At 39.7% G+C, this 288,358-nt stretch overlaps 3 protein-coding genes across 12 annotated transcripts; 1 reads left to right on the top strand and 2 right to left on the bottom strand.

Moving 5' to 3' along the window:
* Nucleotides 1–51,606: 51,606 nt before the first annotated feature.
* Nucleotides 51,607–172,980, bottom strand: SKI (SKI proto-oncogene). 2 transcript variants are annotated; one of them, XM_072883770.1, is made up of 9 exons: nt 172,250–172,980; nt 171,211–172,132; nt 67,206–67,331; nt 66,584–66,699; nt 64,531–64,805; nt 63,244–63,545; nt 60,344–60,574; nt 56,363–56,598; nt 51,607–54,287 (listed from the first exon to the last, which is right to left on the bottom strand). In XM_072883770.1, the coding sequence occupies exons 2-8, from the start codon at nt 172,120–172,122 to the stop codon at nt 56,410–56,412; spliced, it is 2,151 nt and encodes a 716-aa protein (XP_072739871.1). In that variant the 5' UTR covers nt 172,123–172,132; nt 172,250–172,980; the 3' UTR covers nt 51,607–54,287; nt 56,363–56,409. The 2 variants fall into 2 exon arrangements, with proteins under 2 accessions (XP_072739871.1, XP_072739870.1); XM_072883769.1 differs by having other exon boundaries at nt 52,504–56,598; nt 172,250–172,978.
* A 31,525-nt stretch (nt 172,981–204,505) lies between these two features.
* FAAP20 (FA core complex associated protein 20) lies at nt 204,506–211,526 on the top strand. 7 transcript variants are annotated; one of them, XM_072883783.1, is made up of 6 exons: nt 204,513–204,922; nt 205,449–205,667; nt 205,782–205,949; nt 206,745–206,892; nt 207,589–208,214; nt 209,620–211,526. In XM_072883783.1, the coding sequence occupies exons 3-6, from the start codon at nt 205,852–205,854 to the stop codon at nt 209,690–209,692; spliced, it is 945 nt and encodes a 314-aa protein (XP_072739884.1). In that variant the 5' UTR covers nt 204,513–204,922; nt 205,449–205,667; nt 205,782–205,851; the 3' UTR covers nt 209,693–211,526. The 7 variants fall into 7 exon arrangements, 6 of the variants coding, with proteins under 6 accessions (XP_072739884.1, XP_072739882.1, XP_072739885.1 ...); XR_012045801.1 differs by having other exon boundaries at nt 204,506–205,667; nt 207,563–208,214; XM_072883781.1 differs by having other exon boundaries at nt 204,513–205,667.
* Nucleotides 211,527–213,645: 2,119 nt separating this feature from the next.
* On the bottom strand, nt 213,646–285,731 carry PRKCZ (protein kinase C zeta). 3 transcript variants are annotated; one of them, XM_072883778.1, is made up of 19 exons: nt 285,212–285,731; nt 283,645–283,853; nt 278,341–278,462; nt 271,661–271,750; nt 271,207–271,257; nt 249,400–249,485; nt 246,270–246,401; nt 244,948–245,029; nt 244,190–244,242; nt 241,985–242,173; nt 238,863–238,960; nt 234,400–234,486; nt 233,553–233,688; nt 232,084–232,171; nt 231,234–231,353; nt 230,205–230,284; nt 229,526–229,615; nt 216,619–216,734; nt 213,646–213,878 (listed from the first exon to the last, which is right to left on the bottom strand). In XM_072883778.1, the coding sequence occupies exons 2-19, from the start codon at nt 283,713–283,715 to the stop codon at nt 213,791–213,793; spliced, it is 1,779 nt and encodes a 592-aa protein (XP_072739879.1). In that variant the 5' UTR covers nt 283,716–283,853; nt 285,212–285,731; the 3' UTR covers nt 213,646–213,790. The 3 variants fall into 3 exon arrangements, with proteins under 3 accessions (XP_072739879.1, XP_072739878.1, XP_072739880.1); XM_072883777.1 differs by lacking the exon at nt 285,212–285,731 and adding an exon at nt 284,713–284,991; XM_072883779.1 differs by lacking the exons at nt 278,341–278,462; nt 283,645–283,853; nt 285,212–285,731 and adding an exon at nt 277,075–277,165.
* Between the last annotated feature and the right edge of the window lie 2,627 nt (nt 285,732–288,358).

Here is a 288,358-nt window from a genome sequence, read left to right as displayed (position 1 = left end):
AGTTGGCAGGGCTCACATGGAAGATCTGTGTTGACAAAGGAGAGTGAATACAACTCTCCCAGCTGCTGCATTAGTGTTGTAATCATTGCACCAGCCTTCACTGAGCTTTGCTAAGCAGCCCTCACACTTCAGCAGCAGAGATCCAAATTTTAAAAATGTTATGCTTTTTGAATGCTTCAGTTTGTCCATACAACATTCTTCATAGGTGATAATTTACAGCAAATATGGCATCTATACATATTGTTAATTATTTATGTTTCAGTTATGTCAGCTTCTTTTTCACAAATACGTTTCATTTATACCAGAGGTTTTTTCCCAATAGGCTTTACTCTTCTGCCTTTAGGTAGGTATTCAGATAGCTCGTCAGTTGTTAAAATGAAGCAAGCTCATCTTCCTTCATTTGTCTTTTTTCCTATTTGCTTTTTAGAAAGTTATGATAGGTAAGACTGCTACCAGTATCCCTATCTAATTTAGGTTAATTCTGTGCAATTTATGCGTGCAGACAAGTTCAAAGGAGAAAAAGCCATCAGGAGCCCCCTTTATTTGGTAAGGTTTTTATCTTATTGATGAGTAGAAAAAGCAGGGTCATCCCAATGTTAATAAATTGCTCAGTATTCTTCTCCTGTTTAGGAGCTGCTATTGTCCTATCCTACTTGCTTTTTCTTCACAGCTGATGTGCATCGAATTGTTTCTGTAACTGACAGAATCTGTATTCTGTTCTCATTAGATTATTTCCACCTACAAATATTCTTCATCCATGAAATGACCTGCTATAATACAAGCTGTCCCAGTGAGCCCACTGGAACCGGTACTTACATGAGTAAGGCTTACAGCACTTGATCCCAAGCTATTTCGACTTTAGTCACTCAGTTACTGTCTAGTCCTACAGGGAGGCAGGATGACTGTATGCAACAGAGCAAGCTAGGAACATTTGATTCACCATCACAGATTCTTTTGCCCATGTCTGCCTATTTGATTTAAAAATATATACATGCCAAGGGGCTTGATATGTCTCTTGTGCCCCATTTAGCATCTGCTGAGCATCCCAGAGCAGCCTGCAGTGTAACACAAGTCACTGGAGGATAGATTTGATAGAGGGAAAAAACAAAGCAATTGATACCCTCAGGCTCCAGAAGTCTTCAAACTGATTCTTGCTGACTACAGGCAACAAAGCAATTTATGGCAACATGGTTGAAAGTTCCTTTTATTTCAAAGCTGCTAAACCCTCCCTGGCACTTAAAGTCACTTTTCATAAGGCAAACCCAGTGAGCTTGCTGGGTTCCCAAGATCTCAGCCCCAGGAAGCTTTTAACAGGAGTCAAAAGAGACATTAAGCACTGGGGAGGAATCAGGGAGACATAAAACAGAAATTAGGGTTTAACACAGGGCCATGAGGAGCTCAGTAGAGAAGAGGCAATTTTTTCACGTGTTATTTTCTTTCTATGGCATTTCCCTTTTGGTCAGACCTTCAGTATAGCTTTTTCTGTGGAAGTGGCCCACTTTGTCCAATGAATGAAGTGCACCCTGCAGATGGAAGCTGGGGTGTTTGGAAGCGGGTGTTTGGAAAGTGGTAGCCAGATTATTTTATTTTAAGGCTCTATTGCAGCAAAAGGCAGGAAAACAGACAGGGGGAGAGTAGTGAGTGGTTCACTGGCACCGATTGTCTACCACAGCAGGTTCAGCACTTAAATTTGAGTGACTTCTCTCTCCAGATGGTTGGTGGGAGCTGACTACCCAGATCTCTGCATAGCATGCTCCATAATGAAAACGTATGGCATCACTTGCTATCTTTTAAAAGCTTTTTTCTTCGACCCAAGTATAGCTCACTGTATTATGGATCCCTTCTTTGCCTGATGCAGAAAAAATGGGTATCTGTCATACGCCTAACCAGGGACTCTGAGCTAGGAGTTCCTTTATTTCAAGATAGACTAGCTCATGCTTTTACAACTGCATAATCCTACAATAATGTAAGTGTAGTCTTCCTGTCCTTTTGATGCTGCCGCTCCTGCTCTCTTCACCTCCACTTTAACTGAGGCTTGTTTCTCTCCTAAGTCATGTCATAAAATTATTCTGAAAAAGGCAGAGGATTTACACTGATTAAAAAACCTCTTTTCTTAACATGCAACTATACTGATTCTCAAAAAACAATAAACAATATAGGAAGATTTACTAATTAGAAGTACCCCCAAGAAAAACATGTCACAGAGAAATTGATAGAATGCCCTTAATTTTACATACTATGTTGTCAGTTTGCATGCTTTTCTCTGACCTAAATATTTAGTATAACGGGTGATTCATATACAGTCACCGATTCTATGAGAACTGAGAAATTCAAGTAAGCTAAAGAATGTATCTTTGTATCCTCTCACAAAGCACCAGTTATTTTATGGACGGTAAACAGACTTATAGAGGCATCATCTTCAGAAATGCTGGATAGACAACATTTCCAGTGATTACAGGGTGCATACCAGTGTCTGGCTTTTCTAGAAGTGCAGTATAATGTTACTTGCCCAACAGTACCTAGTGATATTGCTTGAATGAGGAACAGAACTATATTCTTCTGAGTGCTGGTGCCCAAACCAAACTACTTCCCTCAATATTGTAAAACAGAGAAAAAAGTCAAATAGGTTTTGCTCCAGTATAAACTACAAGCTGTAATTCATTGTAACTCAGGTTCAGATTAAATTATCATGTACACATCTTTAGATGTATCAGTTCTCAGTGACATCTTGACTGGTGTCTTGTCTGAAGCACCCAGGTCACTAAGCCCTGCCCATGTTCAATATAAAACTATTTCCACGTTCTGTAACTTCATTTTCTGGATATAAAAAACCAAAAATCTGCGCTCTTTATTATGTCCCCAGAGTCTTTGGAGTAGTCCAGTGACCTGGTTTATTTGGTTCTTTTTTTCTCAGTGGTGTCAGGATTTTGCATCTAAATCATGAGACAAACCTGGGTTAGATTGACTACTGACTCTTTTCCAGGCAAAAGTAAGTCTAAGTTCCTAGACAGCCATTCTCATGCTCCGGTTAACCTCAGCTTATGTGTTACACATGATAAGTGTGACACACAGGATTCCCTTTGTTTCCCCCACTTTTTATTTTCCATCTGAGATGTGGCGTGAACTGGGAAATGCAATCAATGAGGAGAATATACAGGAAATAGAAGCCATAAACAAAAATGACTGGTTGAGTCTCAGTGAGGTCTGGAGTACAGTTGTTGAAACAAACCACTGGTGACCCAGAAAGATCTGAAGCTAAACAGAATGCTTTCAAGATGGAAATGTGGGACAAAGATGGCATAGATGAGTTGGTAATGGTCTCATCTTTTCTTTTGTAGACTCTATTCCAGATGTAGCTTTAAAATAATAGCAGCATGTTGGACCCACAAAAGGGCAAGCCTGAGAGTTAGGAAACCTTCAGCTATTGTGAGACTCACATTGTGACTTTGCCTTTCTAAACCTGGGGAACTATCTTTTAAAAGATCCCAACAGTCAGAGCTGGAGGTACATTATCAGAATAATTCAGCTGCCATTTCAGGACTTGTAAATACATGCCTTTACAATCTCTTTGTGGGACATATAAAAAGAAGAAAATACCTGATGCTAATGTCTGAGATGTGCCACGCAGGAGAGACTGTTCTTCCCAGCCTTAAAAATCTATAAGCTTGTGTAAGTGTCCACATATTCAGCAACCAGAAGCTTCAGGCTTTATCCATTAGCACAAGGTGAACAGGGAAACTGTATTATTCTCAAGAAACAGGGTATAATGGAGGGATATTATGCGTTGTTCTCAATGGGAGATACTTGGTTTTGAACTTTGGAAAATCTGGATGCTTCTCACAGATGTTAAAAAGAAAACATAGGGGTTTGGATTCTGACTTACGGTGTAGATGCTAAGCCAGCTTGAAAATTTTGGCATCAGTTATCTCAGGTTTTAAACAAGGGCTAATGAGATTTTTCCTCTTTTTTGAGGCTAAATGCCACTGAATGCCAAAGGTCACTACACCTAGTTAAATTAAAAGTCTGTTATTTAAACAATAAAGGCAACAATTAGAACACCCTTCATTGTCTCATGCTGGCCTAACCATACAGAAGAAGTTACCAAGCAGGTATTCGTAGTTTGCGGGCAGTTTGAAGCGGCCGCACATCACAGTGACAGTGTGTTTTCCAGGGTTTGTGTGACGGGGCTCCTAGGATCTGTTCACAGTTCTGCCTTTCATTTTGCTGTTTGATCTTTGGCAAGTTACATCGCTTTTCTGCCTCCATCTTCACAGCAGTGAAATGCAGTGTACATTTGTATCTGTGAGGATATCTGGGATCTGTGAGGCCTAAAATTAAATCAGCAAAGGGCGCTGATGATTATGATAGTATTCCAGAGTAGGATACTATATATAGGGACAGTGCCAAGTTTCAGTTATTTTCTTTAAGTAATAGAGAGCATAATGGTAAGAATAATCCAGTTATGATAAATTGAGATGGATTGAAAACTGGCTGAGTGGCTGGGCCTGGAGGATTCTGGTCAGTGGCACAAAGTCCAGTTAGAGCCAAATCAGTAGTGGTGTACGCCAGGGGTTGATACGCTGTTGGGGCCAACAGCATTTAGCATCTTCATTAACCTGGATGATGGGGCAGACTGACTGCACCCTCAGTAACTTTGCAGATGATAACTAGGAGTGGCTGGCACACCAGATGCTTGTGCTGCCATTCAGAGGGACCTCGACAGGCTGGAGAACCGGGCAAAGAAGAACCTCATGAAGTTCAACAAAAGGAAATGCAAAGTCTTGCACCCAGGGAGCAGTAACCTCAGGCACCAGTACATGCTGTGGGCTGACTGGCTGGAAAGCAGCTTTGCAGAGAAGAATATCGGGGTTCCAGTGGACAACAAGCTGACCATGAGCCAGCAGTGCATCCTCACAGGAAGGAAGGCCAACATCATCCTGGGCTACGTTAGGAGGAGCATTGCCAGCAGTTCAAGGAAGGTGATCCTTTCCCTCTGCTCAGCACTGGTGAGGCCACATCTGGAGTACTGTGTCAAGGTCTGGGCTCCCCAGTACAAGAAAGAAACGGACTTCTTGTGTTCAGTCTCGGCACAAGAAAAAGCTTTTTACTCTGAGGGTGGTCAAACACTGGAACAGGTTGCTCAGGCAGGTTGTGGAGTCTCCATCCGTGGATATATTCAAAATCCGACTGGACGTGGTGCTGAGCAAACTGCTCTAGCTGACCCTGCTTGAGCAGAGTGGTTGGATTAGATGATCTCAACCTCAATGATTCTGTAACAAACTACATCCTTGTTTGTGTCATTATGAGGACTCATATGTGACTCAAAAATGTTTCTGTTCTAAGAATTTGAGAGTCTTAACATGAATTTAAATGGGAGTGAGATCAGGTTCCAAGATGTCAGAATGGCAGAAAGCTCTTTATCTCATAAAGCTCCTGGGCACCTTTTACTGGAATTAACTCTGGGCTTTTTTCCCTTCAGATATTCTCCAGCCTTTGCAAAGGAAACTGCAGTAACAAATCAGATTCTGCAGTAACACATTTTAAGTCCTGAAGCAAAATTCAGCAGTTTTAGAGGGACAGCGTAGAAGGGAATGGGGCGGGGGAAGTGGGGTGGGAAGTATTTATAATCCCTTTAATATTTTAAAATTTAATTATTTCCAAATTGGGTTAGCGAGACTGACAAGAATACTGCATCTAAAGCATGGAGCCCAGAGGCAACATTGGAAAATGAGAGGAGAAATTAATAATAAAAAAACCCCTATTGCTTCAAGGCAGCAGACTGGAACACTGACATTCCATTACTCCGTCTGTCTGCTGAATTCATTTAGCATCTGTGGCCTAAATAGGCTAGTTTTAAAGAGGCATGCTCCAGTTTTTATGTTGGAAGGGGGTGGGGGTTGTCAGAGGATTTTTCTTCATTGAAATCTGTCTCAAGAAGGCACATCAGATTGTAGTTAATAGGGTAGAATAATGCTAACCTCTTAGCAGTTGTAGTTAAAATAATATCTTGGCGTGTTTTGTAATGCCTCACAGATTGGGGTCTGCATCTAGTATTTGGGCCACTGCAGTTAGACCTCTGAGGGGAAAGCTGGAGCAATAATGTTGTGTGTGTAATTGAAGCACTAGGTCTAAATCTGTAAAGGCATGACATCAGCCATCACTAACGTGCAGCATTTCCAGTGTCTCTGTACTCAAGGTATTAAAAGTGCAGATTGAGAAAATGCTTTCCTTACCTCTTCTCTGAAAACCACAGTATTGTCCGGCAGCACGACATTCCTTGACACAAACTGTTCTCTGTCAGCAGTGCCACCCCAGACATCACTGCAGCAATCGCTGCAACACACATTTTCTTCCTCAGGATGCTCCTTTTCAACTGCTAACTCCATCCACCTTCGCACGGCTTTTGTACGATCTAAGATCAAAAGCCTGAGGCAGGCTGTCTGCAGTATTACAGAGAACTTACGTGCATGGACTGGAGGCTAGATAGATGGCTTGACAGCAGGCTGGAAGGGAAAGAAGAGAATGATTCTCCACTTGATTTCCTAGAAACCTACAAGTGTTTCACTTCTGGGTATTTTCTGAGACATCTGGATACCAGGAGGATAAAAGGTACCAGTGTAACCTCCCAGTAAGATCAATTGTTTAAAGCTTTCTGTGTATTTCCAGTCTTCTTTGGCTTCCTTCCCAAGATTATAGAAACAGGTCTGTGAATTTCCTCGGAGTAGAATATAATGTATTCTGTATAGTTCTATTTTTTCTGTTTCCATTTTATGCAAATAATCTTTGATTCCCTTTCCCCTAATTTATCATCTTCAAGGTCTTCATGTAAATTATGCAGAGAGGAAAACCATGGATTTTATGGAAAGTCATATATAAGCTGTTAAAATTGGCCTTTTCTCCTCCTCCTCATTGTTCTTTGCTTTCAGTGTGGATTTTATCAAAAGTTTTTGTCGAGTTTAATGGAGATTACCCAACAGACAGAAGACACGATAAAAAATTTTACTGATGCCGTCTAGCATGAAACACGGCCGTGCTTTTTGATTTCAAGCACATAGGGTCTTATCCAGCAAGATTCTTAGAGCTAACTAGAAAGCCCAAGTCTTCAACTCTCAGTAGCTAAGTGAATCCCCGTGGGCTCTTGGACCTTATTAACTGACAGCTGGTAGAGAATGACTTCGTCCAGTCTTGAAGGAAAGAGGAAAGGCTGGACCCTCTGATTTCTTTGGTAGTGTGCTGGGAGTAAGACCTCATCAACTGCCCATAGTTGCTATCTAGTTTGCTGTCAAGGAGGTACTGCTGATTTCTGAGAAAATTTAATCTGGCTAATATTTTGGATCTGAACAGAATCTCGCCTATCGTCATCCAGCCATAATGAACACTGACACAAGCATCCTCCAGCAAAACAACTCCTGCCCTAAAAATGTATTCACAGTTTTATTCCGTTCGCTGGCATTTTTTTCCATCATTGAATACCATCATTGTCTCCTCCTTTGGTCATCTTCTACTTGATTCTGCAGACACTGAAGTCAGAGCTAAATTGGTTTAAGAATGTAGTTGCTAAGTGTAAAGATTGCATTAATGCTTCTCGATATCATCCACTTACAGCCTCTACCTTGGCTGCTGCTAAAACTGTGTACTCTGTAAACTTTTTTGCTTTGTCCTGAACTAGTTATTTATGCTTCCAGGAGGGCTATCTTCTTTTTCTGCATTTCAACAGAATTGAAAATAAATACCTGGCTTGTGTCTTCCCAAGCACGTGTGCTGCAGGGAAGCCTAACTAAGGGGAGCCAGCCTCCGGAGAGTTGCTTTTAAAAAATTGTATTATTCCTTCTTTCACCCATTAGGCAGCAGTCCAGCCAAATTTACCTTTGCTTTTACTTAAACATATTTCTTTTCTATTCTTTTTATACAGCAGCAGTCTGGCCTTAGGCAAATCTCCTGGGAGACTTGGTTAAAATGCACCTGTGCTACACAGGCAAACATATATTACAAAGTTGATGATGCTCTCTCTTGGCTAAAACAGTAATATTTCACTATGGCTCATGCTCCTCCTCACAGTTCTTAAGGGATTCTTCTCCATCACAAAGGAAATGTCCTGTAGTGTTGAAAGAGGACTTAATTTCAGTTATCATTATTTCATAGAATGAGAACTGTACGGTTATAAATCACCAGAGAATTTTCTGCAGTTTTCATTGAATTCTTTCTGCTTTGGGCTCACAACTATTTCTTCCAACACGCAGCCTTTTCTACTAAGCTTCCTTCTTTCTTTAACCTCTCACCTCTGCCTTTCCTTTTTTCTCAATGTAGATAAATAACTCCCAATTAGACCCATGCCCAAAATTATCCAACGTTGCTTGCTATCTTCTTATTCCCTTTGCTTACATATCTTAATGGCAGTCTGCCATGTCTATGTTGATAATTAACAATTCTGTAATCATATCAAAACTAGCACAAGAAGACCTGGTTTTGGTGAGCATATACATATTACTGTTGGAGATGTGATTATTAATGGTAATAATAAATTATTGGTTGCAGTAATTTCACTGACTTATATTTAACTTGTATTTGGCAGGTTCCATCTCTTTAAGAACTTTCCTTTAGGGAGTAGCTTAGTTCATTTTTCTGAAAAGAAGCAACGCCCTCCCCCAGGTTGTTTCTCAACTGAAGTAATTGCTGTGACTCCTCAGGTCCCAGAAAACCAACAGATAATTAGTTCCAATTCAGTTCTCTCACAGGTGCTTATGAAATTGCCATTTGGAAGCAGCAGTTTCTCCTGAAAGGTGAGCTGAATAGTGGGGAAGGGAACACCAAAGACCAGAGCGAGACGAGAAACAGCAAAAGAGCAGTCCTGGTATGGTGTTGCTTTTTGTTTAAGCAGGGGTATGTATGAGGTCTCTTTTGTACTTTTAGAGATGTGACTGCTCAGTGTGGATCCTTGTTGGCTTCTCTTCCTGTTTTAAAAAAAAAGGGCAAGCAAGAAGTAACCTTAGAGTAACCAATGTGTGTGAGCTATGCTGAAGAAAAGCCCAGTGAATGCCCAGCACTTCAGTTTTACCATGAAGTAAGCCAGGCAGGATCAGTCCTAGTAGGTTACTGCCCTCACCTGCTTCACCTCATAGCAAGTCTGAAGTGATGTGTCTTCCTTGCAGAGAGTTTGTGTGTCAGGTAAGTTGAGCTTAAGTTGCTGAAGAACTCCTAAGTAAAGCATAGGGTCTGACCTTTTCTTATGTTGGCTTTTTACTGGTGTAACTCTGTTGTGTTTGTCAAAGCTGCTTCTCATCCATATCCGATGAAGAGAAGGATCATGTCTTTAACTAGCTTTAGCCTGTTGCTCTGTGTGGGAGGTAGGAGGGAGTTACAGAACCTATATTTAAGGAGAAAAAGTAGCTATAAACCTGACATGTGACTAAAAGCACAAAAAGAGCTGCTGGTTTTAATCCTTTTCCTAATTGTTGTTATTTCTGTTTGTCTGCCCTTAGTGGTGGTGTCTGTTGTGCTATCTTTCTAATTATGTACTGGCACTTTTTTTTTTTTTACAAAAAAAGCACCATTTCAGATTTGCAGGTTGCAGTGGATGCTGCTCTGTGCTTAAATCTAGTTATTGTAGGGCCTATTGCACTGAATTTTAGCTTGTGGCAGTAGTTTTAAGCCAAAAGGGTGCTTTTTATTGTGGACTGCAGAAAGTAAGTGTATGTACAACACTAGTAACGTTAACCTCATCCCAAAATAGTGCCAGCGTTGCTTCACCTGCTATCGTAGTTAAGCAATATAGACTCCTCCCCCCGTAGGGTTTACATGAAGGCTTGCTCCTTTCCACTTACGCAGCTGGCAAGAGTAACTGCTTCAGGGGCAGTAATTCCCGAGTGGAACTGCTTACCCTGGGTTATATAGGCAATAGGACTAAGTGCCTTTGAAGATGCTCCCTGGACTTGTTCTCGATGAACCTAGAAGGTCCCTTTGAGCTCTCTGTAGCTGCTACAGCCACAGCACTTTGGTTGGGCTATGCAAGTATATTGTATGCTGTGTATGTAAGCGGACACCCTCTGGAAAGATCAGAAAGCTTCATGGCTGTATGAACGGATTCAAGTATTCATGGATTCAAGTATTCTTCTGTCTTTTTGTCACCCACAAGCTCCATCAAACCTTCCATGGTAGCAGACACAAAAAGAAGAAAAATTGAATACACTTTCTGAATTTTGAAGGCAGGGCAAGCTCTGACAGCAGTTTGTCTCCCATTGCAGTTGAAACCACGAACCCTACCAATGTTCAACCAGTAACTGATGAAACCTCAGACAGCTATAATCATCAAAGCATTAACAAACTTGTTTAAATCCTGTGCCACTTGCCATGTACTCTACCTCATAAGAGTGGAGGATAGGTGCAACCCAATCAAAATATTCTGGTTTGCTTGAAAATTGGAATATTAAGATGGTGCTTATTTTAATCCAACTATTTATCTGTAACTTATTCTGCATCTATATTGCATGCCTTCAAGGCTAGTAGCAAGTTAGACCATGTAGTCAGTTTAGCTCAATTTATGCATCCTTCCTACATATGTTCAAAGAAGTGGGTTTGTGATCCATATGGAAATAACTTCATGACACAGGGATCATGTATGTTGCCTTTGCAACATAACATGCAGTGAAATCTCTAACGTAACAGATTTCTGTGGTGGGGGAGAAATGAAATGCCACCTACTCCAGTTGTTTGTGATATATGGTCTCTGAAAAGTGTTTATTTTTTCTAAGAAAAAGCATTGGACAGATCTTTTCTCTAGATGTAATACCCAGCTGTTAAGCAATTACATTTTCTTGCTTATGAGCTATTTAGTTTATTGAGGAGAAAAGAAAATGACACAACCTGTCTTGTGATTGCTAGTTTGTTCTTCTACTCGGCTTCAAACAGGCTGTCTTCCTTAAAAGACGGTCTGCATTGCATGGCTGAGATCGAGCAGGAACAGCAGATACCTTGTTGGTAATGATTGAGGCTAAACACGAATCAGCTGAGTAGAGGGTAAGTTCGTTAGACCATGCAAGTGAAAAAGAGACCTAGTTTTATATGGTGGTTTTTGAGGCAGCAAATTGTTGCTAGAAATTGTATTCTATTCTGTCACTCTTGTTTCTGTGTTGCGCTGCCTTCTCATATGGTATAATATCCAGTTATGAGAAGGAAGACATATGGAGAATGCAGATAGGCAATCTAACTCCCGGGTGAAAATTATACAACACTTTTTCCTGTTATTTGTATAATTAATTTGATATTACAGGCTTTACTTGTATGATTACTTCTACTGACTTCTGATACTTTATTCACTTGGTTAAAGACACATTGAGAAAATAAGTGTTTCAATTTACTGACTTTCTTAAAATTGTAGTGTACTTGAAATTGTTCCTCCATCTTTGTGCTTGGCATGACAAAGAATAGCAAACTTTGCCCAGGCAAGGACAGGCATATTTTGAATAGTGTGCAATACTTTGTTCCATCTTATAGTTTCTATATGCTACATCCTGCAAAAAAGAAATTAAGTTTTAATAACTGGAAGAATATGTACTAGTTTTCATCTTCTATCTATAAATCTAGAAACTTGATTACTGGTAGTCTAAGTATGTCGGCTTCAGTGGTAAAGGAAATGTGTTTTTTAAAAACTTCTGGGGAGGAGAAAATGTGTATCACAACCTATTTTTAGCCCAAAAGAAAACCATTATTTTTCCTTTTTTCCTTTTTTTTTTTTAACCCAGGAATATCTCTTTCTAGTGATATAACTCAGCCGCTTCTCATCCTGACTGTGTGTAGATTTTCGGGCCTTAAACCTATCACTTTTCTCAGATTGCAAAATTCCTAACTTTATTCACAAAATGGCACTGGCCTGAATACAAAGTGCCACACTTTATGTGGGAGGAAGAAGACAGGAAAAATGTTGTGGCAGGTGGCTTAAAATAAATAAGAATAAAACAAGCTCTGTTTGAAACTCCTCGGAGGTTTGAAGCAGTCTCTGCAAACCTGGGTTGCTTTGGAGAGCGCTTGTGAGAAGGTCAGTTGCAGTTATCATATGGTTTTGCAATTTTTTTTCATGGATATTATTACAAACAGCACAGTGTGTGTGCATTTACATCCTAGGAGATACATAAACTAACCTCTAAATACCACACCGAGACCCTAATTATAAATCCAGATATAGGGTACATATCGTGGACCTGTATGTTAAAGATAATGCACCTGAGACTAGGATTTGGCCTTAAAGCTATAGTTTTACTTGAGTTTTTCTCTGCCTGGATTATAATTTTAGTAATGTGAATAAGAAACTGTGCAGATGCTAACCAGATGCTAATATCAAACTGTAGTTCAACATGTTTCCATGTAATAACTACAGTGTTACTATGGTGATAACAGATTCACTAGAGGTTTGATTTAATAAAGCAGGATTGCATGTTAGTATCTGTATAGTTGCCATAGTTTTAGCCAAACAATTGTGCTGCTTCTGACTGAATTGATGGTGTTGCCACTAAGCTTAGTTTCCCTTGTAAAGCTATTTTTCAGGAATAAATTTGCTATGTAAGCAGATTCTAGTATATTGCTTTAATTGACCTCTCTTCTCTCCAACGGCAAAAAAGAATAGTTTTGAATATGAGCACAAAAGCCATTTTGCTTAGAGGTTTTTTTCTTTCCCCCTCTTTTTTTTTTTTTTCAAATGCTGCATTTGACTTCAACTTTGAAGATATTTGAGCCAACTGCCCAAGACTTCCCAAGAAAGCCTAAGAAGTTAGAATAAGCAAAGAATCTAAATTGGCATTCACGAGATCACCTGTATTTGCAAGTGGCAGAAAAGGATGTTCAGTTTTATTGCCACCCATCCAAGAAACCAAGTGATAGGGACTTGGACGTTGTTATTTTAAGCTACAAAACGGCAACCTGATAGATGTGGAAGGCCAGATTCTGCTGTAAGATCTGCAGTTACCAGCTCAATAGATTTGTGGTGTTGGTCTGAATGCACACCAGGAGAACTGCGTCTACTTTCGTTCTTGCACTTTGGTTCTCATCTTCCTTGCCTTGCATCCTGTCTAATCATTTGCAGATCTACGGGGCAGCTACCAGCACCGTGAGAAGAGAAAGCGGTAGTTTCCACTCACAGCGCTCTGTACAAGACACAGGAAAGTTAGGTCCAAATGAGTCAGTTTCTTCCCTGACCTCAGCCCAAGTACTATTCCTTTGCTAACTGGCGGAAAGCTTTGTAGCCTTTTTATGGTGCAGGATCTTCTTAACCCTCTGTAGCTCCCCTTACGTCGATACCGTTGCATGAAACGGAAGGCAGTGTGTGGGTCAGAGCTGGGAACTCATCTGTTTTCTATGAGACCAAGAGGAGATTTGGCTTCTTCTATGTCTTAATAATAGGAGTAATGATAACAATAATTAATAACTATAATGATAGTGATAACCTTCCAGCTGAACATGTGCAATTTGTATTGCCTCAGCACTATTCCCAGGCAGAGCTTCATTGATATTCAGAGCATCGCCGTGTCTGTCACTGCTCTATGCACTTTGGGTCTGGAATCCTTGGGGAGCCTCGCAGCTGTCAAATTGACTTCCATCATTTCTCTCTGAGCTGAGAGACAAATTATCCAGCCAGCCATCAGACTAGACTTTGCACTCGAACTTGCAATCTCTAAGTGATAAAACGCTGCCTCCCAGTTCAGACAAATAGTTTGGCCTGTGAGGAGGGGGAGGCCGGCTGGGGGTATCGATGCAGTTTGGTTTTCGGTGTCCCTTCTTTATTCTTTAGAAGCTGCTATTGGGCTGCCTTTTTTTTTTTTTTAAGAGGTATTCATGGTCTAATGATTTGGCAAGCGCCTGAGTGAGTCACTGACATATGTCGGCTCAGAGCCCTACTGGGAGAGACTGCTACTCCTGGGCACTCCTGACACGGCTCAAAATGCAACTGCAAGGACGTGCATGTTCAACAGCTTAGCCGTGGCCATAGGAAGACAAAATTTACCCCATCGAGGCTCTGGGACAGTGAAGTGACTTGGAAAGGCTTTCCCACTTTTTCACTTGCTGCAACTGCAGAGAGGTTTTGGGGGAAGCTTGTTCCAGTTCTTCAGAAAGCTGTTCGGGGAGAGCCTTAGTCCCCCTCCCCACACCTGGGCTCACATCCGAGAGCTCTACTCGGGTACCGGTCCTACAGTGGAAACGTAGACCCAAGCCTTTCCAGGCTGAGCTATTTTTCCCGCGCCCATTTGTTTTTTGAAACGGGCAGGTGCTTAAGATGGAGGTGCGGCGTTCTGCGGCCGCGCCGGGGCCCGGGGGCTTTTACTGAGGAAAAAAAACCGTGGGGCGGACTCGACCGCTGTGAAAGCCCCCGGAGGATCGCCGCTTCGACCGCCGCAAGCGGGGAGAGGTGCTCGCCCGGCGGCGGCTCCGCTCCGGGCGGCTCCGCGGGAGGCGGCAGCCGCCGCTCGCGCCCCGGCCCCGCAGGCCTCGCGCCGCAGGAGGCGCAGCGCTTCTCGCAGGGCCGGAACCCCGCGGCGCTCCCTCCGCCCGTCTGCGGCCGAGGCGGCGGCGCCGCCCGCGCCCCGGGTGCTGGCGCTGCCGCGGCTCCTCGCCGCCCCCGACGCCGGGGGAAGGCGGGCGGGGCGCGGAGCAGCGGGCCCGGCGGGGAGACGGGACGGGACGGGCGCCGCCCGCCAGGGGGCGCCGCCGAGGCTCTTAAAGGGGCCGTGCCTCCGCGCTGTCGGCCAGGGATGAGCCCCAGCGCGGGGCCCGGGGCAGGGGCACCTCCGACGGCAGCGGCTCCGCTCCTCCTCCCTCGCCTTGCCCTTGGCAGGACCCCAGCCGTAGCGTGGCTTCCGCCGCTCCCCTCCCCTCCCCTCCCCTCCCCAGCTGCGGAGACGGCGCACGGGGCCGGGCTCTTGAAGCGCGTGAACGCCCGGCGCCTGAGGTGGCGCGAGCGCCGGCGGCCGCCATCTCGCCGCGGGTAGAGGCCGGCCTGAGGGGGAGGCTGGGCCGGCCTGAGGGGGAGGCTGGGCCGCGGGTTCCGCACGTGTCGGTGCTCGTCGAAGGCCGCGGCTGGGCGCAAGACCCGTTCTCCGCTGCTGTGGCGAGGCCCCTTCCCTGCAGGGCTGGGCCCGGCTGCACCCCGCACCGGGGAGGTGTTGGAGGAGCGACGTTTCCAGTGCTGTGCTGGGCGCTCTCGCCAGAAGCAGCGTCGCGCTCTTGTCTGCTGAGGATTTTGTCTTGGCCGCTGCTGAGGGGCGTGAAGGTGGAGGAAAGATGGCAGCTGCGTTTGGAAACTGATTGTGCATGGAAAGCTGTATGAAAAGAAAGTAGCTGAGCAGTTAAAAAGGCCCTTCCCTAGCAGGGAATCTCAGTTGCGCTTGCGTTCAGCTGAGAGAAGCCAGCTGCGAAGTGGAGGACTTCCTTCTCTGAGTAATCTGCTGTGTGTAGTGCTGGGTTGAGAAGGAAGCACCACTGAGGTGCCAGTGGCCCATGCCGTAGGTGCTCGTGCTCTCCCCCCAGAGAGGCCGTACACTGAGGAACCTAGCTCAGGATGGTACTTTGACCCGTTCTTCCTCCTCAGGGCAGTCTATGGAAGTTTTTCATCATAAGAGGAGGAAGTGAATCAAAGAGGTGAGGTTGACTGGAAGTATACTATTCGAATCAGCCTTTGGGTTGTTTTAGAGGCAAGCAGTGGGTTTTTATGTCAAGAGCAAGAGATAGCTCAGCAGTTCTCCAGCCACTTGTATCTTCCCCTAAAACAAAGGTTGCCCAAGGTTGCCCATGTACTTGGAAGATCAGGTGTGTCCCCTGAAGCATGACATACCTCTTAGTTTATCATCTTAACTAAGTATGTGGATGTTCAACCCTTCAAGCAAGCTACCCAACATCAGTCCCCTATCCCCCTATCTCCTCATCCTCCTAGGTCTTTCCTAGATGTTCAGGTTCCAGAAAAACAAACAGCTCTTGGAGCGTGTTGCTGGGAGAGGAAGAAGACATCTGGGTTTCTTAAGGTAGCAGTCCTCCTGGGGACAACTTTAGATGCCATTGAGCAAGCTGCCTTTATCAGTGGATTGTGCTTTTCTCTAGATCATGGCTGAGGTCAGGATTTGACCCGGAATAAGAAAGCCTATGAGCAAGCGGCACTTCACAGAGCTGACTTGTTTTTTTGGTGATCTCCCTAATGACTTTCTTTCTCCTCTCCCTGTTCTCTGGGGATCTAGGTTAAAAACAAAATAACACAGTTCTTCCAAACTCAGCATTTTCTCTTTAGCTTCTTGATTCTAAGTAGCTGCTTTTAAGGGCTGTTTTCTGTTCCATTCAAGAGTTCCTAACATGAGTTAACTTTATTCATTCTTTAAAGTAAAAAAAAAAAAAGTAGTGTTTTATTAGTGTTATGCTTCTACGTGATAAAGAAGCAAAGTGTCAGCTCATCTGTTTCCTTATGGCCACATGACCATAGCACATCCACTGGCTGCATGCAAGCTCCCAGATGGAGGTCAGTTTGACCTGTAAAGACATAAGGGATGAGGATCTGCCCTTGTAGTGATCCAGCTCTTCTTTTGTACGATCCCATTACTGTCATTATCAGCTGTGTTTGGGTGAAGCTGCAAGCAGGATCTGCAGACAGTTTCCTGATGAGGATTTTCTTCTGCTCTTGAAATACAGCCTGCTCCTTCAAAATAGCTCAAGTTTTATGAAACTTAGAGATGCACTTTCAAGTCCATGTTTCCTGATGGTTTCACTGTTTCTTTGCTCATTTTGCAGTTGGGATTGATTGCTGTTCTACCTTTGGTTTTGTAATCATTGTGTGGCTCTCCCTTGAAGATGCCCAGAGTTGGTGATAAAATACATTGCATTTAAATCTGACATAAATATGCTGGAAGTTAAATAACAATCTACAGTATTTATTTTTCTTCTGAACATTCTGAAGTCAGTTAGCATTGGTATCCGGTCTAAAATGCATTAACTTTCAGGTTTTTCACTTTCTTCTTTCCACCACCTCAGCTTTTAATTACGGCTGTCAAATAGAGTACAAGCCAGACATGGCATTTAGCAACCTAATTCTACCATCCTTTTTTTTCCATTTCCTTTCCTATAGGCATCCACAAATGCCTATACCAGTGGGTAACTGACATTTCCAAATTGCAATTTGACAGTGTCAGAAGGGTTCATGAATTATTAAAATGTCTCAGCATCATAGAGGTTGGAAAATTACATATAATTTGACAAAACAAGCACACACAGAAAAAGAAAACCCCACCCAGGCATTCCCAAATCAAGAGAGCACCTTTAAAACTTTCTTTTGAATTTGCTTAAAAGGCTTGAATAGTAGGAGAGATGCATGAGTCATTCTCTCTCTGTCTCTCTCTAGAACAGGAAAGCTAGCAGAGGGTGGAGGCATGTCAGCGCAGAGTGTGGTACACTTTAAAATATCAGCTGAAATGACTAGGCTGAAGAAGTGGGAGGACTGATATTAGTCACACGCTATTACACAGTTCAGAAGATGAAGGCAGAAGGAATTACCGGACAGGCATATGCCACTTGGCCCAACCTTTTAAAACATGTATCTTGACTTCAGATCTCTTCATTCTTTCTTCAGAATGCCTCTGTTTGCCTTGCATTGTGAGTGAGTTTCATTATCTTGGCCACACAGACAACAGCTGACTCTTCTTAAGCTGAGATGTTAGAAAAATGGTCGAGTTTACCACATAGACAGTATCAGCAACTTGCATCCATGATCATTTTGGTCAAGCCTTTTCTTCCTTGTCCCACTGGACAGGCACAGGAGCTGTTGCAATCTTCCAGCTCCATGAGCATTAGGAGGGAGGATGAGGATCTGTGTGGGAGGCGCCAAGATCATGGAGAGATTTTTGATATGATTTCCTGCCCTGCTGCAAGCAATTTTGTGTTAGCTGTCTGCACAGTGAAGTAATACATTCTCCATTTCTCAGGCCCTGTACCTTCACCATTCTTGGCATTTACAACATTATGCAGAGTTGGCCTACCTTGCAGAGAAATAGACTGCATTTTTTCTGGTGACCACAATACATAGGCCAAGAACTTGGATCTAAGCACTACATCAGGCTTTGTGATTGCAGTAGTAGCGGAAATGAATTTGGTTCAAGGAAAGGGGCAGTGTATCCTTTGGATGTCTGAATTTCCCAGTTATAATGGAAAAAAGCTTTTTGAACACCAGAATCTTTCTAACATGTTGAATGTTTACTTTTCTTCAGTGTCTGCAGCTGAAGGGTTTTGAAGCACTTTACAAACCTCAGCTTACCTCTGTGTGCTCATCTTGCTCTCCCAATGCCTCTGAAACATTATTTAAGTCTACTTTTGTCATGGTTTTGGACAAAACCTGGTTTTTGGACAACTTTATATGCAGAAATTAGGGTAAGTGACCTGTCAGATTTTGCAAGAAACAGCTGGTATCACAGCCACAAATTGAGCTTAGGTGTTATCTTTTCCAGTTTGTGTAAACTGCTTGTCCCTGTTACCTTTCGATATACTGCAAAAAATCTTGAAGCCAAATAAATAATAGAAGTGCAGATCACGCAGCGTAAGATCTTGTCTTGTCCTGCACTGAGCATGGATACTTCCTAATTTACCTGCAAGGCTCTGCATATCCCATCTTTCCCAAGCTATCTATTTTTGATAGTTTTTAAGTCTAGGCCTTGTGCCTGGTGCAAGGCAATTACTTGTGCTGAGTAGGTCTGGAGGTCGGTCCTTCTTGACCTGAGTCATAAACTGCCTTTGGTAGTAAGACAGAGACGTGGTCCCTGTTTTGCCCAGGTCTTAGTGTAGTACATCCCTCTACTTACCGGTTTTATCCGAAGATGGGAAGAAGTTTGTACTTAGATAAACTCGTCAATAAATACAAACAACAGTTTGCTGGTCAGACCCTCTGCTTGTAGAGGTTTGCAGGATACAGCCCTTTTACGTAGCTGAATTTTTAACAGAAGGTGTTTCATTAAATAGCCCAGATCTTGTCTCTGTTCTATACTGCTTTATCTCTCTGCAGTACATCTGATAATCTTACATATCACATTTAACCAAGCCAAAAATAAAACCTGCAACAGACCTTCCTAGTTGTCTGTGACTGTCTTGAGAAGTACTTCCATCAGCCCTGTGAACCATTGTGAATTTGTTCTTACCCAGATTTCAGCCTGTTTGCCATGTGCAAATATTTCCTTAGTACCACTCCTCAGGAAATATTTTAGATGTCAGATATAATACCTTTTTCTTTTAAAGGAAAAAAAAAAGTCATGATCATTTTCTCTTAATTTTCTGACAAATTCTGAAATTAATTATTGGAATTGTACCGTTCCTCTGCCCTAATTGGATAGCTGGAAAGTATCTTAACAGCTGTCAAGAATTCTCAAGTGAGTAAAATACAGTGCTAAAGCTTATGAAAGTTTTTATAAGTGAGCTATACTAGCTGATGTTATGAAATCATTTCATTCGTTAGAACATCCAGAGTAGTTTACCCTTCCCTCTGCTTAACGTGCTCTGTAGGCTGGCCACAGCTTTTTTATGGGATATATTGAAATCTCCTTCCCAGAACCATTATTTTAAGGATAATAAGGGCAATAGCCGGCAAAGAAAAAAGACCCTCTTGCCTTTCATGGTGAAACTTGGCTTACTGAGTGCATTTGTTTGCTTTTCTGATTTATTTTCTTTTGATCAGAACCATCTGACCCTCGTGTTTAAAGGAACGTTCTTTGCAGTTTTGAAGTCTGCCTATTACAACATCAATTCTGCAACCTGCAGCGAAAGGAGCAGGCAGATGCATACTCAGCTGATACTTAACAAATCTGTCTCTCTTGGCATGCAGAATCCACACGTGGAGCACATCAGCAGTGTCCTTGGTCCCTATACAGGGGGTAAAAATCCATGTTGCAAAGTTAGAGATTCCCTCAGTTTGTAAGAATTTTCTTACATGTGCAAAATACTGTACGCAGTTTTCTTGCACGAACCTTTCTTCTTAGTATTTGGAATGGCAGCTTTCTTGCTCGGTTTGAAATACATTTTCCTCTCCTCTGCACAAAAAATATTCCCAGCCTCTCCATTACACATGCTGTTTTTAAAGGCAAAACCAAAAATATTGGATGCTAAGAGAAGTGCACCCAGCAGCATAAGAAAAATGTGCTAACAAGTGAGCCAGTATACACCCATTTCGTGCACAGAACCAACATCAGTGCTTTAGCAGTGAGATCATGCAGGCTTCAGGAGGAAACAAAGAGAACTGAGATGGGGATTGCTGTGATATGTGGGCTGCGTATTTTATGTTCCTAAGATCTCCACTGTCAGAACAGAGCAGTAGACAGTTTGTGTTTAGTTTATTATAGAATGTCGGAGTAGAGAGAGAAGTGGTTCCTTTCCTGGGGCCATGTTTCTTGTTCTTTGAAGGTGCAGTTTCATTTGTCAGTCAAGCTGGTCTAAGCTGGCTTTGCTTCCAAATTATATGATCTTGCCCCTTTCCTTTTGCAGGTAGTCGTGATTGTGCAGTCGGTCATCGAGATGAGGAGGCTTAAAACTAAAACTTCCCCCCCACACACCATATCAGCTCCATGATGTGGGTGACTGCTATGTTAAGGCTAATTTGGTTCAAGAAAGGGAGCAAGAGCAGGAGATGACCGGTCCGCAGCTTTTGACAGCAGAACAGGTTACTGGTTTAGTACACTGTGAAACAATACCTTCACTGCTAACTCCTGATTAGTATTGAAAGAGTCTGTTTATGCTTAAAGTTCTACCAGCTTTCCAAGTAGTAAGTTCTTATGAAAACAAGTCATTGGAGTTGCAGAGTCAGAAGGCACCGATTTCCTGGTTTATGGCAAATGAGCTCTCCTTTTCTGTTGATGTGAAACCTCTTGGTTTTGCCAAAATACCGTATTCCTATGGACCAAAAGAAATCAGAATACAGTTTCAGAGTAGATCTTGTGCCATGTGTTTTTGGTAATTCAGCCATCATTTATGTACCTAAACTGGGAGTTGAGCTCATTTGGAAAATTTGTCCTAGTTTTTGGTAGTGAACCATGAAAATGTACCTTCTTTGTGAAGGGGTTACTAGTCAGAAAGAGTAGAATTGTCACAGAATTTGCTGTTTCAGGTTTGAAATTCCTGGCTCTTAATTCAGAACTTAACCTCCTCTGAAAATTCCAGAAACTTTTCAGACAGCCATTGACCAATTATTTAATTGTATAAATACACCCCTGGTTTAATTTCTGGTTTAAATTGCTCTCATTAAGGCGTTACTTTTGACTTACAGGAGCCTGAGATTAGAAACTGACCCTGATAACATTTATCCTTGCGTGGTTTGTCTCTGATTATATGTGCCTTGTAAGTCTCTCATGTAAACAAATAATGTATTAAAAGTGAGCACCGTTGTGTGTTTAGCAAGTTTCTAACACAAACTTGTGCAGGCAATACTAGAGAGGGCTGTGCTAACTACATAGAGATTTTACTGCAGGCAGTGTCCAGGTACTTCTCTGGAAACGATTCCTACCATCTTATTTCATTATCAGACATAAAATAGGTCACTTTGTGTCTTTGAATTCTGTAGCGAATCTGTTCAGGTGACCTCACAGCAGCATCCTACAATCTGGCATGGTGGGTCGGAGCAGCAACAATTTCTTCACAGCATGAACCTGCCACTGCCCTTCCTGTTTCTTCTTTGAAGTAGGTCAAGTCCATGAACTGCTAAGACTCTGTGGACCCCTCATTTATTTTACCATTCTAGCTTCCAGAATGTGGAGTAGAGAGATCACCTACTTCATTCTGTCTGAGCACTAGCAGCTTAGGTGCAGAAAACACAGATAGTGCGTGCTAGGCTGAAATCAGAAAGGCTCTCAGTAGCATCCTACTTCAGCTTGAACAGGATAATCTGCAAAGGGAAGCTCTTAAAAGAGTGGTTTCCATTCAGTTGTTTACAAATGATTCTTTTCATCCCTCTTCTCTAACTTTTCTTTGGTTTTCTGGAAGTGTTACTGTTGTATCATCTGTTTGAATAGATTATGTAAGTTGTGTAACCACGTTTAAGGTTTTACTTAGGGCTGTCTCAGTCTGCACAGCTTCGGGAGAAAACCTCATATCCAGGAGAGTCACCTGGAACACCATGCTCGGAGAGGGCCTACCTGGAGCACAAAGGTGCCAGTGGAATCGTGTTGAGGGAGAGGGGGACAAGAGGCAGGGAGACTATTCCAGTACATTTTGGTCATGGGTAGATAAATCCTGTAAAGACTTGAATAACCAAAAATATCTCTGGCTTCATCTGCGTGTTTCTAACTGGGACATAGGACGTCCAGCATCTCCTTACTAACTGACCTGGATGTCCTAGAACTGCCTTGTATTTGTCTCCTTGCAGTCTCACTTGAACCTGAGGGGGTTAGAAATGAATTCCAATTACATAAGCTTTACAGATTTTCCCATAAATATGTAGCTTATGTGTGTGGCAAACTTTCTATCCTGGACATCATACAAACATGGTTTTCATAAGCAAATTACTTTTAGTAAACAGCAGTATCATTATTTAACCCAATTAAACAAAGCAATATAGATTATTTTTTCCTTATCAATGAGAAATACAGGGTGCAGAGCTGTCGCGTAAGATCTTTATGAAATGTATTTGAGTGACCCATTTGAAATGCTGAGGGTCCTTTGAGCATGTCTCTTTGCTATATGTTTGTGCAGCATCTAACAGAATGACCTGTAAATTGTATGTCTTCTACCAGAACAAAGTAACAACTACTAGGTGGACCTCTACCTGCCTTCCTCAAAAGCTCATTTAAGCGAACTGTTCCTCCTCAAGACTTCCTTCAGTTTTACCTATCGTGCAGTGAAAAGCTTGAGTCTAGCTTTTGACTTACTGGTTCTTTTAGTAAATTGTTGACACTTGAGGAAGGTTGAATATGAGCTTTGGTTTGTTTGGTTTTTTTTTTCCACGTTCATCTTCTAAACTTGCACTTTAACTTCTTGCACTGCAACTTGTCATCTGCTTCTTGGGTTTTTAGTTTGATTGTTTGATGGTCCAGGTTCTGTCTAGATGGTAAGCATGGTCATCCCAGAGTGGAAACAATGGATAGTCAAGCTGTGCCCGTGGTTACGGTATGCTGTGCTCGTTCTTATCTTCAGTTTCAATTAATTTTTGGATGAAGTCATGTTTTTCAAATTATTACTGTACGTCTGTGAACCAATACTTACTCAGAACTTCAAACAATAAAATTGTAATACACTTTTCTCCTTTATAGATATTTCTAATTGGTTTCACTGCTGTCTTCAAACAATTCAAACATAGAGTGTTTCATTCCCCTTTCAGCTAGGTAGTGGGGGATCGTTTTGGTATTTTGTGGCAATGGTGGCCACAAGGATAAAAATACATTCTTTCTGGTCTATTTTTAAATCGTTCTCTAAAATTAAAGAAGGGTAAATGTTGTTGATAGTGCGTCTTGATAAGACAAAAACCCATGTTTATTACTTTTAGTTATGGATTAATCTTGGAGGACAACAACCTTTCATTAACTAAGCCAATCAAATAACCCACATGATTAAATAGTAGTAGTAAAATGGTACACTGTTGTTGCTACTTCAGGAACAAATTTGCCCTTTTCTTAGGAAAAATTTCAAGAATTTTGTTCCTACGTACTATGTTAGAGTTGGTTTATAATTCACTATGCTTGATCACCATCTAATATTCTGCTGTGTGCAACTGAAAAATTCCTGTCTAAACTGCAGGAAGCCTGACAGCAGCTGCTGTTGTCTTCTCTAAAAATTACTTCTGAACTTTTCCTGAAAAGTGCAAAACTACTTCTTCTTTTTAGGAGTGTCTGTCTTGACTTGTTAATTTGTAGTTACAAACTGTGTGGGAATGTGATCTAACCAGCTAAATAATACTTTAACCTTACTGTCATGAGCATGTTGCTTACTTTCACTTTCTGTGTATGCTCAGTGATCAAATCCTATATTCTGTGTCTCACATAGCTGTATTTGCCTTTGATAGATCAGTGATAGAATCATCTTTATGTACCAAGAGGCTGAATGTATATGACAATCTTAGTTGCAGACAGAATAGAATTATAATGGAAATACATTTCATCTATATGTTTTGGCATCACGCTGTCAGTTGAAGTAATTTTTATTTTAAGTTAATAAACGTTGGGTTCTTTGTTTTATCTTGTGTATGCATGTGTGTGTGTGCACACAAGTTTTGATCTCAAGCATATTGTTTGGGGAAATACAAGAACTTTCAGCAAAAATTGCTCAGATCCACTCCAAATAATAGAATTTGTACTAGGATTCATGTTAGCGGTGATACTCTGTCTCTTACTTATATCAGGCAGCCTCAATCCTGAACCCTGACCCCAACACCTATTTGTACTTTGTACGTGTATTTCTTGCATAGTGATCATCTTCTTGTATAACTATTTTGTATTGTTCTGACATGTATGGGTTCACACATAATCCAAGGCTTTAGTAGTACTACATACAATTATTTGAAATCGTTGTCCATGTGTCCAAAAGAAGACTAGCAAAAATAAAAAAGCGATAGAATTTTTTTCTTTTCCATTTCCTTGATGTTTCATGGTTTGGCTAAGACCTTTCTATTTTTTCCTTTGAGTTGCTACCATACAGCTTTTTATGTAGACCTCTTTGGAACTGTTCTTTGATGTCTAGGCTATTTAAGCCAAAATTCTGTTCATTTTTTCCTGGCGGCAGCTACTTCACAGCAAGTACGTTAATTAAAATTTGTGCTTGTCAAAGACTGTGCCTTCAGTTTTTTTGCCTTCGCAGAATGAATCTTTTCTTTAGCCTGACTAGACTATCGCAGTACAGCCGTAGAGGCAGACAGTGTGGATTCTGAGATGTAAAGAACAAAGTATCACCCTGGGAGCATCAATTTAAGCCTTATTGTGCTTTTATGCCCTTATATGGGCACCTGGTTTGTAATAGTGCTGTTCACCAACATCTGCCATATTGAAGAGATTTGAGAAATTATTATTTTATGCTCTAGATGGTACAAATACAAATAGCTGTCAGAATTGTCCAAGTCATTTGCTATCAGCCAGACATATGAACTGAAAAGTTCTTCATGCTGAAAGATAGTTAGGATGGAAAGGTGGGGAACACTCTGCTGCCCTCGTGTTGATGATCATTGTATCCCCCTGCCAAACTTTTCAAAATCCTCATTTACCTTTTTAAAATGTCTTTTTATACTGTTTCTTATTAAGATCCTGCTTAATACAAGCATTATTTCACCACTTCAAGCGGATGATGCAAGGAAATCTGCAAGCAGTCCAAAAAGTTACTTTTAGAGCAAAATCCAGATGATATTTAACAGAAAATCCAGGTGCAATTAAGTCTTAGGGCCTTACTGGAGTGTCTGTCACTGAGTTCTGGGTTTTTTATTTCCTTCTCAAGTAAGGATGTTCTTTTCCCGTCTTTGAGTTGGATTTACAAGCTGGTAAAAACAAGTACAAAATGTTACCACTGTTTTGTTTCATTTTTTATTCATAGCAAGGGAAAGCAGAGCTTCCTGTTAGAACAGGTATTCTCAAGTTTCACTAGTGAGTATTGGATGCGAAACGTAAAGCAAACATGTATAACTTTGTCACTGAGATGGATGGGAATATGTCCCAAGATACTTGGCAGCTGGTCTCCTCCTTTATTGATGATATTGCACAATTAGCTATTACATAAAGGTTTGTCATTAAATTCATTTCTAAGGAGAGTATATATAATTTTCCCCATTTTACTGGCTGAGGAAGTTAAGGTCTAGAGAAAGGAAGTGATTGTTCACAGAGCCTGGAGAGGAAATAGAGTCCAGAATTCTGTATAATAGACCATGTAGACAATGTAACATGCCCTAAAATAACCATTGCATTTCAGATATGCCTGAGTTGCTCTGCATTCCAAATAAATAAAATATCTGTGGCTCTTCTTTTTAACCAAGTATCCCTCTTTCTTTCTTTTTTTCAGCTAGTATCTTGGAGCTAGGATGTGAAAACACAGATGACTTGTGCCCAGCAAAATTTTTGGTAAGTCAATTAAATTTCAGACTTGAACAAAAGGAGTATGATCAGTGATCCTGCTGTATGGCTTTACTTACTAGACAGTTAGTTGCAGCAGAGCAGGAAGCATACAGCTGTTCAATCGGACATTACTCTAACATGCTTGTGACAACAGGTGAAATTGTGACTTTCACCAGGCTAGCAGAGAAGACTTAGCCCACTGCAAGGAAGGTGCAGAGGAGGAAACAGTGCTGGGAAAATGGTGTCGGTGGAGCCGAGAATGCAGAAACCCCTTTATTTGCTGTGTGACTTCAGGTCGCAGCCCAGCTCTTTGAAAGTGCGGCTGTCAGTACTCAGCAGAAGAGTAGTAAAGTGTTGCCACAACAGTGTTATTTGTCCCTGTTGACGTCCTTGTGCAAAACACAAATCTTAAAACAGCTTGGCTCAGAGCAGCTAAATGAATTTGATCTCCTCTGAAAGCTCTCGCCTCTGTGGGGCCCTTACACAGCATGGAGACACTGAACCAGATGCTGACAGGTCTCTTGTGCACGGTTTGTGTCTTTTGTTTATCTGCCATGAGTAAACTCAGTGGTCCTGGTCTTGTTCTTGTCAGACTAATCCAGTCTGTGATGGGTATTCTCTGACGTCAAGGGGAGTTGCTTGTGCCTAGTGGCCTTCAAAGCTTAGTCCACTGAATTCAGGGAGGTCTTTGCCGATAACTGTGCTGGAATCAGGAGCTACAGCCTGGTTTTGCTTACTGCTGTAGTTAAATCTGAGTAGGGAATCCCCATATTCATTCATTTTTTCAATCCATGGGTACTAAAGTGCGCAGCATCAGCCACAAAGCATTGGTTAAAAAGACAACTTCCCATTGGCTGTAAATCAAGATTGCCATGGTCAGTTAAAGTCAGAAAATGGGATGGTTGGAGGAGGGCTTTGCGGGGTCTTGCAGCTGTTTTCACATCCTCTCTCAAATAGAATTTTTCAATTAGTAGCAAGGATTTTATGCAGGAAAACTTGGAAGAAATCAGGTTGCACAAATGCTTTTTTTTTTCTAGAAGCTGCCATAAGTTGCATTGCTGCATGTTATTTTATTCCTCTTTTTTCTCCCTCTATGGAACTGCAAAAGTGACAGTGCTTTAAATGGAAAGATTTGCAGCAAGCCATCAGTCATTGTGCATGGAGGATATATCTCCTGGTTTAGTCTTGCTTGTGCTTCCATAAATCAGCATAGCTAAAATATTTGTGGTTGTCTGTAGGAGATTTATGCAGGTGGGAGATTAGAGTCAGTCTGTCATTTTTGTGGGGGAAGTGAGAGATGGAACGGGCTGGGGAATGCTGGCTTGCAGGAAGGAAGGGTTTATAATGATGTTGGTGGATATTTAGGGGTTCCATAGAGACAAGTAGAAAGAAATCTCTGTGTGTACATGTGTACACATCTCTGTGATTTGGAAACAGGCTGTTATTTCCCTGCATCATTTTTTACTTAGTCTAGTCAGAGAGACACATTATACGGAAGCATTCCTTTTCTCAGATCTGCTGTCAGACTTGGTTTTCTTTTTTCTTTTTTTTTTTTTTTCCTTAGGTCCAAAGCGTTTTGTATATGGGTTATGCCTTACTTTTGCTGGCATATGCCTATCTTGCAAATTGGCTGTATGAGTAATTGTGTCAGGTTAAAAATCTTATAGACTGCCTCTTGTCACACAATCACTGAATGTAAGCTTAGGTACCGTTTTTAGTAATCGTGACTACGTAAGTTCATCTGAGCAGGGGATGAAGAGGAAGGAGAGGCATGAGAAATATGTATTCTAATATTGGCAGCGAAATCCAGGTCACATTTTCAGTTGCTGTAACATTGTATGACTCCACTGACCCTAATGTCTCACTAGTTCATAGCAGCTATGAATGTGGCCCCTGACTTCAGTGGAGATACACTGATTTACACCAGCTGATATCCTGACACTTTATTTCTGTGTGACAGAAGCGGCCCATCAGTAGTGCTAAGGATGGAGTAGCTGTAAGTGTCCTCTAGGCCTCTGCCAGTTAATCTTCCCTTTGCAGTCTCGGGCAAAAGCCAGGACTAAGCTGTGTGAAGGTCATCACTGTAGTTTCTCTTTCGCCTCATTACTAATGAGATCAAACCTTGCTAGTTTAGGCAAGGTTCACCAGGCAATGGGGGAGGCTGCAGAGCCCCGAAACCTTGTAAATACATTTTGGAAAGCTTAAAAAAAAGCGCTGCATAAAATATGATACTCAAAAGTTCTCTAGCCTTTTTTCTCCTTTTCTCCAATAGCGGGTTTCTGATTTTCCAAATACCTCTGTTTTGTACCCTGTGATTCTTTTTTTTTCCCCCCAGTTTTACTTCAGACTGAGCTGTAATATGATACAACCGGTCAGCAGCAGCCAGCCTGCCTTCAGAGCATAGCCTGGGGAGTCCTGCGTAATTCCAGCAGACGAGTCTGTGTAGTCCTGTCCTGAATATTTTTCTTTAGGATTTGAGGAAGGGGAAACTCCACCTACAGGACTCCCAAGATCAACACACTGACCAGTGGTACCAGGACCTGACTAGGTGAAAAATTACCCCCTAGTTCGTTAAGCCAAAATTAAAGTCTCCAGTGCTTTACTAGTAGAGGAGAGAGATGCTTTGCCGGTACCATTTAGGGAGGGGAAAAAAATAATGAAATATTAAGAGCCTTATTGAAGTAGCATTGCTGTACTGTGTCACTATCGTGTATTCTATTAAACTTAAGTAAAAATAATTTCCAGGGATGTGTGTAATATGAAGGGACAGAGATACTAGTCTTAAATCAGGGTTTTTTCTGTTTTCCATCTTTGCCAAGTCCCTATAAATCTTTGCAGTTGTAGAGACAGCCTAAAAAACTGCTAACATTTTCAACTACAGAGCATAACACTGAATAAGGATAGTTGAAAAATTTCTGTCAAAACTGTGTTTAATGGAAAATAGAGTTTTGATAAAATAGCATTTTCACCGAAATAGCTGCTTTCCATGGAGAATGTTAGTTTTTCACTGCAATATTTTGACAGAAATTTTAAAATCTTGGGCTGAAATATGTACAGCTGTTCAAGTCCGTCTAGTGCCACTCATATTTCTTCACCTCTTCAAATCTGAGGTATTTTGCCAACTCTTTGGTTTTTAACATTGTGATACTTGGGAGTTTTTGTCAAGCCCACCTGTAGATTCATGTCCTAGGATGACTAGCTTTGTATTTAAAAAGCTGACTTTCTATGGCTTTGGAAGTTGGAGAAAAAAACCTCTTGAAAATGCAATCCAAGTACATCAGGAATTAGAAATCAAAGGAAGCAAATGAAAATTTTATTTTCTTGTTTCAAATAACTCTCAAGATTTTTAAGCCATTTAAAAAATATTTCTATCTAGAAAGTGTTTCACAGTCTGATTAATTATTTTGAATACATTTCTCTGATAGTGCTTTTTTGCGTAAGTTTCAAATGAATGATTTGTTAACCAAATTATGTAAGGAACGTTAAAAAATAACCACAAGAAAAACACACAGCCAAAACGACCAAAACCACCTTAATTTTATTCTGTGAGGTGAATGATAATGATGTCTCCCTTACCAGGCTGTGGTGAAATTTATTGGAAGTATGAAACCTTGTGTGATCTTAGTATGTCTATATATTAGTTGTTATTAGTTGTGTTTTGTAGCACAGATATGCAAGCATCAAGCAGCTCCGTTCTAGCAAATCTAGCTTAACTGCAAGGGTGGCATAGCAGGAGGTGGCATACAGACCCGTTGCAAGGAGGACAAGACACAGGATACTTACTCTGTTTGGTAGGCTGTGAGGAAGCCTGTGATACCAGCTCCTTAGCACTGTTTCTCTCCATGCTGGCTAAATTAAATCAACATGAGAGCAGATACACAGCATCAGGCAAAAGATTTGTCTAGCCTAATATCCTGTCTCTGAGAACTGCTCACGTCATATGCCCAGGGAAGAGTAGAACAGAGCAAATGTATAGTGATACCTACCCAGTATAGACTCCCAATTTCCATGTTTCAAGGTCTTGAGACAAAAGTGCTGCTATTTTATGTAGGGTTTGTTGATGTTTCTTCTTGTGTTTGTCGAATTGCTTTTTGAATTTTAGCATCTGCAACATGCTGTGGCAAGGAGTTTCAGTTTACTAAACTGCCCTCTGCATAGAAATTGTTCTGTGTCTTTACCTATCCTTTGCTCCATTTTCTGTACCTTTTCCAGTTCTACTATTTTCTTTTTTTAAAATGGGAAGAGGGCAGTACTGGATCCGAATGTGGGCATACTCATAAATTTACCAAGCGACGTAAAAATGCTATCTGTTTTCTTTTCCTTTTCTAGTGATTCCTCACATTCTGTTTGCCTTTCTGAACGTCATTGAGTATTATGCTGTTTTCATAGAACTTTTTGTTCTATACAACCCGAAGATGTAGCTGTATGGCAGCTAGAATTGGTTTCTCTCTGTCTTAAAATGACGCCTTTGTTGTACTGATCAAAAGGAACTAAGAGGGTGAAAGAGGTGAAAAGGAGGAAAAGCGAAGCCTCAGAGACTTGTGGGCAGGAAGCATTGTTTTGTTTGTGCTTTCACTAGCAGAGACACTTCTTAACGTTTCTCATTATAGCTGGTATTGATTGGTGCTTTGGGATCCCACTTTTAGTTCCAAAGTTAAGATCTTCTGCCAGTGGTGTTTGAGTCAAATCTGCAAGCTGTCTAAGTGCTGTTGTCATTGTTTATTCCGGGACGATAGTAGAGTGAGGGTATAGAATAAAGGTCTAATGATCATACGGCTTTCTGCCAAGTGCTAAACGGTGCTTGTTCCACACTGGACCTGGAATCCCTTTTAGGAACTATTGTTAAGTGCAATATTCATTTCTGCCATAATAAAGCCTTTACTTTTTTTGTTTTGCATGGGCTCTCTGTTCAGAAGATACTGTCCAAGTAGCAAAACTTTATTCTAGTAAGCATCTGGAAATCTTAGGCTGTGTCCATACTAGTAAAATCAAGGATGCCTGGGAATGTTCCCAGGAATGTTCCTCAGACGTGGAACATGATACTGTACTACTGAAGTGCTGGAATGTTTCTTGGCAGAATTTTGGCCCATGCCAGCTAGTATTTTTCTAAACTGTTCCCAGGTATGGTTTGAAGTTGGAGACCATTCCCAATAAGTAGTTTATAGGCAGTCACCCTGTTTCAGAGACTTAAGAGAGATTTCTGATATAGGCGTGAGCTATTCTCTGTCAGCTGCCCTTAACGTTTGGGAACATTCCTATGCATATTTAATTTACTAGTGTAAGTATCTGTTACACGAAGTTAAAATCTGGCTAATCCCCCCCGCCTTTTGCTTTTCACGTCACCTTTACTTTTTAAAGAATGGGATAGTACTGCTGAACATATTTCAGAAGGTTGTTTACATGGTGTTTATTTTAAATTACGCTCCAGCAGGTATCATTGTAGCTGATTCCGTGTTCAGTTCTTTCCTTTGATCAGGCAGAAATATTTATGATGATTTAAAATGGTGTTCATGGGCGTGCAGTGTGTGTGAATATGTAATCTTAATTATTTTGTGATGTGCTGGCTATAAAGAAAGATCAAAGAGGTACTTTTCTAGAGCTATGTTCATATGTAGTAGGAAGCTCCCACTCCCAAAATACTACAGTTTCGAGAGCTAATCTTCAAAAGAAGTGTCTTAGGTTCACCCTTTTGTTTGTTTGAGGGTCCAGGAAATGCAGGGTAGTGGCTAATGTAAAATTCAGGCACTTGTGTGTTGTAAAAATGAACACGTGAAACAGGTATGGGCTCAATATATAGATTGCAGGCACCTTTTTTGGTATGTGTTCATCGGAAACTAACAGTTACTATGGCTCTTAATTTTACAATTGTTTAAATTTATTACCTTGATTATAAATAGCTAGATTTATAGATAATATAATTAGAAGATATATTTACATATATAGCATATAATTATGATAAATAAGATTATGATGATCAAGATTTTGCTTACACATGCTGAATCATTTGAAATTTGTTTGATTTGTCAATATGAATTAAAAATGAGTGTTTCTGTCTTTGGGTTCTGGGGTGTGAATTTGGGGGTTGACTCCATGTTGGTTTCTGGTAGAATCTTAACCCAGGAACGAAGCAGTGGTAGTAACGAAATGGGCCTGAGTGATTCTGGTGAGCGAGAGCATCTGGTGCATTTAGAGTAAACGATGTACCAGGAGTAGGGCAAAGCTGGAAAGCGGAATGTGTAATTGAGACATGAAGGAAATAAAGGCTCCAATGATGGGAGCTGCATGCTTGCAGGAGGTTTTCCTACCCAAGTGCAAGCAGCTTCACAGCTCCTTTAAAACAAGACATCAAGCAGATGCCAGTTTACTGGTTTCCATGGGGACTGTTACTCTGATGTGCAAATGCTGTGACCTCAGTGATCACTTGAGGACTAATATAAGTAAAATTGGTGAAGAGTTAGGTCCGACACTGTTGCACCAAGACCTGCACGCCCTGATCTTATCTGGCAGAAGGGAAGAAACTTTAGCTCCTGCAGGGTGGCTCATATGGCATTTCATATGAAGTACCCTATCAGTAATTCAGCTTCTGATCAGAGAGAGGATAGTTGCCCTCAATCTTAGCTCTCAGAGTATTTTCCTACTGAGTCACTGGCAAAGTGACAGACATTAGCCGTTTGAAAACTTGGAGCCCATGAACATTAACGTGAGTCCTTCCAGTTGCTTCAGTGGGCTCTAAATCCACCTCACAGAATAGAACCTTAAAAGTCCAAGCTTCCATAACAAAATCACAGAGCTTGTAAAAGAAAATTTCCCAGACTTATTTGAAACCAAGTTTTTGCATTGTTTGAGATGAAACGCTTATCAAGGTTTACAAGCCTTCCTGGTAAATTTTACCCATGTGTCAGGGGAATTCCCTGCAGGGGGTGGTGGTAAATGTTGAGGAAAGAGCTATAATGTAATTGTGAAAGCATGAGAAACCATAGAGGGTTTTTCAAATGAATTTTCAGGTTCGTTCACAGCTTGGCTGAAGAGCAGCTGTGGGAAACAAACCTCCTGAGAACTGAAACCACCGGGTCTAGCTCAGAGTTGCAATTCTCCTGTAAAGCAGGGAATTTAAGCATTTCAGTGTTGGGGAAATGAAACTGGCCGGTGCTCTATTTCACTAGGTGAGAAAGCAGGCCTTTCCGTATGGTTTGGACTTCATTACAGAGAAGTTTTCAAGATATAGAAAGAAGAAAGAGTTATTTTAAATTTCCTTTAGCCTTGACGTGTCTGAGAAGGGAAATATTGTTGTTTAAAATTTCAGAACTAATCATCAGTGGCTTAACTTAGAGAGACATTGAGCATTATTTTTGAAAGCACTGGGTCCCTGTAGCTGCCACTGAGTCAGCTGGAGAGAGACATGGGTGTTCATCATATGATGAATGAACAAAGATGTCTTAATTGTTGTCATGCTCCAAACTGAAGGGCTCATATTCGGTGCTGGGATCCTGCTTGGAACTGGTATTCTGTCACAGAAACAGAAGTACATGAAGACTTTTCATATCTGTCAGTGAAACTAGGGGATACTGGGATGGAAAAAAGCCTGAAATACGATCTGGAAAACAAAATTAAATTGACCAAAGAATGTTTATAAAGCATTTTCATGATGTTACAGACATTTATTTAATCCACTTTGTTTTAGCAAATGAGAGGAGGACTAGCTCTTTCTGTGTCTTTGCCCTGTTACGCTAAGTTACACAGTGGCATGAAACTGGAGATGTGTGTTGTAAAATCTAAGAAAGAAGTTTGTGTGCAGCATTCCATGGAAAGCAGCATTGCAGAGCTGAGCCTGCAGCTCCTGAACTGTACTTCTGTTTCCCCAATCATGTGCAGACCATTTCTAACAGAAGTCAAAGATAACTCTGAATTCTTCCCCTCTTTTAAAGCTCCTTGGGTAACCAAAGCTATCTTTGCATGGAGCGATGAATTCAAGGAAGATAGATGCCAATATGGTGCATAATTACATATTTGCAGTTTGTTCTTGAGCCCAGTGACTTGTGAGATTAGCTTTCTTCACTAATTCATGCTCCAGCCTTGGACACTGGACAGTGCGTTCTTTCCTTGCATCACAGCTGAATTGCATCCCAGGAAAAGGGTCCATATGAGAAGCATTCAGAGAGATGGTGCTCTGGATTTTTGTTAGAAGAAATCTAACTTCAGGCGTCAGTACAGCCATGCAGTGTCCCTTTTTTCAGATTGTATAGGATATTTTTTTCTAATGGACCTTTTACCAGACTAGCTTGTATTTTTGCTACGTATGCAGACTCCCTGAGCACATGTAAACAATTTCCTGAAATATGTCAGTGGCACTATCAAATTAAGGATTACAATATGCTTCCTGGCTGTTCTCTGTGTGTGGGACAATATGAAATATGAAGCATGCTTCCCTTATGATTCTTCCCTTTATAACCTAAACTTGCAGATTCATTTGTTCCAACAACTCATGAAGAATTAATGTGGAACAAACAATTTTTTTGAAAGTATATTATAAATTTGATTGCACTTTAAAATCAGTGCCATTAGGATCCAGATTTCCAAAGACTCCTAAGTGCTTTATGGTCCAATGATTTAAGTGGGATGAAGGTCTGCAACTTTATCTTTTAATTGCCACTATAATAAAGAGGTGGGGTTTTTTTAAGCCTGCCTGTCATTCTGATAACCTCATCTTCTAGTGTCCACCCTACAAGACCTCCCCAGCTTTTATCTCTAAAGCACTAAGTTCTTTGAATGAATTTTCATTTGTTCTCAGCTAGATAAGCAGTATCCTTGTAATATCCACTTGCTACACTGTCTTCATTGACGCATATAGCCCGTGTGGTTAAGTCTTTATCAGATTAGCGCTTATCAGACTGCACAAATGCAGCCTGGACACTCTTCTTCTATCTCCAGGGTTACGTTAAAGACTAATCTGCCCTGTAGGTTAACACAGCCTCTATTCAGGAAAGTGTTTAAGCACATGCTTAAGCAAGTGAATAGTCTCATTTAGTGGTAATACAGTTACTCTTTTGCTTTGTTAAGAATATGCTTAAACATTTCCTCGGATTAGAGCTTGAGGTTGGCTGACTTATCATATAAGTATTCATCTGTACAGGAGCAGAAAGGTTATAATTGTCAAGATGGAAATAGGTTCTGATGTTGCATAGTTAAATGTTAAAAGTATGCACCTATTGCAGGTGGCGTTACTGGAAGAGGAAGTATCAGTTTTCCTGGTAGTACACAAGTAGTTTTGAAGCATGAAAAATATTGGCAGAGGAAAACGTTGTGCTGAAGAAAGTGCTGTTGTGCAGACGCACTGTATTGTAAACTCTAACTAAATCAGCTTTAATGCAAGAAGATCACTTATGTAATGGATAATTGAAATATGGCATAAGTGCACATGATTTGTATGCATGCTGAGGAAAAAAAAATCCACAGAAAAACCCAATCAATGAGCAGATTGTTGCCAGGACAAAGTAATGTTGCTTTTAAAGTAAAGAGACATTTTATATTTCATAAGGCTCTTGGGTCATAGGAACCCAGAGATGACACCGATGCTTACTGCTAACACAGCCTGTGCAGTTAGCAATCAAGGCATAAATTTAGTGGAAGGAATAGCAGGTCACCTGTTCTCTTGCCCTCCAACCTGAACTGCTCAATATTTCTGTAATCACTGATGTAACTGGGACTGACAGCTAACCAACAACTGTGGAATTCTTACGAAGTGTGTTCTTACAGAGGTGACAGACATTCAGCCCCATGAGGGGAAAATTTCACTGCAGGATTTTTCCAATTTGTAATTGAGCTTGCTTTGGGGAAGACAAGGGGAAGAGGAAAAAGCCCTAGAACACTGGCAGTGGTTGTAGGTCGTGACCTGTGACAGTGAGTCAAAAACATGCCTTGGTGATTTCTGCCAGATGGCTTAGGGCTTTGGTTCCCCAGAATTTCAGCTGCTTGCAGGAGATAAAACCAGGTCTTTGGTGAAAAGGGAGGATAATTTTTTTTTTTTTTTTTTTTTCCCCCCCCCAGAAAGAATTCCCTGGATAGGGTACCTTGCTTCATGGCTGGTTGGAACACAAGTCTCAGACAGATAAATAGCATTGTTTAAAAAGAGATATATGTATCTGGGTTTGTACCCTGGCTTTAAAAGGTATCGTTCACAGCGTAGAGAAGCATTTGAGGTGTCTGAAAATACCAGTATGTTCAGCAGTTTGAGTTCACTTATATGACTTATCCCACTAAAAGCGCCAAAGAAATAAAGCTATTCCTTTGTATCCTTCCAAAGTGGACAGGAAATACCCCCAGATGTTCAAGAAAAGCACCAATCATAACAGGATGCCTAAAATTCAGGGGACTTGAATATCCCTGCCTTTCCTCCGTGAACTTCGGTGCAATCATTTATATCTGTACAAATGAGTGGTTAGCATCCGCTTGCTTTGATCACCCAAACTCTAGATAATCAGGCCCGAGAAATTTGATATGTTGAAGCAACATTTGGTTCTTTCAATAAGGAGTCTTGGTTAACTTCCCAGTATTCGTTGTAGTTTTGTGAATGCAACCTGTGGTAGGTGTGAGCCTGTCACAGCTTCTTGTTGGGGATCTTAGCTGTTTCTAACCTTAAGTGTATGGTTAATCTTTGAACTGAAGAGATCCTCGGACCGATCTCCAGTGTGGCAGCCAAGAAAACAGCCATTATACATAGTAATGAATTATACTGAGTTTCAATTCATATGCATTTTGTAAATGATTAATAGCTGCTTTAGTAAATAATTGTTAACCCTAGCGTGTGTAGTGCCCTGACCTGTAAAATGTTTATAATATCTGTGAATAGTTTATTGCCCCCATATAAACTGCTTATAAATGGAAACTTAGTATGACATCTGACTAAGCGCAGGAACAGAGAAGGAGAGGACAGGGTGTTTGGCCTCTCTTATTAAGGTCCACTGGATTCTCATGACTTGGTAGGGATGTTAGACCCTATGTAGCTCTGTGAGCAGAGGCAGAAAATTGTTTCCCTTAGCACTTGGGCTGTTTAGTGTACATGAGCTAGAATTTGTCAGAGCCCTTTGGTCTCTAATGCATATGGGATTTATCTTGAGAATATAGATGAGAAGATATGATGATGACGGGCAGCTGGAAGAAAACGGGGAGATGCTGCCTGTTTCAGTGCTGGAAGGCACTGGATGGTGCTCAGAGGAAATGTGTTGCATTTCCATTGCTGACTTGTGTGGCGTTGGAAGAGTTGGTTCCTTCCTTTCTCAATGCCCTTCTCCAACCGCTTTGTTTGACATGTCTATCTACGTCGCAAATCATTTGGGGCTGGGTCTGAATCTCATACTCAATTCGATCCTCCAAATTCTACCCAAATGTAACTAACAAAATATGAGTAATAAAAGTCACAAATACCTTTCAGTATAATTGTGATAAACATTTTTTCCTTTATTTTCTCTTTCATTTAATGATGCTTTTGTGTCTGGCTTGAATCACCCACGTTTCCTCCATTTGGATTGACTTCTGGTGTGAAGTTTAACAGCTGTACCTTTTTTTTATGTGTTCTCTCTCACTGCTGCAGTATGTGAAATTGCAGCTTTCTGTATGACAGACAGTTTCTTACGTGACTATGTTAGCCAGAAAACACTGCAATATCAAATAGACAGAAATCTGTACTGTTATTATGTGGGACTAGAAGAGCCTATGCCACCCCCTGCCCCACCCCTCCAAAACCCAAAGCTCTAAGGGAGCTCTAAGGATACGGTAGGGTTCCATTAAATCTGAATTAACCCAAGTGTCCTGGCATTTGTGTGTGTTTTTCATGGGCTCTTGCCCTTCCACAGGCCCATTCATGGGGCTAAAATAACATAAATATAACATAGGCATAAAAATAAAATAGGATCTCTTCTCTTGATCCAGATTTCAAAAACGAGATGAACATGTTATACGATCATGTGAAGACCACATTAGTTTGGCCCTGCAAATGACTCCCTGAGGCAGATAAAAAAGCCTATGGAAAAAAAACATAAACACAAATACTAGGAGTATCATGGAATGGTTTGGGTTGGACGGGACCTTTAAAGATCATCTAGTCCAAACCCTAGATATCTTTTTCCTCATGTTTTCTGCACTAATCCAAGAGCCGGCATGTGGATTTAAGAGAGAGCAAGGTGAAGTCTCTTTTTTTGTGAGCATTCCGTTAGAAAAGTGTGGAAATTTCTGATGTTGCAGTTATTACAGTTGTGATGGTGGTAGACAAAGCAGGCAGACTCTAGCTTCCAGGTCCAAAGGTAAAGTCTGATCAAAATGATAACGTGTTTTGAAAAAGTGAAACCAATTTAAAGTAATGGGTAAAATTCTGTGGTCTTTACTCAGTTCTGATTCATAGATGAAACTCCAGTTTTACATTTAGTCTCGCATGATTCTGAAAAGAAGTACTCCTATTGATAATTTGCATGAGTAAGACCTATGCTACATATCTGTATGTTACAGGTGCTGTTTTGAGGGCTCCCCAAATTGGTTTTCTGTTTTTCTGTTATGGTATATAATACAGAATATTGTATCTACTTATGTTCTAACAAAATGGGGTCTGAGTTCAGTCTGAAGTCAAAGGGCAGCTTCTCTGGAAAACTTGAAAGTTGGGACCTGAATTGTTGGAGAGTGTGTGCAAATTCTTAGCTTCTCAAGCATTTTTAGAGTTCTTAGGTACAAAGCATTGTTGGGTTTAGTTTGGTTTGTGCTTCTGTGTGTCATCCCCCCAGGCCACCTTCTCTGTCTTTCAGTCTAAGTAACTTCTGGGAGCTCACATGGATGTTTTGTGCTGCATCATATGCACAGTAGAATCCATGAGAAGCAGAGATGCCAAAATGATTTAGTATCTGTTTTTACTGGTTGGTTTACATTTGACAAATACCTGGATTGTTGTGCTGCTGCGTCTTTGGAGAATGGAGACTAGGAAGGAGGGAAGGGTTATGAGCAATTCTGTGCTTTTTTTTCAGTGCAGTTTATTTAGCACCTCTGCAAGATTTAACATGATAACTCTTTACATCTTAGCACGCTATTCAGAGAGGTAGAGTGTCATAAAGGTGTCTGGTAAACAGATGTTCCAGCCTTTATAAGCTGCTGGGAAAGTGTGCGTCATTCTGAATAAATATGGAAGCAGCTGCAGCTTTGGAAGCTTTAGTTTCCTGAATAAATACTTTGGACATCTATTCCACTTTGGCAATTGTGGCTGTGGTGATCTAAAGATACAAGTAAAGCATAATTTACAGTAATAGACAATATCTTTTATTAAACCAACTGATAACATTAGAAAAATAGACTCACTTTCAGGCAGTTAAGTCCTCCTTTGGATTTATTAATACTTCTTCAACTATTGCACCTAGCTAATGAATGTACATAATGCAGAGGGAATCTTCTCTATTATAGGCTTCTGACAGTCGAGTACATTTTGTGGCATTCTCTTACTAGTTTAGCTCCTTCAAAAACCATTACGATAAACAAGAGTAGACGTCGTCTTGGGAGGGTTTCATAAAAGTCTTGATGATACAAAATCCAGAAACATACAGTAAAATCAGTATTTAACACATTGTCAAAACTGTCTGAAATTAGGTTAGTGAAAATGAATGTGTATAAATCTCAATCTGATTTTTCTTTTTGGAAGGAAACCAGAAGTACCTAGCAGTAATAGATCAGGATAGTTTGCTGTCAAGATTCTCTCTTTACTGGTAGTGAAGAGGTGTTACATGCTTTAATAATGGTGATACACATCTCATTGCTGCAAGATCACCAGAAGATGCCTAGAAGTAAGAGTTGCAAGGCTTAACAACACAGTAATTCAGCAAGATTATTAGAGGAAGTTGTTTTGTTTAGGGTATTCACTTTCTGGCTTTTAACTTGAGACACTTTAGGCAGCTGGTTTTCAGAAAATCCGAGTGGCTGAAGCTCTTATAATTATGTTGGATAGCCAAAATTAGCGCTTGTCTTTAAATAATTATTTTTTTTAAATAAAACTTGAAATGGGCATTCTGCCCAAAATCATGCTAGAAGATTGCAAAATTGAAAACAGGACTCAAGACTCTTGCTTGAGCTCCCAAAACTATTATGAGGTTTAAATGAAAAATACGCAGGGAGGAAAGAAATGCCTTACTGGATGAGTCTTATGACATGTTCCGTGCTGCAACACATAGGCTCAGCAGGGTGAGCTAAGTGGGGATTTCCACCATGAGTAAAACTCCTGCTTCTTGGAGGTGTAATTCAGACTTTTTCATTATCTGATCTCTGGGTTGGTTCATTCTTTTTCCATGTAGCTGGCTATCTATCATATTTGACAGAGAAATTGCTATGACAAAATGCTAAAAGCTCTTGCTCTGGGCTATTTTTAATCTACTGTAGGTGAAAGATCAGAATACATTTTTGGAAGATTTATGTGTCGTACCCTTGTGCTGTGCTGGATAGGATAAGTGGGAGTTGACAAACTACAGGACACGAGATTTAAACCATTGACCTCTGACATTAAGAGTCATCACAACTGTATGTTATCACATTTATGTTCAGGAGTTAAAGGCTTTGCTCTGAGGGAATCTCATAAATGCTTAGCAGAGGTACAGAAGCGCAGTTCTTATTCAGTCTTTAAGCTTTATTGTTGGTGATCGGTAGTTAAATCTCCTCTCAGGCCATTGTGGATTTTAGTGCAGAGTATTCGTAAGCAATCTTCAAGTCTTTGGGTTGTTTGTGCAGAATAACACATCTCTGTTTCTTGAAAAGGGTGTAGCTACTTAATGACAGTTCAGCTTGAGCAGACTCATCATTTTTTGCTGATCCTTTAATAGTCCAGTCTTTCAAACTACTTCCCAACTCTAGGATCTCTGTTAACTGTGTCCATTTCTGAAACAAAAGCCCCGATAAAGAAAAAAGACTTTGGGATATATGAAACACTGTTTTCAAATCAAGTATATACTTCAGTGTTCTGCTGAACTAAGCCCCAAATTTCTGCAGTGCATCATAATGCAAGAGAATAATAGGGGGAGGATGGATGCCTGCTGCTGCTCCTCTGCCTGTATGACAGATGTCATCTAAAACACTATCAAGCCTTTTTAGAAAACAGGGAGGAGAGGAATGAAGAAGAGAGGGTGAAGCTGGTGGAGTGGAAGGTGGGTTGGAAAGTGATGGCTAAAGGGAAGGACCGTGCTTTCTGCAAGTTGAGGCACTGCTCTTGACAGTCACCAGCCTGGAACCTGTCCCATGTAGAAGATCACAGTATTTCCTTGTCTTTATTGCTGTCTTGAGATTTTTCAGGCATGTGTAGCTGACTAGCTGACCCTCCAAGTTCAGATATGGGCTCTACGCATCTTGAGTACTGTTTATGATGTTCATCGTGCAATGTATGCTTCCTAAATTATACATCATTATGAGGGGCACATAACCAATTAGTATATGGATTTGTTCTGCATGTGCAAATCTTTTCTTGGGCTAAGGAAGTGTCATACAGAGACTTGGCTGAAGAAAAAAAGACAACAGTTTAATCTTAAATTGTAATTGTCATCCTCTGGCTAATGATAAGCAATATTATGGCCTGCATATCAGCTGTAATTAAGCAGTAAGACACAACAAGGTGTATGTTACAGAGAGATAACGCAGTGCTTAAGAGCCAATGACCTGCAAAGCACATTATCTCCCAGCTGCACGAGCCTTACAGAGTCAGTTTGTACACGTGTGGTAGCAAATCCACTGTCCCTCCCCCCCCCCCCCCCCCCGCCTTCATTCTGCTTTTCAAGGTGCAAAAATTGTAAAGGATTTTCATGCTACTTGTTGTGTCACATGATTTTTAAAAAAGCTCCCTTTTTATATTAGTCAACTTCTGCACATATAATAAGCCAGTATGAAACACTCTCAGTTAGCATTCACTGGAGTTCTGGGAAATTAGCATCACTTAAAATGAGGCCCGTCATTTGTTTTGTTTTGTTAGACAAGTAGGTATGGAGTATGCAGGGAAGGATTCTTACTGATGATCCAAGCACCAAACTGACAGCAACTCTTCATTTGCTCCAAGAAAGATTTCATGTTGTTTTCAAAGATAGCGGAGGGAGCTTTGAGCTGGAACATAGTGTTAGATGAAACTTGTTTCAAAGTAGAATTGATTTCTGGTTAGAATTAAAGATTGGAAGCGTGAAGCTTGTACTGTTCGTACAAAACATGAAAACCTTTCCTATCAAGGTACCATTGCCGTTGTAATGTATGTCCTGTATAGACTGACCAAACTATGGTGCTGCATGAGTGACTGAAAACCAGGGCTGACAGTGTGGCACAAGCACTAAAAAATTACACATTGAGAAAATGAAGGGGATTAAAGTGTCTGAGTCCCATTTCTTTGAGGAGGAGAATGCATGGTTTCTGTTGTATAGTGTAGGAATCCTCATGTAAAACTTGTGTTGGCGGAAGAAACCCTAGTGAATGAGACCTTCCAAATAGTGACAGAAAATGTAGAATGGGATCAGTTTTGCCCTGTTGAGTCCTATCAGGGTGTTTCTCTGATCAGGGGAGAAGGTCTGCTGAAGGAAAGGGAGGTGGTGATAGGGAGAGGCACGTGACCCTTCCTGGTGGCATTCGCCCTCTGAAGAAACTCCTGGAAAGAGGGCCAAGTGCCAAGTTTCAATGGCATATTCGTGGTGCAGGATGGATGTGTATTTATGATCACAGGCAGATACTGTGAATGTTTAATTTTTGAACAATCGGATACGCCTTTTGGGCATTATTCCTTATGTTACCCCTAACAAAACTTTGCAGGGCAAAAAACTTTGTTGATGTTTATCAAATTTTCAGTTTAAGCATCGTGGACAAGGATCTACTGCGTCTTGGTATTAGGCAGCTATGTATGATTGTACAAAATTAATGTAAAATACAGTAGATCAAATGGCTTAATTTTGTTCCTATGTAACAGTCTCTCACACTTATTTATTAATGTTTTTTCTCCCCCCAGCCATACAAACTGAATTCCAGATATGAGATTAGAATGTCACTGTGATCTTTGTAAACACACTACTGACAATTTAGTCTAGGCAGAGAGAGAAAAGCAGCAGTAAGCTGAGGCAAGAAGAGAAGTGTCTTATCTAATGTCTTTTAGCCAATAATAGCCAGAACAGAATGTGTAATTTTTTATTTCCCCATTTTTTTGCGATGTTACCCATTGAAATGGGTGGTGGATACTTAGCCAAATGCAAGATTTCAGCAGTATGGAAGGACAATCCTCCTGTAGCCTGAGTTGCACTATATGTTGTCAGAAGCAGAGATAGGTTCTTAGCCCATCTGGACCCTGATTTCAGTTGGATGTCCTAGATATTACTGTATTAAAAATATAAATAAAGTTAGGCTTAATGTAAGAACAGAGACAAGGCAGAGGCAACAGAGACAGCTGACTCTTCCTCAGAGTCCTTCTACTGGGTGAGATTCTGTTTCTGATTACAGCTGTAGCACTGTAAATGCCTGCTAGATGTCTGGTGATAATCCATTCAAAGCAATTACAAGGCATCCGTCACCAGCAGGGTCTGAGCCACAGGCTTCTTATCTGGGAAAATTGATGGAAGAGAAGGGGGAGTGAGGGAAGAAATCAATGCCTTTCACCAATGTTATCTGCCAAATTGAATTAAGCAGCATGGGATCCCTGCTTTACACACTGTGAGAGTCAGAATCTGTTTATAGTAAGCTCAGTTCATGGGCAAGGCAGGTGGGGGAGCTACGCTTTATTCTCGCTTGCAATTTCTTGGGCATCCACTAATGTCAGTGGGACTCAAGTGTGCAAAAGGAGTTCAGAACTTAACATACAGAACCTTTAACCTAATAGCACCAGTTCCAGTTGTGAACCTGGCATCTGCTTGCAGTCTTAATGTATCATTCCATGTTCTTTTCCTTTTTTTGGTGTAGCCAAAAGTATCTCATAGCTCACCACATCCCAATTTTTACATGCAAAGGATTGTAGAGAAAGCAACTATGAAGACATAAGCAAAGATACAATAATTGCATACTTCAGAGGCAGTACTAGTAAAACTGTCTTGCTTAAAAATGATGCATGTGTTGAATCTTTTGGCAATGCAGTCGTGCTGCATAGCATGTAATCCAGTCCTGAGATCTACTGAAAGTTAATGGTTCTTGAGTTCAGGGGCAGGGGAAATGTCTGCAGAGGTTTTGAGTAGGGTTTTTTAATATGCCAGGAAATGTGGCATATTGCTGTGGGTTTGGTGTTTCACTTTCATTAATATATCTGCTTCTCATTTCACTTACCTTATGGGTTGGAAAGGTAAGTAAAGTAAATTTGACTTCTGTATTTCTAACTGGTTACTTATTTTGCAAAGCAATGTTGAAATCCAGGAGCTAGATTTAGGAGTGCTTACCAGTATTACCATCTGTAAAATGACGCTTTCCCTTACTGGGTCTGCAGTTGACATTGCAAAGGCCACCAGTAAATCTATGAAGATGTTTGGTAGGTGCTTCCTACTTGGTCTATGAACAAATAAGAATGTAGATCCATCTATACAATAGCAGGGCGATTGTCACTTGGGATACTACGGAAAAGAATCCATTTGTACTGGTCGAATCAGTTTCATCTGTGGGCTGCATGACCAACAGCTTTGTTAATGTGTTGCATAGTGCCTGTTTTTATACCTCGGCCACGTAAAGGTAGGGGCCAGATAGCTGGGCCAGAATAGGCTCTGGGGAAGTACTTAAAAGCGTGAAATTCTCAAGGTTCCAGATTAAGGAGCTCACTCAGCAGAAAACAAATACAAAAGTAAATTCAAAAAGATGAGCCAGAAAACCTCCAGATACTGTACAGAACAATTCAACTAAATCAGTTCAGTGCAGAGATCTGTGGAAACTTTTTTCCCTCCCAAATAAAAGTGTGTGGGAATTTGCATTGCAGTCAGGTATACTTAAAGTGCACATAAGCCATCTAATAAAAATTCCACTGGAGTGTACGTCATACAGCTGTGTTTTATTATATTTGTGCTCTCTTCCTACTGACAGTGCCTTTATAACTGGATTACTCACATATCATCATTAACTCTGACACTCCTGGGTTTTTACTGCTTCCCTGGTTCCTATCATCTTCTGCAAGTTTTATCCCTTCCTTGCAGATGTGCCAAGATGTATTTCTTTAATATCTTTTCAGCAAATGAAGGTGGGAGCACGTAAAAAGTATGCTTTGGATACCATGGGCAGTAACAAGGGCTCTCATCATTTCTACCGAAAATCCCTATCAAACCTCTACTCTGCTACGTATGTGTTAAGTTTTCCCTTCGCTCCATCTGTTAGGTGTAAGGAAGGGGTGCTGCTTACAGTCAAATGGAAATGACTGAGGTGCAGCGCTGAGCTGTTTTTTAATCCTAGTTTTGATGTTTTGTAGCCTTTTCTTTCAGTTGTGCTCCACACAAGCAGTTTAATTTACTATGTGTATACCATGTTCAGAATGAGCAGCTCTAAGAGAGCGTGTGTGTGTGTGGTTTTGGGTTTGGGTTTTTGTTTTGAGGTTTTTTTTGTTTCCTGGTGGCTGAATAAAATAAGCTGTTGAATAAGACATGAAGACTTTTTACTTCAGGCCTCAGGAAATTTGATTTTTATTTCTGATCTCCAGCAGCTAGTTTGAGCTTGGGTCAGTTCAGCTCACTTTGCTATTGATTCCCCCCCCCCTTCTTTGTTGTTCCTCTTTGGGGTAGGCACTGTAGCTCCCTAAACATTTGTAGAGAACTGAGCACAAAGGGGGCTGGGGCCTCTTTTAGACTTTTTAACTATTTCTGCTTTGTGAAGTGAAGTTCAACTTAAGGGATACTTAAGCATATCAGGTTCTGTGAGTCAGGTTTCTGTGTACATTGCGAGCTTTAGCTGAACTCAGAGTATCAGTTGATCTCAAAGTGTTTTTATTGTGCTCAGGAAGAATGAATCCCTGGATTTTTGGTTGTGGACTGGGCTACAGCTTACGGAGCCATGCTCATCCTTAAGCCATTCACATTCCCTGTAGGAGCTTGCCTGAGGTGCTCAACATACTCAAAGCTTCCCACTTGAGAATGCTGAGTTCTGCAGGAGCCTGTGAGTGAGCTTAGCGAGCTCTCACTTCCGTGTGAACAGGGATGGCAGAGGTGGATTGGGATGTGAAAATAGGTTACAACCAATCAACTGAAGAGTCGTGTACATACCTGTAGGACTTCTTGCAATATAGATAATATATTTTAATTCTAGCAACAGCTAGTATATGCAAAAACATTTCCTCCAGTGCTGTTCCCTTCACATAACTTACACTGAGAATGTAGAAAGAAAAAAAATACTGTGTTGATACTCAATGAATCAGTGCAGTGACAATGTGAATGCACTTTTGGTTTTGGAGGTACTCAAAAGTGTTCAACTGAGTAGGTTCATGTCTGATTCCTAGTATTTTGGTTCTTATATTAAGTAAATCAAAGTTATTCTGGCAGAATAACTCGAATTTTCAAAATGCAGTTACCCCCTTAATTATAGACACAAGACAGCCTGACTGGTCTTTCTTACCAATATGTGTTGTTGCACTCAGAGTTCCTTGGTGACAGAGTGTAATAACAATGTATGCAGCCTCTGCTATTAAGACTTATCAAAATCTGGTTTCATATTTTGTTTCTGTAACAGGAATAGCATGAAAAGTCAGTCACTCCGAGAAGTAACACCAGGAGAGGTGGCTCATCTCTTCAACGCAAAGTTCTGCTCTAGACATAGCCAGGTTCCTCGAAAGGTCACAAGTGCTGTGTGATTTAATATAACATGTTAGGCAGTAAGAATTTCTATGGAACTACATCCTCAAAACAGGCTAAAGAATTCTTCATTAACTCTTGTTTAATCGTTGGACAAGCAATGCCAAAGAATTTGCTTCATTTTCCCGTTTTCACTATTTGTAATTTACCCTATGTTTTAAAGAGCAGCCGCCTTGCTCTGATTCGTCTGTGCAAATGGGCATTCCAGGTGATACACTGATGAAGTTGGGAGGTAGTGATGACCTTTGCATGAAATGCAGCTGCATCGATAGAGGCGTGTGGCCAAAAGAAAGACTATAAAAGTCCAGAAAGGATGAGGAAAATTGAGTAAAAGAAAAGCCTTTTCATGAGGACCGTGAGTGTTTTGGACATCTCGATTTCTTGCTGCCCAGTAAGAAACTCTCTGACAGGCACCTGACTTAATGCCTTTGGAAAATATGGCTCTTCTCAGTATGTCCCCAGCTGTCTGTTTAGACTCACAAACCACTTCTGAACACCTAATTTGACTGGCGTCCTTGATACACAGCTGTAGCTGGCAAATTACAAGCTCTGGGGATTTTTGGTGTGATTTTTGGTTTTATATATAAGCCAGTTAGCAAAAAAAAATTGATAGTAATTTTGTGGGTCTTTTCAAGTTGTGCCAAAATTTACCCCTAGCTCTCTGGGGATCTGTGACAGTCATCTCAAGGATACATCTCCCAGCTGAAAGTCTTGAGTTCAGGACAGTGGAGGAGGCAAACAAAATATACATTTTTTTGCTTTGTGTGTTTGTGCTTGTAATCTAGGTCAGTTAAATGAAAGCTCCTAGAATACAGAGTAGCCAGATAAATGTGGGATAGCTGGAAAGGGATAGTCCAAGAATAAGGAAGGTGTCCAATAGGACTGGATAGCTGGATTCAGGCATCAGAGATTTCCATATGTGAGGCCAAGCCTTATTTCCAAGTTAGCCTCAGCTAACTTTAGAAAGGAACTAAAACAAACAAGGTGTACTCCTAAATTCTTTTGAAAACTCTGGAAGTGCTGTGTCCTTCTAACCTGAGTTGGCAACTGGCACTAACCCAGGGCTGACAGAGATGCAGTCCTGTCTATAATGGCAAAAATCCAACTCATTCTCATGGGGAAAGCGTCAGTCTCCTACCAGGAAGGGCTTCGTTTGTATAGAACGTTGGCCTACAACAGCACTGTTTTAGCACTGGGTGTCGAGTGAGCTTGAAGCCATTTTCGTGGTCTGGAAAAATTTGTATCTTGTCTTTGTCTCCTTGCGTAATAATTTTGAAGTGTTCTTTTATCAGTGTAGGGGTAGTAGGATCTGTATCTATGTGAATTTGAGTTAATTTACTGATTTGCAGTAGAGCGGTAAATGAAGTTGAAGTTTTTCCCCTTGTTCCTAATTGAAGGAATTCTACTATTTCAAGTTTAGAAAGTGAGCTGGTGAATTCTTTAAAGAGCTGGGGGTGGGACTCCTGCCCCTTTTGTGATATGAGAACATCTTCCTTTCTTTAAAGCCATTTTGCTCCAAAATGGGGTATTTCCAAAGATACTAAAGATTTCAAAGGAAACGCCAATGTGATGTGCTGACAGAAACACAGCTGGTCTTCCTGAAAGTAACTGGCAATCTGGTCTCTTCAGACCTATTTTTTGTGTATAAAATCTGTGGAACAAAGTAACTTGAAGCGTATTGCTTAAGTATATCAGAAAACTTAAAAGACTTGTCAGCTGTATACTTTAACTACAGAAGATAATTGTCAATAGAGGAAAGTTATTTGAACGTTTGTTTTTAATTTTAGAAACCAAAAATCATAGCAACAGATGTACAAGTGAAAGGACATGTATATGAATTGTATATGATCTTTTTACAAGCAAAGCACATGGACCTGCATTTAGACTTAAAACGTTACTGATTCCACTTGGTACCAAAAATGCGTGAAAACACCATTTTGCTGCTAGTCCTTTAGGGGCAGGAATTACTAATACAGTTGCATCCCATTCTTGAAGGCTTTAGACGTGCCCAACATACAAGCGTAAGTTGAAAGAGCTGGACAGCTTCTGTGCACTTACTTGGATACATTGGTTAGTGTTTGCAGCTTCCAGCCTTGATCTCTGTTCACTTACGACCTCCAGGAACTGGATTTGCATTGGTTCTGAATGTTTGGAAATGTTAATGGGTCAATTCACCTATGGTCCTTCAGGCAGAGTTCTTTGTATACATTCACATTAATTGTGTCAGAAGACATTATGTACAATGTGTATGAAGTTAACTGATAACACTTTGGCATTATCTTGTTACTGCCTTTAATTTTTTCCAAGGTAAGTTTTTGTCATCAAGCTATTACGGGAACCCTTTGCTCCAAAACCAGAACACTCCCCACAACACTTCCTGGGCTGTTGTGGCTTGTACGTGTCTCTTCGTTTCCAGCAAATGCACAGATTTCTTTTTTTTTTTAATTTTTTTTTTTTTCCTTACCTGTTGGGAGCAGGAGAATGAAGTGATCTGTTTGATTCCCAGTACTCCTAAGTGTCCATGGGAGTCACAGATAGGTAGGAAGCGTTTTTGGTAATGAACTCTGCTTTCATGGGCAGTTCTACGCTGCCTGTCAGCAGAAGGAATTAGAGTAGGGCACTGGCGACAGCAATACAGGTGCCAGAAGCTCATGGGCTGTAATTATGCTACAAAAGGAGATTTTTAGCAAAAGAGACTCTTTAGCATAGGAACAGGAGGCCTACAGCAGAAAAGGCAGAATCAAAGTCTTACCGTTTCAACAGGTTTCTTTTGGGCTGTAGGGTTTGAATACAACGGCTGAAGAGAGAAAGAATGGAGAAAGGGCCCGGCTTTTCTGTGGTAGGCATTTTGAATTTAGGCTAACTTGTGACATAGGGCTGATGGTGACTAAATCTAGGTGCTTTGCTGCAGTTTGCCCGTGTTGAAGAAAACACATTCATAGCGTACAGTAATGGAACACCGTCATAGGCAGTTCTGGCAAAACCAAGAGCAAGAGGGACGTTGCTCTGAACTCTGCAGATGGAATGCAGCGTACGCTGGTGCTTACCCAAAGGCTCATCATTAAACAGAAGGCTTCAAGCCTATAGTTCCAGCATCATTTGTGAGCCAAGTTCCCATCGTTTCATTCACATAGAAGATAGCAAGGATGGTTGGATCCCTTTTGAGCCTTTAATACTCAGGAAAAAATAGCTTACAGCTTTTTGTGTCTGGGGTTGTTTTGTCACCAAAGGGGCGGGAGAGAGGAAAAAGCCACCAGGCAAGTGATATTGTGGGGTGTGGTGGAAGAATACAGCGATAGCTTTAGATCAGTGACAGGCCAGAACGTTTAACAAACTTCACCTTCTGTAGAGAAAGTCAGCAGCTCAGCCTGGTTTTGCCCACTGTTAATATCCAGGTGGTAGAAACAGGAAAGAAACCAACCCCTTAGAAAGCAAGGCTGTGATGAGTCAGAAATATGAAGTAGAGATTTTTTTTTTTTAAGCTGTTCAATCATTCTCTGGCTTTTCCACTGTTTTACAAGGGCATGTTAAGAAATGTACCAGAGCTGTGGAAATTCTGCAGCCATTTCTCAGAAAACCATGAGAGAATTACTTTAACATATGTTTCCACCTTCTGCTTTTTGCATTTTTTCCCTTCTTGTATTTCTTTTTCTTTGACCTGGTACAAACTTTTATGTGCTTACAATTCTCACTATTCAAAAGAAATTTCATTTTGTTGTTAGAATCTCCCCATGAAGTGGTACGCATAATTTCCAATTGAATTCCTTTCTCCTTAAATATTGTCACGTACAGACCTGAAGACGATTGTCTCTCTAAATGATGCCTTAGAGAGGGTTATTACTAGGCTGTCCAGGAAACAATGTGGAGAAGGCGCTGTTTTAACGCTCAGCCTCAGGTTGTTAATGTGCCTCAGCACATTTAAGGTGATAAGGTGAATTTTGTTTGTTTGTTTGTTTTGGTATGCCAGAAAAGGCAAAACATGGCAGGAAATCTGAGCTTCCGCCAAGGTCTAAGAGAATTTAATGCTACTTCCACCTGTCAACAAAATGGGTTTTGTTGTTATTAGCAGGGTGTTTGCTGGAGGATGAATATGCGGGTAAGTTACAGAATCTCAAAACTGGAAATTACCCTGCAAGCTAAACCGGGTTAGACGTTTTATAAAATATGACTTGGCTATACCTGCAATAAATATGCATACACTAGTAGTAGCGGGTAATAATCAATTTTTCTGTCATCAGACTTCTGAGGTGGCATGTGTCCTGTGGAGATGTGACCAATGCTAGCCTTGGCTTGTGTCTGTGTAAGCCAGTGGCCATGCGCTCCTCTGCAGCCACTAGGCTGCAGCAGGCTGAGCTGAGTCCCCTGTCTTAAAAGCCTCTTCTTGAGGTGGTTTGCCAGCGTCCTAATTCTGCCGGCCCACAACTGCACGGTCAGTTAACATGGCTGTTGCCCAGGAGCATCTTTTTAATCTGCCGGGTTGAAGACACTCCTGGAAGACCGTGCAACCGGCTCTGGATTTCCTGTGTGTTTTATCGTTACTGCTGTCACTTCTGTCGGTGCTTGAGAGACCCACACGTGCAGCCTGGGAAATTAATGCAAGGCAGATAACAGTACTGATCAGTTGTGTGTGTGTGCATGTGTGTAGCAGAGTTTCTGTAAGTTTGTGGTGTTTAACTTCAAACACTTTGAGCAGTCTTGACTTTTCAAACAGAGGCACCTAGCGCTGCTTCAGATACCCGTACGGTCTCTGACATTTGTGGGTCCTGAACAGTTAGGCCAGAGCTGCAAGCACAGAGAACTCAAAAAAACATCCCATATCTATTTATTTTTTTCTGGACAAACAATTTTATTTTAGGTAATGCGTCTATACACTGTACATTCAGTCACTGTGGTATATAAGCATAGCTATTTTCATACATAATCTCATAAAGTCCTTTATTTTACAATATTATCTGCTTCAAGGGGAGGGGATGTGGAAAAGGGGGTGGAAAAGGACTATCAAGGTACACAGCGAAATAGATAAATATGCCAAGCTTTTTTCTTATTTTTTTAAATCAGGCATTTATAAACAAGAAAGCATACATTACTTACATAAAAATAGTTCTAGAATAGTAGAGTAAGTCATAATATTGTCATTAGCAGCAGCATAGGAGAGACCAGGATAACAAAAATGTGCTGAAATGCTATTGGCTATTATAAATGTAAAGATTTATTTTTCTTCAATTGAAAAAATGTCATTTCTGTGAGTTCTTTTGATTTAAAAAAAAAAAACAAACAACAAACCAAAACAACCAAACCAACAAAAAACTTCTCTCTAAAACACATGGACTGATGAGAGGGCAGAATGGAAAGAAAATCAACCTTTTGGTAATAAAATACTTTACAGTGAAAATAAGGACAAATAAAATGCAAATGATGGAGGAAGGTTAACCCACATTTAAAACTTGCAAAAGGTTTTGTTTTGTTTTTCCTAACAGACAGCAAAGGTTCTTCTTAGTTAAAAACACAACTCATAAAACAAGACAACTACCAGGTAAGAAAGAGTTTTGAAAAAGTAAACACCATATACACTTATAATACAACAGTGTAAAATGAAAAAAAGTATTTACATGTTGAATTTACTTTTAACTTTTTTTTTTACATTGGCTAGTTCTGTTTGAAAAGCAGAATATTATGTATACTAGTTAGCTGCTCCATAGATATGAATGTTATTGCTGTTGGTTTTTTTTCCCTTCGTTAAGTCTTCTTTCAGTAATAGAAACAATGAGTAATTAAACTGAATATACAAGTATTAAGTAATATAGTTTTAAGTACAGGGAGAGTCAACAGCCTGTATGAAACACCTCTTCTCCCTTTTAACTTCTTAAAGGAAACTAAAGAGCAGATGAAATGGGAAGATGTGGCTTTATAATTCCTACACTCACAGGTTGGTGTGCAAACGGAATGCAGCGGGGACTCAACAGTAAGTCGAAAGAAAAGCAATTCCATCCGCATGGCTAACAGTTGTTTTAGTGAAGTGTCGCAGACAGAAATTACACACAGAACTCCCTCGCCTCAACCACCTTCACAAGGTTGTTTTTCTCTGAAGATTCCCACCGTTTTGACAGCCCTCGTCTGAAGTAGTGTCTCTGTGGCCGTCTGCTGACAATTTTAAAATAAGTTACATGCACAGGAATTCTGAATTAGAAATAAATTATATGTTCTGCAGAAATAATTAAGATTTTATTGTTAAAATGTATTTAGGAAAGACAAAATGGTATTTTGGAAAGACAAAATTATTTAAGATGGACTCCTATCCTGTAAACCTCTCCTGTTGATTGACTGCTGGTGTAGAACGTTTCTTCCCAGTCTTCCTGGACCTTACTTAATCATACTGATTTTAAACCTTAATTGATAGGAATGTTTTTATAGGATGTTTCACTCCCAAGGATCAAATACTATTGAGTCTTTGCCTCAAACATTGTGAAATTCATATGTCATATGTTACACTTTACAGAACTGCCGTGATGCACGGCAAAAGAAGAGGCCGTGGTTTTGTAACAGGAGTTGTAAGTTCATTTTGGAAACTCCTTTCTTGCAAATCTTATCCCATTTACCTGTGAAGCACAGGTGCTGCTGGTTGTTTGACAAGACTATTTACTGTCAATAAGACTATTTACTGTTCGATTTTTTTCCTTTGAAAAAAATGCAGATTTCATTCATTTTGGAGGATAAAAGCTTCACATGCACAGAAGAAACTGTGCCAGTGAATCAGTATGCTTCCCTAGACACGCAAGGAAGAAAAACGACATCATGTGCTGCAGGTAAGCGGGCCCCTTTTCCTGTAAAAAACCAGAGAGAGATGGACCATTGCCATTCTTTGTTGAGTTGTAAGGGGAGACACACCCAAAGATGGGGAAAAACCCCCAACAAACCAAATTTACAAAGTAAGGCCTCAAAGAAGCTGGGAGTGGGGGTGAGAGCACATTGTTCTATGTGTAATTTCTTAACGTGGCAGTAAAGCATAGCATATGAGACTCTTGAAATGCACAATGATCAACTAAAGCTAAAATTATTTAGTTTCCCTTGAAGAAATAAGTGAATAATACAGATCTGGAAATCATAAGGCTGAGAACATTTTTATGCATACTGCATAACAAAATAAACCCTTTACATAAGACAGTAATAATGCCCATTAATGAATATACGTATGGCAGAGATTTTAATTCCATGCATATGATTTAATAATCGCAGAAAAAAACATACAAAGAAGCAAAAGAAAAAAAAACAAACCACATTAAAAAAACCTGCTTAAGCATAATCAAAATTCCTTTTGCATTGCACTTTAGAAGAGGAGATCTGCATCTAGACTCAGTCTCCAGCATCCCAAACACACGAGGGCAATCCCCTGTGTAAACGGACAGTTTCATGTAATTTACTTGGTGTAACTGTTTCTTGCTCCCAACAGTTTTACGTTGTCCCAGTAATTCTACTCCTTTCATATTTCTTCTTTTTGTACCTAAAACGTATATATGAACTTCTTTGTTAATGCTCACAGTTATTATAATGGTTATTATAATGGTTTCAAGCAAACAGCTCTTGTTTAAAAAAAAAAAAAAAAAAATCTCTCTACTGTAAGTAAATACAATAATTTTAGGATTGGAAGCCGCTTTCTGTCTACTGGGAAATAATTTTTAAGCTTACATAGTTTTGCATTAATGTCCAAAAGCAAATAAAGATTACTGGAAATACATTTCTTCGTTTAGAATAACTTCTGTGTATGATGATGCATAGGGTTGTCTTTTTTTTTTTTTTCTTCTTTAAGGTAAAAAAAGTGTCAGCATTGCCTATCTAAGATGCTGAGAGGAAAAATGAGCTGGAAGGCACATCTGCAGCCCCAGATCAAATTTTCACTTCATGCTGATCAGCTTGAGTGTGTAAGAGGTGAGTGTTTACGGGTGAAAACCACTTTTCTCTTGTTCAGTAAAGCACCAACTTTATTTGTTAAGCACTTCCGGGAGCATCTCTGCTGCTTCCCAACTTCCGTCGGATACAAAGCCACGCAAAACAGGTTTAAAACTCAACCAGTAGTGCACTGGTCTGGTGAAGTCGTATTTGGTAGCATTCTATACCTGCTGATCCTCGCTGCGCATAAACGTCAGTGACGCAAGGTGTCACATAGTGGAAAGCTGGGTGATGATTTTCACATCTGTTAGGCAGGGTAGAATCTAGAATGCTCAACTTGTAAACTTTAAAAGTATGGAATACAATGCAGAGTAAGATTCTGACAAAGTGCAGTTTTTAAAAAAAAAAAAATAAAAATCAACGACAACAACAACAACACCAACAGTAAGAAAAAGTGATGGCATGCTGCATTTTTATTCCGGGGCTGCGGCTTGGATCCCAAAATTAAAGTAATTTCTTTTTTTAAAAACAAAAATTCTTTTTAAAAAAGATGTAGGCTTATTCACAGCAGCAAAAATGTTGTTTTTCTTTTCTGTAGTATCCGATAATGCGATGTTGCACTCTCCTTGGGCACAGAAATCCTGAATGACAGTTCATAATAAAAGCAGGTAAATACTGAATTTATGGTAAGATGGTGCAACAAAGATGAGTTTTCCAGAAAACTGAAAGCTGAAGTAAAGATTTCAGAATGACTTCAAAACGCACATGTCTTCTCAACTGACTTAACAGAGCATCCATTTCCTTCCTTTATTTCCTTCTTTCTTTTCCTAAAGCTGAAGTGCTCTTGGATGAAGTGAGTCTTTTGAACACATCAATTAATGAAGATGTCTTTAGAAAAGATGGCATGATTTGCAAACACTGAAGTCTGTAAGGCTGGGTTTGTAATTCTAAAGCGTACATCTTCTCTTTCCATCCCCCCTCCCCCCCCTTTACAATCCTGCATCTTCCTTTCGCTTTGTGTTCAGGACAGGAAATGAAGATAATTCTTTCTAAGGAAAAAAATCAACTTTGAGAAGCACTCTGAAATTCTCATACAACCACATGACAGGATTAAAACTGTGATGGCTTCCTAGATGGCTGGAAAACTGCTGATGAAATGGCATCATCACCAGAGGGCTTCTACATTAAGAATCCCAAAGCCTATAACAAGTCATTAAAAATTGTGCATCGAAGGTTTTTTTGTTTTGCTTTTAAAGGTTCATTATAAAAATCTTGTTAATTTTTTAATACCAAGTCTGTGTAATGAATTATTTTAAATAGCTTATAAGAAAAGTTTGTTTGTTTTGAAATTCCAAAATGTTCCAACAGGCAGAAGGGCAACATAAAAACACTGCCACGCTCGCCTTTCACTCTGATTTTAGTTGGATGATGCTGCTTGCTTCGAGTTTGCCAGTAGAAAATTTGCTGTGGACTTAAAAGTATTTTGTTTACAAACACTTTGTGTTTTATAGGCACAGTAAGATGTTGTGCTATATGGATTGGAAAAAAAAGAGGCGTAATTCAGTGCTTCTGTTACAAAGAGTAACATTTGCCTTCCAACTAATAAGAATCCATATTCATAGATCTGTGTGCCAAGACACAACTACTCACACATGCACTTACACACGTACCCCACACATCCTCCCTTACTGTGCATATATGTCATTCTGTATGTGTGTTAGATGATGCGGCGGTTTTTAGTTCTCCATGTTGCTCGTTATGTTTTCACTGCTGGGTTGACTGCTTGATTTAGGCCACAGTTGTTCCTGAAGTTCCTTGACTACTTTTTCCAAGTGTTCTCGAGCCTCCCTTTCATGCATCAGGTCAGCTCGGAGCTGCTCCCTGTCAGCCTCTGCATGCTGAAGCTTAACCTGTAGGTCCTCAATCTAGAGAAAAGCACATTAAGAAACATAATAAACTATTTTAGTCTTTCGGTTCCATTGTGATTTTATAGACGTTAATAGACTAGCATAGAAGTAAGAAGAGTAACCAAACCATGTACTTCCAGACATAATCTTATCAAAGTTGAGGGGAAGAAGGAATTCCCTTTTCCCTACTTTTTTCCATACGCTACTGTACAATTATGCAAGTGCATTGCATGAACTGCTTAGCTTTGACATTCGTAAATATTTCTGGTGGCTGAAGTTCCAGAAAGGAGGGTGGAAGACAGAATAGTTGAGAGCGCCTTCGTGTAACAGCACTCTGGTCGCTGTACTTCTTAAACCGTTACTGTTACTGCCTTAGGCAGACAGCAGTTCGGCAAAGTCAACTACAAGAGAAGTTTGCACAGGTAGAGTAATTTACTTTCAGATCTTTTACAGTGGTTATTGATAGGAGTGACCGGAAACATACTCAGTTGCCTACGTGAAGGGCCCGGGGCTCAGCTATGGATTAATGTCCAACAAAAGCAGCTGTAGTATCCTCTCACATACAAGAACAGTTACATCCTTCACATTACATGTTTGGCACTGTAAGGAGGGAACATGGGCACAGAGGACGTGGAGGTACAGCATAGATGGCAAGGGGACTGTGAATAGGGACGTGAGAAAGTTGGGACACAGGGAGCCCTCTGAACGAGCAGAAACGCTCCCAGCAACAGTGAAAATGAGCACCATTTCAACTCATAAATGAGCAGCTGGACTGTGGAGGGCAGGAATGGGACCGAGCAGGTCCTAATGTGTAGTAACCTAGCACAGAAATAGACTTAAAGAAACACATGTTCCAAATAGCCTTAGAAGCAATCACTTGCTGAGATCCAACAGTCTTTTTCCAACTTACAGCAAGAGACGCAGGTGCCCTCAGCCTCCCCAAAGGCCTCAGCAGTCAATCTTCCTATTTTTCACTTACCGATAGCAAAGGCAGAGAAAAGCCCCAGTATTCGAGGGTGTAAACATTAGAAAAACCACGCCGGTTTGAAATACACAATTTTAGGCCACAAACAGATAAGATTAGCAGTTATCAAAGATTGCCATTTAACAAAGGAAAGGAAAGCTCATACGTTTGGGGCTAAAATGAAGGCTACCCCACCACCCCATCCACATTTGGATCTCGGTATCAAGGTAAGAAAAAAAGAAAGGCATAAACCACACCGATACTCAATAGGTATCAAGCATCCAATGCTTTAAGCTTACACAAAGACATTTACAGCCCTGAATTTGCTGTCTTATTGCCTCTCGTGCTTGCCTGCTGCTATTTCTCTCAGACTAAGCCTGTCTAGAGAATTGTGGTTTCCTCAAAACTAAGAAGTGATGAACACAAGGTAAGTGACAAACTTCCTGTGTGCACTCCAAATTAAAGGTGAAAGGCTGTATAAAGCTTTATTTTAAAATTTCTTACATGACTCAAGAACTTAAGTCATATTGCTATCTTGTAAAATTCAGACTTTGAAGTTACTTAAGGTATTTTTCTATTAAGTGCTGTGCAGAAATCTCTGAGGTAGTTGCAAAATAAAGCAGCTATTCCAGACCCTGAGAGAGACATTAGTTGCCACGTGCTGTTTTGCCCGAGCACAGCAACCATACAGCTTTACTGCACTGGGGGCTTCAGCAGCGGCCTCGTGCCCCGGTGCGGCGCTCGGGCGCTGGAGTACAGCAAGCCTAAGTACCTACAACAGGACGCTGCAGCTGATGCTGCAACTGTGCCGTTAGTGTCTTTAGAAAGGCAAACCTGCAGAGTAGTCAGCTACTTCAATTCTGTTTGAGGCGATTTTAGCTCTTCATATTAGGAAACCTCATTTATTGCCTCCCAGAGAGGGAATTTATTAGGAGACTGAAACCCCACACTGTCAAAAACTTTCACACACATCACAAAGCAAGGGCGGACGCACCTGCAGGTTTGCAAAGCCCTACTTCGTACCTATGGCGTTTACTTTTATCTGCACTTGCTGTTGCCTTGCCTTTTTTGCTCAAGTGGAAGTCAACTGCCGGCACCGCCCAGTGCAGCAGCTCTCAATCTGGTTATGTTTAGTCTGGACACCTCTTATCAGTGAGACATCCTGTGATGCTAGAGAGGAAGCCCACATCATTTCCTGCTTCTGGTCTCCTAGTTAGACATGTCTCATAGTGGTACAAGTGGACCACTCCCCTTCCCGTTATTGAGAGCCTGGGGTTAGAAGAATTTCTGATTGCCATTGCTTTTTCTTTTCCTTCCCACCCCCCCTTAAAGTAACCACACCAAATAGCTGCAGCTCATGCTCTGGGCGTAACACCACGTTCGTGAAGCATGTGTTCAGCAACGTGCGTGGCACAAAAGCTGCTATAGTAAACATGGTCTGGAAGAGTTCCCCCTAACATTAATTCAGGTATGTTACAACATGCAAGTTAATCTTGCAAATCTCTGACACCTATGTGGCATTTGCATGTAAGTGATGTATCTCTGCTCTAGGAGTTTAAATTTAGGCAAGCGTGCCCGATTTTTCAAAGACCTCCTGTTACTAACCCTTGCCTTTTATTTATGCATTTCTCAGCCAGGCACTTAGCTCGGGAATCAGCGATGGGGCAGTGGTTTGGCAGAGGGGTATTCAGGTGGGAGCAGGTCGGAGCAAGACTGCAGGGGAGGCAGCTGTGGCAAGGAATGGAGTTAGCCTGAAGGAGAGAGGCTGTTTGGGAGCACCTCTCTATAGAGGAGGCGGGGTTAACAATGGGTGTGGGACCGTGCCCTTTTCTAGGAAATGCATTACGGGGCAACTGGGATTGTTTTATTGGAGGAAGGGGAAGGCAGGGCATGCAATGGATTCCTCTTCAGGGCTGTTTCTCACGGAAATCCAGGAGGCTGCCACGCTGCTCTCAGCTCAGCCTGTTATGCTGGGTCATTTCAGGGGGCTTGGAACAGTGGATGGCCTTGCATTCCACATGCCCTGCAACACCAAGACACAACAAGGCGACTTAAGGATATGCAGCCTGAGCTCTTGGTTTGCTTGGCTTTGGATGGTTTAAATAAACTTCAAAATCTTTTATTACAAGAGAATCTGAGGTGGAGAGGGCGGGGAGGGGTTTTCAGTTCGAAAGCTTAAAGCATACACGTTGCTTGTAACAACATGCTCCTACATTCCTAGAACTTTGAGATCAAACTGGTCATCTTTTCTTAGACCTGACAGTTTGCTCATCTTGTGCTTCACAACTGTAAACATCACTCCTTCCCAGCACTGCAGTTTGCTTATTGATGGGCCCTGGGTTCTTCTCTTGTTTTAAATAGCTCCTGTAGGTCTAGGCTGATCTTCAAGGTAAAATACTGTTCGAGAAAGTGGCTCTGCCTAATATTTACAGTATTGAAATGGATCCCTGTGCATTGGCAGTGCCAACAGAGTATTAGTGGAACTGAAACAATGTCTAGCATTTGTCTTAGTTCTCTGTAAATGGTGATCTTCAACTGACAAATGTGCGAAGTTCTAGGTAGAACTGTGGGACTGGTGGTCGGAGTGCAGGCGAGCTGGTCACACCCTGCATTAGGACTAGGGCCGTAAATTGACATGACGGGGGCATAGACCTTTATACAGATAGGAGCTGGACTTGTATCAAATTAGACAAAACAAGGCCACTGGCATCAGAGGACAGACAGACACTTGAACTAACCCTGACAACGGCAGAAATAGTAAGCTTGCTGCTATTACAGCTTTCAGCGTTCGGGTCTTACCTGGGCTGAGTACTTGGCCCGGAGCCTGCCTGCTTCACAGCCCTTGTCACAAACCCGGATCTGCCTGGCTTGTTCCAGTTCCCTTTTCAGTCGTATCCGAGACTCATTGGCTTCCTTCATTTTCTTCTCATTCTCAGCTCTCAGACGTTCAATCTCTTTCCTTAAGTTGCGTTTCGCCTCTGTTGCTTCTCTCAGTTTCTCTTTCTTTGCCACTCTTAGGAACTCCAGCTCCTAGAATACAAAAGCAGTTAACTTGTGAGAACGGCAGAGCAGAGACTAAATTAGTGCAAGGAAACAGAACCGTAAAGGAATTGATCCAAACTGAATTCCCACCTTCTGCTGGTTATGACCGAGAAGGCTCATGTCTAAACCTCATTCTGAACTTTGTACAAGCTCTTCTCCTTTAAATCAACATGAGATCCTACGCTCAAGATACCCTGAATTCTTGGATAATAAAAAGCTATATGCTACAGCCACATTTTGCTTTGTCAAGCAAAATAGCTGTGACCATCTGTGACTGAATAAAGATGAACTGCAGTTGGAGAGCGCTACTAGCAATGTGCTCTGCACTAGCTCAAAGTTTCAAACCAACCAACTGTAATGCCTGCACTTTAATTGAAGACACTGCAGATACACTACATTATGATAAATGCAATTGGTGAATGCCCTTTGTGTACAGCAAACCTGAACGAGAAAGTTGACTACTTGCTGAAGAAATCAGTAAGCAGTTCCATTTTATCAAGCCCCCAAAAAATCCAGTTAAGGCAAGTATGAGAAAAAACAAATTGTGTATCTTCTTTCTAACTCCAGGCAATTTGGTTTCGCTACAGGTAACTGCTGTGTAGCCCTAAGTCTCTTGGCAACAGACTGCTCTGTCACATCTGGAAAACTCCAGGCTAAAACCTTACGCTAAATCAAAACCATGCTTTGCTCTGGAAATTGCCACTCTCACTGTCCAGGTTCTCAATAGGAGCTGCTACCTTGAAATCTCAAATCCAAGAGAGCGCTATTAATTGAAGTGATGATGATAAGGAACCTAAAGGTACAAAGGAAGAAACTCCTAAGTTTTTAAAAAGCTGTTGTTAAAAGACATGTTCATCATGAGCACAAAGATGTGGCTCACTAAAGGTCTGTCTCCTAAATGGTTAAATTAGAAACTAAAGTTCGACACCCCCCCCCCCCCCCCCCGAAGCAGCATTTCCTCTCTGTCAGAGTCAAACCCTCACAGCAACGTGTTTCTGTTAAGTAACACTGCAGTCGGGTCATGGGAAATTCACTCTTCTGACAATCTCACTTCCCAGCCAGGCCATTGTTAGCTCAGCCTTGCCTCTGGAAGCATGCACACATGTACTTTCTCTGTACGTGGAACTGGAAACCCACAGCTGCCCAAATGGAAAATGATGGCCAGATACCGTATTCCCACTCACTCTGACATGTTGCTTGATTTAATGCCTCAACGCTCAATTCTGCTTCATCAACTACTTCATGTAATTCCTTCTTTAAGTACACACTGTGTATTTAGTTTAGATATTTAAAAATTAGCTTTAAATACATATTACTTATAAATATTTACTTTTAAATACACAAAATAAAACATATATTTTACTGAAACACAAGGGAATGAAGTGATTTGCTCAAGGTGACAACGAACAAGCAGTTCAGTTGAGAAGAGAGCTCTCAGCCTCCCCTCCCTGGGACCTGGATCTGCAGCCAGTACGTGAAGCCATCTTCACGAGAGGCGTGCAGCACAGAAACTGGCTTGCTGTACCGCAGCTCTTGCAGAAATTTGAGTTGGCAAACTTTTGTGAAAATCCTAATTGTGATCACATCTATGCGCACTTAATACAATCTCTCTTTCACCTCCTCCTGCCTGCTAGTAGAACGCTTGAATCTACTACTGGGGTTTTGAGGATTGGGGCTTTTTGGTGGTTTTTTTTAAACACTGCAGTCATATTGCACACAAATCACATCTGTGAGCTACTGTCCTTTGTTTCATTCCTCAAAGAAACAAAATGCATTGTGCCGGCTAACAAGACCGTACACCTGCTTTTGACCAACCGTACAAGTACTAGTTTTCTATCTCCCATGCTAGATGGAGCAAAGCCCTTATTGTACAGTTGGCACCCCAGACGCATCTAATGGATTACATTACTAGCTTGGTTACAGCTCCACATACAATATTCAGAGAGGACGTGCAAATCTTCTACATTTCTTACAAACCTTCCATTTCTATGTACTACTTTTGCCCCAGCTCAAATAAAAAAAAGTTCACCCGCTACTCTGTTCAGTCACTGTGATTTGCTTGTGGCCAGTACATCTCTGCAGCTTTTTTTGTCTGACCGCTCTTTCTTGGATATGACCAATGTATCGCAGATTTCCAGAAATAAGGAGCTTCTTCACTGAATGAAGCAAGAAATATTCAGTGAAGCACGGCTAATGGAAAGCTTAACAAAGATCTGTAGTTCAGCTCTCCATCAGAGCTTCCGCAAGTGTCTCTGTGTCCCAGAATACCCTCCCTCAGCTGAGCAACGGCAGGATTTTTACAAATCTTTTAAAACCACAGATAAAGCCTCCATAAGGACAGAAATGTTTCTAGTTCAGTGAAACGGAAACAAAATAAACTGTGCTGGACTAGAAGATTTTTTCAGTAATGAAATAATGTTGATTTTGGTAGCCATGGATTTACACCCTCAGGCAAAAACAGGTGGCAAGCTTAAAAATGTAGGAATGGTTCCTGTATGCTTTGGTCTCCCGGCTGAATTTACAAACAGTACCCCAGTAAAGGCTGTTGCTATTTGGGAAAAATGAGGCACTTCTTTTTTACATGAGACTACCTAATGGTTTCTACCTGGAGGAGTATTTGCAGACAGTGCTAAGAGAAAGCTAGTTTTCAACGTTACCTGGTGTAGACTGCGTTTGGCTTGCAAGGCAGCGTTTAGCTTCTCTTCCTGCTTCACTCTCATTTTAACAACTTCATGGAGGAATTTTTCTTTGGCTTCTTTTGTATCTAGGCCACTGTCCAGGGCCTGCCTTAGGTGCTCCAGCTCAGCTTCCAACCCACTGCTGTGGGAGTCAGAATGTGTTGCAACCTCGTATGAACTGTTGACTGTGACTGGGGCTTGCATCCCAGGTGAGCTCATGTCCTTTGCAGAGCTGGATGAAGTAAAGGATGGGGAGGAGAGCGAGGATAAGGACGAGGTGACTGAAAAACAGAAACATCGAAAATTAATTAAAAAATGTCTAAAACTAATATAACTCAAAATATGCTGAGGCCCTTTTGTACAGAGGAGATACTCAATATTCAATGAAAAAAATGGAAGAAAGAAAATACTTGTTTTATACTTTGATACTTGAAATGTGATGAAACTGCAAACCTGACTGACTTAAGGGACCAACTTACAATTTGCTTGAATTGTGACTTTGGAATTTACATCACAAACAGTGTTTTCTCCATGGGTGTGAAGAAACAGATTTCTTCAGGGAAAGCTACATGATCCCGCTGTTTCCAGTGGATAAAACTTCTTCTTTTTGCATAAACTGCATGCACTGAGTAAAGACTGAACATACTGAGGGCAGCAGCAGAATTATCTAAGTGACATTAATGAGGTGATACCAGTGTCTTCCTTCATTTTTTGCCGAGAGGCCCAATATCAGAATACTGTTTAAGAACATCCTGGCTCTTGATTTCTGCTTTATGTATTCAACCCCAAGGACGCAGTATTGAAACTGTGTGACCACATTCTTTGTCTGACACAAAATTCCACACTTGCACGTGCGTGCACTCTGGTATTTTTATGGGCTATTTGCGTGTATCCCATAAAGGCTTTTATACAAGGCTCTTGACCAGATAGCAAACCATCAGTTTTTATGTGAACACCACATACATTTTGTCCTCTGTGCAACACTTACCTGGTTTAATAAAAGACTCTAGGTTAGTGGACACCTGTGGTTCAGGTGCTTCTTTTTGTGGATGCACGTTCCTCTCCCAGGAAAACACCCCCCCCCGCTTATGTTCCATTCTTGGTTTTCATTATTATTGAAGGCTGTATTTTTACATCCCATTGAGGTATTAGGCTTCCAGAATTATATTTAATCACAACAGAAGCTGAACAGCTAACTCCTGTGGGTTACTGAAGAAAATCCAGCACAAATAAAATAAAATAAAGGCAGATATAACTGTCACTTACATTCTTCCCTGGTTTCTACTTCAATTTCTGCTTCTGATTCCTTGTCCTCTTCAGTGGCAGTAACAGTGGCCGCAACAGCAGCTGCTGCTTCTGGGATAGCCGTGTTCTCTGCAGCAAGTTTTCTTTTCCGTGGCTGGACAGTGCTGCTCAGTGGCTCACTGCTCCGCGATACTACTGTGGCACAAGGGGGGTTGCTGACAATTTTCTGTTGGGCTGGAGGTGCAAGTGCCACATTGGGGGCCACAGCATTCTCAAAGCTTTTGTAGGAGTAAAAACTGTTTTAGAGGGGGAGGCAAAAGGAAGGAGAAAATAGTCATGTTCTTGGCTTTAAAATGCTTCCCAATCCATGTGTTACACTGAAACTGCAAGACACTTAGGGGAATGACAGTGAAGTTCCACTGATTTACACCAGCTAACAATCTGCCTACGTTTGCCTAGCGTTTTGCACTCATTTAAACATGGAGATGATTTATACAGCTAATCTCCATCCAGTTCAGAAGGGATCATATTCAAAGTGCCACATATTCTAAGAGCACCAAAGAGATGAGATCTCCCAGAGTCTAAAAATTATAACGATGTTTTGTCATTATCTTCATGCGTTACTGTTTTACCTAACTGCGCAGTTTTACTTCTGTCTATCCAGAAGTGTTTTGTAAACGTGGAAACGGCACTTCCTTAAGAAAGGCCACAGGAGTGCAAAAAGTTTAATTTTTTGACACAGCATGCATCTGAGTGCATGTATGTAAAACCACGCTGAAAAACCACAATAAATCTATGTTAAAGGACAGTAATATTGTAATGTCAAATACACAGAATTTTGCAAAAACATAGCAAAGACTGTCTTTGCAACTTCAATTCAGCATCTACTACATGATGTATTTTCAGTCATATATTAAAATTTCTCCTGAACCTGCTGAAGGTGGGTTTTTTCCCCAAGACTTAAATTGGCCAAATTTCTCACAGGGATACCAAGGGCATACTCTTACACCAGTTTAGCCCTCCTCTCCCTACCTAACTGAAAAGGCTGTCTAAAAGCAAGGATATGCTGGTAGGCTGTCTTTTCTTTTTGGTTTTGTTGTTTTGGTTTTTGGTGGTGGTGTTGTGGTTTTTTTTTTTTTTAAAAACAAACAAATCAATCCCCACAGCTTCTAAGAAACTTGTTCATAAGGGCAGCAAAATATGCTCTCCGTAACACTCCCTAAAAACACCTGGCCACTTTAGTCAAACTTTCCAAAAAACCATTACCCTTAGGCAGCAATCTGGCACAAAGATGTTTTCAGACTGAACAGTTCAAGTCTGGCAAAGGAACGTATAATTGCCCTGACACTTTCCGTTCTAACTGTGACACCAGTAGTCCCACCTATTATGGGTGGTGACTCATTCTTGTACCAGTTTAATTACGTTCCTATCCAAGAGCAGAATCTGGCCTATAACATCAGCTGTCTGACAAGCTGAGGAGTCTTCCGCAGGCTCTCCTGCCCAGTGTGCTCTGCCGTGACCCCCCAGGACCACTGGCCATCAAGAGGCAATGGGGTAGCCTGTGATGTCCATTCAGTCCTTCGTCTTCCATTGGTACTGTCACTAGTAGGTACCATGCAGCCGTGCTGGCAACACGCTGACCGGCCCGTGGTACAGAGCTGCTGCAGTTGCCAATTGGCAGATGCCTGGAAATAGCTGGCTGGTCCCTGACCACCTGCCCTATGAGAGTAACTCAATCTTCCTTTAAACAGTGAAGCCCGAGAACTTCTGATGACTGTACCCCAAAATGATCGTAAGTTTTCAGAAGCAGCCGTCATTTCAGACTTTTATGGCATGTTTCACCTAAGAAAACCTATCTAATGAATGCACAAAATATCAGTACTTTTTTTTGCTTCCCTTCTGCAAATTAAAACACTGTAGCTGCAAATGCTTTTTAATCTGACACTAGTGGACTGACTGAATGAATTACAAAGCCACCAGTTAACAGTGCAAGGGAACGAACATAAAGCAACTTGCTGTCAAATAAATCTCCACGGCTGCTACCCCCATTCTCCTTCAGTACATGTCTCCTTACCTGTCTCGGATCAATGCGGGAAGATGGGTTGAGAGCTCTTTCTCATTTGCCGATACAGCAGGGGACCAGGGCCGGAAAGCTGAGAGACGCTGACGGGGATGGACACAGCCAATACTCTGGGAAGGAGGGGAAAGAAAAATAAGTAAATACAAACAATTTTTTAAACTATAAATCACAATGGAGTGCTAGTGATGCTTTTCAGTACACATTCTGTTACCTCTAAAACTACTCCCCCACTGGCTAGAACCTACTTACTTACTAGATTCTACTGGAAGAGGTGAACTGTACTAATGTAAAACCCCCCGTGTTTTTTCTTTGCCAATAAGTTACATGTAGTTTGCAGAGACCACAAAAGGCTCCTGAGTCTTTCAGGACTCTGGTACCTCAAAGGCATGAAGGAATTGCTTACTTCATTGTCACAATCAAGGTCAGTGAACACTGGAAGATGGCAAGGAAACTGGGAGGACTGTATAGCTCAATGTTTACAAGGAAAAGGACAGAAATGTTACTAATTTAGAAAACCTAGGCAAGTTCTTTCTCTCATTTTCCCTTCTGGTTTCAGTAGAGGGATGCTACATGCTAATTTGATCTCTCTTTTGATTACAAAATAGTCAGCAATCACCTTATTAGATGAACTGGATAAGGACCGTAACCAACTGGACTGTTTTTCCTTCTCAGTAGAAGCTGGAGATTGGGAAGCAGAGTCATCTATTTTGGGCTTTTTGGAAGCAGGAGGATCTGAAGGGACCTGAAACAAAGACAGGCAGGAAAAATCAAAGACAGAATTACTCATTTTGCAATCAGCTTAGAAACAGGTTATAACGCAAAAGCAAATTTGTATTTAAAAGAAAGAAACACTGGTTTTTTTCTGCATTCTTAAACCTAAGGAAAAACAAAGGAGTGAAAACAAGGGACAGACACAAACTATGACATAATGCCGCTTCATTCCTTCATTTAAAATACTTCGATACAGCGTAGATGGTGCAGGAGTGATAGGCAGTAATATAAGTGAGACATTCACACCATGTTGCAGAGAACTATCTGCCTTTTATTATTTTTGTATGCAGAAAGGTAAGGTTTAATGTGGTTGCTGAACTGGAAAGATTATTTTAAACGAGAACAGAACAGACTTTGTTATTCTGTTTGCAGTGGTTGTTATGCCGATGACTTCACTACCCCACAGCTGCAGTGGATTCTGGGGGTGCTGCCAAAAGCTGCTTTGCCTTTTCCACAAGTGGCTCAGCTTGGCCCATAAATCATCCTCAAGCATAAGAAAGCCCTTTGGCAAGCAAAACCCCTTTCCTTCAACACTGTGAAGGAATAAAATTCCTATAGTCCCAGCGTGGCTTGCAAAAAAATTGGTAACTACTGGTTTAACTGGTGCAGTGGGGATACCAGCTTGAAGCCTTGCCAGTACAAACACGTCTATCAGCAGGGAGGGAGAAGGTTCTGGACCTTACGCTGCATCATGACTAGAAATAATAAGAGAAACATACCACCTCAGTTTCTATTCCTTTTTCTTTCTTTTCACAATTCTGAACTCTCCACCTTTCCATATGCCCACTCAACCTGCTTCTAAGTAAGGTGGCAGGACCATGCTCCAATAACTAGCAATCGCTCGTATTTGCATTAATTTTTTTCATCCTTACACCTTACTATGATTTTTGAGGGCAAACAAGTATTTATACAGGTGTGTCTGTAAAACACAGGCATGCCAGCATTTGGAGAGCCTGAAATGCTTCAAAACCAGGCCTATTTGCTAATGAAAGAAAGGATCTTATTTGCCTCTGTCTTGTGTTCTGAAAATCAGTCCCCTTCAAGGCATCTTAAATTGGGAACTCGGAGACTGCTTCTCCAAATGATTATTCACTCCTGAAAATTGTGATCTAAATGACTTTACCTGAAGAGTACATGAGGAACTGAAAGCAGTATTGTTAAAGTGCACTTCTCCAGACTCCCAGCTGACTTCCAGGCAAACCCAACAGCTATGTAACTAGAGCAATGCCATCCCTTTTGCACACCTTAATTAGGAGGAAATTATGACCTCATGTCCGTGAACAGTCTACGGCTTTCATGGAAGCAAGGCAGTAGTGTGGAACGATGGCTCAAGCCGATGACTATCTAGCTAATGCCAGTTCATCTGGCAGCGCACACCACTCTTACCGCTTCTACAGCCCAGTGTGCATAGTAACATAATCAAACCAAGTCTGGAGGTTTTAGTAAAACATCCTCTGGCAATCTGGAGCCTGGGGCAGCTTTCCATATGTAGCAGATGAAGAAGAATGACATGGGTGTGTATATGTGTAACCCCAAGTACAAAATTAGCCCGTGCCAGTGCCAAATGCCAGCTTCAATGGATTTGCAGAGGATTCTTTCGGCACAGCTTCAGGCTTCCCTAGGCTGACTCTTGTAGTGGCTATGGCATGGTCCCTCCCATCTAACTCAACAAAGAAAAGGCGTTTCTAAATGCTTTTTGTAGAAAACGCAGGACAATGCATTGGAAAAGATTTGGTTTTGCTTTCAGAGATGCTGTCTGTGCAGAATTAGTGACAGCATTAGAAAGGTATTTGGCAAGTGACTACTGATCCCAGCCCTATCCACTGGGGATGATGAGCTGTGTGGGGAGGGGAACTTGGGGTGGAGGGTGAGGAGGAAGGGGGGCTTGGAATGAAAAAGGCAACAGGTGGCAAGACTCAGCATGGAAACCCATTCCTCCCCCTGACCATCCGCGCTCTGCTGTCTGCAGAACATTCTGTGCAGGCAGGCGTGGAGACGGCCATCCTGGGCCCGGTACCCCCTCCGCCACCGCGCTCGCACAGCCGGAGCGGGATCAGTACCACGGGGCACACGTAAAAACAAGCAGCTTTGGGAAAAGGAGAGCAAGCGTCAGGTTTTACAAAGGTTCGAGGAAAGATATTTCAACAGAATGATCTCGTTTGCATTTTTAAAGAAATCATGTCTCATCTCCAGCTTTCTCCACTGTTCCCCTCCTTTCCCCTTTAAATCAAGGCTGACACCGACGATGAGGAGGGCTCTGAGCACAAACCCTTTCAGTAGACCTGGGAAATGATGCTTAACCTTTTGTTGCCAGGAGCCAGTACTGATCTGAAAACATGAGCTGCTGCTAGAAAAAAAAAGCGGTAAACAAGGTGTGTGCATGGAGGAAAAATAGGTTTGCCTTCCCCACAAAGAGATGGAAATGGGGTGAAAAAAGGGGGAGAGAAAAACAGGTGCTAAATGGGGAATGTAGATTTTTCTAACTTCAAGTCATCTCCCACCACAGGACTCTTCAGTACTCCTAACGAACGCGTGCTGTCTACAGCGGTAAAGCACTTCTGCTGGACTCAAAAAAGGACTGCTGCCAACATAATTTTTAACTGCTGTGATGACCTCCACCAGTTTTCTTTCCATCCACTATCCCATTTTGTTTACACAGATCATCTGCAGGTTGAGGCAGGAATTGCCTCTCAGTACATGCTTAAAAAACCCCACCATGTATTTAGGATCCATTTTAACAATGTAAAAGTGTAGCAGGTCTGGTAGTTTCCCACCTGATCTATGAAATACTGAGGCACTACATGTCGCTATTAATCAAGAAATGGAGGTTCATCTCTGAAACTCATGAAGCAGAAGGCTTCTGACTACAACCTGTAGTCATTTGATTAAATTTTTGCTCTTGTGTATTTCTATCTGCTTGGACATCCCACTGAAAACACTTTTGTCCCCCTCCACAGAACTACTGTGGCTGTGTCATGAACTCATCAAAAATTCCACCTATAAATACCAAAGCAGGTCAGTAACGTACGGTACTGCACTCCTCTTGTTTTGTGCAGCCTTCGGATGCTGAAAGAGGCAGAAGCACATTTGCTCACAACTATAGGAGGATACTTAGATGCGGAACAAGACTAGATACTGAACACAAAATCTTCTCTTCGTATGACTCACCGATTACATCCCACTCTAGGACAGATTCCAGGCAACAATATACCCCACTCTGACACTTCCAACCCAGCCACAGCAGCCAGCAAACCTTGGTATCGGCTCAAATATGGATGATTTTATTTCATTTTCTCTCTTTGCCAAATAATGAAACATAGAAAGTTGCAAAAGAAATACTGAAAATCTGATGTAACTTTTTTGCCATCTTCATAAATGACTTAGAAAAAACTTGAACCCAAACCCTAGAAGACTGAAATAAATATTTCCTTATTTCCTATTCAGTTTTTCTTCCATTGCAAGCAACTTAATAGTTTGTTGTCAAATGGGCTTTGCGCTGGGCAAAGTGATTTGTTAATATGCATTTTCTCCAATCCACAGATGTAAGAAACTTCATGATACAAAGTGGGCCCAGAAATGCTATGTGAAACATTTACTTAAGCTTTTGGACTGTTGTTTTCTAAAGCAATTGATTTTTGAGGAAAAACAGATACAGAAAGATTTATAAAGTTACTAAGAAAAGATTTTAAAAGTACATTCCAAATAGAAATTTGGGCATGTGAACTTTAATGTCGGCCATTTTAAGGCAAACTGAAATTAAGCAGCCCAATTTGGCCTCTAGCCAACCAGGGCCACATTTGACATGTCAGATCAAATTTTCTACTTCAATTAAGTATTACAGTAACAAACCATGAGACCAGTAGAAAGAATTTTTGACCCTCTACTTCTCAAAAGGCAAGCCTCCCCCAGCGCTCACTACCATGAACAGAACCAGCAGGCCAAGCACTACCAGGTCAGCACGATACCTTAACATTACTTTTCGTTGTAACATAGAATGGAAAACGAGCACAGAAAAAATTCTTAAATTTTGAGACTTGGAAGCGCTCCTGGATATGATTCTTGGTGCCTGAGGATCTACCAAGATACATTTCCTGAAGTAATTAACTTTCTTTTCCCTACCTTATTTCCAACACTATGTAACTGGGCTGAGTAGATGACTTTTGTCCTCTCGTCATTCTTTGCTCTGTGGCACTGAACAATGACCGTGGTATCTTTACGCCACTCTGTGATGCGAGCAGCTTTCCACTAGGGGATAAGCTAAGACCACGACAAACAGGACAGGACTCCCTTTCAGAAGGACAGAACACTGGTACAGGCCCCATCCTGCAAAAGGGAAAGTCAATGGAACTGCAACTAGTCTTCTACAATTGATGGTCCAAGCCTACGTAAAGGCGTGTACTGCCGAATGCGTGCACTTCCATCTTGTGTAAAAAACCAACCAGCCCTATTGAACAGGGCTAAAACTCAGTGCAACTCCCTGTTCACAAAACACCAAGGGCCCTGTTAAAATCCTTCAAACTTCAGCATGCTCTTTGTCAACCCAGGGTTTGCTATATTGCTCAGCTAATGTGTAGTGATGCATGTGGTAGTGAAAAAATGGGCTTCTTTTGCCTTGTTAAGAATGGAGAACATCAGGTGAAAGGAGTTGAAAATATTTAAGAGACCTCCTTGCCTGTGGAACTTCTAGCTTAGAAATGTACCTTCAGAAAAGCTGCCCGTGCTCCAAATGCTGATCTATCCTCTGCTGATAAAATCTCCCCATAACTGGGTCTAAGTTTGGCATCAAATTCCAAAACCTAATTGAAAACACAGATCTCTTAAAATGGGGTAACAGCATATGTTCATCTGTGTTTGTAACCTTTCCCAGGCTAGGTGTGAATGCACATCCACTATGCGTGGTGAAGGATATGAGTGAAAGAATAAAAACTCCAGGCTTCTCTGCTCTTCAAATTCAGTGATGCAGTGCCAGCCTGGTGCTGTAGCGGCTATTATTGCAGCTTTGAGAACATCTGACAGGCTGGGAGCCGGTGCAGTGACCCACACGGCACGGGGCTACTGATTCATCTCTGCGTAGAAGCTAGAGAGTTAAAAGGGCAGAGCAGGCTCTGCGCCGATACTTTGATGAGGCTGGGGAATCTGTGCCTTGGCCCAGTCCACTCCTTTTAAAGATGCATTGGAAATGCGGACACCATACCAGCAGGAATCACGGCATCCTATGTGGCATCTTTAGAAATGAAAGACTTAATGTCCCCAAAAGCTATCGAGCTATCCCAACACACAGAAATCTTTCAGCCTCTTAAAAAAATTAATTGGGAAAATACTAGGAGGCTGAAGAATTCAATTTCATATTCCTAACTTGCGTGTAAATCAGAAACATCTCCACTGAAAACTCTGCAGCTAGAAAAGCATATATAATCAGAGTAGGCAAAATAAAAAAAAAAAGGGCTGTAAATCTATAGATAGCATACTATCATTTTGTCCAAGCTATTGCTTCTGCTGCTTGTTCATGCAAAGAGCTGAGTTCAGTTATACCATGAGAAAGGGTGGGGCTTCCTGTCTCATCTGATACTCCGTCTGGGTGTGGAAATTAAGCAGCTTTCTCATTAGGGGCACAAACCACAAGACCAGACGCCGCTCTGATGTAAGCATGGAGAAACCCCAGAGAGAGACTACTTGGGTTTAAAACATGTCAGACATCAGAAGATAAAAATACATTGAAGGAGCAAAAAGCTGACAGTGAGCACATTTTACCACTAGCGTCAAATGCCCGTGTTGGCGTTCTGCGTGTGCCGCAGCAGTACAGCACCACAGGCTCAACCGCTCTGTACTTGAGGTTCACTTAGGGTCCCACTGGGTGAGCAGGGTCTTCCCGCCAACTCAGTGAGCCTTTGACTAGAAATGACCCGGTTGTTATTGAATATGTTTTTCCTGTTAAAAACTATCATCTGACCATCTCAGCTCACATTTACTTATTTACTCCAAGGGAATCTGGAATTTAGGCAAACACCTAAACCAGCAACTGTTCTACAGAGACCGGTGAAGGTGCAAGACCCTCTGGGCAATGCACACATCTGCACCACAGGCCATGGGAATTTTGAAAGACTAGCCTAACACCTATTCTCAATAAAACTTTCCTCCTTAGGTAAACTGGATAGGAAAGATGATTTTGTAGAGAGCACAGGGGTGGAATACATGAACAGAAAAGGGCTCGTGATTCCAAGTTTTGCTACTGATTGATTTATAAGATCCCAAGCAAATAATTTCCATCACCCTCCCCTAGGAAACTAACATTAATTCTGTTCTACTTCAAAAGATGTGTCAAGAATAAAACCCTCTGACACTACAGATATACCAGTAAAAATGTTACAGAAGTGCCTGAAGATTTTCACCTATTTCAATATATGGATACCAACAGTTTTCTCGCGCGGTGAAGAGCCATCTCTAGCAAATTCATGCCAGCCAGCAACAGGCTTCTTTTTCTTTGCTACTTTATACAGACCCATCCGTTAGGTCCTTGCTGGGTTACAAGGAATGGACTGGACAGGTACACATCTTATGGGGAAAACTCGGCATCATTTTAACATACTCGGGGAAGTCAAGGACCAAGTGGGAGTTTAGTCAACAATCTTTCTCACCCTTCTGAGGTGTTCCTCTATGTCAGAATTTAGGCAGGATGGATAGCATTTTCAAAAACTCATAAGCTGTACCAGAGCAAAAGCACATTAAAAGCCAGGAGTAGTCATGCTACTGAGATGCTCTATTTATTCTCCAGGTTTTGCCAAGCTTCTTTCACCAACACTAGCTTGCTCTTAAGAATAAACTTATCCAATAGCCAAAAAAACCCTATACATAGTGAAAAAGATGGATTGAAACTACCTTTCCAGCCAACTGCACTGCATTCAGTTATGGCATCTGCAAGCGAAGCATATGAGAATGCTGCTAGTGCTTCTTATTTGACTTGGCAACTTAGCTGTTAACCATTACTGGGACAAAGCTTTTACTACTTTATTAATATTTCCTTGCAGGAAAGGCACTACAAAAAGTGAAATGTTGGGAGTTGAAGCACAGCAAGGGAACACAAAATTATAGAGATTATTACTCTCATTATTTTATTGAATAGTTGTGCAGGTAAACTAAGTATGAGAAGCTCTGATAGCATCTTTCTACAGAAATTCATGGCTTTTCTTACTCAGTGATGAAAAGCAAATCTAAGCAACTACCCCAATCTCTGCATTTCATGCTACTAGTAATGCCTGAAGAGCACTAGGAAAGTCTCCAGAAAAATATTTGCATAGACCGTTGCTGAGAAATCAGAGTATATGAGTTCTGTTCCTACTCCATGAAGAGCACATTGAGTAATACAAGTGGGAACTGAAAGACAGAACTTTTAGGTTCTATTCTAAACGGCTTTACTTGTTCACTTGTGTGACCATGGACTTAACTCAGTACTTGAACTCAGCTGACCTGTAGATACAAAATGGGTAATACTACTTACCCATTTTTAAGGGGTGCTATGAAGTTTATCTTCTACTTTTACTTGGAAGAAAAGGATGCAAAGTCTTATTTTAAGCACAATGAAGTCATGTGGCACTCTGCGGTAACTCTTCCTCTAGTAGTACCCATGTAATTTTTTTCTTCAGAGCCCAAAGACTGGTTCAGGCTCCTGCGGGCACAACGATGGTATTCCGTTGCAGAGCCCTGTAGAATGGCATTTCAGAAGAAATGGACCTTTACCAGTGACAAGCATTCAAAGCTACTTCTGGAGGTTACCGAGACCACAATCCCTGAACTTGGGAACGGAACCTGGAATTCTCCACATGGTGCTTTTATGTACTGCAGGCCTGAGTCTGCCTAAGAACAGGCTGAACCACGTGAGAACGGAGTGCGCTCTGTGCTTCTCTGGTTGTTTTAAGACTCCTTTCAGATTTCTAGTTAAAATCAAACTAAAAAAATGCAAATGAGAGGTATCTTCGATGTGGGAAAAAGGGCCCTTTATCTGCATCCTTTAAGCCTTCCCAAGCACTTCAACTGCTGGATAGAACACTTGCTTCCTAAAGCCCCTTTGTGACGTGGTCCAGAAAGGATTAATAAGGTATTAGAGGTCTTTATAAGGACTGCACTTTCACGTGGATTAAAAAAATAAATATATTCAGCTACAGATTGAAAGCTATGAAGGGTTGTCTCGGTAATAAAAAAAGCTAAAAATAATGCTGTTCTACGGAGCTGTAAGAAGATTTACTGCTTGTCTACTGTATATATTTAAAAGAGAAAAAACCTACCACATTGCAGTGTCAGTTCTAGGGAGCATATGTAGCATTTGTTTTATTTTTCTTTCTTACAATTTTGGTTTCATTGGGCAGGAGTCCAGACTTTCCATCTTGCCATTTTTCACTGCTCTGGTGGAAGCATAAGTACTCATTTTACCCTGTCATTTTGGGATGTGTGATTACGGGAAGTATTTGCTTTCTATTCTTGCCTTCACAGCACACATGCTGGCTGCCAGTGTGTCCCCCAAGTCTGACCTGTGGGGAATCTTCACAAACCACAGTTGAGAGCGCTTCGGAGAGCGCCTGTTATGCATAGGCATAAAAAGGAGCTGTGAAAAAAAAAACACCTCACTGGAACGAACCTGCTCTCCCTTCCTATTGATGAGCCTACAAGAACTCACTTCGTCTCTTCCTGAGAGGGGATCTTCTGGTTGTGGAAAGGCCTGATTTTACTTCACTGATAGCAATGTAAACGCAACTTCCCAGCTAGTCTACAAGAATGCTGTGTAAAGAGTTAATGTCTTAGTCATATGGTAGTATAGGAAGATCACCTTAAAAAATTGGGAACTGAATTTTTCTCACACCTGTGCAAGAATCTTTAATTTCTATGGAATCACATACAAAATTTACAACAGAAGTGGTGAAAAGGGACTGGACTATTTTATTTCAGACACTATCTCCATTTAAAGCAAATTCCTACAGAGTACCTTTTGATTAATTCATTTTGTAAAGGCAAATTTAAATTATTTTCTAGAACACTCTACGTAGCCCCTGGTGTAAGTCATCATCCATTTTCAAAGCTTCCTGGCTAGCATAAAAGAAAGAAAAGAAGTTTCTCTCCTGTCTAAACATTTCTTTCCTTTTATTCTTTTAGTAAAAAAATTAGGCCAGATGACATCTGATGATTGCACTTATCCTAAGGAGCAAACAGTAAGGCATTGCTAATAAGCTGTGGTATAGCAAAACCAGCTGCAACCTCCCAGGTAAACCTCAGATCCAGAAACTTGATTTTGAAATGGAGGGAGGAAATGCAAATAATCTCACCACTCTTCTATTTCACAAAGACTGGTAAGTCTCCTGGGATTCTTCTGGGCCACTGGAGACTTTACTGCAACTTGCTAACTTTTCCCCGAGTTCAGGATTAGTGAAGCTTGGTTAGCACGAAGATGCAGCTAGTACTACCTCGAAACTTGCACTGAGAAAAAAATGCTCAGACAGTTCAACTAGCTGTTTAATCTCTGATCACAACAATTATGCTTTTATCTCACTGTTCTGCTTGTAAATCTATCATATAAAATTACTCTTTGATATAGATCTGATCCTATAAATCCTTAAAACTTTCCAAATCTTCTACAAACATTGACTTTTTAATAGCCAGTCTTCTAGTCTCAGAATTCTACGAATCTTTAGTAGTTGCTCAACAAAATCAGTTTTTCCCATTCAAAGTGATTCTGCTTCTCTGATTCTTCTAGTTAAAATCCCTCTGCTATCGGCAAGCATAAGAAGCACAAACCCATCGTAGTATGATACCCACTGCACAGATGGGAAAACTGAAATAAGCCAGAAACAAAGTAAAAGCCATGTATGAATGTGGCTATCGGCTATCGCCATGTCAGTGATAAATCCCTCAAACAAAGCACCCCCTGATTTTTCTTATTTTTCTTTAAAAGAAATGTCTGAAAAGATAGCTGATTATTTGTTACACGATGTACTTGCGTTTTGGCTCTTGGCTGATGCAACTGGAAGCCTCTTTTCCATTGGCTAAGAGTCTGTTTTGCCCTTCCAGTGGAAACGAAAAGTTAGAGCTTGAAAAGAATTCCCTGCCCTGTGGTTTAAAACAAAACAAAAAAGTTCAACTCATGCTTCCCACTGGTTGAGCAGAGCCAGTGATCGAGACTAGTATAAACCAGGTCAGAGGGGCTAAGGAGAAAGAATGGCCCCTTTTCCTCTGGTCGTTTTTATTGGCAACAGTTGCCTGGGAACTCTCTGATGCCCTGTCAATATGAAGGGAAGGAGAATGCGACTGACTGAGGAAAACAAATGAAGCAGGCATATGCGCCTGCACACACGCATGCACGGGTGTTCCAGGAGAACAGAAAGCAGGTTTGGCAGTTGGAAGGAACTAAGGGCTCGGCTCCTGTTGTCACTGAAGCTGAGGGAAGTTATGCCATCAGATTCATCAAGGAAAATCAAAATTTCCTCTATGAACAGATTTGCTTTGCCCAATCTTTGCTGAATTGTTTGGGGGGGGTCACAGTTCTGGTAATTAAAAAGCCATTTGCAGACAAAATTTTCTCCTCGCGTTTTCTTTGAAATGAAACCAGGCTCTCTTGCTGTAACTGCACTTAAGTTCCAGCTTCAAACTCCCTCCAAGGCATCAGTTCCTGTACTGTGCAGACATGTCCACTCTGCCAGCCAAGAATTTCATTTTAGTTTCAAATGTTACATAAAAGGACAAGTATTCTCCTTGTGATTTCCACTAATATCAGCCCTCTACCAGGCACGGTGTTCTTCCCCAAGTACCAACTAATGCATAATGAACTTCAGCAACCAGACAGTTTATGAAGCCAGGAAAGGGGAGAGGGGGCTCTAAATGGCTGGAACACAGATGGGCTTTCCATGCTCGTTTGTCAGACTCTCCGGCAATACCTGGGCAGGCAGCTGCCAAGCTCCAGACTGCCCTGACTTTGGCTCTTCCCCAACTTCTCTTGTCCCCGTAGAGGTCCCTAGGGCACAGAATCTGCCCCTTGTTCAACATGGTGATGCAACTAAAAAGCTACCGGCACCCTACCTTTTTTTCTTTATTACAAGGACAGGCGTTAGTTAACAGAGACCTTCTTGCTCCTCAGAACTTCTTCCTCTTGGGTTCATCTGACTTTCATCTCTCTTACTTTGGCATCTTTCCCAAGCACAAGCCATACTCACAGGTTTCATGACTATTAGGGTGACACATTATTTTACCACTGCAGTTACAAAGTCCCATCCTGCTGGAATCTGGTCTCTTCACAGCACGTCTATGACAACATACTTGGTTTCTCCCAGACAAGTCCAAGAACTGTGCATGTCTGAAGCCACAACACCTCCAGTGCAGTTAACAATCGCAATAGTGAGCTGTCAGGGCAACTGTCTCCCATCTATAGTCTTCTGTGCCAAAACTTCATTAGGCACCTTGATGTTAATCCAAATCCCTACCACTCATACAGCAGTGCACATCAGGCAAAAATATGATCAAGACCATATGGATCAACCTTATGGATAGTTACCAGATCTATGGTTTCTTGAATAGTTTTGTATATTTAATTGGCTTTGCATTTTTTAAGACAGAGCTCAAAGGCCTGTGTTTAGTTTTAAATCAGAGTAATTACTGGAGGAAAAGAAAATAGCATATAAAACAACAAAGTCAATGAGCAGTGTATATTTAACAATCTCTCACAATTCAGTTGAAGAATAAGGCCTTCAGTCCTTGCTCCACTCTTCCTCTCAACACCTAATCTGATATTTGTGGCAGGTTGGTTTTCTTTCAAGACCTTTGCCAGAAGCCTGGCACTTGTGCGTAAGCATCTGACACCGAGGGGTGAGGGCAATGGAACAGTCTTCTGACAGCCTAAGCCAGGGACAACAGTCTAAGGGCATCATGACGAATTACTTCAAAGTCTTAAGAGCCAGTGGAGCATAGCAAATACAACCCCACTTGTCTGCACTGTGATCCTTACTCACCTGAATTTATTTATAGGGCTCTTTCTGACAACCTGCTCCGCATCCCCACTTAATGGGGGAGGTTACTCTGCTTCATGACAATGCATTTTATCAGCAGATCTAGTTTGGCTGTAGTGTCATTTTGGTAATCAACAATACACTAGAATAAAAACTCTGTGAAACAATTTGGATCCTCAAGGCTGCAGAAAGGCGGCACTGGCCTAGGGCTGCGGTACATTTATTTTTCACTTGCATTTAATTTACCTGAGATGACTACAGGAGAGCTTGAGACTATTCTGGAAAATATGGTCTACGTGTCTCATGACAGGACTGGGAGCCAGGCTCTTTGCTTTGAAGGCCAAGTACAACGAGGTATAGGGAAACAACTGCAATTAGCTCAAATATACTCATAAAGTCACTGACTGAGTAGAATGCATCACCAGTGAGTCTGAATTTTCTGTTCTAACCAATGGACAATGCAGTTTTTAAACCCAAGACTGATTTAAATATATATTGGTGAAAGTATTCTGTCAATACATTGATCGTGGATTAATAGTTACAAATCCTATTACGGTTAAAAGGCAGCGCAATGGAAAACCCCTAGTCCTAGTGGAACAAAATCGTGCAAGGCCTCAGTTACCAATCTGATTCTAGTGGAAACTACCACCTTGAGTCTTTTTATCAAAAGATGACTACATTTTTGACTGAAGGAGAGGAGTAGTAACTATATAGTTAAGAATATTTTAGGTGCCAATAGCTTTAAGTAAGATACTGAGCAAATTTAATATCATTAAGAGGAACTTGGTTTTCCTTCATATCTTTTCAGTCAAGGCAGGCCATTGCTGTAAGAACACACTTTTTGAGGAGTAACTTCTCACCATCCATACACAGAAGACAGGAAAAACCTAAATTCTTTGCTTACAAAATGTTTTGAAAGCTACAGACAGGCAGATGCTTCCTTAACACCCGACAACTAATGTGCTCTACAATTCTAAGAAAGCCACAAGAAGCTCATCTACTTTAAGTAACAGTTATTACTGCTGAAACCTCCCCAGAGCTCCAAGGATAAAGGCAGACAACCAATTACAGTCTTAGACTTTCAAAGCTTATTTTGCTGCCTTTAGAAATAGGCATCACATGCTCTTTCCACCAGATGCTGAGTTAAAGGGGGGGGGGTGGGGGTGTTAAGACGGAGCGAGGAGGAGAAATGAAGGAGAGGAGAGGGCCCTTTAGTTTACTCTTTCCCACAAACCCATGCAGCAAATCAGTCGTCCTCTGTCAGAAAGGGTTCGCTTTGGAAGAACCTTTTATGTTCCAGTGAGTGACTTGTCTAAATAGAACTAATTTTAGCTAGGACATTTACCATGCAGGAGTGATACACTTAGAAAAGGACTTCAAAAGGGCTAGTAACATTGAGAAAAGAGAAACATTTGCAACAGTTACAAAAAAACTAAAATAACTGAGCAAAATATTACCCCCTACACTGGGACGATCAACATGAACACCAATACTAAAGAAGAAGCCTTTAGCAAATTGTCTCATGCAATACACAAAATTTTGACAAAAAGCCCACCCGTTTTTTCTTTTTTTCCAACACAAACTCACCTTTTGACTACAGATAAGAGATCTAAGAGGAAATGCCCAGAGAATGTACGTGAATATGTATACAGAGAGATATACAACATACTTCAAAAAACCTATTTTGTGTAACATCAAATGAGGCAGCAAAAGATAATTTGAAGGGAAAAATGGAAGGCGAATGGGATGGACAGGAGAGGGAAATCTGGGACACTACAAGAAGGCTTTCACTTCTTGTATAACATGATAGATTTTAAGCCTTTAGGGGGAGAACTGGCTAAGCAATATTACAGTGCAGCGTGACTGCGCAGCCACATGGGTTGTGTCTGCTACAACTCTATTAATAGGAGAGCAGATTAGAGAGCTTTGACTATGTACAGCCTATATCTACCAATATAATTCCTGCTTTCTCTCCCCACTGCATTTTTTCTCATTGCCACAGAGACTCCCAGGGATGTCAGAATGCGAACGGCACCCCAAAAGGGCCCACGGGAGCAAACTGCCACACAAGACTGGACCTTGCTCAGCTGAGTAACCCCCTTGAGGTATTTGCTGGCCCAAATTCATCCTTCATACCTGACAAAGCGTTCAAACTTTTGTTTACATCTATTCAAAATTAATAGGCTTTAAACACAGACTTAACTTCTAGTACTTAAGCGAATTGCCAAATTTAGGCCTCAGTTGGTATATGTATAACGAGTTATGTTTGTCGTGCCCAAGTAACAAATATGAACACCCACTGGGCATCACATGTACTGGTTTTTTGCTCTTACTTCTCACTTTCTTGTTACAATGCAAGTTCTATTCCACATCCCCATTCTGTGTGTGTAATGTGCCTGACCCCTATAAAGATGGTCAAATAAATATCTGGTGACCTCACAAGTATGAAAATAAGCTTATTTGAAAGAAAAAGTATATCTTCAGGGGGTTTGGCAGTAACTTTCAATTATTTTTAATTGCCTGGAAAATTAAAGTAAGAAAATAGTGTGGTATAAATGTTAGGGCACATTATTAAGCCGTTTTCATAATATCTTAGCCATAAGCTTAATAGACAAAATGGGTTTTTTTAAGCCTCGGTCATCTGTTCAATATGAATGGACTGTCTGTTCCCAAACTTCCTCAAGGGGTAACTGAACTGAAATATTCCATGATAGAAACCAGATTCAGTTTGACCTGGTAGGCAACAAGAACTCCACAGAACCTTCAAAATTTGGGTTTAATTACAAACCACCATGGAGTCTGGACTGCAGCCTGAGATCAGAAATACAAAGAAAGGAGTTGACAGAAACTTTGGAGCTATAAAGGCCAACTTCCCTTCCCCCACTTTCCTTTTCTTAAACCATGGGATGGATTTTTTTTCTTCTTATTGTCAACACAACTGACTTACAAACTGCAAAGTAAGCAAGATTTCCAAGGTAACAGTCTAAGTCTGCCTTTCTTTCTTTTCGTGGAATTATGCTGTCACAACACTGACACTGCATCAAGCGCATCATGGGAATCAACACAGAACTGAAATTCAGCCCTGGTATCGTAGTGGCTTCAAAGTCTCCTATATTATTTTCTCCCTTTACCTGAAACTTTGAAACCTCAAAACCAGTTGTGAGTTGAACTTTTCTAATGAAGCCTATAATGCAGCGATTGAAACACACAAGACTTCGAGAAGTAGTGTATGTTAAAAACCATCACAAGCAGCCTAGCCAAAACGAAGCAAGCAAAACCTTACATAAGCATAGGTCTGTAGCCTTCCATATTCTGGGCAGAGTAGAACTGTGCTGTATTTTTGCCAAAGTTGTGGTATAAATTAGCAATAAATGCCTGACCCAGAAGTCTTGGGTCAAGGAAAAGACTGAATCAGGTCCTCACTCCATGAAAGCAAACACCACAACGTCAGTATGAGCAGAAGGAAGAAGATCAAACCTGTGCGAAGGGGACGTAACTGCTCAGTAACACAACTAGTTTCACAGGGCCTGCATTTCAATGCTGTTTTCCATCCACTATGCAACAAATTTAAAAAAAAAAATAAATCAGGGAAAGAGATGGTGTGTATCCATGTAAAACAGGGACAGGAAATCTCTGTCTAATGACAGAAGCTGAAGTGAGGGTGGATCATGCACAGAAGGAAACTTAATAACCATAGGCTGAGTCCTGTACAGGAAATTGTGATAACATAGATGAAGGGCTTAGATCTGTGGGGTGGCATGAGAAATGTCAAACATCTGCATTCAGACACATGCTCCCTTGCTTCTGAAAGGAAGGAAGGAAGGAAGAAGAGAACTACCGGTCATTTTCAAGAGGACAAATTTGGGCATGAGGTCCTGTGCTGCTGGTCTTTGCAGTACTATTGTGTCTTCCTGGACAATTCAATATGTATGTGCACCACATATACCAGACTAAGGCATTCCGTTAGATGCCTGCACTTGCTGCATACACATTTATTATTACTACAGAGAGACAAGGACAAAGACCAGGAAGATGACTGTGTGGAAAAATGGCCTGACATCTTCCCAAAAAGGACCAAAACCATTTTGCTTCTTGCGAAGAGAAATTCCTTGTCTTCTGTAGCTCTGGGAAGAAAGACAATTTTCTTTCTTCTCTCTCTACAATGTTGCCATGAACACCACCGCTGCCCCGAGGGAAACAAGTCCATGAAAGACTACTTGCTGCGTAACCTTCATGAATCTGACTTAAATGCAGCAGGTAACAGACTAATGAAAATCCAAGCAAACAATCTATCCCAGTGTCACGCATCGTGCCAGCACAATCAGTCACATATGATATGAAGAATCAGACAACAATGCAGTCCTCCAGTACTGGAAGATGAGCAGTCCTATGGTTTGCTTTGATCTTTGAAGTTCCCCATAAGGATAATTTAACCAATCTTACATTGCCAGAGTTTAACTTGGTTTAAGGGATGTATAAAAGAAACACAAAACTGAGAATTAAGTGGCTTAAGGACTTCCCGTATTTGCAGACCACCATACGATGAAGTGTCTTGTTGCACTGAAACACCAAAAGAAGAAAATGCACAACTCAAACATGAAAGAAAAATCCAAAATTAGACTGACCACCCATTCACTTGTGCAACCCAACATAAAATGGAGAGCCTGGATAGACAAAGTCATGGTTCAGATGTTACTGTTATAAGGTGGCATTAGGGGTGAAGAGATGTTCCAACTAATGCTTTTTGTTTATTTTATTCCCTGCTTAACCATGAGACTATATGTCACCAATTCCAATCCCTGAATCTTTACCTATCTCATATTAGGGATCTCTCTGTTCCATTTTTCTGAGATTGGACATAAAAAACCCCAGGTTAACTTGAAGGTCTAATGGAATATACCTATGTCAGTTGAAGCCCAAGACCTGCACTGGAAACAGGGCAATGAAATATTACACTGGTCACTATCCCAGCTGGACAAGGCGTGTAGCTGGCTGGCTGAAAATCATTCATCTCTGTGCAAGGCACCAACCTGGCAGAAGGAGGCCTGAGAAGGCAATGTACCATACAGAAATCAAGCAAAAGTGGACAAGGTGGGTTTGGTGAGAGATGACTCCAGACAGAGTAGATTTTTTTCTCCCCAAGGAAAAAAATAACAGCCTGCTTGTATAAATGCACCGTACTGTCTATGGTGTAAATTTAGCTTAGAAAGCGTGAATCAGAGGGAAGTTGACATTTCACCTAAAGAAACAGTACTGAGGCTGAGAAAAATAGAAGTTCATCTCGAGCAGAATCTTGCCAGCCAACAACAGGAACAAAAATTATCACCTTTAGGTAGATATAAAACTAAACTTACATTAAGGCAAACACATTAAGGCAAAAATTCTTCGCAGTCGTCTAAGCTCTCCCATACATGTGGCTTGAGGATCATTTTCCAAGAAATTTGGGCAGGTTCTCCCAACCACAATAGCAAGACTTCTGCTTAAGAGGGAAAAGAACTGAACTATGCTGCAAATTCACCACCTCTGCTAAACTCTCGCTGACAAACTTGCAATCCTGTTCTCAACAAGGCCAAGTTTAGTCAACTTCCGTAAGAAACAGGCTGAGACATTATTGTACAGAAACAAAATTCTGCAAATGGAACAGGGAATGGAGGTAAAGCAGCAAATTTCAGGGGGAGGGAAGGAAAAGTTATTTGAAATACCAAGTAGAATCCCAAGCCTTTATTAAAGAATACAGATTAATTTTGTGGGAGAGAAGTTTATCATTTCAACTGCTGCTGCTGCTGAAGTGGGAGGAAGGAACTGCGGGAAACCAGGCAAATAATGCCTGGCTCAGCTGTTCAGGGTAGCAGCTGTCCTGAAATCCTCATTGGAGGGAACAAGCCAGGAGGTCATGGAAGTCATGATTATTTGGAATGAAGAGGGGAAACAATAGGTTGGGGCCCTCTGTCTTCTTGCCTTTCTCCTGTCTTTTGTTAGCTGTTGCCTTCCCAGAATAGCTGGCTGGCTGTATTCTAGGCAGATCTGGGTTTGGTTTTGTACATCTTTTCTCCCCTGCAGCTTCATAATTTAAAAAAAAAGTGACACCTCCACCTCCCCCGTATTTATGCGTCTGACTTGCATGCACCTCTTCCAATTACCTTCAGTTGACCAAGGAGGCAGTTGGAGGCTTTAAGTTCTTCAGCAAGGGGTAGTATAACTCAGCACAGAACAGAGACCGTCCCTTGAAACTTAGTTTTCTCAGATCCCTCTCCTCTGTTGAGTTTCTCTCCTAGGGAGAAACTAATGCCATGCTGCAGGAGACATGACAACTAACAAACCTGTCAAAATCACTGCTTTGCCTGCAGGCAGGAATACTGCTGTTGCTCCAGTCATCACTGAGAAACTCTACAAAGAGGGGAAAAGGTTAGTGGAGACACTCGTTCTGTTTGTATACAGTATAACAGAGCTTGAAGCATCTTGAGGGCTAACAGGGCTTGTTAACAGTTCACAAAGTTTAGTGAACAAAAATGGCCAAACATTGGTTTGTTAAGATTTTGGACACCATGGTAAAACATGATTCTTGTCCTGCCTCTCATACTGCAGACTTGCATGACCTTGGGCAAGTCACTTAACCCTGATAAACTAATGCTTATGTCACCCAGGCATGCTGTGAAGCTAATTAATTTGCAGAAGAGCTTTAAAATGGCAATCCTTACATAATGGTATAGTCTAACTGTTCTGGCTTAGTAGAGCTAAAGTGAGAGTGTAAACAAGGACTTAAGTGCAAAACGCAGCTTCCTCAATTTCAGATAAAGACACAGGCAGAAAAGACTGACTTTTCTTGCAGAATTTTTATAACCGAGACTCACATATCCTGACTCCTACTTCATGTGAGTTTGGAGAGAAACAAGTCTTAATTTTCACTCTAAGATGAAACTGTTGTAGTCCTGCTGACTCAAAAGATCAGGTGAAACAACTTAAAAAAAAAAGTATTAACTTTAATTTAGGATTAGCAGTCAGTGGTAGACGTTCCTTGCCTATAGTAGTAAGGATGAACACAGAGCCTGCTGAAAGCTACACTGCAAGTAATATTAGGGTGAATCTAAGATCAGAGAAAAAACATTTTTTGTTTTAAATAAGTGGGGGTTTCCCCCTTTTTTTCCCCTCCATACAGCTTTAATAGTGATCCACAGATTAAGGATTTTTGTTGGGTGCCATCAGAACTGTTTAATGGGATACTTCTTGTGTTATAATCTTGGTAAAGAGACCCATGTATGGATTTGAATAACATCTTGAAAGGAGATTGAGTGTAATAAGAAGACAGACAGACTGAAAGAAGATTAAAACTTCATTTGATCCCCAGCTCCCAGGCAAAGCATGATAACTCCTCCCCTTTCACCATCCTACACATACGTGGTTCCTGACACCACATAAAGAGGCAGAAGGCACAAGAATAAAAACCCAACAAAATCCAGAAGGTTTCATTTTATGTTTGGGACAGGTTTCATGTGTTTGCACAGGAGATGAAGCCACGGTATAGTTAGGTGATTTTCATTTTGGATATCCACCATCAGTAGACTTGAAATATCCTGTTGTAAAGCAGTGCTATGTGATTTACAACATCACCATACTATTTGTGAGAGCTAAAGGTTTTATTTTTTTCTAATGGTATTTGGCTTGGCTTGGTTTTCTGAACTGCTGTTGCTCTCAGGTTCAACAGGAGACATGTTTCTCTAAGCTGATTTCTCTGTGGCTGAGGATTTAATCAGATCAAAGCAGCGATTATAACATGGACTATAACCACAATCCTTAAAGGGATAGCTGCAACATTAAGCCCTCCCCCATTCCCTTTAAAATCAGAAGTGAAGCAGTATCTATCTCTGGCAAATGTACGCTTTTAAAATATCTCAAAAATTTGCTACCTTCTGGGTCACCTTTCCTCTAGATAGGGTGCAAAGCTATGGGTAAGTACCAAGAAACGAAGATATGCAAATAAATTAAGGGCTGCACTTAATGTGAATGCATTAACACCATCAAGACATCCTTGAAGGTGGGTTTTCTGACACTCACTTTACTCCAACACATACACTGTAAATTTCCAGCACAGCTACCTCAGACCCTGTCAGTGCTCTTGACATTCTTTCCTACAGTTTTCCACTTGCTACTTTGTAGGTCTGTGGTTCTTCTCATCCATCCAAAGACAGCACGACAGCATGTTCAGAGTGGTGAGAAACAGGAGTATAAAAAATGTAAATGGAGCAGCATTTCCACAGCTCCACACAGAGTGAACCAAACATTAAGGCCAAAACCGCTTTTTTAGTGACAATTAATTTCAGAAATTAGGCCTACTTTTACAGCAACTTCAATCATGACCTGTATGAAGAGCCAACGAGCTGTGCCATCACATGCATGAGCTCTGTTCACATCTTCATACGCACAACAAAAGCAGGCCAAGTGACTCACTCCAGTGAATGCCAGAGCTAAGGATGAAGGCTGCTGGATTCTGGCTCCTGATCCTATTCTCTAAACATGAGAAATCACTGGCAGTTTTGATGGGTATTATTTTCAAAGTTGTAGAACAAGAGCAGCTTCTCCTGGACTTCATGGAGGCTCTGCATCAGGAGTACCAAGGGATATTTTCAATTAATGGAGAAGTGCATGTTCCATTGGAAGTCAATATTTATTTGGTAAACCTACTTGGCAGTTTAGTCCTCTCCTCACTTCCATCACTGTGACACCTTTGAGATACCAACTCCTTGGTATGTGGGATAACATCTTCTTCCAAGCTATTCTTGACACTCTACTCCTACTCCTCTTCTATGCGTTTAACCATTTTAAAGCTGATTTGGGTCATGACTAATAGGATTAGATACTAAAATCATGTGCTGTTAGCAGTAGTCATTGTAGAGCTAACAGGACCCATGTGGAATGCAAGCTGGGGTAGCTTTCAGATGGGTGGGAAAGCATTCATGTTAATGTGCTCTTTCCTCTGCTTTTTAATTATAATTAATATTAAAGCTGGACAAAAATCCCACCAAAACCCCAAAACCTCAACTTCACTCTTTTTATAGTCAATTTCTTTAGTTTGCATATCAGTCTAGAACCAAAATTCCTAACACGGGGTGATGAAGTGATCTTCAAGCACTGCTAGGAGTGAGTAGGGACACTAAATAAATAAATGCCAATAGCCTAATTTTAACATCCACTGAATTAAACCAGGCACACTTGTTTTTTAAATCTAGGGTCACAGACCTAGGTTTTGTGCAATATTCACTGGTTCTAGCTACTTTCACCTCACTCTAGCTAATGTGAAGGGCACATGCCCTTCTCGTCAATACTTCCAATAGCTGTTTCTTGCTTTCACAGAAAAAATACTAAAACAGAAGAAGAGAACACCCCCCTCCCCCCCTTCTGACGTTTGGAGAATGATCTGTTTATCTGCTTTAGGGCAAGGGTAATAGTTACAAAGGCCTGAAGGTCAGGATTACTGTATTTTATTCCTGGCTCTGCTACTGACGTTATTTGAATGGCTTTAGGTAAATCAACGCACATGTTTCATTAAACTACATTAGTGTAAACAGTATCAGAATTTCTAAAGGAGTTTGAGATTTTCAAATAAAAGGCACTACAGAAACAAGACTAATGTTTTCATAGAAAACAAAACCCAAAGTATCTAATTTTCTGAATTCTTTAATAGGGTTAAGCACCATTAATTCCAGCTGGGAAACAATTCAAGATGGAGCTCATGAGTTTTGTCTTCTACATGTTGAGCATTCAGTTTCCAAACCTTTTACTGCAACTTCCAAATAGTTGCAGAAAACTATTGCAGGACATAGTTGTGGAACCTCCCAACAACTCCAAACGTCTCAGTTTATCATTCTGACCAAGAGCATGCAGGATAATTAAAAAGAAGATTTAAGGTAGCCTACAATAATGTTCTCCAAAACTGGACATTCCACAAGAGCTGCTCTTTTCTTCCTCCTTTTCCTGACACATCTCACCATAAGATGCTGTACCAAACATATCTGTAGCCTGATCCAGTACGACAGATCTTTTCACTACGTTCTCAAACAGTACGCTTATGTGCCAAGTTCTAACCTGAGTACCTATATGCAGAATATGGCTATTTAAAATCGGGTTCACCACAGATGAGATATCATCTGCTTTTAGATGTTTACAAGGGAGTTGTCTACATTTGAGATAGCTGTCTACATTCCCTTGCAGTCAACAGAAAGGTGCTTTTAGACTGCAATTCATCCTAAAGTAGATGCTTTAAAACCTATCAGATAATCTATCAGTTAGAACAGACTTAGACGCCTACACTGTAGGCAACCAGTAACTTTCCTAAGTTTATTCAGGTTCATGGATGAGACTTCCACAGAGAGAAATAAGTGTCTAAATATCCTCAAAAATCTGGTTGAAACCCTCTACAGGACTGGTCCCTGTTTAAAGGGGCAACGTTTAAGCGTCTTTTCTCCCAGCTCACTTGTGTCAGCTGCCCAAGATTTGTTAACATCTTAGACAACACTTTCATGCCTCATGACTAAGTCAAATTTATTTTTGTGGTGTTTTCTCCTCCACATGAAACAATGAGGCTAAAGAATTATTTTAATGAATGGCGCTCTTTTAATGATTACATTTTTCAGTAGGACAAAAATAATTTTCTGGTTCAGAACAGCAAAGAAACTGACGTACATTTCTCTCAATATACAGAAAGCCCTTGGGGTAGTAATCAGATAGTGAAAGGCAACTCCTTCCTGTTGGCAAAGGTCTTTTACCTGTAAATGCCTGAAACTGCACCCAAAATGAGATCATGAATAAACTAAATTATCCTTGTGTAAAAGTGGTTTAGCTGTCATACACAAGTTACAGAGTTTTGAAGGTTTTTAACACTCCAACCGCATGCCTGAGTCATTTTACCTGCTATAGCTGTGATTTTACCCATTCCGATGGGTTTATTTAGAGCCTGATTAAGAGGAGGTTACAATTCTGCAGGAATCGTCAACGGTCCGACTAACGTCACCTTTGTACATACAGTCCTAGTAGGACCCTGTGCAACTGAACGACACATACTCACTCCCTGTTTTCTTTTTCCCTAGAAAGGATTCTAGAAATTTGTCTCTGGGAGAGAAAGAGGACACCAATATATTCTATAAAGTCAAAGCGCTTCTAATGTAGCGCTGAGGTTGCAGTTTTTCTCTGTCCTCTACTTCCACTTTCTCTTACGTCAGATCACATTAAAGTAACAATCAATTTTTCCGTCTGGCTTTCCCGCATGGTGCACGCACCACCCCTCTTCTAGCCCTGCCACCACCCCGGATCCTTCAGAGGCTAGGGAAACTTGGCTTACAGCCCACGGTTCATCAATAAGCCAGCTACATGGCTGGTGGAATAACCTGGCAGCAGTTTGTCTTCTTTCTTCTTTTTATTGGCTTATATTCAAGCCTTATGCCTAGTAAGTATGATTACTACAAAGATTAAAATTTGCAGAGGTACAAAATAAAAATAGCAGGGACACAACCTGGGCAAGGACATAGCTGTCTTACCAGCCAAGGTTTCACCTGCGTGACTGAACAAAATTAACCCCTTCTTATGATTCCAGCATCATACTTGATTTTAAATAAAAATGTTTCAAATGGTCAAAGAGGCACTGTACAGAACTGTCAGTTGAGTATTCCAGCCCACGTGCAACATCGGCTGTATACTACTGAATTCTAATGTTCATTAGAAGTTTGAGCAAAATCCAGGTTTTACATCTCCAAGCATGCAGAGATGAATCTTTGCTTAAGGAATGCACAAGCATGATGCTTTCATTGCACTTTTTACTCCACCACAGGTATGCCAGGTTCTTAGACAGAAATATTTGATCAGTATTTAATCATTCACCTCTCTGAGCCTGTGTCTTGACTTGAATCTTGTGTGAACTCTAAAGTTTCAGTTCCACCCTAAATTCATGCGAGATTCCAACAGGAATGTTCCACAGTGCTAGCACCACTCAGTCATAGCAAAGTTATGGGGAGTTTGAATCCTGAGCTCTCCCAGCACCCTGCTTGCTCAGAATGCACATCATTAGCGTCAGGTACATAAGAACCGGTGCAACTGAGAAAGGGGTTGCATCCAGAAGACTAGGTCTCCAGAAGTTGTGCTCGCAGTGTTTTCCAGTAACGTAAACACTGAATGTACAATAAGAAAAAGAACAATACAAAGGATCACTTGGAATTATACACACATTCCTGTTGGGTCCGTGGGAAACCAGGGAGGTACAGGAGGTACAGGTGACCATAACAGTCAGAACAAATATGCACGAAAGGTCCCAATTGTGCAAAATATACTGAAGCAGGACAGGTTAAATTGTTGCACGCAGAATATAGAATGATCCCTGGAATCCAGTAACAACCAAAACTCTTTAATGCCAATTACCATGCCCAATGCATCTCAGTTTCCCCTGAAAGTGGCTAACGTGCTACTTTGTGCAGTTTGTGTACTTTGTGTATCTCAATACAAATCCACAGAAACACACCACCTTTCCAAATGTTTTGTAAATCTGTAACTTTAAACAATAGCTATTTAACTTCTAGATTGGCTAGGAATTTTTGTAAAGAAAATAAAAATGAAATATAATAAATTGAAATTTTCACTGTTACCATTGCACTGACAAAAATACGTTTACTGTGTGCTTAAGGAAAACAAGTAATCTCATTTTCAGCCTTGACTTTTCACTCAGAATAACAAACACATTTACCGTGGCCACACATTCTCTATCCATCGCTTACCCACAGACAGGGGTCCAGAACAGATCTGCTCTGCCTGAATTATTACATCAGTGCTGACAGCCTTGTGCCTTAATACAGTTAACAGTCAATTTTGAAAAAGACTGCTGGGCTCAACAGGATTATTTCCCACTACCAAAATGGATTTTAGATCAGAGGAAAGGCACTAGACTCCCTGCTCTATAAACTAAAAGCCACTCTATCTATAAAACAAATGCTCCAGTAGTGCAAGTGCCATGCAAAATACCCTCAGCTTCTCTTCTCTGAGCAAAAGAGGAAATCAATTTCCAAGGCTCATTTGGTCTTGGTCTCTCTCCTAAGCCTGCTCAGCAAGGCACTGTGTGCATACCCAGAAGAGAGGGAAACCCAGTGTCTCCAAGCTTTGCTGATGGACCAAAGCTGATTATTTTAGCTTCTGCCAGAAGCTCACAGGATTTTAGGGGACGAATGCAGCAGTGCAGGTGTCTGTGAAAATAAAGAGAAACCACCAAGTCTCCTGGGAGGACGGACTGAGAGGAGGAGGGGAATTACTGTGGTTTAGAAAAGGGAATGGGTTGGTCCAGAGAAATGCTATAAAAGCACCATGACGACAGAACAGGGTGATGGAAAGGTCAGTCCCTTTCAATAATGCTCTTTTTTTCTCGTCCAAATGAAACACTTGGCCACGTCCATCGCCAGAGTTCAGCTGGAAGTAAATGACCAGACAGGGGGGCCATAAACTGTCTAGAGATGTGATGCTGTTCTGCGATGGGTGAGGCCTGCCCTGCCAGCCCTTCTCCCCATTCTTCTACCAAGGCAATTTCCACAGCAAAAGACTCCAAAACTGCACCAAACAAAAGGTGCTCTTGTGCACCTCACAGGCACAGAGTTGGACTGTAACTCCTATTTACCTCAAGCAAACACCTTCTGATGCCTAGAGCCCATCATGAAGGACTGCAGGAGTGAAAAAGAAGGTATTTTCAATAATGAAATAGTGATTAATCCTGATAGGCATGCAGCCCTTAGAATTACTTTTCAGCTGCTAGTGGTAGGTGGTCAAATTATACCTTTCCATCACATTTCCCACTATACTGCACATCTCCTCAGAACATTTTCTCATGAAACACTGTAAGGATTCAGAACAATTAAACCTAACCACTGAGTAATTCCCACTCCTTTTTCCCCCCCTAATATGAAATCACTCTTTCTAGTGCTTTAGGAAAATAAATGTAAGCTCTAGAGCTCCAACTCAGTATTAACATAAAAAACCGATGCATTATAACAAGAGATGCAATACAAAGATTTATTGTTCCACAGTAGTGGGTGCTATGGCCAGCTGAATGGTCATTTCAAGTTTTCATCTATGCATGACAGGTGGAAAAGCTTTCAGGAAAGGAAAAAAAAAAAAAAAAAAGGATTATTGCATAGTGAATGTTTTTGATATTATACAAATGAGGACATTTCCTGCCTATCACTACCTTCCTTAAGACTGGGAGTTTTTCTCTTTGTTATTTATTCACTGACAACTGATCCTTCTAATTTATTTCTTAAGAGCACAGCAGTGGTGGCACATAAGCAAGTATGTCAGGGAGCAAATATACAGTACTTGAGCTCCCCTACAGCAACAGACATATATTCCTGTAAAGCCAGAACAAACCTTGGGTAGCTTTCCATTCAGTGATACAGCTTTCCCTTCACCACTAAAGGGTGAGCTACCATGTATTTACAGAAGCTAAAAGTCCTTTATCAAAGCAGCTGACATATGGCAAGTTCAAACCCCAGTTTACCTGCAGTAATGTGTTTGTATGCCTGTTATTCCTTTAGTAGATCTCCTGACTGATTAGATCTGCTGACCAATTTTGCATACCATTCTTCATTTCTAAATCCCTCTACCTCAACACAGAGTTTGTTTGCTTTAAAAAAAGGGGAGCGGGCAGAACAATACGATAATTCCTTACTGTCATTGAGCAAATTGTTTTCTATTTTATTTAGTATTTGTTTTTTAATGCTGTCCCCGTTCACACACTCCTTTGGAATAATAAAATGGAGTAGTTCCTTCTGTTCCAAGTTAAATTTTAATATGCATGACCTGAGAATCTAAAAAGAATAGGCAAAAAGTCCTTTTTTTTCCTAGATCCTAAAACTTCAGCTCCTCCCTGGCAAATTCTCTATCATACTCTTCCCTAGTGATATCCGTTCTCTTTTCATAGTCACTAACAATATCTGGCATTTCAGCGAGATAACTGGGCTGAGCTGGTGTAGCGGGGGAACTAAAGGGATGCTTGCTTCAGGACTCTGCTGGCATTAAGGATCAATAATACAAAAAGATTTAACTTTTCCATCAAGAATTAGAGGAAACACTAAACGTAAAAATGAAACACGGGGTGTTGTCGTTATTCTGCTTGGAAAATTTGTTTACTAGGAATCTGAGTAAATCAAAAAGGAATGTTTTACATGAATATTAAGTTTGTATGGCTATGTTTACAGTTTCTTAGTTTACAACCTGTTCTTGGGCTCTTCTGAGTTTTGCCATTAAAAAGGCTTTACAAAATGGCTGACAGTTTTGCATCCTTTTATTTTTCATACGCTATCAGAGAGTGCATTTTCATGCATATTTTTCATCAATACAATTTTATAATCCAGTCTACAGCCTCTGCAGAAGGAGCAGTGAAGCTCTAAAAGTATTTAAAGAAAAGCATTAAAATGGGATGTTTGGATGTGCCGAGCAGAAAAAAAAGAAAAAAAAAAGTAGGGAATGAGCAGAACACCGCAGGCAGTAATTATAACAATACCTTGCTGCCTTTCTAGGTGTTTCATAGCATGACTCATTAGATCCTAACAATGCCTGTAAGATAGGAAGTGTCATTATCACTATTTAATAAGTGGGGGAAACTGAGGTAGAAAAATGGGAATGTACTTGTCCAAGGTCATATACCAAACTAGTACCAGAACAGACAGAATCGTATCTTCTAACCCCCAGCCTTGTACTCTTCCTCTGAAGTGGTTACCCTTTAGCCAACAAATTGCTAATGTTGAATAGGTTGATGATATCCTTTCAGTAGCATCCACTCTGTTATGACTTCGTGAAGAGATCACCAGAATGGAAAAGAATTTGAGCTGTTAAATTACATAAGTGTGTAGTCACCACCTAGCAATGGAGAAAAAAGGGCTGGATATTTTCAGTTACAACTAGATTTTCTAACCAGATGGCCAGAAGAACTGACGTCACTCACATTCCAAATTATAGAGCTGCTTGAAAGCTGCTCCAGCATTAAGGATGCAACCAGGCCTGCATTCTAAGTCATTTTTCCAAACCCCATTCTGCAAAGATATCAGCAGGGTTTTTGCCGTCATTTTTGCTACGCTGTTGAAAATCTGCTTCTTCTGGGACACACCTGTCCCAAACTCCCTCAGGGATGTTCACATCTCTTTTTCCTGGAATGAGGTCCCAATTCAGGCTTAGCATCTAACACAAGCTTCAGAATACAGCTCAGAAATCCTTAACTTGGGGAGTTTCCTAACTTTGACCGAAAACTTTATAGAAGGAATTGTCCACTAACATTGACTGCTCATATTTAAATCACCTGATCAGCTAGCATTGCACTGCAGAAGAAAACCTCAGACAATGCAACAAGACAATGGGAAAAAGGAAGACAGAAAGTGGAAACCTACCTGTTCTGAAGTTTTAAATTTCAGCTTCAACACAGAATCAACTGAAATATTTCAGGTCTGCTGTACTTTTTGCTTTCTCTCTCTCTCTTTTCCTTATAAAATTAAGAGCAAAAAGTCAGTAAGAAGCCAGCAGGAGCTTTGCAGCACAGGGAATGCTGGATCAGATTCAAATGTAAGAACCCCCTCCATCCCAGCTAAGTAAAATGTCTGAACAAGTTCCAAAAAAACATCAATCATTGGCTGGACATTTTCCCACCTTCAATGAAATGAAATACATAAAGGGCCTGCAAAACATCTTTAAACCAAGCCATTTCAGAGTTATGGGAGACCAACAGAGAAAAACAGAAAGACCTGAAACCACAATATGTTGTATTTTATACTACAGCACCTTAAGAATCAGAAAAGTAACATTATGTATTTTAAAATACTGTTCCTCCTGAGATCTGATATTACTTCAGGACAGCTGGCCACATTTTCATGGAATGCTAATACTGACAGGCTGTAGAATATATACAGATGTACCACATCCAACTGTGACAGGACTAACGTTTCTGTCTTAAGAAGCTGTTCACCAGAGCACAAGGACAACTTCTGGGTAGTATACAATCATAGCTGAAGTCTGTACTATGAACAGGGCTTAAAAACGAGAGCAGAGGCATGCACTGGATGGCATTACCATTATTTTTCTGTTCATTGTAGTAACATTTTAAGACCACTCATCAGGAGTCTGTAATAACACATATTTGCAAAGTGTTCCGAGATCCATAGATAGAATTGCAAAGCACTACCACTACCTGCACGAACAGAAAAAAGAGCAAAAGGAAAGAGCTCTTGCTACTGGCTATTATCCTTAAAGACATACAAGAGGAATGTTAGGAAAAGTAATCTGTTGCAAAATACATGATTTTGAAGGTAGTAAAGGAGAAGGAGTAACCAGAAGAAAATAAGTTCTAGTACTTCTAGCAAGAGGTATTTTTCTTTAAATCACACCCTGTGCAAAATAAGCCCAGTATTAGTTGTGTCTGGAGGCTGGCACATGAAAGCCTGCCAAGTTTCCGTGCAAAATAAAACCTTTTATTTGTTCAAATCCCCCCCCCCCCCGCAAAAGATTCATGGTTTGGCATAGAATGATGAATTATACATTATAGTTTAATTATGATGAAATATGCTTAAGGAGGGATCAAAAAGGGGGGGGGGGGGAGAAGGAAAAGAACATTAGGTAAAGTAAGGAGAAAAGAGAAGGGAACTCAAGGAACTTTTGGAAAGCTGAGACAGGGTAGGACGTGCTACTGCTCACAGTTTTAGAAGAAAGGCCAAATAAAACAGAATAGGGAATGAAAGATTTCAAAGATGTACAATACTAGCCCTCAGTTAGACATCAAAATGCATCCAGAGCCTTGCTCACCCTGCAGGTTACTGAACATTTGACAGGGAGAAATCCCATCCAGTTCCTTTGGGAGCATGTGTATCCCCTAGGGAAGCAGCTGTGGTAACTTCATGACCAAACCACAATTTGCAAATATAAGTTATGTGCAGTGGGAGACGAAAACCCCTATTATAGTATTCCATTATTTCCTTTTCCATAGTAACTGTTTGCTGTAAAAGGCCATTGAAACTAAAAGCATGTGCCTCAACTATAAAAGTTTTGATCTATCCCTGCAAGAATAGCTTAAGAAACACTTGGTAATGCCACTATAGTCATTACAGCACTGAATGTTCTTCTCAACATGGATACTGTATGACATAATTGCCCCTACATCGACTACCCAGGGCATGGGGAGGGTGTGGGGCAGTTGATTTCTTCCTCCCACAAACATCTCATACAAAGATTCCCCTTCACAGATCTGCTGCTTAGCTGCCAGGTTTTAACTATTTCATTTTCCAAAATATTACAGATCAGAAGCCACAGACAGCACACGCAATTAGAGAAACTTCTCAAGAAGGTCATATGACTCTGTGATATTCCAATAAAGTGTCGTCTTGTCTACTTCAGCCCCAGAAAAGAACAAAAAATACAGTAGTGAAGAGGCAATCTCATTTTTACAGGTTGTCTTCTAAATGGTTTAGTGCTTTTGTTCAAATGGAGTTTTACCTAAAAACCGGATCAATTCATCTAATAGTTCATGTAATGAGAAAAGCTAATAGCAGCTGTCAGTTCACAAGATCTACAACTGGCAGTTACGGGGGGGGGGGCTGTATCGCTGAAATACTAGAAAAGCATTGCTTACACTATCATTATTGGCTACTATTCTTGCACAGAAACATGTACACACACTTTCATTATTCATTACCCACAGTCCCATGCTGCATGACTTGGAATATTCGGCTATAATAATGCTTCATGACTGCCCTAGTCTTGAAAAGGTCAAGTCTCATTACTGATCGCTCTGTATGTTCACTGCTTACATTGGCTCAGAGAGCCCCAAGTCCCAACAGTAAATATGTAGTATACGACTCTCCTTGTGCTCCAGTAATCAGACCGAACTGCAGCCTGCAGAACCATCAATCACTACCACAATATCACCAAGAAAATTTGGTCGAAGTACTTGTCAGAAATAAAACACAAACCCAGGTAATGCATTTACACTGAAAATTACTAGGAAAACACGTAAGCAACTGACCAGCTTTGTGGTGGAAAGCGCCCACAACATACCCGCAGTTCCGCAGTCTTCCCAAAAGCTCCTGAAGTCCCACAGCTGACTGTGGAAAAATTCAGTAAGTGACAAACCAACCCACTAACTTTATATATTTCAAATGTTACTTAATAAATGGCCTGTATCAGGTGGTCTGCAGTCTTTCAAATTATTATTCTGGGTAATAAGGAAAGCTAACACTGTTACCGGATAAAGTCATAGTGTCTAGGGGAGAATTTCAAGACTGCACTCCTTGAAACAGAAAGTACATTTTGCTCACCTCTGCCCCATCTCCACCGATGCAACTGTGTGTACGGTACAGACATTAATAACTCCATGGCAAAAACACTACCCTTATTTATAAACACAAGATGCCACACACACATCTAAATTTACTAGTTGTGTTAAAAAGCAATACTTGAGTCACTTTACAAATACTTTTAATCAGTGAAAACCAGCTATTAATTGCAAACCTCACGTATTGTAGACTGAGACACTTCTATAAATTCAAGAACTCTCCAAGGAACACACTGGGATTAAATAATAGTCTTATAGTCATTAAAGGCTCTTTGCTTCTCCATGCATTGGGTTTTCTTGCACTAACTGGTATTTTATTACACATCAGTTGTCCTAGACAATTGATTATCTATCACGATCAAGGGAGGTGAAGAAGGGTTGTTTGACTACAGCTATTAAAGATCCATAGGATTTGTTAAAAAGGGAATAATTACTCCGTTGCTTTTTTAGTTTCTCTTCACTCTCCCTTCCTCGGTTATAAGAAAGTCCATTTTTATCAGGGATCACAGGCACAAGGCAGGATCTCCTGCAGCTTGCTTCACCGACTGAGGCGTGCCAGACTGAATTCTCCAAGAACAACCGCCCCACCAAGTCGGTTGCTTTGTCAGCCTTAGGAGCTATCATAAATGTTTACTTACAATCAATACCTTAATGATGAAACAAAAACCATACTACTAATAATGTAAGTTTTATTTTTTAAAAAACCAAACCACAGTGAACCCCACCTCTTTCATTATCAGGCAATACAAACTCAACTGAGAAACTGCAGCTAATGCACTTGAAAGGATCTCCCTGAAATGCAACACGCGTTAAGTCAAGGCTAACACAAAGACCGGGGGTACTTGTACTGGACAGCTTGATGCATAACTTTCACAAGTGCTATTCCAGCAAAGACATACATAGATGCTAAAATAATTTCCCACATGTACTACGGGTAAAGGATTCAAGAACAATACAAAAGTCAAGTATCTACCTCTGTCTGCTGTAAGCACAACTCGGTATTTGCATTGTATACAGAATTTATTTATTAGCATGAAAACAAACTGAATTAATGTGGAAGAGAAATTCAATCAGAGTAGACAAAATGTTGTATGAATCCTGTTCGGAGAGAGTTAACAGTATAAACTCATCAAGCAGTAGGAAAAATCATCCTGTGACAGTCTTCGAGAAAGGACTTCACATGCAAGATCTGCCACCAAGAACTTTGAACTCTGAAACCCATGTTTTATGTGCTCAGTAAAATGCCTGAGTTCCTCCGTTATTTGCACCATAGTTTATTTGTTCAATGACAAAGATGACATAGCTTGGCAAAGCATGCTTAGTTCATTATTTTGCCAAATTTGGGCTTTATTTAAGAAAATCAGACCCAGAAGACACAGTAATGTAGGAACTGACTACAGGCATCTCAGTCTCCAGAAAAGGGAAATTATTCTCCATGAGCAGAATAATAGCACTTTCTTATCCATAGATCTCAAGCCATTATACTAACAGGTAATTATTATCATCACTACCATTTTACATATGCGGCATGTAGATGAGTGAAGCAACCTGCCATGTGGCAGAGCCAGGAATAAAAGAATAGTGCTTGAGACCAAGCTTGGTAACATCATCGTCAAGGTTTTAACAGACACACAACCCATTCCTCTCTAAATCATGTGCGGTCTGTGGAGTCGAGTCAAGTCCTTGAAAGAGTGACTATTCCAGACATACAGACAAAATAAACAGCCTTACAACCCAAACATCCAGCACAATTAGACTAAATTGTTGATCATTCCAACAGCCTGAAAAGAATAGATGATGAAGAAACATCTGTGTAAATTACAAAGACACTTACAGCCAGAGGAGCCTTACTTGAGATTTCAGGATGCACTATAAACACTCAAAGCAGTACTCCTATAGTTTGGCTAACTTCGAGACAGCTGTTACGCATTTATATTTTGTCAATATAGTGGACTTACAGTAAGGTAGCAAATGCTTTTAGTATAAACAATCTTTTTGAGAAGCAAATGTTTTTGCCCGAATTCAGTGTGAACAGCTGGAACGATGGAATGCACAGATAACATGGGAAGTGAAAGAGGGCAAAGTAGGTATTATTATTTTTACTACATAGCAGAGGTGCTTTGGAATTCATTTTTAAAACAAACAGCAGCAAAAATCCAAACTCCAACTCTGATTCTCCCATCACTTCTGTTCTTTACCAAATACGAACAACTTTATTTCACAAAGTACCTATTATAGAAAACATTTGGGGCACAATCTTCCAACCTGTGGAAGAATCTTTGCAGAAGATGACAGGACTGGTACGTGCATACTGACGTTGCATGGACATGCCATCTTTGCACGCAAGAGCGTTCACTGGATGGAATTCTCCTGCTTGAGTTTATCCATGAAACCTCTATATTCGTCTATTTAGAACGCTTTTCTGCTCGCATACCTAATATGATTTCAGGTAAACTGAAAGACTGTACTGAGTGAAGGGAGTTGATATGGTTTACATTTATATACGTATATTTAGTATTGTGAGAAAACAATCAGGTTGCACAACAGCTATCTTGACTACTGCTACACCTACTCATTATCTTTGTCCTCCTCTGAACAGTCTGATTCATTTGCTTCATTTTGTGCTAAATTAGATTTCAAGAAGTAAGGAAGTAAATGCCTCTCTATGCATTTATAGAGCACTAAGCACAGAAGGTCATGATTCTGGTTTCCAGCCTCTACTACAGTACGAATAATAATGAATCTGGTCTTGGTATTACTGTGAAATGGAACCTATAATCACAACGTGAGAGCAAAAAGGGACATACTACTATTAGCACAGAAAGAAACAAATGTCAACAAATGAATGCCAAGACGATGTCAATGGAGCCATTCCAGATCTACAGAACTGTCATAGAAAATAAAATTTGAAATGTGGGGGAAAAAATTCAGACCATTCACTCGCACAGATTATCCTCCCTAAGTACAAATACTCAGAAGTGGGAGAGGATTCAACATAAATTCAATTCTTTCAATTGCCTATCCAACATTCTAGTTTGACATAAACCTGGAGCAATTCCAAATTGTTGTTGGGAAGAAAGAGGAAAAAAATAATTAAAACGACTAGCTGAAACTCTTAAAAGTAACAAATTAACGCAATCGGAAGACATTTCTTCTCTCAGGTCTTCACAGAATGAAGCTTAATCTGGATGAGAAACGGCTTAAACTTAAGCTAAAATTCTGGATGTTTTTTTCCTTTCTGAGGTCAAAACTGTCTCTTTAACAAGGTCTCTCTGTTAATTTTATATGCATATGCAGTGTACAAACTGAGTCGAGAGAGACATTTTGTGCCATTTTTGATAACAGTTCAGCAAAGACTTAAACACCTATTTAGCACTCAATCTATGAGTCAACACTTCAGCAAGTGACTCTCTAAACGGCTGTTTTTTTCCTATGGCAACCACCATAATCACTTACATGAAAACATTCTAAAAAAAAGGAGAAGAGGGAACGGGATTAAATCTTTGCCAGCTCAGTTTCTTCTAAGAACAAATAAAAAGTAAAAAATCACAGTTACTAGATGGTGCACAGTTGTCTACAGATTCCTCTACAGGTCATACAGAAATGCATGGAGAGGAAGGTAGAGACAGAAGGCTGGGAAAGGACAAAATCTAGCTCAATTTATGTTCTCGATAATCTCTTCTTTTTTTCCTACCAGTGGTGGCGCAGAATGCTGATGCATGTGTCTTTTGAAAGTTAACATTTAACAGAGATTTCAGGTCTACCGAATTCCAAGAAATAAAAATAAACTCTTGCCCTGCTTTAGCTGCCAGCTGAGGCCAATGTTTACTGAGGGGACTGCTAGGAACCAAGGAGATTTTAGGGTGGAAGAGTTCCAGCAGACTTGCTGGCCTGTGCCCCCCTACCACATACAGTTTCCAAGCAAGCAGCTTGGACCCACTGCTGCTTTTCTCTGCGCATGCATGCCTCCTTATCAAACTTTTTCAGCTACACATTATTAGCAGAGTTATTACAAATAATCATATTTATTGTGGTCATATACAAGGGTAAACTGAAGAGCCTCCCTAGTGTGCTAGGCACTATTCAGATTCAACACCTCACCCCAAACACACCACCACTGAAGCATATCCTTCAGTGTGCAATGGCACGAGATCATTATGCCTTCATCTACCAGGCCACGGCTAGGCTGTTGAAATAAGGAGGATTACAACAGAAATGTCTCACCATCCAGACCATGTTGCAATTAAGATATTTGAAACTGCCTTTCCTGCAGTCAGTGTCTGAACTGTCAAAATAAAAGGGCAAATGTGGTTAAGTTTACTAAGTGTTCTAGGCTTTGTTCTAAAACCAACTACTATTTGGAGAAAATCCTAATTTCCTAAGCTCTTTTCAATGCTGAACTCTGGTTCACAGCTAAAATGCTCTTCAAATTGGCACTGTTCAAAAATGTCAGGACACCCTACAGGACATCAGGACATCCAACAGGAATAGCCAGATTCTAAATAACATATGTATGGACAATTCCAAACAACATTAACAATAACAAAATCCCATGCCAGCTAGTCCATCTTTTTCTTACCACAAAATTACTTTCCATTGTTGGCCAGACAGATGACGATCCACTGTGTATGTCTGTACCTTGTCCTGTACTTTCACCTGTCTTGTCCCCAGGTAAAAATACCAGCATACAACAGGCAGATGCAACATTGTTTGAAAAGAAAATTATCTCTATTTAGTAAAAAAGAAGAGACACACTCGACTGCCTGAAGCATACATTTATCTTGAGATTGTCTTTAATGTGCAAGATTCTGATGGGTTTCTTCTCTCTTTTTTAAACAATCTTTTCTCTGTAAAAACGATATATAAAATAGAGCATGCTTTTTGAATATTTCTGAGAATATTATCTACCTGTAAAAGCAATTACACTGAGCCCTAAGGTGCAAATAATTATGCCCACAGAGTACAGAATTTGTTCTGTGATTTGTCTTGATTTCTAATGTAAAATGTGGAAGCAAAAAGAGCCCAAAATGTGACACAGTTTTATCAGCACAGGAAAGTTTACACAACCCAGAACTAATGATTTCTTTTAAAGGCAAAGATACTAAATTTCTATGACTCAGCATTTCTGAGAGAGGTACCTTTAGGTCTTAAAAAGAGGGAAATTCCTTATAATGAGGAACAACTGAATATTCTACCGTGAGAAACTGCACTGATGGATTTTTTTTACTTCAGCTATATATGCCTGTATACGTCCTTTGACTATTACTGAAGGCAATAAACCCAAAACTCGGGGTGGGGGGAACCACCCCCACAGAAATTCTGTCTGGTTTCTACACAAACCCATAAATTGCTCTGAGCTTCCTTGAAACCCAGCTCCAGGTCTGGTCCGAAACCAAGTTTCCAAATCTCAATGACAGTCCAAGTTTGAATTATTATACTGACACCTGAAGACCCTAGAATTTCCTTCAAGTCTGAGGTCTGGGACACTGCAGAGAGAGAACACCAGCTCTTGTTCAGGACTGCTTCAGTTTCTGTCATGAGTGAAGTGCTGGTGGGGATCTCACCTCTAGTTGTCCAGCAGCCCAAAGCTACAAAATGGAGGATCAAATCCTGCAAAACGTCAGGATTCTCACTGAATACAGAACACATGTAAAGGGTTGACAAGGACAGGTTAGTATCAATGGCTGGCTAGAGTTGTTCTGTCTTAATAAGACCAGAGATGCAAACAGTTTCAGAAATACAAGAAAAGAAAACAACTATGAAGTGATAAATTTAAAAATCGACATCTCTCAAGAGGATGGAGGCCAGAGTATTAATCTGAGGGCAGATAATTTCTTCTTGATTTGTTTTGCTTCCTTCTGCATCCCGATCAGAACACGTAATGCCTCGCCACTTTACAGGAAGCTACAAGAACTCCCTAGAGTCAAGATCTTAAGAGACATCTTCTATACCAGGCAGATGGAGAGCAAGATGATAAAAACCATTCACTTCCATTAACAGAAAAGTTGCAGGGGCTTTTATCTGATGCCAGAGGTTGCTACCGAAACACTTGAAACCTACCTACTGAAATGTGACTTACAATGTAGATGGAAAGAGAGGGGTAGCAGTTTGAAACCACCCCTAAAAGAGCGGAGCACAGAGCTTGCCAATACTGACTTAAAAATCTAAGAGAGGCAATGGACAGTTTGGAACCACTTGCATGAAACACTCACTCCATTTATCTCTAATTCTGCAGATCATCCGGAGGCTTTGACAGAAATACAACCTAAAGCACCTCTGTGATCTACCATGGGTGAACCCTAATCTGTTTCCCACACCACTGGACAACCAGCTGGGTTCAGCTATCAACTAAATTGGCTTCAGGGTCAGAAACCACCCCTGCTGAAAGCACACCTCAGTTAAAGATACATATATTTCAGTCTGACTTTGCGAGCCTGGGAAGTCAAAAACCACCACGTACAATTCAAAACTGGGGGGAGAGGGGTGGAATCAAGATTTCGCCTTCAGAGCACACGAGGATCACATTTCTTCTCCACCCCATACCCCCCTCGCCACCCTCCCCCCCCTTCCTTCTTCTCCTTTTTTAATACTCTTCCAGGTCTGGCAACCCATATGTTTTTTTTTCCTCCATAGAAACCGACATAACAGCAAGTTTGAGCCAGCCTCCAGCTCCACAAACACAGCCTGGCCCAAGGCAGACTCAAGAGAAACACGGAGACATGGAAAGAAATGTCCAGGATACCCACAGGCTGCCAAGCACATCTGATCCTTCAAGGTATTGTTCTAAACTACTCAGGATGAAGGCAACAGTCCCATCTATCTAGTCCCATCTATCTAGACCTATCCAAGAAAGCAACAGAACGTTGTGCCCTCTACTCCACACCATAGATACAATTTTACAGCAACAAAAGTTTTGCTAACTTCTTGCTTTTAAGCTGGCTCCTTTTTTTTTCTCCAGCAGTTAGCAGGAGAATGAACACTTACAAAAGGAGAGGGATCAGGTACCCACGCACAGACTGCACCAGACTCAGAGGGTCTTCTAGAACAGACTGCATAATCCTAAGACTCTTGAATAAAAACCGAACACATCATTCACATTCCTTTGCAAATAGTATTTGCACAAAAAATGGACTTAAATACATTCTGTTCCCTATTAAAAAGACATCTGTGACATGGGATAAATACAAAGACAACTCTCAAAAAGGTCATACTGGTTTCCAAAGAGAAATAAAACCAGTGGCAACGGTAGGTAGACCAGCAAAGATTTACAGTGCAAAGCTGGTCTAAAAGAAGTAACATTCCTTCTCCCAAACTCTATTCCACACAACAACCCTTTTGATTAACCACTAACTCACAGGCGTTACCTTTCCTGGATACGAGTGCTAATGCGACCAAACCAGAATCACCTCTGCCTTGGGGGAGTATCTACAGAGATCCATCCACCCATGAGCCATGCCTTCAGTCCTTTGGACTTCTGTGTCTTCCCATCTACAGCAAAAAAGCCCATGTTTCTAGAAAGGGATTATCAATGCCAGCAGCTCCAGAATGCTGTTTTGTACAGCGGTGAGCTAGTATGGTTACTTTAATTTGTTCTTCCTCTCTGACAGGGCAGGGCTGCCCGAATGAAGTGGCCTTGAGAAGCCCTGGAAATTTCCCTAGAACAGCCTGACTCCCTCTACTGTATAAAAAATACCTTACTGTTCATCTAGTTACGTTCACGTAACACTCTTGACATGCTTGCTCTTGCAAATGAGACATTTCTTGGAGTTTTTTGTACTAACAAGCGATGAAAGAGGCCTGCTGCTGGCTGGCACTGCCCTTGCTCTGGAAGATGCTTACACAGCTCTGAAGGTTCTATCTGGACTCCAACCCAAACATGGTAAATATTTATCTCTTATGGTAAATATTATCTTTTCCTTTCTCACTTTCCCTTAGAGTATGGAGGTGAACTTAATGAGAGAGGTCAAAGGTTTTAATGTGTGTTGTACTCCACTGACACAAGCACAGCATCTTATTTGGGAACTTTTACTCCCTCAAGTCATCTTGAGATTAAAAACAATTTTGCAATTAAAAAAAAAAAGAATTGTTTCATCACCTTTCACCTAACCATGTACTTTTGCTATCCTTCTAGCTTCATCAATCTCCATGTGCCAATAAAAATAGCAGCTCATCCCAAAATCGAGACAATATGGAAGGAAACTGAAAACAAAGCAAAACTAAGTCTTTTTGGCTATCTGCTGCTCCATTTTAGCTCTTCAGTGCTCACTGGCCCACGGTGAATTTCACAGCATATCCCACCAGACATCAGCACTCCATTGCCTTTGAAGCATTTCTGAAGCACCACTGTCAAAGCCTGTACACGGTTATGACACATGCTGCCCCATCCTTTCACAAATCTCTTTAAGCCAAGTATCAAAAAGGACACCGTAAATCACCAACTGACCTTAAATTGTTGTTTTATTTGTGTCACATCCTTCTAATACAGCTTATATTAAGTCCATGGTTGCAGCTAACAGATAATAATAGAAGGGGGGGGACACAGAAGACTTCACAACTTAAACACAAAATTTTATGAGCAGAAACCAAGGATGCCCAGAAGGACACGTGAAATGGTCCATTGTCTTCAGACTAGTACACAATACTGTGAATCAGGACTCTGGAGTTCTTTTTCCACCCTGATGTATAAGGACAGATCCTTGAACCTATCTAGCATGTTCTCATGCATATATAAAATAAGCATAACAATATTATGAAACAGTACCTACCACAGATAATTAAGGACAAATTCAAACATGACAGAAAAAATAATATGCACAGAATCGCACTAAATAAGCAGCAGTTTGTCATGACAGTTTACAATATTGCAGCATACGTCATTCATATATGACTTTGCAGACATCAAAATGCATGCAAATAAAACAGACGTTTTTAACTGACTTTCTGCAGTTGGAGAAACAGACATAAGAGGACACAATAATTTGCTGCAAAAAGCCAGTACAAGTAAGAACAAAACCCAATTCTTTAAAAATTCTGTTCTGTGCCCCAACCCACCGTACAGAGTAAGAACAGCTCAGCTATGTGTCAAAAGCCACGCGCAGCTATTAGACAGTTCTCCTTTATCTAAGCAACAAGGATTTATGCTTGCAAGAGCAGAAGACTGTTTCCAATGTTAAAATGAAGTTCTGAGTGGAGAGACTGTGAGAAAATACCTTGCTGGATACTGATTTGCTCCATTACTGTGCAGCACTTCACGCAAAAAATCTTCAGACAACAAACTGATGCAAGAGAGGAGAACAACGAAGAAGTAACAAATGGAAGAAATGATTTATCACAGCTTAGGGGTTTCTGTAGTATTTTTTGTTTGCCTTTCAACACAAGAAGCCTCAAACCTTTGAAGAAAAAGATTTCCAAAAGGTCAGAGTAAGTGAACTCCCAGCCTTGCAGTATTACAATTATTCTTCTGCAATGTTAGGCAAGAAAAAACAGCATAGCTACAGAGTATGGAAATGCCAAGTGAAAACAATTCCTGCTATCAAAAGAGGCAGGCTCAAAGCTCCCTTGCTGCTCTTTCCCTCCCAATCTGCAGGAAACACTAGCCTCCCTTGTGCACTTGCTGGCCTCCCTTGTGCACTCAGAAAGCAGTAAGGGACAACAGAACAGGCCACAGAAGGCTTGCGAGTAGAAAGCTAAAGGAATCCAGCCTTTTGGAGAGGAGAAAAAAAAGGGCAGAGACTGCTCACAGCCAACAGCATTACCCTGTAGGCTGTGAAAACAGCATGTGCCAGTCAAGTTTGGTGACTCCTGCTTTTGTGGGGTCCCTCAGGGCAAATGGTGATTCAACCCTGGAAAGAAGGAAGTTCCAACACTTCCTCCCTTCTTCCCCTCTTTAAGGACAGAGAGACAGAAGGCTGTAGAGCACTACCAGAGAAGCTGGCATTATACTAGACCCCATCTGCTCTTCCATGCTGTCAGAGAAAGAATACGGTTATGTGGTAAATGCAGCAACTGCAAATTTGGGTGGGGGAAAAGCCCCGGGACTAACAGCTGGATTCTGTGAGATGCTACACACCATGCCTGTAACTTAGCCAGGACTGCAGCACACAGTGAAAACATGATGCGTGCTTCTGATGGCAGTTAGAACACTCACATGCATGAAGAAGATGCTTATGCCAGTGACTGATTCAACTTCCCTGATGGTGGTGACCTGAAACTTTGTGCCAGGGCATTAACCATGATCCGCTGTGTAAAGCAGACTCACTCAAATGCAGAGAATTAAAAGACTGGATTCTCCCCTATGCACTTCCTCAGGACATTCTGCTACCTCTGTGCCCTCCTTTTAACCTTAACAAATGCAAAGAGAAGAAGAATCAAATAACTCTTGTGTTTCAGTTAAGTCATATTGGAGATTCCCATCAACGTACTGCCATGTGACTTCCAGAAAGTCATCTTTGATTTACCCTAGCTTGAGAGAGACTGGGATCAATCCAGCTGAGCTAAACTCCAGCTCTCATTCTGTAACTTCACTAGTATATCATCTCGGCATCACAAGAGAGATCGCCTCCTGCACCCTCATCATCCTGCTCCCATTTTTCCTCTTGTCTGCTGCAGTTCCTCTGTGACCCTCACACAGTCATGCATTTGGTTTGAGTCCAGAATGCAACTGCACTAGCAATAAACAACTTTTCTCAGAATTTTAATCCCAACCCCCCTTCCCCATCCTATGTATTTTGTCTGAGGCTGTGGTTCAAAACACCCAGAGAGAATTATTGCAACCCATCTTTTTTACACACTGTGCAGACTGTCTCCTCAGCATGATGCATTTTTAATAGGTTTTCTAAATGCAGACAACCAGGCTGCTAATAACAAGCTTTCCCCCCCCCCTTCTTTCCTCCTCCTTTTAAAATTTTTTTTTCACAAGGTAAAGCTGCTGCAGAGCTTTGATGTCTCACTGTACTTTACTCAAAGGAACACAGTTTATGTGGCAAACAATTGCAAAATACACAGCACTCAAACTGTTAAGATTGTAACATTCACCATTGGAAAGATTCTAGCGCTTCCTTGCCACTTCTATTAGGCCCACCACAAATTTTACTCTCATAAGCCAGATAAAGAATACTATTTGAACATGAATTGAACAAAAGATCTCAGGATGCTGGGCACTGAACCAACAAGAGAGATAAACTCCAAATTTAGCATGCCACAGGCAAAGCCCATCTCCTCCTGCAACACTTCGACAATTTGGGGAGAACTCCTCCTTCTTGTTGGACTAAGATGAAGACAAGAAATCATGCTGTCTGGCTAGAACACCTTTCATCTCCTGTTCTATCTACATCTCTCCCATTCCTCTCCTTTGCAACTAACCCCTCTGCTTCCTTGGCATCTCATAAATGGTAAGGCTATCCTTGTACTGATCAATCCACGGTTACTTGAAAAAGGGCTGATCCTGCATTGCAATGTATTGCTTTAACGTATGCCCCAGGTGTGACAGGCAAGTTACTAAATAATAACACCGAATAGAAGGACGGAAGGCAGTAAGCAGGAGGTTCTGGCACTGCGTGTGGGTGGGTGGGTGGATGGATGGATAAACAAAAGATGGATAGGCAGGCAGACACTCCTTGCTATGAAAGAAAAAGGCATCACCCTTCTTAAGCGTTCCTGAACCGATTGCACTTTCAACCTTTAAAAGTAAAGCTACAATTTAGCTTCACTTTTGCTGAAAAAATATGCATATAAATAAAAACCAGGAGCACTGATGTCACTAACTTCTTTTCCCCCTGCTTCTCCAAAAACGGAACTTTAAAAATGGGCCAAAATTCAGGAGAAAAGGCTCTACTGTCTCCAGAGCTAAAATGTACCAGTTTGACTTGGCAGCTGAACAACTTTCCACTGATTTGATGCTTTCCCCCTCCTCGAATTCTCCCATCCAAATGCAGCTGGAAATGTCGTTAGAGAAAAGAAGAGGCATTTCCTGTGCGGTTCCCCCTTCCCCCACCACATTCTTGGCACAAAAGGCAAGGGAAAAGCTAGAGAGACAGAGCGTGCATAAGAGGGAGAAAAGAGAGGCAGTGTGCAGGGATTTCTGGCTACTCACCAGAAAACGTACAACAGGAATTGCACGACTCAAAAGAGACAATTTACCCCCTTTCTCCAAGGCTCTGAGACCAAGTTGATGAAACACTTGGTTCAGTATGGAATAGCGGTCAGAGACATGAGCATGGCACTACCTCCTGGAAAGGATACTTTCCAGATACTGTAGAGTCCCTGGAGGAGAGATCAAGGATACTTCCCATAACCAGCCACACACAGCTTAGTAATTTACACCTTAAATCCAGCTGCAGTAAAATCCTTCGGTGCTCCAAAAGTATAACAAATGGGGGGGGGGGGAACAGAGAAAAAGGCTTGTTTTAATGCTATGATCTTTGATCATATTTGATCGACTTTTTTAATGTCATTGCTTGACATTTGAAAAACTGACCAAAGAGCACACATTTTGAAAAAAGCAACCACCACGGCTTTTCATATGACAAGTTTCCACTGTCCTGTTTTTCAGAACATGTGTATTCAGCACTTCATGAAAATTAAATCCCCCTAAGGTATCCAAATCCAAGCACTCAAAGGGGCTGGCACTTCTAAAAACAGTCTGAAGAACCCCAAATGTTTTGTGACACCGGCTGCTGCCCGGTCATTTTGCACTGTTGTGCACTGCAGAAAGCAGCCATTGTCCCAGCTCCAGAATTCATGATGCCACTCCCAAACTGCTTGTAACATTCAGTGTTCTTTGTGAAAATGATCCTACAGCAAAAGGCGTAAGCTGGGGTATTGCAAGCTGGCTTCCCCTGGTTTCATTTAGTCACTCTTCTCCAGTACGGATCAAAGCCTCCACAAAGGTTGAGTCAATTTAAACATTCAGTTTGCTTCTTGAGCTGTGAATTAAATGCATTCTTTGGTGGCTGGGTAGGGATGGGTGACTCAGTCTGTATAAACATTAACTGACTCTAAAGCTAATGGAAAAAAGAAATACGGAAAGGAGAAAAACAGAATCATACGTAACTTCTTGTTTCAGCTGGCAGCAAAACCAGATTAGGTTGGTGCACAAGAGCTTGCGTGGACTCTGTACCATTTAGTCTATTTTTTCTAGGTAACGAGTACACCCCTACCTTTAAGATTCAAGTCTCAGTCCGAAATTCACGTCCGTGCAGGGCAAGGGAACATATAAAGGGTGTGGCCTAATGACTTCCTTCTTTGTTCTGCAATCAAATAACAGTACTAGGCTATCTATACCCTTGCTTCCTCCTTGGCAGAGGGGAAGAATTTTCAGTTCACTGACAAGAACTTGCTCTCTCTAAAAACTTTCAATTGATCCCATTCTTCCGGTATGAACATTGCAAAAGTTTTTATGTATCTCAAATAAGAGCACAGTGCTACAAACACATGCGTAGACCAGCAATTCCTATCCCAAAGAGCTTACAATCCAAAGAAGAGGAAAAGAAAGGCCCCTTTTTACAGATCTGGATTAACATTATTTGGATCATGCTTACGGAGGATTTATGTGGCAAAGGAATTAAATTTACATACACTTAGTCCCGGCTTCCACTGGAGCGACTGCAAGACTCTTCACTATACTCTAATTTCACATGCACGACATTGAAAATTTTATCTAGATAGCAGCAAGAGACACACGATACAAGCATCGTGTATGGGCCACCTGCAACGCTTGAGACACGCTGACTGCCTGGCTGCCTGCCTCTGTTCAGAATAAGCAAGCGATGGTCTACCTGGAGCTGGACTGTCCCTTAAATATGAAAAAAAGGCAAAGAAACAGATACTGTATTGACTTGCTAAATTGGTACCAACACCTCCGTAAACACGATCCCACTCCTCCGAGGGCGCTAACCTTTTCTTATCGGTAAATGGCTGCACTACTCAGAGACCCAATGATAATATGCACTTGGCAGGCGGCATCAGGAACTGTTTAATGCTGTTTGACTTCAAGATGATTTAGAGGGTCAGCTCCTGCCGTTCTATTCTGCTACTGCATTTCACTATCATCTCTGTATTCCATTAGAGTGGTCCTCAGGAAATCAGCTGCACTTGAAAACAGCTGTTAATTTTCCCATTTGTGTGCTTGGAAGCTGGTGACGGACTGTGCAGTGCGTTCTAAATTGCATTAAAACCTCTTTACAGCAGCATAAAGGAGCCTCAAAGTAAACAAAAAGGCCCTGTAAGAATAGATTTTATACAAATGGTTTCTGTAATGGTGCAAGTTCTGCTTCAGCCCAACCACAGGTGTAACAATGCACTGTGTTTGTGTTTGTACACTTCAAGGATATGTCTATAGCCAGAAACAGTAAGACAGAGCAGCCCTGAGGCTGCTCTAAAGTTCTAATTAGAAAGACAGCTTACCTTGGAATGACTACTAAGGATACTGCTTGTGCATGTCCACTTCTCCACATATGCAGACATCTGAGCCCTCACGTCCATCACCTTCTGAATACTTACAACGTTTTAAAATAAATTCAGAGGTGAGAGGCAAAAGCTACAAGCCAGGTTATTGAGGGAGAGCTAAACAAGGGTCATCTTGGCCTCTTCCTTCCTCCACTAAATCCAACAGCGTCCCAAACACTGGCAACTGCGCACTGTACCTGAAGAACAGCACACGTACTCCTTCATGTAAGTAGTACAAACTACAGGAAAACTCAGTAAGGCCTGCTTCCTGCATTTTTCTGACATGTCATGTAGGCATGCATTAAAGAAAATTCAAAGCCTCTCAGAGTACAAGGTAAAAGACAACTCCACATATTGGAATTATATCTATATATCAAAGTAACCATTAGAGCCTTATACATAGAAAAGGAATGTTTTGGAACCATACCAAAGCAATTCATTCTCATTAAACTGAGATGGTTTTCTTATCTCCCCCTTCCACAGATTGTCCCTACTGCTGCAGCATAGCTCCATTTCTAAAAGCATGCATATGGGGCATACAGGCAATAAGAACAGCATTTATCTAGTTTCCTATTTTTCTAGAAAAGGAAGTGAAAATGCAGTAACATAGAAAGAAGCTTAAATTAACGCTGCAAATCAGCAAGAGCTACGCCACACTGTCTGGGTGTCTCTTGTGGCCCCAGCATGCAGTATTATCAAGCAAACTCTTTGCAGACAATCTCACTAAGCCACTTTTTTTCCTCCGAATGTCCTTCTCTTCCCATTTCCTGCATGTTGAGAGGGAGAAGGTGTCCATCCACTAACCACCAACCGGGTGCTGAAATTAAATCCAGAGCTCCATTGCACAGCAAAAGAAAAATATTACGATGGAAAAAGGTTCCCCTGAGCTAACCGAGAAGCATCTCCTAACATGTGTCAGTGAAATTCTGGTCTTCAAGAACTTAGAATAGTTTAGACCTGTGTATTTTCAGTGGCAGCAATGGATGGAGAACACTTCAGAAAGCTGCTGTGGGACAGTAAGGAAGCGTAGGCCTCACTCAGAATGGGAAAGCTTGCTCACTTTACAGCACAATACTAACACGAATCTTGACTTTGCCAAGAATTAATTTGAGCCATACCAGCTATGCCTGTAACCCAGGGCCCATCTGAATAAAAAGTCCTTATTTCAAGTGTTCTGAGCCTTTACCTCCAGCTTGCTGTCCAGTATACATGTGCAAAAGAGAGAGAGAAATGATCTGTACGACAAAACTTCTGAAACAGATTGTTCTACACACACTGCACTAGGAGCAAAGAGGTTTTCCCTGTATGTCAATTCAGTGATTGACCTTGAGCTGTTCCCCGCTCTGCCTCAGTTTTCCTAGAGGAGAAACAGGGATAATAGTGACCTGCCATTGTAAAACACTGATCTGTGCAATATATCAGGCTTTAAAATCAGTACTAACAATTTAGTTTTTGAGCTCGTTGCAGGGTCTGACATTTCACGATCTATAAAGTTGCTTTTGAGTAATGAAGCACACAGGCACTCTTCATAACTTACCCCAAAGTGAGTGTGGTGTGTTTCAAACAAGTGTTCAGCTCACAAAACAGATCCACACAGGTTCATTGTATTACTACAGCTTTTTCCTTCCAAAGTTGCTAGTCTTTACCACAGCTACCAGTGTGGTTAGATTAAGTTAAGAAACCGTGGTTAAATATTTGTGGTCATACTAAGTAAGTGAAAAAAGGTGGTTGAACTTGGTAGAGGTGGGGGTGAACACAGACAAGGAGGAATGAAATCTGTTAAGTATCAGCTTCTCAAACCTTCTTTACATGAGCAGCCATGCTCACTTTGTTCGGCGAAAAATGAGGCAAAACACCCTCCTTTTTACTGGCAAATCTCAGTGGTGATAACCAGATGTGTTGGAGTTTACCAAGCAGTGACATCCACATGCAAATAAACACTTCAGTTTTGTCAGGATGTTTATGCCTGGTGTGTGGATATTACTGCCAACTACACTTGGATACTCCCAGCTGTTATCGCCATTATTTTGCGCTACAAAACTAGAAGGGTGGAAACTTCCGAACCGCTAGTCCAGTATCAAATGGCAATGGATCTTTCTTCAAGTGTGAATTGCCACACATTTTACAGCCAGGCACTGAGATTACTGGGCCCAGGTGGACAAGACGCTGTACTGTGTCTTCAGACGAAGTGACAGGCTATGGTACTTTGGCCAGTCACCGCCCCTTGATGACTGACAAGTCTGACATGAACCAGCCTGGCTTCTATCTGAGCTGCTCTTTCGAAGTCCCTTTTGTTTCCCCACAACACTTTGCATACTCACTGTCTGTCTCTGCTTCCTCCTGCTCACCCTGCGGTCGGTGCGGGGAGCCAAGGGACTAGGGCCAATTAAATGTGGGAGCAGGTGGCAGCCAGGTGGAATTATGGGAAGGAGATATGAAATTTCCTCTATTCTCGAGGATCTGCTCTCTCTGCACTGAGATCATACTTACAAAACAGGTGCTGCTGCACCATATGTCTCAGAGAAAGTCACACTAAGCAAATTCTATCTTGCAACAGAAGAATCCCTTTTTCTTCTTTTTTTTTGATCCCTCAGGTATCAAAACCCTCTGGGGAGACGCTGGGTTGCTTACGTAAAAGGTGCCAGGAGCACAATATGTATTGATGAATCTTACAGTTGAAGTTACGTGTAACGCCATTTAGTCCATTACTCCCTTTCTGTATGAAAGATAAAAAGAACTCGGACACTGTTGTAGCATCGTATCAACACAGCAGAGAGACACACATACAGAGGTCTTCTGATTTTGACTGCTGCTTTTTCATACCCTTTAGTGAATGAGCAGAAAAGCGGTCCAAAAAACCTCTCAGACATAATGATGTTACACTTTATTAGGAAGCCATTAAAGAATTATTGGGGTTGTCAGAAAGGCCTAATAGAAACACTTAAGTCATCTGCCTACTGTCCTCTCTTTCACCCCTATTCTTGGCCCTTCCTTTGGAGATGAGTATCTTGCACAAACAAAATTACCTTTGATTGCAACAGCTGAACTTTTGAGAGCGGTGGAAAGAAGCTTGCTGACTACAGGGAGTGGGCTGCCACAGACAAACGCAGGAGAGCAGACAAGAAAAACAAGTTTTAATTAAAGCCACTTCTGGATAATCAATTTTCCCTTTGTATCTTGAAGTTCTAATATACGGCTGAAGAGTGCGATACAACTGACATGTTACACGAGCTGATTCAGTGATTGAGAGCGAGGTGGCAACGTGTGAAAAGCATGATCCTGCAAAGTGCTGAACACCTGCAAATCTAAGAGACTGCACAATGCAGCTATAGCAAGAATCTCTCTTACGACTCCAAAAGACAGAGCAGCAAGAATATTTCCGTACTACTTTCAAAGCTCTAGGTGAAAACGCAGGAGTGGTAATACTGCTACAGTAGCACTTCCAGAGGCCCCAGCAAGGGTTCAGGAGATGCCTGTGCTGACATCAGTCATACTCATCCCTCCCAGAAAAGCTTATAATTTGACTCAATATTGCTGATAGCAGGTGGAGGAGCCAAGGCAGCTTGTTCAACATCACGCAACTGGTCAGAGGCAAAATTACGCGTGGCTCCTGTGTCCCTAGCCCAGTGATTTCTATAGCCTGCACCACAGTGTCCCAGAAGAACCAGTAATTCTTAAACAGAATTTAACAGCCCAACTTTATACATCAAATGTTCTAAGCTTAATTGATGTAATCTGAGAGAAGAATTTGGGGTTATTTTTAGCCAGTGGCTGCTGCTGCTTTTTATGTATATATACTAAGCAGACAGCCATTACCAGTATCATTTTACATTATGTTCAGGCATAACTGGATGTATGAACATTTTTATACATTCATATATACACACACACATACACACTCACTCTCCCTATATTTTATGTATGTATTTTTTACATATATGCCAAAGAATAATTATACGTGCAAGGAACCTAAGCATCTAGCGTATCGTCCTGCCACTATGTTAAACAATTTCTTTTAAACCAATCAGCTACATCAATCTTTAGAGACTTATAATTTGTCATACCATCAGAAGAGAGAAATTAATCTATAGCATTGTAAAAGAGAGCAAGCGCAGTGAAACGAAATTTGCAATTCATGGGCTCAGTGGTTGGGGGGGGGGGGGAGAAGGGGGAGGGAGGTTGACAGGGGAAGCCGATGAGATTCGGTTTCTAAAGCAAAGGGACCAGCATGCCCCCTTCCCAGCTCCCTCCTGACACCCCCCCAGCCCTTTTTCCAAGTGCACAGCGCCTGTAAAAATTCCTGCGCGCTATTTGCAGGCAAGGTCACTGTGAAAGGGCATGGCTGGGAGCCAGGGTGTTTTTCAGCCGAGCTGCAGGGAGGGGAGGGGAGGCTCAGGAACTCAATTATAAGTTTCTCCAGTCTAGCCAGGAGGCTGGGAGCCCAGACTGCGGCTGTTCCGCCCTGCGATCGCACGCCCCGTCTGCCCGGCTCGCCGCCGCCGCGCCAGGACTGACGCATTTCGCAGGCATTCTCGAAGCCGCAGCAGGGAGGCCCGGGAAAGAGGCTGTTTTCCCTTGATGGCCTGGTAAATCCGTATGTGGTTTTCTGGCATGACACACCGGTATGCAAGACGCGTGTCGCATGTCCTTTAATAGGCATTTGTGCTACATGCAGTCGACACGAATATTGCTCCGTGTATGCCTACCTGTAGATGTGTTTAAGTAAATGCACTCTTTGAGGGCAAGCCCGTTTAGAGATCTGCAAACCTGACTGTGCATCTGACAGCACGGTCCTGTCAGATGCATTCACTTACCCAGCCTGCAGCCATAAGCCACTCCTTTGTCATTCAGAGACAAGCAGGGTCATCCCCAGCGAACAGATCATTAATTCTCTGAAGCCTTATTTGTCTCAAGGCACAGGAGCAACACACACAGGCTCAGTAACGCGCACAGTGTATTTGAAATACTGTCGAATGTCACCCAAGGGGAACCTTTGCCCTAAAATTGTCACACAATTTCCCTGCGCTGGGACTATGTCCAAGGCAAATCCATTCACCAGCACCGCATGACTTCCTCTTATGCCTCCAGGACAGGCAACCCCCTACCAGTGGTTTAAAGAAGCATTTGCATGGGAGAAGCCTGCTGCTTGCTGTATTTCTGTGTATGCAAGTGCACGTGTCCACGTGCTCCACCCTAAACATCACCCTGAACTTCTTTCAGGTTTCTGACTTGAATTCTCAGCCTACTAACTAGCAGCAAAAGCTGTTACATAGCAAGGTTCTAGCACTCAAAACTGTCACCATAGTGCCAGAGAACAGAATATTAAAAAGGAGTGTTTGGATCCCATAAAGGTAGTGCCTGCTACTTTTCAAAACACCGTGGACATATACTTCATGTGAAAAGGTTACTCACACTCAATATACTATAAATCCCCCTTCCCCCATGTTGATTTTCTAGTTACATGTTCCAATTGGAATCAATTTGGCACATCACCTGAGAAATGAAATGGCATCTTTAATCATCTACGGAGTATTTCATATATAGACCTTTTGAATACGTATCCATATACAGACATTCGCAGTCTCCCAAGTATCCACTTTGCTTGCTGAAATATGGTGAGTTTAAAACTTCAAAACAACAGGGTTAGTGGACCAGCAGGACCTTCTCTCCTGCCTGAAAACTGGGCAGCAATTCCATAATTCCATAATTGCACAACGAATCCTCTGCTAACAGACATGACATGATAGTACAGAAAATCCAGAAGCCTGAAGTTGCTCTACAACGCAAGGGGCTTTTTTTGTGGACAGATTCCAATCTCAGTGAGGCTCGTATTGCTCCCCTGAAGCCAATGCATACCAGCGTATCTGAAATTAGAATCCATTTTCTGAAGTTTTTAAGGTCATGTCACCTTAGATTTTTTGATAAAGGCTGAGTAGTGCTTGCCTGAGAATAAATTCAGCCAGTCCTTAGAGGCGTTGTTGCATGTCAACTGGAGGAAGTGATTAAAAATTAACGCAAGCTAGGAGATAGAGAAACCTGAAAGGGTGTGCCTGTAAAATACACTTTCGATCTGTCTCGTCAGCAAAAGAGGAAAGAAATCAGATTCTTACAATACCAGACTCTTGGGAAGTGGTTGGGGCATGAACTCAGTGTTCTTTTACTGATTCACCTCGAACAGTTAAGAACAAGATACCCCACGATACCACAAAGATGGATGTTTCTTACTTCCCAGGTGGGGATGCTGGAAGGAGGGGGAAGGGAGCGTGGGGGTGTGGAGGTACAGCTGTGGGTGGCAATTACACTGCTGGGATGTGTAATCTCACCAATTCCGTAACATATGGGAGTGAGCTGTCCTTGTACTATTCACTTCTGGCTGTTTTTTATTATTATCATCATCCTTGTTGTTTAAGATACATCATTAAACAACCTTGAAAGAATGCAGCATCTGTTTCTCAAGGCTTCTCTACATTTGAGCTTTGAGGGCACAGAAAGTAGAATACATGCATAGCAGGAAAAGGAAAGACAAACTTAACAGCTTTTCAGGAAGTTGAAGTCAGGGGTAATTTCGTTGTTTTACAGTACCTTCATGCACGAACCTATGTTTAGGATACTTAGTTTGGCTGGTAATGAAGATCTGATGTAGCAGCAAAAGAGCAGAACCTTCCACTGTCCATTAAAGGAATGTTTGTCCTCAAACTGGAAATGTACTAATTTTCCCCAGAGTAAGCAATCCTGTTTGGACATTTCATGGCTACTTGGATTTTAGTAATTTAATTAGCAGGTATGTTTCTTCTTTGGTGTCCGGGAAACAGCAGGATTCAGTCTTACTCTCCCAAACAGACTGAACAGTTTATCTGGAAAAAAGTTAATTTCTGATTTGGAAAAAAATTAGGTAGGAGAAGGTATCCAGTTCATTGGATTAGCAGCAATATTCACAGTTAAGCTTCATGAGAATTCACAGAAAGCTTGGGCTGCTATTCTTTCCCAGTCTCCTCACTTTCTCTACCCAACACTAAAAATCCCAGTCATTTCATTAACAAGTTCAGACTGCTTCTGTTCCTCCCAGTAAAGGGTCTTAACCCGTGACCTTTGCCATTTTCAAGCCCTCTTGACTGCTCCATGCACCATCATCTACCCCTGGGACGTCCATTTTTTACTGCTCCCTCTCCATTACTGGCAGTATAATGAAAGATGGAAATGAAGCATAAAAAGGGATAATACTAAATGCATGGCCTTTATATTATGACAGAGCTGGTATGTTGTGGCAAGAATACCTTGCTATTGATACCATCACTACTGGAAGGCCTTGGAAGAAGGCTAGCATCAGGCCCTTGGGTCAAAACCTTATTACCTAGCAGAGCTACATCCCAGCACTGCAATTAATAAAAGAAGTAAGTAAGTAAATAAATAAATTCATTGAGCGGTATCACCAGCAGGCTGTCTTACAAAACCACTCAGGGACAGAATCTTAAGGTCTCCAACAAACCTGCCATTGACCACTGTGAGAGTATTACCAGTGCAAAAAAACCCCCAAACAACAGTAAATGTCACTTGGGGGGTGTGTGTGTGTGAATCAACAGAGAAATGGTCCCCTCATCGTTTATTCTCTTGAGTATAGAACGCACACTACTTTTCTTAATTATTCCTGATGTTCGTTGTAGGTTGCATCATTTTGGAACACCGACGGTATCATTTTTAAAACTCTGGTTGCCATGGCAGCACAGAATGTGGCTCTTAAATGTACTCTGCTTGCACATTCCTCTGACGAGAGGCTGCTTCTCTTTTTTTTCTTAAGGAAAAAAAAAGCATCTCCACTGAGAAACATGATATAATGACAAAAAACCCCTAGAGAACAAGCATAGGAAGAAAATAGTGGCTTAAAAAAAATAAATGGGGAGGGCAGAAACTGGGCTGAAAAATATAGCCAAGAGGACACTTTTCTTTTAAAGGCAGAATCTAAGCAGTGTGTTTTGGATTGTCTCAGGAAGGTTGTAAATTCAGACAAACCAAGCCACTTCCTTAGTGACAGCATTTACAGCACTGTATTCAGCCATTGTTTCCCTTTGTAAGGTCTTATGCTGGCCTGATTACTCAAACCCAGAACTTTAAACCTTGAGCAACCTTTCAAAGAAGTGGTGGCAGGTGATAAGGGACAGGTTTCTACGCAACCAAGCAGACACTCCCTTACCTCAACTGCTGCCCCTTTCTAACCCTCAACTGTCTGCAAGAGCTCTTAAGGGCAAAGCAGGAAGTAGGCAGGGCAATATAGCCACTGGGGCAACATAGCCACTTGCCAAGCAGACTTTACCCACATCCCCATAACATAGGAACTGTGAACATTGATTCCAGTGACACACAGGAGTCTTCTCTGAAATACATAATTTGTAGAGATCGGGAATAGTGAACCCTTGACATCACCACCAAGTCTGACACTAAAAAGAAGCTGGTACTAGTAATAATGATCTCTTAACAATAAATTTTCCAACTGACAATAAAAAGTTTTGCCATCACTGCCCTATATGCTTTACAGGTACTGTACAGTTTAGAGTCTAAGGGTATTTTTTTCCGGTCTTGTCTCCACTTCAAAGTCTGGTCCTTTCATTAGGGATCTTCTAAGCAAGAGACTTAGCTCAAATTAGCAGGGTGCTGAGCAGTCCCTATTTGAAAAGGAATGGTGGAATAGAGTATTTTTTGCACCTCATAGGACTGTGTCCTTCAACACTGTAGTAGGGTTTAGAAACTTAGTTTAAATAAGAATGCAGTCTTGTCTTATTCATTAAAAACATGGGTTGCACCTCTTTCATGGGAACTGCTGCACTTCCTGCTTTCCATGAGCCCTAAAAGAAAAAAAGCTAGTGAGACTTGCTTTTTGAAGTACTACTTCCCTTCTGGCTTTCACTAGCAGCAAGAGTGAAAATTTAAATTAAAATCAATTTCTCCAAATGTTCAGTGCAGTCTAGTTTTGGCACAAGCACTCAAGCCATTTTATCCTTCCCTAACAAGCAGCCTATCAAAAAAGATAACCCTCTAAGTGCTTCATATAAGTCTATAAGCAGCATTATCTCCATTTTTGCAGACAGGTTAACAGAGGCAAGGATTTTGAGTCCATCACTCAGCAACAGTCAGAAATAGAAACCAATTGTTCTGACCTTCACACCCATGCCCAGTTCTTACGATCACAATATACTCTGACCGTAAGAAAACAAATGATGTCCTAGGTCAGAAAATCAGCTGGAATGATGTAAAAAGGAAAGATACTGAGTAAATGAGAATTAGAATGACATAGCAACCTCCTGATTTTAATAAGGTCATGAGATGTTGCTCCAGGTAGAATGGCCAACTAACAGCTTGTTCTGCCTGTAGTACTGGTTTAAAATTTTGAGAACAAATTATGATTTTAAATGCCTTCATTTCTGGGGGGCAAGAGTGAAGTTCAATTAAAATCAGGTCCTAAAATCAAGATAAAGAGATCTAATTTTCAACAGCTGTCCAGTCATTACTGTCTTAAAAATCAAGGCTCACAGGCTGTCTTAGGTAGTCCACCCAAATTCACAAGCAACTTTTGGAAAAGAATGTAAATTCCTGGATTTAAAGTTTATGTAAGTTCATTTTTTCTTGCAGATTTTCAAATAGCTAGTAAGTCCACATTTCAAACACCCCCGGGTTCACTCTATGACCATTATAATCAAGATATAACTATGACCCAAGAACAAGTCTCATCCTACTTCTGTGTTACAATCACAAATCATTGTTCTATGTTCTAGAATCTCCTCAAAGAGGTTTTCCTCATATAAAATACTTAAGACTAGCAATCAGTCTTGCTCATAGATTTAAAGAATAAAAGTTTTGTGTCTGGGAAAATAAAACTCACACAAACCTACTCATTCCTATGTTTTTCTACATGGGCAGCTTCTTCAGAACTTCACTGAGGGGTGAAGGTAGGAGGAGGCAACCATAACAATCATGGAAAGCAAAGCACGTTAACATGCAAACTAAATAATAGGCCTCTACTGATAAAATATTGGACTTGGAGTCATGTCCGAGTCACATTTTTACCATTTTGAAATGGAAATATTTCCAAATGAAAGCATAGCGGCAATCGATGTCTCTCTTCCCCCCTCTTCCGTGCTTACACAGAAGCAGGTAGCTCCTAATTTGTTGCTTCTATAGCTGCACAGTACAGTCACTGATCGAGTTCCCAATGACATTAGAAGTGCTTCTGTGGACACCTTCCATTGATTAGCTATTTCACAAGTCTGTTTTGCTGCCTTTGACAAACTGTTGCTGGCTAGAGTAAAATGAATTCCCCAGTCACATTAAGCACAAACATTAAGTTAAAAAAAAACCAACAAACCAACCTGATTCTCTTCATGCAATTTTTAACACAACTCTTCATCCGTCTGCAACACTGCAAATGCCGAGATACACGAGAACAGAAATGGGCGGGGGGGGGCCAGTGGTGGTGGTGTCAGAGCAATGGTCTAATTAAACAAACAAACAAACAAGTCCCCTGCAAGAGGACCAAGTTTCATGAGACTGAGTAGACTATGCAACCTCAGAAGAATGCTTCCTCTATTTTTTTTTTTTTTACACTACTGCTTTATGTGCTTCAAAGCTCAAGAATAACACAATACACCTTCTTTGCCCTCTTCTCAGGTGTAATAGCCTACTTACTGTATTTGAACAACTTAAACGGGAGGAGTAGTGTCCTGACTCAGTCAGACAGCTGATGCTACTTTTATTGGTGGAGATTAACGTATAAACTGGATTGTGCCCTGAGTTCAGAGTTCAGCCTTATCTATGGAATCCTTCCCCTCTTTACACATTCCAAGGGTTCTTACAACTTCAAGTCACTCAAGCCTGTAATATTAACCCCTAAACAAGCTTTCACAGAACTGTTTGAAGGAAAAGCAGGTTTGGAAATTTTTTGACAACATATTTTTAAATGCACCAGTTTGCAGAAACAAAACAATTTTCACTTCTTTCTAAACAATCCATATGTCCATTTTTGTGTCTATGCTATCTACTGCAAATCATTCTGCGTTCAAGTTGTACACAAATACAGACCAGGCACTTGGCGCTGGATACACCAAAAAAGCAAATAATATGTAACTAGTTATGCAGCCAACAGGGACAGCTCCCTGTGACCCTTCCTTTTTCACATTTCCTCTGAAAGTGCAGCTGGGAATCAGATCTATTCCATATTCAAGCAGTGACAGGCAGATTTGATGTGATCTGAACGTTGCAACATCATTATTTCCTCGGACACAATGCCAGTGTGTTCACAATGGCATTTCTGCTTTTTGCAGTTTGTAAATTGCTCTAGCCTGATAATCAAGCAAATGGAAACTGGCAAGTATTTTTGGTTGTTTTTATGACACATATACCACTGCATATTGGGGAGTTCGGTTTTCTTCCTCCACCTATCTACCGCATCCAATTAGTTTTCTTTGGGCTTACGTACTAAACTTCTCAGGAGTGGGAACATCTATTCTGTCTTCAGTACCTCCAATTTCTACCATAATACAAATAAAGTATGACTAAAAATATGTGCAATGATTGAATAGCATTTTGTGGAACTCTGTATGACTGTCGTGGTTTAACCCCAGCTGGCAACTAAGCCCCCCCAGCTGCTCACTCACTCTCCCCGGCGGGATGGGGGAGAGAATCGGAAGGGTAGAAGTGAGAAAACGCGTGGGTTGAGATAAAGACAGTTCAATAAGGAAAGCAAAAGCTGTGCACACAAGCAAAGTAAGACAAGGAATTCATTCACTCCTTCCCATCGGCAGGTAGCTGTTCCGCCATCTCCAGGAAAGCAGGGCTTCGTCATGCCTAACGGTTACACAGCACAATGACATATCTACAAACCTACAAAAGCACTCATTGCTTCCCAGAAATTGCACCTTTTTGGGATGGCTTTGATTTGGACAACCAAAAACAAATATTCACTCCCTCACTTCCAACATTTTGTGACAAAAAGGGGAAAGTTCAGTGCAGGCAAGATGCTGAACTTTGATTGTGAACTGCTAAGCAAAGACAGCAACTCATTGCACTAAAACACTATCAAGTAGCAGCTTGGAAGTTGTAGGATAGGTCTAGCTCAGTTCTGGGCCAACAGGCTATCAGCCTACAAACGAAAGGAAGACTTAAGGAGGAAAGCTGAGATCTGACAAACTTTAAGTTGGCCTTATTTTCATTGGGAAAAAAAAAGAACGTGTATTTTAAACACTTCTAAATTAGCGTCTGTAAAAATAAGAAAGTCAATCATGCAGAAAACAAAAGCTTCATCTGGTAGTGGTAAACCCCAGAAAAGCCCATATCACAAGCCCTGTGGCCTGAAGTCAAGCGACTTCAAGCCACATTCCTCAAGAAAATGGGTTACAACAAAAAACCAAAATACCACAACACTAGCGTTGTATGGCCCAACATAGTATCTGCCCCTCTCCTCTCTTGGACGCTGCTTTTTAAACAGCATCTCAGCAAAACCTTTTATTTCAAGGCCATCTACAAAGCACAACTTTTCTGAAAAAGAAAACCAATGTTTCTAATCAAGACAGCTGAGGTTTCCCTAGAAGTATGAGAAAAGAAAGCAAAAATTAAAACCGGAACTTTGGTATAATCTCTCTGCTTTTCCTATGGAGATCCTTATCTTAATTAAACACATCTTCATTTTTCTGCCTGTTCATAGCCTTAATTTTTTCACAACTTGATGAGCAAATGTTTCTTTTTGGGTCTTGTATTTTTTCATTTTTAAGGAAAACACACTATTCCAAAACATTAGCCTGTTTTTAAAGTAGCACATGAAATTTAAAGACGTATTTAAATATTTAGGCTATTTTCCATTATGTATTTAGTTAGGCTGCCTCAGCAAAGGACCAGGTCTCCTTCTACTAACTTTTCAGGTGTTTTCTCAGAAGGTGACTGTGATGGATTAGAAAAGATACCAGTGAATTATGAAAGCTAATATGCAATTGGGGAACATGCACTTCTCAAACAGTCCACCTGGGTAAAGTAATCAGTGCTCTTAGATATTTCTCTAAAGAGACATACAAATTTTGTAATAGAGAACAGCAGCTTTGCTGCACTTTTGCAGAAAAATGCCCTGTTACTGTCCCTTATCAACAAAGCCCTAGAGGAATCCATTTGGAAAATAATTTTCCTCTACTGTTTACAAGGAAATTAAAATGTAATTTGATTACAATGCATAGGAATGATAAGACAGATGTCTTCTAACAAGAAGGAGTAATACATAGCTCTGGTGTTCAAGTGCTTTAATGATCATTTGTTTACATTCTGTTTGTTTGCTTGTTTTAAATAAATTGGGAGGGGCAGAACTAAACTACTTCTATTACAAAATAAAAGTCCCAAACCCACAAGGAATCCCCTGTGAAACAACAGCAGATAAGCTCCACCTTTCGAAGGTCACGGTAAGGACAAAACACGTCTTCCAGTCAGAAAGCAAGACATTTACCTGGAAAGAATCTTCCAAAGCTAACATCACAATTTAAATACAAGACACAAGGTATGTGTTACTTACCTACTCCACCACCCAGCACGGACAGAGCAACAAAAGGATGGAGGGGAGAAGTGTGATTCTTGCTCCTTCTCCCCCAGCCTGTTCATTTCTCATCAGAATTTAGGTGTATTGTCTTTGTGCCTCGTCATAGCAAGTCACATTTCCCAGAATTAAGTTTCACATTTTCAAGGGGGAAAAAAAATCCTGAGGGCCCTTGAAATGGTTTATAAAGGTACTGGGCATCACTAAGCAGTAGTATACAAGTCCTTCACTGGGTAAAGGAAGGATTCCTCTTGTTAGAAAAGAGAGGCAAAAGTGATGTATAGCTGTTTCTCCCCTATTTTCAACCCTGCTATTTCTCCTACACTTAGGCTGTTATTCTAGGCAGCTGCGAAGTCTCGCAATTGCTTTGGGTTTTGAAGTTTTTGTCTTGTTTTAAATTAAAGTAAACACTCAGCTTCTCTTAAAGAATAAAAACATTTCAAACATTGATAGCCAACGTTATTTCTAGAACTTTCAAATGAGCTTGTAAGAAAGAGAAAGAATGACTACTTCTCCTAAAAAAAACATCCAAGCGTCATAAAGAAAGAGATAACACCCCTGACCTGCCTGATGCCCTGGCCAGGACTGATGATGGTCACGAAATGGGACTCCTGAGAACTAAACGGAAGGTAATAAACACACGCACACACACACACAAGCTATGACCTTTTGAGCTTTGGATCTACACAAAGGTACTAGACACGACAGTTCTGTGGGGGAGAGATACCTGGTAGTTGCACTGGCTGCAGCTCCTCACTCCTAGTGCTTGCAAGCCTTCTAAGAGATCCCTGGGTTTGAACCAATGAGCGAGGTAGGCAGAAAAAAACAACAGCCCTGGACAACTCAGCTACAAACTACTGTTATCTTAATAAATTATATGCAATTTAAATGTCAAGTTGGATGCCAAGACAATCACAGAGGCAGGCATACACTAAAATGAACAGCCTGCAAACAAATGAATTAACAAGAGGGAAAAATTCAGACTCAAGTCAATTATCCCCTAAATTATCTAAGTAGGATGCTCATGGATTATTTTAGCTATATTATGTGAAGTATCACCTGCATTCCTCTGCTGCCTTATACTATCATCCTATCAGTAAGAACTATGCCAGCAGAGTTTGTAAGCAAGCAGATGGTCCCTGATGGTCCCTACAGCAATCAAGGAGGAACGGTTTCTTCCTGACCACTTTCACACTCACTCCCAAGTGACAGGCACTAAATCCTGACATAAATCACTCACGCCTGCTTCATCTACCCACCTGCATGGCAGTTCCTGAATGCAAAATGTAGATGTGTCAGCCTATTTCCTACAGAACCACCCTTCTAGCCTCATATTTACAAGAAATCATGTGTCCTGTGTTTTTTAACATGCTTTAATAAACACTCAGACCAGCCTTTCATGCTCAGCAGTTGATTGATAGCAATTAGTTGGCACTGACAAGGATATTGCTTGATGTGACAGACCAACAAAACACACCAATTTGTGCCAAGAAAATGTGTTCAAAAAAGGTGGCACATCTAAAGCTCTAACAGGGCTCCTGCAATTAAAAAAAAAAATTAAATATAATGAGCAAGTTCAGTATAAATAAAGTAGCACCTCACTGCATGGAAGTATATGGATTTAATAAGCTGTACAAACTACTGTTACAAGACAGGGGTAATTTTTTTTTTTAAAAGCATCACTGTAATAAGAGTATCAGGGCAAAATTCAGTTTTATGCTAACCAGGCATATTACCTTATTTTTATCTTTGCACCTAACATCACTTTCAGGTAGGCCAAGTCATTCAATTTAAGTGCCATTCAATTTTTATATGCCAATAGTGTTGTTAAATAGCCAGCAGAAAAAGACACAGTTCAATTGTCATGCATGTCAGGAGTCTGGCATACAGTCAGTTGGAGATTTAAACTTCCTCTTTAAAGGAGAGCAATTAAACTGTGCATGAGGAAAGGAACACCAGCATCATGTCTACACTGAAAAGCTGCACTTTCAAACTAAACTGGTGTCAACAGCAATGGACTCGTACTTTGTGTTGGTTATACTTAATTTTAAGATGTTCCTAATTGACAAATCTAAACAAAAAGACCATTGTTATCAGGTCTGTTTGCACACATACCAAGTACAGCTGCACTGTCTTCGCTGTATGAGTTTAAATGCACCCATTAAGTTAAATATTACGCAGATTTTCCATGTGGACACAGCATGTTGTGGATCCCAGTTGTGTAAAATCTTAGGACCTGATTCTGCTCACCGCTTTATGTATATCCAGAGCCCACGTTGAGCTCCAGTGTCAACTGGGATGCTTAACAATACTATTTTCTCTTCTTGGGTAAAGAAAAAAGAAAAAAGAAAAAAATCTGAACCCTTCCTTTATTTAAGGTAGGCTTCATGGGAGTTCTTGTTATCACAAGCTGTTATGCTAAACAGCACACAATAAACTTTCTTTTCCTTGCTTGCACTTCTTATATCCCATACAAGCATTGAAATTAGTAAGTTGAAATATTTCAACCACCACTTCAAAAAAATTGCAGAGCAGCTTTTATAAGCACAGTAAGCACGGGCCTGTAAATGCTACTTTTTGAAGAACATACAGTGTAAAAAATAGCTTTTCTTTTATAAGGTGAAGGTGCCAGAAATTTCCTTACCTCTAGGTTCTCTGACACATCTGGAAAATGGGAAGAAACAAAAGGAGATGTTTTTCATATCTCAAATACAACTGGGGAATTAATTGCCACAAGATATGGGGGATGCCAAAAGCTTGTAAAAGCTCTGAAAGCAGTCAGAGGAATTTGTGGAAGAAGAATCCATTGAAACATAATAAAAAGGGCCAGGAAGTTCTGGATGCAGTATCTGGGAAAGGTATACTAGGAAGGTATCACTGGATGTGTGCCTTTGTAATAACCGTACCTGGTGCATCGACCTAGGCACTCTTAGGAACAGACTACACTAAATCAACCTTAGATCTAGTCTACTAAGCCAGTTCTTAGGTCATCATTGCTGAAACAAGAAGAATATGGCAGTACTGAAACGGCTTCTGGATCAAAGCATGGGTTTCCATATTTAGAGCAGGACTGTGACTTACTAAGTTGCCATAGACAGTGCTGCAGGCATTTTCCCCTCAGGCACAACTGAGTAACAGTAAGGTAAGCTCGTTTTTCTGAAGATGTGGGCACAGTACTCGAGTGCTGCCCTCCAGACACTTTACATGCCATATTCCAGTGTTGTTCAACCGCAGATACTTTTGCCAAGCGACCAGCACACAAGTCGCACTCTTCTAGATGCGCAGTAACATCTTGCATGCCCTGTGCCGCTTCACCACCTATGCACACTTGTGCAAGGGAGCAGCCAGAGCACCTGAAGATCAAACTGATATCCAGCACAGGACAAACCTTTGTGTGCTGAAACTGAACGAAATAGTCACACAAGTCACGACAGTGACAAAAACCATCAAGGATTGTCATAGCTATTTGAAAAAAAGCATTCAATTTCTTCTAGCCAGTCTGGACAGGAACTGTGTAAGTTTTCCTTCATCTGCACACAAATATGCCCCTATTGTGAAATGAAGGAAGCAGCATTGGAAGAAGATGAACTATCTGTAGCCCCTCTATCCATCAGTCTTTGCTTCTCTATGTAACGGCATTTTAAAACAAACTAAAACAAGACAATTTATGCCAGAGGAGGATATAAACTTGCACACACTCTGTAACAGCTCCTAGATCTCCCACTGGACACACTGGGTAAGAGAAGAAAGTACTTTGTATGAGGACACGCAGAATTGCTGGACAGGAAGAAACCACTTGGCCAACAAAGTATGTTGTGACTGGATGTCTACATAGATTAAGGTAGGTTTCTGTGGTTTTCCTGTAGACAGTTGTGACTGACACAATGCTAAGAAATCAGCCCTCCTCCTTCCCCTTCCTGTCTTATGACCTTTAGTGCCACTTGTTAAGGTTTACTGTATGTAAGAATTTATGAAGCATGCTTTTAGTTGGAAATGAAAAACAACATCCTTAACTCAAGAGAGTCTTAGTTCTTGAAAAATCCTGTGGAAGTTTTCCTAATCTACCAAGAGTACCAACTCTTCTAACTCTTGCAGGATGGTAATAAAAGTAGTACAGAGTTTTGCTACTATTTCTTTCTAACTTTCTACTACTAGACACCTCCTTGGTATGCCTAGATGAATATGCGTTGTGTGTGAGAAGTTTCACGGATATTTATTAACCCAAATTTCACTGAGCCAAACTTCTGGATTTATAGTAACACTTTTAGACTCAAGTTCTGGAAAGCACTGCTAGTCAGGTCAGATCAGTATTCTAATGTGAAGCATCTTTAATGCACATGGTAAATCTTAATCATTTTAAGTCCCTAAGAGAATTATCCTAAGCAACTTCTAAAATTATGTCCTGAGAATTGGGATTTCAAAGTAAGCATTTCTAATCTTCCATGCGTCATTAGAAACCCTCCAGCCCTCAAAACTAACCCCTGCCATGCTCCCCTTGGCTACCATACATTTTGGTTTAATTCCCCACTTTTAGACTAGAGGTCCACCAGGAGTACTAGCTTAGTCTAGATAGTGATATTTTAATTTCCATGTCATTCAGATCTGCTGCAGCATTCAGGCAAAATGGTGGTTATAATTCCAGCTTCCTTAGCAATCCGCTATGATAGGCAAGGCTGTCAAGATGGCAGCAACAACTGGATATTCCAAAAAGAAAACTGTTAGCGTAGACAAAAACCTCAGACAGCATTCACCCATCACCTAGTACACTGGTTACTCTCAGCCCCTGGAACTTTAACAATGGGAGTGAAGCTGTGCGTAGATTTCCATGGTATTCTGAGCTCCTCAGCAGGACACTATATTGAGCATAAACTGGCCGTTTTAATAAAAATTGCTTGGCAACAGGGGTTTGTATAATACAAACATTTCTACATAAAAACCCAAGGTAGCTTTCTCCATGTGATTACAGCTGGGTCCACAGTAATGCAGACCAGATGTGCATTCTGCATTCCAGCATATTTGTTAATCTGGAGGTTCTATGTTTTGCGGGGAGAAAAAACAGTTTACAGAATTATTCACATTAACCAGGTATGGCTGTTTTAAAATGGTCTTTATGATTCAGAAAGAGAAGTTAATCGAGTTCTCTTGTTTAGAAAAAGCTCACCTATCACCTTAAAAATGTTCCATATTCACAGTTTAACCTCCCTTGTATTTTATACTTGCTCCTGGTTTCAGACATTTCTCTCTGAATTTTGTTGTTGTTATAATACCTTAAGCCTCATTCTGCCTGCCCACTGATTCTGCAGGGAGTGTACCTGCATGTATTGATGCAGTTATCGTGCTCCTTATTTTCATTATGAGGAGCATCAGGCCGAAAGGTTATGGCATTCGTTTAATGCACAAAGCGTATCTGTCAGATGTTACCCATCACATCTGGTAAACTGGAATTTTCACCCTCAAAGTGAGACTGGCTACATCACTGGGTAAGTAGCTGAGTGGGAGGAGCTATAATCGTATACAACATGCAAGTCAGCAGAAGAGAAAACCTTATATAGTTACTCCAACTTTTGCTTTCCTATGGTAGAATTCAAAGGAGCATCAGATCTGCTGAATCATCGACCTGTTTTCCCCTTTTATGTCATCTGCTTCTGTGATAGTATTGCCCAGAAGCGCTCTACTGACAATGCATCGTCTCTTTCGAAAAGATTTTGTGTGCTGCTCTGAACAGCAGTCTCCGAAATCTTCATCATCTTGTTTCCCTCCAGGGTCTGGTACAGCAGCATAACAACCTTTTATAAGCTACTAATTGCGTTCAGGAAACAAAAGAAAAGTAACCGAAAAGCCTGAACTTGCCAGTTCATTGTCTGGGAGGGTGCCTGGCCGCTTCATCTAACTACAGCATTTTACAAAGTTCAAGCTGTGTTTAATTTCTCTCTTCTCCAAGTGCTCCAGCAATCCGAGCTGCGCTGCCCAGCCTCCACCCACAACCCAGGCAGCAACATACGGGAGAAGGAGAGAAAGGGGTAGGAGGGGCTAGGGAGGACAAGCCATTTTACAGTCTCTCGGCATTCCAGTCCCCTGCCTAATTCCCATCTTTGGAAGAAAAAAAGAAGGGGGAGAGGACAGCCTGAACTTTTGACCTGCAGTGCAGACACCCACCCAGAACAGAGAGGAGTCATAAAGGTGTCTGTGCAGGGCCGCGATCTCACGACAATCGTCTGCAGCTTGTTTCCTCACCATCCTCCTCAAAAAAATGTTGATTACTTGTTTTATGATTGCCAGATGGTGGACTCTACTGAGAACCTTCTTCCATCCCCAGTGACTGCCTGACCCCACATAAAACTGGAAGGGGCCAAACCTTTTTCTACCCATCCCACCACGGGAGGATGCAGAGACCTTCAACCCTTAAAGAAGCTGATCCCATTTGTACCAATGTGTTTTCAATTCTCTGCAAGGAATTCATGCCCAGATTTAGAAGCAGCACCAGGTTAGCTATTCGTAAAACATTTACGTTATACCAGAAGTATATAACATGTTTAAGAGGCAAACACAAGATGAGCTTCTCCTTGCCCTGAGACATGGCTTTACACTTTGATACTGCCATGTAAGCAAGAGCTTAGGGAGCCTTTTGCAACTATTTCTCTTGATCGCTGTTCAGCGAGTGAACACAATCACCACAGGTAAAGCAAAGCTGCAATTTTAAAGATACTGGCTTGTGGACACACAAAAAATTGCAACACCTATTCCGGAATGGCTCCCATGTGGATACAGTACTCTAGAATAAAAGGCATTTTATGCCATAGCGACTAGTGAGCTTCCACAGCAGAGCTCTGAAATACAGTCATTTTTATTCTAGAACAGAAAGCCCAGGCAGGGAGCCATCGTGGAAGATACACTGGACTCGTACTTTTCTTTCCATTGCACTCAGTTTCCCTGCATGGACAGGCTCCAGACTTCCAACCACACCTGCTTGTGCTAAGACTAAGCAACACTGCAGAGCCTAAGGCAGGGAGGGAAGACACTGCTATTTCTACTGCAGTTGCATGCAACTCTTACATCTTGTTTTGCCGTAACTGTCCAGATTCTTTTCCCTGAACCCTTTCTTCCTCTTGCTCTAACCCATCGCCATAACCATTCAGCTTGTGAATACACTACAAAGATCATTTTCATCTCTCCCAAGCGGACACCAAAGAAATTGGAAAACCTCCCACCAAAACCCAAAAAACCTCAGGGACTCATTTTCCAAAGCAGCAGTAATTGCCACTAGGGAAGCAGCAGATCCATCCATGACTCCATTTTAACAAATCTGGTTCTTGATACATCCTAACCATGTTCCTCTGGACATTTCCTTGCCTAAACAGTGTCACATGCTGCCTCTGCTTCAAGGGCTGTTGTAAGTCAGTGCAGCTTCTCTCAATTAATGCAGCTGCATAGATCTTTATTGCTAAAAAAGCATGGACACCAAAGGTTCTTCTTATAGACACAGACAGGATTATGAAACTAAAGGAACCACTCTCACCAGTTAATCTGCATTGAAGCGGGTGGGTACACCACTATCCCACTGCAAATGCCATGAGGGTGATATAAGCAAATATGTTTTTTTAAGATCCACTTGTAACAGGCTAGGACTACGTATACCCACTTGCTTATCATAGCTCAGCTGATGATGAGGTATGGCAATCCAAATGCCAGTGATTGTTTGTATATAACTTGACTTTTCCAGTACTCAATCAGAATTAGCTTTTCACTGGAGACAACAACATTGATAAAATGGAGTACTGACAAACTCAAGGAAGGAAAGTCCCTTAAGTGTATTAAACACAAAGACGTAACTTCCAACTCAGGAAGCCCCTAAGCCACATGACTGGAGTATATATTGGGGAAGGTATCTCTGTGTGCTTAGCCTAGTCTCTTCTCTTTCCTTCAGTGTTTACTGTCGTCCACTTTCTGCAACAGGATACTGGGTTACATGGATGCGCAGAATGGTCATTCTTACATACCACAGTTAATAAGGTGGGTTTTCTTTCTAACTCCAGCCCACAAGCAGTTCCCGTGCAGAGCTGAGTCACTTGGCCTTACTCTCTTATTTCATTCCCTTCCTCTGCCATTTTAACTGATAAAACCCCAAAGTTCACAACCTCACTGTCCTAGGATTCCCCTCAGATATGGTATCCTCCCCCACATCAGTGATAAATAAGATTTACAGGGATGCTGACTGCATCATCCTCTAATCTCCCCCCCCCCCCCCCCCCCCGACATACCAACAAGCCATAAAGTTTAGTGTGACCCCCTTTCTGTTGTTGTTTACAATACAATCCTGCTTTAGCTTCTGTCTTGAATAGCCATCACGAAGGTCAGTTGGATCTAATTGCTCTGGGTGCCTCCTAATGACCACAAATAGCACCTTTTTAATGAGCAGAGAAGGGGGAGAAAGAAAGAAAAAGAAAAAGAAAAGAATTCAGCCTTTCAAAACCAGAGAAAGCCTCAACTCCATGCTTCTCTCAATTACACACGTCTTTAACTTCTCATGAACTTTATTAGGAAATGCACAGACAGGAGCTCAGAAGGTATCTTAATTTTTACCACCTAGATTTAATTAGGGAATGGATTCTCCTCTCACATACTTCAGTTGGATTTTATTGCTCCCTCTTCTCCCTTAGGTGTTCTCTTTATTCAGTGTGGTACAGTACGTGATGGTAGCACAGTAAGCATGGATTCACCAATGCCAGCAGGAAGCCATGCAGGCACACATGCAAAATCAGTAGTTACGGTTGGTTTAGGTAGAATTTCTTATTTACATGCAGATTTGCTCAGGTTCAATCATCATTTAAGTTTTATTTTTCTTGTATGGATTCATCCTGGTCTAATATAATTTTCTACACAAGACAGTCCCAGAAGACTTTGCAATACTCATTGCTTCTCTTTCCCTCGTGATCCTGATCTTACTCTTCCTAAATAACAAGCCCAAATGTTATCAGGCATCCTCAGGGTAACACACCAGAGTCCTTCACAGAACAAACCAAAACAAACCCAAAACAAACCCATTAGATTTGTTAGATTAGACAACTTAAAACAAATTTCTGTAGGTTTGATACAACAGAATTAAAGCTGTAAATAACTTGTGAATGAGTCCTCAAAAGAAATCAGCTTAACGGTCAATGTGGTCCAATATTCAGTAATGACCAGAACCAAAGAATATGAACACAGTTTCCCAATTGTTCCACTTGGGGACGAACACACTTTGCTCATCTCTTATCTTAGATGTATACATTGTTCTGGAAGGGAAAATTTCTTTGCCTTGAAATGAGCCTCGAGTTCTTTGGGAAATTCAGCTTCATCTTTATCAGCTCTTCCCCTTTCCCTACTTCCAGAAAAATGGAAGTGTTTCCAATTCTGTTCCCATGATGGAGTTCTCTTTATTCACTCCTATGACAAAGGATACGTTATTTTGGCCATACCGAGTTCTCTTGCTATTCATTGTAAAACCTACATAGAGCTGGAAAGTAAATTCTTAGCACACCTTTCTTCCACCATTTTTGGTTTAGGGTTTTGTATTTTGTTTTTCTTTTCATCTAACATCTGGTCAGCAGAAGGGCCGATACATCCCTCTTATTTACTGCATGCATGTAACTTACATCCCAACACTAAACAAAGACCACATGAATCCTTCCAATACTTCCAAAGAGTCTGATAATTTTAAAATACTAATAAAAATGCAGGAAGTTATTTACTGAACTTAACATGCACTTCACCTATAAATAAGTTAACACTGGAGGGGGGGGTGGGGGGGAGGTTTTTTTATTAATTAACACTTTACTGGGAAACATTTTGAGGAAAGGGTATGTGGACTGTGGATACCTTTCATAGTGGTGGCTGAACACAACTGGACTGTCTTAAAAAAAAAAGTAGGAATTTTTACACATACACCCCTAATTTTTCTTTAGCAAAGCGACAGATCGTCCAGAATCCAGTCCAACCTAGAATGAACACTAGCCAGTCAAACTATGTACAGCTAAACTAGAGCAACGGAACATGAACTCAAGGCTTACTATAAAGCAAGATACATAAAGTTTCAGTTTATTTACAGTGAATTCTTGCTATAATTAAGAGGTTCAGGTAAATAGTTAAGTATCTCCTTCAGCGTCTTCTCTATAAAGTAATGTACCATAAGCATCTTTCATTAAAATAAATACTAGTTTGCAAAGCATGTTTCTGCAGAAAGCTCTCGTAACATGCAATGCCACATAAATACTTCTCCCACACAAACGCAGAATACAGTTTGGGGGGAAAACCAGAGCTAAACACAGTTTTTGTTTTACAAAGAAACACTGCATATGGGAAAGAATAGTGTGATGTGTCAATCTAGTGCTGTTTCATTCCCCCCTGTAATTTATGCTCGTAAGAAACTCTACTCTGAATGCAGCTCAGGGCATTTTGATAGTCATGCAAACTTTTATCTTTCTTCTCCTACACTGAGGATGGTTTCTGGGTTTTCTACTTCTTCAGAGAGGCACCATGTTACCAAACATGATCCTGCTTAATTTTTTTGTGTGTACAAAGGGCAATAAGTCTTTCCAAGATCTCACCAGGCCAAAGGCAGCATATGGCTTTTCTTTAAGGTACATCTTTCTTCTGCTACTGACTAAAAGCTCCACTCAAGCAGACTGTACCCCCTTGTTCCAGCTATCTGCTGAAGTGTTGGGGAAAGGAAAATTCCAAACATTTGCTATCTCACCTGTAAAGACAGTACAACATTGCCAAAGTCCCTATGCATCCATTCAAATGGGTAGAAGAAAAACAAACAAGCAAACCACCACCAAGAGCAGCACGCAGATCAGGCACTTACTGGGAAAACTGAGGCAGGCCCAGAGGCAAGACATCAAATGTGCCACAGAGGGAGAGAAATGATCGCTTTGCGCAAAACCAGAGCTGTACATTGCCTGAAACTGACCAGATACACATTACCTTTCATAATTTTTGGTTCATGACGTTCATGAAATTCTGGATTTCTTGAGAGTTTTGCTATCTGGTTAATAGTTTACTGGTTATAGCTGCATGTCAGTCAATGCAAAGGCACGCTAAGGGAGCACATGGAATAATGCAGGTCTGAAGATTAAACTTTCCTAACTGTGGCCTAGGTGTTCCTAGAGTTATATTAATGGTAAAAGCTATTTAAAAAAAAAAAACAAACACCACACCAACAAGATTTGACTTAGAACTCCAACTGACATCAGTTGGACTTTCATGTGCCAGTTTATATGGCAAAGAACCATAAAAGAGCTTGCAGAGCAGAGTTCTTAGACTGTTCATGTATAACCTGAAATTATATATGCATGGTGTTTCTTACTAACTTTTGACCAGTCCCAACAGCCCTTTAAGGAAGAGCAGTAACTTAAAGTTTGTGGCCCATTAAGAGAAAAACCTACATCCCAACAGACGACATCTCAGACACAAAGCTTCCTTTATATCCTTGTTAATTGGGATCTCCAAAGTGAAATGGCATAACATCTATTTTTATCCCTGGGAAATGACTGAGAGGAAGAAGGGAAGAAACAAAGACGAAAGAGAGATTAGATAAATTGCATCTAGTTGTGCACTACAAAAAACACCTCTTAAAAATACCGTTTTTTTTGTTCTCCAGTCTTGTAAATTTCAATAAAGCATATATTTATCTAAACCAATGTAAATAGTATGCCTTACTTCAGGTTCTCTTATCTTAGTGAATCTCTAAAGTGTTTGTGTATATCATTTTCTACCAAAACTGTAGAATCCATACAAAGTTAGCACACAGAAATTAAGATACAATTTTAAATTATTTAGATAGTTAATCAAAAATGCCAGCACAGACACATGAAGATGAGTTGAAAGTTGCATTGCCTCCAACACAGAATCCCATCAAAAGCATGGAAATTATTTTAAGAGAAAAGCTTTCTGACATAAGCCTGGTATTAGTTTCTTTCTCACCTCCTTTTTAAGTGTCTCATCATCCCCCCAGCCACAGTGATGGCTGCTGTATAGCTGACTGTCCTAATCCATACCCTTCATGATATTCCCCCCACTACGCAGTCTTTCTCAAGTTAGCTATCACATTCATCAAGGCTCATCTGGGACATTCAATACCGGTGGTAAGACCATGCAATACCATTGACATGCTTATTTTCATTATACTTGATAATTTACTTGAAAAGACCATGCAAAGAGCACATAATTGCCTGATAGGAAAACCTAAGTGGAGTGGATGTAAAATAACTTCAGAAAGAATCCAGATTTCCTAAAATGATGAGTGATTTTGGGAACCTCTAAGTTTGGATATTCTCCTTGGGATATTTTAGTAGGCCTCTATTTTCACAGTGTGGGGCATACATCTTCTGCAAATCAGACCCCAGGGAAGTATCCCAAAGCTGAAAACCCAAAAATTGAAAGGGCGAGGGGGGGAGGGAGAATACCTATACTTATCTAGAGCAGTACTGATCAAAGCAATCCAGAAAGTTCTAGCAGTGTCTAAGGAGGGAATCAAGTCACAGGGCAGCTACCAAGTCTACACTCAGTTAATCTAAGACTGCACTAGTTCAATGGAAGCTGGCAGGTCAACCTCCTCATTGACTACACCGTTTCCTCTGGGCACTCATACTGCAGCTTGCTGCTTAAAACAAGAGACTGGTAGTCATGACACCCAGCTTTTATTCTCAGGTCTGGAGATACAACAGAGAGGTCAGAACACCACACTGGAGGTGAAGACTCGCTGGTCCTAGGCTGCATGCCAGGAGGAAGAGCTTATCAAGTCATCGGAACACAGGAGAGCCTGGACTATGGGTTCTAATTGCAGGTCCATCAGATAACTTCTTGTGTGGCCACAGACAAGCCATCAGGTCGTTCTCTATCTCAGTTTACTTCTCGAAGGAGCAGATAAAATAAAACTCTTTGTCACAGGGTCACACAATGGCTGTTTAACATATGTAAATGATTCTAATAGTCTCAGGCAAACTAAGCAGGAAAGGCAAAGCACTGCTGGTGGTATTGCTGTAACTGCAGTCCTGACAGCCTGTGATGTCACCGGGGCAGCGAATCTGAATGCTGAGCACACAGAAGTTTCTTTAAATGCCAAAGCAAAGCACTGTGAGAGGACTGTATTCCTAATCACGCCTCCTGTCACAGCCCTGGCTTCCATTTGCCCTTAAATCCCAGCGCGGCAGAACCATGTGCGTGTGCGGAAGTGCAGGCATGCCTGGCCTCTCCTTTTGAAAAAAGAATCTGACAAATCCTTCCAGACAGCATTAGAGAGGAGAGGAGACACTACCAGATCAAAACAGCCACCTGAAGTGACCCCTCTTCTGCTTCAGAGACAGTTACATAAGCTTCGTGCAGGAGTGGGAACCAACAGGAATGCAGCACGACAGGAGAAAGCTCCCTTGCCAACAGGTTCCTTTTAGCTGATTACAGGCAGGTACTTCTCCAATACACTCTGATGTAATGGGCCTGCCCTTTAAAAGCAACACTAATTATCAACTGGCCACCCTACTCCAAAGAAGCAGCACCACAAACGTAAGAAGAGACACACTTCCCAGAGAAGTAAAGTACAGCCTCTTCTGTATCTTAGACCTGAGAAGTTACACCATAACAAAATATAGCCCACTAAATGTTCAGAAACATCAGAAGTATCCCTCATTCACAGTCACCGGGAAGCCCCCAGACAGAAAAAAAAAAAAAAAAAACCTACAGCATGTTTATTCGTGCTTGGTCCAGCTGCTTTGCCTAAGTACAGTGTTTAAGAAATGTCATCCAAAGGACCAGGATACACGCTTAAGTTCTGTGGCTGATTAAGCATATGCTCCTGACTCAGGGAGTAAAAGAGCTATCTATCTGGAAAACCTGTATGCCAGGATCAAAATAAACTCTGGAAAAAAAAGTAACACCTTTTGAACGCATCTATGTGAGTAAAAGTGAACAGGCTGGACTAAGATTTACCAAGAGTTTTGGTTTATTCATTTTGTTTTCCGAGTATCTCCACAGTCTTAATGGAAAGTGGCAAAGGGCATTCTGAACATCTTAAACGCTCTTTATCCTGTAGCGACCCAAAATAGCATCTTGTGATGTACTTGTGAAATTCTAAAGAAGCCGCACAAAAGCCTAGAAGCCACAGGCAGTGGAAAATGGAGCAGCGCAATGCAACTTATGATCACACAGACCACAGGAACATACATAAGAGGAGAAGAGAGAGACATTCATTCTCTAAATGAGTAGTGAATGGGAGCCTGGGAACTGCATGTTTGGGAGAACTTTAAAAGGGACTTTTAAAGGGACTTTTAAAGAGGCACAGGCCTTCCCAGCACTGACCCGCCACCAGTAAATCACTGAGTTTGCTGGCTTTTTACTACTTACTATATCGCCCTGTTTGAGAGCCTCAACAGTTTTCATCAGTATCTGACTTTAATTGCAAGCTACTCCCAGAAGATACTAGGGCACAGATGAAAGAGTGCTAAACACTTTTAAAGGCTTTATCCAGGGACCTGTGCTGTGGGTAATTTAATTAACAGTTCAGCGTCCAACACATGACCACAGCCAACTCTGATACTGCAAGTCTTCAGTCCCTTGGAGAATGACCTATGAATATTCCAGAAGAGATAATACATCTCTTGCTTACTGATTGTTCCTAGACAAGGTCACTAAGTGGAATACCACTGTGCTTCCTCTCCTCATCCTTCTTCTTACGTTGAAAGTTTTTCCTTTATTACATGAAGGAAGCGTTCTATGTTCCTCAGAGGACTGGAAGCAACGCTGTACCACTGCCCATGCAGCTGCACCCATCCAGGCTCTATGATGTTAAATTAATACTTGATGTTTATAACATTATTTAACTTGATGTTACTCAGAGGGGCCCTGAAACATGGTTTAGAGCACCGCAGCACTTCCAGAGATGTTGTGAAGTTATTGCTGAACCACGACTGCTTACAGGAATGGACCATGAAGTATTTCTCAATCAAGTAGATGTCACTAGAACCTGCTGACCTCTCCTTTTAAAGAGGAAAGCAAAATACGCCAATAAAAGAGGGGGAGGAGAGAGTCTTTCTTGCTAAAGACTTTTTCTGTGAAAGCAGAACTGGCTCTTTGAATCTGCATTCAGGTAGTTCTGCTTTTGCTCAGTTCAAATGGGAAACCAATAGGAAAAGAGAGAGACAAACAATATAAACAGTCTCTGTGGCTCCATACAAGAGCCACCTACCAAGCTCCTTCAAATATCCTTAGATGAACACCATGGATTTTGGCTCATTTAAAGCAAGATGTGAAGGACAGTAGGTTGCTGAATATTTTGCTTCATCTCAGGAGAGCAGCAGAAGGCTGTATGTCTCAGAAACATGGAACAGGAGAAAGTTACCTTGTCTTCTCCAACTAGCTTTTTTTTTTTATTATTCCCCCCACTTTCTTTTCTTTCAACACTCCTGGACAGAACCACCATGACTCAACCACAGAAAATAAGAACTTAATGCTCCCTGTTTCTCCATGATCACACGGCTACAGATTTTCCAGAGGCTCAGTGGAGTTTACAATTTCCAGTCTTGTATGGCAAGCAAGAGATGAAACAGAACAGATTTTTCTTCAAAGGAACTACTAATGTGAAATTACTTTCATCATATCAAATTTTGGCATCAAGTGCGAAGAGATATCTAAAACTTCAGCTGCATCAACATGCACACATAGGAGTTGGAAGCTTCATTTCACTATCATCTTATTCAAACAGATGATGCCTTACCCCATCGCTGCCATTTCAAAGAACAAAGCAATCCTGTAAAAAGAGGCTGAAAAACTTGATGGACCTTGCTCTGCACTCAGCTATCCATAAGCACATCTGTTCACACCAGCAGAAATAAAAGGTGTCAGAAAGGACAAATTTGGGCTATCACTGCTTACCAGCTGCATGTTGCATCTAGAAACCATTCTAAAGTTTTGCAAGAGTTACTTGTATTTTCAATATTGGTAATTTTAGAATGTATGCGTTTGGTACTTTCTGAAAAGCAGGCCAATACCAGGCATGTCCAGATGTACACACAAACTCACTAGGGTCTTTTGAAAGTCATAGGCAATAGGCAAATTATGCTCTAGTTATGTCAGTGCACATCCGAAATCAGTGGAGTTACACAGGCTTTTCACTGAGAGCAGTCTCTGCCCTATTTACTGTATCAACCACATGCAGAGCACAACTGACATCTTACTGGCACCAAGCTGAATGAGAACATGCCTATCATAGCTAGCATTTAACACTATAGATACATGTGAGTGTGTATTTCAGAGTTACTATTGTCTTCTTTTCCCTCTAAAGAGAAGAGATTCCCCATCCCCCACCCCTGTGCAACCCTCTCCACCTCATTTCCATCTGGCTGACACTGCATTAACGCTAAACCTCCAGCTGGATCCCACAGTATTGTCTTGAACATTTTGTTCCAGCAGAGCTGAACTCTAGGAGACTCTCAGCTCTAAACACAGATCACAAGCTTTATGTACATACAAGAGCAGCCTCTCAATAACAGACTGTGCCCCTGGTACCGTGGCGGACAGGCTGGAAATAGGGCTAGTTCATGGAAGGAGGCCAGTTGTTGTGCTATGGGGTTTTTTTGTTTTGGTTTTTAGACACTGCCTCTTTTCATGGAAAGCAGACAAACAGGGGAGACTCTCTCTCTTCCCTAATGAGAGGGGATTTACTCTGTAACTCTTAAAGCCTTCCCAGACTGTGGTTTGAGGGTGGGAGCCACCCTCACACAGTGTTACAGTAACACAGTATTTTTAAAGCAGGATTCATTGAAATAGGTAAGCGAACTGAAATAGCCCACAGCACTCAAGTCACAGTTCCATATATTTGCATTTTTCTTCTCCTCCAGTGAAATATATGACAGCCTCTGACCACAACAGAAGCCAAGACACAGGGCTAACTTGGAAAGGCTTGACCTCCACATCTCCAGCCCAGGTCAGATGCATACCAGTAAAGGTAACTGGACCAGGCTCCCAGTCAAGTCACAAGAAAACATTTGTAACAGGCAGTACCTTGCATTTATGAGGGCAGGTAGTTTCCTCATGACTACTTCAGGCAGAAAGCATAAAGCCTTGCAGTAAGAGTTAACAGGACTGGGCTGTTCTAATACTTCACCCTCATCAAACATGGTAAGAGGCCTCCCATGCTGGAAACTCCTATGACCCAGTTAGAAAAGACAGTGACCCAATTCTGTTATGACAAGAATGAAGCCCTTCTAATTTTCTCGAATGAGAACCGTTTCAACTAAACAATTCAATTCCATTAGAAGCAGCCCTCTCACAGAACAGAAATTTGCAAAATTCCTTTTTTAATGCGATGGACTTACCCTTTTATAGCACCATTCATGCCAGTGTATCTTCAAGTGCTTTACAAAGTAAGAAAGCACATTTAATGTAGAATAATTGCCCATATTCAAATTCCCCTCTTGCTTTCAAAGGTAAGAATTCCAACCTCAAACCAGAATGAGACCTTTCCAGTAATCACCTGCACTGTTATGAGTGGTGCTTTCAAGGCAATATTACTCCTAGTAAGAAATGTACAAACTATTTCTCCTTTACACTAAGCTCCCTTTGTCACTCGAGTAGAAAGGTAATGCAAAAGTGCCAGGAAATGCATATAAGTGTATTGGAAAGTATCTTTTCTACTTCACAAAAAGATACTTTTGATGAAAGCTGTCTGACAAGACCTTTGCACAGGAGAATCAGGTGCTAAGTGACACACATATCTCACTGCAAGTACAAATATGACAACGTGAAAAGTCAGCCACAAATACAGCGAGAAGTGCTAATCAGTGCACTTGTGTTTAAAACAAGGAAACAAGTATTTGCTTTATGTGAAACTTTTTTACTATTGCGGAAAGTTCTGATTTACACAAATCCTCAACCTGAAGCCTACTAATGATGCAATTTTAAAATTAGACACATAAAGACTTTCCAAAGCTATCCTTACAATACAAAGCAGAAAACGAGTTGGGGGGGGCGGACAAAGGAACAGGTTAAACAAAATTTCTTAGTCCTTTAAACAGTCACCACCAGCTATGTAACATCTGACTGCTTAGTACAGGTCACCCCATTGTGATCACACGATCCTTACAGGATCGAGGTTGCATCAGAGGTAAAAGAGCACACAGAGCCATGACAAACAACAAAAAACGCCCGAACTTTAAAATGAAGAGAATTCAGCCAGGAACTTCTGCCTCTAGTGAAAATCAACCAGACTGTTCTCTTTTGTATGTAGGACATTGCTTGCAATCTGGGAAAGGTACGTTCTGTACCCAAGAAAGATAGATCTATTTCCCTCAAAACAACAATTAACAAAAAGTTTGAATTTCATTCCATCTTCCACCACTGAAACTAACTTTCCTTTCTCCAAACAATCATCTGAACTGTAAATAATTAGTTACATAAAGAATTTTTTATAATTCACAAACGGTTGGTACAGGCATGCTCATTTGCTTAAAAGGTAAAGCTTATTCATTTCAAACCACACAAAACCAGAATTTTATAAGAACACACACACTTAAAAAAGCTCCACCTCTGCAAATGTTAACACACACAAAACTTAGAAACCCCACGGGAAATCTCTAAGTATGCTTCTGCGAATAAAGGTATGTATCTGCTTAGAAGTCACATGCATAGAGTAAAAATACCATTGTTTCTTTCAAGGATTTCAACAAGACAAATATGGCTTAAGGAAATCAAGAAACCTAAGACACAAAGTGCACAAGGGATGGCCCTGCAAATGAGGCAATCACTGCACAGAGATGATAGCTAGGAATGTTTCAGGGGATCCATTTGAAGACTGGACACTGATCGTCATATATCATCTGATCGTATGAAGCATTTCTGGTTTACAGCTTCTGTGATTAAGTTAAAAAAGCGTTTCCATAACCAAACTGAACAACCCCCCAGCAGCCTTTATCATAAGTCTGGACTAAAAGGCCTTGAGTGAACAGAACTCCTCTAGAAAGTCTCAGGTGAGTTTGAGCTGAAAAACAGTTTCAAGAATGAGTCCCAGAAAAGGGACAGGGAGATGGGTAGCCATGCATGCCAGAGTATTTTCAGCTAGCATAGAAATCCACTCATGTAGGTGTTTCAGGAGTTTTTTTGGGGGAAGAGTGAGTATCAAATGTTTTACCAGTGTAATTAAACCCAATTATTTTATCACAGAACTCCCCTCAAATGTGTGAAAATCCACTGCATCTCTTGAACCATTCAACTCGATAGGACTTGTGGAAGAGACAAGGCTATAGCACTCTCGAAATTTCTAACAAACTGGTAAGAACGACAGTGATGCTTAATCCATTCTACACCAGTTTATGTTTCTTCACGTCACAAGTTCATTTTAATTCATTATACCCACAATGTGTGCAGTGAATACGATGAGATTTTAGAAATGAGTGTTAACACCCTGGCCAAAAAGCACAAACTAAAAGATGACAGCATAGGAGGAAGCACAATTGTTTATTCAGATCAGAGCTTTTGACAGGTTTCTATCTGACCTAAACTCGCCTTGCCAACACAGTAGACTAAAATCTAAGATTGCTGGCTCTGAGCAGGGACAGAAGATGTTATCTGGTAGCTGTCATTATACAATTGACTCATATCACCTGAGAAGACCTACAAACTACAAGGCTGGAACATTTATCATAAAGCACTTGGTACTCACGTACGTCTGTCTGTCAACAACTTCAACCCAAACATGAAGTCCTGTGACAAGTCAATGCAAAAAGGCTTTTTTTTTTTTCCCTTTTTTTTTTTTTAAATAGACAGGACAACTGAAACAGAATGAAATACTGGCAGAGCTCAAGAGTAACATCCATAAAACCTTAAAATAAATTTCACTAATTCTTCACGTGGCATCTGGGAACACATATATGACAAAATAACCAGTGTTTGGCTATATGGGCACCAGCACCACTACAAATCAGTGCAGCAGTTCAAACTAAGGTCATGGCCATATCAAGTCACTCTGAGCCACATTTCCGTCCTCAGCACATTGCAGCTTGCAAGAAGAGCACATAAGGCAAGCTTATGGCCATATTTTTTAGTTTCTGCCAAAGAAAATTCTCCCTCAACAACACAGGTCTGCCATGGTCTCCTTTACAATGTTCCTGCCCTTCTTCCACTCTGTGTAAAAGATCAAATGAGATGAGGATCACATCCTTCTTTCCTTTACAAACTGGAAACCCTCCCAGCTATGCCCACTCTTTCAAAGCAGCACAGCTGCACTGCGGTATTGATTAAAAGAGGAAGTTTTCCTTGACACCACAAGAGTGACACCCTGGAGACAGCGCTTGCGCAACCTTCTCATGGGTCTCTGTGCTGTTGATTCCCCTGTCAACGCTCGGTTGTCAGGATTCAAAAATAAAACTATAGCACAGTGTTTCATCATTATTTCTCCCCTTCTCCCTCAGCAATAAGAGCTGTATTGTAGGATCTCACAAAAAGGTCTACAGAAAAATAATACATACTTAGTTTGACAGGAGCCTTCCTAGGCCCCATCCCCAAAATGCTACCAAAAGGACTGCATACTCAGAATAAATCTATTTTTCTTTTAACACAGTGCTAATTAGAGAAGGAGAAATTGGGTTTGCCACTTTCTCTTCTGAGGATGTCAACAGCTTCCGAGGACAACACTCCTTGTCTCTTCCACTACCTAAGTTCAGAGCAACCACAAGCCTGTAATGAGCTGCGTGTGAAGGCCAAGGTGAGGTAACGTCTTAGCACCTTTCACACACAGTCATAAAGAAACAACAATTCTCAGCAATAATACAATCCTGTATATATGTAAAACGCTTCACAAAAATCCTCTTAATGCCCCTGTTGGGCAGGGAGGTAAACATTGTTAGTCCTGTTTCACAGAGAAGTGAAGTAACTTGCCCAAGGTCACCCAGTTAAATGGTGTCAAGAGCTGGGACTATAAAAAAGTTCCCTTGACTCAATCTTCTGCCCTACCCACTAAAGCAGTATTACCTCCCCGCACCTTTGGTAATAACAAGGGGAGGACAGTTCCTTCCCCACCACCCATGAACAAGTTATACCTAGCAAACACCAAGTAATTTCAGAGGAGGAATGAATGAACTCCTATGTAGTTAATTCCAGGAGCTGATCCAGTCCAGGCCTGCCCACAAACAGAAGGAAATTCTTTCACATACATAGGAAGAAGAAGAAAGAAAGAAAGGAAGAAAAAGACAAAAGTGAAGTGCTACATATAGAGTAAAGCTTCAGAATCTCTGAATAGGAGATAAAACAGATTGACCGCCCCAAGAACTGAGCTGCCTGAATAGGGACACAATTTTTAAAGTGCATAAATTTCTTGCTAACCTGACTTACCCTGCAAAGCCTCCAAGGTGTGCTTGTGGCTTTAAATATTTTCTTGTTGCTGCTTTGAAGGCAAGAACAGACATGATCTCCAAAGCATCCACTGATATGCGGGGGGGGGGGGGGGGAGGAGGAGGAGGTGAATACTGTAGCTAGATGAGAACTGTCAGATTGTGTTTGCCATCAAGGAATGCCATTTCCCAATGCCTGATTTTAACTCTGGAATGAGATGCACGCTGCTGCTGACCCCTCTGCTGACATTCTATAGACTCCCTTATCTCATCAGCCCCTGAGCATCCCATCCTCACTCCTCCGCGTTCATGTTCCCAAACTGTCAATCTCTCTGCAATGACTCACAAGGTTCTGAACCCACCATTCGCCTCTATGAGTCTTACTATTTTTTCATACATGTCCTTCTGGTTTAGATTGAGAGGCGTCTTATTCTTCTTAAACGTTAAAAACAAAATTAAAAAGAATCACTGAAAGCAATATGCCCTCAGCACAACAGCCTCCTTGAGAGCACTGCATACTTCAAAGAAAAACACAAGAATCTAATTCTGCTCTCCAGTTAGAGTGCTGTAAATTACGAATAATTCTACTGAAGTCAATCAAGCCACAATCATTATAACAACGACTGTGAGCAAAAGCAAAGCAAGGCCTGCCTGTGGGCAGATTTCAGGAGTGACAATGGATTAGAAAATATATTGCAAGGGTGTATTAAAGTTTAGGTCAGCTTTGCAGATTCTCTATGTACTCCACTTAAAACTAGAATTCTCTTTACCTACATTATAATCCTCATCATTATATAAGACAGCTGAGTTATTTATGCATTTACTAGATTAGATATTCAGAAGCAGTGGTGCAACCACCACCTGTCCATTACTAACACAATTCTGAGGAAGGTGGAGTGGTTAGAGATGGATGCCAACCAGAATTCCAACACAGGCTTCATCTGTCATACCTACGTGGCATGGATGTTTCATCCATCATGGCTGGCTTCAGTTCTTTACCTTCTGTCACACTGCAATTCACATTATCCCATATTAAACCAAAGGCTCACTTAAGACGGCATTTTTAAAACTGGTAGAGTTCAGCAATTGGTAATGGAACTGTTTTAATGCCTTCTCAACCAATCCCACTGCACAGAGCAGGAAGAAAAGAATGGAATAAAGTAAGACAGATCTCCCCCAAACATTTAGTTAGATGCTTTGATATTCCTTAGCTACTGAGTAACTTGACCAAAATGGAAAGGGTTAAAGAAAACCTAGCATGCTTATTTTTCAGAGAGCATAGAACCAAACACAAACATGCACATCCATATATTATTGGATTTGCTGGTTTAATCAGCAAGTACCAGTGACTCAATTAGCCTCTTAGCAGTGCCTAAATGCCACTAATTCAGCCCACTGGCTGCTGCAGCGTACATATACAAGCTTGTCCCTTTAGATTTAGCGGTAACAGCACCGCTATTCTTCTCGTGACAGCACTAGGGGCCCAGACAGTCTCCTTCTCTCTCTCTCTTTTTCTCTGTTCTGCCAACCACACAGAAAGAAAAGACCCCAGGGCTGACTGTGTGTGAGCGTTGAGTAGGAGGAAAAAGGAAGAGGGAGACACTATTTCTATTCATTTTACAGCTTCATCCATCAAAAGCTTTTCTAAAAAAAAAAAAAAAAAAAAAGAAAAAAAAAGCATTCCCAGAAGCTCATGGTTTAGAGCAACAGCCTAATAAGGTGTTAAAGAAACGATACTGACCTAATCTTTAGCAGCCACATCTACTACACAAAAGTTTAACAAATTGCAGAAGCTAGGGCTGGAGAAGTACTATTTGATTCTAACTCACACTCCCACCATTGCTAGTCTGTTCCTTATATTGTTTGGTTTTAGGATAAAGGATAAAGCACCAACATGTAAACCATACTTTTAATGGAAACTTTCATACCTTTGGCAATGTCAAATAGTAATATATAACACCAGTGAACCAACCAACCAACCAACCCAAACCTGCTTTTTCTGTACACTCAACAGCACATTTGTTCAGTTAATTTTTGTGACTCTCCCTTATATAACGACTAATTTTCAGGCAGATTGATTCCCTGGTGAGTTGTTGCACATTGTGCAGCCATAAAAGCACCAGTGACAGTCAAAGAAGGTGACAGGAACAGCAGGCTGGTGTTAGGGCAGTGGCCAAAAGGAGTTTTGGCAGCAACTAGGTATATGTCAAATTAAAGTGACCAAGCAACTACGGCTTCAAAAGTATTGACTCAGTATGAACAAAATGTGCTGTCAAAACACAACGTGTCAGAACTGAGCCCATCAGATCTATTTTACTTGATGACTATACATAGAATTACAGGTCAGGAGAAACACAGGAGATCCCAGAGAAGGAAAAAATCTTTGCTAATTAACTTACAATGTGGAAAGCAGAGTATTCTTACCCAGAAAACAGAGCAAAAGACACATGAGCTCTTCCCTCTCTTCCTCATAATCCTTCTCATCACTTAAAAATGAAGGCTCATTAAAAAATGGTCAAAGGTGCATTTACTCTAGGTTTGAGAGCCATTTGCAAAAGAGGCAATATTGCTTTAAATCCCTCCCAGCAGCTTCCCAGCTGACAATCATTTGGCATCTGAAGGCTAGGTAGGAACTTGGCAACCACACAGGATTTCTACAACAGTATTTGCAACAGAAAATGAAACAAACAAACAAACAAGAATACCCCTTTCAAGTACTAGACAGTAAACAGGCCTTGCACTCCCACTCCCCTTTCCTCATTAATATTCAACAGTTTAAAATAAAGATGTACCAAAAAACCACCAGGGAATTCAGGGAATTCATTAAGTCTTCAGTATTTCAGTTCACCAGTCTGATTTCCAATCAGATGAAACTGGAAAGTCATTACTTCAGCTACAGCCCAGGTCAGAGGAAAGACTAATCTCACACTCACAAAGCTGCCAGATTTCAGGTTCAGGATGAATGCAGGGTGGTTTTGGAATTGTAAGGAGCTAAGCAGAATGCAGTATCTTAATTAAGGAAAACCAAACAACCTGTCCCCAACAAACAAGGACATACACTTAGCCAGCATAAATCAGTGTTTCTTAGCAGAAGCCACTCACTCCACACAATGAGACCTGTAAATAGTATGGCAAAAAAAATGACCAAGTTTCCTGTTCTTGTATGTATACTTGGATTTGATACTTCGGTTTGAGAGATGATCAGTGTGTAAGTTTGACGTATCCTTCACACCTACCACCCAAAACCAACCACAAATACCTAGCTATCATCTCAATACAAATAGATACTGCCAAGACTATTCCAGAAGCAACACTAGCACAATTCATACTACAGAACTCCCCCCTGCACAAAAACCCACATCATCTTTCCTGCACAGAGTGAGAGGAAATTGTTGCCGCTTAGGGGAACTCCATGGGAAGAGAGTGCAGAGACAATATCCTGCTTGGTGAATCCTAGGAGCCAAGCACAGCTTCTAAAAATGGTCACAGAATTGCATGGCAACTCCGTCTGTGTTGCTGTATCCACTGACCATATCCCTGCTCCTTTCACTGCCTGTCTGATAAATCCCTTTATACACTCATAAAGCCAGCTGCTCCCAGAGCACCCCATCCAGCAGAAACTGCTGCTCCTCTTGCAACTTCGGCCTTACAAAAACAGTAGAACAAGACAAGTGTATCTCTGTAGCGGGGTTTTTTTGGTTGGTGGTTGTTTTTTTTTTTTTAATAATCAGAGCTCAACCACCCAGGGTGTAGGTAAACTTCAATGGGAGGATACTTTCTTTTTTGAAGGTGCCACAGAAATTATAAATTGCAGCCTGATGTTCAGTAAAAGCTGCATTTCCCTAAAAACTGTAGTGAACAGGCCAGACAGAAGTTCCATCCAAATGAAGAGAGATCACAATCAGATAAAATGAAACTGAAGACTGTTCAGAAACGTTATCTTGAGTAGGTGATGTTACTGCAGCTTATGGACATTTTGTCTTCCCTTGTCAGAAAAGCTGGCTTGCTAATTTATGGGCAGAGTGGGAAAAGCAGAGGGATACAGACAGACACAGAATACTTAAAACAGGACTCAGAATGGAGACAAAGCTCCCCTTTCACCTCCTGCTGCTATTTACCATCTGGGATCCTGAAAAGGGGGTGATGGGTAGTTTTGTGATAGGTTTGGCAAGGGGCAGGACATTTAGGATTTTCTATGTGTAACGAGGTCATGTGTCAGCGCCTTTGCAGCACATGGGAACGCTATCCAGAAGAAGGTTCAACAAAAGGGTTGCCCTGGCTGAACTGGAAAGAAATTCTATTAAAAAATATCCTGGCACCAATGCAGGATCTTAATAAGATTAATAATAATAATAATAAATTTAAAGAAAGTGCCTCCAGAACCTAGCTTGGAGAAGGACAGAAAAAAATGAAGGAATTAATACATCCAATTAAAAGGTGGATGTTATTTATTATTACATTTTTAGAAGTGGTATGATATTTAAAAGTAAAATGAAAATTCTGAATCACAGCATTTACAGTTCTATTTGGAAACCACACAGGTCAGTTGACTCCATGTGTTTTGTTAACTTTTGCTTTAAATTCCCTTACATTGCAATTAGGAAGTAAGACCTCAACAGAATTATATAAAATGTACCACAACTCTGTGGAAAGGGAGAAGTACTTTGGATTACAGTATTATTTGACATTTCCACTAATACTTGGGGTTGGGGTGGTAGAAATACACCAAGGACTGAAATCCTAAGTGTAAGAAGTGTAGTATTTTTTTTCTTTCTTTCTAACATAGCTTTGTTTCACAAAAGCAATTTACAAAAAGCAGTTATATGAAATGAGGAGTTCTGGTTTAGAAATGTTTCTTCTGTTTTCATAAAAAGAATTATTAATAGGGTGAATTTCCGATCATATGGTGCTACAGTAAATCTTCACACAGGATTCTTTAATCAAAGGACCTGAAGGAAACATGAGCATCCTAGCCTTTTGCGCAGACTGGATGTCTGCTGACTAATGTGATTCTAACAACACTGCTACTGCAGACTGTAATCTGTGCGTTAAATTATTTAAAATCTATACTCTACAAGATGCACAGATGCAAGAACTAGTCACTAGAACTAATGCAATACTTCCTTATCCATGTGTCTCAAACTCCTGGTTGGTAGAAAGCCCATTTTTAAGTCTAAAAGCTTTAAACTGAGGATGTCACTGCTACACCATCGACTATACAGTGAAGTTTAAAGGCAGTTTGTGCATTGTGGAAGACAAATGAGCAAAATTTCTAACTGTACTGATGGAAAATAAAGAAGTAATGTCAGATCCTAAAGAACAGATCCTGTAAAACAATAACTGGATAATACCTGTAAATCTGTGGTGCAGTGGACGGTAAGTGAAAATGTTGTTCTTGTTCCTCCCCATCCTTTTCTCCATGCATGTACATGCAAAAAAATGCACATACAGGCCAAAACTGGAGCCAACAAGCAGTAAAAGGAATCACAATCAGCATATTGCTATGAGACACAAGCAGATGGATGCTTTCAGTCCATCAGAGAAAGGCTCTTCAACGTATCAGAGTTCACAATGGCTCAGTCCTACAGCAATGGAGTTAGGCTGCAATAAAAACCCCTCTACCATAAAAGCCATACTACCTGTCATCCTAAGAAACTACTGGTGAAGCCATGTAGCACCAGGTGTACTCCTGAGTGTTCCTTTAGGCAAACCCTGCTCAGCATCCTGCCACCCAACACTCTCCTTCCCTGACTTCCCAAGTGTTCCTATTGTGTCATCTCCCAATTGCAGAAATGAGCAGTGGTTGACCATAATGGGAATGGGGTCCTTGAACGAACCATGGGATCACTGACTGCGTACTACAGTTGCTCCGAGAAGCGAGCTTCGTTTCTGCTTAATAATGGCAGATTTGCATAGATAACGTCAGCATACGACATAAGCAGACTATCCAAACTCTTAAACCCCTTCACTTTGCACCTGACTACTGCCTAGAGATACTTTTAAAGACAGAGGAAGCAGCTGTTTCTCTGAACTTTTACGTAAAGTGCAACATTTAAAATAACGCAGCTGGGAGGTCAGGGGAAGCTCTTTGTACCAAAACAGCACCCTCCAAACCAAATGCTGCATTATAGCATGGTGGTTCATGGCTAAACATCCTACAGACCTTTCATGAGTTATCACTCCTATTTGTTTGCGTGCATTTATACTGGCATCCTGGTATTTGGCAACTTCAGGAGAGGAGGTGGGGAGCGAGGAAGAGAGAAATACCTACAGGGTAAGCGCATGAAAGTTAGCCAGGTTCTTCTCTAGAGTCAGTATGCCTGCGTGACAACAGATTATAAACTTTGCTTTGCAATTCATATCTGGCTTTGATGTAGCTGCTATCATAGGGATAAATACTATTTGTTGATGTAAATGGGTATCAAAACAGCAGAGCTGCACCCAGTTATACTAAAAATTGCAATGTGCCAGGAATCTTAGTAGCTAGACCATCTGCTGTGCTGAGCCAGAGGAAGGGAGGGTCACATACTCGTATCTGTCCTGGGATACATTCAAATGTGATTTGGGGTTATTAAGGGAGGAATTTATAGAAATTAATCTTGTTTCCTCTGCCTCCTAGGTTTCTGCCTTAATTCTACCATTTCCAGAGATTCTCACACTGGGAGCAGGGAGAGAGGGGAATTAAAGAGAGAGAGAGAGAGAGAGGAAGAGAAGCACCGACATCCAGCTGAAGTCTAGATGTTTTAAATCAGATGGTCCTGGGCCAGACTATGGAGGGATCCATTTGAACTCAAAGTATTTTTCTTGCAATTTCTCAATCTGAAAAACATACCGGGCCTTTTGAACAACATATTTTCTCAAAAATAGTCCTCTTGCTTTGGTTATCAGTTCAAGAATACAAAGCAACTGTCAATATAAAACTGAGCAGTAATAAAATAGGAAGCTACAGCAATCGATGATCCGTCTTACAGTCTTGATGTATATATAAGTCATATGAGTGGTGATACAGTAATGGGTGATACCACATCGTTCCATAGCACATTTTCCCACCCTTAATGTTTTAAGAAACCAAACACAAGGCCACAAGATAGCACCATCCTGGTACATAAATCAGAATGGCAGGGATGGCCTTCTGAGTATCACAGAATGAAATGGTGCCACTCTCACACGCTCAGATATTCCAAATGAGAAGATGTGAAACAAACAAAAAACCCCCATGTTTTACACTAGCACAAAAGTATTCTTGTTTGTATTAATATTGAGTTACTTGCATCACTGCAACCCCACTGACACAGCAACATACTGACATTCTGCAGTGGTGTAGAAAAGCAACTTGTCCAGACAGAATGTGAAACAAAAGCAACCATTTAATATAATGCATGACAACCATAATAGGCCATTACACAGATACTACTATAATAGTGTCATCTACCTACAAAGAACAACAAATAAATGGCCTTTCACTCCAAATTTTAAGTACAAAAATCCTTAATTTTTTTTTCTTTTTTAATGTATTGTTCTACTCTGAGACAATAAACATAGTTTTGCTTTGTCCCCACAGCTTTGAAAAGAGCTTTATAAATAGAGGGACACACATACAGAGCAGCGGTGCAGAGGTCAAATGCACTGGGCAATATTCAGTATTTGAAAATGTTACCAAAAAAAAAAAAAAAAATCACAGTTTTGATAGTTGTGTGGGAAAAAAAACTTAGCAAATTTGCAACAAAACTGTTAAGTAATTAAGGCAAGACACTTCACACATGAACTTAAACTGCTAATTAAATCCCCCCTGCTTAATTGACTAGATTTGCATATCATTCAGTGAGGAATGGGAATGGCTTGGGCATTACACAAGCGCTTCCTTGTGCAGAAGGCAGCTAAGTAAAATAAACTAAGGGTAATAAGAAAAAGCAATGACAGTTTCTGAATGAAATAGAAATTTTCAACTGAGATTTTCAACATTTTTTTGTTAAGCACATCAGAACTGATTCCAATCAGTTACTATTCCAATAGTAACATTCAGAACTACCAGCAAATGTTTTATATTCATGCGAACTATTCCCCTACTCTAACCTGTGATCACTACTGTCTGCTCACATATACAGCTCTCAGTTACTCTCAAAAAGGAGTTTACGTCCAAGAGAATCCAATTCTGCTTAAAAAAACCCAAATACCTTCATTTCAATAACTGTAGGAGACAAAGTATCAATGTCTGCCCCTCTCTGCCACTAAACTTGGTGTGAATTTAAAGAAAGGTTTGAGAAAACTTTCAGACCTGCCGCAGGAAAAAAATTCCTTGGCCTCTAAGATCAACTAGAGTCAAGGAAAACATGCAATTATCTGCCAGCTACGTTGTTCATAAATGACCCAAAGTCTGCAGGATGAAACTAGTCTGTCAAAAGCCCTGCTCCAAGGATGTCAAAATATGATTTTTTTTAATTTAAGTGGATAAGGATTCAGAGTCAAGAACACAACCTCCCCACAACATAAAGTGGAGTCATTGTCTCAGGGTGGTTAACAGACACTACAGCAAAAGTTAATACCTGCTCACGTTTGGAAAGTTACCACTGCAGAAATGATGCTAACGCACTTCCCTCTTTAAAAGATGAGATTCTATAGCATTTGAAAATGTTGTGCAAGAAAATGAGTTCAGCACACAAACGAGAAATCTGCTAGGCCTGCAGTAGAGCACTTACTTCTATCTCTGAATGTTGTACTTGTGTGACAGACATACTTTTGCAGCTGAAAAGTGTTGGTTGTTATTATTATTGCATGATCAACCTCGATCATTTCTGATCTTCTAAACTACAAAAATAAAAACAATACATTAGCTTATTTATCTCGAGGCAAAAGGGTTTTATATACAGCCACCGATAAAAACATCAGAACACTTCTGATGCCTAGAATTGCACCATTATTAAAACAGATTACATGAGATTGCCATCAGGTTTACTACTTGTAAAATATCGGGGGAAAAAAAGGCCAGTTCTATGAGTTGTTCCTTTTAATAGCCTGCTTTTTCAAGTGAGGCTTCTTATACCAATAACCCAAGATCAAACTTTTTAATCAATAGCAGCCCCCATTTGTTCCAGAAATTGAAACAATTGCATCTTATAATACGTACAATACTACAAACAGCAACACGAATGACCACAGGGTCAGCCTCATATTTTTCGTGCCAAGAACACAGATGATGCTGATACCACTTCCACACTATCCTCAACTACAACAGAGACACTGCAGCCGTAAGCCAGTATAATGCTCTGCATTAGTATTTGCTTTGACAAATAAGAATGAGTAATAAAATGGTAAAAGCTGGGGGGGTTGCATCTGCACTATACATTAAACAGGATTTAACACTAATCATTATTATGATATCTTTAATAAGACAAATACAAGCAAAGCTTTTGGTTTTTGGTTGGTTGGTTTTTTACCTTAAAACTTTTTTTTAATTGATCTCCTGCTGACCTGACCAGGAAGGGGAATGAGGACTGCAGACAACTGAGTAAAGTATAGATGCCCTCCATCCTTTTGGGTGTTTCAGAAACTTTCCCATCTGATTCTTGATGAACAATCATTGATGCAAAAGACAAGACAGATTTGCAACGCTGGACTCCTCGTTTGTTGCACAGATTTTACTGCTCCCAGCTGAAGCAACATTATGGTAAGATCAGAAAAGCTACTTTTTTCTTTTGCTAGATCACTTCCTAGGCCAAGCAGCAGAAACTTAACTGCAATCCAATTACATGCAGCTAATACTGGTGTAAGCAACTGAAGAATCAGGGCCATTTTTATATTCAAGTCTCAGAAAGAAGAGAGCAGATCGTTAACAACATATCTCACTGAGCTCATGATCTCTGTTGTGGAAGTTGATATCACATTCCATTCACAGATATTGATAAGGAGATTTTTTTTTTACCTCAGCTTGTATCTTAAAAAAAAAATTCCATCCTTTATCTCATTTTTAAAAGGTTCTGTAAGTCTTTGAAACATTAATATTCTCCCTAACAAAGCCAGCAGCTGCTCTGCCAGTCTGTGACATGGATGGTTTTGTTAAAAGGTTTTCATGTGGGTTTTTTTTTTTTCTTTTTTTTTTTTTTTCAGTTCAGTGTGCTTTGCATATGAAACAGGACATTTCCCCACCCTCCACCCCCATTCCCTCCTAATCCAGAAGGGACCTTACTTCCTCCCTCTCAAACAAGCAGCTCATTCAGCAAAAGGGAAATCCCAAGATGCACCCGGGCAAGAGGCCTACAGAGGAGCTTGGAAAAAAAAAAAAAAAAACCCAAAACAAAAAACAAACCAACAAACCAAAAAACAAAAACACTACCCCCACCCATCCCCCCCCAAAAAAAGAGTTACCAGTGTGTCCAAAACAGCAGGAAGAGGAGCAACTGAGCTGGTAATTATGAACTTACTTCTGCAAACCACTACTTTAGGACATGGATCTGCCATGCCAGTCATTTAAAAAGTTTTTCCAGGGTAGCAATTCCGTTTTGGCCCTACAGTAATATAACCCACAGAACTGCAGTTCTCCCCTGCCAAAACAGAAATTACAGAAAGCCAGTCTGGAGACTCTTTTACATGATTACTGAGGTAGATTCAGTGGGGTGAATCTCGAGCAACTCAATTGTTACTTTGCAATTATAATCTAAAGCAAAATTTGTTTCTATTTTTAACATGAAAACAAAAAATCAAGCACCTTTTCTTAGTTAAGAAATTTGTTTGAAACAGGATCCATGTGTCCCCATATTTCTCTTCCCTGAGACCTAATGCTCACTTTGTGACATCCAAACTGTCTACAGCAATTAATTCTGAAGTCACAAGGGATTATGATTTTGACTGAGGGAGTAAAAAAGGTCAAAAGGGAGGGGGGTCTAATTAATAAAAGAGTTTTTTTCAATAAAAAACCCCCACACAAAAAATACAGCAACTTCAATGTAAGGGTTTTCACATCTGTCACGATGGGATCCAGCTGCTCTTTAGGGAGAGCATGAACCAACATCCCTCTTAGAAATAAAGAAATATATGAAGTTTAGTGTGAATCTACTGAAATCAAATCAAATTATAATAAGAGAAAACTGCACCAATAAATTAGTCCAGCTAACGAGGGCAAATTTGATACATTTTTAGAAACCTAAATTATAAACTTGGACGTCAATTTGTAAGAGTAGAATTTAAATGTAGAAACAGACTTCTGAAAAGATAACCTCCACTGAAATCCCATGAATCACTCAAATTTTCACTTGTAAAATCTCAGAATTTGACCCTCAAATTATAACCAGCAAGAAAAAAACGGCTACATTCGGAAGCTATGACAAGTGATTTCCACTCTAAGACACATTTTGATAAACTTGGACCAAGTCCATTGACTCCACTGGCGTCAAACCACAGAGAAAAACGTTGCCTCAACGACCCTCCCTGAATTAAAGCAAGGCATTTAGGTCCAATTATGACTATACTTCAGGGTCTTTTTCAAAGAAGCTCCTATTTCTTCCATTTACTTGAATCGGTTCCTGGCATGGTTTGCATGACAGCACAACTACACTGATGTCAAGTGGATTATTCTTACTGCCTACCAGGCAAAGTAAACTGATTAAAGACCCTCAAGGTCTAGACCACAGAGTCATTTAAAATATTATCTCTTTTCTAGAATGGTAAAAGTTAAACCTCATCTATGCATCTATAAATACGTATCTATAACTCTACACACTAAAGCAATTCAGTAATGTAACGCAAGCTATGGTTGTTTACACAATACTCGGCAATGATACCAGGGGAAGATACTCCTGCTGTTAACTTCCCCCCATACTGTCCCCTCCGTTTGTGTTAGTACAGCTTCTACTAGAGCTACACTTGAACTGACGAAGCTTTACAAACTAAAGCAAAATCAAGTGAAACAGAGAACACTGCAATTCTTTCTTAGCAATTTCTGTCTCATCGACTAATTTCGGTTTTTAAAGAGTGGCCTGTCCTCTGGTTCATACAATTAGAAGCTGCTGTCAGAAAAAAAACTGAGTCGTTGTGCACCACAGCATGGAAACTACAGGTGGGGCAATAATCCATAGGCTGCTATTACTAGTAATCTGGTCGAAATGTGAAGCCACAGCTCATACTCCAGCTCCTTCCTACTCTTCCAGGGTAGTCTGCATGTGTCACCTAACTGGGAAAAAGATACGTAACATTTTTCATCCTGAGCACTGAACTGCTCAACTCAAAATAAAGCGAAGCGTGACGATCTCTACAAATGCAAATGTCCCAAATGCCAAGACTAACATCTCTAAAACCTAATTCAACTCTTTCATTTCTTAGCTGCAGGCCGTTTACTGCCACTCCTTTTTTCCACCCAAACAAAAGACGAAAGGGATGACTCAAAGCAACTTGAATTTCAAGCTAAAGCCACAAAGCACTGAATGCCTGATCTTTAATATTAAACAGGTGTGCAGATGATATTCATTCAAGCCTCATCACGGCTAGGTTAATTGTTAAAAAACTGCAAAAAGACCAAATTTACTCAAAAGACACAGGGGTAAGAAACAATGCTATAAATAATGATGCAAGTTATATGGTAAATACAAGCAAATAGTAGCTACAGCACTGCTGACGCCCTCTACCCCTTTTTCCCTCCAAATCACTAATTTTTCTTTTTTTTCTTTGTATTCACACAATTTTATATAATAAAATAATATAATATTGAAAATAAAAATTATATAATAATGAAAATATAATTTAACTTTTTTCCTTCAGAATTTAGTAATATCACACACACGATCTTTTCTCTAGAACCAACAGGGCTAAAGAAGGATCAAAGAATCCATTATAAAAAAGATTTTCACATAAATACGTTTCTAGAAATTCAGTTTTTAGAAAAGGAACTCCTAATTTGCTATGCTGCAAGGGCCAAAGCCTTTGAACAGTAGTTCTGCATATCCACGGAATAGTGTAATAGAGCACTTTACACCACTTCTATCACTGTCTACTGCTGAATATGGTCCAAAGAGTATTTGGCTGCACCAGTTTTGCAAAAAACTATACTGTTGTGGCAAAAAAAGAAAAAGGCAAAAAGCCAAACAAACTAAATCTCTGGATATATTAATGCAAGGACTCATTGTATGGCATGTTTCTTATTAGTGAATGAATGGGAACAAAGAAATATCAATAATGGACCTAATGCTGCAGTCTGTACTCTTTTGCATCTGATTTACTTCTCACAGCAGCTCTGCACCACTCCGAATACATTTATTTCAAAGGAATATTTCTAAATCATACCAGCATGGGTGAGATAATTCACACCCACTGAATAAACTGAAACTGCTAGTGGGGAGTTAAGAATGGTGAATTTTTTTTTTTTTTCTTGAATGACACTCCATTATCTTTCAACTCAGATAAGTTTTTCAACTGTGGAATGATGGTACTTTAGAAAAGCATGCTTAACATATAATTTCATGAGAAATTCTTAATAACAAAAGTGTAAATCCAAAATCCATTACATCAATGATGGTTACTGAAATCAGACCATATTGTAGCCTTAATATTGTCTATTTTCTGCCTTTCTAGCCCATTGCTCTGTATAAAAGCTATAAAACTTATTTTACTGCTATAAATATGCAAACCTGAACAATCTTGAGGATTTTTTGTTTCGTTTTTTTAAAGATACCTGTCAAAAATACAGGACCTTGAGAAATTTAATACTTACAGAGGGTTTTTTAATTATTTAAAGTAATTCACTGCTTCTACTTGGTACTACTACAACCTCTGTTTTAGTAAGCAGCAGGATCCCTGCGCAACCTGTATTTTTTAATACTCAGCAGAATTAATTTTGTTAGCTAGATCATGAAAACAGCACCTACAAGCATTATGAAGGCGGTCCAAGATAGGCAGCACTCCAGTATTACATAATAATAGAAAGAAAACTACTATCATGATCCCATTTCTGCCATCTGAACTGCATGGACAGCTCTTTAGATCTGTGCAGCTCCCCCACTGAAATTGATAAGGGTTGTGTGCATAGGTCAGCTGCCAGATTTCGGACTGCAGGATACAGTCACGCAAATAGCCTCATGCAGGAGTTCACATTTAAGCAAGAAGTTACTTTGGCCTCTTCAAGTTCAATAAACGCACTTGACTGCAGTAGCTTTCTTCTCCTGTGTTGTGACACAAAACAGCTTAATTTTGCTGAAAAGCAGCAGGAAAGTTTTTACTAAATCGTCAAAGATTACCAGGAGCAGCATTACAGAAATATTTTAGACTCTTTCTTCACTGACAGAATTGGGAAGCCTCACCATCATTATCTTCTGTTTAATGGTAATAAAGGCAACAACTTTTTGTAAAAGGAGAAAATCTAAAGATTGAAAGAAAGCAGCTGGTATTATTGCTGATTTTAACAGTACCACTGGCCCATAACACTAATGCAGATATGCACTGAAAATTCTGCAGACCCCTCCCCAGAAGAGTGTCCAACTTGAGTGCCTGGCTGATCCTACTTGGGCATGGAGAATCAGAGCCTGTAACACAGGTAATGTAGGACGCAGAGGGGGTAGGGGACTTCATAAAAATGCAGGATATGACAGTGACAAGATATGAAATGGTTTTTCTTCCAACCCTAACAGATGTTGTCCAATTAAGGATGCAAATAAATCACCCTCTGCATTGCGAGTCAGAAAACACACACATAAAAGCTTCCTAAATACATTTCAGTTTAAACTTGCATAATTCTCCCAGTAGAGAAATCATCTTCAACTTATGTAATCCTTAGAAAGAGACATTATTACACACAATTCTGTGCCACCAAGAAACAAGGAAGACACATCTCTAGAAAAGAGATGCACCCACACACAATTAATTATATGGGTGTGGAGGGAACGGAGGGGAAAAGCTGTAACAGGGATGCAAAGACCAGAATCTGCTGTTTCCACAGAGACTGATCTGTAACCAAGCTCAAGGGGCTGCTCCCCTTTCACCAGCCAGAACTGTCTGTTATACTTAACCCAGACTTCCTAACACTTGATATCCTGTCTGCTATTTCAATGCCCTTACTCAATGTTTCAGACAGACATTACACAAACTGGCTGGTGAAAAGGGTTGAGAAACCAAGAAGCAATCCAAGTCAATGACCTTATTCTATAAAATGATACCATTGACTGAACAGAGGATGAAGAACAAAGCACAGGGGTACGTCTTCAGAATATATCACTGACATCTTCCGTAGGAAAAGACAAGCGCCAGGCTGTATCTTATTTTGTTAACACTGCTGCTGTCTTTTAATCCTTAAAGCCTGAGCCACTCTTGTGCTTCCAGTGCAACTGATTCTCATACCAAAACAGAAGCAGCTTCAATTTAAAAAACAAACAAACAAACAGAAAACCAAACATAAAAGTCACATTTTCTACAAAGCATGTGCAAAGGTAACTGTACATAAATCAATAAACAACAAAGCCAGAAACCAAGTTATTGATTAGCTCCTTTGCTGTTTGTCTCCAGCATGCAGAATGATGCTGCAATTTTTACATATACAGAGAATCTCTATCCTCATGTATGTTTTCCCTGACTTTTTAAATAAAACTGTTAAAACAAGTAAAGACTACTTGACATGAGTAAGGGTGGCAGGACCTGTCTCTTAACACAACATACAACTATGCAGCTTATCAGGTTGTTTTAATATGCATCCTCCGCTTGGAGAAGCCCCATTTCATGTGATAGCAACCAAACTGTAAGTGGAGCCAATGATAAGAGCTCCACACATGGGAATTCCCATTGGCTTCCAGAAGAGCTCTGTCCATGAAACACCGACAGGATCAGAGCTTCAATTTGTATCAGTGTTTTTGTTACCTCATCCAACCAAAAGTCAAAGCAAAATAATTAGCTCAGTGCAGAGGGGCCAATCTCAGCCAGCAGGCTTGCCCAGTACCAACAAAATAGACACACTCGAAGATTTGCACCTGCACCTGATACAATTTTGAGGCCAAGTTTATGGTCCTTGAATTTGCATCAGAAAAAAAGGCTGGCCCTTATCCCAGCTTTAGACATATTTCCTCACCAGTAAAAAAATAAAATTAAAAAAAAAAATTGACAAATCCTAAATACAGGAACAAAAAATCCCACCCTGTTGGATATCTACTGCAACCTTAAAACCCAATTTTGCATGTAGCGACCAGCAGACAAAATCCTTTCAGTCTGAAGCTAGCTCCCAGTGCAGAAACTATTGCCCCATTCAGTAAGATCCATCAGGATCAGAGCACCATCAAACGTCTATGAAACCAAAACCTCGTTAATAAGCAAAATGAAAATACTGCAGCAGCAGAACTACAGGTTCTGCTCGCAGCTTTAGCACAGTCCTGTAAATGCCAGCTAAGGCCACAAACTTAGTGAAACTACTTTGTCTCAACACCGGTATATTCTGGTTCAGAATCTGTCCCTCTATTCTATGACTGCAAGTACTGCCAGTCAACACACAGGAAGAAGTCTGATACATATACAAGTCTTCTGTGGTTTGTGGGTGAACTGGTTCCAATTACTATGCCGGCTGATTGCTTGAGCGAGAACTGTAGAACTAGCCCCAAAGCTCCAAACCTTCAAATTAACCTCGTATGTTCCAGAAGATACGGGAACAGGTGATTTAAGTAATAATCCGAATTTGAACCTCTACACTGCCAATAAAATGTAAAAGACATACGAGACTACACAAGGTGTAAATGAGGAAAGTAAGGGACCAGAGCACATCTCTTCAGAGCAGACTTGCTTCTCTGTAATTATTTTCCAAGAACACATACTGACTATATTAGAGACTGGGAGAGTAGAATAGAATTTAAGAAGTGGTGCAGATTTATTAATATATATTACCCAGATTCAGAAAACATACACAAACAAATTAGATATTACCTAATAAAATGTATCATTAACACACATACTATAATTGACAAATTTAAAACAAAAACATGCTCTATTACTACATTTTAAAGTAATGCTTCCTGTATGTGAAGATCAATTTGAATTAAGTGCTCTATGGTCACTCAGCTAAAACAGATTAGCCTAGTAATTGACAGTATTCTATCGATACATTCTCTACAATTCTGTCTAAGTTACTCTTGTCGAAGCTCAAATTTCTTTCCAAGAACGCCCTGTTGGATTTAGCGTAACTGTTCCATGACAGTTCCCTCTAAGTAAGAGTTACAGTGTCGAGTTTTTTTTTTTAAAAAAAAAAAAAGGTGAGAATTAAAAAAATTTCTGGGTCTAAGTACTGTGCACGCTGAGACACAGCTCTTTGTGCGATGGCAAAGCAGTTTGGCCAGCCAAGCCAGCAGTGTGAGTTCCAATCATCAGTTATCACCAGTAATAGAGAGCCGGCCCACTCCTTACTGTAGTCAGTACCATTCAAACCCCTTAACTTTGGCAAAATAACTTTGCTAATAGACAAAAATAACACGAGCTTTCAATAAGAATGCATGGAAAATGCATCTCTAGATACCCACATCTTGCTTGGGCTCAACCACCCAGATGTAGCCCCGAAGCTTCCCCTGTTCTAGCAGTGTTGAGAATCAAGGAAGGTGTAGATAAGGTACAAGTGGCTGCCAGAATTTTAACTGCTGCTTTGTCTAGACATGCTCTGAGCAGCCTCGTACAGACGCCTCCAGATGCTTTTACAACACTGCTCTAAACGCGCCTCTCAGCAAGTGAAAACACACCCTCGTTGGTCAGTCAGCTCAAACTAGTGACAACCATGTTCATATCCTGGCAGAGAGACCAGGTGTTAGGCTCCTAACACATCCAGAAAATAAACTGTGTTTACATGCATCTTCAAAGCATGCTACTGTTTGGGCAGAACATACGCCCAAGCCCAAAACCACAGAAATGGAGAGGCAAGTGAGACAGCCCAGACAATGAAGGGAGAGGCAGATGTTTAAATATTTTAGGCAGTGATTTTCAAAAGAGATTGCATATAATTCTCTCCCTGATTCAAGAGGACTGAATTCAGGAACTTCGGAACTATTCTGGGGCAAGAGCGCGCCACAGTTGACTCAACATCATTAGATCATTATTTGCAGCATACTCTCTAACACACATGCACGTACCTGCTTCTTTGTTCTCGACCTACAACATCTGTAAAACTGTTTGCACGCTTGGGAAAAAAATGCTGATGTCTGCTTAAACACTGACATCTCCTCAGGTACACAGGATTTCATTTAAGCGTGGTATCGTTTTTGAAGTTCAACTTTTAAGCTGTAAAAGGATTCTGAACTAAACTACTGCCTCAAGACTTCGACATTTTGGCTTTAGGGACTTCAAAATTTTTACTGGAGAATCCCTAATATAATTCTTGAACAGCAGGTAAGAGAACAAATGACTTCATTGCTCCATGGAAAAACAACTGAACCCTCAGTTCTTAGGCAAAATTTTCCAAGAGTATTTATCAGGTCAGTTTGTACCAAAAAGAATAAATCCATCCAGCGGTCCGAACGCCACTGCCTGTGAATAAAATCAGAATCTCTCTGCCATACCTACCATAGGATATATACTATTAGCAAATAAAGAAGATGACTACTGCCAGGAGGCAGGACTTCAGGATACAGAAAGATACACATTCTAGCTCTACTACTGCAGCATTTCAGGTGGTCATAAAGCACAGCACAGTGCAGCACCTAAACGTCCACAGCTACCCTACACCTCAGTACTGCACTATTTCACTTCCAGCAATTTTTGTTCTTTGATTTGGCTGCACACTTGACCTGGTTAAACCTTACTCCAGCTGAGAAAGCTGCATGTTGTGGCAGCACTGGGTTGGTAGGCATTGTGAAATAAAGTGGGAGGCCTTACGTGCTCATTTGTGTGTCAGTACCCAGAATGCTGCTTCTAGCTTCCAGCTACTTCATAGAAGTGCTGCTGGGACTTGAACCGTGGGAACACTGCAGTGCTAGCGTGTGTGGGTGTGTTCACACGTGTGCAAGGAAAGCTCTCTTATTCTCTTAGTGTCTGATCCCATACTGTTCTGCTAAAAGGGCACACAGGTCTGGCACACAGGTAGGAAATATGAAAGCACTGTCAAACATTGCTTGGTTCAATATTTAAAAAAGAAAAAAAGGGTTCAAAAGAGACAGAGTTGAACCCACCCTCCTTTACTGGAAATAGCAACCAACAAAGCCTTCAGGCTTGCTTTTTGAACTAATTCAATCATAGTGGAGGCACACTGACGTTAAGCAAGCAGAGAGCTGTCTGTCACAGAAGTGGAAAGAGAGCGTGAGAGACACACCAAGGCCATATCTATACCAGCAAGTGAACACTCACCGTGCACCAGTTGCTGAGCTCAAGAAAAAGGCTTTGGCACTGATGATGGATTTCTAGGACCCTGTTTTGCAACCCTGTCAGGTTATTCACATTTTAAATTTCTACAAATACCCCAGAATGTAATGGTTGTGCTCCATGCCAGTAATGGTGGATGAAGTGAGAGACAGGTAGGGAAACAGGACACCCACTCAAGTAAAAGCCATGTTGGTGCATGGAGACTCTGAAAAACCAGAGAAAAAGCTGGAAAAAAACCTGCTTGAGCACGCGAGAAGGTGGAAAACCCAGTGAAGGATACAAACAAAGGAAAATGGAGAAGTTATCATATGGCTCAAGAAAAGGAAGAGCTTTGGCAAGTGGCAGGAAGGTGAAGCAGCTTATGGGAGGTCAATCACTCATCCAAGGATGAACAGGGAGGATATGAAAATCAAAATTTTTAGAAGAGGGTAAGGAAAGTGTCTGAGGCCTCTATGGTTCCTGCTCTAGTGGGGGCTCCAACTGCCACAACTCCCTCTGGTTTTTGGTTAGGACCCTTTGCTGACTTCATACAGATCTAGACGAAAGCTTCTTCTGCAAGTGGCAAGACCAGGCAACACGCACCTTTTTCAATCAACCAGGCTGACTGAGAGACAATATATCTGCATGTATGTATCCACCTCTCAATATAGACTGATAGATATGCACAATGGATACTTGATGCATATAGAAATATATGTTGGGAATGAAGTATCCAGGTAAAGCTATGCCTTGTAGCAATGCTTTAAAACCACACGAAGGAAAAAAAAGGAAAGGAAAAAAAAAAACAACCCCAGAGACAGGAAAAAAAGGCAGTTTTGCCAGTATGCTGAATCTGCAACAGGGGCTTGTGCCAACCCAGCTCCTCCATTTAAGTCAGACCCTTAAAAGGCAGAGCTGTGCTGGCAGAAATCTACATACCTCATCACATAAACCTCACGAAGACACACAAAAAGGTCAAAAAACTCACTGCTGCTTAACCAGCCATAAAAATGGTCATATGCATCCCATGCTACCAACATACTAACAGAGCCCCAGGGAAAACAACACACACAAAGCAATGCGTACACACGCAAACATAAATAAATAAATTGGGAAGCTGATAAAAAACCCACTCTTGAAAGTAGAAGACCAAATATCTGACACAGCAGATTACAGCACACCACACACACGAACACCTCTGTATAAAATAGAACAAAGCAATGCAGAGATCTACATCAAAAAGGAAGACCACCACAAAGACACATATGCTTCACCCTTTCATCCACAGAGACAGACAGACACAGAGCCCAACAGACAGACAAAACCCACACAAACTGACAGTAATTAACACAAACACACAGGCAGACATGGGACCATCCTTTCATTTCCTTACTAGGCACCTAAACTTCACGCCAATGTTACTTGCCCCTGGCCACAGTCTACCAATCTTAGAGCCCGATTAAATCTCTCCGTAATTATCTGCACACACCGCTACAACACAAATGACCTTAGCATATGATATCCGTTGGCTAAGCCCAATGGAAAAAGACTTCAGAAAAAGAAAGGATAAGCATACAAAACTCTGCCAGTGCTGTCAGGGTCTCCTCAAGACTGCACCACATTAACAGGAGAGCCCTGAAGACAGCTCAAAAGCCTTGAAACTTAAGCCCAGGTCTGCATAGGATGTATGATAAATCATTCTTTTTTCTCTACCCCATCATCTGAGCACACACTTACCACTCTGTTCTTCCCCATCAAACTCCTTGCCACCTCCCAAATGAACCTATGCAGGAGACCTAACATGTTACGATGACGGAATTTTGGCAAAATTTTCTGAGAAATAGATGGCCACAATTTCCTTACATAATTTCTGGCACCCGCTATTAGGTACCTTGAATTCACTCTGCAAGAAGTGCTGTGCTGCATGCAGGTTTTGGAGGGTGGGGGAAGAGTGCTTGCTTGCCATGTTCTGAACTAGAACCTATTAAAGGGACGCCCAAAAAAGTCAGGCAAAGCCAAGATTTAGGGGTCTTTTCTTGTTCTCCACCTGCAACCTCACCTGGGGTGTTGAGTAATCATACAGTTGAACAGAATGCCATAAAAGCCTTGTAAGAAAAGGAAAGCACACCTCCGCTAACATTCATTGCAATTAAACTCTGGAAATTACCAAGTTAGGGACACCATACCTTTCTGGAGTAAGGATGTGGAGATTTCTTAATTTTGCTTCCCAAACGAAGCATGCCCTAGAAAATTCATTTCCCAGCATGAAAAATGCGTCCACTTTCAGAGCCGTATTCTCGTCTCACAGACATTCATATACATCTATCCCACCATTCCATCTTAGCACATGACTGACCGAGAATAGACAAGCCATTAAAAACACATCCACCTCCAACCACGGAGATAATGTGGCTCATTACAGCCCAGCTTTGTCACAGCGGTTCTGACACTCGAGCGGGAGGAAGAGGAGGGGTGAGGACAAGGACTGAAACGGGGGCTAAGCACAAGACCAGGAGAGAAACTGGAACTTGGAGACTCTACTCCTCCGCCAAAAACCGCGGAGGCCAATCAAACGGGTTAACTAGGCCTCTTAGGCTAGCTGTAGGAATTACTGCATTGTTTGCGCAGGATATTTTTAAAACCCTGGGGTTTGTTTGGGTATTTTTGTCGCGTTTTTTATAAATAAAAGCTCTATTTAAGTCTGAGTGTGTCTGCCCCTTTAAACAGGTATTTGGTAAGTTAATTAAGAATTTTACTGAACATTCTCAGTGGGCTTTAAATGTTGCTTCTCTTTTTGAGGCTTGTGTCATTGCCCTTCTACTCCAGATACATAAGAATCAAAGAAAAGTTTGGAAATCTCTGCCAGGTGAGACAGAATCCAACCAACAAACCTGCAGTGTAAAACTCAGTAGGCAAGAGTTTGCTTTAACCTTATACTGGGGGGAAGGAGCGGGAAGCGAATTGCTCATCCCACAGCCAACTGCACCATGGCCAGCTAGCCAGACATCCTGGTGTCTGTAAGCAAGTTCTCAAGGCCTTGTGGCACTGCTGCCCATTGATCAGGACATGGTGCCAGATGCCAAGGCAGCCTCCCACCCACACACCAGGGATTCTGGGATCTAAAGGCAGCTCAGACTGAAAGAAAAACAAAAGACACTTAAAAAAATGTGCTTTAGCTGTCTGGCTCAGCACGGCATGGCATACCTTAAGAAGCTGCTGCAGCTGGCCCTAGACAGATTCATTTACTGAATGTATACATAATTCAATATACAAAAGCCTGTCTGGTGGGGAGATTCAGACTCCACAGGGACACTCTAAAAGCAGGGACTTCTCCATTCACGTTCCACACACTTCATCTGAACACCAGTAACCTGCATTACTGCCAGCATTTTTTCTTAGCAGCCACATTTTATTCCCATACAAGCCTTTAGAGAATTGAGCCCGCACCTCCATCCCTGGCAGCATGCAGCTGAGCAGAAAATTGTATATATTTGCCTCTGGAGCGATCAGTAACTGTCTTTTTTTTTTCTGGCTTCTTCCTTGTCTTGACCCCTAACTGAAGCTCTTAAGACCTGAAATCACATACTTCCTGCTGAAGTCTGGGGTAGTGGGTTTCAAAGATCAGGTTCCACGTACAGCAAGATATGCAAACACACGTATATAATTTAAACAAACTCCAACTACCGTGTTCAGAACACAACCGGAGAAAAAAAGGTGCCATCTCAAACACTGCTCGTCTACATTAACACACACGTGGTGAGAATTAAGAACACGATTAGATTGCTAAATGACTTGAAGGAGAAGCAGCTGGTAACAAACTGGGTATATCAATGGATGTTATCGAAATTACAGAAAATGCCTTTTCTCCTTCTCTCCCCACCCCCTTTAAAATTAAAGGCATCACTTACCCTGGGGGCTTTCCTCTTGTATTTGTTGTTATAGTCAAATTTTTCTTTCATTTCATCTAAGAGCTGGCCCAGTCTAGCTTTCTCCTCTTTCCCAGTGTAATCCTGGCTGAGGAGGATATAGGATCTCCAGTTTGCAGAGTCAAAGCCCCAGTGGCAAGTCCTGTTTTCCAGAGATTTGTGAGAGTGGACCACAAATTTGTGAGGTGGGTACATAAGCCTGCAGTCCAAGCACTGGATGCAGGCTGCGCTGGGGTTACTGTAAAGCTCTGGCACCAAGAGTCCCTTACACTTCCCAAAGCACTCATGATACACCTTGAAGCTCTTCTCTGTAAGCTCCAGCTCAATTGTGCTAGAGAATTCCTTCTTGCAGTGGGGAGGATAGGTGCCACCATAAAGCAAGGCATTACAAAGCCTCTCAGCATCAGTTTTAGTGATGAGCCCGCAGGAAGGAGCGGAGAAGGGCAGGATGCCCATGACTTTGAGGATTTCCAGCTGGTCAGCAGTGCATCTGGAGCAGTAAATATGTAGCTCATCACACACCGAATTAATCTGCTGCAGGGAGAAGTCCCTGAGCACCGAGTTCAGGATCTGGGGCAAGCAAAGCCGCTTTTCTCCACCCACCACGAAGCAGGAGATGGTTTCACCTTCCAGGATGGTCTCGCACCTCTCTGTGGATCTGTCCGAGGGCATGAAGAAGGGACCAGGCATTACCGGAGGAGGCTGGATAGGGGGCAGATGCAGTACAGGTTCTGCTGGGTCTTTGCCATTGTCTTTCTTGTACATCTCCTGTGCCCATCGTGCTGAGAAAGCAGCAGGGCCACCCAGGGAGCTCATAGAGCTCAGATGAAACTGTTCCAAGGTCTTCTGCAGTCCTGGATGAGGCTGGAAGCTGCTTCTACTTACAGTCTCCATTTTTCAGTTTCTATTCCCAAAACAAACAACAAAAATCCCCAGTTATCTTCCACCCTGGTACAAATCCACTTAAGGGATTTTGGTTTTTTTTAAGAAAAAAAATTATGAACAAAATAAAACAACCCACCCTTGTTTCTTTCTCCTTCCCCCTCAGGTTTAACAATCCACTAACGAATAGGAAATAAATCCTTTTGTATGCGTGTCTCTCTCTTCTTTCTTTTCTCTTGCTTCGTTACAATTTCAAACCCTCCAAGTCTCCAAGCTGCCCCGATGGAGCACAGAGTCACGGCAAAAAGAGGTCTTCATCCGAGCACTCACCCCCTCAGCCAATCCCCCAGGCAAACCAATCCCGCCTCCCACACCTCCACCACACACACACACTCACTCACACACACACACACACACGCCACCCACAGAAATACAAAAAGTCTGTGCCACGCTCCGAGCACCGGGGGCTCAAATATGTTCTGGCGGCTGCTGCTTCTCTGCAGTAATCACCCTTCTGTCCATATCCACCGAAAGGAAGGCGCGGGGGAGGAAAGTAAAAAGCAGGAGGAGGAAGAAAGCTTGGACTGTGGAAGGGAACAACGCAGAAGCAAAGGAAAAGGCCCAAATCTCTGGCACTTCCAAAACGGCGCGGGGGCTTCGGACGGGCAGTAAGCAGGCTCCCTTCCCCCTCGTGGTCCCTCAGCTTGATCTGGGAGGACTCCTCGTCTCTCGGTTCGCCTTTCTTCCCTTATTTCTCTCAGTCTTCTCGGCGTGCCGTGGGGAGCCGCGGTAACAGAGCGCACATCCTCCCAGCTCCTCTTTCCAGCAGAGACTGAGAGTGCCTGAGAGCTGAGCTAATGCAGGCTGGCTCAGCCTCCCTCACTCCTCCTCCTCCTCCCCTCCTCTGTTTGTTGGTGTCTGCCTCAGTCATTGAATCCCAGCCAAGAATGTGACCAACTCCCCAGGCCGGGCTCTTCCAGGAACAGCGGCCGCCTCCCCCCTTCGCTCCGCGCTGAGCCGCTGCACAGGCAGGCGCGCAGCACGGCCCCGGGCGGCAGCGCCGGGGAGGGAGGGTAAACTGCTGGGTTCACAGACCGCCGCGCCGCAAAGGAGGGGCGGTAGGGCGAGGGCTTTTTCCTCTCGCCGCTTTCTGTCTGGACAGCGGTAGGAAGGGAGCAAGCGAAAAGGCGTCCGCCTCGCGCTCGCACGCACGCAAAGTGCAAGCGCACCACAAAAAACCTGTCCGTCGCAAAACCTGCTTGCAACGCCGAAGTTCAACTTTGAGCACACGCCCCTCTCTACGAGCAGGAATCGCAGGCGTACAAACACAATTTATGGCCGAAAACAGCCCATCCTCAGATGCTCAACGCGGCGAGCCACGCACCGAATTTACCCCGCGCTACGTGCCCGGGCGTTCCCTGCTCTCGACACACGTCACACGCCCAGCTCACACGTGGAAGCAGCGTGAGGCACAACTGCAGCGCAGGTGTGCAGGGGGCAGGTGAGCTGCCCGAGCCCTCGCTGCGGTAGTAACGCAGGGTCAGACGAGACGAACCGCGTTCGCCGCAAACGCGGGCGGGTCGATGCCTCCGCTCCGACGCCCGGCGACGGGGATCCCCCGGGCCGGCGGCCACGCGCACCTCGCGCCGCGCGCCGTCGCGGACCCGGAGGCGAGCGCCCCCTGCCGCGCCACGCGCGCCGGCGGCTCGCGGCCGAGGGCTCCCCCTTCCCTTCCCCTTCCCCTTCCCGGCCCCCCGCAACCCCGAGCGGCCGGGAAGAGCTGCAAGCAAAGCGCTGACATCCACCGCGCATCGGCGCCGCAAAGTTTATGATGATTTTATTATGAGGTGCTCTCTCGTCTCTATTAATATCAAATTTCAAAGCCAAAAATCGGGCTTCTCCCTTTTTTCCACAGGCTGCATAACAAGAATTCAAAAAAATCCTTCAACCAGCGCTACGTACGAACGTAAGAAACAAGCTTGAAAGGCGGCGTCTGTTATCTCCAAACTCTGTCAATTGTGTGTGCCAAACAAAAGGCCGGGGAGCAGTTTCACACCAATACAATTGTTAAAATATTGTTTGTAACGCAACAGTGATTTCAAGCCCTATTCACAGTATAGGATCTTGCTACGAAGTGACGCAGCAATTGAGCGTTCGGATAGTCTCCTCTGAAAGCGTTTACCATTACAGTAGAAAAGCAGAAAAACCAGGTAGATCAGGACAAAAGAGGAGGAGCAAATAGACAAATATCCAAACACTGTTTAAAAGAGCAAGCAGAAACCAAAAGTCTGCGATTTACTCAATGTAATGGGGCAGGGAACGCAGCAAGCTCTCATATTTTACTTGTATTTTTATATTCCAAAATCCCATTCAGAGTAAAGGAACGAGGTGTCACAGAGTTGCAAAAGAGCTTCGATCTTGCAACTAAATCGGCATTTCTCCAGAGAAGAAGCCACTCTCACATATCCAACTTAGACATCAAGCCTTAAAGTATCAAAGGGGAGTTCAGAGAAGGCAAGAATCAAATACCTTGGTCCAAGTAATCCGTTGTGTCTTCACGTGCTGAGAGAAGACACTTAGAGAATCTTTACCAAACTGCTTTATTACAGAAAGCCATTGGTGGCAAGAAGTACCCTTTAAGTTTCTGTTTATACAATGCATTGCATGTGGATTTACTGATCCACAAGTGGAATTTTTAGATATTACCACAATGCCAAGGTCTAAAGATGTGATCTAGCAATCTAGGCCGTACAGTCCTTGTTGATTCCTGGTGCTGAAGAGGTTACCACGTTAAGAGAAAGCACAGCTAGGAACAGTCTTCACTGAGTAACAGGGGTATCTAAAAGGTTTTCATTAAGAATAATTCAATAATATTATTCAGAAACTATGTATGGCATAGTTTGTTATGCCATATATATGGCATATATTGGTAACATGAACGACATCTATGACGTTCCATCCATTCCATCATTTCCAAACCAAAGAGTGTGTTTTATTAGAAAGAAAACCCTTCCCACCATTCAGCCTCGTCTTAGAAAAGTTCTGACTGTGACAAGGGTGAAGTACCAGACACACAATGAAATCCATCAGGGATACGGCAGTCAAATTGACTAGCATCGAAGGTACTCAGATACAAGGGTGAACAGCAGCAGAATAATTCCCTAGATGGATTTAGTCCAGTTTCAGTCATTATCTTTTTTAACTCACTAAAATATAAATGGCCAGATATACTCAAATATCATGTATGGAGTTCCTGATTGTTTTAAAGAACAAAATGAATGCTTGCAGGAAGTTTGGATAGCAATGGGGAAGCTTCTTAGCTCTGGAAGCTGTTTTTTTTTGCACTCCCTCTCCTTTACACCTTAGAAAGAAAGGACAGTAGTAACTGCAGTTCATTCTGAGAGGTGCCTTTTTCCCTTCCAAATGACTCTTTTATGCAAGTAAATCACTGAATCGCGCAACAGATCATTTATGGATGGAATTCATAAACGGAATTCCTGAAGCAGAGGGGACTACCAAAAAGACAGGAAGGATGGTCTTGCGGTTAAGACAGAAAACTCAGGACATCTGGGGTCCATTCCCAGATCTCCCACAGACTTCCTGTTGCCTTGGGCAAGTTGTTTAGCCTCTCTGTGCCTCAGTTTCTGTATCTGCAATATCCAGATGGTGACCGGTTAGAGTGGCAGCTTCTGAACCTAAATCCATGACGGGACAGAAACCAATTTTCAACTCCTGCAGTAACAATACAGTAAAACTTCCATTTCTTTATATCCCACAGACTCTGCAGAATTAGACAGCAGCAGGGCAGGAGAAGGGGGAGCAACAAGAGCTGTCATTTGGGATTAAGGTGACAGTGGCTGCTAAAGTCTCGGCCTCCCCTGGTGATGGACCGTGAGCGCTGCGCATCTTAAAATCATATTAATCTTTCCCCCGGTAACTGTTTGTCTTGCTCCAGTTCCAAAGCCCTCTAGCTGGAGAAAGGAGAGGGGAAAAATATCTCCGAGGAAGGGCCCTAACACCACAGTGTTTTTCTCACTCTCTCCCTCTTCTCCTCCCCCTCTCCATTGGCTTCAAGGCCAACAGCTCCTGGAACACAAACACTCTTGTAAACTTCTGAACCACACAGCCCTATGGTGGGTGGGTGTTTGCTCCCTGCCTGCCAGTTCCAATCCACCCACAGATTCCAAAGGCCCAGAACAAAAAGCAGACTCCATTTTCCATATTTAACAGGCAATTTGTTTCCCTCCCCATCGCCTTCATTTGCAGAACTCACAAGTATCGTGTCCCACCTTTTACACATTCCCCAAGCGGAGGGTGTCATGTTTATGCATATGTTTATATAGGCATATGAAAAGTATATTCTAAACGAATTCACCCCAGTCCCCCTCTGGTTTTAGATGCCTGCTTAGTCAGGAAGAACTGGGGATTATCAAGGACTGTGCTGCATATTGCAGCTATTTGACAAAAAGTTTGGGAAGGGCCGATTGTGAAGATCGTGAAGAAGGAAAGGAAGTGAAAAATAAAAGCGTGGGTGCAAATGTGACACATCACAATTCCTACTGTAGCTCACGTTAGACAGTAAATTCTTTATAGCAGCAAACATCTGATTTCTCCATGTTTGTATCATACATATTCATTTCTAATTGTGACATTCTGGTAGTGAACTAAAACAATTTCTGCATGTCCAGGATATTTCCTTCCCTCTTTTCCTTTAGAGACCATCTGCTAAACTTCATCATTTTTATTGATCATTTCCCTTACAGTGAAACCAGGCAATACCAAACTATCCAGAATCTGCAGAATAAGTTTGCAAACTCGGTTGAAAAAGGCATATCTGAGAGTCAGGTGGTCTTTTTCAATCAAATATTTCAATTTTTCATCAACACACAGATTCCACTTACAGAAAATTATTTCACAAATGTGTACCAACTTCTTATCTTTTTGGCTAAAACAAATTTTGAAATGTTTATTTTTAAAGAGGCCACAAATTTTGGTACGTATTTCTCTTGGATATGTACTGAAATAAGTGAATTTTAAAACATCTAAAAAGTCACAAGAAAAGAAGAATTTCATGAATCAGTCATATTTAAGATGAACCAAACAAAAAATTTCACTGTCTGAGAAGGTCAGCAATGGACTCACATCAGCAAAACATTCTCTTTTTTTAATTAATGGAAAAAATCAACTATTTACACAACACCTTTCAGGCCAAAGAGCTCAGTGAGGTGGCTGGCACTTCTATGGTATTTACCACCTATCAAGTCCTACCATTTTCTAGGTGAGCTTTGGGATGCTGCACAGCCTTGAACATCTACCCCCTATATTATACTTCATACAGACTGGTTACAAGTTTGATTTACATAGTAATAGCTCATTTATAAGGTTATTTTAGGCTTTTACTGTGCTCCAAGTAGTGGCAAGATCTATTCTGGGAGCAGTAAAAACAAAATTAGTAATTACGAGACTGTAAGTGGGGAGGTGGTATATAGGTAGATGTAAAACTTTCTGAAATTGATGAGTTACATGAGTTGGCAGTTGGTGAAGAATTCTTAAGATAACCTTGGATAACAGGATAAGTGGGAGGTCATTCCAACAGGGAATTCCACCCTCAAAAAAGCACATGGGAAGCAGAGCTGGAACTGAATCTGGGTTCTTCTGGCATTCCCAGGGCACCCTCTGTGAATCTTACTGTAGTGTTCCGGCTATAGGGAAAATCAGTCATCACTGTTTGGATCAATAAGCTAATGAGCTCAGAGTTTAGTGATCATTTTCTCTTCATAAAGCTGTTCAGCATTTAGAAAGTTACTAACAGATAAAACAGGAGAACAACAGCCATTTCACTTACTGTCTCTAGTCTGATTCAAAAAGCAGCAAAAAACAAGCAAGTGGCATTTTTTCACTTGCCTGATAGCACAGAACAATATGCACTTCACCTTGCTGTCCTACTCTCTGGCCATTTCCACCACTGGCTGAAGAAACAGACACCTTAGCATTTACTGGACTAATCCTTTCTCTTTTTTAAGATCATAACATTGGCTTTATGGCAATAAAGATCAGACCTAAGCTCTTAACATTAAGCACCCAAACAATGGTGTTGATTTTGGGTTAGGACGTGTAACTAAATCTCTTAGTGATTCCTTAAAGGTATGACTTGAAAGGTAAGATTTGTAACTGTATGTCTAAGGTAACAGTGCTACAAGATAGTAAGAGTAAAAAAACATCTAGGCTCTGCCATTCACTCCTTCGAGCCAAATTTTGAAGGTGTTGTGGTTTAACCATTTTAAAAGGATAATCCAATGCACAGAGCAAGGCTGCAATCATGCAGCATCTCTACCTCCAGTTGCCCAGTAGCTTGAAAGTCTTGTAGGGTCCAAATCATGGGAAGACTGAGAAAGCAAGTCCAGAGTGAGGATAGAAAAGCAGAGCTCCCCCTTCCTAGGTTATTCCCACTCCAGCCACGCTATGTGGTTTCAATGAAAATACCAAAGTTGCATATTTTGAACAACAAAGGCTAAGGAGCTACAGGGCTGGCCTCTGCCTCCTGGAAGGTAGAGCCAGCTTGACTGTGCCACATACAATCTTCTACAGTTTGAGAGAAACTCAAGACCAAGGAATAAACTGAAGAAAAAAATCACAATGACAGAACTTGGGAATGCTGGAAACATACTTTGAGGTATATGCACAAAGCAGGCATACGTAGAACAGAAGAGATCTTATCTTACTCCCTTTTAGCAACCATGACCTGGGCACAGATGATAAAGCAACCTCTCTCTAGAATGCTGCTCCTCTCCAGGGTCTTGCCTCTCCTTTCTCTGCAAAACATGTTGGTTTAATATCTGATCTTTTCAGTGATGGCAGCTAGCTATACTTTATTTTATGGATCTGGTTCAGCTCACTGATTATACTTTACCATGTTCATAGCAGCTTCTGCCACCACTACAGAAGAGAGTCCCATGGATTCAGAAGTCATCATTATTTTAACCCCATTCACAATTCTCTGTTCCTGTCCAGCTCAGCTCCATAGCCTATCTCCTTCTATATCTTCTACTTTTTTCCAAACTACAGAACCTCTTGATCAATATACGTCTTGTATTCCTCTCTATTCATGATCCTCAGAGGATAATCATCTGGGATAAGATCTGGCCTTTAAGCTCAGGTTACAGCAACTGATGATTTTTGCTCCAGAAGTCCCTAGTGCTGGCCAGGTTAGCAGCTATTGCGCTAACACAATTCAGCAGGCTATTCAGAACAAAAGCTGTCTGGCTCTAGTGAACTTCAGAACTGGCTTGAATCGCCACAGACTTTGACTAATGGGCATACATGCATGATACATGTAATAAACATATGACCTGTTTAAAACATGACTTGCTCTCACACCTAAAATTCACATTTAAATTGCAAGAAATCATCAGGCATCCTAGGAAATATAGGAGGTGAGGGGTTGTTAAAAGCACATGAAAGAGCTCTCCATCTTTTAGAATTTTTTCGTCCCAAGTTGCCTGGTATGTTGCTCAGGGCTGCCCCTCCCACCCACACACTCTGTACCTACATGCCCCAGTTGATGCTGCCAAACACCTCATTTAAAAAAAAAAAAAAAGACATGCTTGCTACTCCCAATAAAAAAATTAATTTACTGCAAAAAGTCAGAGTCAGAGAGGGGAATACAAGCTGGAACTCTTGGGATCCCCAAAGGAGCTTACAGAATAGTCCTGTTAGGTGGCTCAGGGCTGCACAGACTTTTTGTCATTTATATTATCACAGAATCTTTCATTTCTCAGCATATACTGCAGTAAGCAAACAAGGCATAGCATACACATCCAACAGAGGAAGGGATAAGAATACCAAGTCAAAGCCTTGTCTCTGTAAAAAGAGCAACTGAACTGTTGCTATCCTCCCTCAGCATTTCCTCCTAGCATGGTTCTTACACAGGCTATTACCAAATAGTCACTATCACCATTCTAGGGAAGAAAAATCAACGCATTTAAGACAAAGTTAAACCTAAGACTTAAGCAAAGTATCTCCCCTAGCTCAGGGCTTATAGCCACCTAGTGTATCCCAAAGCAATCGGTATCAAAGGAAATGAGTGTGCCAACCTTGCACTACAGGAGTTACTGATTAGCAAAATCTCAGCTTTGAGCTTCACCAAAACAAAGTGGGTTAACTCCCCTCCTTTGCCCTCCCACACACACTCTATCATGCAGAGAAGCTGTGGGAATACTGATTTGATCTGCTGCAGCTGCTGTGGTGAGTAAAAGGGCAACAGAGCTGGGCTCTACAACTAGCATGTATCAACTTGCATGACGGTACGATTAACACTGCCTCATTTCCATTTCACCTGAAACCCATGTGCAACTTTAAGGGCAAACATTCCCTTCCTCAATAGCCTCTCACAGACTCCAGGGAATTCACATATCTTTTTTGTAATCTCTTCCATCTTTGAGGTAATGTCTCATCCTCACGGTATCCATATTTCGTAAATAATATTGATATGCTTAAGTGCACCTTTGCTAGAAAGACTCTGCAAGACCTTAGTATCTGCTAGTTGGGTTATCACTAAGGCTTCTGATTCTAGTCTCTTTTCTCATGTTCTCTGATACATACTTTACAACAGTTTAAGATCCAAAATCATGGTGGGGAATGAGCCTCATGGTCTGCTTGAAATTTATGATATCTACCCCTTGTTGTAAAGTGATCCTCTATCTGCTGGTCTGACATGTGAACCTGCAATTTATTTTAAAGGCCTGTGTCTCCTATAAATAACACGCGGAGCACTAGGCACTCTATGGAGATAAGTGCTGGCATCGTCACTTCAGTAATTCAGAACGTGCTGTCCTAAAAATCTGGAATTTCTACTCTTCTCTCACAAATTCTTAGGGGTTGATCTCATATTTATTTTATTTATGGGCTTTCTGAATGAACCTGTGATTAAAGCATATGCATACCTCATTAGCATAATGAGATTTTTCTTACAAGCATGTAACAAAAAAGAAACAAATTCATACTGACACTTTACAGATGTGGGACTGAGGAACAGAGAGGATATACAACTGGCTTAAGACCACCCTGCAGAACTTTATCAGAATCCAAATCTTTTACCAAGTTAAAATCAACTGCTTTAACTTAATGACTATTTTTTTCTAACAAAACTCCACTGATATTTCTAGAACTATTCCCAAATGAAATTTATGTGAGAAGAGAATCCAACACTAAAAGATAGAAGGTTTGGGGGGTTTATTTGTTTGTTTTGTCCGTAAGACCTCTTTCATACTCCAATGGGCAAGACAGGCTATTTTTTGAATTGGACACTTCAGACACCTTCAGTCTGGCAGACTCAGGTAATGAAAGTCCTCCACAAGACTGGTATTCACTGAAGTGTCTGTGACTTAACATTGCCCATTCTCTTTTTCAGGAAAAGACACTTAACATTTTAGGTTCTAGACAGCTTAAACCGTGAGACTAATTTTTATGTTTCAAGTTTCTTCAAATTTTAATTAGCTATGTCAGAAAAGAGGAATGCAAAAGCAAGCAACAAGAGATGTTAAGGCAGCAGGTTCTCAATATCACAACCCCCATGTCACAGCGGAAGGACATTTCAGCAGCTTAGCCTCTTCTAGCTATACAGAGCAGAAAGGCAATTGTAATGTTTCAGTGTGACTTGCATGGGTACTGCTCAAATGAGCTTACACTACAGACTTTCAGTGAGTTTCACTTCTGTTTCCAACTGTCCTCCACTTTCAATATTCCCTAAGTCTATATGCATAGTATGTATATAGATCAGACCCACTTCACTTGTCTTACATGGCCCTCTGACAAAAAAATGGTCTCAGGAATAATTAGGGTTTAAGATTATTTTAAACAAACGATGAACTCGTATTCATAAGCTTCTATACTATTCATAGGTACAGCACTTGTATTAAAAAAAAGTAATAAACAATGACTGTGAGAGGAAGGATTGCAGGAAAGGCTGGCCTTGCTGATTTCCCTTTTTCATCTCCACCCTTTCAAAAACTTCTACTAGATTTCTTTTCTGCATGTGGCAGGCTTGAGAATGGTACTCTCTCTCCCTTCTTCCTGCTATGCAACATGTAATCCAAAGCCCATCTTGAAGCAATGACCATGTCTGTACTGGGCATGCTGCAGCATTACCACTAGGACCCAAGATCCGTCAGCTAACATGCCAGCTGGCACCTTTCCCTCCCCTCTGCTTTCTTTCCCTGAGCAGGAGAAACCATTCATTGCCTTCTGGGGCTAGCACTGGACCCACACTGTTCTTAGTAATGAATGCAACCTGTTCTAACGAATGTGAAGCTTATTTGTGAGTGTGGAGCTGCACTCAATTGCCTGACATTTCACATTTCTCACCGTAAATCTGGGTAACACTTTATTTTAATTACTGGGACATTTTCTAACTTTTATTGTTTCTGGCAAACATAGGCAAAATGAGCTCATTCATTATATAAGGTATGTGAGCTATTTCTTCAGGGGAAATTGTGTTCTATGTTATCCTTGCCATCCAACAAGATGCCATTCACCTCTCTTCTAGATGTCATTAAGTATCACACAGACTGAGAATAATTAACTAATCTTTTCCTGAATGACAGAGACCTTGGAAGATGATATATCCATCCATCCACCCACACAGCCAACCATTCATCTTTCTGCATTTCTAACACACCCATTAATGTAAGTAACTAAGGGGCAATACATCTCATGCCTTTTCACATCCCCACTCCAAAATGGGTGTAGATACCACCTTGAGATGATACAAAGGAAATTCCAAACTGCAAATTTCAGACCCGCTTTGGTTTCTCCAAGGTAATTTTGATCTACATGTGTTACAAAGACCAATACAAGAAACAGCAGGCTGACAAAACTGCTGAGCACTGCACTCCTCAGGCAGATGCTGTGTATTGAGGACTAGGCATCAGAGACTGCAGTCAGGGCCCTGGAGAGAACCAAAGGATTCTACAAGTCCCTTGAAGCCTCAATGTAAAAATCCCTTTATATTCCCACCCAGCAAAGTTCTATAACTTCACTAAGATGAACAGTACTACAGACTGGAGAGCTTGAACTCCTCTAGCTCTCCCAAGTCAAATCAGTAGACCTGCAGAAAATCACACTCAACATCTCTGGGCCTTATTTGTCCCACAGCAATCAGTGCCACATTTCAAATGGAGTCCAGACAAAGATTAAGTTTAGACTTTATCTCCATAATGATAATTTAGGGCCAAGATGCAGTAAGTGCTGAACGCTGCAGGCAATATAACCTCTCACTTGTAAAACCAGGCCATAACTTTTCAGTTAGTGAATTCAGACTGGACTGGAGAAATCATAACTCAGGCCACTTCTTTTGACAATTGTTTAAGCTTTCGAAATTGACCCTGCTCTTGGACTGCGGAGCAATGCCTCTCCCCTTGTCTGTGCATTACATCCCCTCCTCAGACTGTACCTTCCTTGTTCATACTGCTGAGCCTGAGATGATGGAATTGGCCATTTGCCCATGTGGAGGGGGGGAAAAAAAAAGCGCAGTTACTGTAATGGAACGGCTTTCTGACTTTTCTGAATACAGTAAGTGAAAATCCCATGCAGATAGCGCATAGCATGTTTAATGACTCACGTTCCGCATTTTCACCAGGGAAAAATTTCAGGCCTGCACTCAGTTAAAAGATGGAAATTTTTATAAAACTTCCATTGTGGTATGTTACCATCTGTTCAGGAATTAACAAAAACAAAATCTAAGTAAGTAAATCGGTTGATTTGCTTTCTTTCTTTTTCTTGTAGTAAGAGCTTTCTGTTTTATAGATAAGATGTGAATCTCTGGGGGGGATGTGAATGTATACAATTCAGTACAAAAGAAATAGAGACTTCAGTCTAATTGCTTGCTGACTTTGGACAAATTTAAGTCCTGAAAAGTAAACTATTCTATACATTATGGCCATTTTCTCAAACAATGATCAGTAGTGTTCTGTATCAGTACGGGAGTGAGAGAATTTTGTGTCTGTAAGCATTAGCATGCGCTCAGCCCAAAAAAACCCTCTAATTTGAACAGCTTCCAAGGTCTTCTGATGAGACGACTTTACTGAAAAAGTGTTCTCTCTCTCGGGAAGCAAGCCACTGAGGATTTGGATGAAATGTGTATAACAACACAAAATTTCAAGTTTTGGTTGGAGAAAAAAAAAAGAAATTGCAGTCAGCAAATTTTGCCCCTTTCCTTTCTCCTTCATTCTTTCTAATGCTTCATAAAAACACACAACTTTTTCCGCCTGTTCTTAAGCAAGAACATATATTTCTTTCTTTTCAGAGAGTTGAATTCTTGGAACTCATACCATTTTCATTTAGCTATTTTTAACCGCCCTGCTCCTTCCTGTATCCATGGAGTTTCATCAAAACATTGAATTCCAGTCTCTAATGACATAACCTTCCCCTTTCCTTCCTGTTCTCATGTCACCTCTCATTTTCTCACCAGCTCCATAGCCTTCTCTGAGTTTTAGACTTTTTCTACTCTAGGCTTCTTATTTGCTTTATGTACTTTGCAACAGCACTGGCCTCTTCTCTACAGTCAGGAATATTAAAAAGTCACAAACTTCTTCAAAAACAAGCAAACAACAAAACCCCCACCAACTGCCTCAGCTAAGGAGAACACCTTCTCTTCTTCCCTACTCTAGGGAAAAATCTGACTTAAAAGACCAAGTTTTGTCTTACATTGGCATCAAACTGGAATGATTTGACTATAATCACTCTATGAGAGTCTTATCTGCCATGTTTGGTATAAATCAGCTATAGGACTGCTATAGTGAAATGAATGGAATGATTGCCATGTGAAGTTGAGACAAAGGGACTGATACACATCTGACAACCTCACTGATTGTATTTAACAATTAAATGTGAGATAAAAGTGCTATTCAATGTATGTCTGAAGTTACTTAATGGATTAGCACTAGCAAAATACATGTCATAGTCTGGCCCTACGGAATCTTTCCACATGCATATTACACTTTGCTACAGCTGTACATTTCTGCAAGACAGAGAGTTCCTGTGGTATGCGAGTTTTAAGGGTAAAGGTAGGAACAGCAATCTGGCATAAACATTCCTTGTCTTCGAAAAAAATTGAACTGCAAATGGAATTCATTTGCTGATTTGCAAGAACAATGAAGTCTAGTAACAAAACTTAGCAAACCATATTAAAAAGTATCCTCACAAGTATTTTTGCAGGAGACAGAGGTGTTTATGAACCAAAAAAAGAGGTGTAGAAGTTACAAGTGCTCTAGGGCAAATTTTAACTGGTTTCCCTTCCTTATTAGATTTCTCATTCATAAAAAATTGCTAGCTGACTTAGCAGTCATTGCACCACATGGGATTTTAGGTGCTTCTAACCATCTGTATGTATTTTTTTCCATTTGTCTAACTAGTTTTCCATTTTCAATTAATTTGTCTTAATTTTATCTCTTTGGCTATATAATTAGAATTATCTGGAACATCAAGACGAGCCTTCATCTCAGCAAGAGTATGGATAGCATATTTGCTCGGAAGCAAAGAATACAAGCTCTAGGCTATCACAAACTCCATTGCCATTCTCAGCTGGCAATACCAAAGGAAGTTCTTGATGCTATAAATCATGTTTGATCCTGACGCTTTTTCCTAATCTGGATCCTGAAAGTTCAGAGTCATTCCCAAAGGCGTCACTGAAGTTTCCAGTCAGGTTTGTTCTCAGAACACAACATACTCAGATTCAGAGTAACAGCACTAAGTTAATCAATTTGAGCTCTACACTGACAATCTGCCAGGAATCGAAAGCCTATATATAAAATTGAATCCTGTAATGTGTCAGGTGCTTTAAATTTTCATCAAATTCAATGGCTGAGCCATTGAATGGGATTCAAGGATTAGAACATTAACTTGTACAGAGTTACACCTATCCATAACTTCCCTATGGGAATGCAGTGCTGGAAGATTACAAGACTAAGTCAGCAATTTCTCAGTCCTACAGCCTTATCTCTTGGTGCCCAGCTAAGTCTTTTATCAACAGAAAACACTTGGAAAGCTTTATACAAAAAGTTATGATCCTGCAAGATTCAGAATATTATTTGCACGATAAACTGAGAAATTAGGTTTGAAGTCTTTCCTGTGTTTAAGCCTAAAAAGAAAAGCTTAGTAAGATACAGAAATGCCAAGTTTAGTCTTCTTACACACAGAAAATTAACAGTCTGTTTGGATCAATGCAGATTATTTTGTGCTGGCCTACAAAAGCTCCATGGGGAGCACATCCAGGTTAAAGAAAGCATGCAAAACAGAGGTATACGATACAGATTTATACTGCCTTTCATTTTTTGTTCATACCTAAAAGAGCTCAATGACTAACAATATCAATAATAATGCTTTCTCTGAAATGTTTGGTCTTAATCACATTGGAGTTGTGTATGTTCAGGATTCACCTGCAATTTATCCATAGGTAATCTTTTTCATGCCTCCCTTCCCTACTTCCTATACTCAGATCATTGACTTTTTTATCAGTTGCAAACAATTACACAGACACGTGGCATGATGGACTTAAACTTCAGAACTGAATCTCTCATTCTTCCCCAGGTTGGCAAGGCCATTTTCAGCAAGTCAGTTCTCCCTTCCTTCTTCCATAAAGTGGAAATGCATGAGAGGACTTCCTTTGTTACAGCTTTACATCGGGCCATATAAAGAGCTGTTTATTACAAGAGGAAACAGTCTACTGGATTGTGTTTAGCACTAGAAATAAGAGGACAGCTTTGTCATGACCTACTGTGTTACCTACCTTAAGCAAGTTCTTGCGCCATGTTTTTATTCCTTCTCAAACCCATCATCAAAAGGAGCTACCCATTTAAATTGCCTCTGTGAAGAAAGACTCTTCTCACTCAGCAGCAAAACCAATGAGGTCCTTAGAAGGGCTGGCTGGAAAAAACAAGTTCACATAGATGCTTTGCCAGTTTTGCCCATTACCCAATGCTTTTCCTTATATAACTGATTAATAAAGTCCCTGAAATTCCCCTGGAGATATACCAGGCCACAGATCCTGTTCTCATTTTAGTTCTAGGAAAAGCAAGCAAGAAAAAATTACTTCTAAAAAGTTTCAGCTACTATTCCTGACACTTTGTTGCCATAGACCTCTGTCAATAACTGAGTAATTGGAAGGTCTGATTGCCTGGTTTTCAGAGGTGGGCCATGAGTTCAGTTTGTTTGCACTGGTCTCAGTCACCTGAGCGAACAGCCGTCCACATTTTTTTTAATGACTTTTGCTGCTACACAGTTTAAGCAAATAGGAACATGCACTGTTTGTGCAATTTCAAAATCTTATTTGAAAGCACTTCACATGCACTACAAACACTTCCTTATACCTCTGTGCTTCCCTCCTTTCCAGTGCTATGCATTGCAGTGCACTGGAATGCTGGCTTCCAAAGGCATTTGAAGTGCCCATGAATCTGTCTAAACAAATACATGGGCAGATAATCTAAAACAGAGCATTCCCATCTGTTGAATCTCTCCAAAGCTGACATTTGGTAATGACCATCACCTCCTAAAGTGCAGACTGCACCTCCAACTGAAGACAGTGCCAAGCATATTCTAATTTTCATTTGCAATATTTAACTTGGAAAGGCTCAGTGACAACTGCAGAATAGAAGTTAACAGCCAGTTAGAATTGCTGTTAGCATGCCAGAAGGAGGGGACAGGGAGGGAAATAAGACCAAATTAGCTGTGGTTTGTGAGCAAGGGAGGTCATCTCTGAAAAAATAACATTATCCCAGTGGGATAAACAGTACAGGAGATAAATCAGTAACCGGGCCAATCATGAAATACAGGTTCTGCAAATATTTCACAGAGTAATGGAAGGAGAGCTGAGGAGCAAAACTATTGACTGGTTAGATACAACATTCTCAGAGCGAGCGTACAGTCTCTAGAAACATGACACTGGCACAGGGTTGGTGGTCAACTAACTCAAAGGAATTGCTAAACTGAACACAAATCAGCCAATGAAAGATAGTTCACACAAAGTTATGCTTAGTATTTGTGTTGTCAGTGGCTGTGCACCTCAGCAGAGGAGGTTGTGTAGCTGATGCTCTACAGTAAGTTGAAGGTTACCTGCTTTATCTTGTAAAGTTGAATTTTGTGCTCACTAAAGCCATGCTAATTGTCTTTACTAACATTTGGATTTTTAAGATGATGTTTCACAGACATTGGGTTTGGTATAACAAGTTATGCTATTTGAAAAGCATAAAGATTTGCCTCAGATGTTCTCAACAATGGACTGTTACTTAATGTTCCCAGGTGTCACTCACTAGAAATCTGAAGTGCAGAAAGAAATCCAGAAGGTCAATATAATCAGTAAGATTCAGAAAACTTTCTTCAAAAAGTAAGAGAACCTTGAAAACAGCATACACTCAAGCACATAAAGGAATAATTTTCGATATAAATTTCATTACACCAAAAAGGTTCAAAGACTCTTTCCTTCTTCTTTATTTTCTTCACAAAAAATGAGTCACAGAACAGATAAAACCAGCACATTTTCATCATGAAGAGCTGCTCTGACCTCTAGTTTATATTAATTGACTCAGGGAAAGAAACAGAATATTTCCTAAAAACACAAGAAAGTAGTAACTGTTAAGTTCAGTGTAAATAAGTAATCAGTTTAGTATTAAAAAAAATATCTAGAAATATTTAGGACATAGGCTTCAATATACAACTTGTCATGAATGGGATCATACAATCAACATAAGCTACCTATTTTTTCCCTATATTCCAGATACTGTGCATAGATCTGTATTACTAATTTAAACAAGGCTGAGCTTGTTCTGTGGGAGTGTTTCATGCAATGTGGCCACAATACATGTCCACAACATCAAGTTACCCACCTCAAACAGGATGGCTGAAAAAATGCCTTGTATGAATGGGCTTTGGCTCACAACAGCTCTTGAACCACAATCAGAAACTAGGAAAGTGCTAGCTGGCCCAGCCAAAACTGTGCAAAAGCTCTTTCAACGATATATCCATGTACAATGAAGTTCCAGAGCCCAGAAATCTTTCCCTGAACTGGTAATTTACCAGCATACCTGTAGCCTCTGATTTCATTCTGTACTGCTTGCAGAAGTTTTAAGTTTGGGAGCCACTACACATATTGGCCATTTCCTGTTGACACAAGTAGTCAGAAGAGGGAAAACATCTGTAGATGTTGCTGTAACTTAAAGGCTATCACTACACAGCCTGGAAAGACAGAACTGTTTCTCCTGTGCTTTAACTCAAGGGAAACCTCTGATGTCAACCTGCTTGACGTGGCTTAGCTCAAAGTGGAGGACTAGGTCTGAACTGTCACAGATATCTTACAACATTCCACAAAATCTTTAAAGTAGTATTGGAAACAGGAAAAGTTACCAATTTCCTGAAAGAACAGTGAAGTGGGTTCTAAGAATGAAAAACAAGGTAGAATATTCCCAGTTCCAAGTACTGAGGTTATTTACCAGCTCAGTAAAGAAGCACCTGGTAGAATATAACGTATAACCTCCATCTAAGGATTTCAGCAAGTCCTCCATCAGGGTTTCAAAGCACTTACAAAAGATACACTGTACTGAAAAACTGATGCAAAAGAAAGAAACAAAGTAATTCTCTCAAAAAGCATAAACATAGGACTTCTGGATAGAAGCGCAGATTTCCTGTGCTTTTAACCAGTCACGAGTGCACTGCCTCATCAAGCCCACACACGTGATGGAAACTCATCAGAATCAAGGATCATTATGCAAGAAAGAGGACACAAGAATAGTAAGACACATTCATCCAGCAACTCACTTAAGCCACAACTCAGAACAGGAAGTTTCACAGTCAGACTTCCAATTCCCACACCAAGTTAAATCAGTCTAAATCAAATACATTTAAAAGAAAAAGCCTTGAATGGAAAAAGCCAGCCTCTTTATGCCACCCACTACCAGAAAGATTATTGTTCTTGCTTCAAAACTATTTCTGATTTAAAAGCTACTTGAACGTAGAAATCCAGGGATTATATTATTTTCTCTCTGTTTGAATTTCTACACAGGAAAACTGAGTAATTTGTACAGTTACCTAAGCCAAAAAAAAAAAAAAAAGGCAGGGAGGAGGATGGCCACTACTGGATTGAAAGAAATTTATGCTGATAGAATAACACTGTCAAAAATCCCACAGGAACAAAAGCATTTTTAAAAGTCTTAAATCAGGCCAATTTTTTTCCCTCTCTCAAAAGCTCTCTCACAATAATTTTGTGACCAAGCCTTTCTGTCTTGACATCAAATGTTGTTGGTGATATTTTCATCACAGGAATTGCTGGAATGTATCACATATAGTGTCCACTATCCTTTTCCTGTCATTGGCCATGACTAGCTGCTTCACAGAAAAGTTTAAGACACTTCAAGAGGCACCAATCTAAAAAAGAAGTCCCTCCTTCACCACCAAGAGTTAAAAGGGTTCTCTTGTTTCCTCTCTGATGTTGCTGTATTTTGTTTTAAAGACCATTACTGTAACAAATCTGGGTGTTCTTGCTAGCCATACAAACATCCCATCATTTCTGAATCCTTCCACACTCTCAACTGTATATCCAGCAGTACACAGTTAAATATATATATATATATATATGTATTTGTGCTTCATGGCACATGTTATAAGCTCAAATCCGTGCTTCCACATAGAAAGGGAGCTGAAGCAGGAAGTGTCCGCTTCTGCACTCTCTTTCTCTTTTTTTCTGTGCATTTATTACCAATGAAGGATATCAGACATGACAGCCCTGGAGACTGAAGTCCTTTGTCTACACAAAAGGTCCAGTTCTGTCAGCAAGAGGGTGGGACTTCACTTTTACACTATTTCAACAGTATGTTTCAATCAACAATGCCTTGAGAAACTTCCAAGAACCACCAGCGAAAGTCAAAGGAATGAGCAATATTAAGACTAACTAGTCAAGGTTCTCTCCGAGAACTCTTTCTGAGAATTACCAAGGAAACCAATTAAGACCAATTGCATTTGTCATTTAGGCTGGAACACATCTGAGACCATGTAACTGCTTATTTACGGGTCACTTAAAAATAACCCTATAGAAAACACCATTAAGTTGCTACTAGCACATACTGGATTTGAAACAGCAATTAAAGTTTCTCATTTCATTAGCAAAGCAGTCTGTTAGCAAAGCACACCAGTCCTCACCAAAAGCAAGCTTACAAAAGCTAGGGTAGGAAAAGGGTTACCGACATACATGTTAAAATGTCAACAAAATATGCTGTGCACTCTGTTCCCTGGAGTGATCTTATTATTATTTTTCCACTAGCAGCAATTCCACAAGTACATAGGAGTCAGAAAAAGAAATCTAATGGAAGCAATTGTGAAACTGTCCCATCTACTTTTACCATCCACATGGAAAAACACAGAAAAAGAATAACAGGCATACACTGGGAAAAAAACCCTAGATTAAGTCCTTAAACTTCTTTTTTTCATAGTTTTTAAGGAGATAGAGTACATTCTGAATGTGTAAGTTCTCCAGAAGTACTGTCTCTTTAAAGTCGGAATGTGACTTTTTTTCACCCACAAGAAAAAGTGCAGTTTCCCAGGTTCTTACTGGAAAGTTTTCTTGGGAAAATATTCATTTCCAAAGTGTTGTTTTTACACTTTTGGTTCACTGGTTGTATGACTCTTATAATGCTTTAATAGTGTTTTCACTCCATGAATGTTTGTAATAAGTTAATCCATCCTATTTCCTACAGTATCTCCTTTTAAGGATAATTATATCAATATGCTTCTGACATTTTGTAATCCAAATAATTTCTCTTTTCTAGATTTTGTCCTCAGTCGGGTGATTCAAAACAAGACTTAATCGTACATTCCTGGCCCTCACAATTTTCTGAAAAAGCTGCTGCACAATAAAACTCAATAAATAACCCAAAAAACATTGGAAACATGGATAATTCTGCATAGCATTCTGTTAAATTCTCACAGCTTTCTTTTCTAATAAGAGAGTTCAAGATTAGCTATAATGTGCTGCATTTTCCAAGACAAAAATCTCATGTATATATTTTGTGTACACCTGCCCTAAGAAAGCTTTCTTTGGTTTGTTTTTGTTTTTTTTTTTTCCCTTAAAAAAAAGCTGCAAAGGGATGTGTTCTGTGACAGGCTAAAAATACATACCCATAATTAAATGCTGTTGCATATGGCATTTCATAAAGACCCTAACCATATCTATTTACAACAGTAAACTATGCAAGAAGGTAAGCAGATTGAGTAGGCTTACAGAAGTCTTTTGAAAAAGCTACATGCGGTCTTCTGCAGAGGAGAGATATTGTCCAACTCCATTCTCCCCAAACTTCTGTGCTATTTTGCCACAGTCAAGCCTCAAAACTTTTCACAGTTTTCTGGAACTTAGGAATTAATATACTTTATGGTTCCACAGACTGGTTTGGGAGCTACTAGTTTATCTCTTCAGAGTTTAGCTCCTATCTACACTAAGGCAAAAATCAGGCCTCCTCTGCTGCCTTCTCTGATGCTCCATTTCTAATATAAGCTAGCAAAATAGCTTTAACATGTCTGTTGCACTTGATCCTTATTTAGAACATTCTGACTGTAAATTTCTGTAAATTATTAAATTTAATGACAGTGATATCTAATCATGTCAAACAAGATCTGGTCTTTATTGTGTAAGGTACAACACTGCCAGTAAGCAGTCCTTCTTCTTCTGAGTTTGAAAATGGGAGTGATGTAGAGATGAAATGACTCACACGGAGTTAGTCAAAAGGCCAGCTTCAGGACTAGTGGCAAAAGCAGATTTCTCAAAGCAAAGATCAGACTCCATTGTACTTTTCTGCCTCCACATCGGATTAAAAGACAACATTGCAGACTAACTAGAAACATCTGGCTGTAACGCAGTATTAGCTTTTATAGCTACTGAGACTACAGACACATTCTAAGACAGGCAAAGAGAATTTTGGTAGGCCTAACATCTATTGTCCTCTCAAAGGTCCTTTGCTTAATACTGAGTGAGGGAAGTGGTAAAGCTGCTTCTTAGCTCTTTATAAAGGAAACCAGAAGATCCTTTGATAAGACGCTGTCTTCTTTCCTTCCTCTCACTGTATTCGCTGTGCAACAGGGGAATTTCAGCTTTGTGTTCCCTGTCCTATACAGCAATCAAAGGCTCTAAAGGGGACCCCTCTAGCCCACAAGATCAGACCATTACCCATTAAGTCTCTTGTTCTTTGTAACATTAGAGATACTTCTGTAACACATCCAATATGTATCTGGTGAAAATTGGTACCAGAATGTTTCAATCTCAAGCTCCCTCTCTCTGTAAATAAGTTACAGAAAGAAGCTAACTGACAGCACTTGACAACATGAAGCGTGGTGCCAGAATGCAAACCAATAAAGTCTCTTCTTCTTGAATGTGACAAAACGCTTATTTTAAGCATACTGAGACAATAAAGTGCTGATTAACAAGCAGCATGTTCTTCAATGAAACTTATGAGTGTGTAGCCTTGTGCTAAATAGAGAAGATGCAGAAGGTATGCGGTCACAAGTACGAGAACAGCTCCACATAAATGTATTGAAAGTTAGCTTTAAACTAACACACCTTAATACCAGTAACAGAATATCTTCAGCTACATGGAGGATTGACCTAGTGTCATGGACATATTTTTCTGAACTCATTCAGTGTAAATACATGTGTAAGGTTTATTTAACTAGCTAGCTTATAGCTGTCTCAGATATATCTATGCCATCTGTAGTCATGTCTTTGCTACCTTATCCTGGTACAAATGGGTATATTGAGTCTTCAGGGATTGCTAATGAGTGATTACCTAGCTAGAAATTATGATACTCTATTCATAGATAGCCTAATCACACGTTAACACTGTGTTCTGCAGAAATTAATACAGACAAAGCTGAAAATAATACTCACCCACAGAGTCTAAAAATAAGCACCAAAATTTCCCCTCCTCGTTGCTTTCTGATTTTTGTTTCCCCTCAGGTGATGACACCATTCTCCTTTCCATCTCTCCTGAAATGCACCATGTGCTCTGGGTCACAGACTGTTCTGGGGAACTTTTATTTTGTGTAGGTATAACCCAAAACTATAACGTGTTGGGATGTACTGTGTGAGGCAAATCAAGGGTCTGTTTATTAGACCAGAATAAACAACAGCAGACACTGGTTTAACATGGCCTCCAAGCATCAGATACCTAGAAACATATTTAAGTATATATAAGATAGGAAGCATAGGCACAAGTGTGGTATGCACTAATTACAGTAAATGTGGTGTTTTCAGCTGCACTACCATGAAGAAATACACTCCTCCTGAGTATTTTTGGTATGACAGCCTCCGTTTGGCTTAGCCCTGCAGCTCAGCCCATTTCAGACTTCCAAAAACAACCCAATTAAAATACCAGAAGCTTATTGAATATTGATTGCTTTAGACTGTGCAATTTAATGCAGCCTTGTTTCATGCAAACACAGGAGTTTTGAAAGCACAAGATCCTTAAAATCAGTAAAAAGGGTAATAATTTAACAGGAGCACTGCAGAAAATACTTGCAGTTCCCGCCAAGCAGACAAGCTTTCCCACAAGAGGACAAATGGAGAGGAGTCCAAATGAAACTACCTGACAATAAGGAATAACAATCCTAGTTTTGGGGCTGTCTCATATGTACTTCTGTAGTACTGACACATCCTCATACATATACATTATGAACTAATAAATTCCCCAAAAACATCTTATGAGGCAAGTGTAACAAGTTTCCATATCCCAGATGAAAAAAGTGAGGTCAGTAGGTGTGAATAGAGATGGAGCTGGTTCTAGAAGTCTGATGAAAAAACTGGAGTCCTGGGATTATGCTCCAGACTTGCTACTTTTGTGGTATTTTAGAGAATTTGGTGAAGGAAAGGGAGAAGATTCAGTTTTTCATTACACATTAAGTATATATGCATGCAATCCCTGACATAATGTGTCCCCAACCTGGTCTAACACCTACCTCAGTGCACACAGTAAAACTCCCCACGCCTAGAGGACTGAAGCAGAAATCCATGGTGGCAATTCTCTGCATGGAGGGCACACTGCACACCATAGGAATCATGTCATGCTGCCAGATGCATGCTCCATTACATTCTTCTAGTCCTGAAGGAAAAACACTTTAAATTCAGTAATATATAATATTCCTGTTAATGTGAGACAGGAGGCTGGCAACATGCCACTAACAGAGCCAAGCAATGGAAAAAACAGAGAACTAGTACAGTCTCACAATCTGAAGCAGACAGACCTATTGTGAGCTGTCTCCATCCTTGGGGCTGGATGGTCCAGGCTGATTTATGAGCACAATATTTACAACTAACACACATGAAATACATTATGAGCAGAAATAAATCTCCTAACATGCACAGAGAACAGCTAAGATAAAAGAATGCATATGGTAAACTAGGTGAATGTTTGTCATTAAAAGTGTGATACTAAAGCCAGAGCACGTCTTTGGGGCAAAGGAGACTGTATATTTTCACTTGTGTTTATCAATACTCTGGAAGACGCGAGCTATTAGGCAAAGATTTTCAGAAAGATGTCCCATCTTTTTATTTTTTCTAGTGAATTCAAAGCTGATGAAAGACACTGTGTTGAAAGCCCTTGGGAGTAAAATGCTGCTTGAAAGGAAGATTAGTCTTATGCCTATGCAAAGACCAAGTGAACAACAGGCCGGAGTTCAGTTCCCAAGTCTTGCATTATCTCAGGCAATACCCTTAATTTTTGTGCACCTGTGTTCCATCTCATAAACAGATAAAAGTATGAAATAAGATAAGAAAGAGCTACTTTAAGGCCAGAAGGGACCATTGTAATTAAGTATTCTGACTTACTGCACCACACTACAGGCAGCAGAAATTCCCTGAATTAATTCCTAAATTAAATCATCACTGAACAGATAAAACTCTTCAGAAAAACAACCATCCCTTACTAAATAATGTGACTAGCAAATGGGGATGTCAATTTTAGTTTCTCTGTAATTAAAAAAAAAAACAAAAACCCACTCCCAAAAGAACTGATGACAATTTCCTGCTGATCATTCCTGTCTTTTGAACCTTGTACAGCAGACTACACCAAGCAGGCTTCTCTACATCTCATTTGGTTTCAGAGGGAATGCGAGGCAGCTATCACTTAAATGCATCTATATTTGACATTTCTGCCTACAAAGCTGCACTGGTCACAGATCGTATCTCATCACGTCCAGCCAATCCAATTAGGCCAAAACAGCTTCTTGTAAGGACCTATATGCAGCTCTTCCTTTGACACTAAGGTTTAACAGTGCCATTTTTTTTTGCAGCTCTTTGTGATGTTGACTCTTGCCCCGTGGGATCTGGATAGAAGCTAACCAACTCATTTTATGCAGGGCACAGAACAGCCACAAAGAGCTGTGAAGCTGCTACTTTTCCTCACAATCTTCTGATAAAACATCTGATTCCAGTATGGTAGAGCATACTAATAAAAACCAGGCTAATAATGGAACCAGTCTGTGGTACAAAACAGAGTAGCTACTTTAGCTAACTAAACATACTTCCTGTCCTAAGCCAGCATCACAACATGTTGTTTCAGCTACGACACGTCTCTTTCGGAGTACTTTCCACTGATTAAAAGGGAGCAATCAAATTTCTGCGAGAGCTGCACAGATGAACTGAAGGAACGGCAAAGTGGATTTGGGGAACAGGAGAGGTCATCTGCAGAAAATACTCCAAAATCAGACCAATTTTAAATTCATTCATGAAAGGAACAGTAGCATGAAGTTACCATTTCATAGCAGTACTGTTCGGATGTGGCAGAAAGGCAACATCTTTTTTTTCTTGAAGTAATCTAAATGGATTTGATTTACAGATGCTGGGAGCTGCAAAGTGACAGCAAAGGAAGGCAAACACCTACTTTAGTATCTCTAACTAGGTGTTGCAGTACTGTCATAACAAGATATATTCCAGGCAGAATGACCTTTCACATCAACAATGTCACAAGATAGTTTCAGGTCAGTGGGTATAAGACAATGTAAATAAACCAAACTCAGCCCATGTCGGATACAATTAAATAAATTACATATGGAAAAAAAGAAACTATGGCTCTACTGTATTTTACTGTCAGGTCTTCTAAATTAGTCCCATTTTGTATTCTTTCATCAAGTTAAGCACTAATGAAGGACAGAGGGAAAACGAATATGAAAAAGGAAAGAATTTAGGAAGGGTAGCAGGGACATACTGCATATTTCCAAGACATTTCCCTCATGCAACAAAATTATTGCACCATTAGATTGCAACTAAAATACACTCTTCTCAGTGAAAAGATTTATACTTGCCTCCACAGCTTTGGTTACACCTTCAGATTTACTAAATTTTCTTTCTAAAACACTAGCTAGCCCTCAAAAAAATTGCAAAACTAACTAAACCTACTATCCACATTTGTTGAAGCAATAAATAATACTTATATGTTGAATTACATCCTATTTTAGGTTGATTTTATACACCATTCTAGTTATGGATACCATCACACCACATTAACTAGTTTTGGTAATTTTGCTCCACTGTTTTGTGGTTTCATGCCCATAAACAAGATGTGATCTTCTGTAATTACTACAGCTATTATTTATGGATTTTTTTTTTTTGTGGAGCCCTTTAGTATGTTGATTTCAAATGAAGGAATGATACACAGCAAACAGGAAGAACTCAAACTGCTATAGGCTATAATACTGCGAGACACACTTAAAAAAAAAAAAAAACAAAAACCAACCAACCAAACAAAAAACAACAAAAAAACCCACCAAGAAAGCAAGAAAGCAAGCAAGAAAGAAATATGAAAACCTCAAGCCATATTTGATCCTAAATTCAGAGCCAAAATCCTTTAAAGTATGGGGAGATTATACAACTCCCTCAGCAGAATTCTAGGCTGGGCCACAGAACCCACGGCTTCATGCCATCAATCCTAATCTTTGTTTGAGATCTGAAACATTCTCTCCCGCAGTTTTCAGTCACATTGCAAAATTGTGAGAGGAAGATGAAAGGCAGATTCTCCCCGCCTCTCTTACACTAACCCCAGGGCCTAGAAACATCAGGACTTGATTTAACCAAACACACACTGGGCCAGAAAAATGATGAGTGATACTAGGACTTGACTGACATGCAGAAGACTTCATCTGATTCACGGTTTTCCAACACAATCATTGGATCACCTCAAACTCTTGAGCAGTTTGTGCCCAAATTAGATAGCCAGCCAAAAAGCATCCTCTCGCTGGCCAAAATGACAGCAAAGTCAGCAGAGTCCCTGTCAATCAAAATGCTTCCTCACTGGGGAAAAGCACACGCACTACCAAATAAACAGCAACTTCACAGCTTCAAACAGGCAACATCTTCAAGAAGCTAAGCCCCTGGGGCCTCCTCTGTATAAGGCAACTCATCCTTGCAGAGCTACTACCAACTAAAAGGCCTCTAGACCTTCCTTCTTAATCAACTGAACTCCTCTCCATTGTGTCTCTCTTCCAGCAAATTCACTGTCTCAGTCTGTACCACATAAAGGCTGGACCAAGCTAAATCTGCTGGCTCCCAAACAGGCTCCTTAAGCCTCTCGCAAAGCAAGAATAGGATATTTGTTTCTAAATCTCTAAAGGAGGATTAGGCAGGGAGATTATAATCCTAACCAGTCTCACACCTGCCACTCATTCTGAGTGAAGGAGAGATGCATTTTAGTATCTGGAAATTACTAGCAGGTGAACCTCTTTGTCCAAGGTTAGGATATCATAGGTTACAGAAGCTAGCTCCCTTGTTTCTTGGCTGCATGGGAAAAAAGTTTTCTTTCTGTGAAACAAAAAAAGTGAATATAATTGTTTTAGTTCCAGTGACACTGTTCCCTTCCTTCGTCATTCTTTTTTGCCAGTACCATCTCTCAGTAATTGGGTCTGATCTGAGGAAGAACTAGAGCAGTTGGGCTATCTTCTGAAAATTCCTCCCTTCATCTCCCTCTACTTAAGTGCCCCAAACAAAAAATTAGGTCTGTGAGAGACTTTTTCATATATGCTCTCTGACATGCTTTGATCATAAACTCTACTTTTCATATTATGTTTACATGTAAGTCCTATTATAATGATGTCAGAGCCTCCAAATACAATCTTAGCAGAAATTAAAGTGGTAATGTTCAGAGAACCATTTATCTTTACACAACTGTAAGAGTTTCAGCAGTGCTGTTGTTACTTTTGAGGGGGAATTGTGCAGGCTTCTTGTCAATTTGGTTTAGGTCACCTAAATGAAGCCAAATTACTCTTACCATCTCCAGCTGCTGCTGCTGATGACTGCATGTACTGCTTTCTCTACATTTACTTTAATCCATCGGACAAGAGCATAACAATATTCCTTCGGCGCACCTCCTACAAGTAGGGTATGGGAAGAAAAAAAAAAAACACAAAAGAAAAAAACCCCATCACTTGCAGCATCTTTACATGTAATAGTAACAGTCTCTTGGTGCCATCATCAGCCATGGCATTTCATTCACACAGAACACTTGTGGGCACATCACATATGCTTTTCCATTCAATGTATTTTTAAATGTTTCCCAGGCAACTGTTTCAATACAATATGCCTCCTTGGCAACCTGGTACCCACAAATGCCATGCCAGTCTCCCTCGTCCTCTTTTTAGGACTTCCCATCTTGGCATATAAATGTCACGAGGCTTGATTTTCTATATACAGCCACACAGGTACTGATCTGTCCCTATATTGAAAAGGGAAGGCTGAATTGAAAACATGAGTTGTACACTGGACTCTGCACATTAACAAATTCAGGCTCTGGTAAGCTACCAGAGGAAGCAGGTTTCAAAGGCAATGACTTTTCATTGAAAAGACTATGCCACCTACAACTAAAATTAGGGAGAGCCTACAAAACTGCCTCCACTCAGCTGACTTTCTCTGGAAACAGCAATGAGCCTGCAGTTCTCGAATTGAAACTGCATGTCATCTTTAGTCTCCTGACTATGCTAAAGGAAGTCTTACACAGCTTTCATAATTTTGTGGCTTGAATTGTAATACATCATGTTGATGAAAATAGTCAGACTTTCCCATTTCACTACAGACAGTGATTAGCACTATACTGAGTGAGCCAATATGATTGAGTTACTCTTTCCAGTGCTACATTTGCTGCCACTAGGCTGTAGAGGAGATATGCCGTAAAGTCCATTTGCTGCAGAAGCTTTCGCTGATGCTCTACTATACATACTTCTGTCTCCTGTGGTATCTTTGGAGACATTTTCCCTTATGACATTTAGCTGAATGGACACGCTGATCCTTGAGTGAAGTCACAGACTATTTGACAAGGACAAAAAATCATCAACATATAAACCAAGCACTGATCAGATAAAGTAATTAAAACATAATGTTTCAATTTTCTAGCAAGGCACAATTTCTTCTGAACATTTTTATCTGATACAGGAGCTATCACTACAGACTACAGAACCAATGATATTTCAGGAGGACTAAAATTATCTGCGAGCATCAGTCGCCATAAAAAAAAAAGTTTTAATAAAAACTGCATATGCTTTATCCTCAAAGCAGTACATTCAAAAAAATAATAGCTCATGCATGCAATTATATCAGGCTCTGAGAGAAACCTAGCAGAAACTATGGCATCTCTTCTTCATTGATTACTCCATAACAACAGCTGAAAATTACAGTTTTTCCAGGCTATAAAGTGCCTAGCACTCCAAATTCTACACCGGCAGCAAAAATCTCCTCCCTGTCTGTGAGCTGTTGTATCTGTAATAGAGACCCTGCATTACCAGGCTTTCTAATTCTTCCCAAATGCAGAAGCTCTCATTCAGTGTTGCAGCTGTTGGGTAGGAAATCAGAAATAGCAGAAGGCGGATTAGTTGATAATGTACCAGTTCTTCCCCAGCAAATGCTGGCACCTGCGTTTTACACTCTCCTCTTTCCCTCAGCCCAGGAAAAGATCACTTGGTTTGTTTGGCAGGCAATTTATAGGCTTTAGTGATTGTGGAATTGCAAAAGGATTAGAATTTGTTATAATAGCCCTTTCTTCCTGAGAGCAAAAGTTAAAACTGAGGCCCACTTTACAGCAAGAATCAGGGACCATGTAAGTAAAGATTAAGTGTGTGCAGCTTGATGAGACTCTACAGGGAATAGATAACTACACATGCTGGCACTCCATTTACAAGGAAATCCCTAAAGATAATCTGTAGAAGCATTCTAGCTTCCAAAAGCTCAAATCCCTTGACCACTGGCTCAAATCCAGTCAAGGCTGCTGCTGATAAAGACTACTCTTTGCATTTCTATGAGAACTTTTTTCTAAGATCACAAAACATTCTAATTATTAAATTATGCAAGACCCAAAGTCAAGCAAGAAGTAAGAGGATTTCCACATCAGTGGAGGAAACAGTAGATATGATCTTGTACAACGTGGTAGAACCAAGAACAGGTCCTATTCTACACTTCACCTTCATGCTGTAAGTACATGATTAATTCTGGAAAGATGCAGATGAAAAATACTGAGTACACATAATGGACAAAGATTTCTAGAATGCCCATTTCAAATCTACAGGTAGTTACAGATGCAGACAGAGCAAGAATGAAAACATTCACTGACATGCCTGCCCTCATAGGTTATAACGGGTATGCATTAAACAGATAACAATAAAAAAAAAAATCTTACAGCATCAAGTTTTCAGTTAAATCCACAAAATACAAAAACACCTACAAGCTATAGTTGCTACAGAAGCAAGGTTTTTCCCTTTTGCTTTTTACCATCAGCAGCTTCAGTAATAATTTTCACTGTTCTTTTTGTTATATTCTTTCATTTGTGCCCCTTATTGCACAATAACCATTTTTATGCTCACCCATAATAAAGCTTTTGCAAATGCTATAATGCATGACTCACAGTACTAACAGTACCACACGGCAACACCTTCAGCATGAAAAACAGACTACACTTCTGATTGCTGTTTCAGGAGAAGTCATATCTAACAAAATAAATCTGTTGGTACAATGTATGATTTAGGAGCAGAGGATGGTCAAAGTAGTATGCAAGGGGTCATAGGACATCTAAAACACTAACACAAACATCACAGGAACAAAAGAAGAAACCCTGTGGCATAAACAATCATTAACACAGATACACCTAGAAATACGTAGAGAGGCCTGCAGACATTAGCTCAACCTGATAGTTTTCACTGTCCCTCGGATTTTTTTAAAGCAAGTTTTTTATATCGTTTGCTGCCGCCAAGTGGCGATAATCAGTGCTGTGTCTTCTAATTCATAGCCGTCATTAAGGACGACAAGTAAAAAACCCAAAATGAAATACTTTTTGGTTTGCCTTCTCCAATTAGCATCAGCAGTTGTGAAATCAAATTTCTACCCTTCCTCTGTCATCTCATTTTCAGCCACTTACATGGCTGATCCCCTCTTTCAATCTACACTTTTGCTTTACTTATATACAGTTCCTCTTGCTATTCTTTGCTCTGCGTCTGCTGCCATCACCATCTTTCTTTCCACAGCAGGCCTAGAATCTTCAGATTCAAATTTACCCCTTGCCTCTGTTCAGCTTACCTTGTTCTGCCTGGAACTTTTGGGAGAAGGCCTTTCCCACCAAAGCGGGAAAGGAGGACCTATTTCCTGGAATCTCATTTCATCTCACTGGGAAGCAGGTTCTAAATGGCAACAAAAAGGAAAGGCAGAACACTTTGTAACTGTCCCGGTATTTCTTGGGTACTGCAGTAGCTGTAACAAATATTAATATGGGAAAATGTTAGTCTGCACGACAGTGATTGGCTTTTCGATTATCATTTCTTTCTTCCTGAATTTCATTCTTGTTTTAGTCTGCCTATCACACAGAAGAAATGCTAGCACTCTAGCGTGACTATTTATTTTTTCAGCTGGGCTATCTATTGTAGAAACTTACACAGTTTCCATTAGTAACCAAACACTTTACACTTCTAAGATTTTTATCCTCACTCCTACACAAAAAGGAAACCCATTAATGCTCTTTTAATGTTATAAAATTAGTTATTACATATGGTAAAAGACAATACCTCACTACGGGTATGGACTCACAGAAACACAAAGTACCTGAGTTAACACAGGAAAGCTGCAAGCTGGGCTGAGCCTCCCAGACCTCTAGCTGCACTCTAACTGAATCATCTTCAGCCTATAACACAGTCGGAGGTGGCTGTCTGGCTGTACCTGCCACTTCTCAGGTTAAATCTACCAATCTATTTCAAATGTGCATCTATGAACTCCGATATCTGAATGCCATTTTCCTGGTTCAGATCTGTTCAAGACATGTAGAAACTCAGGTCAACTGTTACTCGATACATTTTTGGTGGTCTGTGTGCCCAACACAGTTATTCACAGGCGCAACTTTTACTACAGTGCTGCAGCCAATACCAACACCTCCTTGTTAGTCTGAAGAGAGCGTCTGAGGACAAAACGGTCCACAACACATTCAGCACTGCAGAAATGCAGTTATAGACAAGGAACGTGAATTTGGATTAATATTTTACCAACAACAAATCGGTTTTATGAAAAACAGCACTCTGTACCCGCTCTCCCTCATAAACACCTGTTATCAGGCAAACAGAATTTTTTATTTCCTTGTACAATTATTTTCGTATCAATTGTGAAGAATTTAATCAGCAGTTACTTTCTGATCCTTTTATCTAACTGTTGAAGAATTATGAAGAGTCTGTCATCATTTCTCTATTATGCTTGGTTTTGGAAAGGCTGCAGCCTGATTAGCGTGTCTATCCATTTCAAAAACTACCAGCGATGGCTCCGCTCTAACCAGCGCTTTATTTCAAGTCACCCAGCAACATTCCTCCCAAAAAAGACAAACTGCATCACTTCAACAGATTCTTTCCTGAAAGCGAAATTAGATCGGAGATGCACTCCCAATCTACTTTACTATTTGGATTAACAATCTTTGGCTCAGCCTTATAGCGCAGTAAACAGGCCCTGGGTATCAGTACAGAAATCAGTTGAGCGATGACGAGCAGAGCTGAGCCCACCGCCATTTTGTCCCACTCAAACAAAGCCCGGCACATTTTGCCCTCACCGACTGGCCCGGCCTGAGGACCACCCGATAAACCGCGGTGAGCCTACACCAACGGGGCACGCTGCATTGCCACGACGGCTTCTCCACATCCAAGCCCCGCATCCACAAAAACGCTACAAATACATAAAGTTTAAGGAGTAAAGGTAATACGAAAAGGATGGCTTTCGAGGCAGACAAGCACCTAGCAGCTGAGGGTACTACAGGCCCCATCGAGCTCAGCGCGGCGCTGACCGCAGCGGAGTGGCCAGAGAAGGGCGGGTTTCCCCTCAAGAGAAGGGCGGGTTTTCCCTCAGGCCGCGGCTGGCGGCCGTCCGCTGCCCTCCCCTCGCGCCGTTCAGTCAGGGCGGCTCCGAAGGCGGAGCGGCAGCTGGCGGCGCCGCGGCCGGCCCGCCCGCCCAGAGGCCCTGCCCTGGCAGCGGGCCAGGCGGGAGGAGGAGGAGGAAGAAGAAGAAGAAGAGGAGGAAGAGCCAGCAGCCCGCTCTGCCCGCCCGCGGCCGCCAGCGCCCTCCGCCGGCGAGGCGAGGGCGAGCTCGGAGGCGGCACCGCCCCCGCCCAGGCGCGCGCAGCACCTCCCCTCGCCCGCCCAGAGCGGGGCTGTAGGAGGCGGCCGGGCCGGGCGGGCCCCGCGCCTCAGCCATGTCTCAGGAAGGAGCCGCCAAGCTGCGCCTGAAGCCCCGGAAGGCGCCGGCAGCCTGCAGCCGGGAGCCCAGCCCTGGCCGGGAGTCCCCCCGGCGGCGCCAGTGAGTCCGGGCCGGGTGGGAGAATGGGTCCCTCGGAGGGGCCGGGAGCAGCGCCGGCTCAGCCGCCCCGAGCCCCCGCCTTCCGCTTCCCCGCCGGGGCCCGAGCGGCCGCCGGAGGCTAGAGGGCCTCGCCCAAGCCGGGCCGGGGTCGGGCCGCAGACGCTCCCGCCTGTCAGGCGCCTCAGAAAAGGCCCCGCCCTGCTCTCCGTCGGTCCCCGTTGCCGTGAAGATGCAGCTGGGTCTTCGAACACACCTGCGACCTGAAGTGTTCCGTACTCACGCCTCTAGCACGTTGCTGATTGTGTTAAAGGCTGCTTCATGAAACAGGGCCTGTAGTGCCTTTAAAAAATTGAGAAGCCAACTGCAAAAGAAAGTGCACTGGGCCCTGTGCCTTCTGCATGTTCTTTGGCACAGAATAGCACCGGCAAGGACGGGGCCCATGAGAAATGTTAACGTATGAAAATGAAGTTTTCTTTCTTCAGAATAAGGCTTACAGGAGACCAGAAATAATTCCTGTTTCTTCCAGCCCTCGAGTAAGGGAGGATTGAAGAAGGGCAGGGTGAAGAGGCAGTGAGTGGTTCAGTTCTTGTTTCAGCCTGTTAGGATGAGCAAGCACGCCGTCAGCTGTGCGCCTTCCAAAAACAGGCCTCGAAAGACCGATCGCTCCGCTTTTTGAGGGCTTGTAAGACTTGTCTCTAGTTTCTTCTCAGTGCAGCGTCATTCCTGGATCCAAGAAAATGCATCAGTAAGGAGTGGCAATGCTGGAAATAGTATTCTGACATTAACAATCTATCCTTCTCTTGAAATTGTCTTTATACAGCATTACTAGTATAAAAACCTTTTAATGCTTACTTTATAGTTAAACCTTCCTAGTGCCTTCCTAGGATGGATTAGATCAAGTTGTTCAGAAGGATAATGGGTAATTTCAAATGGCAGTATGGGAATGGCCAAGCGTACATGGGAACCAATGCAATTGCCATCCTCAGTGCAAATACTTTGGTGATTTCTGTGCTCAGCAGGAGTCAAGGTCAGTATTTGAGAAGAAAAACTGGTGGCTACGCTTAACTTTCACTTGGAAGTGAAGAGAGTAATAAATACCTACATCTCATTTGTTACAAGTAGAAAGCAAAGCTTTTAGACATTCTTTTAAAAAAATTGGGTAATTTTTTTGATAGCTGTATGAGTTAAGTCATGGTAAACTGTAAAAATTAGTTTACGGGCTAAATAGTGTCTCTGTGTTCTAGAAGAATCTTGCTGTAGGCTAGATGGAGGTTCCCTTGGTACACAAATAGTATTATAAACAGCTAAATCTTTTCTCCTCCACAGGCTGTCTCGCCTCTCTTTTAAACTCAAAAATCTGTATTTGCATACTTGCACCTACTGACAAATGGTTTTTACATGCCTCTTTGTGGTTTGACAGGGCAAAGTTGTCAGGTATTACTCTTGGTTTAGCACACATAGGGCTACTTGATCAAGAGAAAATAGGTAAGAATGGAGCTTTATGTTGTACAAATGGAAAAGTTATAAGCATTTTCAATCATAAAATCCCTGCCTTGCGCTTAGCTGTTAACAAAAGGAAAGGGGTCACCACACTTGGCCATTGAATTGGGCTGAAAGAGGTTGATGCACTGTCAGCTACTGAAAGTTTTGAATTTTAAAACTTCTGCTTTGATAAGCTGCAGTTAAGGACAGCTATGTTTCTTGAAACATTAGCATTACAGGAGGGGTAAATCAAGTTAATTGAGGCAAACTAACAGCAATGCAGAATATTTTCTTCCCTCTCTCCTACCCTCAAACTATGGGACAGTCTCTCTCTTTACAGGACATTGGCTGACAGATGTTCCTGGTTTGAAAAAGAAGACTTAAATGAGTGTGAAAAAACATGGATTTTGTTACTGAAAGACATCGGTCAAGATTTACAATGCACAAGTTGGCAAACAGTGCCTAGTTTTCCAGAGTTCCTTGGAAAGGTAGTGTGCTGTATCCTTGCTGTCTGCACATTGTGTACTGCTTACAATAGTGACAGTCTGAATGATGATGTTAACAGGGGAAATAATCTGAAATAGCTTTTAAATAGATGTTGGTTTTCAGTCTCTACATATAGTGGCGTGACTTAGCATTGTGTTGCAGGTAGTATAAGCACAACTACTAGGGGCTTTTTTTTTGCAGTATGTCAAATTCTTCAGAACACTTTGCTGAAAAGAGGTGACGTGTGTAAGTATACCGACTGCTTATAAGCACTAGCATCTCCCTAAGGGAATGAAACTGGAAAAGTCAAACTGTAACAAGAGGTTAATTACACAGTAACAACCATTACATTGCTCCCATAGTGTTAAGCAATATCATAACACAAAAAACATAGTCCTTCTAAAAATAATTTTTTTCCCTGAACAGCATAGGTTGTTTTTTTCATCCTTAGTCTCTATGGGACATATTAAAAGAATACCCTATTGTATCAATTTCAGAATGTTCAGGGAAGACAGGTATTGCATAAACTCCAGGAAGTTCTTGATTGCTTTACAAGGGTTAGAGATGGATGTAAATAACATGTTCTTTTCTTCAATGTAGTTTAGCCTTCTCAGTACTTGTAATATGTTCAGCTTTGGTTTTATGTATTGATTGAACTGCATTTGTTTGAAGACATTGTGTACATGTGTGTGTCTCAGAGTTCTGAGGAAGAGAGTCTACAAAAACAAGAAGTCTTTACAACTGGAATGAAAGACTTTCAGTGGGTATCATTCCCATCTTTTTGCAAAGAAAAATGTCTAAACCCAAAGGATCCTAGCTCCCATCAGCTAACACAGAGCCAGATCAACCATTTACATGAAGGACAGGGCCAAGCAGATAAACTGAAAAGTTTACCTTCTACAGCTGAGAAAACATGCTGCGTAACTATGGCAGATCAAGACAAAAACATGGTTGGGGAAGAAACAAAAGGTATTTCAAAACTGGGTGCAAGTCCTAAATCATGTAAACTCACTCAACACAGAAGTTCTACACACCACTTGGCATTATCACAAAGCTCTGCAAAAGGTTTTAGCTTTCAACAGTACTGCAGAGGGACTGTACAGAAGAGCAAGGAAAACAGAAAAGAAAATGATAGGAAAGAGCTTCAAATACAAATGCATCAAGGCAATATTTCATTTGGTGAGGCCAGATACATGCCTGCAGAAGAGAAGCCTCCTCTTGTGAGCGTACCTGGAACTGAAAGCTGCAAGACGACTGAAAATCAGAGTGAAGGATCTTCAGCTCTTGACAGTTGTCCCATGTGTCTGGTTCATTTTAGTGGAACGTAAGTCTTTTCTAATAACTTCACAGTATACAAAACTCAAAATGGTTCTGGATGTGTTCTCCATATACAAAGTAATGAAAATAGACAAAACTTCTACTGTAAAGTACTTTTAAAATGTCAAAATTACCTACTTCTAATTCAGTTTAGAAGTTCATGAGTACAAGATTATACTGCTTCAAAAAGAAAGCTAAGTTTGAGCTCTCTGGTAAACCTTGCTGGTATATGCAGAATTAGCATTTTGAAATACGTGAGTATGAAAACACTTTTTTGTAAAATTGGTATCATAATCCAAAAACTATTCCAGTGCAGCATTCTTGATAGTGAAAAGCTAACTTCAAAGCTAGATGGATTAATCTCATACCTGTCACTTTCTCTTCAAGATCTAGACTTTACTGTTACAGCTATATTGGTACCTGTTCAGTAAGTACCTGGATGCCTTTGGCTGAGCAACTGTGCTCTGAAGTTTAGATTTCGCTTTCAAGGTCTGGGCAAGACCGAAGGAAGCTGATTTTCCTTATGCGAGCGCTGATTAGTACAACTAAATGGAACTTCAGTCCTCCATTGCTGTCAGGCTACCTTTATAAAAAAACATAAATCCTCCCTCTCAGCAACTGAGTATCTACTCTACAATAAGAATTATGTTGTCTCTTGAAATTATACCACTTAATAGTATTTAGGCTATCATGGTTGCTGAAAACATGGTTTTGAACAGGTTCTCTAACACTTCAAGATTTATTGTCTGCAACTTTGTTTTCTTTTGTTTGGAGGCTGAACAAGGAGACAAAAAGATGGCTTAATATTTATAAAATTGTGGTCATATCAAGAGATTTTTGTGGTCATATCAAGAGATTTAGACAGAAAGGCTAAACATACTTCAGGTCTTCCTATTCAGTCCTGTGCTACTGGTAACTCTGTGCTGATAAGGATTAGTTTCAATTTTTATGGAAGCCACTTTACAAAAAAATTACTGTAATGTGGGCAGTGGGGAGGGTCATGGCACAATCACAAAAATAGCCCTCCAAAAAAGGAAACTGAAAGCAGACACAAGAAAGCATCCTTCCTCTATCAGAAATTGCTTGTTTCCTGTATCCCCACGTTGGAGTTGGATGTGGATTAAGGTAATGGTTGTCTACCCTGTATCAATAATAGCTTAATGTTTCCAAGGAGAGCGTTACTTGTCCTGAGCATTATGGAGTGCGAGCATTGTCTTCTAGTAAATGACACTATCAAACTATCTAGCAGCAGGTAATAGCAACTGCAGGAGTTTGGGGCAGATTGCAATGCTTCTGAGCATAGGAATGACTTACCCATGACTGCTGAGGAAATGAGAGAGTGAAGGTGAAGAATAGTGTAAATGAAAGGATTGGGCTTTATTTCTTACTGAAAAAGTGCTCTGTCTTTGCAGACTGTCACAACTGGATATTGATGGCCACCTTGCTAGGTGCTTGTCTGAAAGTGCAGATGATGTAATGTGGTAAATCCAGGAGAATGAAGAGCAAAGGAACAAGGCCAAGGATGAACCTTTCTCAAAGGAAAAGGAAAAATGTGTCAAGGAAGCACATCCTCATCTCAGACTTGCTTAAGGATCACAAACTAGTAACTCAATAGAAGGTCAAGTGGCACCTGCCTGTTTGGGGTCTTTTTATTTTAAATCCTCTCAAATGCATGTAAAGTAGTTCTGGTTCTGAAAATGGTGCTATAGGATGTCCTGGAGACCCCCAGGGAAAGCAGTCTGGGCACTCCTGGAATCTGATATTTCTGAAAAAATGTACTATTGTAAATCCCTGAAGAACCTGTTTTGTCTGATGCACCACAGTGGTTCTGAATCTCTAAGTGTAGAAGAAAGCAGCTAAACAAGAGAACTATTATTTAATCTAATCCAAAAGTTTACTGACCTCTTTGTCTTCTAAACAGGTAATCTGTGAAAATAAGCTTAATTAAAACATCATTCAAAGCTTAGATATTAAAATAATGAAAAATGCTAAGTAAGAATTTATATTTGTACAATAGTTGATTCTGTGAGTATATCTACATTAAAAGAAAACACAACCAGACCAAATAAGGGGTGTGTTTGGTTTTTTTATCACAGCTAAATTCATAACCTTTGTAGGTTTCTAAGTCAGGATCCACTTGATTAACATGACTAGTCTCAATGAACTAGGCTCCAGAAAGAAATTTCTCCTGCCAGTATCACAAGATTCAATATAGTCAATCAGCCAAAACAGCTGCATTTGTATCAGTTCCAACCCTCCCCCATAGAAACCATCAATGTTTGAGAATAAAGAACACCTGCAGGTTTGCTTTGGCTAGCAGGTGTCCAGAAGACCCATCTACTATTTTGGTAGCTTCTTAATAGTAGCAGGTAAGCCTTTTGTAAGCTTGAGAAAAGCAACCTTTTCCATGAATGACAATAAGTGACACTTAGTGGTAGTTTAGTAACACAAATGGAAGGGATGAAAGAAAGGAGGAGGTTGTTCATTTCCCCCAAGAACAGTTAACTGGTTACTGGACAAGCTGTCCTATTCATGCAGTACACCACTTCCCCTGTCACAGCCTTACAGCTCAAAGTAGTTTCTTCTCAGAAGAGCTGTATGCAAGAGTAGTATGGTTGTGCCTGTTCCAGCTATTTTGAGATCACAACTGCCTTTGCGTACAGTGAAGAAGAGTGCAGCTCAGATTAACAAACTTCAGTATCTGAATGGTTTTCTGTCTCAGCAAACCTCCGCCCTGGACCTCAAAAATGTACAGTTCAGGTGCAATCCAAAGATACAGCATTAACACAGAATACAGTATCAAAACACAGGAAGAATCCTATAGATTTAATTTACAATGGGGTCTCTTTAAAAAGTGCAAGTTGGACATGGCACAGTTTACTGATAAATAATAACAGTCTATTAACTTTTTCATTAAAGTCTTTAATAGATGTGCAAGAATATAAATGATCTTAGCTGTTATGGATTAGTATACCATCTTCTGCACAATTAAAACTGGTCAGCAAAGATCCCAAACTAATTAATTATACAAAACTACAAGAACATATTTACTGTTTTACAATCATTAAATTAGCTAGAATTTTCATTTACTATTTCAAATAAGACAACTATATATCATTACCAGATCCATTTGTAATATATTAGGATTTTTTTTCCAAACCACACATTTAATTACATCCTTCATTTTCTTTTATTTATAAAACAAGTACTTTATATAAAAAATTTCCCCTTCATCATGAACAGAACATTATTCAAACACTTGCACATGAGCAACCAAACTTGTATCCAGCAAACTATTTGGCAACACAGCAACATTGTAAATGCCTGTAAATTTTTAAATAAAATCAAGTAGTCTTTACAATGTTTGTTTAGCAAATGTGTCTTTCTGTTCTTCCTTCCCTCCCTCCCCAAATGTTCTGAAACCTAGAAAAAAGGTTAAAAAAAACCCCAACCCACATTTCTAGTATTTCCATTTTAAAGTCCTATGCCCTAGCATGTCAAAGGACAGCTTAATCTGTCATATTTCCATTCATGAGCTGCCTGCAGTCACTCCAATAACTATTGATTAGTTTTATTACCAGGGGAGTTGAAAACACTGAAAGAAAAATTATTCAGGGTAAATAAAGTAATTGCCAGGGAGAAGGGAAACAAGGAGTATTTAAAAAAGGTCAGATTACATTTAAAAGGTAAATGTTTCCTTTAGTAGATAATAAAGTATCTAAAGTCCAGGCATGTGAGGCAAGTACTTCTTACTGGTTAAATTATTTAGTGCTGATTAAAACACATTTTGCTTAATATGAAAAGCTACAGTCCAACACAGAGAAACCCACAACTTAAATCTGAATGGGATTAATATAACTAAATAACCACAGGTCTGCATAACTGTGGCTAATGAGGGGATACAAAATGTAGATTGTTAATCAATGATTAATTGAAAATTTTAAACAATGTTTTGGCAGTCTTGTCCTAGCACCTCATGACTTGGATGTGAATCCGAAAGATGTCATGTTCAGCACCTAATGCAATGCTGTACCCTGAGAAAACCATATGTTAATGTAAAGAAAGTGAAAGCGTTGCAATTTATGCTGCATTTTACACCAAATTAGGCAAGATGTCATGGCACAGGGTTTCTCATTTTCTCCTTCCCAAATAATTGTTTTCCTGTCTCTACAACCCACACAATATAGTTAAATCAAAACCTAGCAAAAAGAAATACTGCCTCTGCTGTTGTTACTTACAGAGGCAGGTAACTCTTCACAAGCATCCGAAGTTTCAGGTAGCAATGCACACTTACTAATCCTCAAATGCAGCGACATGAGCTTTTCCAAGCTGATAAATTGTTAACCTTTTTGATGTAATATATCCTCTCCCCGCCCCTCCCACCCCACCCCCCCATTTCCATGAGAAGGGATTTGGTAGTTATCTTTTGCTTTATTCAATTTCTCAGTATTCATTTTTCTTCCATTAAAAAAGATTTACTACTTTGATGCAAATCATTTTACCAAAACATCCCATTCTCTTACGCAGAATGATTAGTTATTAATATACACTGAGTAATTGTAAGCAGACGGTTTATCATAAGTAGGAGGTGTGCTTTATCAGGAGAGTGTATTCTATATTATGGTCATTCTAGATTTACTATTTAAACTTTAAGGCTATGCTTTATTATGCTTTTGCTCTATTTCTGAATATTGTATTGTTGATAAAAATACTTTTCAAAAATCTAATATACAACACAACATCATCGTAGGTGTAGGCACTGCTTAAGTATTTTCAGAAATCCTTTGTGTGCAAATTTAGATTTCTTCAATCTATACATTTTGGTAAATTTGGAGTTTCAAACAACAGATTGTGAAATTGATACTGTAAATTCTAATTTGGAATTAATATTGCTGAGTCACTCTGCATGTCAAATTCTATAAAGATGCAAATGAACATTAGGCTGCAGCTGTGAACTGTATGTTTCACATGTAAATGGTTACTTAATATTAACAAGCAGAACTTACCAGGTTTAAGAACGTTCCAAATATGTAATAATTCTTCAATGCAGTTTATCCATTTAGGCACTTAAATCTTGTACCCAAATTTATGTTTTGATTGCTAATAAAACACAACTCCTTTTAAATATATCTGAGACGTTTAGACAGGTACCACTTGTGAAAAAAGGCATCAAAAATAAGCTTCAACACCACCGTAATATATTTTATTCTTCAGGATGTTACACTGTAATATTCTTCAATTGCATCAAATGTTTGTAGAAAGTGTGTAGATCTCAAAGTTGTTCAGAATCTCGTTTTGCAGGGATGCAATGAACGTTTCAATCCTTCATGAAACAGGCACAAAATGCAAATTCCTTCATTAATGAAGCCAGTTGTGTCAGTGCCCAGAACTTAAGAATCACTAAGTGGCAGAAGACACCCACCAAAATCATTATTCTCTTCTTTGATTTTCAGCAGCAATTTTTTTTTTAATCATTGGTCTCCGTCCAAAATCTTAACAGTTCCCCAGCCTCGCATGCATATAGTGTAGTTAAGGATAAATTTAAAGGTCATTCGCATTGTCCACAATGAAGATGTCACTCCTTCATACTGTTTCTTCTGTTGACAGCAACAATGGATTAATATACTCAAATCCTTCAAATTCTGACTGATCTATTCGCTTTATTATATCTCTGAAAAACAGATAAAAGCATTTTTAGTTTTATCAACTGCAAATACTATTTTTGTTGCTATACTTTCTTCAAATAACAAAATACCTTACAGAAATGTATGTATGTGAAATTGTACAGAAGCAACAATAAATGGGCAAAAAATAAGCCTCTGAACATACAAATACTTAACACTAATGTTTTATCCCAGTATCTAAACCAATATGACTGGAAATTTTGAAACATCTGATAAAAAGTTTCTTCTGCCCTTCCAGTTAGGCAACATGCATACTTACAGGGCCCAAAAAGAAGCACATAAGTGACTGCTGTTTTACAATACCAGTTTACAAATAAGAACGATATTTTGCTGGCAGCAAGGGCTGCTAATGTTATATGTAAGAAATACTACAAAAGTCAGGCACAAAACTAATACTTATTAGAAAATACATATTGTATGCACAGGAAATCCAAGGAAATACTTATAAATTGATGTATATAAAAGAGAATTTCTTTTAAGATGTATTGTTCATGAAACTTCCCACTATAGGTGCGCATACACCTGGTATTTGTCATTTTGTCAAGCAGAACCTGTAAAGCACAAATATTGCCTTGCAATTCTTTGGTGTCACACAGAAACAATAACTGAAGCACTTCACACTTTGGTTTCCATTCAGCTATTCACGTCATATATGCTGGGCTCTTGAGAAAGAGAGAAAAGGTTGTGAACTATGGATCTATGATATATAGGGAACACTTTTACGAAATTCAAGCTTGGGCACCTAGGCACACAAATATCCACAGTGAAATCTCCAAACACACAATTACTTGAGGATGAACACCTGCTACCCAAGAACACAGCATGAGAAAGAGCCTGCAACAGTAAATTTATTACCACTGGAGTAGACACAGATTGCTAGTTACAGTGTTCACTTTTACAATCACAAATATAATCAACATAACATTTATTTGTACAAATAAAAATTCCTTGACCAACTAGATAATCCTGGGGGTTGACCTAGGATTAGCAGGCACTTTATGAAAGAGGCTTTGAAACAGTACTGTCTTTCTTGCAGAGCAGTTTAGCTTTGTTGTGTACCAACAAAGAAGAGGGAAAACTGATAGAAGCACATAGGCTGGAACATGACAATCTGGTGCCTTTCATTAGGAAAGCCTTTGGATAGTATGCAACAGCCTCTGCTTGCTAACATGGCATCCAACTCTATGCAGTACTTCAGACAGTATCTAAGAAAGTAGAAATCATAAATCCATTATTAAAATCCCAGTTCCAAAAGCAATACTTTAGAATCAGCTTTATTAGCCATCTGATTAGACCCAAATATTCATTCTAGAACACTATCCATCAGTAACTCTACAGACTTGAGTCGGAAATTGTAAAGAATGCAAAGCGCTGGAAATTTATGAAATATGTTTTCTTCAAACATGAAACTAGTGAACAGGATACCAGGCTGAAAACATCTGGAAAAGAATGTATTATAGTTTTCAGCAGAGGCCATCTAGTCAGATAAGGAAAAGTGAACATAAATAAATGAAATACTGGGGAAATATAAGTGTATAATGTGCAAGCAAATCTTTGCTGCTCTCTCACAGTAAAGCTCACCTAAAAATCCTAGCTGCACAGATTTCAGGATTCTGAGTCTTAGATTTTTAATAAACACCAAATCTCCTTTGATTCATTTCACTTCTATCAAAGTATCAAAGTGCTAAATAAGCAGCAGAAAGTTTCATTGTATTTTTGATAGAACAGCACAAAAGTTTCAAAACAAAACACACACTACTATGCTCTTTAATGAGAAACAATATTTTAAAGTTCTTTAAAAGATGTATTCTAAGTGCCATCTGGCATTAGCATCACACATTCAAGCCTTGAAAAAAATGCACCTTGGAAAAAAAAAAAAAAGAATGGACCCCCCAAACTGTTGCGTTCCTCAGCAGTTAGATTCTCTGATGCTCACACTGATGTCATTTGGCCCAGCCTCCCCCCTTAGCTCTGGTAATACATTTATCAGACACATGCAAAATGCTTCACAGGCAAATGAAGTCAACAAGACCATTTTTTCCTCTGACATTTTCCCCCATTGCATAGAGCTTCATCTTGTTTTTCCAAAGGAAGTTCAACTTCCAATTTTAAATTTTTTCACTTCAGTAAACTCTCAAAACTATGTACAATTATTCCATTAAAGAGTTTGGGCAAGCTAAGTCTTCCATCTAACTACCAAAACTATAGCCTGTCTTCTTATATGCCACCTTGTATCTGAAGGAACTTTCTTCCTTTGTGTACAGCAATCCCTCCTCAGCCTTCAAATACCTTTACTAAAGTATACTTTTTCTTCCTGCAAAATTTTTCCATACCACATTTAAATAATAGCTTTCTGTAAAGTTTTCCTGCTATCTCAAGCTTATTCTGAGACCCAAGGAGTTGTGCATCAATTGTTTCTCCCAAGTACAGAAAGGCAAGCTGCCTGGGTCAGGAATCAAATTTCCATCTCTTCTTTCAGTGCCAAGCACACGCTCAACAGCAAATCCATACTGCTTTCTGACCTGTGATTAGACTACTAGGCAGTCTTCTAATATATAAGTAGTATGATAAGTTATGCAAGATATGTAGGATACAAAGAAATTCAAATTTACTTTAACTTGACTATGTTCTAATGCTAAGTACATAGTATCTTCTTAGTAATTTTCAAGTATTTTATAAATTAACTTCTTAATATGCAATTGTATTTGGGGAAAAAGAAAAACATACTCATCATCTGGGGTTAGCTGCACAGGTTCGCTGGTGAACTGGGTATCAAAGTTATCCAAACCATAATCATCTGTGATCTGAGGCTGAAATGGAGGGGTTGCTTGCTTCTTTTCCAGCTAAGAAAAAAAATGTAATAGGGGAGGGGAAAAATTAAAATATTGAATATTTACAAAGTCCCCTAAGAACATCAACATACATTGGCTCTAGAGTACATGCACAGAAAAGTCACTATAGTTGAGCTGAATATTGGTGGAAGATACAAACACATTAAATACAATATGACATTAAGTTTTAGACGAGTAGATGTTGACACTAAATGGTCTATGCTCATCCTGTTTATCCTATTGCTGTATTTTAAATACAAAAACTTCAAAAATTATCAGAAATAAAATTTTAAGTTTAAGACTATAGAGAAAGCTGTTTCCCAAGTCTCTTGCTTATATGTTAAGAAAAAACATTGTTGCTATATACATCTGGCTCAACAGTTCTTAAACTGAGAACACACTCCAGAAGCTTCCCATTCAAGCCAAGAATGGGAATTCTTATATTCTGCTTTCCCAGAATATAACTCATTTCTCCCTTTTATAAGCTCCTCTAAAGTTGCCTCTTGTGAAGGCAGCCACTTCGACTACGTCACATCAACATAACCAGACTTATTTGTTAATGTTAACTCCAGCACAGAACAAAGAAGTAAGCAATATTTATGTCCCAATCAATCTCTAGCCACATGGGTAAGCAATCATTAAAAGCAAGTAGAGCTAATCAACAAAATAGCTAAAGCAGCCCAGAATTTTATTCTGTAATTAAAATTTAACTATTCATACATTTACATACAATATTTCCTGCTACAGGAATTGGAAACCCCTATTAATCTTCCTCACCAGGGACAGTCAATAAGACATAGGAATTTTTTTTTTTACTGAAATAATGCTGCTGTTGTCATTAAGAACCTTTTCTCATTTGCTATACCAGTAGCATGTTCAACACTACCCATAGTTTTCCAATTAAGGCAAATCCCTACTATCCTCCAGAGTTATTAGATAGCTTTTATCACAGGTTTGAGTGATACAGGAGCTGATGACAGATTAAATGTTATTATGTGTTTAAATCACTACCCATGGCAGTTCCAAAAAAGGTGCAAGAACTGCGCCACCTTTTTAAGCTTGTTTTCAAGCAGTCACAGTTCCAGGCCCAGTGGAAAATCACAGATATGAGTTAAGTTTTGGAAGCTGGTGGAAGCCTAAGCAACTGATCCAGCTGATATACTGGAAACCAGTATAGCAAAACCAGTCAATAATCATGTTTTGTGATTTTGCACAGCCAGCTGTATCACTTTTTACCACAAATGACAAGTAATACTACTATGTTTTCTGCATGTTCCATCTATCATATTACTGAGTCTCCCAGTTGAAATATTATAGAATATGAAGTTTCTTAAATTACAATAAACCAATGGAGCTCTTGTAGAGTTCACTATGAATTATTCAAATGTATTTATACTTTCATATTTTTCCTGAAGTTATTACTTATACACTACTCACTTTTGTGAATAGAATCCTCCTCTTCATGACTTGCAATTTCATACTGCACCCTAATATAAATACTATCTAACAAACCAGAGAAAGCTCTCTTCTGCTTCATAAAGAAAAAGAGGGAAGAAAAAAACCCCTCAAGTGCAACATATTACTTCAGTTGATGCTTAAACCTACTGGTTGCAAATCAGCATTAGCTGCCTCTCTCCCATCCACACAGTCTGGGGAACATTCAAACTAGTTCTTTTACATACTAAGCAGACTGTGCAACAGCCAAGTGATAGCTACTGCTCAATTCCTTCATACAAGCAAACAAACTACTTCAAAGCATTATATTCTGGAAAACTCAGTAACAGGTAAACAATACTGCTTAACATCAAAGACAGGAACTTGAATAATAAATCGCATTGATAACACGCAACCAGAACAGCTAATTTTTCAAACACTTTTCAGTCTAACTAGAAATCCACAGCATTTCAAAGATATTATGTTGCTTAACACATACTATTTTAGTTAAGTTTGTTCTACAAACATCTGTGTGCTTTATGGAAAGATGACTGACCAAATACTAATGTCCATAGTTGTCCATATGCTGAGGTAATGCCTTATACTAAAAATATGTGATTCAGGGATGGAATATGACCAAGGGAACAAGGAATGCACTAATGCTAGGGAAGAATTATGTATGAGCATAACGTTTTACAAAATGTAAACTGTACCTTTCTGCATTTCTAATGCCCCACTAGTTAGACATCGTAAGAAAACCAAAATGTCTGTGCTACAGTAAGCAATGACAGAAAAATAGTAGAACTAAACCCAATTAATAGTATCTTTCATTCTAAATACAAGATCCTCACATATACATATTGATGGCAAAACTCTCTATGGGCAAACTGGCCTTGAAGAAATCTTATTAGCTCAATAAGTAAAGAATCATCACATTCACTAAGTATTAAATAAGAAAGTGTCATACACTGAAATCTAAAATTAGCTTACAACTTGACATTAAAAATTCATAGAACCATAGAATATCTCAAGTTGGAAGGGACCCATGAGGATCATTGAGTCCAAAGTTACATGCAACTGATGAAGTTTTCCTGAATACTCTAGATTTGCTCGATACTGCATGGCCATTTGGTCTGAGAAAACCTATATCTTTAAAGAAGTACTGCAATGACTTTGGACACTCACCTGGATTGGACTGAAACTGGTACTTCAAAAATAAGCAGAGTTCTGGCCTTAGCTTTCCCAAGTCCCACGCAATACTGACCACAATACTCCCAGAGTTCTCTCACATCCAACATCCTGTATCTCCTCTGCCTCCCTCTCCCATGATTACAAGTCTACCTCGCTGGTTTGGGGTTTGTTTTTTTTTTCCAGGCAACTCAAGAAACATAGGTTGTTGACTACCAACCAATATAAGTGTCCTGATTAGACAGCTGCTTTTGAGAGACAGAACAGATAAAAGCTGAGTTCCCCTGTCTTCCCCCACTAGGGAACTAAACTGGTCTCATCCACCAGGATGCTCATGTTCACATAAAACAGAATGTAGTACCTCTGAGATCTACCTGCCTTCAAAATAATCAGAAACTGATGAAATGGCTCAAAACTTATTAGGGTCATAACTGGCAAATGAACAGTACAGTGTGGAAGTCCCTCTTCCTTCACAATTATGTTAAAAATACTATTGCTGTAACATAAGCATTTGAAGGGAGTTGCATTAAACCTTCCAAATGGAGGCTCAATTTGATTTAATGGAATCGAGACTAGTTTTAACCTATACAAAGTCAGGGACGCTTGGATCAATTTCCCTTCCACAATCTATAATCTTTCTTTTATAGCTCAATATGGAATACTCAGAGGGTATCACTGGAAGTTTATTTCCCAAACCATACACAACCACATCATATATTCCAAATGGTACACCATATGCATCAATACAGTAAAAGGCAGGAAGATAAAGCAGACATTTGCAACTTGTCATTCAAAAGGTTTAATTAAAAGAATTTTAAATGGCTAAATCCTACAAACCAACTGGTTTATACATTTGCTTTCATATCAGCGAACTCCCAGATGCAAACACCAAGTCTTAGGAATTTGGAGGATCAGGCACAATTGCAACACACTGACCTTGGGAGTACTGCGAGAAACATTAAGATTACCCAGAAAATTCACCTTTGTCTCCAAAACGTCAATGCTCATTATTTGTTTTTTAAATATTTGATTGAATCTCCTAATTTTTCTATTCAAAAATTCTGCCATTGACTCTCATGCTCCAAAATTATTTTAGGACCCGATTGTGGCACTTCGTCAGCCACACAGACTGAGAAAACATCGTTTCATTAGCAACCCAACTTTGAAAGAGTAACCAGCATGCTAGTTACAGAGCAAGGCATGGCAAATGATTAAACTGGCACTTAAATACACCATCTCAATGAAGATGCTAGCATATATTGCCTCATAAAATGTGCTTTATCAATTGTAGTTCTACTTTTTATATTTATAGATGCTAGTAAATTTTGTATATTTTGTAAAAAGACCGCAATTCTTGCAGCAACACTTCAAGAGCTGTTATTGAACATTAAAGTGAAAATTTTAATTTGGCCCCAGATTGCCAATTTAGCAATTGTTATAACCATAACTATGTTATACATAATAGATAACCATATATTTTCACAATTCTTCTATTTATGACCATCTAAAATGCCAATTCTGCAAAACGTTTGCCTAATTGGTATGCTGCATTCATACAAAGCTCCTTTAATTTAAGGAGGTTCTCACTACATACACCGATATTGAACCCATAAATGGATTCAAGTCATTACTTCGCCCATAGAAGAAAATGATAGAAAAGTTTGAAATAAGAATGCAAAAAAATTGTGTGAATCGTCTTCTTCAGTGTTGGCACATATATCTCTTAACATCCCTTCTGAATAATGCTTATAACATGTTTGTCAGCACTGCTATTTTCAGAGTGGAGCTTTCAAGCTACATTCTTTGCTTCCATAGTTGTTTGAAATGGTCTTACAAAACACTAGGAATTTCCTATGTACGATACAGTTAGGAACCTGGTTTTCCCATTTAACACTAGTGAATTAAACATTAATTAAAGAACAATTAATTAGTGAAATAAACATTAACAAACATTAAACATAAGGTAAACAAATCCAGGCTTCCAATACTAAGAGAGCGTGCTTGTCACTATCATACACTTTTTGTTCAGTGGGTCACCTAAGCAGAAATTACAGGACCTTAAACAGGATCAGCATCCCACTGTTACAGGCTTTGTAAAGACAAATATCTTGCAGAGCTGTATCAGAACAGAAGTATGGAACTTCCTGCATGGATCCCCTTGCAATAGAGAGGGGGTATGCTCAGGCAGAACTGAAGGTGGCACAGCAAACGGAAGGAAGGATAGCTGTAAATTCTGGGTAACAGAATCACTCGGAGGCATCTGTGAATGCATCGCATAACTTATGACAGGTGATGTTCCTATTCCTGCTGGAGGGAATCCTTTGGTTAGATCATAAGGGGACAAAGATGCCATAGCAACAGTTTATTTTCCTCCCCTCAACAGAAAATCAGTGTGGCTTAAAGATATGAACACAGAATCTCAGCCAGAATACTTGTGTAACAGAGTTTACACTGTACTATTAACGATACTCAAAGCTTCCAGATAGGCCCTTTCACAAATATATTGCCTCTGCAAAAACAAGAGGTTAGCCTTCACTGATAGCCACAAGTCAGACTATGTAATTACTAAGCTTAATAACTTTAAGATCCTTATTCAATTCCTTGGCAATTCTGTATAAAACTTAAATTCAACCTAGTGCAAAACTGTGTTTTTATGCACAGGAAAAAAAGATGTTTTCAGGGAGAGTGAGAAGATTTCAAATTCTGTTACCTAAAATTTTCCTTTTGGTAATGATACCAATAGGCATGCAATTGATTAAAGAATAAATTGCTAGTTATTTCAGAATGAAGTTCTGGTTAAATGAATTCTCCCTGCCTTTGCTGATTTGTGGAGATACTTCTTTTTTCATCATAGGAAGTATAATCCACTTACATTCCCCCTGTTATACTAAGGAATTTATCACCACAGAAGTTTATACTTAAAAACTGTGGTTAAAATACAAAATGTTACAAAAGTTTTCTGACCATTATTTTTGAGCTATACATCTATCCAATCTATATCAATACTCGTGCTATAGGGCATAAAATTGACCACTATATGAATCAGAAGGCAGTTAGTTATCTGTATGAGAAACACTGTAGGCTAGGAGCATTTGGAACCATTTTTACCTTCCTCTGAAGCTTCTGGTATTGGCTTTGACAGAGACAGGCTATCAGACTTGATCATTACTCTGATCTGTTATGGCCTACGTGGTATATACAGTTTGGGTTAGCCTTGCTGGCCACTGGAGGTCACCGTTCCTCTAGAGAAATATCAGATAGAAAATCAACATTCAAAACTCCCTTTGGAAGAGACCTAATGACACTAATGGAAAAATGAAAAATCACAATGTTTTCATGCAACACATCGTCAGTAGTAACAATATTAAAACAAAGCGACAAGCCTGTTCTACTATGTGGTTCTGTAGGGAGATTGAAATTCCTTACAAAGTTTTGTTTTTATAGTTTTCATTTAAAAATTGAAGTACGTTAATCAGGCTATTAGCCAACCACTACATGCCTTTTGCTGGGAAAGAAACAGATAGTCTTCTCTTTGTTTCACAATTTTGAAACACTAAATGCTAGACAGTATTTAGTACCAGTTGTAATTCTTAATTTTTTGAAGCATCATTCTGTATCTGCTCATGCAAAAGCAAAGCCCAACTTTCTGTTACTGTTAATTACTGTGAAGCTGCCAGTAAGGTGAGACCCATTTTAAAGAAATGGTAGCTCTGCAGTTTGCACTGTGTCTGCATTCTCTCCCACTGATTAAAGCTAAACTGCCTCATCAGCCATGCTAAACATAACTTTTTCTACTGAGATTTAAACAATTCACCACACTGTTTAGGTTTCCATTAATTTTCTACACTACTATTTCCAGCAATCCACCACCAATTTCCATACTTTTTCTACTTTTGAGCCAAATATGGCAAACTAAAGCACCCTAAGAATACAAAAAAGTTTCCTATGGATACACATCCTCACCCCCTCTCTTTTTTTTTTAATTAGTGCATTTCCAATACAGACTCAGATTAAAACTTCCCATTTGGACATCTGTCTCACCAAGTTACAATATTTACTTTGGTTTACGGAAAGTACTAATTTTTCTGCAGTGAGAAATTTAATATTTTCATGTTGACATATTTAGTCTTTGGTCCCAGTAAGACAGTAACAGAACTCCACAAATGACATGGAATAGTCTGTTCAGAGTACAGGAAATTCAGTAACAAATTCAGAGATCATGAGGGTCACCTACTATCACTGAGAATGAACAAGTTATGCAGCTAGATCATTTGATAATCTCTTTTCTGAGATGAGATAGGAAATGTACATACTATCTCAATTCAGACCTCCACACTGTTTCAGTAAAACTTTTGTTATGCTTTCTCCTTTTAAAGTAGATACCTATGTTGCTGCAAAACAAGAGTGATTAATCTGTCCCAGCATGCTTTTATGTAGGATATGTGCTTTATTATTCAAGGTGCCTAGGAAGAAAAACCCTTTAAGCAATCTAGCCCTTTAACCTGTAAGGAGGTAACAAGGATTTTCCTGGATAAATTTCAGAAAAGGCTGAACTCTTGTACTCCCTTATTTAGGCTGTTTTTTTTCCTATAGATCCAAATCATAGTCCTGCTTCCTTTCAAGAAACGGTATCTGCCTCAGTGTGGCCAAACAAATTTGGAACTTGCCTGAAAGCATTTCCAGAACAGAACGAGGCAGCAACACGATGGTTTTTCACTGCAGACAATAAGAGCTGGTGACAAGAAGATGGAGCAATTTCATAGTTTTCTGCACAGGATAGAACACTAGCTTATTTTCCTATCATTCCTTAAAGGACTACTATCACAGGCAAAATCACCCCATTTGTAGGATTTTAAGTTGTGAAAACATATTCAATCAAATGTATACAAGATATACAGCTTGCATAGATTTTAACCATAATTAAATTAAAAATAGCTCCAAAACCTTTTGACAAGCCACCTCAATTAGGGGTCTTCTAACTGTCTGTTTCACTTCCTTCCTGGCTCAAATTCCATCCTTACAGTATTCACATGTGGATCACATTCATCATATCCTATTTCCAATTACAAAAAAATTCAGTAAAATACATTTTTACAGTGATTGATGGTACTTAAACCATCAGCTTAACTGCAGTTCAGTGTTTTATTGTCCATTAAACCAAGAGATAGGAGATTAAAGTGATGTTGTTTAACTTCAGTAAAAAGACAAAGCTAGTATGATAACTAAATTTCCAAATATAGTAACCTAGGGCAATAGTAATAACATTTCAAAAGCCCTCAAAGCTGTAACAAAATGTAATGTTTATGAGTAAATTTAAACAATTTTGTTGTAATAAAAAACATCATGTATGTTTTGTCAGAACTCCTGTAGAAAGAAATGAATGACCATTTTGCTTTCTGATCCCGCACCAGAGTCCATGACAGATCACTGCGCAAGATTAAAGAGTCAACTCTGACTTCTCTGGTTCCCTAGTTAGTACAGTGGTAGTATGTTTTTGAAGGCTTACAGTACAAAGAGTAAAAAAGGCTGAAAATAATTAAGGAAGAGGAAAATCCATTTTGATCATAATTGGAATTGTATTTTCAAGATTTGTCTGGAAAGATCTGTCATCTTTGAATTTGATAAACTGATGCAAAAACTGTCCTCTCCCCACTGAAGTGCAAATAAAGATTTTTTTGGTCCAGCCTTCTGAGTCTAGAGGTAGCAGTCTTAAGGTAATAGATGATGGTCAATTATTACCCAAAAACAGCTCTGATGCAAAAAGCCTTGCTCCCTTTTCTAGATTTATTCTTGACCAGAAACTGTTCTTCCTGTGAATTCTCATGGTGTACTCAGTCAACTTTCTCCCTGGCTCCAAATTCTTTGCAGGTCTGGATGGAACACACTGAAAAGAGGCATCTTGTACACCAAGACCTGCAAATTTTCTTAAAAGTCTTGCAGATCCTTCACACTCTTTTGTTGTATCTGACCAACACTGAATAGTATTCAATTTCACAAATAACCTTTTGAAGACTTTTTCTGAAGAAGGTTCTCCAGCTACAATGAGGAATGCATTACACCTATCATGCCTGTATGCTATGAAGTTCAACTGCATTCTGCAGAGGCTGCATACCAATAACATCCTTGAGCTACCAAGTCCATATGTCATTCACACGTGTTCTCCCCAGAACATGCCAAGCAAAATGGGCAAATTGTACATCTCCCAGAAAATCCTTTCGCTACCATTCAATGTGAGATTTTTCTTAATCTTCCTGGTCGTTCTTATAGATTATATATACATTTTTATCAGTTTCAAGATAAAATTATTCAAAATGTAAACAGTAGATTTTTTCCCATGTAAAACAGAAGTTTATACAAACTGTATTGACTCCCAAATTCTTAATTTGATATATTTTATAGGTCAATTTCATAGGAAAAAAGGGAAGGCTTCTGTGCATTTCAAAATATTATCAACAAAAGCCAAATTTATACAAGTAACAAAATCACGTACTCAAAACAGAAATAAGTTACTATAGTAACATTTTCTGTAATAATTAACAAAAACACTCTACAAATTCAACCACATTAAATGCTATTGGAGAGAAATGTCAAAACACCTAAATAATATACATTACAAACCATGCAACAGACACCAGTATAATTAGTGCTCTGCATTTAAAAATATAAGTCCATAAATAATTCAGCCATTTAAGTTTTCTCTAACTTGGCAGATTATACTCAGGACTGAAAAATTCCCACACAGATGCTTACTGCTGCAATACAAGAGTTAGCAGAATATATTTACTTTTCTTTCTGAGGAACAGCATTTGTGTGCAATTAGAGGAGACTTATTTCTGATATACCAGAGGTCAAATAAAAATTGCAATTGTAATTTAGATCTTAAGAGTCAGATTTCTAGTTTAATGTTCTACAGAGTTGCAGGGGACATAACACTGTAATAGGTAAAACTTGCAATTTAGGAATATAAGCATACAAGTATGGGAAAGCTACTGGTTATATTTAGCAGGAAGGGAAACTTATGCCAGATTTACTGCAACACATTTATACAGAGTAAATAACTTACTTGAATTAGCATTTAACCTGAAAGCCTTACCACCACAGCAGTGAAGACAGAAATCTGTCACACAGTCAAATTTGTAGTAGCACAGATACCACCATTCTAATTCTAAAATTTACATTCAGTTTAAAAAAACAAGCCAAAGCTACAATCTCCATAATCTAACTTAAAAAAAACCCAAACAGGTAAGCATAATGTAAGTGAAAAGTAGTTACCACTGACCAAAATGATTCCTCGTATTACCAACATGCGTAGGAAACGTGGTTTTAGGCCAGGACATCTCATTATGTTTGGCACAAAGTAAATCACAAAAAGGTGATCAATCACAGAAAAATCTTGCATTCCAGGCTTAAGACAAGAGCTTGATGAGTACAGATGGAGATAGGAGGAAATCATGAAACTATAACTGGGCAGTGAATCTCAATACATTAACATCCCATCAGTTATCAGGTCTTCAAAAGCATCATGAAATTAAAGTTGTAAGCAAGACAAAATTAGCTCCTCCCAAACAAGAATGGCACCAAGAAACAAACAGCAAAATGAATATTTAAAAATTGAAAAAGGGTGGTAAGATTGTCATCATGAGTCAGTCGTAGCTATGCATTAACATTTCAACAGCAAGACATTCAACTAGGTGTTAAACATCAGACTGCCTCTTATGTTTACTCAGTAAAGCATAGAAGTGCTCTCAAATAAACCATATAGGGAACTTGTAGCCTTTAACTTGAGAAAAGGAATGAAAAAATATGTTGGTACAGCTCTAGAAAAAAACCTTACTGCTTCTGTACACAGCTAACAGTAGCCATGGCTTTGCAGTTCTTTTTTCAGCACATAATGGATAAATACCATAAAAACAGGCACTAGGATAAGAATAGACTTCGTGTACTGAAACAATCAAAAAAAGGTTGTCTTGGTACTTCCCTGAAAGCTGTTAAGCCATCCTATATGCAGAGTGAGTAATCTAAAATGTTCTTAGCTGTGCCACACACAACTCAGATGACTAACGCTAGGGAAAAAAAATGTTTACGGTATATGTGTTCACTTTACATGATTACTTTTTCCATTTAACTCAAGCTTCACAGAGAAAAAAATTTTAGTCAGCATTAGACTCTTGTTTCCTTGTGTTTCAACTTGAAAAGATTTGGAAATGCTTTTAAGTCTAAATCTTTTCTACTCATCACCTGCATTTCAAAGAAAATTCTAATAATTAAAAAAGCTTTCCAAATATTTTGTCATTTTCTCCTGAATATATTTCCCAACACTCTTATTAGAAATTTAGCTTCCAATTTATCTGACATTTTAGACCCTCCTGACCAGCACTTTCCTAATCATATCACAAAACAGCACAGACAACCATTTAAATCTTTCCATTATTTTTTTTAACTAGATGTTTAATATCAAAGCTTTCAGCCAAAAAAATAGGTAAAAAATCAAAATTCAAATCAGCATAAATGTTGACCAAGTACCACCAACTGCAATTAAGAGTTTCTTATACAAATAAACACCACAAATCCAACAGCCTTCTCTCTTTCCCTCTCTCTCAAAAACCTCTGCAAAACAGAACAGAAACCCTGCAGAGTACATGACGCTTATGCTCTACCACAAACTCAAGCAAGTTGCATAATAGCACCACTAGGTAGCTAACATAATGAAAAATAACACTTAGGCTTAAGTGAGAATACAAAACAAGGGATGCCTGACAAAATTAAAGACAGCCTTCGTTATATGAATGATTGTGTAGACACCAGGTATTTTAAAACACTGGCTCCTTACGTAGTGCATGTCCTCTCTGAAGAATGTTAGCAATGAAGGTCTGAACAGCAGGCTTCAAAGTACAAATGTAATCATGCAGTTGTCTCTCCTCTGAACCTCTTTCATGTTATTACAGGCACTGCTGCCTGCCTGTTTCCTGTAGACTTCCTAGGACTATGAAAATATTATGTGCATATTTTTCCACTGTTCAACTAGGTATTAAAAAACTGTAATGCTGATAAGGCAGTGTTCCTGACTTAATTGTTTCATTGCTGAAGTGTCAATAAACATAACAATGTCATTTCTGTGATGGTTTTCTATGATGAAGACAGAAGTAGGCACAATTACCAAGTAACAGAAGCTTTTAAAAAACTCCAATTTCAATAAAATTTTATGCCTGCAAAACCACTGAAATGCAAGTCATCTACTCCACCATGAACTAAAAACTTCCCTCACACCAGCAGCAATAAAGAAAACCTGAAAGTAATAATCAGAGAATCATTTTAAATAACGACACTGCTTTCAAGCCACATCCTATAAAGAAAAAAAAGGACCCTGGTCCTACCCACACCTACTCATGTTACTAAACCCTGTTACCTACCTGAATAATTTCACTGATTTTTAAAAATCATATAATTTGTAAATTCAGTCTTTTTTTTTTAACGTACTGCAAGTAGACTACAAATGCTTCATTTATCTGAAGGACCTCATCCTCCATGGTTGTATCTAAACTGGTGTCATGACACTTTACCCGGTCTGTTGGCTGTGTTAATCACCTACTAACCTTCCTGTCAAGGCAGAAAGGTTTCTAACCAACAAGAGAAATGAAGTACTGGAATAGCATTCCAATAGGCTGTCTTTGCTAGTCGTCTTCAATGGAGCTTGAAGTGTTTGCTAATAGGACTATATGAAATGACCACCCAGAATAGTAAGGCACTGAATTCTGGTACTGGAAATCCATGCAGTCCTTCACACTACAATTGCATACACGTTGTGTGTACACTGGGTAAATTTTATAGCAGCAGAACGCAGTGCATGAGTTTGCAGAATCTACAAATAGAAACCAAGGAATAAATGGTTCCACCAATACTTTACTATGTTTTTTAAAATGTTCCCTAAAACTCATCATATGTTTTAGAAATGATACCCACAAGTTATAACCATTTTAGAGTTTGGAAGCAAGCCAGATTTTTGGTTACGAAGTAAAGCTTGTTTCCGTTAGGTTATGTCACCTGGAGAAAGCAAAGTATCTTTTACATTTATGGAATTGAATTCCACTGTTTTTAATAGGGCTGTTACATATACACACAATTAATAAACTAAAAGAACCTATTCCTTTTGAACACATATAAACAGAAGTAATTATTTTTACCAGATCCCAGTCTATGCTGCGGAAAAATGTATGAGACTTGATATCAGAAAATCCTGTCTGCGGCTGACAACCAAGCCTTTCTTTGGGATCCTGTGGAAAACACAGAAACTCATGTTACATACTCTAAGCCAGTTACAGCCCATGTTTGTCAAAAGCCCACATACATGACTCCAGCATTCCCTGGTACTATGCAAACTGCTGCTAAGATACACATATTATGGCTATCAAGGGATTTTCATTCTTTTTTCTTTTTTTAAATGAAGTTTGTTTGAAATTTCATTTTTAAAAAACATTTTACAACTTCTTAAAATAAAAAACCAAATCTAGATTTATTTAGTAATGTATAATTCATAGCCTTCTTTTCTCCATTAAAAATGATGATTGTTCTACAGATTTCAATCAGGTTAATTAAATGAGTGGTAAGTATTACAGAAAAGAGTTTATAAACAAGCCTATAGTTATTTTTTTCCACTAGGTGCAGGCTTTTAAATCAAGTCTGTGCTGTGGGATTCCCTCAGTAAATTAGCAACTAACAAGTGGGTTTTTTTAATATACAGGATACCAAGGTTTTATAGATTTTTCTTAATGGTAAGCAGATTAACTTCTTAACAGTATTGCTTTCAACAGGAAGCTCTGACTTCCAGATCTTAGATGCTAAAAATAAGAGAATGTTATTTACCTTGTTTAAAAATCCTTTTAACACATGGGAAGCCTTGACAGAAAGAAACCTTGGAATCCGGATTGGCTTCTCAAGAATAACTGTTACAGGTTTAAAAACAGCAATATTGTTTTTGGTTTTATGACATTGACCATGATTTCAATACAAACACTATATTATTTAAATATGTTACCATCTGGAAAATGGGAAGATATGGTAATTGTTTGAAATAAAACAAACAAAAGGAGCTACAGTAATTCAAGGCACTGTTATACTGACATTTCAAGATTTCCCAAAAGAAATGTTAGCTTCATTATCTTTTTCTATTGCTTGTAGTATAAACAGGGAATAAAACTGTGTCCTCAGTATATGGAAAAGTGTGATTTTAAACAGTAATTGATTTATTATTAGGTTCATCAAGACAACCATGGCAGATTCTGTTACATAATTGCAGTAACTAGTTTAAAGAATGGTTCTGCATGTTAGCAAGTAGGCACCTTTGCAATTCCCCAAACTGTTACAGAGTTTCTATTGTAATAAATATGGCAAGTATTACTACTTTTGTTTAGAGAAATTCATGCATCACTATTCCTGAGGAGTAAAACCATAAAAAACAAAGTTATATTAATTTCAGAGCTAAAAAAAATATTTAGAAGTTATCTGGAGCAAAACTACAGGTTGATATGTTTCTGTCAAGAAAGATACTCCTATCCTCACATGTAGCACTGAATTTTAAAATTCGTTTTTGACCTGTAGACTGCCTTCTAACAAAGATACCACTCCATACAATTTGTCTGTTATTTCTGAACTGTGGACATGTTTAGAAAATATTTTGTCTGAAGAAGGCTTCCTAATTCCAGACCATTTTATCTCTGTTCAACAAAATAAATTCCTGGGATGAAGAACTGGAAATATTGGGGCCCTTTACAGTAGATGTACAGGCAGTTACGGGATAACAATGGAAAAGGAAAACCTAACTGTGCTACTGGAACTGCTAATTTTCATTATTTCTCTCCCAAGAAAGAAAAAAAAAAATCAAAATGACTATACCTTGGAAGAGGTAATCTTCAGTGTTCATGTCTGGATTGTCAGTAATAATATCAAATGGAGACCTTCCTGCCATCATTTCAAACATCAACACACCGAGAGCCCACCAGTCCACACTGAACCCTGTAAATATTCAGAGCAGATTTTCAGCCAGGACTCCTTGAATTTAGGTGTTATCTGTCATATAAATGAAGATTAATGGCCCGGTTCTACAAAGTACTGAAGTTCTCTACTTTCACTGAAGCCACAGACGTCATGACTTACACTATCACTGGATGAGACTTGAGAGAGTTTTCTGAATTGGGATTACAAAGGTAACCTGTACCAGAGTTTGTAGGTGACTGCCAGACAGCAGTGCTTCAATGAAAATTCAGTGTACTTAAGCTGAAAATTTTCAGATTTTTTTTTTATAAGAAGGTGAACATTATAGTATCTTATAACTAAATGACAGATTCAACCTATTGATCAGATCAGTTCACAAACAACAACACTGGTTAAAAAGACTATTATACTTTTGACTTCCACATGAGCAATAACTTGTTATAGCCTTATCTGAGGACAATAGTAGCTGGGATGTCAAGTTCTTCAAGGAGTGGACTTGGTTTTGCTACACTATGATTTAATAGTTAGCTTTCAGGGAAAGTATGACTTAAAAGAAGCTGAAATGAGTCATTACAAGAGAAAAAACTTTATCATTTCAGAAAAAATTAAACTGTACAATATGCCTTCAATTTTCTCAACATATAATGGCACAAAAATGTGGAAATTAAAAATAATTGTATTTGAACCAACCTACAACTAGAGTTTTGCTTTGTGATTGATTATAACTACAAATTGTTTAGTCACAGCTTACCATATTCTTCTCCTCTGAGGATCTCTGGTGCAATATAATTTGGTGTCCCACAGAAAGTGCTTGTAGTGTCACCAGGGCCCAAACCTTCCTACATGCATAAATCATTTCATAAATTAAAAGCTGACCTCCTTTTCCAGGAATTTTCCTTAATTAGACTTACAAAGCCAAGTTACTTAGGAATCTAAAGACCTTCCTTTCAAAAAAGGCAATGTTAAGAGCAAAATAAATATTCATAGTGCTCAAAGCTGGCTTTACAGCTTATCTTCAGCAAATTGATTAAAACTGAGTCACAAAACATTTGTAACAACATTTTGCTTACTGTTTACAGATATTTTGAAAAATTTCAGATCAAAAGCAATTTGGAAATCCTTTTCAAATAGACATTGGGAAAAAACCTTCTATTTTTAGAAATGAAAGAATCAAACTTTTACGTAACTGCTGCATTCCAAGTGAAGCCCCACAACCCGTGCACTTTGACAGTGGAGAAACATTCTAGTCTAGCATTCTTAGAAATTGGTGCAATAGTTATTCTATGGAGGGAATGAGACAAGCTTTCTTCATTACATCACCATAACATGCCTTAACCATGTTTCAAAATATGCTACATAAAAGTTAGTTTTTAAAAGTCCAAGGATTGAGTGTATAATACTAACACAATGCCGGTTGCAATTTTGGCTTCAGAAACTTATTCTCACCAAGAAATAGAGTGGACTCTAATTCCATTTCACATACTAGCCAGAAACAGTGTGGCAATAACAAGGAGAGTTGAGGTCAGATCAACAGCTCTAAGGGGACAGCAGAATTCTTGTCAGATTACAACCACTTCAGTCACGTCCGGCATTCCAGCTTTACACACATAAGTTTTAAATTTAGTATTTTCTATACTCGTATTTTCTATTGATGTTTTCTTACTTTCCTCTGCATCACATTAAGTACATGTTACACTTTACCAGGTGTTTTGAAAGCGATGCTCTCTAAATTGCACCTCGGTGCCAAAGATTGCAGCCTAAGAACTGAGATACTAGAGAGCCCCTGTTGGTTAATAATCTGTACAGTCCAGCCACAGAGAATGATGAATGCAATTCGTACTCACAGGAGCACAGTTACTAAGAGAGGGAAAAGACCCTTTTAAAAACATACTTGTCTTAAAGATAAATCTTCTAACTTGGGTCACATAGGAAAACTTAAATTGAAAAGAAATTGAAAGAAATGAACTTGGCCAACAGGCCAAACTTCTTGAAATACACAAAGGAAAAAATTACAAATGTGGTTCTATTCTTCAGTCATTTTTCAGAATAAAGTTCCTATTCCACAACCAAATTCTGGGCGCAGCAACACTAGCGTTAAGATAAGGGTAACTTTTCTCAGTTGTCTCTTAATATCACTAGATGCAGTATTGGACTTAAAAGCATAACCCGAGAGATATACTACTGAACAAAGTGACAAAAGAAAGGTAAGAAAAATCCCACCTTGCACATGCCATAATCTGTTAGTTTGATATGACCCTCTGCATCTAAAAGAACATTGTCTAGTTTTAAATCTCTGTAGATTATGCCTCTTTCATGTAGGAAGTTTAGAGCAATACAAATTTCAGCAGCATAAAACCTGAAATTAAAAAGGAGGAAATTAATATTAACATTAAGATTGTACAAAAGCTAGTGCAATTAAAAAGATCTGTTTTTAAAATATCACTTGACAGTCAGCGTTCCTCTATCAACCGTATACCAAAAAGCAGCTACACTTGTTCATAAGGACACTGATCTCATATTGTAAAACCATTCCTTAGAATTAAATATGGGAAATTTTTTTCATTCTACTAATTAAGAAAATATTTATTCTTTATCCTACAGATTTTTTTTCTGAAAATTCCAAGTATGACATAGAAGATCTGTATTTTCAGTTTATAAAGAGTTATGATGAGACTTCATATAGTGCAAAGCCACACAAAATAGATTTTGTCTTCTCCTACCAACACTATATTAATTCAACAGAAGACAAAATGAGTAGAATAGTTACATCTTCTATCAACAGATCAAAGCAGCATTATCTAAACATGAAGCAATAAACAAAAGTAAATAGGAAAAACTGTTATTACTTATCAAATGCTTGCCTTCTTTAAAAAAAATACATATCCTTTAAAAAAAGTAAAGTTAACATTTCTTCCCAGGGCAGTCCATTCTAAACTCCAGAATCAACCTTTCGTTCTTTCTCTGCTATTCATATTCTTTTATGGAATAAAGTTTGGAAAGCATTTCATACAATGTTAAACAACTACAACACAAAAAAAACCCCACTATAACTGTGTTAGTAAAATACCTTGCATGTTCTTCAGGAAGTTTTCTTTGCCGTTGCATATGAAACATAAGATCTCCCCCATTTACATACTCTATGACAAGAAACAATCTGAAAGTATATAATACAATTAATGGATTCCAAGGAAACTCTCAAGAAAAACTATTCTTATCCTTCCAATTTGAGCCATTTTCACTTCCACTCTTGAATTAGACTTCTAGATTTCTTACAGTTACAGAAACTATTTAAGAGAAAAAAAAAGAGAGTACTTATTTGATCCATATTACGTAGGATCACATCCTTTACTTAAATGCCAGACTAAATGTAAAGGAGAGGCAGCTGCATACAACAGGCTACTATTTGGTGTGAAACCTGCAGCACTATTTAAACAGTACAGAAGACAACAGCATTTCCCTAATATAATGAGGTACTCCGTGACAGACGGGAAAAAAAACCCCTAAGCATATAATGAAATATAGACTTCTTTAAAAATTACTTAGAAATAGTAGCAAAATCATGGAAGTATGCTAGAAGATGACACATGGCAAAAATGAAAGTTTATCCCAAAAAGGTAACATTGTAATTCATTTTAAAAAGACATAAGAACAACATAGTTACATGACTAGCTCTTATTCAGAGATGCTGATTCTTTTGACTTTTATGGAACAAAAATCCACAGTACAAAATTCCACTTTTCTCAGTGAGTGCACTGCTTTGAATAACATCTGATTGACTAAAAAAAAAAGCCTGCCTGAAACAAATGCTGATTATTTAAAATAAAGGTTTTAAGATTAAAAAATACTTTAAAAAGAGGTATCAATTTAAATTCAAACCTTTCTTATTAAATCTGACACAGATTTACTCTGATGTAATAATTAAACTGTTACTCTGCTTGTCTAAATATTGTTGTTCTTTAATAGCCAAGCTGCAGCATCAAATCTGAAGAGCTTTGTACATGAAATGTAGTTTATATACACCTAAGTCAACAAGGTTTCTGCATGGGCAAAATCTGAAAATGCTCATTTGTATTTTTGATATAGTTCTGCCACTAAAAGGTCACCATCTTTTAAAAATTACTTCATCGTTAACAATAATTAATGAGTATCTGGTAATATCACAGAGATCAATGTTTTGTACAATTTGTGATATTAATTAAATATATAACTATGAAGCTTGCTGTTTGTGCTGGTTCAGTTCCTGAAAAGCTCAAACAGATCCATTGAAAGGAAGATGACATAAGACTCACTTAGAGGAATGTAACCCAAATTTACTTCCAAAAAGATGTACACAATAATCTTTTTTCCAATTCAAGTTACATGATCTAGCATACTACTAATATACACATACAAAATCATTTCTATTAACCATATGATCATCACTGAACTCTTCCTGATACACTGTTAAGAAACATACTGTCATTCCCAGAAGAAAAAAAAAGTTCTGTTTTATTTGTGTAGACAGACTGAGACTAAAGAATTTGAGGACTGAGAGACTCAATTCACATACGTCCATTATTTATCAGATATGAAAACTAAATTTAGTGAGCTAGCAGGACAAATAATGAAATCCCACCCTCCCTTGACTTTGCCAAGACCTTTATCTGCACAAAAAGGTGAATTAAAAGGAAGTGTAATGGACCCACTTCTGTTACTCTCTACACAGAATATTCACTAAATGGAAGATTTGGGCACAGAAAGGCTGCAGCATCAAGGCTTATTAGTTCCTCTGTAGAACAAGTTTTTGAAACAGTCTTCTCAAAACAAACAAGAGAAAAAAGTCAGTAGGGGAAAGAAATATACATGGAATCAGCCATATAAAGACTTGTATTACAGTTTGCAGGAAAGGTTTCATCCTTGGGAAAATATGATCCAGGCAATGCTGCCAAGGTCAGAGAGACCTACAGGACAGAAACATGCTGAGCAAGATTTTCTTAGGAAGGTTGCGGCTGTCCCAGGAGGCAGTATTTCTTTATACACCTAATTTTCCATGAGTTGAAGCCTCCTTTCCATATATTCACACACTGGAAAACATTCCATTTGGAAAACACATGCTCCAGTCTCTGAAGACTGTTCTAACTGGTAACAATTAAAGATTATTTTTTTTTCCCTTTGCAAAGGATTCTTCATTTGAAACACTTAAGTGTTAAAAACTTAAAAGGTAAACCAGGAAAAATTATTGGACACAACCCACCTCGCAAGTCTTTCACTGGCCTCCCCACAAGAATATAAACACTAAACTAAAATTAAGTAAAGAATAAACAGATAACAATGCCATGAGTATTTTATTATAGCATTCCTGATATTTTCTGTTTCCAACTTTCTTATCCTATTTAGAAGCTTCCAATGCTTTATCACCATTCAGAATCTGCGATGTAAAGTTGCTTGTGTCAAGTCATGTTCAAGCATGGAAGCATGTGAATACTGGTAGTCCTTGCTGGTTTTAGAAGGATTTACCCAAACACCAATGGTTTTGCAGGATGGAGGTTTCAGATTGTTGCCATCCTTGGAAGACACTTATCTGGCAATTCTGGGCAAGCCCAAGGCACTTTTTTATTTTTCACACTAATAAAACAAGCATCACTAGTATCTGAAACAATGTAAACAGCTACATTTAGCATCAGTCAGCATCCTTAAGTACACGTCTTATCTTAAAAAATATTTAAGATCCTATTTAAAAAATATGTTCCTTTGTGTGTTAGTGTACTAATAGGGGGAGAAAGTTTCAAACTGTCCTCATATTAGAACTTGTTTTCTCTGGGCCAGCTAACACAATCTGATGTTGATGATTTTATTCACTTGAAATCAGTTTCGTGCTTCTCTTTGTTCCTGTAATGTGGTCATAATTGTAATTGTATAACATTACAGCTATAACCAAACTGTGAATTCATGACATTATGGCTATAGCCATGGCAACTGGCTGAAGTTATAAACAAAAAAACTATCATTTCACTGCAAGGAGAAACTAGTCTGGAAAAATAGGACTCCTAAAGATACAACAGGAATACAGAAAGCTTTGACTATGTTCACCTTTTTTTTTTTTTTCTATTTCTGCTCCTCAACTATGCCAGCCTAACTACCAAAGTGGCATGCAAAGGATCTCTCTCTTGCTGACTTCAGCCTTTTTCTTGTCTCTAGTATTTATAAAGAAACCTCATTCTCAATACTTCGCCCTGCCTGACCACTTGAATTTTTATATTAGATGTTCAATACTATTTAGTATTTGGTGAGAAGGTGTTTGTGAATGTTGGTTTAACTTAAAGGGCCTTTCACAACAGTTTGTTAGTTGTCTAAAGAATTTTTTTTTCTGTCTGCAAGACAAATTTCTTTTGGTCAAATCCTCAGTCACCTTTGCAGATAATTCTTTCTCCCTGCTCCAAAATAATCCCTAGTCCACATACCTTCAGAACACTCTTCATACAGCTTCTTTATCTTAGCTATGTTTTCCCTGCTAAGAAAATGCTATTTCCTACGACTATAACTATTAAGGGGTTGAAAGTTTGGGGACTGAAGAAATGGTACAGTATTTGTATTTTAAAAATCAATACTACACATTGTAATGAACTAGTGATTATTCTTAAGGATAAGTGACTAGATAATCCATGAAAACTTCCTAAAACTGTTTGCACTTGACACTGCATGCCATTCACGTAAGCCAGATAGAACGACTTTTATCTTCTGACTACAATACATATGGCACTAGGCATTATAAAAGTGTAACAGTGAATGTGTGCCTGTGAAAACAAAAAAGCCCCCAACAAACCACAAAACCCCCACACATCCAAATTCCCTAGTGGCATACATAAGCATGGGCATAAAAGTTCCCCTTGATTTTCTTGATATTCCAATTGCAAAATAAGCAGCAAATAATCCACTTCAGCTTGTGCACACAAGGACAAAAAACTAGTATTTCGAAGTAGCTAAGAGTTTATTAAGCACTTTTTCAAATGAAATCACATACCTCATCAAGATGTGCTAAGTGCTCATAAGCTTCATATAGGTAAAAAATACTTCATACACATATAGGTTTTTAAGTTATTAAAAACTGTTATTACTGAGCAGCCCAACTCTGACACTATTTTGAAGAACAGAGAACTACAGTGTGGCCCTCTGAGACCTGATTTGGCCCTCCTCAGTACAATCAGGTAGGATAAACTATCTCTTTCAAAGCTCTGTTTTACCCTGCTACCATCCTCCTATTCCTGAAGCCACACGACCTGTGCTAAGGAAGACAGTGCACAGTTGTTACTCCTCATTCATCTTCTCCCTTCAGATCTGGACCTGGAAAACCTTGCCCCTTCCTCCACACCACACTGGTTAAGCTACCCCACTAGAACTGGCTGTATCCGTGGTAGTGAATCCCTGACGATACTAATGCTTCCTTCCAAAAGTTACTGACTATGTGATGGCAGTGGTTATGTTTGCTTTATGAGAAGCAGTTAGTACAATGATCAAGATTTTCAAAACAAAATAATTTCAGATCTTTCTTACCGACTTGTTGTTTGAAAGCATGAATGTAAACCAACTAGGAATGGGTTACTGGATGCCTGTTCAAACACATGTTTCTCTGTCTGTACCCAATCAATATCCTGAAATAGAGTAATTGAACAATCAGAACTCCTGCTGGACAACCACTGTGGGTATTCCCAGAAAAGAAATTGTGAACATCTATGCTCCCTTACATATACCATCATTGTTACACATGTTCTTCAGAAAGACAAAACCCCCTAAAAGCTGGAGGAAGTTATAAAACATTTTAATTCAATTATATATTCAGAAGTTTCTTAACCATTTAGAAAGGTCTGCACAAAATTTAAGCCATTTAAAAATATCATACATCTGCAATATTTGATACACTGCTCATACTGCTTCATAGAAATAAATTCAATTATCTTAGATAAATGATCCTAAGGCTGCTGAAGCAACTCATGCCAGTAACACAAGGAATGTGAATCTCCAGTTTTTAAAAGGTTCAAATAAACTCAACTTCATTTTCCCATCTGAAACTCAAAATTAATTCAATGAAACTTCCAAAACCTGATCAGTTTGTCCAACCAAAATAATTCTTAAAAGTATCACAGACTACCTTCAATACTTCAACAGGGAGAAGTCCTGAATACCCAGTGCAATACCATATAATAAAAACCTATCAAAATTTGATTGATACTAGCATAGTACTGCAAAATTCAGATCCGTAACAAAGCATTTAATCATTTTTCATATAACCATACAAAATTTAAACCTTACGGACAACTGGTTTTAGCAGTAGATATTCACCCTTCATGCAATACACCGATCATGTTCCACCCTGCAAGCACTCAGTACCCTGCCAACAAACTAGAAATGTAATTGTTCTAGAAATTCTCCAACAGATAATTCCAGCTTTCCAACCAAATCCGGAGACAACAAAGGCAGATACTGAGAAACCAGGCCTTCCTGTCAAGGACAGTTAGTGAAACTGAAGTCCTAAAGGAAATCAAGAAATGTCACCATCAAATTGAATAAATCTGTTGGGTTTTGTGTTCCAACACTCCTGAAGATATAACACCTTGGAAGGCTAAACCTGGGTCCAAACATGAGCCAAAAATCCAATTTTGAATAAAACAATAAACATGTCCACTTCTTTTTGTTTTTACTGAATGAGCTTCCCTTTAAGAGTCTTTAACCCCTTCATTAATGCACTTCTGTACTTGTATTAATGCATCAGTATTATACTAGTGCAATACTGTTAACAAGATTAAGCTTAGAAAAATTTAACGGCAGGAAGCCCAGGTATTTGATTTGCTTCAATCTCATTTAGAAGAGAATCTTTACTCCTCTCCAATATCAACCATTACCTGGAAAGCGCTGGCTGATTTAAACATACTGATACTTGCTATGTAATTAATACTCTTTCTCCATGGAAGACTTACTAGGTGAAATTTCCATTCCTTGCAATCTCTCACACATTCACAGAATTCAGTGAATTTCCTATCAATTCCCAGAATTTCATTATACAGCCTATCTTATAGAAAAGAAAAACCAATTAGCTCAATCTTGCATGTAAATATCTATGAGAGCCACTATTCAAGACAGACTTTTCTCATCTACCCCTGATTCTCAGGAACAACTGCATAACTCATTAAATAATACTCTTCTTTAGCTTCTCCCTTCTTGGCAAAACACATGTTAAAAAGGAAACATTAAATAAACCACACAACAGTCTAATCTTCGTTCATAAAAAGAAACAAATAAATGAGCAAGCCAAAGTATTTTAGAAGTTTACAACTTTACTCTCCTAACCCTAGCCACTGAAATAATGACAAATGGCAGCCAGAGAAACTCATTGAAACTACCAACACAAACAGCACTTAAAACAATGTACTTTTTTTACAACATCCTACTTTCAAGAAATCCAGTCTTCCCAACAGTATAAAATTAATATAACATCATCAGCTTAAGAATTGCATTCTATTTGAAAAATTCACTTTCTATTGTAAGAACAGCTATATAAGAAATTCCCTATGAGGTGGGACTCATTGTCCACCTCTTTCGTATTTTTATTTTATTAGAGTCTGGGAGGACTGTGTCACCCACAAGGATGACACAGTACTACTTTACTTTTCAAATATTTAATGGTGTCATACTTTACATATCCTGTCATACACACTGCCTCTCCTGCATGAGCGTGTCACACTGCAGCATTCCAATAACACTGGTAGCCTGACAACACTAGTTATCCTTCCGTCAGGTCTCAGTTGTTTTATCAGGGCTGTGGTCTGACCACATGCATTCCAGTTACCCTACCCCCTGTTCTCCATCACTTAACATGGCAGGTTCCAGTCTAATGGCCTTGTAAGGTGGTTCAAATCTGCCTTCCTTGCTTGCTGTGATTGGTTCATCACATTTACAAAAAAATGGAATGGATATAAAATCTATACCTTTCAAGAAGTGTGAATATTATAGGAAAAAGATGAAGGGTTGGGGTTTTTTTTTCTTCCCCCCAAACTTGTGCAATTGAGATCCTGTATTAAAAAAATTTCAAGAGGATTTTGAAAATAATCAAGAAATGCAGCACTGATTTCTGTGGCAGACAGAATTTTTTTTTTTTTTACACGCCAGTTAAACCATAGTGACCTCAAATGGTAGTAGCATAAGTTTTTTAAACCCATGGAAAAAAATATTCCACAGTACTGTGTCACTTGCACACAAGCTCTATAATTGTGATTGTAAGAAGTTTCAGCTCCTATTCTGAAATACAGACAATATTTTGCACCTACATTCATTTGCCTTGGAACACATCTTTGTTTCCTTTCAAAATTGAGTGCCCAAATTCCACCCTATTTCTCTCATCACTTAGAGATTAGCACATTCAGGTTGGAATATTTTTCACATGCGTTCTACTAAGATTATTAATAATTGTTAGTTGTAATTAAAATAAGGGACATTTCTCTCCGATTTAATCTTGGTGCTTCATGCAGACAGTTGATGACAAATGAGTTCAAAAGTCAGTAAAACTTCTATTACAGAAATGTTGTCTAAAACCTTAGCTGCTTTCTCAGTTGAATGTTTTTTGTTAAGGCATACTATGTTTTCACAATGTGTAACAGAATGCAATTAACACAGACTTTTACCTCATCATCATGGACCAATTCTTTTTTCACTACTTTCATAGCATAAATTTGATCATTCTTTTTTAACCGAACTAAAAGAACTTTGGCATAACTTCCACGTCCGATAACTCTGATTAAATCAAAGTCCTGTAGTCCAAGCCCCTGAGAAATCTTAATTCCATCCATTCCATCAATGACTGGTTTGATATCCTGTATAAAAAGAAACAGATGCTAGAAACAGAAGACATTTTCATAACAAGTAAGTATTAAAGCAAAGAGGTCTCTACCCACTGGACAGAATTTGCTGAGTTTGCTTGCCATTGTCACAGGCACACAGATCTGAATGGCTGATTATAACACATTTGTTTAGAAATGTTTGGTTGGTACTGGTTTTGCTCTTACTAAAAGTTACTGTGTTTTTCAAGGCAGGAGTTCATTCAAGGAATCATTTAAATATTCCCTACTGGAAAACAGAAGGCAATGCCTTGCGAAATGAGGTTTTATTCAAATTCTTGAACCACAGGCTATATAGAATTATCCTTTGCACTAAGTGAAGAGCATCTTTCATATTCTAACAGATATTGTAATACAAATTAATAAACGCTCTCCAAAAAGAAGAGGACGGATACGGAAACAAGGGTTTGCTAATGAATGTACCTGTCTTGGTTTCAGTTTAGGCAACAGCTGTCTGTATCAAGCTCACCACAGTTTTAATGAAAATGAAGACTTCTAATACATGCCTGGGAACATACAGAAGCAGATGCCAATTTCTCAAATGTGAGAACTTGCATGAAGTATTCCACTATGAAGAATGTTATTTTAAAATTCATTATTTAAAAAGATAAAATTTTATCTTGACTGTTTGCTGGAATGAGATGTGACCATGTGAGACTGAAGATCAAGCAGCTAAACTAGACAAATGCAGCATGTACTTTGACATTTCATGTCTTACCAATATATACAATGCTTTGACATACTTTGTGGCCTATTTTTATCTGACCTCATACTACTGTACTTGTAGACAGATCAGCATTCTGCTGAACTATGGAAAGTATTTATATAAAGAATCTTGATCTAGGATTGACTGCTATTAGAAGAGATTGCTCTGAGCTTAAAGATTCTAGTCAACAAAGCTCCCAGAATGCTACTTCCTCTCTGTAGGATACCTTCAATTATTTCAGTAAAGCTCAAAAGCAAGGTGGGAAAATCAGAGCAGCATAATTCAGGACAGTTGAGCAAACAGCACCTATCAAAATTTAAACATAAACAGTATTTACCTGAACACTAACCACAGCAGAAGTCAGCAATTCTAGATAGCAATTAAAATTCTCCGACGTGTTTTAAATTGATACCCTTCTACCTCCAAATCTGAGATCAAATCTAAAGACACGTGACCAAAAATAAGGCAGTCACTTACGCAAGAGCAGGAACTACTCAAGTGTGAAATAATGGTAGCGACAAGTATTGTAGTGGAGGTCGAGGAAAAGAGGTGCAGGCTTGTTAAAAGTGGGATATCAAACTAACTGCTAGTGTTGTGCAGAGTGCATCCTATTTATTAAATATGCCGGAAGCATTTTTAAAAGAAATGTCTCGAAGCCCTTTAGAATTAAAGCGTATTGTGATTTTTCAAACTGCTTTAAGGGAATAACATTCTTGGCATGCAGAGATTGTGTCAAACCATCTACAAAAGAGCTGAAAAACAGAGCTTAAGTGTATGTTATTCTACTTGTATTTCCACAGGAGCTGTCTATAAATTATTAGGTATTATTTATATGAAACATCTCAGAGAGCTGGATAGTTAATGTAGTATCAGACTGAACCAACTTTCATAATGATAGTCTGTAGAGGTAGCCTGAGGGTGATAAAGGGTATACATCCATGAGAGAGAGCAGACAAGACAAAGTCAAAGCTACTGTTTGTCACAAGGACCAGTAAGTCAAACCCTCTGCTAAATCACAGTGGTTCCAACATGAATGGAGGGCAGAAAAATAAAAGAAAAAAGTCTCTCTCACATCATGATTGGGATAACAAGAGTTGTATACAGATGAAATCTGAAAAAAATCCAACAAAAAAGCTTTAAAAAAATCTATTTTCAGAAAGAAAACACAGACTTCTTTCTTTATAAGGTAGCAGGAAAAAAATATGAAAAATAATTAGCTATTTTATAAAAAGTTGTATGATTAAGAGTGTGTAAATGTGAATTACAAACGTATTTTTAAAACATACCTCAGAGTCATCTTTAATGTTGTCATGTTTCCGGTTTGAAGGAATGTAGGGAACTGGAAAAAAAACCAAGCAAGTAGTGTGGCTATTAAGGCCTTCATTAGAAATAATTTTTAAAATTTATAAATGGAAAGATGATTTAGTAGCTTAGGGTCAGGAGTCTGCTTTAAATACTACGGGACAGTTGATCAAGTTTTTCCACTTTATTCTTGTAATCCTGACAGCAGATCCTAAGGGCACTGCAGAAACAACCAACTTTGAGACAAAGAGATTCACCAATGAACCTTTGAGCTCATAATAGTATCTGACAAAGGCCAGAGTCATTTTGGAGAATAGGTATGATAAATGGGCCCTTAAAACGTGACAGGTTAAACCATCAAAAAATTAACCTAGAAAGAGTACTCCAAATCACACAAAATTAAGAAATACTTAAAGTCTGAGGAGCACTTCTATGAGCATCATAATTTGGATCTCAAGTGCAGGTTTTCTGTTTGTTTTCAAGTAAATCTGTTGTTGCCAATTGCTCTGTGCTTAACTTCACATTCTGGAATGGTTTCAGAGCATATGAATTTCGAATGAAATCAAACCAGATGATATGCTTCAGAAGTACATTTACTGTAATTGAGTCCCTAATGCGCATTTAGTCCATGGGACTAAACTAGAGCTAATCCAAAGTAAACTTAAAAAAAACCCCAAACAGATAGAGTAGAAACTGGGCCTCCAAAGGGGGAAACACATCAGTTCCAACTTAAAGTACTCACTTCCATCAGTTTCTTCTGAAGGGAGGTCAACTTCATCATTTTTGTCATCTAACTGAGGTTCCTGGGAAGGCATGACCGAATCCTTGCAAAACACATAAGTTAGACAGGAAAAAGACATCAGTTTATGCAGTCCCTTTTAAGTGAGTATGTTAATGTTGCCATATATGTTGCCACATAACTACAATACAATGAGAACCTTACATCTGTATCCTTCTGAATGAAAACTGGATTTTGTAGAAAGTATTTCCAAATGTTAACATTTTGTAATGCATTAAAAAGCCAGCCTACCAAAAGCCTAAATGCTATGTCAACTGTTCTCTGCAACTGCAACACATGTTTAGCTGTCTTCTAAAAGTAAGATAAGTATATTTCACTGCAAAGTTCAAACGTTAATTCTATTTAAGACTTCCGAGTCTGTTTCACATGGAACTGCAACAAAGGAAACACTCCAGCATGATGTTACACACTCAATTTAGAGGACTGGCATATTCTTTTCCTGTTTAAAACACATGAATTGTTACTCATTATGCAAGGGTATTGCGTAAATTGGTAGAGATGACAATACCAAAGAGTTTTATAGTACATTTGGACCCTGCTCTCATTCACAACTCATGAGACATGTAGGACTATTCCAGTAGGTATAGCAACATGCATAAATAAATCAGCCAAGAATCTAGTAATGTCAAGGCAAACCATATACAATACCAATAAAGAAAAATACTAGTTTAAGTTTTGAGTTAGAGACAACATGATGCAACAACCGGTGAGATACTGGTTGTAGTCTGTGATGAGTATGGGGAAGGGCTAAAATTCAGGGATACAGATTAATGTTTGAAGCCTAGGAAAGACACTAGACTTGCCACTGGGATTACATGAGGGGAATGGAGAGGATGAGAACAGTACTGGAGAAACTCAGATGGCAAGAACATGAAAGCAACAAGCCTTTTTGCAAGCGATAGTGCAAAAACCACACTAGTGCCTTAGTTCTTAAAACATTCCCATAGGCTAAGAGGAACACATGCTAGGATTTTCAATGACAACTCTTTATCTATCTGTAAAATACAATAGGTCTACTGGAGAAGTGAAACTCAAGCTTGCTCACACTGAAGTCGTATCACAAGTTTGCTTTTCTCACTTTGTCGCTACTGCTCACAATCCAGCAGCTTGTCCTCCATAGATATTTCAGAAACTAAAAACCAGATACCACCAAGTATTATAAATCTACAACCATGCGCAGCATTTAATTACTTCAGATGCACATCTAGACACAGCAACACAGCACACCATGAAACATCTTAGCTTTATACAGAATGCAAACTTACCATATGCCTTTTGCAGGTCAGTGGAACAAGTATATGACAACGTTTATGGACCAACAATTTGCAGTTGATACACTTGTAGCCTTGCCTTCCGAGACCCCATATCCTTTCACTGCACTGGCCACAATACGCTCTCTAAAAGCCAGAATGCATATTATCAATTTAGTTATCAATTCCTTTCTGTAGGTGAGTAGTTATCTAGCAGCAAGAATCCACCCTACAAGAACCCATCCTAGTCACTTCCTAATAAATGTTCAATAATAGTTCTTTTAGAATATCCAGGGTTTCCCTAATAGCTGAAGGTTACACTTCATACTTAGATTTCAGCCAAATGCAGTCCTTTTTTAATGAATGTTAAGAAAACAAATATCTCAAGCATATGAAACACATGACAGGCTAACATTAGCAAATCATTCTTAGAGAATAAGTATATTTTGAATTTCAGGTTCTGGCAGACATTACCCAAACAAAACTGACAGGAACTTGTACTACACAATTACACATAAAAAGCACCCAAACCTACTGCTTTGGAGAACACTGGCACAAAATGTTAGAAAAGACAAGTTAAAGTATGAAGAATGTTCTATATTTGCAACTATATACTTTAACAGTGGCAGAACATCAGTAGAAACTTTGCATAATTAAAACTCATCTACCAAGTCTGATGTGTAAAACCTCTGTATGTTGCACTATTTAGGATCGAAAATATATGGCCATTTTTTGTTCCATTTTTGTTTCAATTATGACCATGCAACAAAATGGCATCTGAATAAATTAAATCAAAATGAGGACAAATTAAGAAGCCAGACATTCTACTGCTGACTTTAACAGGGCAGGTCTTTAAATAATTTTTCCAGCGTATGTGTGCTGTGGTCATTTTATCCACTTTACCCAAAGTGCCAAATAGCAATCTGAGATTCTTGCATGCCAAGAAGTCACCTAGTCTCAGTTATCCCTCTACATAGTGCACAGGTTGCCAACAGAAAACTCACTCATTATTCCCTATCTGCAAATTTTCTCCAGTAATTACTGTAAGAGGCTAAGACATTGCCTATCATTCTGCAAGCTGCACATGAAGTCCTGCACTCATCCCCCATTTCAGGCTTAGACAGAACTCTGCAACTGTCCCGAAGCCACAAAACAGTAAGAGTCTGTTCCTCCCAGCAAACTGCAAGTTAGAGTGTGGTTATTCAGATCCTCAGACTAATGAATCACACACGGTGTCCTGCCCAAAAGCGTTAAGCTACTATAAATCCTTACTAGTATTAGAAAAAATTTTAAAAAAATCAAAAAAGAGAAATAACAATCAAAGAATGGATCATTTTAAAAAAATATTTTCTGTATTGCCCTTCCCATATTTTGACAGTTGTAGAAAACAAAACTTAACTACACCCCATTCGTCTGTATAGCCCATCCTCCTTGGTCAGGAGAAACCCAAACTGCATTGCCCAGGGGAAAAAAAAAACAACCAAACAACATACTGCCTAATAAGAGAGGAAGCCTTGGACATCTATAGCCACTTCTTTCAAAATTCTTGGTTCATCAGACTTCCTTCAGTATTCTTGTATAGATTTGGCAGCAGTAATATAAGACTAAATAAAATGTCTTAGGCCCTGGAAATGACATACAAGAAAATAATCTCATTTACTTCAGTCAGATGCAGGGAAGCAAGGGGAAAAAAAAAAAAAGACAGACTTAGGGGCACCTCCCAAATTCCTTCAGTAATACAGGTATCCCTCTCATACCTCTCCAAAACGCATACAAACACAGCAATAACAAAGAGTTAACCTTTACGTTATGTTCAATGAGGTTAAAATTTAGATTCTTGCATGCGTTCATTTACCTGAATTATCTGAAAAAGTTTTAAAAGGTTATTTGAAAGAGGAATTAATTCATAACTGAATAATCAGGTCTTAAAAATTGAGTAAACATTAAAATTTGCTATTTAATTCAGTAATACATATATGACCATAATGAATTATGAATTTATAGATTTTAATGTCACATTTTACAGTTCATGCCAGCTTTATTACTGACCTCAGTTGGATATGGTTTGTGTTCTGGCTTTATATGATATCATTTGCATACAGACAGTTATAACAAAGTAGTCTTGTTTAGGATTGTTGACAAATGGGCACTCTACTAAGGTTTCAAAATATTTATGTGTATATTCACTATTTGCCTAATTTCAATTAAAACATCGTTATCTATCACATTATGGATTATTAATGTGGCAGGTATGCATTCACAATGTTTAAAGAAATATGTTTTAACTATATAGCAAATAAGCACAAAAAAGCATGTTTCATACTATAAATTAAAAAAATTCAGCTGGTACACTACATTATACAAATACATGTTATAATTCAGATATATGACATTTTTCACATATCTAGTGATAAGATACTGAGTTTTAAGGGGCTTTTCCTTCTTTCAATGCAGTTTTGGGGTGGGGAGCATTAGGAAAAAAAGTTTTAAAAGGTTACTGCTGAATCAAAAAGTTAACTCACCAAACTATACTCAGTTTTGTATGGAATTCCCCAAAGTGTATACTACATTTGTATATCTGCTGCAATACTTAGGCATAATGGGATAGGAAGGAGGTGTGTCAGCCTTAAAGCTACATTCACTTGCTTATGTGGATTAAGTCAGATTCTTAATGCAGTTGTATTTTAGCTCAATAAACCAATCTTTTTTTTCTTAATTAGATTATGTAATACCTGAGATTCAAAACAGTTACAGCTAACATCAAGAGCTCTAATCTTTAAGAATGACAAAGAGTACTGAAGGTAAAAGATTATGCTAACAAGCAATCAAAATCACATAAAGAGTGGAGAGAAGAAAAGCTGCTCTAAGTATGCATCAGTTTAAATAGTCACAAAATCAGTTTTTCAGAGACTTTAAAAATAAATAATTTCCACCAATCATGTATTAACTCCATCCCAGATTCAAAGACTTTCAAGTTTTTCTGATTGTTATGACCTGAATAACACTGCATAGACTGAGAAGTCACATGAATAAGCATCTTGCTTTTCCTTTCTTTTCAACACTCAAATATAGAAAAAGCACAGACTGAGAAAACAATTACCACAGAACATTACCAAAACCCAACATTTTATGCAACAGTACTCACTCTGTTAAACCGTTTGGCTTGAAACAAATGCCCATTCACTCGGTACAGCTTCCTCCATCTTCTGGCTCCACGTCGGTAGATTGATTCTAAGAAAGAAATTAAAAAGGTGTAAAGCAGCAGCATGGTAGCACAGCAATGCCAGACACACTATGTTAAGCAAGTTGTGACTTAAAACAATCTTGCTTCTCTAAATATCAACGCACAGCTAAAATCCGTGCTGATTTTTTTTTTTTTAAAGGCAGCCGTAAATGACAGCTTCTGCAGGATGTGCTTTCACCACTGCCTCTCCCTTTTCTCTATCCCTGTCTCTTTTTCCTCACATGATCATAATCTTGTTAGAGTTCCTTGGCTGCTTGCTGTTCAAGCTCAGGTGAGAGGGACAGATAACTGTTAAAGAAACAGCTTCCTCTAGTAGAATTACGATGCTGATCTCACCATGTCACCTTCACATGTAAACATGTAAAGGATGTTTGGTGCTAATAAGGCTTTAGATATGCAATATTAAAGGTGTTAGAAGTCTCAAGAGCTACATTATTTGACCTCATTTTTATCCTGCCATTAAACATTACCAAATTATTTCTTCTGTTAGGGAAACAGTTCAAGTGCAGGTCTGCAATTATTTCTAATTTATTCTAAACATAACAAGAAACCATTTAATCTGTTGAAGCCAGACTTTCCAAGAGGCCAGAGTGACAGTACCTAGCATCTACTCCAAATCACTTTTGTTGTCACTTCTCATGTACATATGTGCAACTTTTGTGTGGCTGGCTAATTAAAGAATTTGATATTTAATACTAAGTGTGGAAAAATGTGTTGTGCAACACCAGTCCTATTTAGAGCTGCACACCGCTGTAATGGTGACATGGCCAAGCCCTGCCACATAACCAGCATCAGGAGCTTTCCACAGCAGGCAGTGCAAGTGGGTACTGGGGGGAGTGGGGAGCACAGGGGGAAAAGAAGAGAGGGGTGAGTTAAGCAAAAAATTCAGCAGTGGTGTTAAAACTGACAACATACTCCTGCTATCAAGAGACTAAAAAATAAAAAAGTCAGATTAGGCAAGATTTTCATTGCTGAATAATTAGTTCTAATTACACCTATTAAGAGAGTCAAATTCAGGAGTTCTCGAAGTTTACTGTAATATTTAAAGTTAACAAGCATATTTTAGACAGTGAGACACGTCTGACATCCCCTTAAACATTTCCAGGAAAAGTATTTTACAGTGTTTTTATCGGTGTTATAATATCCTTTTACTTGCAAAAGAAATGTGAAAGACTAGAATAAATCTTATTTCAATATCATTATTTTAAAGCTGTCTTCTGTAACATGATGAGTAAGATTTTTCCAACACAAATTTTTAATTGTATGCCTTTTTAAAAACCAATTATTTATACTAGTTAAAATGCAACTTAACACAGTTGGCAGCTCATACAAAATGTATTTCACCTACAGAAAAATTAGTAAGTACAGCAGTTTCATAGGGAATGGAGAACTACACAGGATAGGAAGTATAGATAACTCCATCTGAGAAGACAACAGTAAAATATACACTTTTATGATATCTTGTGGATGGCTACATACATGCTATATTTGGTACCTAGGTACACTGGTTCTGCCAACTGAAACAACTCAGTTTCATAATAAGCGACTGCATTTGGTCAATATAAAGTGATCCTTGCTTCTTCCCTGTCACCTTAACAGGGTCTATCATATTGCTTTATTTTTCTCTTTTAGAAAAGTTGCAACTTCTCCACAAGAATCTCAATCAGGGAGTTGAACAGGGGAGGGGGGTTGTGTTGGGGTTTTTTGTTTGTTCATTTTTTAAACTGAGAGTCCAGTATTATGTTAGCTGTTAAAGCTGTCCTTTAATCAGCCTAATACAAGTGAAACAATCTATAACAACCAATGTTGTATGTAGAAAAATACGTAATATTAACTTAAATGCCCCAGACAATGCAGCGAAGAACACAATATAAAAACTTTGATAGATGTGATTGATAAACATTGCTACATTCTGACAAGGTATTAAACTGTAAATTTATAATCCTCAGAAGTTCATGCAAAACCATCTTACATTTTTGTCTTTAATGTTTCTGTCTTTCAGGTTTTGAAGAGTTAAGTTTTAAAGTATCCACACTTTATCAAAGAGTAAGTCTTTTTTTTTTAAACAAAAAAACCCAAACATTTTCACTGTCAAAAGATAATGGAAGTAGTAAATAGTTTCTTGGTCGAAAAATTATTTTAACTTCATATTGAGCAAGCCAAAATCACAGGCTACTGACATACAATGTGTAAACACTGATTGTAATACTGGGTCTGATTTTAGATAGACTATTTTTGTCCTTCAAAAGCAAGGCACATAAGTGTTGAAGTTTCTGTGACTCCACAAATCTACAGTGCCAAATCCGCAAATGTTCATATGTTACTCTCTTTGCCTGTGCAAATATTTACTTTGCAAGCATTTGAAACAGACATTGCACTATTAAATGAATTGTTAACAATTCAGAAAAAACCCAACTTAAAGAAGCTGAAAGACTGCATGCCATAGAAGTGGCAAAGTTACAGTTACTAGAATAGAGATGTATCACTTGACATGTTTGACTCAAATAGCTCTTCAAAATCTGCCAAATATAAACTTTAAAGCAAACAAAAAAAAGCCCCTGCTTTTCTCCTAAGTGCAAAGAAAATTTGAAATGAGAACCTAGCAAAACTATCACAAAGTTTTTGCCTAAAAATATGCTCAAACACAAACATCAATGAAAAACTATTCCACCATTTGTAGGATGACTCTCCACCAAGAGGGAAAAAAAACTTCACAAGGGTTTTTTCCAAAATACCTAATTGTTTCATTAGACAAAGCACCATATGGAGGCAACCTAATACATCTGTGTTCAGAACAGTAGCTTATCACTGACATGAGGAATATTACGTGAATAATAAGTTAACAAGCAGCTTGTGCTGATGAAGTCTGTAAATAAAGGAACAAGTCACTTCCCTAATTAATGATAAATATTAAATCAAAGTCAGGGTTTTATACCATATACTTGTGAGGCAACAGTCTAACAAAAACTGAACTTAAAACAGCGTAGCTTTAAGAAGTAGGAAACCCTACAATTTACCGCTATGACAGCCACTGATTCAGCGTAGGGTCTAAGGCAAACCAATTCCTATTCCCCATCTCTAAATGGGGCCAAGGTAAAAAATGAGAAAACAGCTCATTGTAAGACACATCTTTATATCACAAGTTCTATTATTATTATGACACAGTAAGATTAAACTTATGACAGAATACTATGTTCTTAGTATTATCAATAATAGTATTCATTTTTGTAATCTACATTCAGTCAGTGGCACAAAGTCTAGCCGGAGTCCAGTGACTATCAGTGTACCCCAGGGGACAATACCGGCTCCAATCCTGTTCAGCACTCTCATTAGTGACCTGGACGGGGCAGAGCATACCCTCAGCAAGTTCACTGACAGTACAAAACTGGGAGGAGTAGCTGATACACCACCTGGTTGCGCTGCCAGCAAGACCTTGACCCCTGGGGAACTGAGAAGGCAGGAACCTCACAAAGTTCAAAGGGAAGTGCAAAGTCCTGCACCCAGGGAGGAATAACACCAAATACCAGTATATGCTAGGGGCCGACCAGCTGAAAAGCAGCTTTGAAGGAAAGGACCTGGTGGACACCAGGTTGAACATGAGCCAGCAATGCACCCCTGGGGCAAAGGCAGCTAATGGTGTCCTGGGCTGTGTTAAGAACATTGCCAGCAGGACAAGGGAGGTGATCCTTCCCCTCCACTCAGCACTGCTGAGGCCACATCTGGAGTAGCGTGTCCAGTTCCGGACTCCCCAGTACAAGGCAGGCATAGTACTATTGGAGAGAGTCCAGAAAAGGGCCATGAAGATGATGAAGGGACCGGAGCGTCTCATACAAGGAAAGGCTGAGAGCGGGGACTGCTTAGTCTGGAGAAGAGAAGGCTCAGAGACATCTCATCAATGCACACAAATACCTGAACAGAAGGTTTAATTAAGACTGAGTCAGACTGTTTTCAGTGGTGCCCAGTGACAGGACCAGAGGCAACGGGCACAAACTGAAACACAAGAAGTTCCATCTGAACATCAGGAAACATTTCTTCACAGTGAGGGTGACTGAGCATTCCAACAGGTTGCCCAGAGAGGTTGCAGAGGTATTCAAAAGCCATCTGGACATGATCCTGGGCAACCTCCTTAGAATAACCTATAGAACTGGACTAAAACATGTATCCTATGTGTCTAGTAATGCACTCATGAAAGAGGACATCCTCCCTAAAAGTTCATGTAAGGAGAATGGCAGATTATAAGAAGGAGTCTGGGTTTTTAGTATCATTATTATTTTGAAGCATTATCAGATTCAAAAATCCTAGAGCTGTACTAGTTCAAAGAAACCATCTTGAACAATAAACAGATTCTTAAAATGGCAGTAAGTATATATCCTGAAATAAGAAACAAACACATTATTGTCAGTGTTCTGTGTGATCTGTGAACAAAGCTCTAATCTTAGTATGCATTTCACCCCTACACTTCATATGGGAAAAGGATACTTTTGAACCTGGAACAAAATGTTTTGGTACGTGTTTCTAGAACACTTTAGAATAAAACGAGATTCCATGATTCTTGATAACCAAGAACTAAAACAAGTTTTTACAGTCATGATTGATCCCAGCCACCTAGAAAAAGGAATGCCACCACAAAAGCATGAGTATTTGATTACTGTGTTTAATGAAAAGGGCTACTTTGTCATTTACTTTACAGTCCACATCACTTAAGGACTTTGAGTTAGCTGCTTGGAGGCTGAAGGAGATATCATACCTCTAATGAAACAAAGTAATCTTTCCTCTCTGATGGATATTAAAGACAACCCTTCGCCTAACAAAAAAAATTCTTTTTTTTAAATATTCATTTTGTATGTGAACAAGTTCAGAGGAAAACTCAAAAGATATTTTAAGCTGCTAACAGGAATAACAAATTCTTATTGGGGAACACAAATATATATTCTAATCACAATGAATGTACTGAACTTTATCTACTTCCAAGATTGGAAAACTGAAGAACAAGAGACTTTTTCAAGTTAAGATTACAAGGGAAATAAAAATACTCAAACTGAATGCCTGAAACAAAATTAAGCAGCTGTCCCTACGTAAAGAGCAGCATGAAACAACTGATTTGCTGTTGTACAATTATTCCCTCTGTTGTCAAGCTGTGCAACTACATCACTAACAGTAATGCACAATGAACCTTGTAAATATATTTAATATTGTTTTTTTCAAAGACATTCCCTAGGGTTGGATTTTTTCATCTTTTAAAAAATATTGCAGAAAAAACTTAAGGAAAAAATTAAATACACAAAAAAATTTTATTGTGCATATAAATGCATGAGCAATTTGTCTATTTTTCAGTGTTCATTCCAAATTAACTCATCTACAGACGATATTCCCCCAATTCAATAATGACCTCCTCAGAACCTAGCAGAAAGGATGTGAACCTTGCCTTTGAAAATGTAACTTGGTAAAGTAGGGAGAAACAGAAGGCGGCACAATTATTTTTCAAATGACAACATAGTTTCCCAGCACTGGAGAAGAGAAACAATTTAAAAGGCAGGCCCAACCTCTGCCAAGCCCAAAATATTATTTTTCCATCTGAAAATTTAGAAGTGCTTGTATTTTCCAGAATACATAAGAGAATTCATCAGTTGTCTGAAGAGTGTAGTTTATACCAATGAATGGCAGCAAGATGGCCACAAAAAAATTATCTTCTCTGCATTTGGATTTATAAATGCAATTCCAAAGTTCTGCTTTTATGTGATCAAACTATAATGAAATCTTTTACTATACTAAGCACAGATATAACTTGCTATTGCTGCAAATCACTTCTCAGAGATTAATGCAACTTGTTTACAGGCCAATTACATTGCCTGCCAGCTGGACAGTATGAGAATGCCCAGTTTTTGTTTTGTTCTTTTAATGTTTTGCTGAGCAGACAAGTGAGCATTCTTTCAAAACCAACTCATGAATTACAAGTAGGAAATTGATATTGGTATTTCAGATAGCCTCTGAATTAGATAAAAAGATAACATAAAAATAATTACGTATAAAAATAGAACAAATTTGGGGAAAGTAAATTCTAGTATGTTGTTTCACATATCTGTTACTTAATATGCCCCAAGTAGTTAAACTGAAACAATAAAACTGTTTTCTGAAGCATGTAACAGACATACATTGTATGGGATGGTAATTGGCCCTTCTTATTATTACGAATAAGCTGCTATGTACAACTGCCATTCCTTTTCAGAATTTCGGAAAGAAAAAGAGAGTATATCCTTAACAACATACAGGTATTAACTTTCTATATGCTTTCACCTCTTGCAGTTATTAAAATGGTCAGAAGATAGCATTTTATCTTTTTAAACTGATTAGCAGTTGGGGAACCATATCCCCACCCTTCTTTTCTTTTTCAACAGACACTAAAATTAACTACAAAGTCAGCTGAACCTCTAAAAAAAAATCAAGCACAATTAAGATAGCAATAATGACAAAGGAAGTGTACTGCATGTAGCATCAGCAAAGAACCAACAAGGAAATAAAACTGTATCTCATAGAACAGCAATATTTACCCAGCATTTATCGCAGCACAGCTAGCATACAGTTGGAATATCCTATTCCCCACTGACTTAAAGGGGTCAACTGACTCCCACTTCAGGACTGCTAGGTGGAAAACCTGTCCTCCATACACACAGTTTTCTCAGGCATGATCTCGTGGTTGCTCATATTCATATCCTTCTGTTAAAATGGCTCCATGCCATTGCAAGGTGGTAAGTCACATTTACAAAGAAAATGCCATCCAATAAAGACAGAGCTAACACCTCATTTTGAAAAAGTCTCTGCTGCACTGGGGCTGTATGCCCCTTTAGATCAATCACACCGGTTAATGCCTTATGCTCTTTCTTGATCTCCAAGTTAAAAAGCTCATTATTCATGGCAATTAGAGAATCTGGATTGCCTTCTCACTAAAAATATCAATTGCATTCAAAATACACAAGAAAATTAAGAAAAGGGGATCTCAAAACTATTCTTAAAAATACAAGCTTTCACTTTCAAACAAAAAATACCACCTTATATTCACAGAAATACAAGAAATACATAAGTTGTTCTTAAAAGTTCCCTTTACTTGTGATCAGAGGGATTGATCAATCAGAAAGATATTGTGGATGAGGCCTCAGAGATGCACCTCACAGAGACACCCAGGGTGGAAGACAGCAATGTATCCTACCACAATAACAAGCAAGATAGTTACTGTAGCTATCAAACAAACAGGAGACATCCAAGGATTTGACTTAATACCTTGTGCTGGTTTTGACCAGGATAGAGTTAATTTTCCCCATAGTAGCTAGTATGAGGCTGTGTTTTGGATTTGTGCTGAAAACAGTGTTGATAACCCAGGGCTGTTTTCGTTCCTGCTGAGCAGTGCTTACACACAGTCAAGGTCTTTTCTGCTCCTCACCCCACCAGCGAGTGGGCTGGCGGGGGCAGAAGAAGCTGGGAGGGGGCACAGCTGGGACAGCTGACCCCAACTGCCCAAAGGGACATTCCATACCATAGGATGTCATGCTCAGCATATAAAGCCAGGGGAAGAAGGAAGGGAGGGGCATTCGGAGTGATGGCGTTCGTCTTCCCAAGTCACCGTTACGCATGATGGAGCCCTGCTTTCCTGGAGATGGCGGAACCCCTGCCTGCCCATGGGAAGGAGTGAATGAATTCCCTGCTTTGCTTGCACACGTGGCTTTTGCTTTCCCTATTAAACTGTCTTTATCTCAACAACCGAGTTTTCTCACTTTCACACTTCTGATTCTCTCCCCCACCCCGCTGGGGGGGAGTGAGCAAGTGCCTGCATAGTGCTTAGTTGCCAGCTAGGGTTAAACCATGACAGCTCTTGAGCAAAAGAAAACAACAACCTGATACTTTAAAAGATATATCTAAACATTTAGTAGCAAACACAGTTTACAGAATTATTTATTGAAAGTTGTAATGGAAATGTAACCCTCCAACCATCACAGCAAACAAACGCACAAGATAACTTGGCATGTTTCTGGCAAACAAAAAAATAAAATAAAGACTTTAAAAAAATCTCATAACAAGATATAGCAAAAACCACATTTTTAATTGATCCAGAGTGCCTTAACATTAAGTATAAGAACTGTAATTGTTTTGGTTAGGCCGCTGAGCACATTAAGTCCCATGGCTAAAGTGGCCATATGTCTGGCTTGCATACAAGTTGGCAATGCACAGAAACAGACAGTTTTAACTTGAACCTCATGCAAAACTGAACATCACCTTCAGCAAAGAAAGACTGCACAATTTACCATAGCTACAACCCATTCAACAACTTGTTTCTTTTCATTAAAGACTGCTGTGCCTGTAAGAGTTGAACAGTTGAATACACTTGTAATGTTACCAAAATGGATACATCTGGTATTAAGCTAGGATAAGAGCAGGATTCTCCCAGTCACCTGGTGGAGAAACTGTAGGACATTTGGGTGATCTGCTTATTTCCATACTGAATTCTAGAACACCAACTGTGAAGTCAATCATAGAATTTTTATTCTCTTTTTACTTGTGAGACTAGCCATTTATTAACTAATCACTAAGAACTGTTAAGAATACAACTCCGTGACTAACAGCCCCAGAGTATACTCATATTATCTAGTCAAAGCAAAACTGTTTGTCAATTAATTGGAAATAAATTTGGTATTCATGCATCAAGACAGTTGTTTGCTGAAAAGTGTTGATTTGTTTTAAATATACAATGATACATTGACCTGTATAGAGGGTCTACGGAAGTTTTTGTAATCTTTCAAGCATACACTAATGAACTCAAATTTTCATTTTCTTTGGAACTAATTGCCAAAATATGACAGCATTACAGGACAAAATAACAGGAGAGCATTATTTTACTAGCGTTATTTAAAAATCCTTCTTAACCAAAACCCCCCAAAATTTAAGAGGGCAGATATCTACAAAAAATTGTATTGTTTAAAAAAAAAATTAAAGTGGCTGAAGGTATTTATGCTTTCAGTGTCCAAAAGACACTTCAGTACTTCACAAGGCTTTTTCTTATTGCTTGTTGAAGAACCCAGAACTCAAACACATCGTTCTATGCAAGGGTCATGGCTTTTTCTATGGAGAACCTAATTTTGCAATCCAAGATCAGAATTTTATCATTTTATGTGAAATTTATGCAGACATACCTGAAAATAATATAGCAAATAACGCAAAGTGTTACTCAAGAAACCCTCCCTAAATTCAGTTACTGGATGCTACTCCGTCATCAGGACATCTTCACTTCTGAGGATCTCTGTGCACATCAGTGATCACAATCTGTTGTATGTCCTTCTCAGCATCTCTTGCTGAGATGTGTGCATTTTGCAAGGCTGTCGCAAACACAGGATAAAGTGATGCTGTATTCATTGCTCTAATTTGAGAGAACATGTTATGAAAAGGGACAGAAGACAACTGGTGGTGAATCCATACTTCTGAAGGTGATTAACATTTTTGTTTAGGAAAGAAGAGTTCAAATTTTCCCTTCTCTAACTTGGCCAGCTATGCAATTTTAAACTTTACACACTTTCATGATGTGTAGTAGGCTCCTCTGTTTAGAAAAACACAGTAGTTACATGCACCACAAAACGAAGCTTGCATTGCATTGTTAATAAAAGTCCAAAAGGCTGCTTTTGATGACTGCATCATATTCTCCCAAAATAAAAGTCACTTTAATTAAAAGATTTACTACAATGAAAACTGAATTTCATGTTCTATTAACATGAATTAAGATTGCATTAAAATGTTTTTTAATCAAACTGAAAGAGTACTGAACCAGTACTTATTTAAATGACTTAATTCTTTAATTTGCTTAACTTAGTACTGAAGTAGATCAAAATGAAGTTCTGATTATTTAAGCAATCTGTAGCAAAATAACTTCAGCAGGAGATGAAGCATTTCTTTAGTATTAAACTCCATTTGTGCAAGAGACCCCTGAACAGTATTTTATTTACCTGAACTAAACAAAATGGCACCCTTATTTAGGTCTATTTTTATCCACACATTGCTCATTTTTCACATTTACAAATTTTACAGCTTCAACTAAACCTCTATAATTTGTATTTAGCAAGCACTTAACACAACAAAGCCCAGATTACTGAAGCAGAACACATTTGTCTTTTCTAGTCTACACCTGCATCCACTTCGCAGGCCACTTTTTTTTAAATCAACTCCTATGTCCTCGTACATACATGAAGTACTACTTTCTGCTATAAATAAAAGCCCGGTAACAGAAAGCCTCGGTCTTCTATACAATCTGGAATTACTAAAGGTGGCAAAGAAAGAAGTGAGGAGCAACCCAATGAAGCTTCCTGCAGGAATTTGGTTCTACTTTATCTTATCAGTAGCCTACATGATTGAAGACTCACTGGGGAATCTTAATCTAGACTTGACACTGCACATTTTCTAGAAAAAGTTAATCCTTTGAGCACACGTGATTCATATCTATTGGTAGTTGAAAGAGGTGAGAATTCCAGTTCTTTGACAGAGCTAGACAGCCATCAGAAGGAACTGAATCCAGTTTGTTGAAGTGTGATCAGTTAAAACTTAGATCAAATTTTCACCTAGTCTCTTTTTTTATCTTAAACTGCAAGTTAACATGTCTATCGAAAGAGTTGGAAGAAAACCAAAAAAAGCTAACTACTTACAAATCCCCTAGAAAATATTTTAGACTATTTCATTTTAAGAGCCCCACATCTTGTCCTGTAGGAAACTGTTAACGTATTTCACTTAACCTGTGCCATACATGATTTTTAAAATTAACTGTATCATATTTCATCAATTGTCTTTTTCTAAGTTGAAGTCTTAGTCTTGTTCTCCTTGCATTGAAACCTTTCCATAGGTTGAACAAGACAGGCTGTGGCCTGTCTTGTTTACCTGATTTTCCCCTTACTTCAGAGTTACCTGTACTATCACTATTTGCATTTTGACCTGCTATTGAACATGAAGCTGACTATCAGAGAACTACCAAAAGTTTCCAGAACCTGTGCTTAGGATGAAATTGAAGTTAAAATTACCTAAACTCTCCCAACCTAAGCGATACATTTACCACAGGCTGTTCATGCCTACTTCTCATGGAAAACATGGAGTTCCTATTTTTTAGATTGTTACCATTTGTATTAAGTTGATGTTATTTCTTAAGGTTTTTCTTCCAGTGCATATCAAATTACTAGATTTGCCCTCAAGTGATAGGCATCAACACCTATTTGATTACACCATCACTAAAAATGCAAAACTGTTCATAAAACTCACCAGCTATTCAAAATGGATTTAACATTTATTTCAAATTCATAAAGCTTTTAAGGTGGCCTTCACAATGCCCTTGAAACCATTATTTGGTTCCTACAGTCTCAGTGTTAGGACACAGTTTCTGAGTCAAGCTGTTTTCCTTCACAGCATGGTTCCATTACTTCAGCTTATGATCCACTCTAAAAGAGTTCCCTTACCCTTCCCAATGTTTACATTATTCCAGTATTAGTAGAATGACCGAAACTCAGTTTAGCTATTACTTCATGAAGGTGTACTTTACCTTTCCTAAGAAATCAGACTCCTGAGCTTATCTCTCTGAATTCTTTCCAATTTAATCAGTTATCTGCTAATATTAAACCCAGAAAAGTACGCAGTACCTTAGTATGACAGAGGACACTATTACCTTGCAGCAGGACTAACTCTCCAGTTCTATTGCTTTTCAGACCGACAGTTTTGATACATCTGTACCTCACAGTACACCTTATTCTGCTTCACCTTAGGAGGAAAGCAAGCTGAAGTTAAGTGCACACAATGTCCATTCTTATTATGTCACAATTTGAGTTCTACAGAGTGCGCTCAGTTTTTATCATTCAATAAAACTAATCTCCAAGAGATTCTGCCATTTGTACTTTTACTCCTTCTAAGCTTCCTCATATACTACGTGGCTATAGCATTTATAATTTTCACAATTATAACATTAGAAGTAGAGCTTGCAGCAATATAAAGTAACACTAAACTTATTTAGTGACAGTAGCTAAATAAAAAAATCTGAATAGTTTCAGGAGTTACTCGTCATACCTGTTATAGTCTGGATGAAATGATTATACACTAATGCTAATAGCAAACTGAGTAAGTCTTCCAGCTTAGGTAATTCTTTTATGATGCAGAGAATTATTGTTCCCCAAGAAAGCGACCTTCCATCCTAGAGCTTCTCATCCTTATGGGGAAAAAAATTGCACATGATACAGTCTTATGAACCTGCCCTTTCATCTGGTCTGTTAAGGGAAAGCTATAGTGTTTAACACGTTAAAGAAAGCATGTTTAAATCTTTCAAGTTAACGATGGTATTTGTCTTTCAGCTTTTGGAAGGGGGCTTTCAACTCACCCCACAGAGGAAAGGAAGATAATTATACCAGATCTGCAAAGTTTACACACTGCTTCCCAGCTAAAACCTTTGTGATTTCTACTGTGTTCTCCATTATCTGCATATAATATGAGATCTGCTGTGTAAAATCATTTTATGATAGCTATTCCTTCTAACAAGTTTAAACTAACATTGTTTTTAACAACAGCACTACAAGCTATCTTAATGATTGCACCTTGGAATTAACGGATCAGTTCCAATCCCAGATCTATTGTTTCAGGCTCTACAATATCAATTTTATCACTGCCTGCCTGAGGTTTTCCTTTCTTTGCAATCTCTACAGGTAAGAATAGTTTGTATCGGAGTTTACAATGTGAAGAGCAAGGAGTCCCGTGCCAGTCACAGGGCATCTGTACCTGCTTTACCGAAGAAGGCAGTAGATGATAAACTAAGTTATTGGAAGAAGCATATAACAGCATTATTATTATTAGAATGAGCATGTTACTGTAAAAGTAAAGAGGACCATGCTAAAATCTTGAAGTTTTGCCTTCAAACAGCTTCTGGTTTCCTTTTAATTATTTCCCTAGCCAATAATTCAAGGACAAGCACTTACAGATGCAGAAGAATTAGTACTTCAGAATCAAAAATTAGGTGCTTTCTAGTCAATATTGAAAGTCTCAGTTCTTTATTTTTCCACAACCCAAGTCACTACCTTCCCCCTGTGGTTTAAGGGCAGAACTGCACAGTCTGTTCAACAACTCTTGCACTGACAGTGATGATTAGGACTCTCACATGCCTCTTCTGAAAACCACCCTTTCAGCATGCCTGAAGTTAGCTGCTTTTTGCTTTTTTGCTTCAGGAGATTTATTTACCATCCAGATTTGTCCTGACAACAAGTCTTCAGTGGCTAGCCAACTGCTATCACTACTTAGTCTTACAAGGCTTCACTTCTGAAGTGCTCTCCATTTCAAATTAGCAGCACCTGAAATCTCTCACAAAAATCTGCTCTCAGAGCAACTCAAACCCAGGAGATAGATGTTGAAGAGCCCATTTATCTGCCCTGCAGACCTCTGTTGCTATTTCTGTGGCTCAGTTAAGCATTAAAAACCATAACTTGCACAGAGCAACTAATTTTAAAGCTTATTACACTGAATCCCAAGTATAATATATAATTAACCTTGGCCAGATCATTTAAGAGGTTACACCTTAAATAGCTCTTTCAAGCTACTGAAACAGACAGGCCTTACAGATGTCCACTAATTTCATCAAATAACACAAAAAGCTTCATCACCTTCTTGCCAATTTAGGTACCCCAAATGCCTGTATATCAAAAGTGGATTTACCAACTTATGAGAAGTATATGGATTGGAAGTATGAGAGAGAACAGGGGGAATGGAGCTAGACATCACATTCGAGAGAAGTTTGCTAAAACCAGGTGACATCTTTCCTGCATGATTATACTACATTCTGAGCAATAGCTAAGAGAGGGAGGCTGGAATAAATAAAAAAGAACACAGGCTATTTGTTATGACACCTTAAAAACTAGCCCAAGCATTCCTTATTCTATTGTACTTTTAGTTATAGTTCACAAATCGGTATTCAAACATCTGCTAAGACATCCAGTATCTTACAGAAAGGGAAGATACCAAACCCCACAATCAGATGCATGCCTTATAATTTCACACCTCAATTATCAAAAGGGAGGCCTAGCTCTTTATTCTTAATTGGAAGTTACATAGCTAAGAAAAATGTTGAAATTATTTTACAATTAAAGACATTAAATTATTATAAGCCAAACAGACCTTTAACTACAATTCTGTTTTCAGTAACTTACCCTGTCTCATAATCTGTATGTATATTTTTCAAATATGCCACGTATGAAAAAACGTGGTACACAGTTGAGAGGAAGAGATTTCAGGTATTCTTGAGAAACTATGACACAGCTATTTTCAATTCCTAAGCAACAATATATCTTACAGTAAAAATAGTACAATTTTCCCCTCCGTCAGTTCAATTACTAAAAACCAGGAGAGGATTACTAGCAGTTTCAAAATTGCCTAATTATCCAGTGCAATCCAATCTATGTCCTCAGAATAGTCTCTATGGTCGCAATAGTTCCTTTCTTCATTGGGGGATGAGATTGGTTCACGTGCTCTGAATAACCTAATCACTGCTGCCAATACTGTAACAAATGAAGGGAAAAACCTGCCTTATGAGCTAGAAAAATATTTACAGGCCACAATACTGTAGCAAGAAGCCTCTTAGAGATATTTTGTAGTATCAGGCAAAACATAAAACAAAATCAAATATCTATACCCAAAATAAAATACCTGACAACAATAATTAAGTTAGTAAGATACCTTTACTCAAGCCTATGATGAAATTTTCGAGAAAGATGGGCTTGGGGAAAAACAAAGTCCAGACACCTAATGCTAAAATACTGAGCAGATAAACAAAGAGCATAAGAGACATCTACAACACAGTGTAATCGTTACCAAAAAAAAAGGCAGCAAAATCAGCCAGAAATACTAGATAATAAAAATATTAGTCTACTGTCATACTAATGCCATAAGTACTTATACATTAAAAATGTATTAATTCTATTTCATGAAAGTATTTAAAGGTTTCCTAGTCTGCATTCTTCTATTTAATGAAGCCAACAGCAAAACAACACTAAAATTTGTTAGCACTAGCTACCCAAATCCAAGATTAATTTTAACATTAAATACACATATCTATTCGTTCAGATGCAAAAATGCAGAAGTGTACTAGGCACAGTTTATTCTGACGATATTAGAAACTAAATAAACCTTAATTCAAAACATGTATTTCACAATTAAAACACACCCATCTAAGACAATCCACTAAACACAATTCAACAAAAAGGCCTTAAAAAATGATGCTTCTAAATTGTTTATCTTTACATCAGCAATCTTACAATAAACAGGCCCTGAACACATACCGTCAGGGTTTTTTGGATACATTTCTTTCATTAATCTCCAATATTAGCAGCAGCATCACTCACTCTTCTGTTCTTTTCCTCCTAAAATACATTCCCCAAGAGTCCTTTCAATGCAATTTTATCAGCATTTCTGAGAGGTCTCTCAGCCACATCCCTACGCACAAGAGGCAGCAGGAATCTCTGCATTTGTAACAATCTATGGCTGCAAAGGAGGGTGGTAGGCAAAGGAACTGTATCATAACCAAAATGCTGAGTTCTATTATCTACTGCACCACACGTACACACATACTGCATCAATGGCCTCAATTCATAACAGCAATCACAATGATGATACATAAAATCTATAGAAAAAGCATGCATTACTCACTGGGTTTTATTCTTTAGCTTCTTCAGCATGTAATTCTTTATGCTTTACAATGTAGTAGGTACAAAATGAAACATTTTCCCTTTATTCCACTGATGCCGCTGTTTGAATACCATTAGATACCAAGGACAATAGGCAGGATCAGCTCGAACATTAAGAGCAAATATTTAATGGAAGACTGGTTACCCCCGTCTCTCCCTTTCACATCTCTGCCTCATGTATCCAGGCACGGGTGGTACTGGCTCCCTTGAGAGGCTGTAGCTAGCAGCTGAGGCACAAACTAAAACATGGCATGGATGTCAAGGAGCTGATGTCACAAAAACAAGTATTTCGCTGATAAAAACGGCAATTCCATTAGGGGAGTCCTACAAATCGATAGAAATTGTTCAGCTGAACATGCTTTGTTATACAATGCACTGCAGCACCAAGAGTGACAAATCAGATCAAGATCTGTCAGTGTAAATAAGCTGAGACTACAGTAACTAAGTTATTAAACTGCCAATCAGATACCATGCTTTGTATCAGGGTATCAGGAAGGCTATCACCTATGAGCACAGGAGAGAAATACACACCTAAACATTTCAGAAACAACCTTAAGATAAATTCCAAAAGAATAGCTAATCTACTAAAAAAGTAAAAATATTTTTAAATACAAAAGACTGGCCTAAAAGTCTGCCATCTTTATCAGGAAACATTGTGATAAAGTATCCAAGGCCCGAGGCCAGCAGATGCTAGAAACACCTAGGAGAGGTCACATTCAGCCTCTGGGAAGAGACGCAAGATGTTTTAGAAATCCTGCCACCTCATCCACATCGCAGCACTGCCATTCCAGTCTGTGGGGATGGGTTAACTGCCTTGCTGAAGGCAAAAGGTACTGTTTCTACAACAGCAGCCATACATTTATAGTGGGAGCTGGGTCTGGCACAAAAAAAAAAAAGAAGTGCAGAAATTCAGGCGCAAAAGGACTACAGAGACAATACAAGTTCAGATGCTGGAGACTGTGCAAATCTCATCTTGCAGACAGCATCACATCAATATAAGAAGGTAGGTTCTTCAAGCACAAAAAGAACTTTTCTTAAGGAATGCAAATAGAATTGAAATTTTGGTCACATGGGTTTATTCTGTTAATAGATTACATGCATTTATTTCAAGCTTTGCCAGCTGGTACAATCTCCAAACCATATCCATTTCACAAAGGTCCAGGACAGCTAGCAATTATGTTATTAAATATCAACATAAATGCAAAACATTCAGTATGTATTTCTGCACTCTTCTTCCAAAGCATTATTGTTTTGAAGGAACTGGAAAGAAAAACCTACAATTCTACAGAAATTTACCGCAAAATATTTGCAGCTCAGAAGATCACATCCTATTAGAAATAGTCACTCCGTGACCTAATAGGAACAAGTCTGAGCAATATATTGCAAATGAAATTATTTAGCAATTCAATAGTTTTGTTTAAAAATTCCATTTCAAACTGTCTGCAGTTCTGTAACAAACCAAAGTCCACACTGAGAGACTGCTAATTTAAGTAGAGGCCCATTTTGGACAGAGCAATTAGTTAACTGTTTATTTATCTCTGGAAAGAACTTGAGGCAAACTCATAAGCTCCTTTATAGCATAAGCATGATGCTCTAGAAAAGTGCATACGTAATATTCTCATTTTATTAAAAGGATTTCCTATGAATGTAACTACACTGCTAAAGCCACATAAACTAAAACAAGAATTTGAAACATACTGAATATTTTCTGACCAAAGGACAATATTTTAGTCCTGTCAAAATAAATAGTCCTTTAAATAAACTATATCACCACTATCAATAACATTTCCATACAGTCTAAGTGCAATGCAGATGTTTGTTGTATGCCTTTAGCTAACAAGCAATAATGCTGAATGCATTAGTTTATGCTAAATTAGCACCAATACAATTTAATAGGTCTGTTGTAGAAAAATTTGAAAATAGATACAACTAGGCCACAATACCAGATTTCCATGCAGGACCCATGGATGCAAAGAGGCAATATGCACTGAATTAATTCATTAAATTACAATAAACTTGACCACAAATCACTTACCAAGCACATCCTACTAAACAGGCTTTTTAAACAATCAAAGTGTGATTCAACATGACCTGTAAAACCATGTAGGGAGAAATACCCTACAGACAGAATAACCAGGTCATCTGAGCCACACTAATCTATGTGCTTCTGTAGTTCATCTCATGGCTTGAGATAACTAAAACATCTAACAAATTAACACAAAAAAAATTTTGTACTAAAATATCTACACTTTTAATGAGATCATTACATTGCAGTGAACTTTATTATGCCACATTATTTGCACAGATACCCCTTTAAGCAACAGCCTTCTCTCCTCCAGTGTAGCTCACTTTTGACAGTATTTCACATTAGTTTGCTTTGTGTTTTCACAAATAAGGGCAAATAATTCTATCTGGGACTGGCACCAGTCTAGGTTGGTACAACGCAAGTATTTCCTCCTTCCCTCTTTAAACAGCTTTGGGAATGGAAGCAGAGCTAGAGTCAGCTAGTTCTTTCAGTTCTTACATCGGGAAAAGCAGAGTGGCACAGATGCCCATATGAGTTCACTCCCTACAATTTTCATCCAACAAGTCAGAAGCAAGATAGAAAAAGAAAACAAAAATAGATTTCAGCATACCGTGAAATAGCCCTGAATACTGCAGTGATGCCAGACTTGGTTATTCCATTCTTAGTTGCAAAATTAAGGGGGGGAGGCATCCCAAAGTTAGAAATTAAAATAAAAGCAACCATTCTGTCTTCATTGAAAGACAGCTGTTTCACAGAACACAGTCTGAAGACTTCCGATGGAGTATTAACACTTAGGGCAAGATCTGCCCTGGTAGAACATAACAAGCATTCTACGGCTAGCTAATCCCCAAATCCATCACTTTTACTGTAGTTCTCACAAAAGTCAAAGGCACACAAGACACTGAACTACCCAAACCTCCTAAAGCATCATTACCAAAATAATGATTTGGGAAAAGTAATAAGATACAAGGAAAAACAAAACTTTTACTGTTGCTAATGATATTTTCTGTAGATAGAGGTTCAATTTTTGCCTGCCAATGCAAACCTGACACCTTTCCAGGTAAGAGATTCAGTTTAGGACATAACACCTTCTATAACGCAGGTCCCAGAATAAAGCAGTGTTCCTTATATACAATTCACATCAAGAACATATTTAAACCTACAGAACTAAGACCACTCTTTCCAGAATGATCATGAAAATTGAGCCTGAAAATATTTTCCCATAGATATTTTCAACCTATTAAGCTAAACTGGAAAGTGACAGCATAGTAAAGCCTACACATTTTCAACATACAGCAAGATATAACTACGCAGTCTTCATTTGAATTTTAACTCATGGACAAAAAAGTATTGAAATTCAGTCTTATTTGCTTGCACATTCAGTAGAAGTACTGTACGTTATGTGATACAAGAAGATGGACTGGTTGCCCATTTCTTTGTTGAAGCTTCAGCAAAATTAATAAGAAACCCACTGAGCTACTATTTTGATAGATACAAGAAAGTACACAAACAAGAACATTAAACAAGGCATGAAAAACTCAGATGTATGCAAAATAGTATATATTGGAAACAGCTACACAAATGCTCGCTTGGCAATGGTAAACTGCTTGGTAAACTGGGTAGACCACATTGGTATCTTCTTTTTCCTTCTGAGAAAAAAACTGAAGTGTCTCAAGGAAAATTATTTCTTTAACACTTCCAATGAGCACAGAAAACAGTCTTTATTTTCTCTAATGGGCTGAACAAGGACAGCAGATAATATTGCACATTTACTCTTTCTTTCCATAAAGCAACTTTAATAACCTAGTCACAACATGAAAACTTGTCTGCTTTTTACATTTAACCTTTCATCTACTGTAGTGTAAATGTAAAAAATCATATTTAAACTGTAATATTTTGGTTTTTATTCCATCTCACTCCATCTTCTAAACTTCAGTAAAAGTTCTCAAAAGAGGAATTATTAGTATACTAGTATTACTTCTCCAATTAACAGTATTATTCACAACTATTGACCATTGGACTACACATTTTTAGCCAGTCTGTCAGTGTAGATCCTGATCAACTAAGTAGTCTTCTCCTAGTATGCATTATTTGCTTTTATCAGCAATTAATTTTATCTGCTCTTGTGTCTTCCAAAGAGAAGAGCAAAGGTCCTTCAATTCTTCAGTTAGCTTTTACTCATACTACTGTGCTAGCCAAGCATCATCTGGTAACTCTGTCACCCAATTATTCACATTCCTTTCCTTAACATTGGCAAAGATATGAACTAACATACTGATGACATTAAGGCTGTGGATGTTGTCTACCTAGACTTCAGTAAAGCCTTTGACACTGTTTCCCACAGCATTCTCCTGGAGAAATTGGCTGCTCATGGCTTGGACGGGTGTACTCTTTGCTGGGTAAAGAACTGGCTGGAAGGCCGGGCCCAAAGAGTGGCGGGGAATGGAGTTTACTCCAGTTGGCGGCCGGTCACAAGTGGTGTTCCCCAGGGCTCTGTGTTGGTCCAGTTCTGTTTAATATCTTTATCAATGATCTGGACGAAGGGATCAAATGCACCCTCAGTCAGTTTGCAGATGACACCAAGATGTGCGGGAGTGCTGATCTGCTGGAGGGCAGGAAGGCTCTGCAGAGGGACCTGGACAGGCTGGATCGATGGGCTGGGGCCAGTTGTATGAGGTTCAACAAGGCTCAGTGCTGGGTCCTGCCCTTGGGTCACAACAACCCCATGCAATGCTACAGGCTTGGGGAAGAGTGGCTGGAAAGCTGCCTGGTGGAAAAGGACCTGGGAGTCTTGGTTGACAGCTGCCTGAACATGAGCCAGCAGTGTGCCCAGGTGGCCAAGAAAGCCAATGGCATCCTGGCTTGTATCAAAAATAGTGCGGCCAGCAGGACTAGGGAAGTGATTGTGCCCCTGTACTTGGCACTAGTGAGGCCGCACCTTGAATCATAAGACAGAAGTTTTGGGCCCCTCACTACAAGAGAGACATTGAGGGGCTGGAGACTGTCCAGAGAAGGGCAACGGAGCTGGGGAAGGGTCTGGAGCACAAGTCTGGTGAAGAGTGGCTGAGGGACCTGGAGAAAAGGAGTCTCAGGGGAGACCTTATTGCTCTCTACAACTACCTGAAAGGAGGTAGTACAGAGGTGGGGGTCAGTCTCTTCTCCCAAGTAAGAAGTGACAGGACAAGAGGAAATGGCCTCAAGTTGCACCAGGGGAGGTTTAGACTGGATATTAGGAAATTTTACTTCACTGAAAGGGTTGTCAAGCATTGGGACAGGCTGCCCAGGGAAGGGGCTGAGTCGCCATCCCTGGAGGGATTTAAAAGACGTTTGGATGAGGTGCTTAGGGACACAGTGTAGTGGTGGGCTTGGTAGTGTTAGGTTTACGGTTGGACTCCATGATCTTAAAGGTCTTTTCCAACCTATACGATTCTGTGACATCTTTCCATAATGAAAAGTGACTATACAGCTATTTAACCCTTTTATCCCTGTGCAGTTTAAGTTACTGAAATACAGGTAAATCAATCACGTATGCTTCCTCTGGAGGTTTATCTACCTTTCACAGCATTTTTTTTTTTTTTTGAGATGAATAACCTTTTCATAAAAAAGGCTGTATTCCCTCTTCTTCAGTACATCACTTCTTTTCCCTGCAAGTTAAGAAATCAGAAGAACCACAAAAGCCAAGGACCACATTCAAATATACATCTAAAATCCTGACCTCTTTTTCTCCCAATACATCAGCTACTAGAAACCAGTATTAATCCTCAGAAACATGAAAACAGTACTACAATGTTGATTTATATAATTTCTGTTGATAAAATATCGAACATTCTATTAAGAAACTACCAAACAGATATAAATGTACATAACACTAGCTTATGAAAATCTTTCCATAAATTTATTTTCCATTTGACTGAAAAAATTAAGCTAAAATTTGATAAACATTTTAATACTCACTATCCTCTCCTGGACAAGGCATGCCGGGTTTCTCTGGAATACTTGGAAAAACTAAAACAAAAACATTAGATTTTTAAGTTAAAAGATTCTCAGTAGTACTTTTTCTTGATTCTTAAATAGATTTACACAAAGACAGTTTCTGGAAGCCTTTAAATAATTCTGCATGAGAAATAACAATCAGAATTTGGGACCATACTGGCAATATCTTATACTTGACTAAAGCATTAACAAATCTGTGCAGTTTAGAACCTGAAGCCCCCTCAAAGCCTATGGTATAGTTTCATCTTTGGGCTCCACCCCCAAGCAAACACTTCCTTCTTACAACATCAAGCTATAGGGCACCAGCTACATAAAGAATGTTATGTGACAGACAAAGTTGTTCCAGTCTCACATTTAAGGAGCTGTTAGGATTATCAACAAATGCATACAGGTTCTTGAATTCTGTAATACTTGCCATGAATAATCAGCCCTTCGTCTCTGTTTTGACAATACAAACGGAAGGCTTCTTCCAGTTCCATCTGAGATGAGATGGTACATGGGTCACCTAACAAAAAAGCAATACATTGGCAAATTTATGACTGAAGAATTAGGTGGAGAATTTCATTTAGTAAGATATGTGCCAGCCTCCAAGATTGCTCTTCCTTCAATCATTTGATATTAAGCTGGCATTTTGATCAAAGCTGAAATATATCTACATAATTTTTCCTTCTAATTTTATCAAAACTGTGTAGATAGAAATATACTATGTTGGTTTGCAAGGGGACAACAAAATACAGAAGTGAATAGATATGCTTAAAGATCTTTAACACACGGCAGAAAAAAGCAAGATCACTTCCTAGTAACCTGAATATTATAACTTTAATTCAAAATTAATTTACCCTTTGTTAAAAGGCCCATTATCTTACTTCCTCATCTTCACTGACTGCAGAACCATGATATGATAACTTAAAAGTTACAAAGGTACACATAGGTTCTAGCTGAGTGTCTTGCTAGACCGACAACAAAGCAATCTATGATTAAAAAGTGGAAAAAATAAGATACACAGACAAAAGGCATGGATGGGATACAAATATGCCAACACTAATGTAGAGATAATTAATGTAAAATTAATTTCTCTGTAAAATTCCCTAAAGTTTTCAGGGTTGGCTTGTATGTTTTGGGGAAAATAGGTTCACATTTTTTCTTTTAACTTAAGATTTACAAGTAGAAGAAAAGCAAACAGAAGAATAAAAAGAGTCATGAAACCTGCCTAGCCACAAACAACCCTCTCTTTCAGAAAAAGATGTATCAAGCCTTAGTCTCTACAACTTTGTCTTCCGTACTCACATTCTACAGTAGCAGATTCAACAGAGCAACATGCCAGCCTCAATTTAAAGCATATACTAAAGAACTTAACTATTGAAATACATAAAACAGAAAAACCCATACACCCCAAACTACAAGATTCAGGATTAAATTCACATGGAAAAGAATAAAATAAATGGAGACACAAGCACTATCACACACTAAGGCCTGGGCTCAAGAACCATGCCTTATCCACACCTTATTACCATTTATCTGTAACCATATACCATTAGTTTTATATTACAAAAATATGCAGGAATGCAAGTATTCAGTCAGACAGGAGTACCCCGAAGATATTAAGTAGTAAGATTTTTAACTACTAAGATTTGGAAGACTAAGAACTACCTGTGGTATGGATATTAGCCTTTAAGCAGTGAAAATAAAGAACTCTATTTCTCTGAAGGAGAGACAGCCCAAAGATGGCTCTTCTCAGCTAAGAGAATGGACTTCAGTATGATTTGGAAGTAATGATATGACACATTGGTGATGTTCCATAAAAAACCCACTGAATTAATTTGACAGTGCAGAGAAAAAAAGCACTGGAAAAGCTTCTTGGGAGAACTGGAAGCTAAGCCAGAACACATGCATTACTGAGACCTATATTTCAGAAAATGACCTTTCCAAGGTATAAATCCTAATCAGTTTAAGCGAGGACATGTTTGCTTAATGTGGAACATAATACAGCAATACCTCTCTGGTAGACAGAAATACTGTTTTAACAGCCCATGATAACCTCTAGATCAGTGGTATCTCAACTTTTTTGACAGCACATCCCATCATTAAAGTTTTTTGAACACAAACACCCAATGAGTACAAGTTATGTATTACAAAAACATACGCAAATTGAAATTTTACAAGGATGAGATAAATATAAAATTTTTTAAAATATTTTTCTTAATGGTAAAAAAACTTACTTCTCAAAATATTAAAAATTAATTAAAAATATTTTTAGTGAGAGCTATGTGACTGAACATGCTTCATGACTTCTGAAAACATTGGTTTAACATTTCATGATGTAGTGATTCAAAGGTCTGGTTCTAAGCTCAGTTTATTTCAATACCAGGTTTTAATGGTGTCATAGCTAAAAAAGATAGCTCAAAGATACATAGATCCAAATGAAAGAAAGGCAGCATTGGCTGTGCTTACTAAATCATAATACTCATTCTTCAATCCTATCCACCATTTATGCAAAGGTTTTGTTGGCATTCAGTTCGGAACTTTCATCCTCTCTGATGTCAACTGGCTGTTCTTGCTAACTAATCTGAACATGCTGCATTTTTAACTAATGGGTTCAAAACCCACTGACACTGTTTGGAAGAGTTTAACAGGTTACCAAATTCCATTTCCAAGTTTAAGTGTACTGATGGAACAACAGAAATATCTCCAAACAGCCATTTTCAAAGTGCTCTCTCCACATAGCATGAGTTCCTTTTGTAAAGCAGTTACTTTGTCAGTCATTGGGATTAAGTGTTTGTTTTTTTGAAAACAACTGCTAGGTAGCATACTACTGACAGCCACTTGTCATCACAGATTATGTCCACATATTCAGAACTTCTATTTTTTTGCAAAAAAAAAAGCATAACTCATCTTTAACAACTCTTTTAAGCACTTTGGTGCAAGATAACCAGCTAACCTCTGCGAGGTACGAAAGTTTCATGGTCACTCCCCACCTTATTACTAAGTATTGTAAACATTGCAATACCTAAAGCTCTTGGTTTTATAAAATTAATCATACTGATGACATCCTGTAGCATGCACTTGTGGCTCCAAATCCTCTGCTGCAATAGCTTGCTGAGTGATGCAGTGGATGGATTTCATGTGCAGTGCTCTCTGTAACCTTACCCCAGAATCCTTTTTTCACTCCAGTCAAACCAGCCTCTCCATCAGTGGAGACTTACAGTTTTTCCATAACACATTGTTTTCATTGAAGTCATTTATTGTTGAGATTGTGCCTTTCTCCAGTACATCCTTCTTTCCTTCAGTGACTCACTAAAAACTACATCTTCACATACCTCATGACTGAAATAGAATCTAGCAAATATCATAAGCTGAGACATATTAGAAACATCTGTACTTTCATCCAACCATATAGCAAACTTCCCACACTGCATAGTTTGTTTTAATACTTGTTTCTTCAAACCTTCAGCAATATCTTCTACACCCCTTCCAACAGTATTTTCTGACAAAGGAATGCATTTCAGTTTGTCCCCATCTTGTTTTCTGTATATTATTCCAGCCATATTTACCATGACAGGAAGAACAAGTGTTTCCCCAATGGTAAGTGGCTTTTTGCCTTCTGCTATGAAGAAGCCTCAAAACTGTCTTCTAAAAATTTAACATAAGGTTTAGTGCAGTTCTGTAAAGTACAAAACTGCATATCACAAGACTTAAAATGTTTAAAACTTGTTAAAAAAACCCCCATAAAACGTAAACTTAAAACATGAAGAGAAAAAGAGGTAGAGGCTTGTCTTGCTCTGGATAATTTTTTAAATGTCTTGCTAATCATGATGGCTTCACACTACTATTATCTATTCTCTTAAAACACAACATACACTTAGGGTGAGGCTCATCATTAAAAATAGTGGATGTAAACACATATTTCAAATACTGTTCTTGATAATTTTGAATCTTTGACTGACTTGTCAGATCTGATGACATAGTCATCGTTTTTACCCTGTAGTGTGGCTGACAGTTCATACTTAGGAGTAGGAGAAATGTCAGCTCCACCATTTTCTTGTTGTCTGCCTGTGCTCACATTATTAGCATTACCTTGTGAGGGTTATTTTAGTTGAAACTAGATAATTAATCCTTAAAGCCACTTAACCAGGCACACGTAAACTGCAGTACATCACAATACACTGAAAGCAAGCAAATGAGTGAGGGCGTCACTCTCAACCCATGCAACTTTGTGGAACACCCACTCTTCCCTCTGCACACCTTGTTCACCATATGTGACACATGACTATATGATATATGGGCCAAGTAATGACACCAGTGTCAATCCACATATTAAATCAAGTAAAGCCTAATTTCTTAATTTTGAAAAAATATTCTTATTTTTTAAAAACATGTACCCCAGAGTGCATCTAGCCCTCTTTGAAGACCACTGCTCTTGATGATCTATAAATACTGCAAAATAATGCAACATGAAAGACAGAAGAATTATTTGTACTGCAAATCAACAATCCATATTCATAGAATCATAGAATAGTTTGAGTTGGAAGGGACCTTTAAAGGGCATCTAGTCCAACCCACCTGCAATGAGCAGGGACATCTTCAACTAGATCAGGTTGCTCAGAGCCCAGTCCAACCTGACCTTGAACGGTCCTTATATGTTTATGGGATTTTATTATGAGCAAGTTATTCATAGTTCAAATATTTTGGATCTTGTCAAAAACAGAGAAACACGAAAGAAAGCCCAACAGAAAATTAATTTTCTTCAGCTCTTTGGTAGGTTTTCTTTATCCATTAAGTCATCAGCAATTGTTTGCTTTAAGTTAGTTCAAAGAGAACATCTGTTTGTGCAATCAGTCAAATGAATTTAAATTACCTGTGGCAGTAAGTGGAAACACTCACTCATATGCAGAAATAGGATAACTCATGAAACCTGTGATGATTAAGGGCAGCCAAAAAAGCAGATTGGTTGAAACTTAACAACTTAGAATCAGGAATTAGAAAAAGGGTTGTACAGGTATGTATTTAACCAAGACTAGAAGAAAATGCTTATAGAACTGCAACTAAAGAGATTAGTTGTTTTAATTTAAGTAAACCTCAAAAAGTCAATGCAACAGATCTCCAAACCAAGAAACAGTTAACAGGAAACATGTCTTAAAATCCTCCAACTCAAAACTCATGAGGTGTTGTTCTTTCCTACAATACTCTTCCTTTTATTAGCAGTCATGCAGTTCAAATAGCTAAGCGCATGCAAAGTAATTACTCTCCATGCACTTCTGATGAGGTTACTTTTTATTAAGACTGCCATGAAACTGAGGGTTAGGAAACTGAAGTCAGTACAGTTGCCTCTATCTTTCTTGGTAATAAGAAGATAAAGAGTAAAATTTAAAAATAATTTATACTAGTCCCTGGTATCTTAAAAGGACTAGAATGTTCTTTGACTACAGGCTACCTCCTTCCTCAATCTTTATTTTGAAATTCCATTCACCCACCAAACCACACTACTTGGCTAAGAGTAGTTAGGCTGTTATTAAGAAAACCAAAACACAATTACAAATGTTTAGCCAAACCAATTTAGTACTTTTTCATCTTTCTGCATTCAGTTCTAGAAGTTCTGCGGCAGACCATGGCTTTGGCAAGGTACAACAGGAAAATAACCGAGCACCCGTCCAGTTGTATAATTGCATGGTAGCTGTTCTCATCCTACTCAGTCAAGAGTTCTGCCCATCATGAGTTACAGATGCACTACACTCCTGTTAAATCATAAGCAGACATGTACATTCCAAAAGGAAGCAAAAAAAAGTAGCAAAGGCACTCAGTGTCAAGTATCCCCATTTCACTACTACTCACAACAACCAGAAGGCTCTAACTTCAGGTTGCAGAGAACTGCCACACTTTACAGCAGAAAGAAATATGCAAACCCATCTCACATCATGCCGATATTCTGGATCCTACAGGAAGGGTAAATAAAAGGTAAGTTTATCTCATACAACTATTTGTGGAAGAATAATGATAAACTGCTTTACATCTGAAGATAACTTAGAACAATGAGATCTGGCAACATCAACCTTTCCTGCAGGAACAGTGTAAGAAACAGAGACTTTCACAACAAATCATTTTTACATGATTTTATAAACACCACATTCCACAAAAATAAAAGTTTACACTTTTTCCCATATATGAACACCTCCCCCTTTTTCTTTTTCTGGACATGACTGACTGTAGATCTACTGGGCGTTTTTCCCCGCCACAATGGGGAAACAACTTATTTCTGATATGTTTTTATTTAATGCCCATTATCTTTGAAAAATGGTGCTCTGAAGTATCAGTCAAGTGGAAAAAAAACCACAAAACCAAATTCAAGTCACCTTTATTTCATGTTTGGTCATTGTATTTTACATCAACAAGATATTAACAACCAGTTTAATAGAATGCTCTGTTAAATATAGACAACATTTACCCTCTAATTCTTGAATAGGGTATGTTAGACCACTAATATAATCAACGCTATAATCAGTGACAATCATGCAGTTGCCAGAGACAACCACCATAAACAGAGAAAATCAATTACTAGAATTCTTAGCAGCTACCTTGCATAAAATACAAAAATCCTAAAAGAGTTAAAAACAGTCTTCTGATATTACAATTGCATTGCTTCTCAGAAACACATTCATTCAAAAGACAAATCACAATTCAGAAGACACAAATGCCTATGTCATTCTGGAAGCTGACAGGGTTAAAAACATCAAAAAGTGATCTTGCCAAGAATTTTAAATTTAGAATTTTCAGAGGTACAGCATTAGGTCTACAAAAGTCTGAAATTAAAACAAACTTTGCATTCAGCATAGAAGTATAGAATAGTAAAACACTGAAGTTCTACAAAGCCTTCACTTCTATAAAGCGAATTCAAGTGCTATTGCAATCAACCTTGATGTTTTCAGACTCATTTCTCCAAACTCCCTGCTTTATAAGACAGGGTTATGTACCCTGGTATTTAGAAACAAAAAGTAACTCCACAATATGGAATTTGTTTATACAAGTTTCCTCAATGCCCCTTGTTTGTACCACAATGAACAATAAACCCAAGAATGCCTAAGTAGTATTTCAGTACAATACCTTCATCATCAATCCACTTGAGGGTAATTGGCTGTTCCTGTTGTAAATTACACATCTCATGCACTTCATCACAAAGTTCATCATAGCTCATTGATGCCTCCAAGTTTGTTATCAGGATGTCCCTGCATGAGATGAAAACATAAGCTTTTATCAGAAAATATCCACACTAGCCTGCATATTCCAACAATTCCACCTATGGAGTCTAATCTGCAAAATCATACTTCCAAAATCAGCATTCCTCATATAAAATGCTCCCACTAATGTAAATTAGTTGCCAGAAGTCAACAGAATTACATCTCACACTGTTTAATTTTTTTGAAATGCTTTAGTATGGAGGAATTAAGTGTGTTAATGATCTATCTTTAATGCATGTTTACTTGGGTGAGTCAAGTTCCCTTATTACAACTATCAGCATTTGAAGTGTTATAAAAACACATCAGATTTTGTAAGAATTAAATTTTTATCCAGGTACTTCTTCTATCGGAGGATAAATAAAATCTCAATTATTGTAAAATCCTTTTAAAATGTAGGTTTTTCCTCGCATCCACTACATTGTTAGAGAGAAAGCCTTGTTTAGGTGAATTATCAAAAGATATCATTACAAGAAAATTCAGCTAAAACCTTGCTCAAATTCTGTGTCTTGTGCTCTACCTTTATACTGTTTGGAGAACATGAACCCAATACGTAACTCTGCTACTGTAAACCATACAGCATGCTCAGGCATTCGTGAGAGTAACTCTTGATATAGTGAAAGCCCACACAGTACTGTCAAGCAGGACAACGATTTAAAAAAAAAAAAAGAAAAGGTTATGCAAAACAAAATACAACATGTGGCAATACAAACTAGACTTTCTCCTGTTTTCTACATATTTTTTGAATGACAGACTCAAGGAAACCAACTGATTAAACAAGTGCAGGAAGAAAGAGATGTACTTAAGTCATCTCAGTGCTTTCAAAACCTTCTAGGCAATAATTAGGAAACAGTTTTGTAGTTAGTGGCTCCTGGTGTATGTAATTCTTTCCCCTCTTGGTTTAATACAGCAAATATCTCAGAAGTTTCCCAACATGACTGAGACAGTTGTCCTATTTTCATACTGTGTGACAAGTCATTTTAGAAAACATGCTATATTACATATTTTGCCTACTTATGTCTTTCAACCAGAAGCCAAAAAGTACTACACTGAACTAAGAACCTTAAATTCTATGACTTGCATTTTAAATTATATGCACTAATAACTTTGCATTTCGCCTTTGCTGAGAAAAATTACAGTAAGCAAAGCTCTAAAACAATCATTTTAAAGAACTGTACTAAGTTTCAAATTCAGATTAAAAGCACTGCTACCTTTTCAAGTGTACCTTTAATCTACAACTTGTAAAGTTCTCAAAGAGCAGCAACTTAATAATTCTTCATAATAAAATGGAAAGAGAAACACATACACTAACTGCCAACCCGCAAATCCTATTATTGTACAATACTGAGAGCTGTCAGGTGAGGCTGAATTTAAAAACATCTCCCTGTCAAAAAACTCATATTTTATGCACTTATGAAAGTAAGAGACCAAACTAGTTCAAAGTAGTGTTTGAGGTCTGGTGCAATGCCTTGCACCAAGACAAGGTCACTAACAAATGCCGCTCATTACTTAATGCACTGCCACCGCAAGCTACTCATGAAATCAAGTAGCTATAGATCTGCGGTAACTCTGGACAATCACGCTTTCACAAGTATCTAAATAATATTCAAAAACTGAAGCTATGCAGTAAGACAATACTCTACCGTGCACACTACAAACTCCAACTAAAGCTGACAAATACTAATCAGCCTTAAATTGTTATAATTATTATAAACAGATGGCACTGCCATTGTACAGGTAAATTAATAAACTTCATATTGGACAAAAAACAGCTGAAGTATGTTAAATAGCACCTATTGCAGATGCAAACATTAATGATATTTATTCAAATTATCATCTCAATGATGTCCATGTTCCTTTTGAGATTTACTGTGTTTAATCTTCATGTCTGTACAGCCACATTAGGCAATCAGGTCACAGATAAATGAAAATCATTCATTGGTTAACACTAAAGAATCCCACAGGACACTTTTTTGTCAGGTATCTGAAACTGGACACTACAAAGTAATACGAAGAACTAATGACCACTAAGTTGTGTATGAGCAAGAGAATAATACACATTGATAGACTGTGTCACCATTTAGAACCAAGGTAACATACAGCAAACGATACCGCATCACTGCTCTATTTAAATGAAGTGATTTCAAGTAACCAGGTATAAACCAGATAAAGTAACTGAAATAATGAAATGAGAATTACACAAGTTTACTTTATTTTGCAATCTACTTATGCAGTTATTTATACTATGCTATGTTAGGAACTCTGTCACACCCAGAAACATGAATACCTAAGATACTAGGACTCCACAGAGATAGACTTAACATACACGTGTTTTAGAACTTCCTCATGCTTAGATTTTTAACTGGGATTTCAAAATGATGTATTGTACTACTACTTTAATTTTTTAGCAGCTATCTGAATGAGCTTGTCCTTAATTCCAAAGTTGTCCCAGCATCAATAATTTCCTACAGTTTGTCAAAGTTGTTCAAAAGGTGTGTCACACTTTAATGGAGATAATCAGTTACACAGCCTATAATGCCAAAAATCATCAGCTGTTACTCACAGAATTTGATCAGTAGAACAAAACCAAAATTCATGGAGTTTGCAACTCCTGTTTTGTAAATTGACATATTATAGACTTCATAGCTAATGGAAATTACTGAACATAGTGTTGTAGGAGAAACTACGGTAGTAGTTTATTGTAAAACATCATAATAATTCCACATGAATTCTAATAGTGACACAAGTTATCACCTCCTCCATTTCTGTGCAGACAAGTTCTACAGACACACTCCTTTCACTTTATATCAACAGCATCTGCCAGCAAGCCATCCCAAAGTGTTTACACTAAGCTCTATTTGTGTTTTAGTGCCTTCCCTTACAGAGCTAAGGCAGCTCTCCTATTGCTGTTTCAGAGAAGCACATATCCATGTATCTCAGAGAAGTGCATCACACAAGTATTTGTAGTTCAGATGTTCTTTTCAACTTAAGCCTATATATGACATGATTCAGAGGTGCAGGATAAAGCTATTGAGCAGAAAATAATTATTAGAAATAGCAGATATATGGTACAAATCTTTCACCCAGAGTTCATAAAGCAGTTTACATGCATCTATTAAATAACCAAAACAAAACCATGGTGCAGATTAACGATAACAAAACCCACTTGATCTGCATTAACTATTACTAACACATTTCAGAAATTACTGAGCAGCATGCAGTCCCATCTACTTTCATAGATTATTTCCTGTAAAGTAAATTTTACTTCAAGTAAAGTAGCAAATGTCTACATTTTATTAAGACATAAGTTTTGTCATGAATTCTCACCACTAAAAGCTTATCTATGTTTTCATTAAGCAAGTTTTCATATGAAAATTTAACCTGTAGATAAATGAACTGTAAACTAACAGATTCTACTAGACCTTCAATTTACAGGTGGCAAAATGAAGACAAAAATCAAATGACTAGGCATAAGGAAAGAATTAAAGTCAGTAGCACAGCTAGAAATTGAAGCCAGCTAAAGTAAAAACAGATACATTTTCATACCAATTTGAGAAAACTAGCATTTACCAAATAAATACAATTGCTCTAGAATTCTAAACTCAGGACGTCAAAACTACTCAGCATTGACCTGGTAGATAAGTTTAACAAGAAAGCATTTTTTCAATAAAATTTGGCAGTGACTTTCATAATTACATTACATTTAATTCAAAATAGCATTTTTCCACACCACAATATAAAAACAACCACAGCAGTAGCAACATTTACTTATTTAGCAGTAAAACATCAGACAAGATGACTTGGGTCACTTATCAAACCCCAGTAAGTTCAGTCTAAATACTTCAAATCAAGTCCAAGAATTTACTTAGGCCAAATATTTAACTCCTCAAATGACTTAAACTTAGGCCTTGAAGGAAGACAGGAGAGACAAAAGCAACATTAATGTACAAGGTTCTCACAGTGGCAGCAAACCAATTAGATCAAATATGTCTGAAAAAAAGCGCCAAATTTCATGTTGAAGTAATAAAATCTTCCTGACTCTACTGATAACTGACTGAAGTAATAAAGGACCATGACTTTTTTTTTTATTATAGTCTTAAACTAGAGCTGCAAAAATAAGCATTGTGAAGATAACTGAAGCAGCTGTGTTCACATCTCATCAGCTGTGGTAACTACTTGGCATTGACCTGGTAGATAAGTTTAACAAGAAAGCATTTTTTCAATAAAATTTCAAGCTGCATTAGTCACATTACTGGGAGGGGAGCAGGGGAAATAAGTAATCAAAAATTAAAGGGCAAACTATACAAGAGTTTACTTTTAGCACTTACTCACAACAAGAAAACAAAGCTTGTGGGTTTGATTTATTTTTTTAATCACTTAAAACTGAGTTTTCAAGCAGCTTGCATAGGTTCATCTAAATTTACTGATAACTTGTGATCTAAGCAAAATGCCCTCATTTCTCGTATTTACCTAAATAATTCCAATAATAATTCCTTCTAAAATTTCTATAAGACAAAAAAAGGACAAAACCAATGGCACCAACTTGTTATTTCAAGACTTACATATCTATCCACAAAGAAACACATCCTGTAATTTTCCAAGACAGAAAGTGCTGTAACTTAAAATAGTATCTCAAAATCCCCACTACAAAAGGACTCGTATTAAACATTACATGTTTTGTCCCAAGGAGCACACAGTCCCAAATTGACATCTGTAAGTGGAAACCTGTATTTCACAGCCTCCCACTAATTTTAGCAGTAACTTGTAGAGTTCACTAGGTAAAATGCATCATATCTTTATTACAAAGTAGATACAATAAAATATAAAAACTGTGCCTGGATGCAAGAGATGGATCTATACCTGTCTGTGACCATGAACATTTGTAACAAAACAGAAATCAATAACCCATCAACCCAGAATAATTGTATGCTGGTTTTGCACATTTTACCCCCTTTCGAGAGAAGAATAAACTTAACTCTTTTCCACAATCAGCATGCTGCAGGAGTCTGGATGGTGTTTCAATAGCCCAGAAGTTTACCGACCTGATCTGACATTAATTACAAATCCACCAACACCCTGGTAACTCTACCACTACGTCAGACTATGAACTCGTGCTCAATACGCTTCAAAATTAGACAGGACATGATATAGAGGAGAGAACATGCTGACTTACCCACTATAGTGTGTTTTTACTCTGATGAAGTCTTTGTTCAAATCAATTTTTGAGCCCATTCTGCTAGGCATGATCTGTATTTAGCAGTCTAAATGAAATTATAAATATACAGAAATAAGTTCATTCAAGACAGATAACTCATTTAATTCTGAAGTGAACAGCGTCACATGTGAAATATGCGTTTCTCCTCCAGATGATTTTCAATCCAGCTGCAAAGAAAGAAAACCGGAATACAGATGAATATACACACACTCTACTAAACAAATGAGTTGTGTCAAATTTTATGAACACAAATAGCTTTCCATAGAACAGCAAGAAACCAAAAGGAAAATATACAAGACCATTGATCTGCACAGAAATTAAATGAGATGAGTTAAAGATACCCTGTACAATTTAGTTTTACAGAAATATCCCAAGCATTTAAGGATGTTTTTTAATAAAACATCCAACAGTTCCCTCTTGGCCAAAAATACTGCAAAGAAATCTTTACTTATTCATCAACACAGCTTCTGGCTCTTTTCTTCCAAAGAGTGGAGTATTTTAATTCAAAATAGTTTTTATACACATGGAAGAGGGCTATCAATTAATGTTCATTACAAATTTACCCAAGAAAAGCAGAAGAGGAACTCCAAGGGGCAATTTAAGTGACCTTTCGATTGGAGACTGACAAACGTCCTGTTTATTCAAAATTACCCCCACCATCCCTTATATATATATATTTATTTATATGCACATTCAGACAGCTCCCTAACCCCACTGGCTGGGGAAGAAGGGCCACAGGTACGAGGGAAAGACACAGAATTCGGCCTCCCCACCGCTCCTCCGCTGTGGGGTCAGGAGAAAGATGCAGCCCCTTCCTGTCCGACCCAGGGACCCCCCTCCGCGGCCTGCCGGAGACACGGGCTGCACACAAGCCGGGTGGGGAGCGACCGGGAGGCGACACTGTCGCTCGGGACCAAGTCGCGCCGCCGCTGTCCTGCCTGGTGCCGCGCTCCGTGCCAGGATGGCGGGCGGGGGCTCTCCCCAGCCTCCCCACCCAGCACCTTCAGGACTGCCCCCTCCTCCTACCTGCTCCGACCGAGGGAGGTCCCACCCCAGAGAGCGGGGCCCCATGGGTCCCGCTTCCCTCCTGCTCCGCGAACCCGCCGAGCGCAGGGGACGCTCTCTGCCCAGAGCCCGCGTCTCCGGCCGCGTCCCAGCGGTGCTCGGCTACACCTCCACGGCCTGAAGTTGCTCAAAGTCCCGCGAGGAAGTCTAGGATCGGACTTCGACTCCCCGCCGCCCTCCCTGCCGGCGGGTCCCCGGAGAAGGACGGCAGCAGCGCGCGGCACCAGAAGCCCCCGGGTCTCCGCTCAGCCGCCACCCCCCCTCACCGCCCCGCTCCCGCCTGCTCTAGGGGCAACGGCGCCACCGCGCCGAACATGGCGGACTAAGAAGGTTAGCGCCCACAGCCAATAGAGCACCTCCTACACTACCTGTCAGCCAATAGCAAGCTCCGACTCACCTGGAGCCAATCCCCAAAAGGATCCCACCCACCGACGACCAATCATAGGCCGGGAACCGTTACCTGGGGAGTAGGAGGGTCTCAGCCAATCAAAAGCGAGAGAGGACGAGGCAGGAGAACACCTGCAGCCAATGGGAGAAGCAAGCGGCAGGCGCGCCGCTCCCGCGAGGGTGGCGGGTGAGGTGACAGGTGCGCAGGGCAGAGCCAGGCGGCCGCCCTCCGCCTGGCCCTCCGGGGCTGCTGCCGGCCGCGCTCCGGGGCCCCGCTGGAGACTTTCGGTGCCTTGCCGTGCCCGTGCAGGCACGTACCGAGACGCGGTAGCGCCGTGGCGGAAGGAGGCCCCAGGCCTGAGAGGAGAGGCGGGTGCGACCGTTACCGCGCTGTGGGGGCAGCGAGCTTGCGCCCCTGCCCTCCTCGGAGCCCTCTGAGAGGTAGTGAGTGAGGCGTCCCGGCTGCCGCAGGCCTGGGGCTTCCCGATGTGGCCTCGCCGGGCTCGCCTTCGGCGGTGGCAGCGGCGGCCTCCCCCGGGCTCCCCTGCGAGCGGTGCCCCGCGCCGGGCGGGCGACAGGGTGCGCGGGGCCGCCTCAGGGCTGGGCCGGGGCGGTGCTGAGGGGAGGGGCGGGGCCCGGCAGCAGCGGCGGCCTCCGCCCGCGGGGTGGCCCGGCGGAGGAGGGGGTCTGTCCCGCGGTCGTCCACAGGCACAGCCCCCCCCCCCCCATCTTCAAACAAAAAAGAAGCCCACTCCCCAAAACAAATACCCTGCCAGCACAGCCCCCCGGCCCAACGGCCTGGCTGCCTCACCCGAATCTTTCAGAATTGCTTCCCGGGAAAACTCACTTCCACAGGAGCATAATCTCCCATGAGTATAAATATAGCATCCAACCTTGAGAGGTTTCATTCAAAACTGTTAAAGCAGGAAAACCACGGCCAAGATAATAAAAAGGAAATAAAATAACAAAGATAAACAACATTAGACTTCTGAGTGGCCAGACCAGAAGGGAGAAAGGAAAACGATGGGATACATTGCATTTGTGTTACTGAATTAACCACAATTTCACAAGAGCAAGTCTGTGAAATGGTTAATGCCCTTAGCTTTATAAAGTTGGTTTTTGTTTTGTTTTTTTTTCTAGTGATACTTTGATCTTTTGATTTCAAACTGTGAATCAGCTGTGACTGAAGCAAAGCTGGCTCCTGTGTAAAGGAGATCAGGGCTTTGCCTGTTCTGCAGACGAAGGCGTGGGATAGTTAACTCACAGAGTCCCCTAGTGGAAATGCTGCTTGTACCGGCCAAACAGCTGTTCTTGGGTATCTTCAAACGATTTTCCAAGCAAATAAGCTACCCAAGCAAAAGGTTTGCTTTGGGGCTTTTGTTGACCTACTTATATCCACCACTGGGCAACAGTAGCCCGCCAAATTTGAAAAATAAACCAAACCAAGGTGTCACAACTATTAGATTTTTTTGACTACCTGGAGTTGAACAGTCATAATCTGTATTTTGAAAAAGGAAAAAAAAAATCGATCCTTAGTCTCCTGCTATTACCTTGTGTACACCTACATCAAGTTCTTTTTAGGCACCATTGAACACTTTCACAATATCTTTACGGGGTTTTGTGGGTGTATATGTGTTGGTGAGTTTGCACCAGTGTAGCCCTGAGTCTTCTTTTGGTGTTTCTACAATCTTCCAAAATACAAATAAATAATAGTTAACACTAGTTTAAGTAGCAGTAAAGTGGCAAAACTCATTCCCATCAGTGTGGATGTTTTCTCTGACACCAAGGAAATGCACCAAACGGTTTCATTTATCAGTCTTCAATCTGAATTATTCGTGTATCCACTGTTAATTTTATCTTAGTGGGAACTGTCAATGTGGTTTCAAAATGGGCCCTTAAATCTTCATGTGTTCCAAATTTCCTCTGCTTAAAATGGAGAACATTATGTAAGATATGTCTACAAACAGAATTCTTTCAGGGCAAGCTAGACTTTGATCTCCCTGTCATGTCAATTAGACAACTTCAGCTCCTTGAGTCGTTAGATTGGGAGATAAAAGGTAGTGCAGTTCTTCAGAACTGTGATTTGAGGTTTTGGGTGTTTTATTGTAGGTATTTTTTCCTAGCACAACATACTGAGGACAAAAGATTAGGTACATTGTCAGTGCTTGACGAAAATCTTAACGATAATATTTTTACATCTTGCAGAGATATTTTGTAGTTGATCAATTAGTACTAATGCTGTTATTTTAGAAGTCTTATTTTGAGTTGGTTTGTATTTTATTATATTACAAGACTGTTTAAACACTTGAATTTCTTAATAGATGCTTCCCACTTCTGGGCAGATGGTATTTTTTGGAGAGGATGTCAGCTTTACTCTGTGCATTAGCTAACAAGGTTGTTAACTGGTTTGAAAATGCAATATGTTGTATGATCATTGTTTCTGGCATATTGTTTTTGAAATACAATCGACTTCTGTTGTCCTAGAGCTGTAAATCCTGAGTGTATTTCTGAGCTTTTTTTTTTGCGCTTTTTTTTCCCAGATGGCAGGGCATTGCACTTTTGTCCTCTACTAAACCATCCTCAGCTTAATAAAAAGTTGTAATATTGCTGTCCACTTGTCCACTACACCTAGATTTGAAGACCTGACAGGCTCCTACAGGTAACTTAATTTTATTTTATTCCAGGTTTAAATGAGATACTTACTGCATCTAAAATTTTAGTTCTTTTTTTAATTATTATTATCTCAAGATCAGATCTTTTACTCTGAAGAGCAGACTATGAAGTTAACTGATCTGTTTGAGAAAGAAAATGCTTAAAAAAAGTTTTTTTCAAATATTTCAGTTCTGTTTTGAAAATAAGTCCTATCATATCCAGCACAACAAAATGGGAGTTTCCCGTTCTTGCATTCCTTTCTTTATATGATGAGCTTTGGCAAATCACAAATCTCTGTCACATAGCCTAAAATAATTTTTTTAAGAGGTGGGATAATAGCAATTTCCTTACCAGTATTGGTAATTAAGTTCTCTAAGAAGGAAGGAAGAGTTTCCTCCTGCTGGAAATAGCCATGCGGACTTGCCTTTCTATTTTTAAAAGTCAGTGTGGCTTATTAGCAACCAGGATCAATAGCAGCCAATACTAACCCAGAGCTGCTGAAGTCTAGTGTAAGTTATCTTAAGGAGGATATACTTAATATTCACTTAACTCTCGTTCTTAGTGAAAT

Source organism: Ciconia boyciana, chromosome 19 (assembly GCF_034638445.1).
Source record: "Ciconia boyciana chromosome 19, ASM3463844v1, whole genome shotgun sequence".
NCBI lineage: Eukaryota > Metazoa > Chordata > Aves > Ciconiiformes > Ciconiidae > Ciconia > Ciconia boyciana.
Note: the sequence above shows the minus strand (reverse complement) of the source record. Positions and strands in the feature narration are given on the sequence as shown.

Coding starts and splice junctions, on each gene's coding strand:
- SKI (XM_072883770.1), bottom strand. CDS start 172,122: ATGGAGACTGTAAGTAGAAGCAGCTTCCAGCCTCATCCAGGACTGCAG. Junction 67,332..171,210: donor ACAAGAGGAAAGCCCCCAGG/GTAAGTGATGCC, acceptor TCTTTGTTTCAG/GTCCCTTCAGATCCTCCTGC. Junction 60,575..63,243: donor CCAAACGCAGTCTACACCAG/GTAACGTTGAAA, acceptor TTTGTATTCTAG/GAGCTGGAGTTCCTAAGAGT.
- FAAP20 (XM_072883780.1), top strand. CDS start 204,819: ATGTCTCAGGAAGGAGCCGCCAAGCTGCGCCTGAAGCCCCGGAAGGCG. Junction 204,923..206,744: donor GAGTCCCCCCGGCGGCGCCA/GTGAGTCCGGGC, acceptor CTCTCTTTACAG/GACATTGGCTGACAGATGTT. Junction 206,893..207,588: donor TTCCAGAGTTCCTTGGAAAG/GTAGTGTGCTGT, acceptor TGTGTGTCTCAG/AGTTCTGAGGAAGAGAGTCT.
- PRKCZ (XM_072883778.1), bottom strand. CDS start 283,715: ATGCCTAGCAGAATGGGCTCAAAAATTGATTTGAACAAAGACTTCATC. Junction 245,030..246,269: donor TGACCTGCAAAAGGCATATG/GTAAGTTTGCAT, acceptor GTGTTTTGCAAG/GATTCGGTCATGCCTTCCCA. Junction 238,961..241,984: donor AATTGGTCCATGATGATGAG/GTAAAAGTCTGT, acceptor ACTCTATTTCAG/GATATTGATTGGGTACAGAC.